Consider the following 245,164-nt stretch of genomic DNA (forward strand, 5'->3'; position numbering starts at 1 on the left):
GGATTACAGGCGTAAGCCACTGCACTCGGCCTTGATCAGATAATTCTCTAAATAGTATCTTTCTTTGTGGCTAAAATCTGGAAAACAGCAGGAAGAAATGATCAGGCCACACAAACCAACCACCTCCGATGAGAGATCAGGAGTGGATGATTACGAAAAGTTACTCAAATAGGTTATTTCTGCATCGGATCAAGTAAGAAAAGGACTTGCTTGTCTTTAGTGATGATACAGCTAAAGGAGGGATGAAGATCTGGCATGTAAGTATCAGAGGGTCCCTTCCTTCCGCCTTTCCACCCACCTGGATGGACAGGTCAGATGGATCTAGTTATATGACCCTTAAACACTCAGATGAAAACAAGACCAAAAGACTATTATGGGGTATATTCCTCACCCAAAGGGATTCCATTTTAGCAGAATGCTAATGTAGAGTGGGAATTATCCTATGGCATAGAAGGCACCAGAGTGGGTGTTAAGGGGAAGCAAGCTGACAAGACATCTTTGATAACTGAGTTGGCAAGAGAGCAATGTCCATATTTCTGAATATTTAAGAGAGAGATATGGAAAAGGGTCAAAACACACAGAGCAAGAAGGGACTAAAGTATGTGAGCAAAGATCCAAGCAGGCAAGCTGGCTCTTTCCCATTCGTGTGGCAGAAAGCGGGGACCCCACCGCCACCCATCATTTGAAATTCACTGAAAGCCTGTGGACATTTGCAGAAGCTGCCGAGCCAATGGTGCTGAAGCTACTTAGGGCAAAGATTTTAAAATTTAAGTGTGTTGAACTGGGAAAGTGCTTACAACTCCTTGTAACTAACTCCTCCTTGGAAAACTAGCTGTTTTGAGGCAGAAATATTTTACAATGTATTGTTTTAGCTGAAGGGCAATTTTTAGCCAAGAACGTTTAGCAAATGAGCTTTGGTGGTGGGTTTAAAAATATTTCTTCTCTGAGCTGATGCTGACACATCTTTTCTCCATTTTTGTGTTAAAAGAACACACAACAAAATGCATTTTCTCTTAGTTTAACAAGTTGGAATAAAATACACGATTTACATAAGGATAAATGTCAAGAAGAAAAACTGAAGTATACTTCCAAGCAAAATTTATTAGATGTCTATTCAAGAAAAACACAATGACCTTTGCTTGTAAGAATTCAAAGTCAATTACCTGGAAGCCAGGTATGAATATTTTTTTCCTTTAAAATCAGATACAGAGAGTAGAAACAGTAATTTTTCTTAAATATGACAGGCAACAGATATTGAAGTCTTTTCTCATAAATGGCATCAAAGAGAATTATTCATTTTTCAGCAAAGCTGCATGCAGTTGACTTAATTTCAAACCTGAAGCCTTTAAAATATGAAGCTGGTTGTGAACTTGACAGAAATCAAGTTAGGCTACTCAAAGATGTTTGTTTACCTTCTTCCTAATGAAATTCCCTTGTCATCAGTCAGTAGATATGTACATTTCATTTGGCTTCTACGATCTTTTAACTTCATAGATTTTTGCATAAATGCTATCTGACAGAATCACACTATCTAGGGGTGCTCGTGATCTGTGAGAGAAGGAGAGGCTAGTCTGCTGAAAGTGTCGCAGGATAAAGACCAAATTAGGAAATTCCCGTTTTCTCAACAACTAAATAGTCTGTACAAAAAAAGAGCAAACATATGTACAAAATTCTAGAGGCTACGTACATTGTGAAAAGATCAATCACTGTCCACGAAAGAAATGCCATAAAAAGTTTTATCTATAAGGTGCTCAAGATCCAAAGATGAATGTTTCTTATGCAAAGTCATAAGAAATACAAAGCTAGTTCTCGGAGTATGTGTAATTCAGGCACTGTGAACTATATTAAACCTTCCAGGTCCCAATATCATTTTTTAAATTTCTGCTTCAGGGCAGAAAATAAAACCTGAATGATTTAGCATTGTTTCTAAAAAGTGCCTAATGTATTCCTAGGAAATATTTTACACACACCAGGAAAATCAGGCTCAACATATTCCTGTCCTCAAATGTAGCCAGGATTCCGAGTTCCATAGAAGAAAAATAATTATTATAGTAAAAATAATCGTATTAGTCATAATCCTTGCTAAAACCAACTTTAATACTTGTGATGCTTCTGTACTCTATTTCTATAAAATAATGTGTGAGATTCTATTACATTGCCATAAAATGTACAACATATCGTATGGATTATATGTTCTCATACAATCTCAAATGTGTATGTGTACACACAGTGAAATCTTACCTACTAGTATTGCTTACAGATACTTTCAAGTGTCTGTTAGAATAATTCTTTGCACCTCTCACTAACACTGCTTTTACTTACATTTTTTCAGATAAATAAAACACTAAGAGTTCATTGTTATGATGCTGATCATTACATTTTAATATAAAATAGCGATGCAACTTTACAACACAATAGTTTTCCCCTGTAGCCTAGCTCAGCCTCTCGTATTGCCATGATTATTACCGAGGGCTCTTATTCACTTACCGTTTGCACTTCTAAAAAATGCAAACAAGTTGCAGAGAAAGACTCCTATTTGAAAACTCACATTCAATCAACAAAATCACACTCATCCAAATTAACTTGCCTCCTCTTGCTTTAAAGGTTGTAATCACTGTGCATATTACAACATGTATGTGCAGGCAAACAATAGCTAAAGTACAGTTACAGTCGTCATATTGTGTAAACCAAGACACTAGGCAAACTTGTGAAAAGAATATACACTGCCAAGCTAAGAATATGAAAATGCAAACCACAGCATTTCCCAATAAACAATAATTTTCTGGTCGTCTTGGGGGAGAACATCGCCTGGGGGGAGATGTGGAAATGGAGCCACGAGGCTAGACAGCCTCCTGGAGACACTTTTTTTTTTTTCCCTCAAATATTTGACCATTTTTAAATATCATGATTTTCTTTCTGATCCCACATTTTGACGTGTCAAAGCTTAGAGCAGAAAGTAGGAATCCACACTTTCACGGAGCGGGGCCAGCCTGCCATGTCGCCCCCAGGCTCACAGCAGCGGCGGTTCCTCTGCTGGTGGTTTGGTGGCAGGTGGAGATGGTGACGGCGCATTGGAAACCGTAAGGCATGACGGGAGGCCCGCGGGCTGTTGCAGGCGCATGGACGCAGGTGCATGGCTGGCAGGCGGCCTCTACGGAAGGAGGGAGAGCAATTCACAGCCTCTTGACGTAGTTTCCGGGGAAAGTACCAAAGAATTTGGTTCTTCTTGAGGTCCCTGAAAATAGAAGCGAGTCATGAAAGGGGGGTAACAACGATATCAGTTCATACACATGGGCTTGAATACTTCCCATTCACAAGGCCTCGCGAAGACAGCAGGCCCCGAGGGGTTCGGAAAATAAGGCAGGCGACTCACATGAAGCCCGTAGCACACAAAACGAGCAGTGTTAGCTGGTGGCCCGACGCTCACTGCCCCTCCAGCATAAGTAATGCGCTGCCATCGCGGCGGGCTAAACAGAAAAGGCCGAGCCTCCCAAGCTAAAGGGAAAGTCAGCCCCGCTGAGGAGGTGGGCGGAGCAGCTCAGCCACCGAGGCTGCCACACCAGGGTGGGGGGTGAGGGATCAAGGCGAGGCTGACAGGTGACAGGGTGAGTGGAAAATCCTAAGAGCAAAGCTTCTCAGGGACCAGCAGCCCGAGCAACACAGGTGTGACATGAAGACATCATCTGTGGCAGGCTGTCGCTATCTATCTAAACCGTCTTATCATCTTATAGAAGATCACGGTCAGTGCCACATCGTTTATTTAAAAACAGCACTGCCGGAGTCCTTCATCAAGTATACAATTTTTCAACAATTTACAAATCATTAATGAAAAAAAGGATTAAGCACTGTTTGTGTGTGGGAGTTCTATCACTGGCACGATTTCTAACATGGTATGTGTTTAATCACACGCACAAATGGCTGTCATCATTATGGTCGCCTCTGGTTTCAAATAACGTAATTCCTTGGACACTTCTTGTAAAAGTTGGTGCGCTAAATTCTTCTTTAGGCAGTGCAGATGGAGTGGATGAGGGTCTAAAGCTTCATCTCTCTCCTATATCCTGGCTCTTACTGCCTTGGTTTGATGACTGTTTTTCTTTTTCCTTGGCTAGGCAAGCCATTTTACGTTTATCCTTCCTCCTTCCTCCCTCCTCCCTCCTCCCTCCTCCTCCTCTTCCTTGTTTTGAGACGGAGTTTTGCTCTTGTCGCCCAGGCTGGAGTGCAGTGGCATGATCTCGGCTCACTGCAACCTCTGCCTCTCGGGTTCAAGCAATTCTCCTGCCTCAGCCTCCCGAGTGGCTGGGATTACAGGCGCCCACAGCCACGCCCGGCTAATTTTTGTATTTTTAGTAGATACGGGGTTTCATCACGTTGGCCAGGCTGGCCTCGAACTCCTGGCCTCAGGTAATCCGCCCATCTCGGCCTCCCAAAGTGCTGGAATTACAGGCATGAGCCACCGCACCCGGCCTTTTTTTCTTCTTTTAATGGAAATAAAATCTGAGGCTTGTGGCCGCACCATGGCCTCACTTCTTTCATGATTTTGCCACCGATGGATGTTTAGAGTGAGCCCTCCTCTCCTCTCACCTTTCCTCTCTTCCATTCTCTGCCCCGCCGCCTGTGTTTCCTTTTCATCTCTTTCTGTGGCCCAGCGTAAAATACTTTTGTCTACAAATGTTTTCTCAGAAGACCTCTTGTCTTTTTTTTAGGATGGTAAAAATGAAGTTGCCTTTTAAGTGGGAAGAATGGAACTTCTCTCCGCTTCCATCACAAACTAAAGTTAAGGTGAGTCACTGAATGTTCGGGAATGTACGTCAGACCTAGGAAATGGGAGAGTCGTTCACTTAATCTCACTCCCTCTGAAATTAGATTCTCACTGTGGACAACTAACATTTTCCACAGCACAGAGCGTGGATAGTTCTCTTCTGGGGACCACTTTTTGTTGTTGTTCTTAGATCTCAATCTTTCCTGGTTTCTGCTATTTAAAGAAATTGCCTTCTCTTACTTGAGTTGGAAATAAAGCTCGCAGAAAATCACGCATAGCTGGAGCAGTGAATACTAAACTATGTTAAAAATGCAATAGCCTTGGGATTACATTGTGCGTATGAATGTCTGAAAGATCAAAGGCATTATGAATTCGAAGGAAGCTTGGCTATCACAGCAAACCATGCGAGTGAGCAAACTCAAGCAAATTACAGAATAGCCGAAGGTGTCTGAAGAAGTGCACATACCCACAAACCAGCCATCATCACACTTTTCCATCACATCAATGACATCACTTTCTCTGAGCTCCAGCTCATCTTCATTCCTAGGAGTATAGTTATACAGAGCCTGAAACCTTAAACAGGACAAGGGAATGTGTTTAAAAACATCTTGACACCTTCATGAAATACAGAAGATAGAACAATATTCATTCTTCCTTTAACATTCCTATTCTTAACAACATTCTATTGGATGGTACAAGCCTGGTAAGCAGGTAAATAGCAATATTTAGATCTTCACAGGCATTAGAACACTCTAACAACATTTTGAAACTCACGAGGAATATCCATGAAAATTGTAACATTCATAAACTGGATTAAAATATGTCAACATTTATAAGCCAGACCCGCATTTCAATTGTCCAGCCATCTAATGTCTATCATTTAGACATTAAATAATAGTACAAAATATAAAATAAGTGATATGTGTATTATTTAACTGTTTAAAAACAAGAAGGAATCACAATTTTAGCTAGCCATAATCAGAAGCAAATAATGGGGGCTTGAGAATTGAATTTTCAAAGGTTCTAAATGGAGATAGACAAAATGTCTCAGATACGTCTTTTTAATCACTCTATGTGAATTACTATACAAAGGAAAATTATTTTTTTTTTTACCAAGAGGAATTCTTTAGATCAGTTTAATGTTATAGTTTGGATCAGTGTTTTCTGAGGATGTAGAATTGGAAAATTTGATGTAATTAGCCCGAAGTTGAGTAGATGTATTCTATGTGCAGTTATTACTGAGTCCGTTTCAAGCAGACTGTGGACATAAGTCTCTTTTTAAAATGAGTCCCAGAAAAATTGTATTTGATTTTAAAACTCTCTCTTGAAATAATTTTATATAAAAAAGAATTATTGATAGAATGCTACCACTTTCCTTTCCCGGCCTGAATTCTTTGACAGCACATACTGTTGCAAAATTGATCGATAATGAATTCAGACACTGAATTTGTGGTAAGAAAACACCATACATTATAATAAATCATAACATGGGCTGGTGTTTTTGGAAAATGAAGGCAGAAATTACTGTAGCTGAGAAGGTCAAGAAGAATCTGATAGGCAGTTAAGATGAAAACGTCTTCGTAATAGTACTAAAATATTACCAGTACTGTGAGGGGGTTTTTTAAAAATTGGGAATTTGTTTCTGCTGCTTTCTGTAACAGTCATGTCATTCTGCTAATGTGAGAAAATAATTACCACATTCTAGGGCATTTTAGATTTTTTCATGCCAACTTTAAAAAGCTGATAATCTTGACTACTGCTCTGGAACAAGAGTGATTTATTTTTAATTACTTTATGAGTCAGAAAATAATATTTTGGTAGAACAAAACTATTCTATCATTTTAACTCAAATCTTATGTCATTAATAAGCAACAGTGACCCACTGGCTTCCCCCCGTTCATCCAGCATTTGGACTCGGGGAGCTGGATAGAGTTGGCTTCAGAGAATGCCTAACAAACAGCATCCACTAGAAAATATTGCTTTCCCTGGCCTGGCACCAAAGCCTGAAATTTCAACACTAGAGGCTTCTTCCCTTGTGAAAACTTCATCCTTCCAGTAGACCTTATAGCCACTTATATTCTGTTGAGTATGGGCTTCTGAGGCCTTTTCTTGAGAGAGGGGTTTGTGATTATGGGGAAGGGCAGAGAAAGGCAGCCAGCCTCCCAGAGCAGTGGCCAAAAAGACAGGCAGGTGTGGAATACACAAACGTCACCTGATTTGGACGTTTGCATGCAGCCAGCTTTGCTGGGGGTGGTCCATTTATTTTGTTGCTTGTGTAAAGAATTTGATTTGGAGGCTGCTCAGGTGAAGCAGTGGTATCTTTTGTGTATCTGTGGGGAAAGTTCACGGTCCCTTTTCCAATTTCACATTTGAGAGAGATGGTGGTTCCTGCGCTGCTGTTTTGATGGATACATACAGCACTTCTCACTTCGGGAAAACTGGTTCTTTTATTGAGCTTCTCAGGCTCGAACCCTGCCCAGGCTCATCTCCACCCACTCATGGAGACCGGTTACCTAAGGCTGCAAACCTCAGCTGCTGGAAGGAATCTCAAGGTCTCAGAGCTAATGCAACAAAATTGGCACAGACTCCTGCTTCATTTTTGTCTGATGAAAGCCAGCATGTTTGTCCAAATTTATTTACCATTCTGGTTTAATTAGACCACAGAAACAAAAACAAAACAAAAGAAAACCCACGGAGTTTTATGGAAACATAAACACACCTTCAGGAAATCCTCCTGCCTCTACTGGCTTGCACAGTCAGTGTTGCACAACGGGAAATGAAGTCAAATCCAATGTTAAAAAATGCTGTTCTGAAAGATGTGTTGGTGAGGTGAATGATGGTGGTGGGGTAAGGATGCCTCAGAAAGAAAGGTGTCTTTTAAACAGGAAATGCTGAGCCAGACTGGAAGCCCTCTCTATAACTTGCGACTTTTTCTAGAACATATTTCACTAAAACTCTGAATTGTAGTGACATAAAATTATGTTCCTACTTTGGCTCAAAACTTATTTTTAAATGAAAGCAACTAAGCAACACCCTAAAATCCCACTAATTCAGGCTATAATCAAATATAAATTTAATAAACAATGTTTTCCAATATACAAATCAGGACTTTGAAAATGTAACATATCTTTCATTCATAAACACTTTGAAAGCTGTTTAATGTAACATATTGGTAATGCAATAAACCTAAACAGCCCTGGAATTTATTTTTTATAATGTGATCTTGTCATTGTTTGGGTAAGTAAGAGAACAAACAAAAACTTTAGAATTACAAGTCGTATTTAGTGTTTTCCAGTTAAGCGACCTTTTTGTGTGTTTGTTTGTTTGTTGGAGACAGGGTCTTGCTCTGTTGCCCAGGCTGGAGTGCAGGACCATCATCATGGTTCTCTGTGGCCTTGATCTCCCTCACTCGAGTGATCTTCCCACCTCAGCCTACTGAGCAGCTGAAACTACAGGCACATGCCAGCACGCCTGACTAATTTTTTATTTTTGTTTTTGTAGAGATGGTGTTTTGCTATGTTGTCCAGGCTGGTCTTGAACTGCTGGGCTTTGGCCTTCCAAAGTGCTGGGATTACAAGCATAGTGACTGCACCAAACCTTCAGTGATATTTTAAATGATTATCACTGCTAACCTGTTCTTTCCAAAATACAGACTTTCCCGCAACAAGAACACCTTTCTGGCTGTACTCTGTGAGAGCCAGTCTCATCTGGAGATGCTTTTTGCTAAGTTTCTGGTCTGTGAGGAGCAAGGGAGGACTTGATGGTGATAAAGGCACCAGGTCACATGCCAGGACCTGCCGCAAGGAGGAGGCTGTTGTTAGCCTGTTCTGTTCCAGGTGAGTGTGGGCAGTGGGTCAGGATCCCTCGCGTGTGCTCAGATATGGGGGACAAGGGGTTAGGTCCATGAATGAACCTTCCCAGGGGTCTTACTCTCGACTCACAGGGTGGGCAGAGGCCAACAGGAAGTTGATAACTCCTGAACATCTCTCAGGGACAAAATGGGCCCAAAAAAGAAACACACAGAGAGAATCTTCAAGACAATGTGTGACACCTTCAGGCTGATTTAACTCGTGTATCAGAAAGGAGAAGGAATTTGAAAGGAAAGTTTGAAAAGGTATTTTCCTGGTGCTGTGGAAGTAATCGCGTATAACTGAGTAACAGTGAGTGTTTTAATACTGCCACTTTCAAATGACCCTTCTAAGCATGTAACTTCGGAATGAAGGAATGATCACTTTAGGTCTTTTTTACACTTAGGTCCACTTTTACAGTCTCCCAGTGGGTGTAAAAGTAAGGTTAGAACATGTTCTGTGTGTCTTTGAAGCTCGTAGTTACTCGTTACACAGCCAGCAGAGCAGAGAGGGAGACAGAGTTTGCCATCTTAGGAATCACTGAAGCATTAGAAAGTTTTCCTAGTGTATCAGTTAAAATCTTCTCAGAGAACGATGGGTTCTTTTAAAAATTAGTTTCTGGTCACTGTCATAAAAGATGGAGAGACTACTACAATTTCTCGTAATTTAGGAGGCCTCATGTTAGTTTGATGTTTCACGTGCAAAGCCATACATCTTATATTTTGGTACAGTTGTCCATTTTGTGGGTCAAGGTTAGTCTCGAATTTAGAAGATAAGAATAATACTTACGGTTCCCCCCCACCTTGAATATTTTCATGAGTAAACACAGGACGCTGTGGCTGAAATGAAATGATTTTCAACGTAAGCAATGTTTAAACTGGTACTAATTAAAAGATAATTTGGATAATGGCATGGTACTTTTCTTGACATTTAATATTTCCTGTTGTAAAAAACCAAGAGGAAGAAAAAAACCAAATAAAGGGTTTCTGCAGGATTAATAATTAAAATATTTAAAGGGAGCTTTAAATTAAAGCAAAATAACCAAGGTCAAATGTTTTGAACGTGTCTACAATCTAGTCTGCTCAAGCTTTAAGGAAAAGTCAGGGTTTGGTCCCATTGATTTTTCAAAGGCCAGGAATAAGGCAAGAACATAGACGGCAAACCACTAGAATAGGAAATATAGGCACCTTCATACAACCTTATTCTCCAGCGTTTTCTCAAACAAGCAGAAAATAAACCACATTTAGTTTAACAGCAAAGTATCCACATTCATTCTTTCAATCTTTCCTTCACAGACAACATTTTCACATACAGTACAGGGGAAAATATCAGTAGGCAGACATCCCATGCTACATTTGAATTAACATTTTCTGTTCTCAATGTGGAGAGAAAACATGCATTTTTAAAAAGAGAAAACAGAACTTTGGAATGCAACAAACAATATCCGGGTAACATGTAACATTTTACCTTAGAAGAGAAACATTGGCAGAAATTTCCAGTGCACTGAACTCTCAAAAGAGTTTCTTTTCTTTTTAAACTAAGCATCAAGACCAGTATCTGTAATAGATACTTATAATATTGGAAATGACAAGCCTTAGCATCCCATATACCCACATTAATATTTTCAGTGAATGAAAGTTAACACGTTTGTTGAACGTATAAACTCAGTGTAATGTATATTGACTACCTAAACTTTACCTTTTAGGGGAGAAATGCAAACAAATCATTCATAATACATTTCAAAAGCATTTGCTTCTAAATGATAGCTACAGGGTAAAATCAGAATTTGCATGGCAATTATATAAGTGACTGATGACTACTGAAATAGCTATTAGATCCATGTCCTTAGACTTTGGGACCAGTTCTTAGATTCCATAGTTACAAGTGGATTACTGGTAGGCTGAAATCTCTTCCTGCAAATTGTCCATAGAAATCCCACTGGTCCAAGCTTGGATGGATAACTCTGAGGTTTCTTTCAGTCTATGAGTCAATGATTCACCCACTTCCTAAATTCTTTATCCACCCCCTTTCTATCCTACTTGTCTATCTAGCATAAGACTAGGTACTCACAGTACTAAAACTGTAAGCTCTGACTCTGTTAATTGGAAACCTTTATTTTTTATTTTTATTTATTTATTTATTATTTTTTTTTTTTGAGACGGAGTCTCGCTCTGTCGCCCAGGCTGCAGTGCAGTGGCGTGATCTCGGCTCACTGCAAGCTCTGCCTCCCGGGTTCATGCCATTCTCCTGCCTCAGCCTCTCCGAGTAGCTGGGACTACGGGCGCCCGCCACCACGCCCGGCTAATTTTTTGTATTTTTAGTAGAGACGGGGTTTCACCGTGGTCTCGATCTCCTGACCTTGTGATCCGCCCGCCTCGGCCTCCCAAAGTGCTGGGATTACAAGCGTGAGCCACCGCGCCCGGCAATTGGAAACCTTTATTAACAGTGTTCTTAGAAATTTCACTCAACAGTCTGTGGACAGAATATTTAAAACTAGAGTGCGTAAGAATCACTGCACACAGGTATGACTTAAGAGTGTGAACTAGTTGACTCCTGTAAATCAATATAAGACTACTAATGATGTATCTATTATTAAAATTGGAAGATATTCATATTTTAAGAAAAATTATGACTAACCAATTTTCCAGCCATCTTAAAGGTCATTTAATTCAAGATATTATTAAATCAATTTAAATATATAAGATGGTAATTGTAAGTCATTGATAAGCCTGTATCATATTACCTATTTCAAGTTCTCTTCCAAGCCAATAAAACTTTACATAGGTATAAAACTTTCATGCGAAAGTAAGATTTGTATAATCAATTGCCATTAATATTATTTTGTAATAATTTTCCAGTCTTTTTTTTCTCAGTCTTCTTTCTGATTTCAAATGTCTGCAGAATAATATTCTCCCACATGTGTCTACATGTCATAGTTTTTTAACCATTCCTCTCTTTTTTTTTGTTTTGAAGCTAGAATTGGTCTAGTCTTTTTTTTTTTTACTATCATAAATAGCAATGCTATACACTTTTTTATGCAAACAGCTATTTTCTTCTTTTGAACCATTCTTTAGAATATATTCCCCGGAGTAAAATTTCTGGCCAAAGAGTATGCATTAAAGCCATATGATTTTGAGAATGTACATGTTATTCACTGAAAAATACTGGTACTCAAAAGTAACTTGAAAATGTCTAATATGCCACACTGCATATCATATACCAAGAAAGCTACTACTCTTTCCCCAAAACAATCATAGCACCATTTGCAGTGCATAATAAAGTTATGAATAAGAAAATACACAATATTTTCTCTTAAGAATAAATAATAAACTATATTTCATTATGCTCTAAAATTATCCCTGTTTTCACACATTTAAACCATTTTAATATTTTAAAATTGAGTAAAAGTTTCAACTTCTACATCATGGCATCCAATGCTTTGTAAAACTGATTAGTTTCATTTCACTGCTCTTTTGTTAAAATGTGAATACCACTTTAAAAATCAAATTGTTCATTAATATAAAACAATCAACTTTTAAAGTCCGTATATCCCTTTTTAGTTATCATCATTATAATTCTACTAGTTTAATTCCTTTAACTCAACCCACCTCATCAATCATTTAAATGAACTGTCCCATTGACCATTATGAAAATTTGGTGATTGCTGCAAACGTGCAGCTTCCTGGATCCCACGTCCATGGCTGGAGAACGTATGTTCCTGTGTGTGGCAGCCAGCACCGTCCTTGCTTTTTTTTTTTTTTTTTGAGATGGAGTCTCACTCTGCCACCAGGCTAGAGGTCAGTGGTGTGATCTCAGCTCACTGCAACCTCTGCCTCCAGGGTTCAATTGATTCTCCTGCCTCAGCCTCCCGAGTAGCTGGGACTACAAGCACGCACCACCACGCCCGGCTAATTTTTGTATTTTTAGTAGAGACAGGGTTTCAGCATGTTAGCCAGGATGGTCTTGATCTCCTGACCTTGTGATCCGCCCGCCTTGGCCTCCCAAAGTGCTGGGATTACAGGCGTGAGTCACTGCGCCCGGCCCCCGTCCTTGCTTTTACCTGTCTCCCAATATCTCTTTTCCCTTCCTTCATATCTTTCAAACCCTGCCCCTCTTTTTACACACAAGTCATCAGTTTTCTATACTGTTCACATCCTGAGGCCAGAATCAATCAAGACTTTTCTTAGCAGAGAAGTTTTGTGTGTCTTATAATGGCGAGTTTTAGAACTTTTCAAAGCTTACCTTTAACAAGAATCACCTCCATGTTAATGTGGATAACTAGGAGACAGTTTTGAGGATAGCCGACTAATTATAGTACTTGAAATAGTTTATTTTAAAGGCATTTGACTAGTAGGGAATGAGTAGCAAGAACAGTTATCTAAGATGGCTCATCTGCGTCTTTCTGTTTTGGGCGTTAAGCACCATATAACCTTGGGGATGCCTCAGCTTCCCTGTCTCTGAAATCAGTGAGTTGGACAAGACGAGGGTTAATCGGGTCCCCTCAGGGATTCCATGAAGGATATACATTTCCACAGATATATTTCCTCTGCTATGTAAAAGTGTCCTTCATCAGCTTTACACAGCGAGCTGGGACACTGACATTGATTGGTTAATTCTCATGTGTCTCGGTCACGTAAAAAAATAATGGTTACAATTCAACTCCAGTTTGCAAATTAGTAAACCAAAATCCAAAGGTACTGGATAATTTCTTAATATGACAAATAGGTAAAAAACAAAAAAAGAAACAAAATGGTAATTTCGATGTGCACTCTTTATTGCATGAAAGATTACTATGATGAACTACTTGGCCTACCTTGGCTAAAATCAGCATCTTAATTTTGACGCTGAGGTAGGTGCAAATGTCCTATAAGGTTATGTAAATAGGTTATCTGGGGAGACTATCTTTTGCCCTTTCCCCATGGCAGTGTAACTCAGATGGCAAGTCCCTTAAGCAAAGATTTGTAATGCAGCTGCACTCTGTTGCCACCTAGTGGTGAGCGGTGGCAGCAACAAGCTGAGAGTTGATTCTGCTTTATCTGCCCCTTTTTATCCAAGTTCCCAAGGCTGGATTAATTTTAAAAGCCTATTTTAAAGGCCACAGAGTGATGTGGAATAGATAGTCATCTGTTTTTCTAACCATGTTCTTCCTTTCCCACGTTTTAAATTCTTGAGAAAGAATCCCTTGTAAGCCACCAGCATTTTTGGTCCGTGTCCATTTCTATCTTGACTATCTGTGCAGGCATTTCCATGTCCTAACTTCTTAGCAGTTTTAAGATAAATATAGAACAATATACGTTTGTGACATTCAGAGAGGCTTACATGAGCCGAACCTAGAAAGACGGCTTTCAACTGACATATTACAATCACTGTGCTGGACATTTTGAGCAAGAATTATGTTATGGTTCTATTTCCTTGATGAATCTTAAGAGTAGAATAAGAGAAAATCCAATGAAGCATGCTGCGGTTTTCATAGTATCCTAAATATGCATTTTTTTCTGTAGCCCTGAATATGTAAGTTTTTTTCTGTAGCTATTTTTTAATGTTGTCAAAAACGGATACAAAAGAGACAAGTTTTAAACACATGCTAATTTCCAAAGCTAGAATCAGTCACAAGTTGCTGTTCATAGGAAGCTGGTTTGAAACATCATGGAGTCCGTAACATCAGTAAAATATATACTTTCCTGTCTTGGTGAGCTATAGTCTGTTGAAAAGCCATCTAATTTGTCAAAGCTTCTGCAGTTATCTCTGGAGGATTAGCTATATTTAGTATCAAATAATTCTTAAATAAGGATTGACTGTTACTTTAAACACTAATGCAAAAAAATCTCTGAAAGCAATATAAGCAGTGCTAAAGTGTTTTTGTCATTTTTTCATAAAACATTAGTTGTCGTACTTGCCCACCAGAATTAGATGAAATTCTCCTAATAATACCACGTTTATAGAGGCTTATTTTTCCTTCTTAAATTATGAAGGTAAAACACAACTTTGCATAAATCTAAAAAGTAGAATATTTATGGTTTACACAAACACACGTGTAATCTGACATACAAATACATAATGTAAAAATCAGGCAAAAAATAAAAAAACCTTAAGGGGAACCAAAGCATACCATCTCATGGACCCACAGGAAATTTACAGATGGGTCCTCTTCACTGCAAAAGAAGCTTATTTTTTGCTTTGGCTCTGGAGGGCCATTCCGGGGAGTCTAAGAGTCTCTACAAATTGGCATTCCTGTCTCTATGGCAACACAAAACTCTGCCTCAGCAACAAAATGAGGTCTTCCTAGGCAATGCAAAAAGCACAAAGTAGCATAAATGCAGAATCATATCTACTTTTTTTTAGAAATAGAAAATGAAGACTTCTTTGAAATCAAGCCCTTGAGAACTTGAAATGCAGAAGCATAGCTATGCGATAGACAGGTTAAGGTTGAATCAGGGCCCATTAAAACAGAAATGAGGAAAGGAATCCTGACATGTCCAGATGAACATTTCCAAACTCTTTGGCTGCATTCCTTAGAATTGATAGTAAGTAGCATTTAGAGTCCATGTATTTTAAAGTACTGTAGATATTATAGAACTAAGTAGCTAAGGGAAAGTAATTTGACCTTTAAGTTCAATCAAAGCTGGCGAGAAATAGGAAGTGGATAGAATCCAGACAGCAGTATGGGGACAAAAGGCAGACTGAGAGGATGTAGTGCACATCACCAGAGAAACAGAAGACATTAGACAAGAATCATGGATTTAAAAGAAAGTCCAAACTGAATGACGCAGAAGCAAACATGACTGGAAGTGTGTGAGTTCAGCACTGTGGGTGCCTGGCAACAGTTTTTTCTTTGCAGGAGAAACAGTGACTAGATAGCAGTGATTTAGTGTAGAACCATGAGACAGATGTAGACCACAACACACATGACACTCTTATTTGTAGAGTAGAGAATCTGACCACGTCTTTGTGGATTTTGGAAACCTCACACACACCTAAAAGGGAAGCACGTCACCAGGTGGTCACTTCATCTCCAGGGTATCTCCAGCCTTACTTTAAGGCCAGTTCACAGCAAAGACTACTAAGGAAGAGCCAGCCCCAGAGGGGGGTGGCCAGGATGTCTGCCACAAGGTGGGGGCATGCTGACCCTACCCTGTGGGAACCGCTGAGCCCTCTGACAGGTGAGCCGCAGAATCTCCTAGACATCACTGGGCTACGAGGTGGCTTACCCAGGACACATATCTCGCTTTTTAGGTCAGCCTGGAAAATGTACAAGAAGTTAGTTAGTTCTCATCTTCATCACACAGCCTTCAGGAGGAGCTTTCCTGGCTAGCTTTTTCCATGCACACGCAGCATGCCAAACTCCTGAACAACAGCAGGGCAGGGAGGGTCAGCAGCTCCTCCACCTGCTTATGCAGTGTCCACACCACAGGCACCAGCTGCCGTCTTAACATGGGACCCACAGGCACAGCAGAGAAAGGTTCACAGAGGAAAGCTGGCATAGGGAAGAGGCCAAGAACATATAAGAAATGTTATGTCTTTTTTTTTATTTTCTGAGATGGAGTCTGGCTCTGTCGCCCAGGCTGGAGTGCAATGGCACAGTCTTGGCTCACTGCAACCTCCGTCTCCCGGGTTCAAGAGATTTTCTTTTTTTTTTTTTTTTTTTTTTGAGACGGAGTCTCGCTCTGTCGCCCAGGCTGGAGTGCAGTGGCGCAGTCTCGGCTCACTGCAAGCTCCACCTCCCGGGTTCACACCATTCTCCTGCCTCAGCCTCTCCGAGTAGCTGGGACTACAGGCGCCCGCCACCACGCCTGGCTAATTTTTTGTATTTTTAGTAGAGACGGGGTTTCACTGTGGTCTCGATCTCCTGACCTCGTGATCCGCCCGCCTCGGCCTCCCAAAGTGCTGGGATTACAAGCGTGAGCCACTGCGCCCGGCAAGAGATTTTCTTGTCTCAGCCTTCCGAGTAGCTGGGATCACAGGTGTCCGCCACCACACCCAGCTAATTTTTTTATTTTTAGTAGAGACAGGGTTTCACCATGTTGGCCAGGCTGGTCTCGAACTCCTGACCTCAAGTGATCTGCCCGCCTCGGGCTCCCAAAGTGCTGGGATTATAGGTGTGAGCCACCGCGCCAGGCCAAGAAATGTTATGTCTTTCATAGAATGCTTAGCAATTGGGTTCAAGATGCTCTCAAACCTGCCCTGCTTTTTCATCTTATTGAAGGGATGCGAGGTGAGATAGAGGAGAATTTGGCTTAATGCCCATCAAATTTCATGGACCGTATCAGACATTTGTTGGAGGCAAAATTTTCTAACAAACACATAAGAAGAAAATAAGGCCTTTTTGGGGGGAAACATGGTGAAATTTGATGAAATACTGAAGTGCCAACCTGCGGGCTGGACTGTTTTGGTGTTTTTTTTTTTTTTTTTTTTTTTTTTTTTCAGAGTAAGATCTTTCATATGACAGTGAGTAAGCTGACCTTCTTGTATGTAGGTTTTATTTTCCTTCCAATAGTGGACAGGATCTGGCAGTGTACTGCCTGGTATTTGATCTGGCTTAAGAGAACTTTAGGAGGAATAAAACACGCTTAAATAAAAGCATGTGGTTTTCTCAACTCTCATTTAGAAAATTTTCCTAATTCTCAGTAATGGTTGACCTCAAATCCCCAGCCTCTCGGGATGAAATGTGTTTGGCACCGTTGCTTAAGCGTCATGGCAGACGATGCTTGATGCTCTCCAAATCCATTCTCTTCTTGGTCCTCAGTAATGGGATCAGGCTGTTGGGTAGGCACGTGGCCATTCTGGATAGAGATCACATTTCCTGCCTTGTAGCTGGATGTGCTCATGTCATAAGCTGAGACCAAGGGGATATATGCAATTCTGGGACATGGCCTTCAAGGGAGAAGGTGTAAATCTCCCATCTTTTCTCCTTCCTGCTGGTTCGTGTGAGAAGGGAACTGCTCAAGCTGCCACCTGGGACACACAGCGGAAGCTTCTCTCTGAGGATGGCGATGAGCCAACATCAGATGGAACCTCCTGGGTTCTCTGATGACTGTGGGGCCACCATATCAGTTCTGGACACCCTTCATTTATGTGTAAGAGTAATATATTTCTATCTTGATTAAGCTATAATTATTTTGAGTTTTCTGGCACTGTGCTTATCCCAGTCTTGACTAATACAGGGGTTCAATACATATCAGAGCTCTTAGAGAAAAAAAAACCCGTTTAGCTCTTAGAACGATGTGGATAATAACAGCTGGAAAGAGCATGTGAACATATTAGGAACAATCGGGGCCTGATTTCATGTTGAAAACTGTGCGCCAGGGATCCCCTTCTGATGGGATTGCTTTAGGGTGATGAGACTTCCTGGTGGGACCACAACCACTGAGTTACTTGGAAGAAACCTAACAAAGAGCCTCTCGCTCTCCTCATAGGGCTTCCGCGGCAACTTGAGGCCACATGCGGCAAGTCTCTTGCAAAATAGTCTCTTGGATGGAAATGGAGGCTCAGCTTATAGAGGAGCTGAGATTTATACTTTATTTTTTTTTTGAGACGGAGTCTCGCTCTGTTGCCAGGCTGGAGTGCAGTGGCACAGTCTTGGCTCACTGCAGCCTCTGCCTCCCGGGTTCAAGCAATTCTTCGCCTCAGCCTTCCGAGTAGCTGGGATTACAGGCACCTGTCACCACGCCTGGCTAATTTTTGTATTTTTAGTAGAGATGGGGTTTCACCATCTTGGCTAGGCTGGTCTTGAACTCCTGACCTTGTGATCCACCCACCTCGGCCTCTCAAAATGCTGGGATTACAGGTGTGAGCCACCACGCCCAGCCGATTTATACTATTTTTTGTTATGAAAAAATCATTATTTTAAAAGCAGATGCTCAAAAGACTGGGGGAAATATTGGATTCAGATTTATACATTAAACATAATTTATGTATCTTTCAGTCATCTGTAACCTATAAAGTGGTAGTAACTTTTACGTTTATGGAAGATTTTGGATTGTATTTACTTTTATGGAGATTTTCATTGTTTTAGAAAACACTTTAAAGAATGAAATTGCACTGACTTAACATGAGTTAACTAAACAATGGTTGATAGGGGTTGATAAAAATGTTATTACAATGATCTCATGCACATGCTATACTATGTCATTAAAACATTACTAAAAGTTTATTTTCTCTTTGCTTTCAGTGCTACGTTATTTCTTTTCTTTACAATGAGCATCAGCATTCTTGAAATGGAAGAAATAAAAAGGCTTCGGACTCAGATTGGCACAGTTTGTAACCGGGTCAGATGCAGAATTAAACTATAATGGCCTAAAATTATGAGTTGATTCAATTTGTACTTAAATTTACAAGCACAAATAACTTCAGTGAAGATATTCTTTCAATGACTACAAAATAGATTTATAAGTCTTAAAAAAAACTTGGTGGGAGATTCAAAAATCAAGATTTGGTCCTAAATAGGAGATAAAATAGAGAAAAATCACTTTGATTTGCTGGAGTTAGTCAGAAGTATTTCATGTGATTATTAAAATATTCTTTTAAAGCATAGTTATTGTGAATACCTCCATTCTCTCATGTCATTCTGCAAACAACTGAAACCTAAAGAACATACGAGAAGAATTGCAGAAGAGTAAACCTTTTTAAATCCTGGCTTTGTCCTGATGCCACAATGGTGCATCCTCCATCTTTCTAAATTAGAGAACTCAGATTCTAAGGCAACTTTCCCTCTTATTGATTAAGCTTAAAAACCGAAGAACAAGTTAAAAAAAAAGACAAGAAATAAATACCTTGGCCTTAAAAATAAAACCACGGAAAGAAGAGAAAAGAAGAGAAATTCTTAGCCTTAGGCATCATATAAAGTGGCATTATTTAAAACATTTCCTAATTATTTTCTGCCAGTTAAGAAAAAAAAACCTCAAAGAGCAAAAGGAATTAAAGTGTTTCATTTTTTACAAAGTTCCTTTCACACCTAGGAGCCCACAGATAGACTATGTCAGCGAATGGGTTTGGTGATAGTGATTTTGAGATTGTGTAAACGGCACTTCCTAATACAGAACCTTAGCTGTATCAGAGCCCTAAATTTTTACCTATCTGCAGAGGCTCTCATTTCACATTCAAAAGACTGAATGTGAGGGTGAGTTATTATTTGAAGTCTGTCACCTTTTTTCCAAAGGAAAATGTTTTAGGATCATTCTGAACATAGAAGGAAAACATTTCAGTGATGGACTAATTTCATGCTGTGGTGGTCATTAAATCTCTTTCCAAGGCCAGTCATTAATTTTGTTAAAATAATTTTTTAAAAATAGTATCTTTAGGTTAAATACCAGCGGAACTGTCAGGCTGCAAGTCTCAGAGATGGATGCTTTGTGAAGTGCTACAAAAGGATGATCCTTCCCACATCCTCATGAATTTACGTCACTTTTGTGGAAGAACAAGGCTCAAGACAGTCAATGCCAAAGATCATCCTGTCTCCAGGCTCTGCTGAACCTGCCCATGGGTGGGAAATGACGGGAGACAATGAGTCCGCTGAGAGGTGATGGAGAATGACAGGCACTGAGGTAAGATGCCTTTAAATGTGATGCTTCTCAAGCCGACAGTCAACTGAAAAAAATCTAATCATTACTTTTTATTATGATATAAATTTTAGTTTGTTTTTCTCCTCAATCTGGGTATAACTGCTATGAAAATATATCTTTGAAATGTTTGGATAGAGGCCATGCCAATGATGTTAAAAGTTAGCAATCAGGATTTATATAACTTCGTAGGTCTTGTGAGAGGGCGCAAATCTGAATGCATACATCTAATTAAGCTCATTGAAGACATGCAATAAACCACACTCAAGATGCAGTTACCTTTAATTTTGGTGGATTGATCTCCTGTTGATAAGAATATTTAGGGAGGAGAGGAGGTGGGCAGGGCTGAGAAAGTGTAGAGTCCAGGTCGGAAGCAGAGGCGAAGAGAGAAGGAAATGGAGGGGAGGGAAGCAGGCGGCTGGGAAGGGGTGTGGTTGCTTGCTCTCCCGAAGAAAATGATGGCGGCTTACATATCGAGGAAAGACAAGAGGTGATTATGCTTGCTCCGAATGAGGTTACATGGTCTTCACAGAATATCCTCTCAACTTCCATCATTTTAAAGTTACCAGTAACCCTGGGAAGTTATATTTATGACAAATTTTTTGCTTTGAAACCACTAACTTCCTCTTTTGAATTTGATTCAAAATCCCCAACGGTATGATCAGTTTAATTTTTCGGATGTGGGTGGCTGGAGATAGGAACACCTATATTCTATCATTTTATCATACATTGATATGATGGCTCCTTCTAAAAGTGAAGGAAAAAACTATTTAAAACCCTGCAATGACTGTAACTTGCGTGTAAAGTAGGTCGCCAACTACAGTCAGTGTGTCACAAAGCTGGGGAAGCCGTGGCCCCGCGTGCAGGGTGTGAGCTGGTGCTGGGATGAGCCGGCCTGGGGTGCTGTCTGCAACAAAGGGCACCACCTGTCAACAAAGCCCTGCATCTAATCACACCTTCAAACTGATTGAATCGAAAGGAACATTAGTGACTGAAATAATTGATGTAGAGACACGTTCGGCTCATGGCAATGAATTATCTATCTGTTATTAAATAAGGTGTTTGTTTTACACAAATGCAGGCATGGCCAGGTTATTTTGAAATACGGGAACTATGAAAGAATTTGACTTGGATGGTAGCATAATATTAACCATCCTTTCTATTATTTCATAATTTCTATAATTGCCAGTAATTCTTCTTAATTCACAGGGTACATTTGAGGGATCGAGTTTCTTTCTTTTTATTTTTGAAATGGAGTTTTGCTCTTGTTGCCCAGGACGGAGTGCAATGGCACAATTTCAGTTCACTGCAACCTCCGTCTCCTGGTTTGGAGCAGTTGTCCTGCCTCAGCCTCCCGAGTAGCTGGGATTACAGGCACCCAACACCATGCCTGGCTAATTTTTGTATTTTTAGTGGAGATGGGGTTTTACCATGTCGGACAGGTTGGTCTCGAACTCCTGACCTCAGATGATCCACCAGCCTTGGGCTCCTAAAGTGCTGGGATTACAGGCGTGAGCCACAGCACCTGGCCTCAAGTTTCTCTTTTTTTGAGATGGAGGCTCACTCTGTCACCCAGGCTGGAGTGCACTGGCACGATCTCAGCTCACTACAACCTCCTCCTCCTGGGTTCAAGTGATTCTCCTGCCTCAGCCTCCTGAGTAGCTGGGATTGTAGGCACCCGCCACCATGCCTGGCTAGTTTTTGTATTTTTGGTAGTGACGGGGTTTCACCATGTTGCCCAGGCTGATCTCAAACTCCTGACCTCAGGTGATCCGCCTGCCTCGGCCACTCAAAGTGCTGGCATTGCAGTCTCATTTTTTGTTTTAAGGGAGAGGTTTGCAAGCTAAAGTTTCTGGATATTTTCTGCCTTTGTTGATTAAAACCATTGTTCAAGATTCTTTGTAACATGAAGATACAATACCCAATTCTTAAGTAGTCAATGTGAAGTCAACATGGAGAGAACGACCTCTTTAGAAAATCGAAAGGGGATAGAAGTGCTGTTTTTCTTTTCTGTTGTCTTTGTTTATTATTAGCATTATTAGGCCGGGCGCGGTGGCTCACGCTTGTAATCCCAGCACTTTGGGAGGCCGAGGCGGGTGAATCACGAGGTCAGGAGATCGAGACCACGGTGAAACCCTGTCTCTACTAAAAATACAAAAAAAAAAATTAGCCGGGCGTGGTGGCGGGCGCCTGTAGTCCCAGCTACTCGGAGAGGCTGAGGCAGGAGAATGGCATGAACCTGGGAGGCGGAGCTTGCAGTGAGCCAAGATTGCGCCACTGCACTCCAGCCTGGGTGACAGAGCGAGACTCCGTCTCAAAAAAAAAAAAAAAAAAAAAAATTATTAGCATTATTATTTTGGCAAAGTGCCATTATGTCAAAGGTATGGTGTACAGTTTCTCATCCTGGAATAGGACAAATTTCTGGGCATCAATTTCCTCTTCTCTAAAGTACGGATGATAATATCACATACCTCACTGGGTTTTGATGATTAAAGATGTAGACTTTTTAGAATAGTGTCTGATACTCAGCAAGAGCTCCACTATTAGCTATCATTATTAACACTGGAAGATTCCAAAGACTATATCAATTACAAAGACTTAAAATATAAGTTTATGGTCCTAAAGAAATAATGGGATAATGGAATTATATCACATACTTACATCATTTAATTAAATATGGTGTTTTCATACACCCACTCCACCCCCATCTTATATAGTATTTGTGTTTTTTGTTGAAAAAAAGCTGTTAGGCAGCGTCAAAATAGATATTTATTACTATTATTAACTGTAATAGCTAATCATAGTAAGGCCGGTTAGTTCTTCCATAATCAGACAAAATTAAAATACCTCATTACTGGGTTTTGCTGCATTGCTGTCCTCCTTGGGGGTCCTAGGATCTGTGGGGGTGGCTACGGGGTGTTTTAGGCAGTTGGGTTTCTCCTCCTCCTCCTCCTCTTCAATGTGCAGGCGTGGGGTGCCCTCTGACCCATCGTGGCCAGACCACCCAGCGTCTCCTTCCGGAGGTTCTGGAGGCCCTCTCTGGATGCCTGACATGATCCCCTCATAGATGCCCTCATCTTCCTCTCCAATGACCAGAAGGGGTATAGGCAAGGAACCCATGCTGGTGCACGCAGAGGCCACAAACTTATCCCCTAGGACTTCTGGTGCCTTTTTAGGGTCTGAGAAACCCCTTCTCATTTTTCTCAACTCTGCCAAGTTGCTTTGAGTTGTCATTCTGGGATCCTGAAGAGGCTCTGCATGGTAAGGCTGGGCTGCAGCCGAGGCCACACCCGCGTGAGTGGAAGGTGATTCGGTAGGTGCAGTCACTGGGGGCAATGGGAGGAGGACAGCAGGTTCCTCAATTTCCGGGATGGCGTCCCCTAGGATGGTTGGTTTGGCTTGGTCAGCTGACACGGTTAAAGCACCAAGCTTCTCCAATTCACCCAAGAAGTTGTCCAGGAGAGGAAGTGGTGTTGGGGCCAAAGGGTTTGCTGGTGGACCTGAGGCTGTCAGGGACAACCAGCCCTGGCCAGTTCCCGGGAGAGCTCCTTTATCTGAGCCAGGTGAGGCTTTGTGGGTGGGAGGAGGGGCTGGTTCACTGGAAGCCAACTTGGAAATGAGCACGGATTATGAAGTTAAGAAAAAATAAACTAAGAAAATAATAATAATGCATCAAAACATAGAGATGGAGAAATGCAGAAAAGATGCGGTGGTGAATATGAAAATAATTTCATGTTTAACATAGATTTGAAGACATTTAGAAGATATCTAGATTTGAAGATATTTTTGCTGAAATTTAAATACATAAAATCATTTATGTTAATTAGAAAAGTTACTTCACAAATGAAACTCTACTAGTTTTGGAAGGGGTCTTAAATGTCAAACAAGATAAAGATGATATAGAGATTACCAGGACAGTAAAACCTTAAGAGAAATATTTTTATTTTTACTGTTTTAAATTTTTTATTTATTTATTTTTTTTGAGACGGAGTCTCGCTGTGGCACCCAGGCTGGAGTGCAGTGGCGCGATCTCGGCTCACTGCAACCTCCGCCTCCCAGGTTCAAGCGATTTTCCTGCCTCATCCTCCCGAGTAGCTTAGACTACACATGCACGTCACCACGCCCGGCTAATTATTATATTTTTAGTAGAGACGGGTTTCACCATGTTGGCCAGGCTGGTCTCGAACTCCTGACCTCGTGACTCACCCGCCTCAGCCTCCCAAAGTGCTGGGGTTACAGGTGTGAGCCACTGCGCCTGGCCCTTAAGAGATTTAATGCTTACTTACTTTCAACTATGTTGAAAAGATATTACAGGTTTCCAGATACTGACTTAGTAAAGTATAAATGACTCCAGAGAAACGTTAATGTAGAATGAAAACCAGTAGTGAAGTCGTTTTATTTCCTGAATGTGTGTAGTGTTCTCTTTTCCTGCAGGATAGCCCAATTTTTTAAACTTTGACAATTTTCTCACTTATGTTTGCAAGGTGATTACAACATATGAATAAAGTACTTTAGATCATTATATGTTAACAAATTTCTAAGTGAATAAGTTCTGAAAACTATCTCAAAGACAGGAACCCATGATCAGAATGAAGCTGAGCTTACCTAACTACGGCTTCAAAGTTTTAAAAAATCCAAAGTAAATGTGTACATAGAAAGAGCTCATTTGATGCTAATGGGAGAGAGAACTTCTGCTTAAGCTCCCGTTCTCTTTCAAAGCTTGACATTTATGTAAATCAGAGGAGGTATGAGTTATGAAGCTTAATCTTCTGAAGTAAAAATATGCTTCTAGGTATGTAGTATTACTGATGTATTTTGGATATAGTAAACGAAACAGTAAGTTTGAAATTTTATGCAAAGGTATTAAAAGTAGTTCTCATAAATATATACACCCCATATGTACCCATAAAAATTAGAAATTAAAAAATGTAGTTCTAGAAGTGCCATTTACTAACATTGGAATACATTTATCTACCCTTGCTGGACTAGAGAAAACGCTACCTGCTATGTGCATAGAAGCCTTGAGAAGGGACCTTTCACTTTGAGTCTCTCCAGGTAGATGCCTTTGATTTGGAAAGAAAGAAATCTCCAAAAAGATTCTGGAGATACATTTTCCAGCTGATCATTTGGGATAGCCCTTTACACAGGGAGCCAGCCCGTTTGCTCTTGGGGCCTTAGTGCGTGTGAGTGGGTGATGCATTTTCTACTTAACTTTTGACTCCTGTGTCCTATAGTAGGAATAGGGTATTAATTATATTTATTTAGCTTCTTTTGTTTTAAAGTCATCTTATCATGGAATGACATAAATGTAACAAAACTCATGTGAGCATCTTAATACAGGATTCAGGGCCCAGGCTGCTTAGCTGCTGACACACAGTGAGACTGCATGTGTGGTTTGCGCCTGGGTAGACAGCCATTCCTGTTAAGTCCTGTAGATGCTGAGTTTTCAATGAGATATAAACTAGTCAAGTCTCATTCAACAGTCTAGAGAAGTTCCCTTACTAGCTAGGGTTCTAGTTTATACCCTTTGTTACATAACACAAAAGTTTTCAGTAGCTAGATTTGGAAAGTCTATGAAATATATAATAATTTCAGATCGTCAAGTTTCCACTTTCTGTTATGCCAGGAATATTATGTAGATGAGAAAGAAAGATCTTAAATTCCCTCGTCGTTACTGCCACCATCACCATTGCTATCTGATGCTGCGACTACTCTAGTGCCAGCACCACCACAGTCACCAAAATACATGTTAGCAGGTTAAACTGCTTAGCTTTATGATGGACTTGCTTGTACCAAAAGCCAAATTAAGCATCCTGGTATAACTATCACAAAACTATACCTATAATACAAAAGCCATACAATTATTTTGTTTTCCAAAAGCATTAGAATTGGATTCTAATGCACTAAAAGCAGAAATATCAGAAATAAAATCAACTTACATTTTAGTCTCCCCTAAGACAAAGACAGTATGTCAAGAAATGTGATTTAAATGTGTCACCAGAGTGATTCATAAATTATTAATGAGTTCTCTGTTTGTAAATATCAGTTAGAAAATAGGTTCTGTAGCATTTAGTATATTTTGGATGTCATCATTTAGAAATACATTATATTTATCTTTCTAAAAATAATTGTCACTCCTGGGAAGTTTTCTTCATTAAGCCTGTGACATCACAGCATGGATTACCAGTTGGGATAAAACCATTAAGTATTTCTTTCAAATTATGGACATATTTTTTCCCCAGCAGTGAGCAATAAAAACTAGTTATTAGTGAAATTTGTACATGCCTCTGTTTAAAATCTGGTATTATTTTAAAAACTTGAAAATATGTTCAATTGCGTTAAATTCAAAGATGAAAACATTGGGATCAAAAATACTATCTTGCCATTGTTAATTAGGACATATGGAAGAATTTGTTAGATGTTTAATGAGCTTTTGTAGATACATGCTTTTCCTTCTTCTAACATTTTATTTGAAGGTACAGTTGCTTTGAAATTTCATGATCGTTCTTTAAGGATGACTGAGTGGTGGATAAGACAAATACATGCATGAAGATTATTATCTTTTCTCTTTATCAGTAGAAAATACTGAAGGAAGGATGCTGATCTGCAAATGCTAAGCTCTGGTAATGAAGTAAATATACTTAAGAAGATTCTGGAAAACTTTATAATCAATCAAGCAAACAAAATTGGATAGTACCAAACTGTTCCATATATCCATGAATACAGGGTTGAGGGTAATTATCTGCAACTGAAACTCAGTCTTCAAAGAGGATCACAATAAATAAAACGCCCAGACTCCGCCCTTCTAAGAGAAAATGCCTCTCTTAAGATAGCAGATTCTTAGATCATTTCCTCATATAAAATCCTTCTCAGGCTCATTTTCAAGAAGTAGTTTAGGTCACTCGGATGCTATCTTGAAATAGTTTTTCATCGGAACGTGAAGTGACTTCACACTTTAGTAACATCTGATATGTTGATTTTATTTTACCAGCTCTAGATGGTTTAGTTTTTCATGTCCTAGCCTTGATCTCAATTAAAATAATTAATAAATTAGGCAACTTAACACATTTTTTTGAATGTTGGGAAGTACTTAAAACATTTTGGAAGTAATTGGCAATTTAAAGTTTTATTCCTAGAAGTTACCGAGAAAAAAGATCCTTACATGCCATTCATAAAAAGAATATAGTTCAACAGAAAAACAAGAAAAAATTTCACATTGTGAGTACAGACGGTCAAATAGCCTTTTTATATTCACCAATTAAAGAAGCAAAGTCTCTTTTAAATTACATATTGAGAAAGACAATCATCTTTAGCCCGCTCAAGTGAAACAGCAGAACTGGCATATAACTGTCCTAAAACTGATAAAACAAACTTGAGGACTTACAATAACCTACAACATCTTCATTTAAACTAATAAACAAATTGACTTATAGACTCTAATTAAAAATCTTTGCTTTAGCTCATTTTCCATATAACAAACTTGTATAGATTTGTCAACCTAATAACCAGGTGTTCTCGTGATATACTATTTTGAGATATACATAGTATTTTGTGTTGTGTATATTTATATTTCAAATTATAAATCACAATTGTATCTACATGTATGAATATATAATTATATTTATTTATATATAAAGATTATATTATATCCATAAAATTTACGTATATAAAAATGAAGCTTTGGAAAAAAAGTATTTCAGAAAACATTTATGTACACAGGAGTACAGATATATATCATACGAGACTTCATGATACTCTCGTTTTCTCTTTCTCTTTCGATATTTTAACTTGAAATGAGCAAAATTAGTCATTAAATCTTTATGCCAGCACCTATTTGAGAAACACTGAATTATATTTACTGATGTGGCACTCACACACGTAGAAACATAATATGTAAATCTCTTTCTCTGCAATAGATGTGATATTCTAATCTAATATCCTAAAATCACATACCGATTATCTTACTTGGAGCTCCCAAGATTACGTTAACATGATGGAGTATGTTCTTACCTTATTTGAGCTCAAGCTGTGAATCCTATCACTAGAATAGCTGTGGGGTATTGGAGGGTCAGGGTAGTCCTCAGCACCTTTTGTGTTCTTCTTGATGACCTCCACATAGGAAACAGGGAAGATGCCTTGTCTGTTGGTTCCTGGGATTTTACCTTCATACCAGTTTTGATCAACTCTTTTAAGAAGAATAACTCTATCTCCCTGTTACGAATATGAGAAAAATGCATTAGAAGTAGAGATAGAATAACATGAAAATATAATTGTCAATGTTTTCTATGAAACAATAGGTTTCCATTTGGGAAGGTTTTATACCTTCAGTTTTTGTTTAATCAGGGGAGGGCAAGTAAGGTACTAGTGCTTACTAGAAAAATATACATGATCAACATATATGTAATTAAATCGTCTATTCAGGACATTAGAATCTTCCCTAAGGATGTCTGGTTAATGTGAATGGGTTTATACTTGTTCATGCTGGTATTGTGTGAAATTATTTGTCTAAGTTATTTCAAAAAGCAGAATAGTGTAAAAGGTAATGTCTCAATGACACTAGGGTTATTTTATCTCTGGCAGGCTCAGTGCATTGGCCTTCTGCAGGAAGAGCTTCAGAAAGTGCACAACAGCTCGCTGTGAGAGTGTGTCTGAAACGGATTACAGAAAACACCTCTGGAAGGGAGAACACCGAACGGCACACCGTTTTCTTTTTTTATTTCTTTTTTTTTTTTTTTTTTTTTTTGAGAGGGAATCTCACTCTGTCACCCAGGCTGGAGTGCAGTGGTGTGATCATGGCTCACTGCAACCTCCACCTCCTGGGTTCAAGCGATTCTCTTGCCTCAGCCTCCCGAGTAGCTGGGATTACAGGTGCCCGCCACCAGGCCCAGCTAATGTTTTTGTGTTTTAGTAGAGATAGGGGTTTCACCATGTTGGTCAGGCTGATCTTGAACTCCTGACCTCAAATGATCTCACCGCCTCGGCCTCCCAAAGTGCTGGGATTGCAGGCATGAGTCACTGTGCCTGGCCCATTTTCTTCTTTAATCTACATGCGCTAAGTGGTGACAGAGTGAACTAAAGGGATGGGGGAAAGACAGCACCCTAGAATATAAATAGCGGTGACAAGACTGGCCTTCCCTTGGTCTTCACCCTGACAATGTAAACCCAGCATTCATCTGAGTAGTCGGTGACCATTCCATACTTGTCATTAAATATTTGAATAGAACCCTTGGCTTTCACAAGAATAGAACTTTCTAGAATCACTACTCCTTCCACCTGCAGTGACTGAGCCAGTGCCTCAGAACTCAGTTTAAACTTTAACTCAAAACTACACATAGCCTAGAAGTAGGCAGGCAAGTTGATGCTACCGGGCAAAAACTGCAGCTGCATTCAGCCGGTGATACAGAAGCTTGGGCAGCAGCACCTGATGGTGTGGTGGAGCTGAAACAGTCATTAATCTCAGCCCAACAGAGCACCCTTCTTCAGGTGCTACTCAAGAAGAATTTCGACCTTGAATAGCACTTGAAAGTTCTCTTTGTGTCGAAACGCCGGATGGTTGATTTTGTGTGCTTCACCACCACTGAGCAGAACATACTCAAGAAAAGTCAGTCTCAGGCCGGGCGCGGTGGCTCAGGCATGTAATCCCAGCACTTTGGGAGGCCGAGGTGGGCGGATCACGAGGTCAGGAGTTCGAGAGCAGCCTGGCCAACATAGTGAAACCCCGTCTCTACCAAAAATACAAAAATTAGCTAGGTGTGGTGGCGGGCGCCTGTAGTCCCAGCTACTCGGGAGGCTGAGTTGGGAGAATTGCTTGAACCTGGGAGGTGGAGGTTGCGTTGAGCTGAGACCACACATTGCACTCCAGCCTGGGTGACAGAGTGAGACTCCATCTCCAAAAAAAAAAAAAAAAAAGTCAGTCTCCCCAAATCTGAAAATTGCACAGATTTTCTAGTATACCAAGAACAGGCAGTTGCTAGGCTCCTGTGTGAGCTGTAAGAGGCATTGGTGAAGACTTTCTGCAGAGCATGGAACAGGAGACGGAGTTCATGTAATGCTCTGTAGTTCTCATGCTGGGTGGGGCAGCCCAGAGGGTAGGAAAGAAGGAATCGGCTGATGATGCAGAATTAAGACTGACAGGAGAGAATGAGACAAGGTTCTGCCAGGACCAGAACAAACCAGGACTGTGGTATTGCCCTTCATCACACCTGGCTAAGGATTTCACTAGTAGGTGTGGGAGGTCCTAGAGCCACTCTAAATATTACTATCTCACCTGTGTTGTGTGCAGAGGCAGTTACCTCAAACAAATATATGTCATGTTTAGGAAGCAATAAAAATAGTTCATTTATCATTCTCAATTATGTAAAGTAGCAAGTTAAAACAGTTTTTTTTTTTTTTTTTTTGAGACAGAGTCTCACTGTGTTGCCCAGGATGGATTGCAGTGGCATGACCTTGGCTCACCACAACTTCTGCCTCCCGGGTTCAAGCAATTCTTTGCCTCAGCCTCCCAAGTAGCTGGGACTACAGTTGTGCACCACCATGCCCAGCTAATTTTTGTATTTTTAGTAGAGACGCGGTTTCACCATGTTGGCCAGGCTGGTCTCGAACTCCTGACCTCGTGATCCATCTGCCTCGGCCTCCCAAAGTGCTGGGATTACAGGCGTGAGCCACCACGCCTGGCCTTGAGTCTTTTGATATTATTAAGAAGAGATGCTAGGATTGGATGGGCTGCTAGAGAAATTTGAGTCAATTATGAGGCCCAAGGAAGGATGATCCAGGGAAGCACTGCACAGACCGCTCTTAAAGCGGCTCCCCCAAGAGGAAGGATCTTCTTCACCTAGGACCATTCCTAGATTCCAAGATAGAGGAAGATAAGGATTGGAATATCTTGTTTTTAAAAGATTGAAAAATAAGGCAGCAAAACAACAACATTTTGAAGTGTATCAAACTGCTTTTTCCTTTTGTGCTCCCGAATGTATATGTCCTTGATTTTCAGCCCCATGCCCAGCTTCCCAGACTAAGCCACAGAGGGAGACGCCTGGTATCCCACAGGGAACTCCTCTAAAAGACACAGGGACCAGCCAGGAACCATGACTCTGAGCTGCCTTAAGGAGTCCTTTGTAGAAAATAGGGCAAACATAAAAATGTCTAAAGAAAAAGATGATAACCTATTTTAGTTTTGAAAATATACAGCCTTTTCAAACCCACTGACAAAAAAACAAAGAAACAAAAAACAAACAAAAAACCCCAGCTGGGCTACCTTTCTCAGCGACAGCTCCACGTTTGTGTCTGCGTTGAAGTTGTATTTGGCTATAGCTTCTCCGATTTCTCCGGGCTGGGCTGGCGGAGGTGGCCTCGCAGGCTGTGCTTTCTCCGGAGGTGTGAGTTTCTATGAAGGGAATAGTCATTTATTCTCAAATCTGTGGTGACCTTTGAAACCACCGCCATCCAAGAGAGAAAGGGAGAGGACCCACCTCTACGTATGAGATCGGGAAGATGCCTACTCTCCCGTGGTGTTCTCCCTCATACCAATTTTGATCAATTTTCCTGAGGATGTAGACAGTATCTCCTTTCTTAAATGACAACTCCCTGGAAGAGACACGGTGACATGGTCTTTTCGTGACGTACAGCAATAATTCTCAAGATCAACACCCTCGCTAGATCTGCATTTGTTTGGCAAATATACTTACAATATTAAAAAATCCAATTGATATTGAGTTGAGTCTAATTAGATAAGAACGATTCTTGCAAATTCTTAGAATGCACTTAAAACATTATAACTTTAGAAATGATTTCAAACAGAGTAAGTATAAACATTCCATTGGATATAAATCACAGACAGATTAATATGAAGTTTAAAGGAGGGGACAGACTCTTGCTACTTTATCATTAGTTCAGAGAAGAGGCGTTTTGAAGCTTGGAAAAATGATGGAATAGTTCTGCACTGATTTTTTTTTTTTGTCCTGAAGCTAGTTGGCTAGTTAGTTACTAGCCCCCAGCCCCTTTTGATGTACTGAAGCTTACATGAAGGAAAACAAATATCACATAGCCTTAGAATAGAAGTGCCAACACCAGAACAAATTTTATTTGTGGATCTTTGAAGTTGGTTGACAGGTATTTTAATAGAATATCTTGATAAGGAATTTATTTTGTGTAACAGAAAAGATCTCATACTTTTAATTTTCAATGGGGCACAAAGAACGTGTTTTAAGTGTAAAGACATATGCCAATGCTTGTCTTCCTTCTATCTTTTATTTATAAAAAATAAAAATTTTTTAAGACACTATATTTTTCAATTTTGGCTGTTTCTAAGAAAATTGTAGGTATATTTGATTTGGGTATTTATAATTTTAAGTTATAATGACATTATTCATTTTGAATAATTCACACCTAAACTTATCACCTTCAGTACATCCGTTTTTCCTGGCTTAATCACCCAGGTGATTAGGTTGGTTCATTATTTTGCCTCCACAATTATTCTTGGATGGAGGGCGATTAATTTGTATTTTCTCCCAACAGCCTCATTTTGCAACACATCTGCCTTCCCACTCTGGAATCGTCTGCATTGTTTTGTTCAAAGTTTTCATTTTTTAAATCTTTTTTTAAAAATTTTGGTTCAGAATTTTCAGTTGGATCATTTATTAGTATAGGCCGTTTGATGGAGAGATTTATACCTGATGGAGAACACTTCTCACTGATTAAAAGAATTAATCGAAAAAATGGTGGTATATTAAAAGAATGATCACACATTTAGAAGTGCTAAAATCTTCACAATTGAAAATGTGTTAAATTTTCAGTAACCCTAAAAACAAAGAAGATTCACGGAGCTTTACATTCAAATACAGTGCTTCCTTCTTTTGTGTAAATGCCTAATGTAAAAAACAGAAAACAAGGCAAAGCAAGATATTTAATATTCACAACACAGTTTTATTTGTATCAGGTATGTTTTGTTTCTGGAAATCAGACTAGCTTTTAAAAATATATATGAACTTATGAATCAGAGGCAACCAATTTTTCAAAGCTATGAAAAAGACTCTTTTGTATTTGTACGGGTTGCGTCTAAAATTTTGAAGTCCTTAAGACACAGGAAAGTCTTACTCTTAAGTTTTCAAAACTGTGTCCCTCTCATCTCAGACCTAGAATTTTAAAGTCCCATTTGCCTTTTTCCCCTCGCTTTTATTTTTATTTATTTTTGAGACGGAGTCTTGCTCTGTCACCCAGGCTGAAGTGCAGTGGTGTGATCTCGGCTCACTGCAACCTTCACCTCCCAGGTTCAAGTGATTCTCCCTCCTCAGCCTCCTGAGTAGCTGGGATTACAGGCGCACACCACCACACCTGGCTAATTTTTGTATTTTCAGTAGAGATGGGGTTTCGCCATGTTGGCCAGGCTGGTTGCGAACTTCTGACCTCAAGTGATCTATCTGCCTTGGCTTCCCAAAGTGCTGGGATTACAGGCGTGAGCCGCCGCGCCCAGCTGCTTTTTAAAATTAAGACTTCTTAGAAGGCCTTGTGAGCCTTGGGTGGACACCCTTCCTACTTCACATCGCCTGCCATTCCTCAGGGTTTTATATATTTAAGAAAACTATGGATTGATTGTTACAAAGAAGAAATGAAACGTGTACTCCATAACATTATTTTATAAAACTGACACGCACTGTACAAATTGTCACACCATATCCAAAGAACAGTAGTTAGGACTGGAGTGCAGTAGAAACAAAGCATCTTATTTCTCTAATCTGAAAAAAAGATTTAAGCTTTTCTTCAGGCCAGGTTTAAGCCATGTTCGACATCTTAATTTCTAAATAGGATTTTTCTTATTTAGTTCATTTCCTATCTCAGCAGCATTACCAAATTCTGAGTGATTTATTTTTGTATGTCTTCTGCCAGAGACAGTTTCTAGAGCTATTAATTCATATTATATGCATTTTTATGAGTAAATTATTTTGGTTATTTTATATATATATATATATATATTCAGGGTAAACAACATATAATAATTTAATGATAATTTACAATGAATTCAATATCTGTCTTGAATTCTACTGGAGACCAAAGTTTCTTAAAGGTCTGTGCACATAGGCCACAAAAAATCTGGGCAGCTCCCTCTTATTTAAGTCTACTTATATGTTTCCACAACCACATGCCTATCTGCTGAGCAAAGAATAAAGGCACAAGAAATACTGCAGTTCGGGACGGTGAGAACACCGACACCAAAAGACCAAAGGAGAAAACTGTGCTCAGAATCTCTGAGCTTTGCAGGCTGAGGATGGAGACTTCAGTACAGGAATCTTTGTACTAAGTTTTAGTCATCAACCCCACAAACTATGCTTGGATTGTTTGGATAAATAAATGTTATCAAACGCCCCCAGCTAGTGTTAATTACTCCCCAATACTTTATTTATTTACTTATTCATTCTTTTTTTGAGACAGGGTCCTGCTCTGTTGCCTAGGCTAGAGTGCAGGGGTGCAACCTCAGCTTACAGCAGCGTCTACCTTCCGGGCTGAAGCAATCCTTTCGCCTCAGCCTCCTGAGGAGATGGGACTATACAGGTGCATGCCCCCACGCCTGGCTAATTTTTGTACTTTATAGAGACGTGGTTTTGCCATGTTGCCCGGGCTGGTTTTGAACTCCTGGGCTCAAGCCATCTGCCCCCCTTGGCCTCCCAAAGTGCTGGGATTACAGGCATGAGCCACTGTGCCTGGCCCCCAATACTTTATTAATTCATTATTGACACAAAAATTCTAAAAACGAATATTCGTAAATTCTTTTTGTTTTTCCTATCCTTTAGAACTCATTGTGTTCTACCTAACATGTTTAATGTAATTTAAAACTCAGTATTTCTCAACTAAACTTAAAATAAAATTACCCCATCCTAGGTAATTCTGAAGGAACCATTTAATTTAGAGTAGATTGCTGCATTGGGAATTAGACCTCATTTGTAACACATCCCATTGGAATGCTTATCTCTTAAAGCATTACTAACATTTAAAACCACCTTAAATCATATGATGAATGTTTATCTTACTTACTTAGATGTCTGAGCCTTAAAATCATAAACAGCTTTTGCAGGCAATTTCTGAAAAGGAAGATAAACAATTAGCACTAATTTAAAATTTGAATTTTCTGCAAGAAAGCAGTTTAATGTGCCTTAAAGAAAAAGGAAACTCAGGGAATGATCAAACATATGTAATGTCAATCCTGTATGCAGTTTATAAATAAGTCCATTCATTCTTCATTTAGATATTTAAGCTATAACAGGAATATAATAGAAGGCTTATTCACCGTCATACTTTATCTTAGGAACTAAGGTAGATTAATGTTATAATGAGAGAATAAAATGCCTGCAGAGGATTGCATCCTAGGCATCATTTTGGCTGTTACAAAGGCTTTTCTTAGGATAAATGTGGAGGGTCAATGGCTCTATGTTCTATGGAGATTGACACAGCTCCTTCTGAATCATAATAGAAGGACCAGATGTCATAAAAGAAGTAATCATTCCCTTCATTAGACACTTATTAACATATTAGCAAAAAATATTAGCTGAATTATCACTGGGAGGCTGGTTAGTGGGCAGAAGTATAGGTGTGATCATCTTGCATTCCCTGGAGGGTTCAGGAATCCTTCAACACTCTGTCCACCAGCCACTCGTCTTTTAGTTGTGATGTGATGTGACACGTGCCCATCCTCAAACTCTGGGGGCCACAAATCTCCCTGAGGTACCCTGTACCCTATAGCTAGCTAGGCCAGCTCTTCCTTCCCCACCAACCAACAGTCCCTCCAGTCCATTCTTTTTCCTCACGACTCTGGTGAACTTTAGGAATCCTGGACCATTTCTAACTTCTTTGGGGATCCCACAGGCTCTGGACTACATCAGACGCCTGTAAGATCCTCTGGAGCGGCTGCCAGTCCAAGTCCAGCTTTTAGTTTCCATCCAGCCCTCATGGCTCCAAGGCACTTTGAGCAAGAGCTCTAGCCCTGGCTCAGGGCCCTGGACAGAGTTCAGTTGGTGGGTGGTTCCCAGGGGCAGTGTCCCAAGAACTGGGCTGGTTAAAAGCTCTTTTTAGGGATCGTCTCCAATAAAAGGAAGCCAGCAAAAATTATTTCTGTAGGCTCTGTATTGATTTACAACACAGTTGACATCAGGCTTTCTCCTAGACCAGCGGGCCAAGCAATTGTACAGAGGAAACCTCTTCCCTCCACAAGGTGCCCTAACTCAGGACACTTTTAGGTCATAATGGTTAAGTTCATGGGCATCAGGTCAAGACTCAGAGAGGCCTCATGGCCAAAACTGGACCACCACTAGGGAAGACCCACAGCTAGGGTCAGGATGTGGACTGCTTCTAGGGTCAGAGTTGCTATGCTCGGGCCCCAAGGAAAATCGTTTCTAGTTTCTCAGTATTTTCACGTTTTCTGTCTGAGTTCTTTACTGGTTTGGGATAATTTTTGGCTGGCAAGTGCTGTATCAAGTGTGTTGCTGTAAAAGACTCCAATGCTATTAAAGTAACTACCTCTTTTTCTGGAGTTCCTCTTCTTTCCCTTGGTGCACTTCTCCCCATGTCAATCAAAGTGGATGAGTAACTTCTAGGGGACTCACGGTCTATTGGAAAGAACAGGGCGGGTCATGGTGAGTATCCACTTAATTACAAGCCAACTTGTTCCGCCATTTTCCCTGGTGGCAACTACTTTTTTCCCCAAATTTGGAAAGACACCGTTATCAAACACATGGCTATAAAACTCATAGGTCATTATAAAATTGTGAAATAAGACACAAAACAAGAGCATTTCAAAAGGAAAAATATCTGAGGTTGCAGAATTATTATAATTGTCTATATAAATATAATTGCTACATTGCTGATTAATTATATTGCCACACCCAGTAAGACAATTTATGGTTAGAGGGATTTTTCATATAAATTTTTTCCAAAGCTTTCTGTTTCTATGCCTTTGCTTCTAATTTATAATTACTATTATAAGATTTATAGAGGATGGAGAATTTGAAAATAGCAACAATTTGTAGAAAAAGAAACATTTTGTGGAGTAATTTAAGACTGTAGTAATGAAAAAGAAAGAGATAAAACCAAAAAAAGTATGAGGATGACAGGAGTGTGGTGATGAACATTCTCCTTCTGCCTTACTCTCCCCTCTTCGCTCTTTCTCTGTTTTTAAATACTTATTGAATCTTAAGATGCCATACTATTTATCTACGGCCTTCCTTTGTGCCCAGATGACAAACACCTTATCAGAAAGCAAAGAAACAAAGAAGTATTGTTTCTTCTTACTCCAAGCAAAAAAGGGATAAACAGAAAGCATCATGTCAGTTGCCAAATTGCTTATGAAATATTGAATTATTTTTGTTCATCTTAAAGCAAAGCATAATCACATTACAAAATTTTGATTGCATGTAGTTCTTAATAGTATCTTATGCCTTTTGCACTTACATGACTTACATATGGAGATGTAACTAGACATTAAAAGTATTCCAGTAGTCTATGTTATAGAATTTTATCAGTATAACTGGGTCAATATTTGTCAATTCTTTCCTTTATCCCTTTAAAAAATCTAGTTATCCAGACTAACAAGAAGCATTAAAAATAAAATTTATTTTATCCATCTATGAAGGAATTTAAAGTGCTGATTCATAATAAGAAAACATTGTTTTAGGATTTTGACTACTTTGATGATGTAAATTCTAAGTTAATATACTTTTATTATCATAGGGCCTCATAATGATCATAAATTTTAAATTACTTTTTCTAACCCATGGAATATAAGCTATTTTTCACTTGGGTGAAACACAATTGGAAAGTAAATATTTTATTAAAAAGCAAAATACTTTTAAATGCATTTCAAAGCCCTTTCAAGTTATGTTTCAAAAATGTACTCTTATCTGCGCATAAAATTGAGAGATGGTTATATTGGGATATTAAAAACCTGGAGAAGGTAGCTAATTTATTAAAAAATTGGATTCTGACACATTTCAATTAGTGAAAATTTTCAATTGTAGAAATTGATTTTTTAAATTCTGATTTATTATTTTGAAGCATGTTGCTTCAGTCTAAGGGTAGGCAAAGATAAACGTAAGTGTATAGTATAGTATAAGTGAAAGCAAACATAAATACTAAGTAGATTTGTGCAAGTTAATTAACAATCGAGCCATATTTGACACTAACACGAACCGTGAATTGTGTCTTTTTTTGTCTGAGATTATATTTTATACTATAAATTCTGAATTATTAGGGATTTGAATCCCTTTTCTGTTATATACTCTCTGCGTGACCTTGGACAAATTTCCTTTCCTCTCTGGGCCCAACTCCAAAATTGAAAATGGCTCTTAAAATAACACCCATTTCATAGGCCTATGCCAGTTTTAATTAGATAATGTACGTAAAGCGCTCTGTAGTGTCTGGTGCGTAGACGTTTCTCTGTTGACCAATTTTCAGCTCGGAATGTTCATTCCAGCCTCTTAAAATTTACGCAGTGAACAGACGAGCTCTAAGAATTAATGAAAAGAATTGGTCACAAATATTAAAACACCCTGGGCTATAAGTTATATAAATCTCAAAAATAGTCCACTGCCTTTCAATTGCTATTTATTCTTGTGTTGCCACTTCAAAGTTATCTATGAAAATAGAGTTTAGAGTCACTTGTAGCCTGAATAGTGTAATTCAAATTTCAATACAGGACTGTTTTAGCAGAAAGAGAAAGTGAATGAATTAAGTAATGGAAAAGAGAAAATGAATACACTAAATGGTGGAAACGGGACTTTTATATATACAGCTTAAAGATACATTCACAAAAATTTTATCACAATCGTGTCCTTGAAATGGAGAAAAGTATTAAACAAACCCTAATTTCTTTGTGTCCATCAATTACTAATCACATATTTCAGTTTTGCTTCTTGAATGTTTTGATATAGTATCTTCTATATAGAATGTGAGCAAATTATTAACTGAATGAATATAAAGTTTTAAAGTTAATATAAACATTTTTAAAGGGCTATTTGTGGAACTACAGGTTTTGATGCATGTCACAACGTAATTTATTGTCTCAGTGTGAGTAATGGCTGTTTCAACCCTAATGCTGAGCTACAAAATGGCCTTCCCTCTCGTTTTTGAAAGAGCAAATTTTTGTGAATAGATGATCACTTTAAGCCACACATCAAGTCCAAATATCACATGGGCAAATGAGAAATATTCAGTAAGACATATTTGCACAACAAGTTTTTGCTTCACAACACATAACGACGCCAAATGGTCTCCCAGCTCGGGAGTGATGAGATGTTGGAATGGAAAATGAAAGAGCTGGAGGGTGGGTCTCTGAACCACAAGGAAAAAGAAAGAAAAGCTCATCCACCTTGGAGTGCACCGCCACGGTCTTGGTGGTGGTAGCTGTGGTTGGCTGTGTCCAGGTCTTGGAAGGAGGCACTGTGGGGCATTCTCCCGCAGTCATTCTGGTAGGGTGGACAATGAATAGCACCATCGTGAGGCAGTGGGTGGAGAGGCTGGTGCAGGGGGCTCCTCCTCGGCCCTCTCAGGGATGAGTTCCTCTCGGGAACATCTGGCAGCAGCTCACTGATGAGGCGGTGCAGGATGCTGTTGTCCGGCAAGCTCCCCCTTTTCTTTTCAGCTTTAATTTGGTCGCAAATGTCTTTTAGGGCAGAGTCCAGAGCCTCAAACACAGATGCTTTACATTTTGCCTTTTCAGTCTGTTTCTTAGGAGCTGCATTTCTTTTCCTCCGGAAAGGCACAGGACTGACTAGGAAAGCAAGTTTAGAGAGGCCGGGGTCCATTTCTTGCCTTCTCGGCTCCTCGGTGTTTTCGTGTCTGGCTCTTTCGTGTTTTAACATTGTGGTGAATCGAGTGTAGGAGGCCGGGCATCTGCCTTTGCAGGAGCTGATGAGGTGGCGGTGGTGGTGGTGGTGGTGGTGATGGTGGTGGTGGTGGCTGGATCCATAAAAGCTTTCAGAGGATGTGAAGGAAAAGTGATCAAAGTCACTTTCGCTGCAGAAGGATGACCCCTCTACGTGAACGTAGTCACTGTGGTCAGACACGACCCCATCCTGGTCGCTGTCGGAAAACTCCACGTGGGCCCTGGGCTGCTCGTCGCTGGTGACTTCAATGTGAATGGGCACCAGGGCGTTAGACGTGCAGCCTCGCTGGCCCTGAGAGGGGCGTCCGCTTTGATTTTCTTCCTCCAGCAAATACTCAATGGAAAATCGCCTCTTGGGACATAAGCCATTCTGCGGTGGTTCTAGGGTCACGGGAGACAGCACGTCATCCCCTAAATTTGGCATGGATTTGGACTTCTGGATCAGCTTTTCGAATTCGGAGATGCGTGTGGGCACCACGTCCCGGGGCACCTCCTCCGTGGAGGACTGGCTCCAGGCGTGCAGCAGGTGCTTGTGCTGCTGCTCGCTCTCGTACTGCAGTATCCTGGACTTCACGGAGCAGATCACCTCGGAATTCATCAGATCCTTGCGGTTAATGCGGTGCATTTTCTTGTACATCTTCAGGAACCCCGGGGCGTTGTGGGCTGACCTGTGTCTGATCCTTGATCTGCCGTTGCTGCGACCCTCCTGGATGTAGGGGGACCCCCACGCCATGGGGCAGCTCTCTTTGGAGTCCGCTTCACACACCAGGGAGCCCATACTTTCCGACTTGATTTTCGGGTCCGGGAAGCGATCGCAGTCATCATTTAGGAGATCGTCACAGCTCCGGGATTTGATTTTGGGAGAAACGGTTTCTTCTGTGCTGCTCCAGATTTCTGCGTTTTGCCGGGCCATTTGCCAGCCGTTCTTGAAACTAATGGCTCTTGGTGAGTCCCGAGGGACATCCAAGTGCTGTCTATAAGTGCTACAGTAATCTAACTCACTGGAGGGGTTGCCGTTGAGCCCTGAGTAACTGCAAAGGGATGGACACATTTTGCTATCATCCCCACCTTTTAATCCAGAGCAGCGTGGTAGAAGAGAGACATTTGGAGAAGTTAAAAGGTTCACAAAGAGAGGAGAGCATGTCAGTAAGCATCAGACAGCACAGCAAGGAGAAAGCAGTTAGTGTGTTTTAATCTAGATGCTGATGTTAACACATGGAGCTTCAACTCTAGAGAAAAAGATCTAATTCTAAAGCAAGCTAATACTTTTTCAGTGAATGTAGCTTTGCAGAGAGAGTTGACAAAACTATGTATAAGAAGTAACTGACGTAAGCAAATGCACCTACTTCTACTGCATAATTCATACACCTTTCTGACAATATTGTTTGCCAAAACACAATAGTGCCGCTTCAGCTGATAGCGTCATCTGGTAGTAAAGGTTTAACAATTAGTGCCAAAAGTGTTACACACGTAATCAATTTAATAGGGCCGGAATTTGAGCCTCATTTGATTCGTAATGATACATAGGTAAAGAAGGGTTTATACGTTTACATCGAATTAATACTCTCATGACTATATCAAATAATTTTTTGTGGGTTTTGGATTTTAAAAGCTATGAGGCAAAGTATTCTCCAAAATTGCAAAATCAAAATGCTGTGAACTATTGCTGCTAACATTTTTCCAAGAAAAAAATAGCTAAAGCTCTTTAAACAAACTAATTTACCTCTTAAATTGCTCTACCTTTAACCTCTTATTAGGTACATAGTTATCATAGGAAAACTGAATATAATGCAAAACTTTCGTCAGAGGTGCATACATCGTGCTTTTTTTCTGGGAAGAGTTTTTTAAAAAAATCATTTGCAATTTGATAATAGAGATCTACACTTGGCCTCAATTTTGAATAGCTATGGAAATGTTCTTTTGCTTTGCTGAGTTAACTAATAAATGAGAAGCCAAATTATATCTAACAGGACATTTTCTTCTTAGAAATAAAATCTAATGGAGGAAAATATCTCTATTCAATACTCATACTTTACAATGTTCTCTAAATTCTTTAAAAGTGGATAAGCACATTAGGTAGATATGTACTGTCTGGGAAAGGAAGTTGATTTAACACTCCCTGTGATAAAACAAATATCTACATTTATCAGAACCCTTTTAACTTTTGGATAGTATCCAAGAATAATAAGTCAATGGCATTTCATGACCTACTTGTTACCTTAAGATATTCATTTGAATAAGTGAGTTGAATCTGATAAGTTATCTCTGCTCCTCAGAGGAAAGGTGTGGTGGATGGGGCTCACACGCCCTGAACCATCAGCTGATATCACAGCTTTACAAGGCCTTAAAAGGGCTAGGCCTCCACCTACTCAGAGTCCAATCATCACAACCAGAATGTCTTTTGCACACAAATCAGCTACCACTTTTAACTACCATGTGGCAATGGTTTTAGTGGGTATAGTTGATAGGTGTAGCTGAATCGGTCTGGTTTTATAGAAACTTACATTAGAGGTCGATTTCTTCACACATTTCAAAATCTCTTTCTCTTCTCTTTCAATCCCAAGATATTAGAGGAGATTGTGGGGTCCCGTATTTGGTAGAGCCCTAGCTCCCTGTAGGGGCTGGTTCAATCCTCACTCTCCATCTCAGAAATATTCCTGTCCTCAAGGAACACCACTAAATGGTCTTCCAGAAACCAGAAGGAGTGACTTACTCCTTTCAACAGTGAGCTCCCTACACTTGCAGAGAGGAGACGGGCCATCCAGAAAAAAAGGCTTGGTGATTCCTCAGTGGTATAATTATGGTTTGGGACCAATTAGTCCTGACTGTGAACTGCTGTGAATTGACCACTATGTTACATGGCAGGAGATGGATGCTCCACTGTTCATATGAAGGTGGCCCAAAATATACAGCAAATGGCTAAAGAAATTAATAGGTCAGATTTTTTTAAAATCTAGAATTGAATAAGTTTTTGAAACCCTCCAAACCAGTGTATATTTTAGGCAACAATTTCCTGTTGCTGCTTGTAATTTCTATCCTATAAATTTGACTAATTTGTTACTTGTAGAAACGTTAGAAAATTTTGACTATATGTCAATGTTTACAAATGACATCTTTTAGTAGCCTGATGATACATTATTTGATACTTTGAATTTGTTTAGAAAGGGATCTATTTGGGGGAAAAAAAGCATTAGCAGATGCTAGTCAGAGTTCTTTAAGCAACCTAAGTGGCTCGCCAGCTTGAGTCAGTTTGGGTGGGAAGAAAGCTATTGTTCTAAAACTATATTTTATTCCAGACACTGTAGGTGGGAGCTGGCACATGCCACTATCACTGGGCCAGCTTTCACACAGCGCTCTAGGCTAAAACGTAAACTAGTAAATTGTTGTGTTTTCATTTACTATGCTCACCTTTTGCTCTTGATGGGGAAGAAGGAGAAGAGCTAGTGAAAGACTTTGTAAGGGGCGTGCTTGATCCTGGGAGGTCCACTCGGCCTGGGCTAGTCCTGCTCGCACTTTGATCCCCCAAGCCCCGTGGTGGACCCACTGCAGGCTCGCTCTTCCTCCGCTTCCTGAAGTCACTGGCCATGCTTGCAGAACTGAAAGAAGGAATCAGATCTGTTTTATTGGCACTGGATGAGGTTCAGGTGTGCACCAGAAAAACCGGTGGAACGTGCTAGTGACAATGGTGTAACTCCTAAACCTCTATCCCCAAAACAGCATTGCTAGGAACTCATCCCTTGATGTTCAACATGCTTTCTCTAGAAGGAGCTTTTAAAAAATGAATAGACCTTATTATTTATTTTGAGATGGCTTCTGGCTCCGTCACCCAGGCTGGAAGCGCAGTGGTGCAATCACAGCTCACTGCAGCCCCAAACTCCTCGGCTCAAGGGATACTCCCGCCTCAACCTCCTGAGTAGCTGGGACCACAGGTGGGTGCCACCTCACCTGACTAATTTTTTAAAATTTTTTATTTATGTAGAGACAGAGTCTCACTATGTTGCCCAGGCTGGTCTCAAACCCCTGAGCTCAAGTGATCCTTAAGCCTCAGTCTCCTGAAGTGTTGGGATTACAGGAGTGAACCACTGTGCCGGGCAGACATAATTTTTTTAGAGCAGTTTTAGGCTTACAGAAATGATGACTGGAAAGTGTAGGGAGTTTCCTTATAGTCCCTTTCCTCTTGCACAGTTTCCCTTATCATTTAAATATTCTTTTGGTGGGTACATTGTCACAACTGATGAATCTATCTTGATGCATTGTCACCCCAAGTCCGTAGTTTACATTTGAGTTCATGTTTTGTCTTAAACATTTTATGGGTTTTGAGAAATGTATAATGATGTGTGTCCATCATTAATGTGTCAATCATATAAAATAGTTTTCCTGCCATAAAAAGCTTCTGTTCTCCAGCTTTTCATCCCTCCCTTCCTCCCGCTCATCCTGGCACCCATTGATCTTTCACGGCCTCCACAGTTTTGCCTTTTCACCATGCCCAGTTGATATCATACAGGATGTGGCCTCTCAGACTGGCTTCCTTCACTCAGTAATACACTTTTAAGGATCCTCCATGTGTTTTTTGTCACTTGATAGCTCATTTCTTTGTATTGCTGAGTCACATTCTACTGCATGGATGCGCCACAGTTTATTTATCCATTCACCTATTGAAGGACATCTTGGTTGCTTCCAAGTTCTAGCAATTATAAATAATGCTCCTAAGAAAACCACTTGCTGGTTTTTGTGTGAACCTAAGTTTTTAAACATCTTTGAACGTCAAAATTCTCCTATAGTGTAATATGTTATGATTGAGAATTCAGTGCTATAATTTGTATCTTTTTTTTTTTTTTTTTTTTTTTTTTGAGACGGACTCTTGCTCTGTCCCCCAGGCTGGAGTACAGTGGCGCGATCTCGGCTCACTGCAAGCTCCGCCTCCCGGGTTCACGCCATTCTCCTGCCTCAGCCTCCCGAGTAGCTGGGACTACAGGCGCCCGCCAACACGCCCGGCTAGTTTTTTGTATTTTTAGTAGAGACGGGGTTTCACCGTGTTAGCCAGGATGGTCTCGATCTCCTGACCTCGTGATCCGCCCGCCTCGGCCTCCCAAAGTGCTGGGATTACAGGCTTGAGCCACCGCGCCCGGCCGTATCTTTTATCTTTTCTCTATAAAGCGGAGTTCTAACAACATGAATATATCCAGAAGGGCATACCAAATACAGGAAAGAACTGGAAAAAAAAAAAAAAAAAAAAAAAAAAGACATCAAGAGAGGCAAATTTCTCTCACCTCAAGGGTTGCCTGCAGCTTGTCCTATCATCTGAGCTTTAGACGATGTTATATTGAAATTCCAACATTTTCTATTTAAATAATGAATGAAGGCTGAGTATGAAGGCTCATGTCTGTAATCAAGTACTTTGGGAGGCCAAGGCTGGAGGATGGCTCAAGGTCAGGAGTTTGAGACCAGCCTGGACAACCTAGTAAGACCCTGTCTCTACAGAAAATAAAAAAGTTAGCCAGTTGTGCCATGTGCCTGTAGTCCCAGCTACTCAGGAGGCTGAGGTGGGAGGATGGCTTGAGCCCAGGAGTTCGAGGCTGCAGTGAGCCATGATTGCACCACTGCACTCCAGCTTGGGCAACAGAGCAAGACCCTGTCTCATTAGTCAGTCAATCAATCAGTACCAGTAATCTGGTCAGCAAATTAACTATTAAAGATTCCTTCCCCTCAATTGCATAAAATACTGTCAATAGTCTAGAACAGCAGGGATTTCTGTCATGTTTTGAGTTTGAGTACAGCAGCATTTAAGACAAATGTTAATGAATGAAGCCTCACATGGCACAGCATACTGTGCATGAAATCACTGGATTCTTAGACAAGACTTGTGTAGACAACAGGGATAACAGCAACAGCAGTAACCCCAGCTCCTATGGAGCCCAGCAGAATGCTATGTGCTTTCTTTATGTTTTTGTCTTATTTAGCCCACACAGCAAACCGATGAGGTATACGCTGTTATCTCAGTTTTACAAATGGTAAAGTGAATACATGTGCCTGGGATGTATGGAAGCAAGCGGAGAGGCAGAACTCAGAACTGGTTCGTCCTCTTCTGAAGAGGATGATGCATCTCCTAGAACTGTTTTTGCTGTGACTGTCCTGTCATGTGAGGGTCTGTGTGTCTTTACGGCAATCTTTAGATTAGATTAAAACTCTAAAATTCAAATATTTTAGGTGCATAGATAGAGGCACAAGATAAAAAGGAGGGGTTCCAGAGTTCCTTTCTCAGGGATGTTATTGTAGTTGGATGGCACTCAGGAACCCAATTTATGATTGACCCAATTCACAAAGAAATCTACATAGAAGGGTAAATTAATGCTATTACATACATATTTGTTATTGATGTTACAATATGGCTGGGAGTTTGTATTATTCAATATTACTATTGAACTATGTCTGAATATGTCTGAATTTTGTGATTTTTGTTTTTTTTGTTTTTTTTTTAGACTGAGTCTTGCTGTGTTGCCAGGCTGGGGTGCAGTGGTGCGATCTCGACTCACTGCAACCTCCACCCTCCCAGGCTCAAGCGATTCTTCTGCCTCAGCCTCCTGAATAGCTGGGACTAGAGGCGCATGCCACCATGTCTAGCGAATTTTTGTAGTTTTAGTAGTGATGGGGTTTCACCATGTTGGCCAGGATGGTCTCAATCTCTTGACCTCGTGATCTGCCCGCCTCGGCCTACCAAGTGCTGGGATTACAGGCATGAGCCACTGTGCCTGGCCATGAATTTTGTAATATTTTTTAAAGTGTGATATTTAAAGCTAACAGAACTTACCTCAGGTGCACTCTGAGGGAAGTTAGGCCTAGCGGTGACAAGCTATCTTGCCTCAATTTCTTTTTTTTCTCTCTCCTTGCCAACTGTGTAAACTTGGTAACTTACTAAACCTAGGTGTCACTTTCCTCAGAGATAAAGTGGGGACAATAGTATTTAACCATAGTGTTGTCTTAGGATTGAATATGTTTTGTACTTATGCCTCATTTATTGGTAGTATTAATAAAAGCATTTCTGATTTGTGTGGTCAGAGTATAATTAACAAATATGTGTATAACACTTTTTAATCTATGTTTTTTCAAATATATTATTACAAGGGCCATTTAACAACATTGAAAATTAGTTACTTATAATTCCCATCTAAAGAAAAGAAAACTGGGTACAGGGGAGTAAGGGAAGAGAAGGATTTCTCAGTCTGTGAAGGAATTTACAATTAGTTCACTAATTTTTTAGAAATTCTTGAAATGATCATATAAAATGATGCCAAAACAAAATAAAACAACTTCATGAGGCATGGTACTTCAAATAAAAATGAGTGATACATGATACTCATGACTACTTCACTGAATAATTTTATTGTTGAAAAAGAAACCACTGGTATAGAATATTCTGCTGTAACATAATGAGATTCTTACCTCATGGGTCTTTCCAGGCTTCTGTCTATAGAGGACTGATACAAGGAGGCCTGTTAAGATAGGATAATAGTACCATGAAAAATTTTACCGTGGCAAAATTTTGTTCACTTGTCCACATTAAGTTAGGTATCCTAAAAAAGAATATTATAAAAATTGAGGTTGAAAGTACCATTCATTATGACTATAAAAATGTCCTCCCAAAGAGATATCATGCGACCTGATTTCTGCTTGGGACCTTTCTGCTTTCCCTTCTGATATAATGCATTGCAGTTCTCTGTGTAGCTCAAATTATCCACAACCCAAGCATTGCATGGGGGGAAATTAATAATATTTTCTCAGAAACACTGAAATAAGAGCTAAAGTTATTCTATAACCTCAACTTCAGAATCTTACCTGTTGACTGTAAATAGAAATTTCCTACAGAAAGGAATGGTTTGATGTTTTAAAAAATTTGCAGTCATCATTCAATCCTTATAAAACATCACATTTTAAAGTTTTTTTTATTGTTGTTACCAAGTATTGTCTTCAGAATGTAACACATAAACAGAACTTAAGACACCATTCATCTGTCGACACAGACATGACATTTAAATAAAACCCACAGAGTTTGACTTGAAGAAACTAAAGTACCTGGAACTTCAATCAGGTAAATAGTTATACTTTTACAATTAGGTAAGTTCAGGGTTAGTTTAAAATAAATGAGCTAATGAATCAAAATATAACTTTTTAAAAGTGCACTTTAAAATTTTTCCTTCATTCTGAATAATACACAGAAATAGATAGTAAGCAAAAACGATGATATGAATTTTTTATTTTCCATGGCATCTACTGGGATAATTGCTAAAATATCTAAAAGGCAAGAGAGGACGCTGAGCTATCAAGTGTTTGAGGTGACACGGTGGTATGATGTCCAGAAAGCACAGGGAGATGGCTGGGCGCAGTGGCTCATGCCTGTAATCCCAGCACTTTGGGAGGCCAACATGGGTGGATCACCTGTGGTCAGGAGTTCAAGACCACCCTGACCAACATGGTGAAACCCTGTCTCTACTAAATACAAAAAATGAGCCAGGCGTGGTGACACATTCCTGTAATCCCAGCTACTCAGGAGGCTGAGGCAGGAGACTTGCTTGAATCTGGGAGGCAGAGGTTGCAGTGAGTTGAGATGGCGCCACTGCACTCCAGCCTGGGCAATGAGAGTGAAACCCCGTCTCAAAAAAACAAAAACAAAAACAAAAAACAAAAAAAACAAAACAAAAACAAAACAAAACAAAAGTATAAAGAAAGTATAGGGAGATGTATACCAAGTATAGATAGTTTGCCTTTGGTCATATCTGATGATCAATTCATCACAGATAAAATTTGGATTGATGAAGAACTGGAATTCTAGTTTAAAAACACTTGTCTGTATGAAAGCTTAAAAATGTCAGCCAGAAAGGCAAGGTTTGACAAATGTTGTCTCAAGTTGCTATCATTTAGAAACATTTTATCAGAGTATTAAACTTCTACTTAGTGGAAATCAAATCTCACTTTACAAACTATTTCTATAACTCAGTTTTCTATTAATTGGTAAATTAGCACCAATTAATCAATTAAAACATTAGTATATAATTTTGCAATTCTGTATGTATATCAGTCTTACAAGGTCCCTTTTGCATAACTTATGCTTCTATTAACTAATATTTAAATTTAATTCCATCTTACTAAATGAAAATGGAATCTTGTCTAGAAACAAAAGCATCTCTGCATGAGAATATTCCCATCCTCCTTTCAGACAGCAAAAGTGGATTCTAATATTTTTAGTTCCTAGAAAATATTTAGATTCCTAGGTTCTCAACAAATATAAAATCAGGAGAAAAGTTTGGTTTGCTAGTCTGATATGTTTACATGGTTATTTTAATTTGCTGAGCTCTGAATCAGACACTGAGAAGGTAGAAAAATAGATACTAAATATGAAAGCAAACAAATAAATAAAATCAGATAGTTATATTACAATTAAGAAATATTAATTCTACTTGTTTGCAGAAGAGCAACGCTGAAGAGCCTGGGAGAATTAGCGTCTGTGCAGATCACGGCTTTCACGGGACACCCTCACACACAGCTGATCACCAAAAAGTGTCAAGTTCACAACACTCTTAGAACAACCCTACAGTGATCAGAAAATTTGAATTGTCAACTTATAATGAGCCTAAACAATATTGGTATGTGAAATAAAACATAGTGTAAGAACTGATTGTGTTTTAGGGTTAGGCTAAGAAACTACTATTTCTCCTTGTACTGGTTTCTACATTCGAAATAAAATAAAACCAGTTTTGTGGTTTCATGTACACTCAGAGAAAGTTCAGTATTAAATTATAAGAGTAAAAAATCTAGACTGATGACTGAGAGAAAAACTTGTACAATAATTGTAAGAAGGGTGCTCATCCCAAAATGAAAATTATCTCCAGAAAAGAGGTTACAAATTTTACCAATTATGATCTACTATTTACATATTACCATTATTTTAACACACTCAGAAGGTCAATTTAGTGAAGTACGGATACTGAATCACTCTTTCTGTTAAGTAACCATGAGATTAAATTTTGCTTAAATATCCGTAACTGTTCTTCATTAATGCCAGTTTTCCAGTTATGGATTAAAAACTATGTTATTCATGGTATATACCAGACAGTTGATAAATGGTAGCTAAGGTAATGTCTAATCAATTACATTTTTTTTTACCAGAAATGTTTAATAACAAAAGGTTATTAAAGACAAAATCCAGAACCTTAACAGAATATATTTTCTTACGTTCTGAAAAACTATAATGTGAAATTAATAACATAGTTAACATATGCTATTAGAATCATACAGCACCCCCTCTCAATCCCAGAGATAACTGGCAGATAGATCAACTACTGGCAAAGTGCTTTTTATGTGTTGTTTTTTTTTTGCCACTACCATCACATAATAGAATGCATAGAATTAAGTTTCTACTATTTTTATGCCCAAGAATTATTGTGTAATATTAATTATCAGAACCCTTTTCACAGGAATTCAATAGTTAACAAGAAATAACATTAAGTAAGTAATTTGTTTTTAAAAGATTTATCCTCTAAATATATATCTTGGAAGTGCTGAAAAGCATGATATAAAGGAAATAGCACTGAAATGAAGGTTAAGAGAGATATATTTTTTTTCTGCCGCTATCTTACCATGTGATTTTGGACTTATTTCTTAAAATTATTGCACTCTACTTTTTTTTTTTAACTGAAAAAATGAGTGAGTTGGACACGATGCACTCTAAATTCCATTTCAGTTATCTATGAACCAACTACCTTAAAAACACCCTAGAAATATCTGAGAAAAATATCCGACCACATTGAATTTCAAAATAAATTCTTGGGTTGTTCATATGTTGAAATAAGACTCTTTCTGCAGATATTAAGGTAACATAACATACAGAATATAACTCCTTGTGTTATTTGATTTTCTTCAGATTACCTGCCTGCCTGCCTGGCTATAAAATGTAAGCCTTTAGAAATAACTGAATTCAATAACCCAGAATGTTCCTGATTACTCTATTTTACCTTTTATTTAATATATAAATATTTTGATCACTTCTCAGTTTTAACACACACTCTGATGTTTACCACAGGGTAAATAATTTGAAATTGCAAGTTGAGACGCTAGAAATTTGCATATTTCCTTGATACTGTATACCTGCAATTCCAGTGGTCACCACTATGTGTCAGTAGTACCTCCTACAACATAAATGTTCTACTAGTTGTGTTTCCCAGTTGCACGTATTTAAGACTTTTAATGACAATAAGATATTTATTGTGTTATAGTATTCACTTAAGACCACAGAGCAACTACCGTGCAAAAAACAGTTTATTTACTTCATTCCCATGCTAGTTGCTTCTGAGAGTTCCTTGCAAGGAGGCTTTTATATAGCTGATGGCTTGCAAAACTGCCATTTCTGATTGTGTCTTCCAATGAGTCATTTATCTACTTTCTAAAGTAATTTTCTGCTTTTCTTTGCAGAGAGCAGGGTAACAAGCCTTTGACTCTGAATCATTTCTACCTATATCATACTCTCTTTCAAATAAAACTCTGCTTCAAATAAAAATATACATTGGCTGCCATAAATTTTTCACCTAGTTGATTATTATAGGCTCTTAAGTAGAGATTGCAAATGCAATTCATTTTATATGCCAGTGATAATTTGTTATAGTGGCTGCCCGGATTACAGTGTTGAAAAGGAGTAGTCATGTCTGTCATGGGTATGAAACTGGGAAGTTGTGATACACAATTTCCAGGTATTTGCCAGCCCTATTCTTGACTGATAATACAATCTGTAAGTTGTATTTAGGAAAATGAAAGAATAAAAATAAATTTTAGAAATATGTGGGACATAGGCATCTGATTATCCACACTCCAAGCATTATAATAGAATGGTTCTAAGAAGCCTTCTAGTAGTATTTTACTCTGTCTAATAAAAAGAGGTGGTTAATATATGCACTAAGACTAATACTTTTGATTTTTTATTTTCACACTGCCGAATACCAGAACTACATAGAATAGTATAACTAGCAGTTATGGTTGGAATGATTCTTCACCCAGAGTCCAGAGATAATCAACAACTCTGGTATAACTAATGTCCAGGCAATGATACTGGATGCAACATAATGATGCAAAGATAGATTTTTTTTCAAAAATAGCTTAGACATTACAGAGAATTGTAAAACACAGATGTGCAGAATCACAGTCACAGCCTCTAAGGGAGATATCTGAAAAAGAGAGAATAACGTGTTTTTACCTCATTGAAAACACCAGAAGAATGATCTTGAACATAGTCCAGAGGCTTTTTAGGAGGCTGGGTGTAGATGCACCACAGAAGCAGAAGTGTAGGGATGGAATGGAGGACAGTCAATGGCAGCAAGGAATGAACATGTGGAAAAGGTGACAACAGTTAGAAATTGAGTGTTGACAGCACCAGCTACACAAACAGAATGACATGAATGGAGCAAAATGGGGGCAGCTGGGAGGAAGTGTGCAACGTCTGCAAATATTCTCAAGCACTGGGAAAATTCGCTAGTGTTCAATTAGTAGATTTATAAATTCATTTTGTCAAATTTAATTAGCACTCCTAGTCTCTGGCCACAGAGGAATGCAAGGTATATTAAAGAAACATTAAAGGAGCAAGTGGATAGCATGCTGGTGAGTTTCCATGTGTGGCTGAAAATGATTATGGAAAATGCCGATAACCTAGGCTCAGTACAGAATAGTCCCTATAAGCTTTCTTTTTCAATTATTTTATTTTATTTTATTTTTTTGAGACAGGGTTTCACTCTGTCACCCAGGTTGGAGTGTAGTGGCACCGTCTCAGCTCACTGCAATCTCTGCCACTAGGGTTCAAGTGATTCTCCCACCTCAGCCTCCTGAGTAGCTGGGATTACAGGCATATGCCACATGCCCAGCTAATTTTTGTATTTTTAGTAGAGAAGGGGTTTCACCATGTTGGCCAGGCTGGTCTGGAACTCCTGACCTCAAGTGATCTGTCTGTCTCAGCCTCCCAAAGTGCTGGGATTACAGGTGTGAGCCACCACACCTGGCCGTCCCTATAAACTTTCTAGCCAACAGCAACAATACATATAAAATAAAGCTAGAGAATGTTTTTCCTTGAAATAAAATACATTTACATTCACACTAAGATACAAATGAGAAAAAAGGAGAGAAAACATTCCTCCTATGAGATAATAACCCTAGGAAAAATTCTTTGGTTTATATTCATTTACAGCCACTTTTGATTCAGTTCAATAAGCTACCTTGAGTCCAACCAAGTCTCCTTTGCAGTTTAATGGACAAAAGAGACCACCATCACCAATCAGTAAACCATATATGGTCAATGTACAAGTATATAAATCAGCATATGGTATAGAAATGGTTATATCCTGATTTCTAAAAAAACTATCAGTGTAATTGGTATGTTATTTAAGAGTCTAAAATGCATAAAAACGTGTGTAACTGACACACATCAAATGCACTGCTGTTGGTGGATACAGTTCCTAATCAGGGAAGTTGTTAACTGAACCTTGAGTTGACTATTTTTTTTTTTTTTTTTTTTTTTTTGAGATGGAGTCTCACTCTGTCGCCCAGGCTGGAGTGCAGTGGCTCGATCTCAGCTCACTGCAATCTCCGCCTCTCAGGTTCAAACGATTCTCCTGCCTCAGTCTTCGAAGTAGCTGGGACTACAGGCGCCTGCCACCATGCTCAACTAATTTTTGTATTTTTAGTAGAGACGGGGTTTCACCATGTTGGCCAGAATGGTCTCGATCTCTCGACTTCGTGATCCGCCTGCCTTGGGCTCCCAAAGTGCTGGGATTACAGGCATGAGCCACCGTGCCCAGACTTGAGTTGACTCTTTATCCCAAAGAGGCTAAGCAATAAGGTCCAACCTCGGGGCTTCCCCTGGTGGGAGTCTGGGGATTAGAGAAGTTGTGATAGCTTTCACTAGCAAGTCTGGAAATTAAGATCCACAGGGCTTCCTGATTTTTTTCTTTCCTTATATCCCTAATGGTAAACTAGGTACAGTCATGTGTTGCATAACGATGTTTCCGTCAATGGTGCACCTATATATGATGGTGGTCCTATGGGATTATAAGACTGTATTTTTACCATACCTTTTCTATGTTTAGATATGTTTAGGTGCACAAATACCTATCATTGCATTACAGTTGCCTACAGTATGGAGTGCAGTAACCTGCTGTACAGGTTTGTAGCCCAGGAGCAACAGGCCATAGCACACAGCCTAGGCGTGTAGCAGGCTCTAGCATCTGGGTTTGTGTAAGTACTCTGCGATGTTTGCACAATGGCCAGTTCACCTGATGACACATTTCTCAGAACCCGTTCACATCCTTAAGCAACACATGACTGTATTTTATAGTGGGATTACTCTGGAAGTATATTATAGTGAGAACTGCCCAGAGATTTTCATTTTTCCTTACCAGGCTCTGCATTTAACGTCTTACTCTGCCATACACCATTTTGGGCACATTACTTAACCCCTCCAGTCCCCATTTTCTTCTTATTGGCAGGACATCAGGAGGCCTCGAGGAGATAATGAAGACAGAACCCCGTACTCTCCAGGTGCCTGATGTTTGCTCAGCAAACAGGACTCAGTGTCAAGGTGCTCTTCTGCTTGAACTAGACCAAATGGACTGTAAACAAATACAAATCTTCTATAAAGCTGTAAGAATTGTCTGAATATTCCAGCACAGAAACTACCTCAACATTTTGAACTTGTAATGAATTAGATATAAAGAAATCTTAATGAATGACCTACAGACCACATAGGAAATGTCTGAGCACATTGAACCATTTGGTACAGAAATGAACCTGGACTACGCTGTATCAAGTTTGTGTATACATTATGCGTTCGGCCTTTGTTCTCTGAATGACACCCACGTCTCCTGATAACGGTATTTTAGAAATCAAACAGTATACTCCTAGTTTTCTTATATTAATAGTCTAGCCTCACTTACCGGGCGTCCAAACTCCAGTTCTGAAAAGAATTTATACCAGGGCTCATTTTCTAAATCTATGTCATCTGGATTTATGCGATCGGTCTAGAGCAGGTGTGAAGGAAAAGGGAAGGAAAAGGCACACTGAGCAAAGTGAGGGAAACGCTGTGTGGCATGAACAACTCACGCGCGCATTGACACGCAAACATGCATCCACTCTCACCCCACGGACCTCAGCAGGAGAGAACGGAGGAAGTCAAGTAAAACGAGTAACATGAGGATGTGAAGGCGAGCCCCATGGCAGGGGTCCCTAGCTATTTCCTGTGCCCATCGTTTCCCATTGGCAGAAGTTGTGGACAACTCTTGCTCGAGCACTTATGCTTGAGGCATGAACCATGGACCACTCTCTACGGCAGCGAGACTGGGTCTGGCTGGCACGCCTGATGTTTGGAATAGGCTCAACCCAGTCACCAGGTAGCTCTTCTGGGCGAGTCACTTGATCGTCCCTGCCCTCATTGGTGGCTATAGCAGTCCCAGCATGGGAGCCCGCAGTCTGCAGACAATTCACTGGGGTGCAGGCAGGTGGAAAGGGTGTGGGAGGGGTGGGAAAAGAGGGGAGCTGGGGGAGGGGGACAGGGCATTGGGGGGCTCTCAGGGGCCTGTGGATGAGAAGATTCTGGGGCCTGGGTGGGTGCAAGCGGGACCCGGGGGAATGGGAGTCGCCAGGCTCTGAGCAAGCAAGGGCTGCACTTGCACCTCTGCCGGGCATTGAGAAAGGTAAGGAAGGAAGGAGCTCACCCGGGTGGGAGACAGAGCCGGGGCGCGCGAGCTTGGTGTGGGGGCGCCACTCCGGGGCGGAGGGGAGGGGCTACCAGTGACTTCTCCGAGTCGGGAGCTAGAAAGAGGCTTCCGGCCAGGTTCCCTTGGAACAGGTGTCGGAGCTGTTGGGAGAGGGGGCTGCAAGAAAGAGGGGTGCAGAAACTGGTTCATTAGATGGAGGCTCTGGGCGGAACCGCGAGGACGCCCTGGCAGCGCGCTGTGCCTGCGTTAGGCCGGGAGGCGAAGTGTCTCTAGGGACCCAGACGCCTCGGGAGCGACCCGGGCCGCTGCGAAGCCCTGCCCAGCCCATCCCCAAGATTCACCTCCCGGCTGCCTACTCTGAGCTGAGAAGGGGATCTGGTTTTTCACAATACCGTGGATGGCGGGGCAGGGGAGGGAGCTTGCGATAAAATCCCACCTTGGTTTCCTTGCTGTTCTAATTTACAGAAAAAGCCAAGTTTATAATTGACTTGCTTCCCTTCAGAGGTTTCTGAATGCTGTTTTTAAGATGAAAAAACTAGGAGTGTTAATATAAGCAGTTGGAGAAAATACATACAATTATTCTAGTAATAGAAAACAGATGTAGAGTGTTTACCCTACCCAGCAATGTGCTTAATATTTTCCAATAATACATGGCTGACTAGATTGATTTAGGCTGCTGATTTTATATTAAATCTAAGAGCTTAAAGTACTGTATACAAGTTATTACTTCTTTGATAATTATTATATGACACTAATTAAATGTGGTACAATTGAAGAGTACAGTATCTTAAGTCAGAAAAAAAATTCTAAGAAAAATTATATGGTTCCCTAAAAGCCATTCACTCTGGCTAGGAGAGGAGCTGTGACTCCCAAGACATATTCCAGGAGGACTATTAAGTGCTCACTGCTTCAGAACAATTCGGTATCATTTGCTTACAATTCTTAAAGGAACTCGGGGACTTAAATTGAGTAGCGACATCTTGGTTGTGAAAAAAATGCTATGTAACCTTCGCAGTGCTGGGAGCTTGAAATGTTCCATATTCCAACAAAAGCCATGATTTTGACATTGTTCTACTGTTTTATTGACTCGTTGCATTTACAAGTTTTGCTAATGATACACAGTCTACACTTAATAATAAATTATACTCACAGTGTTTTTAGTGATGTGACTTTGTTTCAATATTTTATAATAAAAGATTATAATAGTAATTACAGAAAATGATAGAAAAATTTGAGGCATCATGACAAAATAGTGCAAAAGCCTAAGCTATCCAAAAGATGTAGTATCGTAATTATAAAGACTGTGTAGTGTCCCTGGGAAATGCTCACAATGAGATACCAAGCAGTCAAAACAGAATCTAACCACGCACTGGTACAGTAGTTACAATGGTATTACACAGATTGTCTCTGCATGAACACAGTAAAGAAAGTCACACATACACAAACGACTATAATGGTGTTCTGGTATTGCGACTGTTTGTTTTTTCTTTCTTTTAAATATTATTTTGCTTTATTGTCATAATGTTATTTTTGTAATAAAGAAATTCAGAGAGAACACCCTACTATTAGACATGGGAAAATGTCTAGAAATCTTGAGATATTTTTCCTTATTTATGCCAGTATCATATTCGGTTTACACCTCAGAAGTAGTAGTGAAATTGGTAGAGACAAAATATTCTAGTAACCAATTTGCTATTTTCTGTTGAATTAAAAAATTTCATTCAATTTATATTTGATTCAATAGTTGCAATAGTATTGAGATTTTAATGTCAATAAAATACTATTTTTCTCCAATTATTATTTAGATCATTATAGATGCATAATTATTTCATGAAATGGTTTTGCTGGAGCTGGTTTTTAGGGTGACTGACAGTAGAGAGAATTTCCAGTAATTTCTCTTCTGTTTAGAAAGACATACTATTTCTTCTACAGGAAAACTAACCTCTGACTCTTTTAAACTTCATGGTTTCTAATGTTACACACTGAACGATATTATTAATTGATTATTAGAACTTCTGCTTTCAAGAATAATATTTTGTTTTGCTAAGGGGAGATAGAAACTTCTCTTAGAGGAAACAAATCTGTTTAAGAAACATTATGAACAGCAGAGGGCAGCCAGTTTACTAAATGAATAAGACTTGTTAGCTATGTAGCTTCACTTTGACTCCCACCTTAAGAAAATATGTAACAAATTGATATACCAAGTCCTGATTTGTAGTAATGCATCTCTATGATAGAATATGGAAAAGGAAGCAGAATATCTACCATCTTGCATCATACCTTAGAATGGCAGTTTTCCATGAATTATGCTTTTGTTGATTTAAAAAGTCAATTTATAGTTACAATGGGCAATTATCTAGAATGCATGCCAATAGAAATTAGCAGAGAAAACACCCAAAACAATGATAGCTGGTAATTATTGATAACTTTGGAATGCAATGAAAGGCACGTGTTTGAGCAGAGTTGTGTTAAAGGAAGTGTTAGTGGCAGAACTAGAATTTTCTCTTTGCTGTGGTTGACCTATTGAATCTTTTAATTCATGCAATAATTAAATGTCCTGTGGTGATCTGGAGGCACTGCTAAGGAACACAGAAGCCTCACAACAGTCAGTGACACACATACAGATGGTCAGTCAACAGATGGATATACACACAAATCACTAATCTCAGTAATTTAACACTTTCCATGGGGAACATGGACATTCCTTTGAGTACAGCACTAATATTAACACTCAGAAACTCATTTAGGAAGTATGATTATGGTTTACTCTAATTGCTCATAAAAGACAAAAGAGCAAAGACACTGATATGCATCTTTCTAACCTTGGTGTGATTTTTTTTTTTTTTTGGTTTCTTTTCATTAAAAAAAAAAAAAAAAAAAAAACCCACCAGCAAACCTCCGTTTAAAACTAACTTTGTGTCATCAGTGCAAGAGGATGTGTTTAAGAAAAGCTACAACTATAAATCACATGTGATCCTTACTTAAAAGCTACCAACGGTGAATAACTTTAAAAATTTTAGTGTTTTCTATAATTTAAAAGCATTTAATTGCTTTTGTGGTTATAGAAATTCCACTAAGTATTCTCAATGAGGCATATGCTTTCTATACGTTGTTCTAAACAGAAGTGCCAGTGCTATTTCCTTTTTGAAAATTATGCTCATTCCATTTTAAGCTTTAATAACATTGACTACCATGTTTTATGTTTATTGTGGTTTCACGATAAATGCTATATACATTATTAGTTGGGATAATTCTTAACGGTCATCAGATGAAACTCCTGAAATTTTTATAGTTTAAGTATTGACTGACAATCTTTATTGATAAAGAAGCTTAAGCTCATTAGGGGTTTAAATTGCATTTCAACTCTGCACAGTGTTTTCAATGATTATTTTCTTCTGCTTTTATCATTATGTTCAAGTTTAGTTATTGTAGGTTAGGGTAACATTTTCATATATTTTTTTTTACTTTATCAAGCATACAGAGGTCCTAAACAAATGCTTTATTAAAATTTTTAAAATTTAACATTACTCACCTACAAACATATCCAATGTAATGGGATGTAAAGGTTTTAGTAATATAATCCCAGCAGAGTTTTTATGATTGTCTCATGGAAAAATTAAATTGTGGAAATACGGTTCTGATTTGTGGTTCGAATCAGTTCAAGGCAAATTCCTGGTGACTGCTGAGTACTTTTCCAGATCAAACATTAGGCCCAATTAATTAACATTTCTAAATTTACAGTCACATGAGTATTTATGAACTTCAAAAAAGTGCACTCACTTTTACTTTCCCTGTTAAAGAACATAAATGCATATGCCATTGATTCCTAAGGAAGATCTTTTAGCCAGGGTCTTGGGAGGACTTTTGTTCAAACAGTACTATACCCCTGCCTCCTCTGTACCCCAGGGAATCATGGAATTATGAATCACTACTAATAGCAGTGTGTCAAATCCCTCCAAGAATGTTTTGAGACCCACTGGGCCTTTTGCACTAGAAATATATAGGCTTCATGGATAAGCAACAGAACAAGGATTCAGTCCCTCACCAACTTTATCCACTAACTGCAAGGGTGAAACCTGTGCGCCTTCATTCACTTAGAAATTCCACAAATGCATATTCACTGAACACCTACTATAGGCCAGGCATTGTGCCAGGTGTTGGGATACAACTGGTGGACCAGTTACGGCCCTCGCCTTCAAGTAGCTCAAGATCTCATGAGGAACACAGTGTGCCATGGGCACACAGCAGGGAGAGCCTCCAGCCTAGTGCTGAGGAGGCAGGCACATTCCCTGGGGGAGGGGGGACTGTGCTGGGACCTGGAGGATGGGATGGAATTCTCCATGTGAAGGAAGAGGTGGTGGGGAGAGCTTTTCCTGGTGGGGAAGAGCAGCCTTTACAGAGGCCCAGCAAGGCGGGAATTGAAAGTTCTCTGTGTAGCTGGAACCTAGTGAGGCAGGGAGGATGGGAGGAGAGGTGAGGCTGGAGTGGTCAGCTGGAGCCCAATCACAGGTCTTCTATAAATTATGCTCAGGGTTTTAGATTTTGCTCGAAGGACAGTGAAGAGCCAGGAGAAAATTTTGAGCTGGAGGTTTTATAAAGATTTTCTAAAGATTGCCTTCGCTGTGGTGTGGAGACTAGACTGGAGAGGTATGGAAATGAATCAGGTGGCTGTCACTGTAGTCCAGGCACGGACAATTGTGGGACAGAAGACAGGAGCGGAAGTGGCACTTCTCCTGGCAGGTGACACTGAGTCCACTGGAGGAGAGGGGAAAACCCAAGATGACCCTTTGGAAAACTGGGCAGATGGAGAGGCCACGTAGAGATTCAGAAGAGCAACACAGAATTGCCCAGGTGTTGTGTATATTTTTCAAAAATTAAAAATGAGTCCACACGCGGTGGCTCACGCCTGTAATCCCAGCACTCTGTGAGGCTGAGGCGGGCGGATCATGAGGTCAGGAGATCGAGACCATCCTGGCTAACACGGTGAAACCCCATCTCTACTAAAAATACAAAAAATTAGCCGGGCGTGGTGGCGGGCACCTGTAGTCCCAGCTACTCCGGAGGCTGAGGCAGGAGAATGGCGTGAACCCGGGAGGCGGAGCTTGCAGTGAGCCGAGATGGGGTCACTGCACTCCAGCCTGGGCGACAGCGAGACTCCATCTCAAAAAACAAACAAACAAACAAAAAATGAAAAGAGCAAAGGAATGCTTCCAAGCCATCTTGGAGTCAAAAGACATGAGAATGCACGGATGAGACCTTGCTACCCCTCAGTGCTGGCCATTCGCTGTGACGCCACTGTCATTCAGCACGCCTGCTCTTCAACCTCTAGCTTGTATTTTCAAACACATCAGAATCTTATGTAAACTATATCAATACGCAGCCAGTTTCTGCATCACCACTGCCCACTTGGCTCTTTTTGTTTTCTAATTTATAGAGGCAATTGAAACGAAGTCAGGACTCATTTTTTTAAAAAGCTGATGAACTAGTCCTGCACTGGAAAGGCTGGCCAACGTGTTCCATATGGCCAGCTCAAACCATTTTGCTTAAGGCTGGTCCTCTCCAAAATTGTTTAGGAGGGATAACATTTTTGGTTCTTTCTATTTCTCCATAGGATAGCCATTCTCATTTCCTTCTAAGTTTCTACGTTCCTTCTACTTATCTTCTCCTGTGGCTGCAGAGACCTATCCACACTCGAATCTCTGTCACATTCATGGCTCCAGACCTTCCTGTCTTACAACCAGTCACATCTACTGGTCCTGTGTGGTAACTATTTAGGGCCTAAGTTTCTGATAAAGTAAATCAGGTATACTTTATTATAAATTAGCCAGTAAATAAATTAATTTATACTGCAAAATTATCAAATAAGTGAATCAAATAACAACAATACTTCAATGTGTTTCCTGCTCAGCTACGCCTGGAGTGGCTGTATAGCAGTGACCAAGTGCACCAGGCACGATTGTGCCTGGGCTCAACTCCTAGTTCTGGCTCCCACCAGCTCTGTGTCCCTGGGGCAAGGCGAGCTAATGTGTGTTTCAGTCTCTTCATCTGTAACATGGAAATGCCATGTGTCTGCTTAATAGTGCTGTTGGAAACTTTACATGAGATAAGGCATAAATTACTAATTACAGAGCCTGGCGTATAGTGAGTGCTCAATAAAGATTTACAATCATTGTTATTGCTATTATTATGGCTATCGTAAAACGAGGAGTCTTTAAAGTCTCTTTTAACCCACAGACAAGAGTAATGTTAGAATTTCAATCACAATGATAGGGTCAATGTATAAACCCTAAAGGGAGCAAAGGGAGGGTTTTTTAGGTGTGCATCTGTTTTAACCATGTAAGAGGCTGTTCACTTTGCACAAACTCAGATCCAGTCCTGCGTAGATATTAGATGATAGACTTGAAGTTCCTCAAGGTAGACAGTGTGTCCTGTTCCCCGCTGTGCACCTCACATAAAGCCTGGCATGTAGCTGGTGCTCAATCAGTTTTACTGAATGACTAACTAATAGAAACATCCTGCTGAGAGAGCTTCTAAAACCAATCCTGTTTCCTGACACCACAGCTACCAAAGCATTCCAATACGATTACCATGTTCGTTATCCTAAGAGTCTCATAAATTATTAGAAAGATCATTAAAGTTTTGCTATTTAATTTCAATCTGAGATGTATTATTTCACTGCTTTCAATTTTATGCAATGGTGACATTGTGTTTCACTCAATTCTCATTCTGGAAATTTCAGAGTAGCCTGATACTCAATCATAGAAACTAGTAAATAGGTTATAAGTTTGCAACGGTGCCTGCAAATCAGTGATTTTTTTTCTTTCAGTTTTTCTTTTGTAGTCCTGTTACTCTAAAAGATATGGTGATTTAAAGAAAGGGTAAGAAGGCTTAGATAAATACCATGTATGAATTATCTGATGATAAGGTTTTGAACATGCTTCTCCAGAACACAACCACAAATACAGGGTTTCAAAAACTAAATCAAGGACACTCATGTTGGGTGTGGCAAGGCTAGAGTTTCCAATTAAACCACAGGGCTGGCCTTGGATTATATATGAGTGTGATTTCTTGGAGACTCTTGAAGGAGCTCCACAAAGAAAACTCTCTTTTTCCTGTTCACTGACACCTAAAATTCTTTTAAAGCAAAAATGAGACTAAATTGCAATTGATTGCAAATGTTTTCCTAGAAGTAGGTTTGGAAGGAGATGCAGAGGAACTGTGGAGTTTCAAAGAAAATCCTGAGGGCACTGATTTCTGAGGGGAAGCAAAGGACATGCAAGGGAGTATTGGGGAATCAAAACCAAAGAAGGCCAAGGGAAGACCTATGTGTGAACCTGTGCTTCAAGGAGGCAAGTGGTTCTTCTTAAGTGTATAGATATTTTTGTTTGCATATAATTAAATAATTGGAAAAAATCCTGCAAAGTGAAATATAATCTTGATCCATTAGAATGACAATCAATCAGGAAGCTTGAGGCTTGGTAACCTGAGGAGGGATTTAATAAGAAGCAATTAAAACAACTTGTTACGAAAAGGGCATTTGGAAAATTCTCCTTCATCCAAAGAAATATTAAAAAGCCAATATGGAAAACAAGGGATAGAACTGCCTGGGTCCATGTGTCTTGGGGAGATTAATTAATGATTTTTCTCATTAGCAAGCTATGATAGCAATTAAGTATTGCATTTATGAACGTTTTTTAAAAGTTAAACTCTGATTAATGATTAGGCACAGTTATAGTTACATGCAAATGAATCTTGCATATAAATATGTATGTGTGTGTGTATACACATGTGTATATATGTGTATGTGTATACACATGTGTATATATGTGTATGTATATACACCTATGTGTGTGTGTGTATATATATATATATAAATACACACACACACACACACACACACTCGTATTTGGTCAGTAAAGACAATATATTAGAACGTGTATCTTTCAATTCTGAGATGAGATGTACAAATCATGATACAAAATAAAGATGATTTCTAAGTAATTACCTTTGTGACAAAAATCGCTAATGGATCTGAAATTCAGGTTTATTGGGGAACCCTGGGAGCTCAGCGGGCTGGCATACTCTGTTTAATGACAAGTGCTTACTGGTCTTTCATGCTGCAGAATTGATGACTTGCCAGGTTCATATTCAAAAATACTCCTTGGCTCAGACCGAAATTTTCTTGTGTCCACTTTTCTGTCTGGAGGATCCCAGTCGTGCCTAGAAATAAACAACAAATCACACATTAAAATAATCCTTTTTGCTTAAACCAATTGTGTAAAACCAGTTATCTGTTTTCAAAGTTACTTTTAGTATAGTTTTTAAAAAATCTCTCAGGATAAAAAATTAATCTGCAAAAAATACCACATTCCCCACCCCACTGGCTCAAAAAGTCACATGGGGGGTTTGTAGACACGCAGAGAGTGAGCCCCTGGGTTCCTAACGGCAGCTGTGTACGTTTGTGCTTAAAATAGGTGGCAGTATGCTCTGCTGAACTATGCGTGTTTAACCCATCACTTTGTGACCTTTGTGATCCTTGATCCAAAGTGACAAGGAGTAATGCACACACCACGTTTGATCTTATTTCTTGAAGTGGGATCGTCGCTTGGGAAGAGTGCAGAAGTGTCCTGTGGGTTGGCGTGCCCCAGAGCAGGCAGTGTGGTATAGGAGGTCGTCTTATGGTGTGAGCCTTGAAAAACCAGTCAAACATCTCACTCATGGGAACCAGCACTTTTCCCCTAAGGAATATCTTCCAAGAGGCTGTCCGAAGACTCACGAAGGAAAGCTTCAAAAAAGGGTTTCACAAAACTAAGCTTTTCTAGGCTGCTGAGCCAAAGAAGAAGGCATCTTTGGGTTTGTTTTTTGTTTTTTTGCTTTTTTCAAGACAGAGTCTTCCTCTGTTGCCCAGGCTGGAGTGCAGTGGTGTGATCATAGCTCGCTGCAGTCTCAAACTCCTGGGCTCAAGCCGTCCTCTCTCCTCAGCCTCCCAGGGGCTGTGGTTTTTAGGAGGAAGGATTTTCTGACTATAGATGGGGGTAATTCTGCTTCCATGGAATGGAATGAAATTCTTGCTCCATGGCCCGTTGGAAATAGAAACACTCTAAGAGACAGAATTAGGGGGCAAGTCCTAGCTTTCTACTACATTCATGAGTGATACGGAGCAAGACCCCCTAAACTTTCTCAGTCTTCATTTTTTCTATTTGTGTAAAACACAGATGGCAATAATGTATTGTTCTTCCTTGCAGAGGAGTTTTGAGCATTACATGAGATAATACATATGAAAGCCATATGGAATTTTTTAGGAGGTTATCATATGTTTTAATGAGATATTTAATTTTAACAAAACATATCAGATGGGTAATACCTTTAAATCAAAAAGTTAATTTTGGTTATTTTTTGATGACAAAGATAAAAATTTGTGTCTAGAAAACTGTTTCTCAATTTTAAGGCCTCATATAATTCATCCTGAGGAGATTGGTATTAAAGTGAGACCCCCTTCACGCATGATGTGTGTGTTTTGGTGGGATGCTGTACCCTATATGATCATCGATTGCTCTATTATAAACTTTTTATTTATTTATTTTAGTGAAGATGGGATTTCACCATGTTGGCCAGGCCCGTCTCGCACCTCTGGCCTCAGGCAATCCACACACCATGGCTTCCCAAAATGCTGGGACTGGCTGGGTGCAGTGACTCACGCCTGTAATCCTAGCACTTTGGGAGGCCGAGGTGGGTGGATCACGAGGTCAGGAGTTAAGACCAGCCTGGCCAAAATGGTACAAAAATTAGCCAGGTGTGGTGGCAGGTGCCTGTAATCCCAGCTACTCGGGAGGCTGAGGCAGAGAATTGCTTGAGCCCGGGAGTCAGAGGTTGCAGCGAGCCGAGATAACACCATTCTGCACTCCAGCCTGGGTAACAGAGTGAGACTCCATTTCAAAAAAAAAAAAAAAGTGCTGGGACTACAGGCATGAGCCACCACACCTGGCCTGATCATCAGTTACTCTTAATGGTACAATACGGTGTTGAATACGATTTTTCTGGAATGGGTATGATAATGCTTAATAACCAGTATTAAGAAATCATTTTTATATTCTTATTTATTAATTGCTAGGATAGCATAGGACTTGGGTTTAATCAGAGCTGAGCTTGGACCCTGGCTTGGACATTGAGCTGTATGAGCTGAGTAAGTTCCCTCCATTTTCTAAACTGCAGTTTCTTCCTCTTTAAAATAGAACGTATCTCACTGGGTTGTTCTTGGAATCAAATGATATGACACAGAAAAAGCGCTTAGCCTAGTGCTTGGCCTGTAATGAGCGCTCAATAAAGGTTACCTATAAGTAGAAGTATTAGTCATAATCCCAGTAAAAAGAACACAATAAAAACGTGTTTATAAATTTTTATTTTCATGTGGATAGTTTGTATAAAAATATTTCAGTGGAGAAATGAAAACTCATATTAGCTTGAAAAACTGGTAGAAACAAGTCACAGACACTTATTAACTAATGCCTCATTATGATTTATGAATAACTTTCCCTGCTTTCAAAAATGTCTCTTATTAATAGACCTGGGGAAACAGAAAATTAACTGCATAGCCTGTAACCTGGTATACCAAAGGAAGTACATGTCCATTATTTCTATTTACTTGTCTCTTATATGTACGTATTGATCAAAAAGCAGAAAATGTGTCCATATTACTTCAAATCTAATTTAGGACACTCCGGTATCATGAAACAAGACAGTGAAAACATCACGAGGTCAGGAGATCGAGACCACGGTGAAACCCCGTCTCTACTAAAAATACAAAAAAAAAAATTAGCCGGGCGTGGTGGCGGGCACCTGTGGTCCCAGCTACTCGGAGAGGCTGAGGCAGGAGAATGGCATGAACCCGGGAGGCGGAGCTTGCAGTGAGCCGAGACTGCACCACTGCACTCCAGCCTGGGCGAGAGAGCGAGACTCCGTCTCAAAAAAAAAAAAAAAAAAAAAAAACATTTGCTACAATCCCAGCAGAGGAGGTCAATATGGTATATGTATAGACCAACAAGATTATACGTACACTCTCTCTGTGACAGGTGCACTGATTCTTCTACTGAATGCCATGTAGCCTTATTTTTATCCTAAGCTAAATATAGGCCACCCTGGGGGGAAATGCCTTACTTTTCTGTTGAAGACCGATCTCTTGGTCGAAGCGGTGGGACTGGAGGTGGAACATGTGGGGGAGGCACTGGAGAGGATGCATCCTTAAAGGCATTGGTGCTGTTGTCAGAGTGGCTTTTGGAAAGAGGTCTGTAGGTTTGGGTCTTTGCAGCAGGGTGTGACTGAGCACTGTAGGGTGGGTTGTACAGACCTATCATGACAAAAAACAAAAGCAGACAAAAAACAGAAGCAAATAACCTCTTAAAAATGAATTATTTGTCCCCCTCAAAATAGCCAATGATTGCATAGACATTATTATCAATAAGCATATTCATAATGCATACATTAGAAGGTAATTTATTAATATTATTGTACTAATTTCCATTAATTTATTAATTACAAATTTATTCTGTACGTAAGCCCTGATTACAGTAAATCTTTTCAATTATTTCAGAACTAGTAATAATTCAGACTGGTACTAGGAATAAACTTATAAGCACTCAGCAAATTTTCTCTTCAATTGTATACACAAGAAAATAGTTCAGTTTTCAGAGCAAGATTAAAAATGGAACTGTTTCCAAATATCTTCTAATACTTTAAAAACCCTGCTTTACATATGAAAATTCACATGCTAATTGTAGTCAAACAAAATATTGCACACAGTTGTGTTTATAAAGTGCTGTGCAAGGTACAAGGAAACATTAGTCTTCAATATGCTTAGAGTGCACCTGGGAAAATCAGACACAAATAGAAATATGATGGAAAATAATTGGTAAAAGATAATAAAGACCAAATGAAGAAAACACATAGTAAGAATTAAAGGATGTTAGTAGGTGGTAGATTGCTCGGAGAAGGCATCATGGAACCCATGCGTCCAGAGTCAGCCCTGAGTGAGTTTCGGAGGGCAGGGCAAGAGGGGAGCAGGGATGGTATAGAAAAAAGGCAGAAAAGTGCAAGGTGTGAAGCCATGGCTTGCACTAGCTGCAGTTGACTCGTCCACTGATCAAATGATCAGCCTGTAGGCCTGTACAAAGTAATATGTCACTGCTGTTCCATTCACTAATCACTAATGTGACACAAACCTCAATATTAAAACAGTTATAAAAATTCTAAATTTTCCTCCACCCAATCATTGGAGCTAATTCTATCTGTACCCGTTTGCTTCTCCTGAAAGCCCATGAACATTTCCACAGCAAATGAAAAGAGACAACATCTACACTTACAGTTTTGCTTGGATTCAACAGTCGGACTTCAACTTTTGAGCTAAATAAAGGAGGTGAGTTTGGTGTGTGTGGGAGCAGGGATGAAAGTTAAGGGAAAATCTTTGTGGGCCTCAAGCTATCAGTAGGGGGAGCCAAGACTTAAACCCAGAGGGCTCGCTGAGTTTGTTCTACTGATTTTCCCTCTATATATTTATCTTTGGAGATAGGAGCACAATCCCAAATAGTTAAAGGGCCTGAGTGTGGTCTCCAGGGGTGCAGAACAGGAAGATCATGCGACCCTAGGCTGCCCAGAGGACCCCAAGTGAGGCTGCAGCTGCTGAAGGGGAGGGGAGCAGTGCCAGCATCAGAAACTGGTCTAAAGGAAGAAGAAAAAAAATAGTTGTGCACCTGTCCTGAGCCCGTGGCTGGGCAGGGAGAGGAGCCCTGGGCAGAATCCCCTGAGGCAACATTCAAGAGAAAGTGATGAAGGGAAAAACATTTGTCAGGGGTCCCTCCCTCCAGTTTGCAGACCCCTGCACAAGATACCAATGCTCGCCAATCCAAGTGGCAATGCCTGGAACTGAAGTCATTCTATCGTGACCACTGGCAATTCTGAGTCAGAAAAGTGGCCCCGCCAAGGGGGATTTTTAAACTCTTTCAATGAATGGTTGCATTTTGGAGCAAAAAGCAGGGACAAGGTCACAGAATACTTTGTTTGACTTGTTTTTGGTGAAGTGTATCTGAAAGATCTTACACACAATTGTAATCATTCTCTCTGCTGATAAAAGATCTTTATCTTATTTTGTACCCTGGGTTACAGTGTGTCCTTTCAGCCTGTCCTTCACACTTTGGTTAAACATTCCTGAAGCTGAGAATAAATCAAAAGTGGGAATGAATGAGATAAACCAGTATTAGTTCTCATTTCCATGAGAAAAGTCAATCCTTTTGTTATGCATGCTCTGAGAAAAGAAAAGAAATCCTCGTCCTAATATATGAACTGAAAACATGTGCTCAAACAGAAGAGGGAACAAGGTGACTATGTAGTTCTTCCAAACATTGCTGAGCATAAAATAGGCATTGCAAGCAAGGAAACTCATCCTACCTGCATTGTATGTATAAGGAGTATTATACATGTCTGTGTCATCATCTAGAAAATGAAACATAAATATTATGGTAATATAGATTGTCACCAAAGGATAACGAGACAGCAGAACTTCAGAGAAACAACAGAAATTTGTTAGAAAAGCAATGTATTTTTGCTAGTTCACAATGCCATTTTCTTTTTTTCTTTTTTTTAGAGACAGGGTCTTACTCTGTCGTCCAGTCTGGAGTGCAGCGGTATGATCGTTGCTTACTGCAGCCTCCAAACCTCCAACCCCTGGGCTCAAACCATTCTCCCACATTAGCCTTCTGAGCAGCTGGGATTACAGGTGTGTGCCACTGCAGGCCTCTGCAAACTGCCCTTTTTGTCTGTAACATATTCGTCTTGCTGCCCTCTTCATAGCATGCAAAGTCAGGCCCTTGTCCTTGCTTCCCCAGAGCCCTCTCTGCTCTGGATGGTGAATTTCCTTTACTAAGTGCTTAGTGGTCTCCTGTCTACAGTGCGGGCTCAGGCAGACCTGCTCAGACTCACTGTCTTGATGAGAGCAGACAGGGGTGGGCAGAGGAACAATGTGTCTGTTTACCCAGGCAACACACCAATTTAGACTGTGGACAGGGGAGGATGGAGGGCTGAGGCCAGAGGGCCTGGTTGTCCTCCATGGGGAGGCTTCTCGGCAGCTCAGGTGGGAGGCAGAGGCACAGGGATCTGTCACTGGAGGGGTGATAGAAGGAGAAGAGGAGGCATGCTAGAAAGAAAGGGGATGTGGAGTTTGCTGGGGTCTTGACATTGTGTGTGAATCAAACCTATACAAAAGACGAATGTACCCCCTTCAACCCACAAGGACCTGACCAGAAAGCAGGGCAGCACACATACCCGGCTTGTGTACCATGTGAATTTGCTTAAACATCGTCTTGTACCAGTCCTTCGGCCGGTCGACTGTCTGTAAGGAAGAGAGCGTCCAATGGTTACAAACTGGCCTCCAACCAACATCGCTCCTCAGTGTTTTCATTTCTCTATTTCATCATCTTAATAACAGAGTCCCATTCTGTGATAAAATGTTCTGACTCTTTACTATGGCTTCATGACAATTTCAGCAATTTACTTAGTTACGTGTGCAGTTGGTAAATCTATTACCTTGTGTTTGAATTTAGGCTGAGTTGGAACATTAGATGCTATGGTTTTATTTTTTCGAATTATAGCTGTGCCCAGCACTAGAGAGTTGATATTTGCACAAATATATTTACATAAAGTTCACTTAATAAAAGTTATTGTTGTAATAATTTGCTTAACTCCTTTTGGTAGATAATGATCACTATCCTTAGATGCTTTTTATTGAATGTTCTGTCAAGACAGTGTTTTCGGAACTAACTGGGGAATATTTTGACTCAAATTGTATTCTGATCAGCGTGGCTCTAGAGAAATAAATTTGCTATTTACTAGTCTAAGTTACTAAAATACAAAATGTAGTAGGCATCCCAGAGTCCTAGAGAAAATTTAAGAATGTAGATATTGCTTCAAAAATTTTAATGATAACAGGGTGTATACAACATTTGCTCTGATAAAATTGTAGGTTCCTTGAGAGTAGAAGTCCTTACGGATCCAGGCTTCGGACATGAGGCGAGCAGTAGGCTGTAGTGGAAAGATGAAAGTAATGTAGAATCTTGAACCAAGATTCAAATCTTGGTTCTTTAAATTGCTGCTTAATACACCCTAGCAATACGAATTTGGACAAGTCATGTCACCTTCTTGAGCCTCAGTTTTCTCCTCTCTAAAATGATGTAATTATATCTAAGTCATAGGATTGTTATGGAAATTGAATGAGACAATGTATACACAAGGCCTACAACAATGCCTAGAAGGTAATAACTACTCAATCCATAATAACACCAGGGAAGCGCAAATATTTGTAGAATGAAATAATGAATGAATGTAGCCTATTGGATGGAGCTCTGCCTTTCTGTATACCTGTAAAAGTAGACACATGCTTTTATAATCATATTCACAGATTTTGCTTGGCAAGATCTTACCCCAACTCTCTTAGAGCTACCTGGGCAACAAGCTGGATGATTCTGCTTATAGTAACTAAATATACCAGACTTTCCAAAACAGATCTCCATTTAAAAAATTCTGTTAGGACTGATACAAAAGTATTCTTATACTTAATAGACTGAGCTTTGGTTTAGATATTATTGCCTGATCTTTTTTTCCCCAGAAATGTGGTCACTGCATTTTTCATCTGGACATTAAGGGTTTTGTGCTGTATCTAAATTTATTTTGACCCCTGAGAATATATTATTCTGAAAATCACCCCAAATACAGATTAACATTAAGGGCCACTTGACTTCGTTGTGAGTAAGCTCTTCATTCTGGGCTCTTTCTACATGGAAGAGTTGAGGTTATTGATTGAATATTCAATCAAAGGATGGGACATGGTGGAAGGGATTGCAGTCATGAAGCAAGAGTCTATTATTTGCTGGTTCAAACAAAGTTGCTAAACATGTATCTTTCAAGAAAGTTTATTTTTATAAAGGACTGATTTCTCTTTCATTAAACCTCATTTCTTTTACCGTCCTAAAGCAACAGAAAATACAACATAATATTGTGCAAAAATGTTTTCCTGGACATGCTGATGGCAACAAGGAAGGCTACTAAGTAAGTCCTATCACTGTATATGGCAATGCATCTTGACAGACAGGTTTTTTCTTCTTCACTTGCTGGAGGGCCTATATCAGGTAGGATCTCACAGTGATGCCATCTGCTAGCTTTATATGGTGAGCACAGAGATGCCAGAAAATGCCCCGCTGGCAAAGGGAAATATGAAGCTGGTAAAATAAAATACTAAAACTCTATGTCCCTTTCTAAAAGAAGTACTCTAAGCATTTAAAGTTCCTTTTGTAAATGCCATCATGGAGATCGCTATGCCTAAGGCTGAGAATAAGAAAATAGTCTACTCAAATTTCAGGAAGTTTACTTTTGTAAGTAAAATCATTTTGCATGAAAAACAGCTACTAGCAATTCACTATGCAGTTTTTTCTACAACCTTGACTGAATAGACCTGAATTTTTACATTCCTACAGTTTTCAAAACATCAGAACTCTACACTGATTCAACACACAGAGATTTCAAAAAAGAAAAAAAGACATATTTTCTACATAGCAGTATACAGTGACTCTGTTCTATTTTTTTCTCCTTTTCGGTTTCGAAAATACTCAAACAAGTGTTATACTGGAAGTAGAAGAGAAGAATCTTGTATTTCACTTAACTAGCTGGCCTTAATGACACAATCTCATGGGACCTGAGCCCTGGCGATTTTTGTTGTTTTGAAGAACTGCACTGAAAGGTTCACATAGATGTCCCAGGTCACATGAGACAGGGCAATCTGGAGGGCTGATTCCCTTCATTAAAATAGCTCAAAACTACTGTTTGTTGACTCTTGGCTTTCTAGAGTTTCTGGATGACTTTACAAAATTCTGTTTCCTTGGCATAGGCTGGCTATCTAAAATAATACTACAGCATGGTACAATGCGACAGTACCGCCTTTGGCAAATACACTGAATCTGATCATCATTACTTTCTACGCACATGAGAAAGAAAAACAGCCTTGGAGAGTCTTGGCCTGCTGTGGCTCAGAGACAGCCTGACTTGACATTTATAACCACAGCTATACATGGGGATGTGCTCTGGAGGGCTGTATAGTCAGTGTAAGAGGAGAGTTCTCATAGACCTGTACCTTCTTTGTCAAGTTTTAAAGGTCCAAGTAAGAGGACAATTGTGCATAAAAATTACAGTTCCTTATAAGAAACTTCTGCGTTGGTTATATTGTGTTTTCTGTTTTATAGAAGGGAAACTGGCATTAAACGTTTAGTGTGTTTGCTTATGCATACCTAAACGTGCTTTTGGTTTGGCAATGGATAAACATTTTAAAAATTTTAAGATGATTTAATTTTCATCAACCATCTCTAGCATCTCAGTTTTTCCTTTTGACACTAACCAAGCAAAGTCTGTTTACTTAAGGAAATTATGTCTTATAATGGATAAAAACATGGGCCAGGCTTCCATGTTCATTATATATCATTTATTGACCTAAAAACATGCTCAGATATCTTTGATAAAATCCTCTCAGACAGAATCTATAACTACATAGAACCAGGGCTTTCTTAGTTTTGTCTACACTATGCTTCAAGTGCCAATTACACAAAACCAATGACATCATATCTGTCTGTCTATCCCTACATAATTAGAAGAAATTTTCAAATTTAACCATTTTGAGTCAGAAATCTTAGAAGGGAAATGAACAAGAAAACATCATCACCAGAAACATGTAATCATCATAAAATGAAGAATATTGGTCATAATCCCTGAACTTTTCTTTGGCACATAAATACGGCCATCGTCAGTTTCAAGACAGGTTGTTAGAGCGTCATAGTCACATTCAACATTCCCTCAATCAAAGGAGTCTAAAACCCCAGTAACTGCTGTACAGATTTACTTTTTGGCTTCCAGTTGTAATACAGATGCTGAGAATAATCCATTTTAAACTCTTCTGTCTGTATATAAAACACATAATCCCCATATAAGAATGTAAAGTCAAGGAGAGAAGAAAATCCCCACACTTTCTTGTTAGTTGTTTTTGACTGTTTCCAATCTTACCACGGCTTTTTTTTTTTTTTTTTTTTCCTGCTCTCTTTCCCATTCTTTGCCTCTATCCCTTATTGTCGTGGCTGCCCAGGTCTGCATTCCAGGGGAGCAGCTCTTGGCCACCCCCCAGCTTTGCATGGGTCTTGCTGCAAAGTCTATGCAGCTGCGGTCCCTCCCCGCGTGGCCCCCAGCTTCACCTGCAAAGCTGTTGTTGCTTTCATCCTGTCCCCGGCTTCCTTCTCCCGGCTGGCACAAGCCTTCTCTTCCAGTGGACTTGGTCAGCCGGCTGCTGCCTGCCCAGGTTCTCAGAAGCTGCCTCTGCTACTGCTGCGTTTTGCCGGAAGGGGCTGCCCAGATACACTGAGCAATGCTTTGGCAGAGTTTTAAAACTTAAAAAAAATCCAAACACTTTCACTTATCATCCCAGGAGAGCTCCCAGCAGGCACGGCTGAAGAGGGACACTAAAATGTGTATTTTTCTTCGGACAGCTTTTCCTTTCCATGACATTAACTCTCTTCACTCCAATCATCTCACCTCCCAACTCCCAAACCACAGCTCCCAATCTCCCGGTGTTAACACACATCTATTTCAAAAAATGAACACATCACTGGTTTATTTGCAATGCATGTGGGAATTCAATGCAGCCAAAGAATCTCCATTGCCTTGTTCCTTCTCTTTTCTCTCTATTGCCCTAAGCCTCCTTGGTAAAAGGTAAAAGAAAAACAAACAAACAAACAAACTAAACCACACAATATAGTTTTACCATTTAACAAAATCGCAATGTTCATGATGTTTCATTCAAATGGAAAAACAGATTGTGTAATTCTCTCCCATCGACAGCTTTCTTTCTCTGCCACACACGCATAACATTCATGAGAACTCGGATGGCACAGAGGGCAATCCTCATTATATAAGACCCTAGGAATGCACAAAGCCGTGGACAATCCGTCCTTTGTGGAGTCTGTGCACAGCCCCAGACAGACGCACACGCTGGCATTTCCTACCGTTCTAATTGCTGTGGGGATTCCGGATTCATCCACGGGCCCGATCCCTGGGTAATGAGGGGCTTTGATGACTGTCACTCTCTTCTCTTCCTCTGAGGATCGGTACAGGGGGATAGAGCTGCTGGTGGTGCCATCCAGAGACTGCGCATGCTGGGGATATGTGTCTGTGGAATCTGCACAGAAAATTTGGTAACATGGAATGTATTCATTGCACAGGGAATCATAAATTCATGTGTCTTGTTGTATATTTATGCCAACTGTGACACAGAGTCCATATTGCCATCACTATCCCTTTTAACTCATTTACTTTCCATCTGAGCTGGTGGAGACTGTGTAGGTGTGCGGGGAAAAGATCTATATCAACAAGGGCCTCCCCGTTTTGTGAAGAAGGCTGGAGGAAGAATGGCATCTGTTAAATGACTGTGTGGAGGCCGCTGACTTAGGAAGTGCTCTGAATGCATGATCTCCTCTTCTCCTTCCAGTAATCTTTGAGGGAGGGCAGGGTAGGGGGAGCAAGAACCAGTTTTATAGATGAGGGGCAGGAGCTGAGACAAGTTCAGTAATTTCCCTCAGGTCATCATTTACATCAGTATTATTCTTGTGATACTGCTAACTACTATTAAGTTTTGAAATGTATTTCTAGACAAAGATATGACTGTTGAGTCAGTAACAGTGATTTCATAAAAATGAAGCAAAATCAAAAATCACTTAAAAAAATCTTCACATCCAAGCCTTTGGACATGAAAGATTCTGAATAAATAAATGCCTTAAAATTATTAGGACGATTTCCTATGTGCATTTTTACCTTAAAATATCAAAAAGTATGACTTTTTACTCTTTGATGACAAAAACTGCCCTAAGGATATAATTTAGATGAGGCTTATCAAGTTCTTCATGTTTTTTAGTAACTTGTAGAATACTTTCAGAAGCAACAGAGTACAGACATGCAGTATATATTCCATTTACTCCTAGTTCACAGGCATTTTAAAAAATCATCATTATTACCATTCCTCTAGTACGATTAATAATATGCCTTTCTATTTTTCTGCAATTAATTTGAAAATGTTGGCGACAAAGAATGACACTTTGTATATACTCTTTATGTCATGGTTTGTCAGGACTGTCACTCAGAAAGTCCTTTAAGGTGGAAATGAAAAAAATTCTCATGTTTCAGGGTGGGACTCATTGATATCATTATGTGTATATGATATATATCATGTATAAATGTATTTTTCATGAAAAATTTGTATAAAATAAGCTTTTTTTTTTTTTTGAGATGGAGTCTCACTCTGTCGCCCAACTGGAGTGCAGTGCAGTGGTGTGATCTCAACCTCAGCCTCCTGGGTTCAAGCGATTCTCCTGCCTCAGCCTCCAGAGTAGCTGGGACTACAGGTGCGTGCCACTATGCCTGGGTAATTTTTTGTATTTTTAGTAGAGACGGGGTTTCACCATGTTAGCCAGGATAGTCTCGATCTCCTGACCTCATGATCCCCCCGCCTTGGCCTCCCAAAGTGCTAGGATTACAGGCGTGAGCCACCGTGGCCAGCCATAAGTAAGCTTTTTAAGCAATTTTAACTCATCAATATAAGGGTAATTAAAATTCAGATCTCTCTGAGGTAAAATCCATTGTAACATTTGTAACTGCTATTACTATGATTATGACTATTTTCAATTTAGCTTGCATCAGAAAGGCATTTTTAATACATTTTTTGATGAAGAATGGATAAGGCTAGTTATAAAACTGCTTTATGTGCAGTTTATGTGCTGGATGGTGACATAAAATGTCCCTGAATAAACGAACAGCATCACAGTGTTTCAACACTGAGTCACTGCTGGGGACGGAGGTGTGCTGGCTGCTGTCAAAGAAGACACGGTGGTTCAAGTCCCGGGCTGTAGTTTCTTTCCCCTGCTGCTGGCCCCTTGAATGCGAAAACAAGGTTCAAACTCGTCCTTATTTTTATTTATTTATTTTTTTTGAGACGGAGTCTTGCTCAGTCACCCAGGCTGGAGTGCAGTGGCGCTATCTCGGCTCACTGCAAGCTCTGCCTCCTGGGTTCACGCAGTTCTCCTGCCTCAGCCTCCCGAGTAGCTGGGACTACAGGTGCCCGCCACCAGGCCCAGCTAATTTTTTTTGTATTTTTAGTAGAGACGGGGTTTCACCGTGTTAGCCAGGATGGTCTCGATCTCCTGACCTCGTGATCCACCCGCCTCGGCCTCCCAAAGTGCTGGGATTACAGGCGTGAGCCACGACGCCCAGTTAAGCTAGTCCTTATTAAGACACAGTGAGATATTTGACACTAATTGACTTTCTATTTAATTCCAAAAAGGACTTGAGTGGGCCTCCATGATACCAGTATTTTTATTAGCAACAAATGTTTTTTGAACACTAGCATGTGCAAAGTCCTACTCTAAGTAAGGAGAATCAACTCTGCCTTCACATCTGATCCATTACATTCTATGAACCCACACCTTATGCAATAGAAGTTAACCCTTTATTTTATTATTTTCATATATGGTCCACTAGCTGTCATCTTGGCAATCTTTTGTCCTAAACTACATGTAAAATTCATCTAGGGCAAGGTAGATGTACATATTCCTCTGAAACCTTATCACAGCACTGGCCAGCTGGAATTTGTTCAATGTTTACATTGGGAGTTTCTTCCCATGCAGAATATTTTATATGTAAAATCTACTTATCAATATATTCTAAAATCAAAGCCTATCTACATTCAAGTATTTATATTTTTTTTTGTTGGGTGGGGATGGGGACAAAACTGCATTCACTAAGACAGGCAATGAGACAGAGTCAGGCTTTGTTAATAATTATTTGGGAAAAAGCTGTGGCTAGAATAGTTTGTCGAGTTTTACTTTATATGTGTGTAAATGCATAGTTCCATTTTAAACAATCTAGATATAATGGACTTCCATTGTAACACCACACTATGGGCTGATTGTTAAAGGGCAAAATTTTGGCATAAGCCAGTTTTACTTTCTTAACTCTAAAAGGACATCATTGTAGGATTCACAGATGATCCTCAGGCACAGCATCAGCGAAGGCGCAGATATATTTAGACTTTAATAAGTCCCACAGCTACCTTTAAAGTTTTATAGTTATAGGGCTTTGGTTGACGTCAGAAGCTGAGTTCCACCATGCACATGCTGGATGGTGACATAAAACAACCCTGAATAAAGGAACAGCATCATAGCCTCTCAATACTGACACAGCGTGAAGGAGGTGTGTTGTCTGTGTCAAAGAAGACACGGTGGTTCAAGTCCCGGGTTTTAGTTTCTTTCCCCCTGTTGCTGGCCCCTGTGGCCAGAGGACCGGGCCTCTCCTTTTCTGGGAGGTGCAGGATGGTGCCGCTGTCCTGAGAATTCCCCTCTGCTCCCTGCTGTCCTAGAAGCTTCCTAGTGAGTTGACATCATGGAAACTTGTTCAGCCTGAATTCCTATGATAGTTCAATTTTGTATTGTTTTTTGATATTTTAGGTTTTTAAGTTACATTTTTACAAACTAAGAAATATTTATGGGCTGGGCACGGTGGCTTATGCCACCCAGCACTTTGGGAGGTAATCCCAGCACTTTAGGAGGTCGAGGCAGGTGGATCACCTGAGGTCAGGAGTTCGAGACCAACCTGGCCAACATGGTGAAACCCCCTGTCTCTACTAAAAATTAGCTGGGTGTGGTGGCGGGCACCTGTAATCCCAGCTACTCGGGAGGCTGAGGCAGGAGCATCACTTGAACCCAGGAGGCAGAGGTTGCAGAGAACCGAGATCGCGCCATTGCACTCCAGCCTGGGTGACAGAGTGAGACTCCGTCTCAAAAAAAAAAAAAAAAAAAAGTATGTATCACATTATTTTCTGAACTATCCAAATATATGTTACCATGTAAGAGCATTTCTGTCACTGTACAGCACAGCTTCTTTCCCAGGAGGTCACAAAGAGTCCATGAGCCCCATGAAATTATCTGCTTACAATTTTTTATGAATGTCCGTATGTCCATTTGTTTTCTGGAGGAGAGCTCTATCTTTTGCTGAATTCCTAGTCCTCAGAGGGTTAAGAACGATTGCTCTATACAATCACGGAATCTTCATTCAAGGGAACTGTTAAGTTTCTCTTGTGTGGCTTCCTGCTACCACATCCCTGACTGCAGGTCTTCCAGCCTTGGTCTGAATGGTGGTTTCCTCCTTTGTGAGCCAGTAGATGACTGTGTCACTGCTTTGTGGGACAGCCTGTCCTCCTGTTACACTGTTTTAACTGTCAAACGATTCTCCCTTATATAGACCCCAGGAAATAGTCCATGGTGGAAGCTCTTCCAAAGACGAACAAGCTGCCCTAGTAGAAAACCTGCATTCATGTCCTCCAGTGGCCCAAACCCCCTTGCCCTAAGTAGCCATCTTCTTTTTCTTTCTACTCCACCCCCTCAAACATTTGAGTGCCCACTCCAGGCTCAGACACAGGTGGAGTCATCGTCTTGGAATAGCATGGTGCCCATTTTCTCCCCTGTTGGGTCCTCTGCCCCAATTTCTCCCTGGGGATAGGGTCATGAAATAGTGGCGTGCTGAGCGCTCCCCCCTCACCTTGATGCCGCATATCTCTCTCATGTGGTTGTACTTGCCGCATTGAGGTTGCCATGGAAATCACGGTGAGTCAATTACTTACCGAGGGATGTGCCGTGCTGCATGACAATGCTGGAGTTGAGTGAGGCTGGGAGAGAATATGCCGAGGGGGAAAACGGCCTCTGATAGTAACTCATGGGACTCACGGCACCTCCTGAGTTTCCATTCACTGTTATCTGGCTCTGAGAAAAGTGCAAAGGCATCGAGTTAAATTAGCACATAGTTCCCTGTAAACATCATTCCATTAGGTGATAATAAAAGACTTCCAATCACATGACAGTAATCGGCTGCCAAGCTCTTATTTATTTTGAAAACTGATGTCAGAGGGCATGCTACGTTCTTTGCCTCCTCTCTCTTCCCTTATTTCTGAAAATCACTCTCTTATGTATCTGAGGGCCCAGGGAGTGGTTAGGAAGAATGAAAGTGGCTGACTAGCGGGCATGCCACTCTGCCAACAGAGGTGCCAAATGGTATCAGTAGGAGTCAGTACCAAGTAAACGTGGAGGATGACTTTGCTCTGACAGTCGTAACGTCAGCGGTCAGAACACTGTTGTGCTGTTCCTCATGCAGCATTGACGTGGATGTCCTTTGACATGAGGCAAGGGAGTGGTTCTCAGACTTAGTCAGGGATCTCTTCTAGTGAATGAATGTTTCCAGAGCTGGTGAATAACATAAGGAACCTAGTTGTTTGGATGTATATATATCATGAAGCAACCTATTCTAGAAGGATCAAATACCTGGTAAAGGATCAGGGAGACATGTTCAACCACTGACTTCTCCCTACTTCAGCCTCATTGAGCACTTTATGAATCTCTGTTTGATTTCTTAATTATTCATTGTTTTGATTGTTCCGTATCTATTTTATATCCCCAATGGTATCTCAAGCTTCTTGTTGAAGATGGTCATATATATGCTTCTTTAATATTTTGTGTAACATGCAGCCTAGTGCTGATGACAGAGTAGATGTTCAATAGGTATCTATTCTGATGGAACTGAATCAGCTTAGTTCACATGTATCGAGCTCAGGACTATTAAGCATGCCTGTCTACCCATAGCACAGTACTGATCATTACAGGGTGCACACAATGCATGCAAATAAGATCAAACATTAGTAAGAACGTTTAGTGAAAATTATAGCTAAATACACACAACACACATAGGCACACAGATAAAGAACCATAATTTGTGAAACTTTTCTACTTATTTTAAAACAAAACAAACTTCTATTCCACAGGCTTGAAACATAGATATAGTAACTGCGTATTTCTGTGATTTCACTTCAAAGCAAATGGGTTTTCAAATGACCGAGAATAAGTCTAATTTCATTACTGTATAACTATACCACTTATGTCTCCAAATCAATAAACATTTCATTACAAGCCTTGTGCTTATTGATTAAATAATTCTCTAAGCTCTTAGAAAAATTACACTCATATCATAACCAGCCACATCTTGAGGACCTGCTCCCTGGAGAGAGCTGGACGTTCAAATGTGAGGCACAGGCCTGCCCAAATCTTCAGAGCTTTTATGTACCTCTGATGAATGATTTGAGAACACTTTCACCTCCTTGCCCAGGTTAAGTTTGGTGGATCTTTGTCAATATCATTGTAATACTATTATAAACATGTTATAATTAATGTTAAAAGCCGAAGAATCCTTCTTATTAAAAACCATCAGGTTAACTATATTACTAAACTTATAAACTTGCTCTGAATCCTATTTTGATGGTTTCAATAATATTGACTAGGGGTTAAAAAAGTAAACACTGAGAGTAGATTTATTCTTTTATTGTGTTCAACCAATCAGGATTTTACGACTAAAATAATATCATTAGCATTTTAGAAAATATTGTATTGATATAGTGAATTCATTATCAGGAAAAACATGTCATGAATAATCTATTTTATTTTAAACTGATAATTGCAATTAATTTCTCTTACAAGTAGCTCTGCTCGTGCCCACAAGACTGTAATAAGACAGTTAGTCTCCTGTAAAGTCTTAAAAACAGAAAATTGAACAGGTTAGTTGGTAGATTGATACCCTCTCACTGCCTTCTTTTTTTGGTTAAAGGTCCTGGTAAAGTTTTAAAAGCTAAGAACCATTGAAGCACAGTAGGGCATGGGAGGAACCCACACCTGCTGCGCTCCTGGCGTCCGTGGTTGGGCTGGTCCTCTGTGGCAGGGAGGGCCTTGCTATGGGGTTAGGCCTGGAAAACAAGGCTCCTTCTGTAGCCAGTCTCTGAATGGAGCATTTGAATGCAAAGTGTTAGACACAGCCATTGGGGGAATACTAAATCCCATTACCAAAAAAAGCATCTTTTACTTTATGTAAATTGTAGTGTCTTAAAAAACATATGGCTTATTATAACATTTCTCTGTGCATAAAATTTGCAGACTTATCAGCTTGATAGAACATAAAACTATGTAGCACAAATAAAATTTTGTCTATGACAGTGCTTATTCAGAACTTCATTATAATATCAATTTATTAAAAAAAATTCGATTTTTTTGCCTGAAGCTATGTCTCTCTTAAATGGAAGCCATTACTTAGACATTATATGCAATACAGAATCTGTGCCATAAAATTTTGAAACATTTTAGCCATTCACAGATCATTTATTAGGGATTGCTTATCACATAGATATATTTAAATAATGTATGTATGGAAAAGATGTATATATTGCTATAAATGAAAGACAAATTATTGATATGCAAAATAAAAAAATGTATTCATAAATTTCTGTCCTGAAATGGCTCAGGAAGAATAATTTTAAAAAATCATACAGCTAAATTTCTGAAAGGTAGATAAGATTATTGACATCATTCACTCCTGGACAATAGATGAGTTCAAAAGTTGGAGCTGTTAGAGAAGGAGGAGCAAGAAAAATTAGCCTCATGCAGTCAGTAATCATTTATGTGAGAAACAAGGATACAGAAAAGAGTCACGCAGGACACATTAATGTGAGTCTGTGAGAAAAACTACTAACATGTATTAATACTGGGTTAAAATTTTTTGAAAAATTTTAGACTTTCTCTATGATCATAACATATTGTGATGTATACTCAGCTAATAAGGCAAATCACTGTACAACTCATCAGCTACAGTTAACACGGGAAACCATAAGTAACTATTTTAGAATAACTGTAAGTAATTCTAAAATGAAAGAAGAGAATGAAGTGACTTTTTCAGCCTTAAGCAAGCTTGTGGGATGACTAATGATTTCCCTGACAGATGGCATAGAATTGGTTTCGGAATAACACCTATGCAAATAAAAATGTCAGCTGAAAAATGAGATGGCACAATAAATCAGTCCTTTTAAGGAAACGGTGGAGGCAAAGAAAGGCAGAATAATTACATGAGTGGCCGCAGGGGTGGTTAAGGTGGTGCCATCTGTCACAGCAGACCTCTGACCCCAGGTGGGGGAGGGTGTCTCAGAACGGCCAGTGGTGTCAGAGTCACCAATCTGCAGCTCCTCTAGCATGGCTGTGGAGGACTCACTCTCCGAGCGGGAGGAGTGCTCGGCCAGGGAGGAATCTGTTGTCAGAGAGCCTGTGTCGTGGCTGTGGATAAGGCTTTCAGGAACTGGGAGCAGGTGTTTGTATAAGCAATGGGAAAGGCTCTGGGGATTATGCAGGCGTGAAGACCCCAAACCATCGGGTGGCGGAAGGCTAAGTGACGCTGAGCTGGTGCCACTGCCTGGTGAAAAAGTGGCTCGGTTCAAAGGTACCACGGAAGGAGGGCACGGAGGAGAGGCTTCTGGTGTGGTTTGTCTGTGTGTCTGTGAAGCATTTACCTCCAACACACTGGCAGGTAAGTTCTGATTTCCAAGCTGAGCATGAGGAAAAAATAATAAGAGATAAATTATCCAATTAACAAAAGTACCTCTTTTTGCGATGTGGCAGAGAAGGCAAAGCATTGGTTTTATTTGCAAGCACTTTAAGGAGTTACATTCAGATGGATTAGGTGCCAACCACACAGTGCAGAAAAAGCATGAAAACAGGAAGAAAGTGAATCCAGTCGGTGCGTTTTGAAACAAGGCCGGTTTTCACATAGCACTGCAATGTAATTCTGGGTAGGGGCTTGAGAGTGTTGGCATAACGAAACTGTCTCCTCAGGAGTTTTAGTTTTTGTATTTGTGACAATGATAATATATCAGACTATCGGTCAGCAGAATTGGTTTGCCCTTCACTAGAAAAATCTAATAGCATAATTGCCTCCCCCTTGCCAAAATGTCCCCAAAACATAAATCGGTTTGTCTTATTTTTTTCCTGGTTTATGAATCTAAATACTGATAATACTAAACACAACTAAGTGGAAAAGATAAATGGAAAAGATGTTTTATTTCCTTTCCACTCATTAAATCTGTTCTTTGATTTCACTATAAAATACGAAAAGAATTGGACTTTAAAATATCCTACCAATGCAAATAGAGGTACCCTGTGTGAAAATGAAAACCAGCCACTGATAATGGTTAGAATGTACCCTAGTTAGTTAGAACAATGGTTGGCACTAAATCTTAGGTAAAGGAGAAAGAAACTGAAGGAAAAATAAAAGATTTAACAGCTCCAAGGCTATATATAGCCCAAGAGGCTAAACATAGTGAAGGGATGCTCTGTAGGAGGAAGACAGAAGATGACCATTTGAAATTTTACAGCCACCTGTGGTAGCCTGGATGACGTCTGACCACACATGACAAATAGGATGATAAGCACTCAATTCAACATAAGTGAATAAAACTCCGAAGCAAGTTTTCTTACTTATTTTTTCTACCTTTCAGAATAGATACTTTTTGGAGGGCATGTTTGGGAGAGGAAATGGTTTTAAGATAGATGGCCAGAGGTATTGTGAGATATTAGTACAAAGATGGGAAATGAATGAAGGAGAACTGTTTACACTTAGAAATATTGCCTAATAAATGTATAAGTCACACAGTTTGGTGTTCTTTGGCAGCCATAATTTTCATAATGGCTGATGTCATGCGCGTTGTTAGCATGATAAAAAAGTTGCAATAGTTTTTTTTTCTCAGACTTTTACTTGAATACTTAAAAAAAATCCATCATATAAAAAGGTCTCTCTGAATCATAGATCCCTTAGAAATCTGATAAAAGTGACTGATCCTTCTTTTGGGGAAATGCACAAATTCATACGTACAGAAAGTTCTGCATAAACTTCAGGGGGACAGAGACACTCTAAAGCATAACTTTAATCTAACGGGTTAAGAAACCCCAACCTTGGATAAAAAGACAGATTTTCTTGTCCTAATCTTACTTAATATGATTTTTTTTCTTGTTTAAACATAGTCATTTTAAATGTGATATATATATATATATATGTATATTTTACTGTTCATGGTTGTTTAAATCTCTAGAAATAACTGACAGAAATCTTAGTTACCCAGAACTTAAAATGTTTTGGTAGGGATGCATCCTTATTATTACTGAGTATTTATAATAATTGCAATCTTACTGGAGGTGAAACTGTATTATGAAATTATCATAATTCTAATATATTAAAATGTTGCTATAAGTCTGAATGTAATTCAGTATAAACAGTCTTTGGATAGCATCAGTGAAATTTCCCCTAATAATGCAGCTTTACTAAGGATCTTTCCATGTAATATGAATCTCTTTTTAGTTTTATTTATGCTAAATGAAAACTATGAAATAATACAAATCATACAAAAGGATTCGAGTTATCTGCTCATGAGACTTTTCCCTTTCAAATTAAAAGAAAAAAATCTAATGACTTTAACCCCCATTGTATTGACTGGTCCATATCCTATGACTTGAAACATGTCAAAAGCTAAAGTGTATTCTTTCTAAAATCACCATTGTCACGGGTAATACAATTATTAGTTTGCATAGCACTGTGTCTGGGGATGGCCCTTATCCATTCAATTGTTCTTCCAAATAGAATGTCCACAGAAAACAAAATTATTCCACCTTTTGAATTTCTTTCACCACCTCCTGACGTGCTCCCGGTTTTGAGTCTTTTAATGCACGTGTGTGTATGTGTGTGTATGTGTGCACATGTGTGTGTTTGTGAGTGTAAGGCGTGAAATGTCTCGTGGTGAGTCACATCACACTTAAATTTCTACAGATAAAACTCAGTAATTCAACAGTTACACTGGTCACCCACAAAAAAGCTTTGACAAGACCCCAATCTCCACATGAATGGAATACCCTGTAGACCCAGGGGGAGAGAAAGACCATGTTACACATATTTCTCCTGAGGAAAATCAGAAGAGCAGCAGGAAAGGTATGAAAGGGGAAGAAGGCAGTATTTTCCCAATCTGGACTACCTTGAAAATAGGGAAAACTGGCTTTAAACAAGCACATTTTTTTCTTACTTCGTGAGTGGCAAGCAGATGACTGCACATAATCATCCTAATTGTTTCAGGTCTCCTTCTTTTCAAGACCATGGAAGGCTAAGGTGTTTGAATAGGGATCAAGGGTCACCAACTTTTTGTGAGTATAAATTGTTTTTTCTTTCCCCAATCCTTGAGCTAGCAGGAAGTGGGTAATGAGAAACACCAGCTAGCAGCCAGCGGCTGCCTGGTCTTCTGCAAAGGACGGTGCTTAAACCTTAATACGCTTCATATACCAAGAGAGAGCACCTGCTTACTCAAACGAGCACTGAGCGTCTTCGTCCAAATGACTCCAACCCAGAATGCTAAAGAGAGCCTGTGGATGAGAGTGATCACCAATCAACACTGGAGCTCCTGAGGAATGAAGGGGCACAGAGATTCAAGGGAGGGTGAGCTTCGGCAGTGGAAAAAGTGTATTGAGTTGGATGAAGGCATTGCAAACTCAAGTGCTCAGCGTGGGCCAGGAAAAGTATCCAGGATGTGCAAATCAAGCCCGTGTTGTGTGACAGGGAATGATGGGTCCGATGGCAGAATGCGGAAGTCATGTACCCCCTCAAGGTGGGCATCATTTACCCATATCCTTTGCCTTGAAACACGCTGAAAATTAAAGCTTACTGTCTCGAAAAGCATCACAGTCATGGGTAATATGACCTTTAGTTCGCTCATAAGCTCAGTGACAACACATCTATAGTCATAAGCCCCTAAGCCGTCACTTGTTGACTCAGCAGATGTGGAAGCTGGAGGTGGAAGAGGGCAGGTGTGAAGCGGAGATGTGAAGAAGGAGTGCATGGCCAGGCCTCGGGAGAGGAGAGGAAAGTGCTTGTTGGGGCGCAAAATTTAAAGAGTGACAAAAACTCAGTAATTGAGATAAATTCTGTTTCAATGCAATCTTTGAAAGAAAATCAAGATCAATGCAAAAAAGAAAAAATACCCCATACTGAACAAAAATGTCAAAAATATAAATGAAGACCAGTACATGCCAAGCCATAGGAAAAGAGAAAAAAAAATTGGGTCTGGAGTTTTTAATGCAAGAAAACTCATCAATAATATTTTCAAAATCTACATTTTTGCTTATTTCAGTTTTACTTGAGAGAATAGACATGTTTGACAATTTCCAATTAACTGATGGCAATCTTAAATAATTTGTAATTAATTTAAGGTGAAGTAAACATGTAATAGGGCAAACGCAGTGGCTCACACCTGTAATCCCAGCACTTTGGGAGGCTGAGGTGGGTGGATCACCTGAGGTCAGGAGTTCGAGACCAGCCTGGACAACATGGTAAAACCCTGTCTCTACTAAAAATACAAAAATTAGCCGGGGTGATGGCAGGTGCCTATAATCCCAGCTACTTGGGAGGCTGAGGCAGGAGAATTGCTTGAACCTGGGAGGCGGAGGTTGCAGTGAGCTGAGATCACACTACTGCACTCCAGCCTGGGTGACAGAGCAAGACTCTGTCTCAATTAAAAAAAAAAAGGTTTATTTTGCTTTAAATAAAATATTTAAGCTTAAAATAATGTGTGAGTGTTAATAAACCTGCGTTTCAACTTTTCAAAAAAAATTCTAATGACTTAAACATTCTAGGAAAAAGCTCATTCCTAATATATGAAAACAGGTATAAGGGAGCACAGAATTTCCTTCCACCTCAGGCTCCAGTGGGCTTGACATGACCCAGAGGCTGGGGATCCTAACATCTCTCTCTTAACACTTTTAGTCATTGAGCTTCTAGGCCTCATTTCTCAAGGAACATAAGAAATATATATTAAATGTCAAGCAAAGAAATCTGACAGGCTTTTGTTCTCTTTTTTCCAATGATAGTAATTGACTTGAAAAGAAAATATCTAGGAAGGGTTTTTTTTTTTTTTTTTTTTTGGAGTCTTGCTCTCGACCTCCAAAAGTGCTGGGATTACAGGCATGAGCCACCGTGCCTGGCTGGAAGGGGTTTTAAAAAAACCAATCTTTACCTCCCATCCCCACATCCTTTAAGGACAATGTGCCCCCTCTTTTCATGGCCTGTCCTGGTGGTATGAGGAGACCTGCCCGGCAGCTGTGTCTGTTGCCGGATCATCATTTTGCTGGCCACAGCTGATTAGGAAGGGGGAGTAACTGGACTATGCTGGGCCAGTGGGGCCCTGCCTCCCTCCTGGGAATTTGAATTATATGACACTGAATGCCCCTCAGGTAGCTGTCGGGTACCCAAATGCAAGGAGTCAGAGAATATCATGGAAACCCATGGGCAACTTGAAGTAAAGACACAGCAGAAACTAAGAGAGAGACAGGGAACTATGCAGCTCCTACGACTGAGAAGGACGGAGGGTAGCTGCCTGGTCATTGCCCCATTTCCCTAAGGCCTGGCTGTATTGCCTGCATTGTAATGATGTGAGATTGTCTGACAGCCTCATAATAAAAATTATTTTAACCATATACTCCCTACCCAAGACCTGGGTGACAAGTGATCTAAAATTGTCACACAGATTGGGCACACTGACGGCATGTGGCATCTGAATCTGGGGAGTAAATATTTCTACTGTACTCTGTGGTATTCAGGTCAGGAATATGGTTTTGCATCTGGGAAAGTGTCATATTTTAAGAACATTACCAAAATACGGGATTTAAAAATCAGCTTGTGTGAGAGCGTAGAGGTAGCAGAGGCTAGTGGCTGAGCTGTGGATCTTGAGTCAGACAGACTTGGGCAAGTTGCTTAATTTCCTTGGCCTCAGTTCCTTCCTTCATGTGTAAAATATAGGCATGGATAAAATCCATCTCTTAAAGCCTGTAAAAATTAAGTAGGGCAATGTAAAGTGCTTAGCATAGTGCCTGGTGTGCTGTAATAGCTCTCAAAAAAGGAGAATCATGTTTTACAAAATTAAAATGCTGGGAAGGAACAGGAGTGCCCTGCACAAAGCCAGTAGCAGGGTAGGGAGGAGAAGGATCACGTGAACACTGTCAGATAGAGGCAGAAGAAATTCCGTCTCCTTTGCTCTGTGGATAACCATGCAGAAGTTAAGGAAGGCAGATCATGACCTGGTATTAGAAATTTTTTTTTTTTTTGAGACGGAGTCTGGCTCTTTCACCCAGGCTGGAGTGCAGTGGCGCGATCTGGGCTCAGTGCAAGCTCCGCCCCCCGGGGTTCACGCCATTCTCCTGCCTCAGCCTCCCGCGTGGCTGGGACTACAGGCGCCCGCCACCTCGCCCGGCTAATTTTTTGTATTTTTTAGTGGAGACAGGGTTTCACCGTGTTAGCCAGGATGGTCTCGATCTCCTGACCTCGTGATCCGCCCGCCTCGGCCTCCCAAAGTGCTGGGATTACAGGCGTGAGCCACCGCGCCCGGCCAGAAATTCTTTCCAATAATTCGATCTCAGAAATGGCCAAGCACTGGACTGCTGCCTTGGAACGTAACTGAGCTCTTCATTAAGTGTATTCAGAAGAGGCTGGATGCCCATCTATTGGGAGATGTTGAAGAGGACGTTTTATTTGTAAATTCATGTTGGGCTCCCAAGTATTCTCTAATGTTCAATTATTTAAATACATGCATATGCATGCGCGTGCACAGACATCAGATGGAGAAATTGCCAAAGACCTGATCAACTAATAGCATTACAAGCCCACAGAAAGGAAGCCATACTAATGGAAGACATCAATGATTGGGGCTGGTCTTGATAGCAATGTTCCAGAAAGTGCGCTCTGCAGTTCTGCACCTATCATCCCGCGCTGCTGACATGTCTGCATTACTCTGTCCTCCTTAGCATCTACATACTGATCCCATGGAGCAAAAGAAATGAGTTTCCTCTCCCTTCTACAGATAGTCAGGCAAGTTCCCCCGTGAGTCCCCAGCATATGTGCAGTGGCAGCTGTGAAGGTGAGGCTTTGGCAAATGATTGATTATGTTGTTTCATAACGGACAGGACAAGCTTATCTTCCTGAAGCAAGGAACATAGCACAGATGCCATAGAAACTGTTTGGGGGTGTAGATTTTTGCTGGCTTTCCAAAGTGTCTGGCTTATACCTTCACTTACTTGACACTGAGAACAATGTGACATTTTTAGCAACAGGATATCTGGTCACACAGTAACAGAGGGATAACATGCCTCATTTCTGGTCTGTTTGTAGGAGGTCAATTAAAGCACATGCCATTTAGAAAACACTATGAAAAATTGTCAAATATGAAGAGAATTTCTAACGGTGACCTGTAGTTTTCTTCTTAATGATCAGACTTTAATAATAACAAAACTATATAAATACAACTTCTGGAACACTGAAATGTACTTTTCACATCTGGGTGTACTTTTATTGCTTGGGCCTGCTAATTCCTGGGAGCCTAATTCTTTATAATGGAGCACATATTTGGCTGACTCACAGTGTATAGCTTACAATGCTTGGCATTGGCTAAGGCTTGCCAGAATGCGGAGTGCAAGTGTTTAAAATGGAAAGGTCACCATTGTGAAAGGTCATTACATGGAAAATGAGACTTAAAAATGAAGCATATCACAATCATCAAGATGTAGAAACAAACCAAATGTCCATTGATGGATAAATAGATAAAGACAATGTGGTGTATGCACACACCGGAATACCATTCAGCCTTAAAAAAGATGGATATCCTGCCACATGCTGTAACATGGAGCAATCTGGAGGACCTTACACCAAGTGAAGGCCAGTCTCAGAAGGACAAATATCTGAGCAGAGAGTAGAGTGGTGGTTGCCAGGGGCTTGGGGAAGGGGGATATGAGTTGCTATTCCATGGGCATAAAGTTTTAGTTATGCAAGATGAATAAACTCTAGAGATCTGCTGCACAGCATGGTGCCTACAGTTAACAATACTGCATTGCACACTTACAAATTTGTTAAGAAGGCAGATCTCAAGTTAAATGTTCTTACCAAAATTTTAAACAGAGAATAAAAACTGCAACAGCTTCATGCTACCTTTTTTACAAAGCCTTAGAAAAGAGGACACACTATCTTGGAACAAACTGAAAGTCTGTTGAAATAAACTTTTACATACCAGTAAAAAAAACGAAGCATTGTTGAAAATAATATATTTCGTTTTCCCAATCAGATGTATAATTTGGAAAAATATTATTTAATGATGATGACAGCTACTGTATGTTGAGGAATTACTATGAAGCAGGCACCATGCCAAGATCTTTATATGCTTTACTCAAACCTCCCAGCAGGTCTATGAATGGTTGCTATCATTGTCCCTGTTTTATAGATGAGAAAACTGCTGCTCGGGGAGGGTGAATAACTAGATGAATGGTTTTATGTTAATAAGATCTTGAAACAGCAGACTGCCCAACCACTCTCTTCCCAGTCTCTCTCATACCCACTCCAAGAAAGCCTCCTTCCCCACTATGGAATCAATGGTAAGTTTTCAGATTTCATTTCAAACCTGTCTTATCAACAGCATTTGTGCAGCGAACCATCCCTTTCTTTACACACATTTTCATCGCATGGCTTTTAGGATGCCACATTTTCCCAGATTTCCTCCTCCCTTAGAGGACACTGCTTTCAGTCTCCTCTGCTGCTTCTTCCTCTTAATGTTGAGATTCCCTCAGGCTCAACCCTTGGTCCTCCCTTTTTCTCTGTCCTTCCCCCCGGTGATCTCACTCTGTCTCATGGCCACAAAACCCATCGACTAGCCAATGGCTCATATTTCCAACCAGGACCTTTCCCCTGAAGTACAGGCTCTTACATCCAAAAGCTTACTTGACCACTTCATGTGGGTGTCTAAGAAATGCCTCAAACTTCCTGTTTCCCAAATGGAACCTCTGAAGTTTCCACCAACCTGCTCCACCCACAGCTGTCCAGTCTCAGCTGATGGCAATGCTATCTTCCAGATGGAGTCAACCTTGACTTTTCTCTTCCTCACATCCCACATGCAATCTGCCAGGAAGTCCTGTTTGCTTGACTTTCAAAATATATTCTCACAATCTGATTTCTCACCACCTCCTCTGCTGCCCCCTGCTTTGAGCCCCCATCATTTCTCACCTAAAGGACTGCAGTAGTTACCTAACTGGTTTGCCTGATCTCCTCCTTGCCCCACTATGATACGTTTTTCACTGAGCTGCCAGAATGATTTTGTTAAAATATAAGGGAAATAATAATGGTGGTAGCCTCAACATCCTCCAGTGACCTCCATTTTTATTGAGAGTAAATGTCAAAATCCTTGCAACGGCTTACAAGGCCTCCTTTCATCTGGTCTTTGTTATCTCTGACTTCACTTCCTATCACTCTCACCTCACTTACTTCCTCTCCCTCCCTCAGGCTTCCTTCTGGTCTTCCCACAGCCGCAGCGTGATCAACCTCAAAGCCTTTACATAAGACATTCCCTCTGCCTAGAATATTATTCCTCCTTCAAAGCTGTTCTGTCTTTTCAGTGAGGTCTATTGATTGAGTTACAATACTTGACATGATATCCGGTCTCCACATCTCTACTTTGCATGGCATAACTCAATTTCCATAATCTTCTAATATATGTAATTTATTCCAGTTCTTATTAATGTTTGCTCCTCCTGCCACACAGACAAATTTTAAGCAGGAATGGTTTCAAATCCAACTCTGTCACTAGAACAGACTTGACATAGGTTAGGCACCCAATAAATATTTGTTGAATAAATAGCAGTGTCAGGATCTCAAATCTTAACTTTTGGATGCTGCCGATACCTTGGGGATAATATAATCAAACTAACCATCTCGCTCAGCCTGGATAAAACCATGCAGAATGAAAGGTATCAGCTTGTTTTCAAACATCACAAAACCATTTTGAAGAATCAAACCATGTTGGATGAGTCCAATCACTGACATGTGTTCCTATGACTTCTCCTACACCTGCTTCCTGGCGTGCCCATCCTGGGACACTGGCGAGTCTGCTCACTGACACTGGCACAGGCCTGTCTGTACAGTCGCAGAAAGATTTTGCTCCCTCAGACCTTCCTGGACTCCTGAACCCGATCAAGACGCATCTGCCTTAGCTCCCACCGTCATGGCGCCGTGTCTCCTTGTCACTGATGAGTAACTATTTCACAATGAGAAGTCGCACTCTTTCAGAGTGGCGGCCCTGCAGCCAGCCTGCCAGGGTGTGTGTCCTGTTTCTGCCTTTTGCCAGCTGCATGACCCTGGGGGAGCAACTTACTTCTGTGCCTCAGTTTCCTCAGCCATAAAATAAGGACAGTAGTAATACCTACTCCATGAGATTGTGGAAATTATTAATAAACATAAACAAGCTGCAACAGTGCCTGCATAGAGTAAAGCCTTAATATTTGTTAGCTGCTATTAATGTTGTTACTATTATTATCATCTGATTTCATAGGTGCTTTCAGAAGATAATACCTTAATTAGAAGAAATTGCTCTATTGAATGAATTTTGCACATCTTGATTAGCTGATGGAAAAGATATTTTAGTAGAGGTATGATAATACCAGCTTGTCCTTTAATCATTTCTGTTTAAGGCTCTTCTGCTTTATGAGTGGGTGGGGGGATCTTGGTGTCAGTTATCTTTTGGAGATTTTCTGCACAGTTTAAAAGTATATCTCCTCAAGGATATATTTTGGATGATCTTTAATAACACAGATACAAAAAGGAGTATTATACAAATTATTTGCTTAAGCACCAGTGTTTTCAATATTAACACTACTGCTGTTGCTGCTAATATTATATCTTTTATTAACAGCTATCATTATTGAGTGCTTGCTCTAGCCTAGTCTATGGTAATTCCCTAGTCTTATCATAACCTATAAATTAAGGATTAATTAGTATTCTCATTTCTTTGTTCGGACTCAAAAAGTTTAGATGAATGTCTCATCACATAGTCGATGATGCCTGGATTAAAATCTACAGTTTATCCTTAAAGTTTATGCTTTTAGCACTACACTGTTCTATGGAGAAGTCAAAAAGAGAAGCACATTTCTCCTGTTAACAGACTAATACATGTAAGCAGAAGGATGCTATGAGAGAATTCTACATATATGGAAAGAAAGTTTTACTTCCTGAAAGTCTGGATAATAAAAGTTGGTTAATACACTTTCTGAAATGATAAATTGATTAAGTTTCAGTGAAAATGAATATTGAGTTGCAAAGAAATAGACACTGCTTAAAATAAAGATAACTATTCCCTGCCAAAGCAAATTATAATTGACAATTATTTGAAGAGGTTTTACACATGTAAATAAAGTAAATCTAAGTGCAAAAAGATCTAATGTGAAAAATATTTCTTTGAAACCTAAACATGCTTTAAGTCCTGAAGTAGTCTGCAATGTCTTAAATGATAACTGACCCCTCAATGATTTCCCATAAATATCTAGAAGAAAAAAAAATTTTAGAACATGATTTCTGGATGAAAGATCTGTATATGCATATTTACATTTAAAAATACATAGACATTTGCTGATGAATTTAGTAGGGTTTTAAATTGGAAAATGGTTTCTTTCTCCTTTCCCTTCCTGCTTGGAAACTAAGAAAGCATTCGGTCACATAAGAAGCCCAAACCAAAGGAGTTAGGGTCTCTACAATATGCATGTATGAACACGAAGAGACTGAGAAGCTTAAGGTACCACTCTGCAGTCTGAGGACTGAGAGGCCGCTGCAACTGCAGATTTTTGTCTCTCTTGCTGAAGAGGTATCTTTGCAGTCTCTGGAGAAAGCTCAGGTAGCCGTTTGTGGCTTTCAAGATCCTGTCCTGAAAGGGGAGCTATCTGAATGGAAAGAGATGCTGTGTGTGTCTCAGGCACTGGATTAGGGGTCAGTGAGCAGGGCCTTTTGAGGAATGATGGTACTTCGACAGATCTGGAAAACTGTGGACTATTAATGGGGCTGCTACTTCCTAGATCCTGGTTATGGGTTAGTTTCAAGGTAGAAATCCTCCGAGTTTGAGAATCTTGCCTGTAGTCCTCTTGTAGAACTGGGGTGTTGATGTTAGCGAATGGTGCAGGATCCGTGCTGGAAGCTGCTGGTAGTGGATTAGTGATTCTTTGTGTATACGACATGGTTGTGTTAGATTCTTCAGAATATACAATTGTCTGCCTCGAATCTTCATTGGAGTACATAGTTCCCTGAAGAGGTTTTTTGTTAGCAAAGTACTCTGTACTGGAGGGAATTTGTGTGTTAGTTATTAACTGGTCTAAAATGACACCCTTTGTGTGACTGGTTATCAAAGAGCTATGGAAGCTCTCTTTTCTATCTGGTGGAGGGGGTGCCTGGAGTGACAATGGGATCCAGAGAAAGAAATAAAGTTGAAAGAAAAACAGAGAAAGTCCAAGTTAGTCATGAAAGAAACCAGTGTCAACCTTGTCTTTACAGAAGTAAAGCAATGCCACACCTTCTGATTATGCTATCCATTTTGTTTAGCTAGATTGAGTGATCATTTTCATTCCATTTAGAATGCAGTTATGTTTACTATCAATGTTTGCCCTTAGGGGAAAAAAGTGTTGCCAGAGAATACATGATAACATTTGCTCCATCTACATTCAGGGAAATTATGTTAAAAGTGAACATATGTTCTCTTGGCATATTTTATAGGCTTTGAAATATATATATGGTTTATTTAATAGCATTGTTTTATAACAATTTTCATGCTTGTGGCACAATTTTACTAATATCTCCAACACAGAGCCCTTTTAGTTAATATAATAGTTGCATACTCATAGTTATTGAATACATAAGATATTGCTGACCCCATCAGTTTAAATCCAAAGCATCAGCTGTCAGCCTTTAAAGAATTAGAATATATCCTAGAGATTATGTTAGAAACCGATATACTTTTATGAGCTTAATCAGAAACAAAACCAAACCAAACCCTTGTTTGTTAAAATTTGTTCTCCATGTTGTAAATACAAGCCCGGCAAGCAAACTAAATACAAAAGCAAAAACATATTAAAAATAAAACGTATTGAAATACGCACATTAGGAAAGAGGCTGTAAGCAGTGGTCTAATAATCATGCCTTAAAATAATACAGTAGACAAGAGTGTGCAGGGTTACCTGAGTTGGTGATCTTTTATCTTGTAGGTTTGGTCGAACGCTTCTGAAACCTTTTGCTGCAAGAGAGGAATATGTAGCATCTCCATTCAGTGTCTCTTGATTGCCATCATTGTAAGATCTCCAAGCTTTCATTAAGGGAAAACAATTGGATACAAAAATATCTACGTTCACTTAAACATTTTTTATAAAATTTATTTTTATTTCCAAAATCATTTTTATTTCCAAAATTGTAGTGTTCTTGCTAGAGGTTTAATTTAATATGCATAACAGTATATGAAATTTAAATTTAACATGAAGTCAGCAATGTGGCTATGAATATGTTTTCTAAAAGTCACAAATAATATAATAATTATTCAGAATATTTTTTCTGTACCTGAGTCTGGTGACTGAGAATCACGCCCTGAAAGAAAAAAAAATGTTGAAGTTAAGACTAAGGTGAAATAAATGAATAACCCAGTAAAAATAACATGGCAAAGAACTATATGCATTATTTTTGCAAACATTATTTCAGTTTTAAAATCTGGGTATGTCAAACATGCCAAAGGGAGGCTTGTACATTTATTTTTACTTCAATTAGAATGTCATTCATTAAATATCTATAATATATAAATATCTATATAGCAAACACTCATTTTTCCCCTCAATAATGTTGCAACATGCAATTTTAATCTTATTATGGCCAAAGATGAATATATGAACTTCTAAATATCAAATTAAAGGATCAAAAGAGATCTGGTTTATAAACAGCACTAACTCAAACTGCCAGATCCTTAGCTTCCAATGCCCTGCTGTCGATAAGCATATTTAACTCCTATGTTAGAGAACTGTATTCTGTAGTTTGCATTTGTTTTACCTTAAGAAACTATAGATCTGTCTACCATATCATGTGACATTTTCAAATTATTCTCAAGACTGAGTTTTTTTCTTATTGCAATATAAAAGTCATTTTATACTCAAATATGAAAGAGCTGTTACAATATGTTCCACTGTCTTTCAGTTAGTAAGCTGTGGAAAATAAATTTCAGTACTAATAAATTGCTTTTGGTAAGGCAGTTGGCAAGTTATCAGTGATATATTTGTTATCAATTTTATTGAAGTTATACATTCCAAAATCTTCTATATGCACATTTGAGGTAATCAGTTGGCACGTTTAACTCATGTATATTTGAAGTCATCAGCTTGTGTTGCCTGGTTTATTAAAGCACATGGTCAACTTTACTTAGATTCATTAAGCTTTAACTTTGGAGATGATCCTAGGGGTCAGATCATTAGCCCAATCTGCTCTCCAGTCCTGGATTCCTTCTACATGTTCCCCAGGACCATTATTAGATTCCCATTTCAATTCATAAAACAGGAATTTTACATGCTGGAAAAGTCTTTGTTTTTCTTTTAGTGCTTCAGAATAGTTATTTTCAAGCTTAAACACATGAATTTAGAATGATAAAAATGGGCTGAGAAATGCGAGCATCTAATTTTTAGATAAAATATTTGATATGGATTCTTTCCAAATCAAGGGAAGAAACACAAATGTGAGTCAGCACAGAGTACATTAGAATGATTCCAGCTCAGGTGAGCTAGAGAAGACTAATGAATTCCCATTCTTTATGATCATTGATAACTTTGTATGGATTTTATCTCCAATGAATTTAAAATTGGAGTAATAAAATGGGTACCATAGAGAAAAATTACTTTGAAGAATCATGCATGAAATGTTTATTGGACCCTACTTCTAGAATTTGTACAATTTTTTAATTTTAATTTTATTTTTTAAAGATGGGGTCTTGCTATTTTGTCCAGGCTGTCTTTGAAATAGTGGGCTCAAGAGATCCTACAGCCTAGTCTGTTGGTTAGCTGGGACTACAAGTGTGTGCCACCGGGCCTGGTCTTCCTTCTAGGATTTGATGGAAGCAGAAATGATTGAAATTCTTAATCAGCTGTGTGATGAAGACAAAGAAAAACACAGTTTGGCAAAAAAATACAGAGCAATCATCAGAATTCTGCTTTGGGGCACTCAGGAGAGAGACTTAATAACCACGAAGCTGCCATCCACTGTGGACAATGAACAAATTTTGGGATTTGGGAAAAGGCAGTAAAATAGCCCAAAGCTACTTTATGAAAAGAGAAGCAGCATTAATAACAATGATTATATTCGGATTATTTTCTTCAGGATAGGGAGTTTCTTTTACGCTTGGTTTGGTAAAACTGAGATGAAAAAGAACGCTGTGTGTTACGTGCTGGGGACGGGGTAGTGGGAGCCAGAGGCTTGGAGATGCAAGGGTGCAGGTGTGGTGAGAAAGAAGAGGGTATACTGGGCAGGTCTGAAGGACACTGGAAATAAACTCCCTCTAACTGATAGTCTGTGTCTTCACGCTGGTCACTGTGTTGATGATGGAGCCCCAGGAAACGGTAAGTGTGAGAATCAGAGGACAGTCACTCCAGGCTCAACTGTGGGTCTCTTCCTGGGACACTGGGCCCAGGGATTTGCAAAGGAATCTGTCCCTGTGCCACTGGAAACATCAGACAGTAAGAGTGGTGGGCTGTTCTGAAGGGCCTTGCAACACACAGTGGACACGTGTGTGCAGAATTAAGAGAAAGGAGAAAATGGCCATGGATTCGAACTTCAGGATGAATCAGTATTTTAATAAAGCTTATGTTGATGATTAAAGTCTGCCTTGAAGTGGGTGGTCTTTCAAGGAGACTAAAGTACATATCATTTCTCTTTCTTTAAAATAAATCCAATTACAGATACTTGGAATGCCCAGTCCTGATTTGCTCTTTTATTGTAGTGTTCTATGTGGACACTGTTTAGCATGGCCCTGCTTTTATTTTATCCCTGCAGGAAAGCCTAGGAGAGGGAGGACACCTGTTCTTTGGAGCAGGTAATAGCAAGTATCATGGATCCATGTCAAGTAAAGAGAATATAGGTTAGAAAAAAAAAAGTCGGTCAGGTAAATGGCTGGGCAGATGTGTGGGGAAAATGGTTTTCCCCCAGATCTGCAACATTATTGATGCACATGCACTTGTGAAAAAAACACAAAGCTGGGACTAGGGGCCTGAGTCCTTAATTTCTAGTGTTCTTTAGTAGATAGTTACTGCTTCACTGAAAATCCACGAATGACTAAATGGTGTCAGTTTTTCCCTTTCCTGGCTGCTTTGCATGGTAATATTTTAACAAATAGGATCTTGAAGAATGAAGAGCTCCACGTGCTCTTACCAGCCCTTTTCCTTATGTCGAGGCACAAACTGGTGAGTATCTGTCTGCGATTTTGTGCGAGACATTCCTGGTCCCATGTCAGGGGTGGAACTGGATGCCCTCTATGGCCCTTTCCACTGTTACGATTCTAACATGACAGCTTTTATGTAGCTGTGTTTGTGATATGTGTCACATCGTAATCTCTACTCTAAGGTTTTATTTAAATCCCTTTTAACTGATATGCTATATTGACGCTGTCACTATATTTTTCTTGAAAATTATTATTTTGATGCCTATAACTCATTTCTTTAGAAGACTCAAGTGCTTTTCAAGAATTATTTTAAAATGTTGATTAAATTCAGGTCAACTAATTGAGTGCCTACTGTGTTTCTATGTACAATTATAACCCTTTTCATTTATTTTCTTCATTTACTCTCATTTATTCTGACAAATCCTTGTGAGTCTGGGAAATGATGAAGCTTTCAGAGATGTAAGAAAATGACAATTTTTCATTTGAAAGAAAGGAAATGAGACCTAGACAGACTAATTTTCTTAAGGGCATAAAACATGCAGGTGGTATTGACAAGACCCCACGCTGCAACAGGCCACTCTCGCCAGCGTTCCTTTAGGCTGCCAAGTGGTTCTGGTGAAATAAAATGTTTTTCAATTATTTCTCAATAGTCATTGTCTTGGTTTTGGCATAGGTTTAAAATATCTGTGTGTGCTCTGATGGATTGTCCAGTAGGAATTTACTTCTTATAAAAGGAAAAGAGAAAGACAGACTGACTCAGGGGACAAATAGGTGGTGACTCAGATTGACTCTCTGATCAGAGAAGGGAATGAAAATGGCTTGGGACCTTTTCTGGAGGTTTTACATAAAAGCTGTTGTATTTTAACAATATCGAAGGCAATAAATATTTATCAATTCCCTTTTGATTCACATAAAGACACTGTATCATGTAAGTTCTTATGAAAGCTATATAGAATGCAGTTGTGCATATTAATGCTGACTTCTTTATTCAAAAATGTGATGGAAGCTTCTTTGAAAAAGGTGGCCAAGTGTGGCGGCTCATGCCTGTAATCCCAGCACTTTGGGAGGCCGAGGCGGGCGAATCACTTGAGGTCAGGAGTTTGAGACCAGCCTGGCCAACATGGTGAAACCAGGTTTCTACTAAAAAAAATAACAAAAATTAGCCAGGCGTGGTAGCAGGCACTTGTAATCCCAGCTACTCAGGAGCCTAAGGCAGGAGAATGCTTGAACCTGGGAGGCAGAGGTTGCAGTGAGCCGAGATCGTGCCACTGCACTCCAGCCTGGGCCACCGAGCAAGACCCCACCTGTCTCAAAAAAAAAGAAAAGAAAAAGGGATCTTACTTTATGTCTAACTGACACAAAAGACGGCTGTTTTTAAACAATTATGTCCAAAATGCAGTGGACTTCATTCTCTAGAAATCTTACTCCTAGTGATAGAAAACTTAAAATAGCCCAAAGCTGCATTGTTATTATTGAAGATTATTTCATATTCTTGAAGTGTGAATTTTTTTTTTTGCTGTTGTAATTCTGAAGCATTAAATCTTTTCTATTAAGTCGAGTTATATGAAATTGCGTGTATTCCAGTTTCGACTCTCCACATTGGCACTGTGGAAGCGGCGTTCCCTGGCACGTGCATCAAGGTTCACATCTGAGTAGGTTGGGCTGAGATCCTATTTGGTTGAAACGTCAGTGACATTCAGGGTATTGGCATTCCAATTACACGATGGCACTGAACTCTTACGTTTATTGTCTTACTTGCCTTCATTCCTGTTTCTCATAGTATCCAATGTAAATACATCTGTAGTTTTTCTAACACCTTTTTATGTTCATACATGCATGAGCCAATACATACAAATAGAGATTTGTATAGAGATTTTTTTTTAACCAAAATGAGGTCATACTATAAACCCTGCAATGCATCTTGCATTGTCTTTTAACTTAATGTATAACTGAACTCACTAGCCTGGCATTTAAACTTGGACGTTGAAATCCATTTGTGGATTAGAGGTGGTGAATGGAAGTGGGATTCTGCATATGGAAGTTCATTTTTTTTCTCAAGAAAAACTCAGTAGTTTAGAATTAAGTGGCTGTAAAGCGAAGAACACCCTGAGTATTTAATCAACTGCTAGATGTATGTGTGTAGAAGACTGTGATATGCATTGTGAGAATTAAAATTATTTAAAGACGCCCCATCCCTTTCTCACTTCTGCTGTAAGACCCATTAATCTTATAAATAAAAAACAAGCAATCCCCAAACTGCAACTAACCAACCAGCCAACCAACTAACCAACCAATCACCAACAGGTGTGGGTCTATTTCAGGGTCTGGAGGCACTGGGCTTGCTGGTCTCCCTTTGACCTTCTAACAGCTGCACCCCCTCCCAGTGCAGACTGTGCCTTACGTACTGTGCCTAACTTCGGTACTGTGGCTTAGGTAGTCACAACAGAGATTATAAAGAGACCACCTGAGTGGATGCTGAAATCTCACACCCCCGGTGACTTCCTATCTGTGGGTACATGTTAATCTTAATTGGTCAAGATTTTGATATGTTTAAATATATATAGTAGAAGGGTATTTTGCTGATTGGATTAAAGGAAAGCAAAGGTCTCTTTCAAAACTAATGTTCTATCATTCTGTTCACAACCTTTGACAAAGAATCCAGTTAATAAAGATTAAGTTTCCTACAAATCCCTTTTTTCATCCTGTACTCCTGTACTCCTACCCCAACAGTTTTTAGGTTAAAAAAAACCCCCAAAACCTCTGAGTTATCTTAATGAAATATTGTGTTACTTAAGTTCATGAGATAACAAAAACTTAAATAGTTATTAACACTCACAGGTACTCAACCTATTTTTGGCAAGTGATTGTTGTATTCAATTGTACATTTAAAATGTTTCCTACAAGATCTCATTTTCCTTTGCTTTTTACATTTAGAACAAAAACAGTCAGAAGAGCTAGAAGCCATTCAAGTGCGACATTGTGTGAGTTAGTGATATTATACCTGCAGCCAATAGGTTTGGAGAACTTTGCACTCTCTTCACAGATGTTAGCGTAACAGACATGGCGGCACGTTTGCGAGCACACCCACCGCTATCTGGAAGCAAAAAAATGATATAGCAGAGGCCAAGGCAACGGGAAAAGCACGTGCAATATCATGCGTTATAAGTGAAATGTGCCAGACATCCATGAGAAAGATGAACAGTTAGAATTAGTAATCATGGAATGCACCTGCCAATTTCACACCACCCTCAAACTAAAACAAACAAAACGAAGCAAAACAAAAGACCAGGGATCTGTCTTAGAAATAGGTGTCACTGTTTTAGTGAAAGCATGGAAAACTTAATACTTAACATTTTATGGTTTTCTTTGTGAAAACTCAGGCACAGAACTCAACTTTGTTTATACCATTTAAATTCAATTTATACTAAATCTATAAGAACTGGAGCTGGCTTTTAGAGTCAAGGATTAGCTCTATGTCAGGATTAAAGGCTATGGTACAACACACTTTTAAGTTAATATCATTTAAGTTTTGCCATCTTCTAGCTGTTATAATTCCCAAAGAGAGCTTGAATAATTCTTGCAGTAAAAATTATTAGTGACACAGATATGACACATTTTTTAGGATTCATAGAGGAACACATGGCATTATGGAAAGTCCATTCTTCCTGTAGTTATTGTTAGTTATGCAAATAACTAGCCTTATTAAAATAAAAGTATTGATATATATGGTATCGAAATGACCATGTTTAAAGAAAGGAGTATATTGCTTTTACTTTAAAAATTTTTATTTTTAGAGCCGGGGTCTTGTTCTGTCACTCAGGCTGGAGTGCAGTGGCGCCATCATAGCTCATTGCCGTCTCAACCTCCTGGGCTCAAGCAATCCTTCTGCCTCAGTCTCCTGAGTAGCTAGGACCACAGGCACACAGAGACATGGTCTTGCTGTGTTCCCCAGGCTGGTCTCAAACTCCCTGGCTCAAGTGCTCTTTCTGCCTCGGCCTCCCATTACAAGCATGAGCCACCGCACCTGGCCTCATTTATTGCTTTCATACTTTTAACAATATGTGTACTATGATTCATATCTTTAAACTTATGCAAGTCATAATGTGAAATAAAATCAGTGTAAGTTCATCAGCCATTTTAATGTGCTATGAGAAGTTTAGACTTCTAAATTTGGAAGAGAAGTCTTTTAAAATTGGAAGGCCAATGTTCTATTTATGACCAGATTCAAATTCCATTCTTACATTCCTTTGTAATACGGCATGTGCAATAAATAGTTTTGCTCATTCCCCTCATTCTGCTTATTAAGTCAAACCAAATTAAATTAAATCTTTTTGAAAGTTATAAAAAAAGACAATATAACCACCGATATAGTAACATAATCATTATATATTGTCACATTTTCATTTTTCCTTTTTCTTTATTTTCATAAGGAAAGTATCAAGTTTGTTTATTGGACATGACAGAATTTAGATTAGAAAAGATGCTTGGAAGTATAATTTGAAGGAATTTTTCATAAAATTTATAAATAGTAAGATTAATAGAACTTAAAATCAGTGGAGTGATTCTTACTTCACTTTTTAAAGTATATGTTTAAAGTAACAATTTCTTAATGCAGAAAATCATTAAACCAGAAAACCAACTTGAAAGAATATTAAAAGAAAATGAACCAAATAAATCAAAGGTTATAATTAAGAACCCAAAGAAAGTGACACAAATGGGAGAAACAACTGAAGATTCCTTCAGGAGAGGCTCCAAAAGGATTTTAGCAAACTCAGCAAACTGAAAGTGCTTAGAGACAAGTGTGTCTGATAAGATGGAGGTAATGTTACTGCTTCCAGGAGCTGTGAAATGGTTAAATGGTTGTGTAGTCAAAGGTGTTGAAAGTGAAAACTGACATCACTCTAAGAGTGATTTTATTTCCTAGTTCTGTTAATTCTGGACATCTAACAAGCACATAGGTGAAAAGAGAAAATTCCAGAATGAGAAGATCCAGGGTCACAGGTTCAATCTCTGGTGTTCAGACTGTGGGCTGAGATGTCCTGGGCTGCACTGGTGAATTCATGAGGGTATTGGGGGACAGTTCCTGTTTTTAAGGCAAACACAGTGCTAACTGCTGGACACTCCACGAATTACTCGCTTGGGGCAGTACACGGTTTCAACATAATAGACGAGCTATATTCCTTTTGATGACATCATATTTTTGAAAAACTGGGATTTTGATAGTTGCTATGATAAAAAGCAAGAACCCTCTGAAGAACATTTTATTTATTTATGTTTAGAGACAGGGTCTTGCTCTGTTGCCCAGGCTGGAGTGCAGTGAGGCAATCGGAGCTCACTGGGCTCAAACTGATCCTCCCACCTCAGCTTCCCTCATAGCTGGGATTACAGGCACATGCCACCATGCCCAGCTAATTTTTAACATTTTTACAGAGATAGGGTCTCACTATGTTGCCCAGGCTTGTCTCCAACACCTGGGGTCAAGCGATTCTCCTGCCTCAGCCTCCCAAAATGCTGGAATTACAGGCGTGAGCCACTGTGCCTGTCTGGCCTATAAAACATTTTAGATTAGTAAATGAGAGTGGCCATGTACAATCTAATTCTAAGGTCTGAGAAATTTTTCAGTGTGCAACAGGCACACACATATTAGTAAGTAATTCTTGTTACAAAGAATGAAATAAAACTATTTTCTTTCAATTTATGTGTATTGTTTTGTCAAATGGCTTCTAAGTTGTTAGAACAAAATATTTATAAAGTAATTATTAAGTTATTAAGTTGTTAGCACCTAGCTACTTAATAAATAGAAGTGTTAGGTATTTTTGGCCTAGGAGCACAATGAAGAAATTACTGAGACATTAAAGATCACTGTAAACCAAGAAAGTTTGGGAATCTTTGGGTTTGACAATTTATGTATTTTAGGAAGCTCTAAGTCTTAGATGAAAGAAATGGAGACTCTGTCTTTAATAAAGTTTAATAAAGGGCTGAATTCTAAAACTTGAGGCATTTGTAAAATTGCTAGAACAGAATAATCTATTATATTCTGTTTCTACTTCCTCATGTATTGATACTTTCTGATACTCCTTGAAGATATTTTTAAGATCTTAAAATGAGGATGCCACCTTTCATGTGTCAGTTTCTCCTAAAGAATCCTAATGCTGGTCTTGCGTTTTGTCCTCATTATGACCTGCAGCCTTGCTGGGCTACTCTTCCCCTGAGCTGCAAGATTCCTGGAAGCTGTTCCTATTGCTGGAAACAACTCATATGGGTAAATTATACGTGGAGAATTATTTGATGTCTTTCCTTCTCTCCTTTCTTCAATAGCTAAGATATGCCTAAGAAAGTAATGGGTTAAAAATTCTAAAAGTGGACATGTAACATGTTTTTATATTTTTTCTACATTGTTTAGATACTTTAGTATAAAAAATTAACCACATTTCCCATGGCTAGTTTATTATGTACTGATTAAAAGCAAATACTTAACTTAAAAGAATGCTTTTTAACCGTGGTGACCGACACATGAAGATTTAAATAGGAATATATCTTTTTAATGATTGATATATTGGATAGATACATCAATCAATAAAAAGATATATTCCTGTTTAAATGAATATTGATATATATATCAATAAAACTGAACTGTATTATTTATATAGATTATCTGCATTATCCATCCATATATTATCTGCATTATCTATCTCTCTATCTATCTATTGATAGACAAAAAAGTCAGAGGAGCTAGAAGCCATTTTGGGGACGAGAAAAATAACTTGTGGGGCCACTTTATTCATCTATATATCTATCTATCTATCAATCATCTATCTATCATCTATCTATCTATCATCTATCATCTATCTATCTATCATCTATCTACCTATCATCTACCTATCATCTATAATCTATCTATCATCTACCTATCATCTATCTATCTATTATCTATCTATCATCTATCATCTATCTATCATCTATCTACCTATCTTCTATCATCTATCTATCTATATATCATCTATCATCTATCTATCTATCTATCCATCCATCATCTATCTGTAGATAGATAATACAGGCCAATTTTATTTACTAGCTCTTTAGGAACAAATTCCTACTTCGTTTTGTAAACACAGTAACAATGCTTTCAAATTCCTAAGGCAATATATTTGTGTATATATATACCTATATATTTAAAAGTAGTATGTTTTTATAAAAACATTATAATTATTATTTTGGAATTTTGAGCAAAAGTTTTCTGTCACTTTTGATCAATTTTATGCGTATGTTTGAATACCATATTTTCCAATCATTATACATTAAGTGGAAGTTCATCCAAATAAGCAAAATAATCCTATACAAATTGCTTCCCATCCAGAGTCAAGCTTACTCCTTAGAAATGAGAAGATGCTTTAGAAGGTTACATTTATGCTGCTAAGCAGTAACTTGGCTCAAGTACGTTAGTGACTTAAACAAATTTACAAATTTCTATGTGCTTATTTTGCTATGAGGGATTGAATTATATGAATAGGAAAGTTAATTATTGAGTGCACTGCACATCAACACAGCATATTCAGTATATCATGGATGCATATCTCTGTCATAATAGGGTTATAATAAATAGGAAAATCAGCACTCAGTAAAATGAGGAATACTGGGAAGTTATGATCTGCTTAGATCTACAGGTAGATGTCTTAGAAGGATCAGGAAATACCACTTCCTCATGTGGAACTTCTGCTGGAGTGACTTTGTAGCTCCAAAGCATGGCTGACGCTAGTCCAGCTGTGGGTTCTACATTCTATTTGCTTTCTTCTGTTTCCTTTACCTAGTAATATTTTCTACCTCATTCCCCATGTCTACTTCTGACATCTCCAATCATCAAGATGCCTTTGCATGGTGCATTTGCAGGGTTATAACTTCTCTTGATTGCTGAGCCTTCCTTGTGTGTTTTGACTGTCTCCAGTATCCTCATCTTGCCTGTTGTCCACATGTCTGCAAAGTGACTGCATCCTCAGGAGCCTGCCCACACAGCCTTCTCTGAGGCCACTATGGCACATGGCACATGACACCAGGCTCTGCACTCGGCCTGCGGATTAGGTATTGGTCCTCGCCAGTGGCTGGGTAATCCTCCTTGTAGGCACTTGATGCAACAAGAGACCTCAAAAAGGCAGCCAGCTGGACATGAGAGACTATCTTGGGCCATCCTTTCTACTCTGCCATGGGGCAATGGCTCAAACAACTTTCCAGTGATCACTTGTGGATAGGAAATGATATCATTTAGACACAAGTTACAAAATTTCAATGAGAAAGTTGTTTCTTGAATTACTTCATATTGTATATTTCAAGGTGGGGGGAAGGCAAAATTATAAGCCAAATTATTTCTACTGTGGAAAATGTTCATATGTACAAAGCATGTATCATGAACACTTTTACAGTTAAAATGTATACAATACAGTTCAGAGGCACAGTTGTAAAGCTATTTGGAGATACTACTCTCACATCTACACATATAATGCTTATAACACTATGTGAATTGCGACTATAGGTTAATTAAGCTGATTTTGTATAAAACCTTGGCACTCTGTCTGCTGACTTCTTCAACATAAATTTATGAAACAGATAAGTTTAAATATTTTCTACTAGAGCAACTTGCCTTTGAATTTAGCCTATTTTTAAGTGAGAGATTTCAAAAGTACACAAACAAATGACATACTACCTCTTCCTGTTGTTTATAGGAATTAATTTTAACATGTGATTAGAGAAAAAGGGAGCAGGGGCAAGTAATAGAAAATTCTACATTTGGTGGCTATAAGAGTGGGGCACAAATACAAAAAAAGAAAGTAACGAATCTATGCTATATATCTAATCGAAACTCAGAATCATATTTAGGATCAGAAGAGTGCTAAACTAATGATTTAGGGCCAACATGATTTTTAGAGAGCAAGGCTAAAAGAGTTTAAAACTAACAGACAGCATACCTGTATTCATTTTGACCTTGGAGAGTTTGTTATTAAAGTCTTCAGTTTTCCTGTAGAAAAAAAATGGTGCATAATTTGTTCACTAGCATGTGGAAGAAAATACGATGAAAGTGTGTCTTGTTTTTGTTTTTGATGTACCTGTAAGTTAATATCACATTATCATTTGTCTTATTTAAATCAGTGTTTCACAAGGTAGGAAGAATTTGTAATTCTGTTCATGTTAAACTTTAATTATTGGTCCTATGATCATAAAACAGATCATATTCTATTTTTATGCTTTTGTTTAATGGTGAGCATTAATGGATGAAAATGGAGAAGTTGGCCGGGCGCGGTGGCTCACGCTTGTAATCCCAGCACTTTGGGAGGCCGAGGCGGGCGGATCACGAGGTCAGGAGATCGAGACCACGGTGAAACCCCGTCTCTACTAAAAAATACAAAAAATTAGCCGGGCGTGGTGGCGGGCACCTGTAGTCTCAGCTACTCGGAGAGGCTGAGGCAGGAGAATGGCGTGAACCCGGGAGGCGGAGCTTGCAGTGAGCCGAGATTGCGCCACTGCACTCCAGCCTGGGCGACAGAGCGAGACTCCGTCTCAAAAAAAAAAAAAAAAAAAAGAAAATGGAGAAGTTTTGTGCTTGTTTGTTTTTCTTTTTTTCTTTCTTTCTTTTTTTTTGAGATGGAGTCCCTCACTGTCACCCAGGCCACAGTGCAGTGGTGCGATCTTGGCTCACTGCAATCTCCGCCTCCTGGGTTCAAGTGATTCCCCTGCCTCAGCCTCCCAAGTAGCTGGGATTACAGGCGCCCGCCACCACACCCTGCTAATTTTTTGGTATTTTTAATAGAGATGGGGTTTCACTATGTTGGCCAGGCTAGTCTTGAACTCCTGACCTCGTGATCCAGCTGATTCAGACTCCCAAAGTGCTGGGATTACAGGCGTGGGATTACAGCCTCCCGAAGTGCTGGGATTACCGTGCCTGGCCTGTTTCTTTTTTAGAGAGAGGGCTGTGCTCTGTGTCTCTTTTTTAGAGAGAGGGCTGTGCTCTGTCACCCAGGCTGGAGTGCAGTTGGTGTGATCACATCTCACTGCAGCCTTCATCTCCTGGGCTCAAGCCATCCTCCCACCTCAGCCTCTCAAGGTGCAGGGATTACAGGTGTGAGCCACCGTGCCTGGTTGAGTTTTCATTTTAAAAAACTAAATTTCTTTTACAAATATTTATACAAATGGTTTTTGTTCTCTAAGCCTGAAATGATTGTCTGTTAAGTGTCCTCTTCTCAATCCTAAGCCAAAAGAACAAAGCTGAAGGCATCACGCTACCTGACTTCAAACTATACTACAAGGCTACAGTAACCAAAACAGCATGGTACTGGTACCACAACAAAGACATAGATCAATGGAACAGAACAGAGCCCTCAGAAATAATGCCGCATATCTACAACTATCTGATCTTTGACAAACCTGACAAAAACAAGCAATGGGGAAAGGATTCCCTATTTAATAAATGGTGCTGGGAAAACTGGCTAGCCATATGTAGAAAGCTGAAACTGGATCCCTTCCTTACACCTTATACAAAAATTAATTCAAGATGGATTAAAGACTTAAATGTTAGACCTAAAATCATAAAAACCCTAGAAGAAAACCTGGGCAATACCATTCAGGACATAGGCGTGGGCAAGGACTTCATGTCTAAAAGCAATGGCAACAAAAGCCAAAATTGACAAATGGGATCTAATTAAACTAAAGAGGTTCTGCACAGCAAAAGAAACTACCATCAGAGTGAACAGGCAACCTACAGAATGGGAGAAAATTTTTGCAATCTACTCATCTGACAAAGGGCTAATATCCAGAATCTACAATGAACTCAAACAAATTTACAAGAAAAAAACAAACAACCCCATCAAAAAGTGGGCGAAGGACATGAACAGACACTTCTCAAAAGAAGACATTTATGCAGCCAAAAAACACATGAAAAAATGCTCATCATCACTGGCCATCAGAGAAATGCAAATCAAAACCACAATGAGATACCATCTCACACCAGTTAGAATGGCCATCATTAAAAAGTCAGGGAATCAACAGGTGCTGGAGAGGATGTGGAGAAATAGGAACACTTTTACACTGTTGGTGGGACTGTAAACTAGTTCAACCATTGTGGAAGTCGGTGTGGCGATTCCTCAGGGATCTAGAACTAGAAATACCATTTGACCCAGCCATCCCATTACTGGGTATATACCCAAAGAACTATAAATCATGCTGCTATAAACACACATGCATACGTATGTTTACTGCGGCACTATTCACAATAGCAAAGACTTGGAACCAACCCAAATGTCCAACAATGATAGACTGGATTAATAAAATGTGGCACATATACACCATGGAATACTATGCAGCCATAAAAAATGATGAGTTCATGTCCTTTGTAGGGACATGGATGAAACTGGAAAACATCATTCTCAGTAAACTGTCGCAAGGACAAAAAACCAAACACCGCATGTTCTCACTCATAGGTGGGAATTGAACAATGAGAACACATGGACACAGGAAGGGGAACATCACACTCCGAGGACTGTTGTGGGGTGGGGGGAGGGTGGAGGGACAGCATTAGGAGATATAGCTAATGCTAAATGACGAGTTAATGGGTGCAGCAAACCAATATGGCACATGGATACATATGTAACAAACCTGCACATTGTGCACATGTACCCTAAAACCTAAAGTATAATAAAAAAAAAAAAGTGACCCTGGCACTTTAAAATCATTGCCTTACATGTGCAGGTCAATTGACTACCGGGGAATATGTGATGAATGCAACACATATTTTCAGGACACCGTCAAGAAAGATGAGATCCATCTTTCTCTTTTTTAAAGACACAGGAAATAGATGGTTACTACAAAATCCATCTCTGCATTAGTATTGAAAGCTGATTTTTCCCAGTGAAATGCTGGATGCATAACAATTGAGATTAATTCACTGGAAACGGTTGGCAGAAAGGGGTTATCTCAGAAAAAAGTTTTTTTTTTTTTTGAGATGAGTCTCGCTGTGTCACCCAGGCTGGAGTGCAGTGGCGCGATCTCGGCTCACTGCAAGCTCCACCTCCCAGGTTCACGCCATTCTCCTGCCTCGGCCTCCCGAGTAGCTGGGACTACAGGCACCCGCCACCACGCCCAGCTAATTTCTTTTTGTATTTTTAGTAGAGATGGGATTTCACTGTGTTAGCCAGGATGGCTATGATCTCCTAACCTTGTGATCCGCCCGCCTTGGCCTCCCAAGGAAAAACGTTTTAAATATTGTGCATCGTTTTATGCCATGTGAGATGACTTAGTTCCTTCTCTGGCATATTATCTTAGCCCATTTATGGAGTTTCTTATTTACCCATACCCTGAGACCAAAGAGGAAAGACACGCTGATAAGGAAGCAAATCTCCTAAGTCCAAGAGCTCCTGCAAGAGCTGTCTGACCCCGGCCACTTGGCCTTTGCTCCTGAGTGGGCCTGTTCTTGAGTATCCACAAGAACCCCCCCAGCACAACACACTCACAGCTTCCAGGCGCATCAGTACTGCAACATCTGAACATTTTCAAGAATTTTATTTATTCCTGTTGGATGAATGAGGATGAATTTGAAATGAAATCATTGGCATGATCACCTGTCAAGAAAGACTTTTGATAAATATAGTTTTTTCAGTCTCTAAAAAGAGCAGCAAATGAGCTTCCTGGCCTGCTTGCCTATGTCTGCCAAGGTTCTCACCCTCTTCTCCCTTCTGACCATTTCCTCTGCTCAATTCGACAACTATTATTTTCTTTCAATGTGGCTATTGGAGTTCACCTCTTTTGGAAAGCCTGGCTTTGTTCATTACTGATGAAAAATTATAATAATAAAATCAAAATGTGAATATTAGCTAAATATAATGGTACTTCTCTCCCAGTGGGGAGAAAATGATGAAATAAAATAACATTAAAAATACACTTAAGTCCTATGAAATATAGTTATAAAGCAAGATTTTATATATAGATATATATATGTATAATGTAATCCTTGCTTTGCTATATACACATGTATATGTGCACACACACACAAGTATATTTTTCTAGATCGAATTACTAATACCTTAGGACTCAATAAATGCTAAATTAATGAACATTTAAAATAGGTAAAATCACAGTACTGATAATCACCTCAACATATGTTTTTAGAGCTCTAAGCTGAAAACAATATAGACGATATCCTTACTATGTGGTGTTTAATTTTTGTGTAGTCTGTGTTCAGTGTCATATCGTTGCCCGTCTGCCCTGGGCATCGTTGCAGTGTAGAGAGCAGGGCAGGAGCCATGCTTAGCATGGCCAGGCCAGAACTGAGTTTCCACAGGGTTACGGGGAACTTCACAGGGGCATTTCACAGACCAATAGACTCTGAAAAATGATTGAGGGAAATTTTATGATGGTGAATTTTATCTCCTATTTTTCAGTGTAGGCAACTAAACAGGCACATTTCTGTTTTACTTGTTTTGTTTTTCTCCAGAATTACACAGAAAAAATGTGGCGTATTTCTAAAAACTCAGCTTGGTAGCCTTAAGACCGCCTGTACTGAGGGATACCAATAAAGTCAGGGAGGAGGGCAGCGGCCAGCACAGGAGCTTTGGGAAAGCTCCTTCAGATGTATTTATTTTAATCTCTCAGTAGCTCTTGGTAGCAAAACTCCTAATATGTTAACCTTAAATGGACAAAATAAATGGAAAAGAAAAGCCTCAGGGGATGTCTGTGACTGAGACTGAGGCGACTTCTAAAACAAGAAGGGGATCAACAGCCTCCAGAAAATGAGGATTGTAAGGACCTTTCCCAAATTCGACTTCGTCATCCCTTTTGAAACCAGGCAATGCTGTGCTTAAAACTGCTTAAGGTTTTAAAACTGAATGAGGAAGACAGTATTTGGGCTAGAATAATAGTGATTGACAAAGAAAACATCAGATACAGAAGGTTAACTCTCAGAATACAAAATCTGCTGATATACAATAGTAATGTTTTTGTACCAAGTTAGAGAATTAGTTATCAACATCTATTGTTTGAATTCAAATGCCGATATTTACAGAACATCTAACACTCAAAAAGTAAAATAGGATTAACAAGAACAAAGAAAGGCGCCACAAATCCTTGAGGTTTTCATCTTTAAAGTGATGTATCCTGTTACTTACAAATGTAATTTGTGAGGTTTTTTAACTTCCCATTGTTTTAGATGTCAAAATGTGAAATGACTAACTTCCTAATCAAGCAAGACATTTTCCAAGTCGTTCAAAGAAGAACCCCAGTGATTGAGCTCTCAAGAAGAACCTGAAACCGAAAGGCTTCTTGGGTGACTCATAAAAATGCGTGATTCTATTTCCATTACTTGTGCTAAGTCCATTAAGAAATCCACGGCTGAGAACTCTCTTTATAGACAGTTCAAACTAAAGCGAATCTAATCTCTTTTGTTCTGCTCTGAAAAAGTGTCCTTGATTGTACTTACATAACAAGCACAGATTATTCTGGAAAGCATCAAATTCCTAGAGTCTTTCCATGCTACTAGAAAACAGCATTTCAAGTATTCTCTTAACTTGGAATTGAACCAGGGACGAGACTATGAGAACTGACCATAACATGGAGACTCCCTTGAGCTTTAGCAGACAGTCCACGGAGCAAATAACTCTCCGAACATGAAGATGTCAGCATGATTTTCAATAGGTGCTAGGGGGTTATATTTACTTTTGTCAAAGTTCCATATAAAAAGCAACTTCATATGTGTCCTAATTTGTGACAACAATGGATTTGTTTTACTTATGGGTTAGAGTAGCCTCCACTGCCAAAACACATATGGCAATAGATTGTGTTGATTGTTCATGGAAGGGCTGTTAACAGCATGACTTCGGGTCTATAGTCTTTTAATTCTGCTTGAATTTATTTTTTTCTTTTTCTTTTGGTTTTTTTTTTTTTTTTTTTTTTTTGAGACGGAGTCTCACTCTGTCGCCCAGGCTAGAGGGCAGTGGCACAATCTCGGCTTGCTACAACCTCCACCTCCTGGGTTCAAACAATTCTCCTGCCTCAGCCTCCTGAGTAGCTGGAATTACAGGCATGGGCCACCACACCTGGCTAATTTTTGTATTTTTAGTAGAGACGGGGGTTTTACCATGTTGGTCAGGCTGGTCTCAAACTCCTGACCTTGTGATCCTCCTGCCTCGGCCTCCCAAAGTGCTGGGATTACAGACATGAGCCACCATGCCTGGCCAATTCTGCTTGAATTTCTTTGGATTATCAGGCATCTCATTTTTCTCTGAATCAGAGCAGGCTGTGTTCTCAATACGCATAAGAGAATAGACTGGGTAATTTAACTTTTGAAAGGGGATCCTAAGTTGATCCTGCATGGGCATGAACACGCCTTTGTGCCCATTGTCTTACAATTCTACTGGAATTGTTTTGATTACCAGGCATCCCATTCTGAAGAGCAGCAGAGACAAAATCCTTTCCCCAATTTTGGCAAGAATTCTATGTAGGTCATTTTATTTTTGTAGACCTGAATTTAAGCACCAAGACCATGTATGAAACTAGAGGATTGAATTTCAGCTCAGTTAATGTGAGGAGTTACCCAAAAGATTTTCCACAGAGTAACCTTAAGCCAATACATTGCTATAGTTATTTTGAAATTAATATATTCACAGTTCATATATTATTCAAAAAAAGGACATATTGATGTTTAAGTAGTAGGAAAACATTGCAGGATGTTAGTTTTTTTTTTTTAAGAGATGTATTTTAAACATGAGAATAAAAATACAATCATATTAAGGTTATGCACCAGATTTTAACTTGAATTTACTTATTTATTTTGAAATGGGATCATGTGTAGCACTCTCTCTGGATAAACTGCCCTAAGTGATCAATGCATTAATGCATCTCTCTCTATCTCTGACTGTGGTAAAATAAGCAGTATTCATAAATGCCAAGTGATTTCACCTTTCAATTACAGTCAAGTGACTTAATTCAGGTTGACATTTATCTTCACCTATCTTTCCTATATGTCAACATGCTGCTTTGAAATATTCACAGGAGAACTCCAAGTAGTTTGTTTTGTGAGTTTAGAAACTCTCTTCTGACTAGTTTCTCTAAATTGGCTCAGAGACTCCTCTGCCTCTGAGTGGGTGGCACAGAAGTCAACAGTAACGGCATGACTGTCCATGCTCATAAGAACACCAAGTACCTCCCAGAATTCCTGTGCTAACAGTGCCTGAAAATGTTCCTTAGTATTCAGGAGCTGAATTGCTCACGGCATCTATTTATCTATGCTGAGGCCAGAACACATTCAACATCATTTCTAGGAATAAGGAGACATTATTACCACAAATAATAAAGAAATAAATGAACATGAGGCCGTTGATAATTTTTTATGAGAATATGCAAAGCGTTAGTTTTAATTAGACCAAATATCCCGATATTTGGAAAAATTTCCTGAAAAAAGAGCACTATATGTCTTCCAAGGAAACTAGCAATTTTCCTTTTGAGACTTTACAGTGTGAGCTGTCCAAAATACTTATCAATTTTCCCTAAAGACTTTACTGATTAGAAGTTGATCACCTGGTAAATGACTCCTTCTGATGTTATTCCAAAGTCTCAAAGTTGGTGAATAACTCATTTAACTATCTGCTTTAAATGGTCATGTGACTTAATATTGGTCCAGCACCTCACTTTTTTTTCTTTAGGTGGCATCTCACTCTGTTGCCCAGGCTGGAGTGCAATGGTGCGATCTTGGCCCACTGCAACCTCTGCCTCCCAGGGTCAAGTGATTCTCCTGCCTCAGCCTCCCGAGTAGCTGGGATTACAGGCATGCACCACCATGCCGTATATTTAGTAGAGACGGGTTTTCACCATGTTGGCCAGGCTGGTCTCGAACTCCTGACCTCAAGTGATCCACCTGCCTCAGCCTCCCAAAGTGCTAGGATTACAGGTGTGAGTCACTATGCCTAGCCACCCTACTTTCATGGAGTTCCTTACTTTTATATTGTAATCTTAGGGATAATTACGGAACAACATCTAAGTATTTTCAAGTGCATCTTTTTTCTAAGACTAAGTCATTTGTTCAACTTGATAGTACAGTATTAGGAGAATTCCATTGGCTTATAATGTGCAAATCAAAAGCCAAAAAAATTTGTAATGAAAATAATTCAGATCCTGACTGAGGATCTCATGAGTCAGGCACCTTATCAAAGAGACATGTGAGGAATTAATTAGAATATCCCTATAACACATGTATAGGCAAACTGAATAGCGTTGGAAGAATGGGTCAAGAAATAGGCAAAGCTTGACTCAAATCCCAGTTCTGCCTGTTTCTATGCATCCGAACAATTTATACCAATGTTATTATCATCGACTCCCCCACTGACAGCAAAGCATCCTCAATCTGGCAAACTGGCATTATTCCCATTCACTAATATTTCAAATATTTTGAAGCAGACCTTTACCTTTGATTGAGTCTTAAGAAGATAATCTAGACTTTCCTAAAAATACATGGGGCATTATTGTATTGCTTTAGATTGAAGCAAGCCATATGGTTTATTAGATTGATTTCTATGGATTTTCCCATCTCCCAATTGTTCCACACCCAGCTTAGCAACATGTTGGAATTGAAAAGGAATTCTACTTTCCAGGCAGCCTTCTTTCTTTCTTAAAAAGATCCTTTATTTAGCTAAGATTTTTCCCCCACACATTGCCATGAACAAGAGAAAATCTAAGCAAATAGTTGAATCAAACCCTTGCCTTCTAGCCCAGCTATAGACAATGCTACTGGATCTAAGGGAAAGTGACACTATAAAGGCTGTGACGATTAGCTTTTTCAAAAAAATCATTCTCTTTCCCTTCGACAGCTGAGAGCCGAAAGCGATGGCTGAATGAAAAGAGATGTCTATAAAATGTCACATAACAAATTGTGTGACAAATTGCAGAGTGATAACATCCTGATGGCAGCCTACTCCTGCTTAATTCAATAAGGGAAAGTGCCTCTGATTTCCCACCTTGTACTGAGAAGCACACATTTCTATTTTGAGGAGAAAAACTTTGATCTTTTTAAAGAACCATTTTTTAAAATTTTATGCTTTGCTAAGTTTCTCACTGCTTTTAATTTTAAAATCTTCCATTTTAATTTTTATATATTGAAATATAAAAATCATCTGATATCAAAAGAATTATGTAATCTAGTCTAGTTTGCATGTCTCGTACTTAGACTTTAAGTAGAAGCAAGCATCAAAGGCTCTGGTGGGGATTGAGATCAACCAACTCATTGTTAGGGTTAGACATTTGAGGATAAGATAAATGAATGCCCCAAGCAGATACTCAAAAGTAGTTCATCTCTCCTGACTCTTAGCAAATAATAGGCATCCTCCTTTAAGGAATCTTAAAACGGCATTTGAAATCAAGATCTTGGCCAGGTGCAGTGGCTCACGCCTATAATCCCAGCACTTTGGGAGGTGGAGGCAGGAGGGTCACTTGAGGTCACGAGTTCAAGACCAGCCTTGCCAACATGACGAAACCACAGTCTCTACTAAAATTCAAAAATTAGCCGGGCATGGTGGCACATGCCTGTAGTCCCAGCTACTTGGGAGGCTGAGGCAGGAGAATGGCTTGAACCTAGGAGGTGGAGGTTGCAGTGAGCCGAAGCTTGCAGCGAGCCGAGATCGCACCATTGCACTCCAGCCTGGGTGACAGAGCAAGACTCCATCTCAAAAAAACGAAACAAAACAAAACAAAACAAAAAAACAGAAAAACAACAAATGAAATCAAGATCTTTCCCTTTAAAATATTAGAGTACCATGCTTAATTAAGTGCTGAGTCATATGAGGCAGGGGTTAGGGAAAAGAACAAAATATGAGAAGACGGTGTGGTAGAAGGCAAAACTGTTTGATAAATAAAAGAAGAACTGTTAACATAGAACCACATGTTTCTTCTTCTAAGACTAAGGAAAACAGTGGTTGCTTATGACAAGGATTACTTTTGCCCAATCACAGCACAAGTCCAAATGGAAAGTGTTAATCAGGTCTACTAAACCCAGAGCATCTTAGACCTTCTTGGTCTAAGCCTAGACCAATAGCCATTGATATTTTTTTTTTTCTGAAATCCTTAGAATTTTCAGTTAATAAGTATATTTATTTTAAATTATTTTCATAGTAATGTTACGTTGTGAAAGTATTGCAGTTATATAAGCCGCTTATTGTTAATTCACTATTCTTAAAAAGCCACACTTTTCTTCTGATTGAATACATCTGCTTCCTGAACATCTGAAATAACATTTATATACTTATATACTTTAGCAATGTCAGAAGGTTTGTCAGAATTTTTGACAGAATATACTGTCAGAATTATTACAAATTCATGTTTATATGTGTCTCAGATATGCAATGGTGAAATCCCACTTGCTATGTGGAATTTAAATTTTGGGGCAAGGGAAAATTTGCTCTAATTTGATCTTATAGTCTTAAAATTTAAGTAATACATTACTTACAAAGTTTATCCAGAATGAAATGTACCTTTTTTTTTTTTTTTTTTTTTGAGACAGAGTCTCACTCTGTTGGCCAGGGTGGAGTGCAGTGGAGCAATCTCGGCTCACTGCAGCCTCCACCTCCCAGGTTCGAGTAATTCTCCTGCCTCAGCCTCCTGAGTAGCTGGGGTTACAGGTGTGTGCCATCATGCCTGGCTAGTTGTAATATTTTTAGTAGAGATGGGGTTTCACCATGCTGGCCAGGCTGGTCTCGAACTCTTGACCTCAGGTAATCTGCCCGCCTTGGTCTCCCAAAGTGCTGGGATTACAGGTGTGAGCCTCTACACCTGGCCAAAATGTATCTTAAATTGTACATCTTAAGGCAGTTTGATTCATTTTAGAAAATTTGAACGAGAAAATAAGTCAATGGGGGAAAAATATCAACTGAAGAAATTTTGAATTTATTAAAAGTTGGAAACTTTTGATATTTGTGTTGAACAGTGGATAGTTTATGATATTATTCTTTGGGATCTAATAAAAGTAGACAATAAAGACAGATATCTTCCATTTTCATTGAAATGTATTATTCAGAAATGTATTATTATTTATATATTGCTGCTTCTTTGTTATTCAGAAATTTGAAAAAATTCTTTACATTTCTCCATGTACTAAATGTACAAGTGTTAAGCAGAATCATAGGTGAATAAAAGGTACTCAAATTTGAGGAGTACTCTGTTCCGACTGCATCTTCAACATTTTTATCTTAGGGAAAAACAAAGTGGTGTGCTTACTGATTCTGCAGAAGGCATACACAAGAGAGGGGAATAGGTAATAAGCAGAAAGATGATCTTGACAGGCTGAATTAAATTTGGCTAAACTAAATTTCTTGATTAGGTTGAAGAGAGTGGCTTTTCAAAAATTTATATGGAATAAGTCTAAGGGCTTTAATGCAATTGTTGAAAAATATAATTAAATCAATGTCTAAATGAACAGTCGTTTCATGAATCAAGGAAGATTGGGCTCCAGCTGCCACACTTTTAAAGTGTCCGCATGTGTCTGTGCGTGAGTCAGGCTGGCATGAACTTGAGTTTCTAGGCAGGCTTTGGAAGCTGTGCTGGGGGTGGTCACAGAACCATATGGTAGAGACACTATGGTGAGTTTCCAGGTGACTACCAGCAGCAACAGGAAAAGTTATTGACATGTACTTGAGGTTTACTTTTTTCTTTCATCTCATGGAACTCATCCCAGTGGCTCTTAGGGTTAATGCTCTCAAATATACCAAATTTATGCTTTGAATTGACAAGAAGACGTATAAATAACAGTTGCAGCTAGAAGCTTCAATATTCCCTCAAGATGTACCTGAATTTAAGAAACATGATATCTAAATAAGACTGTTTCTCAATGCTGGGTTTTTAACCATCTGGTTCACAATTGTCATCAGAAAGAATGAAAACAAGTCCATCCTAGAAATAAGGGGTTTAAGACTTCAGAACTGTACAACAAAATGGGATGTGGTATCTATTGCCCTTTTGTTCAGCAAAATACCAACCCAGATGACCTCACTTCTAGTTCTTACTCCACACACGTGTTCCCAGCGTTATTCATTTTTCATACCTAATATAGTCCTCATGCCCTGCCACTATTTAAAGCTAAAACTTACGCTCAATCCACCAAAAATAGGCAAGAAAAACAACATACAAATACAAATTTATATTCCACAGTTATACAGTGGAGAACAGTGAAGCTTATTTGAACAAAGTTTTTGTTGTTTCATAATACCCTAACTTATTTGACATACTGGCTAAATGTAGAAATGATCAGAACACTTTTTAAGATTGTTAGTTGGCGTATTTTAACATATGTAGTGAAATCCTACTTAGTCTGATCTTTATTAGCCATTTCTCCCCCTTTTATCTACAGAAACAAACTCTCAACACTCTTTCTTTTATCTTGTACTTTTGCCGCTCTTGGAAAAGCAGAAAAATTTCCTTATGACTTCCCAACTACATGAACTCTTTCAGGGCAGCCTGGTTTTAGCTCCAGGGTAGGCTGCCGTGATGCTCAGGGCCATGGATCACCTTACAGATCCAACCTGGGCCTCTTGTTCGCATCGACTCTACCCTGGCACTCAGCCTGTTCTCCTTCAGGTCCACAGGTAGAGAATATCTGCGTGGACAGCTTCATGGATGGAGATACCCACTGACTTCTGATCTGACACCTACTGACTTCATTTCCATTTCTTCTTTTATAGTGGGGCGTAAAAGCACTTTGTCATCTGTACTGCAGCATTTGGTAAAGGGAACTCAGAACCCATGTTGGGACCACATGCAGTTACATTGATTCCAGTTAATTATGTTTGAGTGGAGTGATTGCTTTTCTATAGTACATAGAAAATGTTAACATGAACTATTATTATTGGGATGTTGGCTGTCTGCCATTCTTAACACAGAGCAGAGGGTAAGAAAATGTCACTCATATTGGGAGAGGGCAAACAATAACGGATGGGCCAAAAAGTTAGCAAATTCCTTTTTTTTTTTTTTTTTAGAGGGAGTCTTGCTCTGTTGCCAGGATGGAGTGCAAGTGGCGTGATCTCAGCTCACTGCAACCTCCGTCTCCCAGGTTCAAGTGATTCCCCTGCCTCAGCCTCCTGAGCAGCTGGGACTACAGGCGCGTGCCAGCACGCCCGGCTAATTTTTTGTATTTTAGTAGAGACGAGGTTTCACCATGTTGGCCAGGATAGTCTGGATCTCCGGACCTCGTGATCCACCTGCCTCGGCCTCCCAAAGTGCTGGGATTACAGGTGTGAGCCACTGTGCCCGGCCACAAATTTCTTTTTTGTGGGAGAAGCCACTTTAGAAGTATATATCTACATACCTTGTCTAAGTCAATGTGTTGCTATAAAGGAATACCTGAGGCTGGGTAATTTATACAGAAAAGAGGGTTATTTGGCTCTCGGTTCTGCAGGCTGCACGGGACGCATGGCACTGATATTCGCTTGGGTTCTGGAGAGACCTCGTGATGCTTCCACTCCTGGTGGAGGGGAGAAGGTGAAAGGGAGCCAGCGTGCAGAGATCCCATGGCGAGGGCAGAAGCAAGAGAGAGCAGGAAGGTGCCAGGCTCTTTTCAACAATCAGCTCTCAAGGGAGCCCCCCGGGAATGAATAGAGCAAGAACTCAGTCACTCTCCCTCCCCCAGGGAGGACATTAATCTATTCATGAAGGATCTGGTCCCAAAACTCAAACACCTCCCATTAAGCCCCATCTCCAACTGGGGATCGAATTTCAACATGAGATTCGGAGGAATCAAATATCCAGACCATAGCACACATCAATAGCTAGGAAGTGGCAGAGTCAGAGTTCAACAACCTATGTTTTAGGGAACTTCCAGGTATGTGCTCTTAACGTTACGTTACTTTTTTTTTTTTATTGTACTAAAGTGGGAGTCAGTGTTAAGCCTTGTGTGGGAAGGTACGCTTGGGCAAATCACTTCACTTCGATGAGCCTGAGTTTTAAAGTTTATAACATGAAAGACTTGATTTAAAATATAAAAGCACATAAGGGCCTTTTATGGTTTGAAATTTTGCTAAATCTAGGAAAGGTATATTCAACCAACAAACATTTGTTGACCTTTAACGTGCACACCACTATGCGACTGTCATGATTGTACATATCAAGCAGAAACTAACTGGAAGCCAATATTTAATGACTCATTCACATATTAAAATTCAGACAAAGGAGATGGTTAAAGACCCGTGTACCCGATAGCATCATGATGAGATGAGATACATATTAACACATGTCCAAGCCACCATCCAAGTCTGTCTCCCTCTTTTTTGTCTGGTTTACTTAACTCCAGATATGAGATCTAGAGAATTGTTTATACATTACATGTCTTTCTATATTATCTCCAGTGCCCTACCCTTGAGCTTCTCAATTTTAGAATTTGATTGTTCCTAAAATAGAATCCATTTTATAAATCTGCACCAGAACAAACAGACAGAACTTCAGTTCATCAGTTTTCATTAATTTTTAAAGCTTTTTTCATGAGTAGTGTGGTAGGTACATTGGAGGTAACAAGAATCATTGTTTTTTTTTTATTCTGTTAGAATTTACAGTAGAGGAGAACTTCAAAACAGGTATCTCAATCACGGAGGCAGCTTGGCATTCCAAATATTATGTTTTTGCATAGCTCCTATTTTAAAGAGTAAAAGTATATTGGCTTTTGAAGAAAAAAAAAACCAAAAGATCTAAGCAGACTGTATTCCTAGCCAATATTCTCATCACATTTTTCTTACTGACTGAATCAGTCATGCCATAACTTGCTAAATGACAATAGCATGGGAAGTACAATGACATTTTGAGTTATTTTTCATGTGGATGGTTGCTGTTCTGTGCTTTGATTACTGTTGAGAAATGTCGGCATCAGGCTCACAAACAATTGCCAAAGTCCTATGACCCACAAAAACTTCAATCAGCCTGTTCCCATGTTCAGATGTTTTGGAATTAGGAATGTTTACTTTACATAAATTATGATTTAATATTATGGCTATTTGTAAGGCTACTATGTGATAACTGTATCATTAACTTCAAATGATTAAGAAAAGCAATCTGAATTAGGGAGAAGTATGAGTTATAAAGTGTTTGTGAAAAAAAGCAATGTATTTTCCTTCAAAAATACAGATTAACTCTAGGTTAAGGCAATAACACCTAAAATGAATCCTCAGGGTCCTAGTTTAATGAATACATAAGAATGATTTGTACTTCTAACATCAATTTATATGGAATGAATGCTTCTAAAAAGGTTTATTTTGTGTAGTATAAGTATTTATGCTAGCACTTTGCCTAAGAATCTAGCTTTTAATATCATCAAAAGTAAAGACAGCCTAGAGTCTCACTGAATTACCTCAATTTCTAAATTGGTATGTCTAAGTTACGACTCAGAAATAATTCATATTTACTTCCCATTTCATGTTGGGGTCATGGTATTCCCTTCTCCCCAAACCTCACCCCATTTTTCCAGTATTCCTCACCTCAGAGAACGCTACCATTCATTCATTATTTTTTAAAATTTTATTTCTTTATTTTTTTGAAACAGAGTCTCACTCTGTCGCCCAGGCTGGAGTGCAGTGGCGTGATCTCGGCTCACTGCAACCTCCGCCTCCCAGGTTCAAGCTATTCTCCTGCCTCAGCCTCCTGAGCAGCTGGGATCGCAGGCATGCACCATCACACCTGGCTAATTTTTGCACTTTTAGTAGAGATGGGGTTTCACCATGTTGGCTAGGCTAGTCTTGAGTTCCTGACCTCAGGTGATCCGCTCCCCTCGGCCTTCCAAAGTGCTGGGATTACAGGCGTGAGCCACCGCACCTGGCCCATTCATTCATTATTCAATTCATTAACCAAAAAGTTTGAGAACCCATTCTACTCCACGAATTACCCTGGATGTTCCCTCTCCCTCAACTCTCCATGTTTTGAGAAATAAGACAAGAAACATTATCTCTGGGAAGGGCAGCATGCTCACTATCTCAGTCCCACAGTTCATTTGCCCAAGAGACTTGGGCACGAAAGATAAGCATTTCTAGTCCTTTTGATTTTGCACAGGTCAGATATAGGTTAGGCATAGGTTAACACAGAGTGGGCAGATGGGAGCCTCTGACCAGCTCATGTGGTGCAGGAATTATACTGTTGCTTCACGTTCCCATGACAGCAACGGATCCGAAATGGATGGTGATGTTCCAGTGTCACACAGGTAGGGGCAGCATGGCAGATAAACGTGAGAGAAAAAGCAGTGTGTGCGTGTACATGTGCACATACACAAACACGTGTGCACATGCACACACATGCACGGGCACATGTACACATGCTGTTGTGTTCCCCACCCAGTTGTCTCAAAGGCCATGAGTTTGTGGATTTTATCTTCCTAGTTCAGTACAGGACTGCCCAGAAGTTGGTTGGTATTAAAGCCTCAAAGGAATCATAATATCACTTTTGTCCAGATTTTATTTTCCAATCTTCTCTTTGTTTTATCAAAAACATTTTAGGAATACATGTTTTCAGATGGATTACGTAAACACTGGACCTGTTCATTAAAATAATTTCTTAGAGATCGAGACTATTCTGGCCAGCATGGTGAAACCCCGTCTCTACTAAAAATACAAAAATTAGCTGGGTGTGGTGGTGTGCACCTTAGTCCCAGCTACTTGGGAGGCTGAAGCAGGAGAATCGCTTGAACTGAGAAAGTGGAAGTTGCAGTGAGCCAAGTTCGCACCACTGTACTCCAGCCTGGCGACAGAGCGAGACCCCATCTCAAAAAATATATATAAAATGAAAAATAAAAAAAATTCCTTAAAGTTTAATACTGATATGTTCTATATGCAAACATGAATGGGGGTTTTCTGTGTTTTCACTGATACACACTCAGCCTCTAACAATATCTGAACATATTATTTACCCAGTGAATATTTATAGAAAGAAGATGTCCTCATTGACAGACATGATGGAATGACTCCCATCGTGAAGTAGTTTGTCAGGGAGAGTTAGACAGAGGGGCTTGAGGATTCCCCTCATTTGCCATTACAGTCCACCCCTTGGCTCTTCTAGTCTATTGAGGGCCTTTCTTCTGAGTTGCTACTGGACATCTTGAATGTAATGGTGTCCCTAGACACCAGTTTACATTGTCTTCCAGCATATGTCACTTGAGGAATCTCTAGATGATTTAGAGGTGTCAGGGTAACGAATCCACACTCATTCCTGAAAATCCCTGGCAAATGGCAAAGATAATTGAGCTAGTATTTTGGCAATTGGCAGGATGATTTTGTTTGAAGTCTGAAGTGTATTTTAGGAAGTTATTTAGGTTTCCTGAATATCAACAGTATCATGAAAATGTTATGCTTGCCACATTGATTTAATCAATTCTAAATCACCAAATTTATCATACATTTTAAACAAAAGCATTTTTACCATTGAAACCTAAACATGAATGTGACTTGTGATTTTTGTTTTTCCAAGAGAAGACTAATACAAATATTCATTTTAGAAAAATTCTCAGTACATGAGCTGTTTGTATATATCTTACCACTCCATATCCCAACCAAAATCAGATTCACAAAGAGCAAGCAAACAAACCTTTGACTCCTTTATCTTTTAGTTAGTTGTAATATAACATAAGTGATATTGATTGTAGCAATGGAGAATGACTATTGTTACTTTGGGGGTTGTGTCTCAAGTATACACAAATGGATAAACCATAATCCTTGGTGCATGATAAGGTCACGTACATCCCCCTCCCTCCTTTTCTTCCGTCACTAAACATCTACACACCAACTGTCCAAAGCCAAAGATAGACCTTCGTAAGAACCTGTGTCTATCCAGATGACTTCTGCCATTATAACATCCCTCGGCTCCATGCATTTGAGAAGCCATCATTCTGAATTCCATGCTTATCATTCTCTTCCTTTCCTGTTCATATAATTTCATTGTATTTATATGTCTTCTAAAAGCACATTTATTTTAGTTGTTTTAATCTTTATAATGATGTCATGCTGCATATAATTATATTGCTAAGATTCATCTATATTGTTTGTGATCCCTGTAGTGTGTTCACTTGGTCTCCTATCTAATATTTAATTTTGTGAAAATGTCACATTTTGTACATCCACTTCCTGTTCAGGGGCATTTGGGTTGCTTCTAGATTTTTGCTATTTTGGAGAGTTCTGTCATAAACATGTATGTACATGTTTCTTAATGCTTTTCTTGTTAATTAACTGCTTGGCAGATAATTTAAATGATATAGCTCCTATTTAAGTATTTTCTATGTGCCAAAAACTGTTCTAAGAATATTCACAGATATTACATATATATTAATTACATATGTGTTACATATATATTACACATTACACATGTTGAGGCCTCACAACAACCAAACAAGCTAAATACTATTGTTATCTTATGTTACTGCAAAGAAATGCCACATCACAGGGAAGGTACAAGGTCACACAGCTACTAAGTAGTGAGTGAAGCTTGGGAATCCAGGCAGTTTTGCTTCAGAGTTTTTGTACTATAATGTCTTTCTTGGATCTAAGGACATAAAGGATTGCATCAGTTTATAACACATAACTTAGTTACTGACAAAAATTTGAGTGTGACTCTGTCATAATAGGGATTAATCAAGGTACAGTACACCCCGTAATGAGCAATATTGGAAATGCTCAAGTATACTATAGTTACTCTAAAACAAATTTCATATAAACATCTTTGTTTATTTTTTTATCAGGGGTACAAGGCACATACATTTATTTCAATAGGACAGCTGCTGTTTTTGATGCTTGTTCTCACAATTCCGTGGTGGTAGTTGTATTTGTCTGTTCTCATGCTCCTAATAAAGACATACCCAAGACTGGTAATTTATAAAGGAAAGAGATTTAATTGACTCACAGTTCCACATGTCTGGGGAGGCCTCACAATCATGGGAGAAGGCAAACGACATCTTTACGTGGCAGTAGGCAAGAGAGCTTGTGCAGGGGAATTCCCATTTATAAAACCGTCAGATCTCATGAGACTTCTTCACTACCACAAGAACAGCACGAGAAAGACCCACCCCATGATTCAATTACCTCCCCACCGGGTCCCTCCCATGACATATGGGATTATGGGAGCTACAATTCAAGATGAGACTTGGGTGGGGACACAGCCAAACCTTATCAGTATTTCTCTGTGTTTCTCACAAACATCCCTGAGCACTTTATTCTTATCACCCACCATAGGATGGGCAGGCCCATCTTTCTTCCCCTTTAAGGAGCCCAGGCTTCTCCTAGGCTTCAGTGTTAAGGGTGCAGTGGATTCTGGGTGACCCTCATAAAATCAGGTCATGAATTTAAGGCAGAGCTGACTTGGGCTCTCACTCTCCAGAGGAGAAGATCTTAGATGATGAACAAAAATTCTCCTTAGTCAGAAAAGCAGCATCCTCATCAATGTATGGAATTGTGGCAAACATCTTAAGCATGTCGTTCCTTAAGTTTATATCTGTCACTACATAATAACCCATGATAGATAAATGTGGTCAAGAAACTATATTGTCACAGATACATGTAATAGATAAAGACAGGGAGCACAACCGGCATTTGTTTAACTTTGCAAGGATCAAAACCGTCATCAGAACCACCCTTTGTGTCTTCATTAATTTTTTATTCATCCTGATTCTGAATGTTTAGTCTCAAGAGGAATTATGAGCCATCAGATTGGATGAGTCATCTTTTAGTTATAATCACAGGAACATTCAAAAATTAAATCACTTTATTCAGCTGGATGAACCTTATAAAAAGTAAATGACTTCATATACATTTGGCGTAAGTCTAATGAACTATTTTTAGTTTTTCCTGGAATTATCTTACCCATTCTTTCCACCCTCCATGATGCCTGCTTCCATGGTCTCCCTTCCCAGTGCTTTCTTGGCCATGCTAATCACAAAGGAAAGGGGGAAGAAACGTGTGGTTTTGATAACCTTCAAATCATTAAGGCGAGGGGGAAAAGGCCCACAAAAGGTGGGTCTGAAAAGTGAGCAACTTTCCAAGATCCACATAAAGTGTTTTCTAGACAGTTTAATGTTATTTTTATCATGACTTTTAGAGTCTACTACTATCTTTTAAAATCTGCATTAGAATATTATTTCTGGATCTCCAATCTTTATATCTATTTCTATGTGGGTATGACTGTATGTGTCTCTCAAAAATTTCAATTCAGTTCTTGTGAGTCAGAGAACTCTTCAACCTTTTCTCTTTTTTTTTGAGATGGCGTCTTGCTCTGTTGCCCAGGCTGGAGTGCAGTGGCGGGATCTCTGCTCACTGCAACCTCCGCCTCTTGGGTTCGAGCGATTCTCCCTGCCTCAACCTCCCAGGTAGCTGGGATTACAGGCATGCGCCACCACACCCAGTTAATTTTTGTATTTTTTAGTAGAGATGGGGTTTTGCCATGTTGGCCAGGCTGGTCTTGAACTCCCGCCTCGGCCTCCCAAAGTGCTGGGATTACAGGCATGAGCCACTGTGCTGGCCCAATCTTTTTTTTTTTTTTTTTTTTAGTAATAGGAAACCAAAGTTACAATAAAGAAATAAAGAAACTTACATTTTGTTGACACTAAATGGTAGGTTTCATACAAAGACTAATCTTTTTTATTAGGGTAGGAATAATTATTGGTGACTTTCTCTGCCAATTTTCCAAGCATTGGTAATGCATGTTGTTACTTTTTAAATGTGTTTTTATTACTTTTAAAATGAAATGAAAAAGACATATAAATTATAGCATACATGTCTACCCCTACATTTAAAATATATTCCTATGATAAGGCAGAAAAATTAACCTACCCCTCCCTAACACAAACTTCCCTTTAATGCCTGTGGCCATCTGTAAATCCTGTCCCCTGTTAGCAAACTCCACTCATTTGCTTTTGGAAGTTGATTCAAGATCCTCCCATCTCCTCGCCTGCCCCGTCACCCACATCTCTGCATTACTGTAGGCTCACTGCACGTGCCCTTCATCTGACATTGAATCCTAGGCTGTCTTGTGACATTTCTGATGTTACTGCCATTTCATTTAACTTTTTATATGCATTTTTTGTTTTTTTTTTTTAAAGACGAGTCAAGTGTAGTAGTGAGAAGGGAGAAAGAGTGGAACAAGGAGTTCAGCTGTAATTGACTGAGGTAACTCACTCCGTGGACCAGCCTGCATTGCCTTTCTAACTACATTGTTAAGTATGTTAAGGAAAGGGACAAAGTCACTTGAAGTTTTTGGCCTCCGTTTCCTCATCTGTAAAATGAGGGGAACCAGGCCTCCGAATGTTGTTAAGCCAACACCTATAACTCTTTTTCCCAAGACTGAAGATCCCCAGTAATATTTCAGCTTTGCTTTCACTCAATGTTCCCTGACTCAGAGATCTCAAACCCTAAGGGAGATGTAGAGTGTCCTTCAGTCTTGACGCCTGGGAGCTGTGGATGCCTCATTGTCGCTCATCTTGCGACACAAAATAACAGCATGCTAGTGGCCAAAAGGCATGAAGTGTTCAAACTTGTTCAAAGTTCAAAGTGTTCAAACCTTTTACTTACATGATTCTTTAAAATGAGGCAAAAGGGAATTGCTCTGTTGTCAATCGACTGTGTCTGAGTTCTTAGGGTTAGATCCACACTCCCCCCAAATTTTGAAGATGGAACGAATGTGTTTTCTCCTACATTTACCACTCAAGTTTTTCTTTCCTACATGCTGACTGTTTGTGTCATGGTCATTAGATTCTAGCACTGAAGGGGTTTTGGTTTTTGCATTTGTTCTCTGTGTGAGCTACACAGTGGCTTTCGTCCTGTCTCATCAGTTTCAGAACTTGAGTGATGGATTCGTCGTGGCTGCTGATGGTAACGGCGGGCACTGGCCAGCCTGTTGCTCACGCAGCATGGGAGGCGAGCCAGCACAGTGCCAGTGGAGAGGTGGTGCTGCCTGATGAGCTTAGGGAAACCCGGTAAACACTGATGTGGTGTCACAGATGCAAACTGAGTCACATCCCTGTCAGGAAACTGCAGATAAATAGGTGTCCAAAACATAACAAGGATCCTATTCATTAATTTGGGATAACTTTATTTTATTTTTTATTTTTTTTTTTTTAGAGACAGGGTCTCTCTCCATTGCCCAGGCTGGAGTGCCGTAGTGTGACTATGGCTCACTGCAGTCTTGACTGCCCAGGTTCAAGTGACCCTCCCACCTCAGCCTCTTGAGTAGCTGGGAGTACAGACATACACCATCACACTCAGCAAATCTTTTCATTTTTTTTTGTAGAGCTGGGGTCTTGCCTTGTTGCCTGGGCTGGTCTTGAACTTCTGGCCTCCCATCTCAGCCTCTCCCATCTCATCCTCCCATCTCAGCCTCTCAAAGTGCTGGGATGACAGGCCTGGGCCACTATGCCTGGCCCTGACATGAGACTCTTAAGCAGGCCATTTTACAACCAATTTCATGCATTCTACAATTAAACAAGATAGTAATTACGTAACAGATCTAGACAACTTTTTCATACAGATATTTATTTTCCCAAGTTCAACTAGGGCTAGAGCGGTTTGTAGAAATGTAGAGGTCTAACCAATGCTTCAGTTCACGTGGTCTCTTGCTGTACAGCATCAGCCAAGTGAGTTCTAAGTGTCAAAGTGCCCACAAATTTGCAGTGTGAGTGAAGCAAATCTTTGGTGTCTAACATATTTTTACTGTGTATTCACTTCCCATCATCATTTTGCATTATTTTCTGTCTCAAAGCAATCTCTTCTACATCCCTCCCATCCAAATTCCCCACATATGTTGGGGTTTAGGCAATAATATTTGAGGCAATCATAGAGTAACGTACAAACGTGTTCGAATGAGGGGCTGTTTAACCTCATTTAGAGCTATTTGAAGATTCAGAAATGTACTTCTCAAGCCCTGGTCTGTCTTTAAAAGGCCAGATTTGGTATATCAGCTGCCTATTCAGCACACACGCAAGCTGTCCAACACTACACTCAGCTGACCGTGCTCCCCACCCCCTATCCTCTCCACTGATGGAGTTTCATTATTCTATAAAGAGCATCACCATTTTGCTTGTCCAGCCCCATCGTATTTGACTCATAACTACTCTTACTATTCTGACGTTGGAGCGGATCCTACTGATATGAACAGGAGCCAGAGAAATTCTAGGCAGAAAAGGGTGAGTCCCCAGCGAAACCCCACCCTCAAGCTGAAAAGCCTGAAACCATGGCCCAAAGTGAGAACTTGTATCCCTCTTTTCCCGCTCGAATGTTGCCTTTGCTAAACTACCTATAACCCTGCCCCACCCCGTCCCGTGCCTATAAAAACCCCAGACTTAGCTGGTAGGTGGCACTACAGATGAATGTCAGAGAGAAGCAGCTTGACTTTGGAGGGACAGCTCAACGGCGTAACTTCGGAGAAGAAACCAGCCAGAGATAGCTGGATTCAAGGGGAAGACTACCTACCTGCCCTGCCCCCTTTCCAGCTCCCCTTCCCGCTGAGAACCACTTTATCGGCAATAAAATCGCCCACATTTATCATCCTTCAATGTGTTCGTGCAACCTCATTTTTCCTGGATGCCAGGCAAGAGCTCAGAAGCCACCAGTGCAAATACAAAAGGCTGTCACTCTGGCCTTTGCCCTCGCTGGCCGGGGTAGCTGCCTCATGCGAAAAGGCAGAGGGCCCACTAAGCTGCTAACACTTAAGCCGTCCGTGGACAGCAGGGCTAAAACAGCACTGCAACACGCCCTCTGGGGCTTTGGGAGTCACAGGCACCCCCACCTCGTTGCTCCCACGGAGCCTGCATGGAGTTCGCTCCTGCCAGTGCCAAAGCGGCCAGCTGGCTCCAGCGCTCGTGCACGCCAGCTTCCACTCTGCTTGCTGGTGCACTCCCTCCTGTGAGGAGTTGAGAGGGGCAGGCTGAGTAAAAGAGGCACCCCCGTCGCAGGTGCCGTGAAGGGGTCAGGGGAATATCCCGCATTGCTACCGTCTCTTTACAATCTCTCCAGAACCTGAGCACCTCTCATCACCACCTTCTGTTTTACCACCTAACACCTTAGTCTAGCTTTGCAGTAACCTTATGGTTGTTCTCCCTTCCTCTGTTGACATCACCTGCGTTCCACTGTTCCCAAAGTATCCAGAGTGATGCTCGAACATCTGAGAGACATCAGCCATTCTCCTGTTCAAAGCCCTCCGGTCACCTCCCATCTCCCCTCCTTTGTCGGTCGGCAGCATCGTCTGTGTCCTGGGCCCTCACTGCATCCCTAGCTCATGGCTACCACTCTTCCTCTTTGTCCTCCAGGCTCGCTGGCCACCTCACTAAGCCTCGGACACTCCAAGCCCACACTGTCCTCTCCCTGGAGCCCCCGGTCTCTCCTTGAGTTCTTCAGATTTATGCTCCAACACCACCTTATCAGAGACCTTTCCTAACTGCCCCATATAAAATGCAGTCCTCCGTGTTTCCTTTGTCTTTTCAAAGTTTTTCTGCAGAACACTTCTTATCACCTCTCATCTTACATGTTTGCTTTTTATCTCTTTCCCACCATAAGGATTAGCTCAGAAGAGCAGAGACTTGCATCAGGAGAATGTGATTCAGAGGCAGGAAATTTAATCATGGGGTGGAATCTATAAGGACATTCAGTCCACGTACTGGCATCATGTGGCTCTACACAGGGTAGTTAGGGGAAGGGATGAGTGTTACAAATTGCTGAAAACAATATATACTTTTTTCCTTTAGCAAATGCAAAGAGGCAGTCCGCTTCACCACTTAGGCAAATGCAGAAATATTGCTGCTGTGGAAAAGGGTGCAAAAGAAAGTCAGAGTGAAACAAGTAGGTGCTTTATAATTTGGTGAACAGAATCTGTAATCATTACTATACTTTAATCGTTACTATCATTTAGTTTCCCACTGTCATGATATTGCAGCTTGGTACACATTAATATTGCCATATGTTCATACTGCACAGCATTGCTTGCCTTTGTCATTTTGTGTGAAACTGGACAAACATCACAGTCTGACTTTGGACTCTGATCATTAGCATTGATTTCAAACGGTGCTGAGGCAAATCCTGTGAAATATGGAATCACCACCACTACACAGGATCTTAAACTTCAATTCTAGAAATGGGATGGAACAGCTACCCACCTGTCCTTAAGTATAATGAAAAAAATTACTTTCCTGGTGATAACATAACCTTCATTATTTAAGTGGATATACGGTTGATTTTCGATCTTACATTTAATTGCCTTGGGTTTTGTTAAAATTATGAATGATGAGGCATTGCTTTATCAAAATAATATATTCGCATTTTAACAGATGTTCTTCCATTCTTTCTAAAGGAGTATTTCGAATAATGGGAGGAGTCAGCAGGCTAGAGCGTAGGATATTTTGCAGCAGTGTCTTGCTTTGAGCTTCAAGTCATGCTATTGCTCTCTCAGCCAGCCTCTGACCCTATACTTGGTCTATACCAGGTTTATATATTGAGTTTCATGAATATACATAGGTGGCATCAGGAAGAATAATGGCAGATGTAATGTTTATATAACTTTACTTAAATTTACTTTAGGCTTTTCTTTCACCTCATCAACACACAAAACCTGTAACCCAAAATTTGTGCAGAAACGTGTTTCACAACAGCAATTAAGCATACAGGCGTATTAATCTGTTCTCACACTGCTAATAAAGACATACCTGAGACTGGGTAATTTATAAAGGAAAGAGGTTTAATGGACTCACAGCTCCACATGGCTGGGGAGGCCTCACAGTCATGGCAGAAGGCAAAGGAGGAGCAAAGGCATGTCTTCCATGGCGGCAGACAAGAGAGCATGTGCAGGGGAACTCTCCTTTATAATACCGTCAGATGTCGTGGATGTGTTCACTACCATGAGAACAGTTTGAGGGAAACCACCCCCACGATTCAATTATCTCCAACTGGCCCCACCCTTGACACATGGGGATTATTACAATTCAAGGTGAGATTTGGGTGGGGACACAGCCAAACCATATCAACAGGCTTGCTACCTAAACCTCTCAAATCATTTAAAAGTTTCACTTATCTTCAGAATACATGAGTCTATAAAGAAATAAGGAATTGTGTTTTGGGTTATAAGTTAAAGGCTTGTAAGTCATTAAAAAAAATGACTACTTTACCATGGCATTTTTCATGACAGATTTTTTTTAAGTATCAACATTTTCTCATAAATGTCCATGAATTTGTTTGCAAAGAATAAGTTTACTTAATCATTAGCTTTATTCTGCTTTTGGACAGCATGACTAAATAAGTTGTCTAAACTGAAAGAGTGATGTTAAGAGTAAAAGTAGCAGTTATCCGTATTTATGCTGACATAACAGACATAAAATGGGATTACGCCAGGCAATAAGGCAAAGAAGAGATGATGTAACAAAATTCCTTCTATTTTGATATTAATTTAGTCTCCAGCAATTTATAGCTTTTCTCTCCAAGAAACACCACTCCTGTACCCCAAGGAGATAGTAAAGTTGAGAAAAGCCCTATAAAAAGGTCAAAGGAACAGACAAGAAATAAAAAATAAAATAAATATTTAGCTCAAAAAATAAAAAGAAATAATTAACCTAGAATAATTAAGACTAAAGAAAAATGCGACTGAAAATTTAAAATCAGAAAAAACTGGTAAAGTTAACTCTATTTTTCACTAAGCCCTAACTTACCAGGATTAAAAGACACTCCATTGTATTTCAGAATTGTTTTTGACAGAAATAGATTAAAAAGTATTTTATATAGCAAGTAGAACATTTCTGGAGCTCAACAACTTGAAATACAACAGACCAAAAATGTAGACAGACTCTAAATCCTTTAGAAATATGCAGGAGTGACAGCTCCATCCATGTTTTCCTCTCTTGACTACAAATAGCTTAAAGACGGAGGTCATAAGTAAAGAGTGAAAACTACTAAATGTTCAATAGATAAATAATAAATCTTAAGTGCTTAATAAATGTTTCTGGAATGTGTAACAGAATATTCTGAAAAGAAGGCTATTCTTAACAGTCATGCCCACTGTGCCATGTCCTACAATGTGACTGCTGGAGAGAGATTAGAAGTAACATCTTTTTCTATAGCAAGCCACACAGTCAGAGACCTAAGAGAAAGTAGTCCTCTTCTTCTTCTAATAAATAGAAATAGACAGTTCCTACATCATCAGAGGATTTCATAGAGAAAGTATTTCGTAATGAAGGCTTATGATCCTGATTATGGGCTACTTTTAAGAACTGCGGCATCATCTGCTGCTCAGCTTCCAGACAGAGACGGGCGTGGTCTCCCATAACACCTGCTGCTGGGGGAGGCTGGTGAGGTAGTGAAGAGTGTAGATGCTGGGGCCAAGCCAGCTTTGTGAAAAGCCCATTCTACCATATCCAGATGGATCACTTCAGAAAGTGACTTATCCTCTCTCTGAACCTGCCCACATTTCCTCCTCTAGAAACAGGGATAACAACGGTGCCAACCTCCTGGGGTGGTTGAAGGACCCAGTGGATGAGTATACGTGAAGCACTTAGAAGTGGGTCTGGCATGTACTGCCAAAAATGTGACTCCTGCTGCTATTAAACAGGGAGTGCTGCCTTGGCACTGACAGGTGTGACTAGCAGTTGAAATATCTCAGATACGGGGCCCCTTCTTGCCTTGGTCATTCGTTCAAATGAATTCACGAATCAGGTTTTCTCTTGTATAAATTTTTTTTAAAGGCGTTTACCGAATCTTGGTTTGAAGGATGAATTCTTCTGGACTCACATTTGCTTCTTTACTTCACAGATGGTGGAGTAAAATCTGTGTTGATTGCACCTCCAGCTGGTGCTTTAGGCCCCAGGAGCAGCAGCTCCCTGGATTGAGTGGGAGCCAGTTCTGACTGACTGGTCTCACCAGCACACCAGACTGCGGGGGTGGGTCGGAGGCCCACAGGGAGGAAACATCAGTGGAGGGAGGATGCTGTGAGCGGTCCACCCCTGCATGACAGATGTCCCTTTATAGAGAAGAAGTGGGAAACAGACTTTGGCAAAGGGAAATGGCAGAGTAGCAAGATGATTTTGATTACTAGTGACATTTAATTGCAATTAGATTTTTAACCACAACAAAAAAGATGATAAAGCTTTTCCATAAAACTATCTGAGCTTAGGACACTTTAGTGCTCATTGTTATTGCAACATTAGCCACCACAGGTTCACTGTATTGGAAGTATACCGAGAAGAGCTCGTGGCTGGCGTGGGAGCGTTGCTATCTTCAAACCTAGAAGTGAAATGCACCCACACCCAGCCACATCAGTGATTCCCCGGGAGTGACCTTCAGGGAGTTGCTAGGAGATGGCTGCTCTGTGTTTCCTTTGATTATAGGGCATAACCCTGCCACTGTCAAAATGCCAAAAGAAAAGGGCAGTGATTGCTGGACATAATTTTTTCCTGTTACTTCCTGTGAGATATTGTTTTGCACAAAGGGAGGAGGCTAAGGGAGCCATGGATATCTCTGTAGCAGAAACATGGCAACTATTATCTGAGGAAGGCCGGTATCCTCCAATAGCGATCCTGTGTGCAACGCGTATTATTTGCTTCTTCAAATTGAGTCGTATCTTTTAGTAATTTCTTAAAACGCTAGATAGTATTACACATAGGCACGGGGGGTGGCTTCTGGTTTAAAAGCAGGGGCTACACATATAGGTAGAAGCCACATGTGGTCAAAGGAGAGAAAGTGCCACAAACTGAGGAGTGTAGTTAGCTGGGTGCCCTGGATTGAGGTAAAGTAGAAAAAGAGTGTAATCCTTCTGAGCCCGAGACATTTCACTATGCCACACTACCTCCTGTATATGCAGTTATTCGATAGATAATTCTTTCTCCGTGACAGCCAACATCATGTAGGGCTTAAAAGTCACAACCTGGGTTTACAACACAACTCTACTGCTTATTAGCCGCACGACCTGGGGTGAGTTACCTTCTCTCTCTGTGCCTTGGTTTCTACAACTATAAAACCGAAATACGTAACAGTAAGTACTTGATAGGATCACCGTGAGAATGGAATGAAATCATATATGTATGGCCGGGCACAGTGGCTCACGCCTGCAACCCCAGCACTTTGGGAGGTGGACTACCTGAGGTCAGGAGTTCAAGAACAGCCTGGCCAACATGGTGCAACCCCATCTCTACTACAAATACAAAAATTAGCTGAGTGTGGTGGGGGGCACCTATAATCCCAGCTACTCGGGAGGCTGAGGCAGGAGAATCGCTTGAGCCTGGGAGACAGACGCTATAGGAAGCCAAGATCGCACCATTGCACTTCAGCCTGGGTGTCAGAGTGTAACTCCATCTCAAAGAAAAAAAAAAAGAAAATATGTAATATACTTAGAAAAATAGCTGGCACAGAACAAATGATTACAGGAATATGAGCTATCATTTCATTATTATTATTAGCATCATAAAACATTATTTCGTTGTGCTCTGAATGCAGCTGAACAGTACTCAAGAGTTTCAGGATCAGTTGTATAAAATTACAAAAAATTAGAAGGTCACCCATCTTGAGAAAACACAAGTTTGTATAAACAGGACAAACTACCGAGAGCAGAAGTTCAAGGAAGCCAAGAGAAGCTGAGAAAGTTTCTTAAATCTGCTGCCTTGTTGGTTGCTGATCACCACCTCATTCTCCATGTTAGGTGCGCAGCTGGCGTACAGGTTACCTAAGGCTGGATACTGATTGAGCATATCCTGTGCACAAGGACACCTACGTTTATTCCACTTAGAAGTCTGCGGTTGTTCTGAATGTCAAGCAACAAAAAAAAATGCACTTCTCTGGGAGAGCTGGGGCATTCCAGATTCTGGTCATTAACTGGGTGAGTGTCTTTAGGCACCATTCTACCTTGGTGGACTTCTGCGCCCTCATTTGCAAAGTGAGAGAGTCAGACACTTAGGTAATGTTCCCTTAATCTCCACCTTAAAAAAATAATAATGTTCTGATCTACCTTCATAAGAGCAGTCGTGTGCTCTAATTTTCTTTGCAGGTTAGCTCTGTGCAGACCTGTCATGTGGAAACTCAGAGTTATAAATTAGAAACAGGTAAATGATTTACTTTTGCCCTGCAAATGAGTCACACTCTCTACAAGTGGATTATTAAATTCCATTAAATAACAAGCTTGCCCAATAATTCTAAAATAGAATCTGGTTTTCAAAAATATCGGTGTACCTGTTCTCTATCGTATAAAGAAAGGTATGTGATAGCATCGTTAAAGTGTATGTTTTAGAAACTACTCTGGCAAATAATTTTCTTAGAGAGAGGTTACCGAGAGAAGAGAAAAGAAAAATTTAGTTTTTCTGGTTTGGAGAAGCAGCAAGTAAAAGTCACAGCTCTGGAACCAAAGCAAGGAAGCTCCTTGAAGAGTGAGGTAATCCGACTTGCCAGTAGGGACTCTCAAACCAGCGTGAACTGTACACTGCAATTAATTATTAAATGTGCTCAGGCTAGGTCAGCCTATACTAACAGAATGCAGACACGTTTTTCTCTCCAGCATTTGGTTATCAGTTTTGTGACATATAGAGTAGCAGTTATAAGGATCAGTTTCTGCAACTCCATCCCTCAGCCTACTTTTTTATTGTGAATAGACTGAATGCGGGGAAAAGGCAAAGAGAAAAAGTGCTATGCTTCACGAACATTTGTCTTGATATTTTGGTGGCAAGCATAATCAAATTAACTATATTTGGCTCTGACTAGCTTAGCATGAGATGTTAGTTTTTAGCTGCAAATGAGTAGCACTTGACAAGGTGAGAAATCTTCCTTCCATTGTTGAAATCATCCAAGACGTGTTTCTAATCTACATTTCGAAAACAAAAGCCCTAGTGTAATGCAATAGGAATTCTTCTTGCCTGTATAACTGGATTCCGCTCTAGGGTCTTGTGGGATGGTTATTACACATGGCAGAGAAAGCTACGTGTCCTCTTGTACCCAGTTCCTCTTCTTAGTTTATAACGGAAGTTTCAGCTGAACACGTGGCTTTAGCCAGGCTAAGATTACATTTTTCAGTTTCCCTTGTTTTACCACCAAATTTTGACCAGTGGGTGTGAGAGGAAATGCTGTGTGCATCCTCCAAGAGGCTGTGGTCTTAAAGGCAAGAGGCGCCCTCTTTGCTTTTCCCCCTTCCCACTGGCTGGAACACAGAACTGATGTCAGGAGCTGGGGCAGCCCTCTTGACCACGACGGGAAGCCATGTGTTTAGCACTGAGAAAGACAGAGCAATAAATGGAAGGAGCCCAGGTTCCCAGAATTGTGAAGCCTCCGTACTAGCCTTGCACCACCAATCCGTACTTTTACATGAGTGAGCAATACACATCTTTCGTGTTTAACCTCTGTTAATTTGAATCTCTGTAACAGCAGCTGAGGTTTTATCCCAATAAATGTATTCCCACAGTCAGAATCCAGAAAATTTCAATAGTTCCATTAAATTTATATTTATGTATAATTATAAGAAGAAAGTCCCCAATTTCACACTAAACTCTGTATTCTAACTGTCTTGGGTTGAGTGACATGTTGGCTATTGAACAGATTTCTGGTGGCACTATAGCAAGTACATCACACCCATGCAATGGCTTTGTCTTCCTTAGGCCCAGGTCACTTCTCCTGCACCTCTTTAAAGACTGTATTTCCTTTCTGTGTCTCTCCCTCCCTCCCTCTCTCCCTTTCTTCCTTCCTTCCGTGTATCTAAGAGATTGGCCTGGGCCTCTGGTACCCAGCTGCTCCACCTTGTGACTCCATGTTATGTGAAAACTGTGCCAGGTGCTAGGAAACAGTTTGCATATTATATTTTGGTTTGGTTTGGTTTGGAGACCTTGAGGATGCATTTACTGAGTTTTTTGACTGGTATTTACATGATCATCTCAAAGAATGAATTGCAGTTTTTTCACAGTGGAGGTACTGATAATTCACCCCTTGAAATGAGGCAGTGTGGGATGAGCAACCTTGAACCAGGACCTTAAAAGCTTAGATTCCAGCCACGGCTCCGCCACGTAGCCATGTGACTGTAGGCACATCACTTTGTCTCCCTGGGCCTCAATCTCCTCACGTTTGCAGTGGGAATGATACTAAAGTTCCTCGTCCACCTGCCTCATGGGATTGTTCAGAGGATAGTGTGAGACAATCTACCACAAAGTACAACTGTGAGCCACTTTCTAACTCCTGCTTTCCCACCAATTTTTTTTTTTTTTTTTGAGACAGAATCTCACTCTGTCGCCTTGGCTGTGGTCTGACTCACTGCAAACTCCGCCTCTGGGGTTCAAGTGATTCTCCTGCCTCAGCCTCCTGAGTAGTTGGGATTACAGGTGCCCGCCACCATGCCCAGATAATTTTTGTATTTTTAGTAGAAACGGGGTTTTGCCATGTTGGCCAGGCTGGTCTCAAACTCCTGACCTCAGGTGATCTGCCTGCCTTGGCCTCCCAAAATGCTAGGATTACAGGCGTGAGCCACCATACCCGGTCCCCACCTACTCTTTAACTATGACAGATGTGAACGTTTGATCTCTTTGTAGACAAGATCAGCACGGTGACTGGATCTTTGCCCTACCTTCCTAAGCGAATGACAGAACCGGTAGCTGGGAGCCCTTGAAGCTTCTGCAGGCAAACTTCCTGGAGCAGCCCAAGAAAGTCAGAGCCCCTCCTTTTTGTCACATTCAGTTGGAATTTTGGAAACCAAGCATAATGGAGAAATAACTTTTTTGGTATAGCCGGAAGATGAACCCTTGGGCACAGTTTCAAAGAAGTCAGATATTTTACTGTAAAGTGGAAGAAAACACCCAGATCTTTCTGCATAGTCAAGTGGCTTATGTTTTGCATGCACTGGGAAGAAGGGAAAACAAAAGCTGTCTTAGAAGATGGAATCAATCACATGAGGAGTGGCACTGTTCCAGAGAGCTGAGGTCTTCCTCTCAGGAATTACAGACTTTGGTTCCATATAATTAGGCCCTGTGTTGCTCAACTTCCAAATAATTTAGAGAGAATTATCATGTGAGAGTGCACATATACACATTTTTTTTTCCAAAACAACCTTCTCAATGTGTAGCAAAATGTAGTCAGGGAAGAAAAAAAATGGGAAGTTCTTTAGATTTCAGCCAAAACAATCACTTAAGCTCCAAGTCACTATATAAACACCATTAATACCTGTTAAAAGGTCGTGAATTCTGTAAGAGATGTTTGGAACAAACAGTACTTCAGAACTACCCACAAAAATAAACAAAAAAGAGATCATATTATGTCACTGGGTCCAGACAGGATGATGAAACGGCTATGATCGCGTATAAGCTTTATCTATCTTTCCAGAGAACAGTGTCAGGGACGTATGGGTTACTTTCCAAATGTTGTTTAAAAAATATGAAAAACATCTGTGAAATTCTGGTAAGACAAAAAGAGTTTCTAGTTCTTTGGATCGCAAAATGATTCTTCAGTTCTAATTAGCTATGATCAATTACGTTAATTTTAAATTATTATCATTCATGTGGGTATTTAATTTAAAAAGTGGCATTATTTGGAAAACAGTCTCTGCAATTTATTCTAACGTAGTTTAACACGAAGCAGCTACATTGACTTTTTGGATATTTTTAGAAGTGTGAAAACTGAATATCACTTCAGGCTTTGCAGAATGGTACTCTACAATGAATCTGTGTCTGGCATCTGACTGGTGATAAAAAAATTATTGGGAATAGATTATTAGTTATTCTGAGAAAGAATTTTGAGAAACTTGTTGAAAAAGTCTTGTTTGAAGAGTCCAGAAGGAACCTCCTCCCTCACACCCATTCTCTGACTAAGAATGTTGACTCTTTTTCCCCTTCATTAAAGGCTGAATCACTGATAATATTGTTGATATTAAGTGCCTACTAACCAGAAGCATGAGCTTTTAACACTTTTAATGTCACCCAAAAGCCTACCCAAAGTGCCCAGGAAGATAAACAGTTTTCTAAGATTCAGTATAATTTTATTTTGTTTTGTAGCTAAAATGAGCCAGAGTTGAATTCATGTCATCACAGTGGAAAGAAGGCAAACATCTGAGAAATTAATAAATCCCACAGCCACTAAAAGCCATATTGTATTTTGGGCACAACTCTGGCCATAGAGGCAAGCACCTGACATAACACAGATGCCTTCTCGCTGGTAGCGTGGCGGTAACTTCGCTGAAAACACAGAGACAAGGACTGTTTCACTCTACCTCCCTTAAGAACTTTGAGAACAATTTTATGTCTTTGGAGAAGGAGCACCAATTTAGCTTGCATCGTGGATCATATAGAACAGGGTACGTTTTAATGTGCTAAAACCTAAGCAGTGTATTTAACAGAGCAATCTATTTCCACGAGGGTCAGGAGAAAATAATTCAGAGGCTCTCAGGGAAGTTGGGAGAAGAAAAGAGAGCCCATCTAAGTGCACTCAAACAGCCAGAAAGAGCTGAGATGCTGATTGCTCCAAGCAGTCATCTGAGGCTTATTCTATTCATTTCCTTAGAATAATTTCCAGTACTTGTTAAGGCATACAGAATTTGGGGGCTTGAGGTAGGGAGTGTGTCTTATCCCTGCTTGGAAATGTAACAGCTTTTGAAGTTTTGTAATGTTTCTTTTTTAAAGCAGGCAACTTTCTAGTTCCACTATCTCTGTGGAGTTGAGGAAATAAAGTAATTCATAGACACAGGGCAGCACGCTGACCTTTCTTCAGTGAACGTCAAGGTCCCAGGCTCATAAGGGAATAAGGAAGAGGAACCTCAGTATATTAATCCATGGGCTCCAGACACGTGGCAGCTACACATTTTCAATCACTTTGCTTACTTCAAACTTTTCTTGGTGTGCCATGTACATTAAGAACAGATAACTAAGAAGCAACCCTTCTCGGTGTTTTTGGCATCTACTGATTAGCACCTGACATTCCAAGTTATTTCCTCCTCTACTTGGCATGCCAATTTCTGTACTGTTGAACAGCAGGAAGTGGTTTGAAGGGTCTAATAAGTTAGCCTTTCGTTGTTTCAACTTCCAAGTAAAGTTAACAATAAAAGAAGCTTAGTATGAAAAAGATCCAGGGTTTCTTAACCTACTTCTTGTTTCTTATTTTCTTTCAGTATTGGCTTTTTTTTTAAATGATGTTTTGGTGTCTGGGGAGTGGAAACATCATAAAGTTGATCTTAAGCCGTGCTGGGACAACTTTTGCATGTTTTTATTGAATACTTGGGATATTTCACTGCCCAGAGTAAAAAAAAAAAAAGACAAAAGGATGAGCAGCTAGTTAATAGTCTTCATAGCCACCAGTTATCCTTCGATCTAGTATTTTCTAGAGTGCTGTGATATTTGCAGAATTAACCCACAAAACAGTATCCTATGGGCCAACCAGTGATCAGATTGAGGTTGCCTTTGAGAACTCTGGTCGGTGGGTGTCCTAACCTAACTTTCCTACGTTTCTTCACTGTCATTTATATTGTTGCCTGAGGACTCTTCCTAATACCTAGCCAAACTATGGGGGGCTCTGCTGTCTGAGAGGTCAACTTCTAACAATTTAGTGTGACCTCAAGGCCACCCCATGACCTGACTCCATTCTCCTTTTTCACTCTCGTCTTTGGCCACCTCTCTCAATTTGCCAGCCTATCTGCTCTCCCTGGAATCCACCATGGACGCTCATGCTGTTTCCTGAATCTGGAGGTAGAGTTTCCCTGACCTTTTTATTTACAAAATTCTACCCATCTTTCAAGATTTTCCTTTTCCTGAGTTGATTACTCTTTATTTCTGTGTTCTCAGAACACTTTCCTTGAGCAATGCTAAATACTCGTTTCCTTCACGTCTGTCTGTTTCTCTCACCGCAGCATCTGTGAGATTAAGGATAGTGTCTTTTTCGCCATTCATCTCTCACTGCTCCTAGTTCAGCACCTTGCATATCTTTCGTGCTCAGTGTACTTAAAAACAAAAGAATCATACATAAGACCGTGTTGCCAGTTTACCATTTAGTGAAGAGGCTTTTTTCTTTTATCAATTATGGTAAATCTTTGACTAGTTCAAAAAGGGATTTAGGCAGATCTATTTTTGAGCATTTCTCCTGTTAATATTTATATTGAACTTTAGCCTTTTTGGGTCAACAGCTAGAAACCATCACAGCCTGCTATAATCCCTTAGTTACAAAAGGATGGAAATTATCCTGCAGAAAGCGCCAGGCTGCAGAGGTTCTTGTTTGGAATTATGACACTGCTGCTGGATATTCTAACTATCCATTTGTGTTCGAAGGGGAAGTGGCATTTGAGAAAGCTTCTAAATGTGGGTTCTGCCACCTACCACGTAGAATGCTATGCCAGAGGGTCAAACACACTTGCCGTCTAATTTAACATCCCAATATAGATTCTAGCAGAGCTTCTTCGACATAGCTAATCTCTCTGAGTTTCAATTTCCTCACCTATAAACTTGGGAGTAACAACTTTGTGTGGTAAGAACCCCAAGTAATTAATCAAAATTCTACCTTTGTGCTTGGACACAGGGATTGATCATAAATGTGGGCTATTATTGTCTTGATCTTTGTTTTTGCTGTTGTTCATATAGTACTTATTAATATTGCTACTAATTTCAGGTTTGTCATTTCTGTTATTTTAATTTTATTTTATCAAATAAATCATCATAAAAATCTTTTAATTGGCTCTCCTGTCCCTAGTTCTCCCCCAATCTTGATCTCTCTCCTTCTTTTAATTCCAAGCTACAATTGCAAGGCTAATATTTTGAAAGGAACACTGACTTCACATTATCTATTAATAAATTCTAAACCAAGCCCAGCACAACATGATCCTAACCTAATTTTCAAGAATTTATAGTCTATTTTCCTTCTCAGTTTTTGTTTTTTAGTCAAACTGAACTTTTTGCCGCTCCTTTTTATGTACATTTCATGTTTTAGCCTTCATTTCAGTTTCATCAGCACATTTTAACCAGGTGCCTACATTGTGTCAGATATTTTCTGGGTCGTAGGAGCGTCAGGATAATCCAAACAAATCCCTGCCTTCCTGGAGCCCATGACTGGTGTGGCGAGGCAGGTGTGATTTTGATCCATCTTTTGCGAGATGTTTTATTCATTGAGATTACCTCTAATTACTCTTAAAATTACACACAGTTTTAGAGGTCCATCTCAAAGTAGTCCCCTATGAAAACTACATAAATCCCTCTCACTCATTTAAACTAATATAGTTCCTTTTCTGTGCCACTTCATCTTGTCTTACTTTATGTTATTTACGTTGGTGTTTTCTTGAGGGCAGGGATCATGCTTTATTCATGTTTGTGTTTTTCATCGTACCTTATGTATAACAGGCTTGCAATAAATATGTGTTAAATATCAAAGGAATGTAATGGTACAATTTGACTTTAAATAGAACAATACCCAAAGTTTTCCTGGACCATTTTTCAAAAGACCCATTCCCCCAAGATACTTAACCTACAATGCTTACTTTATATAAGCTCTGTTACTTAAGCTAACAAACAATAGTTCTGGAAACGTCCCATACAGAAACATAAGGATATTTAGATGTATAATATAGTATAATATATATTTTGTTACACCACTAGACTTGGTTTGAATGAACCAGAATATTGCTTGCTTCTTTTCTTGATGTTCTTTTCTTACATGGTTTGTTCTACAAATGTATAAATATTAATATATTAGAAAGTTATAGAAACAGATGCAGGAAAAATAGACACAAATATAGTATGGAAGCCTGGACATAAACCAGGGATTTCAGAAATAGAAGCTGTGGAGATGCGTCTGGGAGGAGGGTCTGTTTTAGCACATTTGGGCATGCATCTTTAAATAGGAGACACATTTCTGGAAGGAACTTAGGGTCCTGTGGGTAAAGTATTGGGTTGCCTTGTTTTATATTTACTTGAGGCTATTACAGAGAATCAACTACAGTGTAAAGGGAGAGCAAAACCAAGCGAGTTTGGATTTAGGGACATTAAGTATGCTTTGAACAGATCAGAAGCCCTGGACAGACGCCACCACAAAAGCAGCAGCATCTGGAAGTACACGTGCTCATCTCTTTGTATTGCCTGGTGTGATTTCCATGGCTACTAAACGAGTCATTCACTTCAACCTACATTGATGTGATCCAAATAGCTTCATCAGAGCAAATTCTCATCCCCTCTGAAGAGTGGACAGATTCTTAAGGATTGTCCACGTTTGCATTAACGACCCTATTGCTTATGTGGTCACACTTACAGCTAACCAAATAGGTGCAGTCAATGGATTTTGTTAATGATTTACCTTCAAAGTAACAATACTCACATATAAGTAGAAGTTGAAAGGATTTCAATAAATTCGGTAATTGGCTTTTTAACTATACGTTTGTGTCGGGCATTTATACTTAGCAAATCTTATTTATTTCAATGTGTTTGATTGTTTTGAAATCAGTGACAGGTTAATAACTTTGTTATCAGATTACCAAATTAAGCTTTTATCAGATCATGTTTACATTAAAAAAGAAAAGCCTGAAGACATTATTAACTTCATTTCAACAAGCTTCTGTAAATAAATAGGCTTTCATTAGGAAACCAGCCGTATTTATCAAGGTTATTAAACCATTATGTAACAAAAAGCATGATTTCCAAAAATGTCCCACGATTAGGCTTATTTTATTTTGATAGGACCAGGTTTGCTACACATTTTAACATAAATCAAGATAAATAGCTTGTTCAGAAAAAATAAAGCTTCAGAAAAATGCACCTCAATCACTGTTTTGAGTTACTGATTAATGTTTGTCCCTGAATCTGCTCCAGACAGATTTTATGTTTTCTTTGATGACTTTCACTGGAATATGGTTGGCTTTTATGATTAAACCCATTCTTATGGTATAATCCTTGACTAGAAGTTAGATATTGAAAAACACTTAAACTATACATGGTCAATTTATTATAATTAATTTTTTTCAGTAAACTTATGGAGAATAACTTTTGTGGTGATTATTAGAATGTTCAAATACATATTTCTATTGTGAAAACCCAGTGCTTGCTTTCTGAGTCTGCGGGTCTATCCAGCCTGCCCAAGAACTGGATTCAGCTAAGGTTCTCCCTTCCATTATGGAGCCTGGAAGATTTTATGCAAAACCAGTGACTGTGCTCCCCGAAGAAGTCCACTGAGTAGCGTGCTGGAGAGAACCTAACCAGGACTCCAGGCTTTCAAGCTCTGGTTCTACCACCTGTTACTTAGGCAAATGTTTTCACCTGACTGTAGGGTTGATTAAGCCTTTTGGCTTGCCCCAAAAACCCCTGTATTTCTGGATGGGAATCAGTTGGAAGTATTTTGCTAGGGTCCTGTCTTTGCCATTCCATCTAACTCTAGTAATCTTGATGGCTCTTATCTCTTATGCTCTGGATGAATACTGATGATACTTCTTTCAACCTCTGTCTTGTGTAAGCATGATGGTTGGTAAGATTATTTTTGGTGAAGCAGCAAAACCACAGGCCCTTGTTTCTAAATCTGGTTAGCTGAATGCCTTCTGTATTCACCTGTCATCACAAAATGACGCACAGGAGCACTAATTATTTTAATCAAAGTCTTTCCTAATTCTAAAGTTAATCATGGCGATTCTCAGATCAGGAAGACAATTAATTAAGATGCAATGCTATTTTCTTGTCTCCCAGGGTGACATCTCCCAGGTTTCTCATTTAATCGCCCATTTAGTGTTTGGTTTCAGTGCTTTGGAGCCAGGCAGACCAGATGCAAACCCCAGCTGCAAGTCCCGTCTCCTCCCTGAAGGGGCAGAGATGATGGCCTTGCTCCCAGCGGCATCTCCAGCCCTGGAACTGTGCTGGCTGCACACAAGGAGCCAGATGCGTGTTTTCTGAGGGGAGTAAGTGGAAGAATGAATGAACTCAGCCCTTCCATCTCTTCTTCCTTAGCTGTAAAATAGGATGACAAAATACCTATTTGCCAGTGGTTGTTGTGAGGATTAAATCATAGATGTAATGCATTTAGCACCGTGAATGGGCACATGATAAGAATTCTATAAATGGTAGTTGTTCATCTTCCTACAGGAAGGGCAGATCTCTGAGTCATAGAAATTGCTTCTTATTTCCCACTTTCCTTTATTTCCTTATGTGGTAAAGTATAAGTTATAAGTTTTACTGGTATTCAACAAGTAAAACTCTTGTTCAGGGTAATGTGCTACTAACTTTTAAGTCTGCATATCTTAAAATGACAGAAAATCTAGTTTTTTTTATTAACTTTCTACTCATCTCTTTCCGGGCCTGCTCAGCAAATCCCCACTTTCAGAGAACTGCCCTCTAAGGAACTATAGACAGGGTTTCCATCTGTATTTCCATTTTCTGAGTAAGTAACAAGGGGAACTAGACCCTCAGGGCCTCCTCTGCCTGTTTTGTCCTTATGGAGCTGAGGTGGGGAGAACACCCCTCACTGTCCAGTCTAGTGATGACCACAGTTCTGTAGCCACGTGGATCTGTGTACTCGAGGTCAGTTAATTCCAGAAAATCATCCAATCTAACGTTTGCTCAGATTCCCTAATTTCTACTCTGTGAAATACAAGGAGTAGTACAGATCTTCAGTTTCCTGGGGGAGTGCTTCATTACTTTTCCTTTTTTTCTTTTTACTTAGTCTAATGACTCAGATTCCAGATGGTTCTGCCTCGGTTTAGAATTATCATGATCTACTTTGTAGAGAGAAAAGAAAACATTTCTTGTACAGTACAACTTATGTAATTTTTTTTCGGGGAAGTGAGAAAAATAGAACACTTAGTGTAGAAGAGCTTTTGGCTCTAACATTAGATGTCAGTGTTTTGTATTGTGTCATTAGGGTGTGTTGTAATTTACTTATTTACTGTCTAATTCCCTCTGTAGCTAGTGAAGTGTACTTTTTTTTTTTTTTTTTTTTTTTTGAGACCGGGTCTTGCTCTGTCTGTCACCCAGGCTGGAGTGCAGTGGCACGATCTCGGCTCACTGCGAGCTCTGCCTCCCGGGTTCACGCCATTCTCCTGGCTTAGCCTCCCAAGTAGCTGGGACTACAGATGCCCGCCACTGTGCCCAGCTAATTTTTTGTATTTTTAGTAGAGACGGGGTTTCACTGTGTTAGCCAGGATGGTCTCAATCTGTGAAGTTTACATTTTCAAAGAATGTTTTAATGATATGGAAAAATATTCTCAAAACAATGATGTGCAAGTACAAGGTACAAACCTGTACAGTGTAATTCTAATTTTGTTTCTTTAAAAGGTCAATATACTTTCTTTCTTTTTTTTTTTTTTTGGAAAAGAAATATTCCTAAGAATTCATTTTATCTTCTGGAGAGTGGGTTGAAGTTTTGTAAAATTTAATTTCTTCATTATAGACTGTACTATTTTAATAAAAGCTTTTCTTTGGTGTCACCCATTGTGTGCAGCACTGAGCTGGGGCCCTGGAGCCCTCACTATTGTCCATCTGGCCACACCACTGGCAGCACTGCATTCAACGAAATGTAACAGAATACTCATGACTCAGCATTTCCGCTGCTGACAGGAAGTCCTTGAGCGAGTCTCTTTGTAGTTCTCCAAGAAAGGATGCTCAGGGACTCCTTGGGTGAACTGCTGCAGGCCATGGAGAGGACAACCAGGTTGCGGTCGTAAGTTTGCATTGAGCTATCCCAGAGCTAGAACAAGGGGACAGGTCAGCCCCTAGAGTCCCAGAGGTCACAGACTTGGGCAGGTCCAGGCGTTAAATGCAGCTCTGCCTTTGGAGCTGGACATCCAGGTACCTGGCTGCCTGCTGGGAACAGGTGAGTATGTACCAGCCATCGTGAAGCCTCAAAAGGCTGCAGCCTGACGTAGCTGCAGATCAGGCTGTACCCAAATTGCGTTGTTACTGACGAAATAAATTTTTAAAAGACCAATGGTATCTATTTGAGCATTTTCCTCGTGGACAGCATTCAACAGAATGCTGTTCTTGGGGAACAAATGACTCATGCAAATGACTATTTTCTAGGTGTTTCTCATGGCCAAGCAGCCATGATCTTTCAATAGCTTTATTTTATTTTAACTCAGTCCCAATGGTTAATTTAAATCCTTTCTTTCATCAGTGATACACAGAGCTCACTCTACTACAGTCTCATCTTGACAGAGTCAAATGCAGAGGCTCCAACGCTGCCCACCTGAGGAGGAGGAGCTGGGACTTAGGAAAACAGCTCAGATGCTTCATGCAAATGAGGAAGCTCAATTGGCTTCTATTGAAAATACCTCACATCATTTTCTCGTCTCTACTTGCCAAAATATTTATAAAATATCTTTGCCCTGTCATACCTAACTAAGCCTCTTGCTATTTATTTTTTCAGTGAGATTCTCTGATGCAATCACCAAGCACTGGCTTTTAGAAAGTGTTCTCTCCCTCTCCCTCCCTCCCTTCCTGCCTATCTCTCTCCCTCCCTCCCTGCCTATCTCTCCCCCTCCCTCCCTATCTCTCCTCCCTTCCTCCCTGCCTATCTCTCCTCCCTCCCTCCCTGCCTATCTCTCCTCCTCCCTCCCTGCCTCTCTCTCTCTGTACATATATATATGTATCTGTTTCTCTGTCTCACTCTAGATATACAATCAAATCAGTGTGCAGATGGGGGACCAAGAGTATCACAAAATTATTATCGTAACTTGTGGATAATAAATTTCAAAATCTGATGTCTGTGCTCCAATATCTGACCTCCTTTTTTGAAAAATATGCACAGGTGAAACCTGATTTACTACTGAGGAAGTTAAACCTTTCCTTCTGAAAGTAATACGTCAGTAGAAAATGGAAAGTTCAATGGAGATTGGTGATCTTCTAAATTATCTGCATGAGAATAAGTAAACTCCCCGGCATTCCATAACTCCAAAGTCAGAACAATCAAAAGGACACATCAGGCTTTAGAAAAACTCACTCCCTTGGAAGATAATCTCAATAGCATATGTGAATAGGAAGAGCATCAAAGTGTGACAGAGAGAGTGTCAGAGAACAGTCACCTATTACAAGCATGATCATAGCACTTAGGAAAAAGTAAGTTCCAGGCTGAAGTGGATATTCATATAGATATTTTCCAGGGTTTTAGAAGTTCATGATTTCTCAGGGACACCAAAGTGCCTGTATGACTGTGAGGGGTTATTAGTCCTCTGGGTTCTGGCTTCACTCAGAAATAGCCTGGACCACATGGGTCAGTCCTGCCCCACAGACATTAGGCCCCCTCCTGGGGCCCCTGCAGAGTGGGTCAGTTCTGCGGATGTGAGAAGGGGTGAGTGTTGGGTTTGGGAACCAAAGGCTGTGTGTTGAGCTTACAGTAGACAATTTGGAGCTGCTTCTTGCTTAGAGATGACCCAATATCCAAAAGTAGCTATTGTGGGCAAGTGGTGTTCCCAAAAAGTTATGTTGAAGTCCTTCCTCACCCCCAGTACCTGTGATAGCGATCTTATTTGGAAACAGGATCTTTACAGATGTAATCAAGTTAATTGAGGTCATACTGGAGTAAAGTGAGCCCTAAACCCAATGACTGGTATTCTTACATGGAGAGAGAGATTTGGAGACAGATCTATAGAAAGACCATTGTGAGACAATGCAGGCAGAGATGGGTGATGCTGCCATAAGCCAAGGACTGCCGGCAACCACCAGAAGCGGGAAGAAGTGAGGAAGGATTTGCTGCTGGAGCCTTCACAGGCAACCCAGCCCTGCTGACACCTTGATCTCAGACTTCTACACCCCCACGTAGAGTGTGAGACAATAGATTTCTGTTGTTTTAAGCCACCCAATTGGTTGCACTTTGTTGCAGCAGCTCTGGAAACTGATACAGTGGCTCTAACAGAGCCTCTAGGTATCTCTTCTTTTGCAATCCAAAGACTGCACCAATGCGACCTGAAGGGGTAAGAGAGTAAATAAATTTGCTTTTGGGGAGATAGATTTGGGTAAGTTTCTCTATGCTGAGTTAGATGAGTGATATATGGTGATAGTAAAATCCAGATAACAGCGAACAGTGACATTAGAGCCAGGGCCCATCCTGTGCTTCTCTGGAGCCCCACTGGGCAGAGCCAGGTGGAGAGGCAGGAAACTGCACATTGGTGGGGTGGAGGGGCTTGGAAGGGCTGAGACAAGGTGCGTGCATGGGGATAAGGGCGTTCCTGGTCCCCTGTGAAGCGTCAGTGACCAAGAGGCATCTTCTAGAAGAGGCAGACACTATATGGGAAGGGAGAAACAGCATGAAGGAAGGCGCTTTAGGACAAGGGGATCGGTTACGGTTTCCTCGCCATGTTCCTTAGACCCACGGTGTGCTATTCCACTCTGAAATAAGGCAGAGTGAAGAATTCAAAAACAATCACTCTGGGAGAAAAAAGCTTTCTCCTGGCCTCATTTCCTCTGATGTTCCCCTGGCCTCTTACAAATCAATCAGCCTAAATCAAGGGTGTCTGTGCAGGCTCTTGAGACAGACATGCTGCTGGGAGCTGCACGTAAGTGAACGTCAAGGAGACGTCAGGGCATGCGCATATGCTTTGGTGCCCACCGTCTTATTTTCTTAACTTACTGGGAAATCTTTTTGTTAAAGTGCATGCATTAAGTTTCTTCCTGGCCTCATCAGCCCCAAGCCCAGGCAGTGGCGGGCGGTTCCCCGTGAGGACAGCGTACCTTCTGAAGAAATGCACCCAGATCAGAATGGTATACGAGTCTGTCCTATTCTGGCTCTAGAAAAGAAATGTCACAATAAATAGGTGGGTGGGGTCTGCCCCACACTCCCCAAACCAACCAAAACAGCGGCGAGATCAAACTGAGGACAACATTATCATCATATATTCTTTGCTTTACACAGTTTGATACCTACCTACTTCTCAGGACAAACACTGCAGAAAGGAAACTGGGTGGATACTTACTGTTTTTAGTTTGTTACATACAATTAGTCACCATTAGCTAATTATGTGGGAAAGGGGAAATTGGGGCTGTTTTACCCAGAGTTGGCTTTAGGTGGGGGTGAAGCAGGCAGTGTGATATTGGCAGCCCCATGGTTGGTTTTGCTGATTCGGTTCCTCTTTCCTTGCCCCCTATTTAATACAAAATTCCTCTGACAGAGCTTCCTGTGTGGCTACTGGTCAGCATTTTAATAGAATGCAAGTATGCAGCACAGCAAAGGCCATAGTGTTACTATCCTTCGCATCTGCCGTTCCTACCTCCTCCTTGCTTTTCCAGTCCTTTCCAACTCTGCATGGGATGGCGGGGAGAGGAGGGAGACAGGAAGGGTGAGAGGCAAGCAAAGTAATTTCCAGCATTTTCAAGTCAGCTCTCCCAAAATGCTCTCTCTCTCCATACCCTTCTCCCTACTGGGGCTCCAAAGCCTTCCCTCTACCTGAAACCACTCAGGGCGCAAGGAAGCCTCTTCAGGTCCCCCTCGTCCTTGATCATTACACCAGCCCTTGAGGATCCTTTCTTTCTCTAAATTTGGCAACAACCTTCTGTTGCAGACTTTTCACTGTTGGAATTCCCTTTCAGGGACTGCTCTCTGCAACTTATAGGACGGCAGCAGCTTATCTAACCATTTAAGGCCCTACACCGTGCAAACAGAAAAGGATCACACTCCTCTCTCAGATACATTATAAGAAACTTTATACAAGGCCTGTGCATTTTCAAAACACAGGATTGACCCTCATGAGCAGGAATTTGAGACCAGGTAGGAAAAGTGGGTCATGGGATGTGGGGAACTGCCTGGGGGCTGGTGGGAACTTGCTGGGGGTCCTCACGTCCCTTCATGAGACAGTTGCCTAATCAACCTATTTCAAGGGATGGCCCTGATTTCACGGTGAAAAGCAATGCATGTTTCTGCAGATACATCAATGCTCTAACAGCAACATGTCCTCTGCTTTGACATCCTAGATTTGCTTCCATTGAACCAAACTATTTTTTTTTTTTTTTTGCTTCTTGGCAGAATATTATTTGCAGATATCTGCAAATTTGGGAGGAAAGCTTTTTTTTCTAAATGGAACTATCCTGAAAACAACGGGAAAAAAGGGCAAACACACACACACTCACACACAAACACACACACACTCACACTCACATGCAAGCCTTCCCCCAAATCCTTCCAAGTCTTCATTCTATTTAAGCTGTTTATAAATAATATCTGATGACAATCTCATTGAAAATGCATCTGTTTTTATGTTAATTTTTGTTAATTTGATATCCCTAGATGATATCATGAAAATATTTACTGTGTGTACGTTTGTGTGTTTGTGTGTATGTGTGTGTGTGGGTGTAATTTTGTCCCCTTAGTCCATGACGAATTAAATAAGTAGTTTACCTATAGATAACTAAAATTCTATACATGTCTTTGTGAAGTTTACCTTATTTAACAGTTGCAATTAACACATATCCCAGAAAAATATTTAAATTTTATTTTTAATATAATCCTAATGTTGCTGGGTTCCCAGCAACACAATTATTTATTGCAGCCAACATCTACCATGCTTACTATTACAGCAAGCTCTTTTCCAAGTTCTTATGTCAATAACACACAAGGTAGGGCCTGTGATATTTCCCATTTGTAGATGGAGAAGCAGAGCCATGGACAGGTGCCAAGTCACCCAGGTCTCAGGGGTGGGGTAGGGTGTCCCCACAGACAGCCTGGCTCAGACACACTCTCCACTGCCACAGCACAAGGGACCCTTGTCATCATCCCACAGTTTGCCTTGTCATTGCTTCTTAGGTGCTTAGAGACTGTCAATGAGGAAGCAATCTCAATAAACTTTGTGGTTTTGTCATCCTCAGAAATGACCAATATTCATGAAGGTGTTGTTGTGCAAGCCTGGGCTTCTATTAAAATAAAAAAGTGTGCTTTGCACCTAAGGCAATCATGGGATTAAAGCAAGTAGCAAATCGATGTTCTCATTTAAAAGTCTTCCCTGGCCTGTGAGTGCCCTGGGCCTGCAAAGGTAAAAGAAGCCTGACCACAACGGAACTGGGCATTCTGGAGGTTCCTGGGCAGACCTAAACTCCAGAGAAAGTAGGAAGAGAAGGCAGATTTTCAGGAAAGGTTGAAGCCAATGTCAGTTAATGATGGCGGTGTGAGTTTCTGTTTGTATACTTTTAACAGTCTAAAAATGGGGCTTCGGACATAATACCTTTCCTAAATGAAACCAATGCCTGCTTCGTTACAGGCACACGGTATGTACTGTGGGTGACATCCTGCCCCGTCAGTTTTTTCCAGAGTCTTTCCTGGGGTCTTGCTTGGCTCAGGGCCACTGGAACACAACCCACCTGATGACACCAGGGTGTGTCGAGCCTGTGATCAAGGTTCACACGTCTGTGTGTGCCACAACCACTGCAGAGGGAAAGACATCATCCACACAACATCCCGCCCTCAGCAGGGACTTGGAAAATCAGGAACCTGATAGTCCGTAGTTGGGGAGACTGAAAGGTTTCCCTAACAAGCAAGGCCGCTCCATTTTACCTAACGATACCCTACCTACTGGCATGGTTTCTCCCTGTGCCCCATTGCTAACATTTCTCCTTCAAGTTGGCATGCCAAGTAAAGCACAATGAAAAATGTCCTAGTTGCGGGTTGCTCTTAGCAACATCTGTGAATCTGAGCTTCTAACCTCCTTCCCTATAGAACAGTGCCTGAAGGAAGAACTGACAATGTTCACTGAAATCGGAATTGCCCACGATTTTCCCCTTTTCAGCAATTATTTAAGTGCTCCAAAAGCATTGCTTCCTTACTGTTTTCAAGGCAAGATAGAAGGAGAGGTTAATCTTGCTTAGAATTTCCTCTGCTTTCAAGTTCCAGGTTGGGGGTATAAAGAGGTTTGGTAGAGAAGAACCGCAGCTGCCCAGGCCTGGCTGCAGGAGAAAGCAAAGTGGCTGGGGACAAGGGGGTGTGGAGAGCACGTCTCCTCCATCAGGGTCAGGAATGCGTCTGCTCCTTTACTGGAACCATCGCCCTCCCTGGATGGCTGTACCATTTAGGGAGGCCTGTGCTGACAATACAGGTGCAATTCAAAAGAAATTCCATTAAAATAAAGTGGGCAGTGGGGAGAAGAGGGGAATTCTGTCATGAAACATAAAACCTAAAATACTGTCTGGTCAAAACCTAGACAGCCTGTGAGAACCATGAGAGCTCAGAGACCCTGCTTCTGAAGCGTGGGTGGGGAGCTGAGCGGTGGGGCCGTGAGCGGGGTCTCAGCCCAGCCGTGGAGAAGGCGGCTGCCTCTGCGGAGATGGGCGCCGCAGCGCGGTGGGCAGATATGAGGAAGGCAAGGACTTTCCCGTGCACCATGCAAAACCTTCCCGAAGTCAGGGTCTGTCCACGATCTAAACAAAGACCGAGACCTCATGGTGAGCTCTGAGGTAAAATGGGAAAACAATTTTAACAGCGCAGTGAAGGTTCCTGGCAATAAGCAAACCTTTCCACCCTCCGCTCAGCTACACAAACACATTTGGGAGCTCCAGGGAGGAGGCGGAGGACACAGGCGCTCCCCAGTGTGGGCCACGCTCAGGAGTCCCTTCGCAATGGCAGCCACACTGCTTCGTGACACGGACACACTACGGGATGGAAAACAGCGAGAGGGAAGCCACGGCATTAAGAAGCAATAATCACAGAACGTTTTTGTGCTGTCCACGGCTTCCTCAACGTCTGCCTCCACTTCCAAGTCAATCGAGGCAGCCTGTTTATGTGCAGCTTTGAGATGACACATATACTTTGCTGACCCTAGAACAATACCCTTTCCACATTTAAAGCAATTTTCGTGTAAATGATTGTGCCATTAACCTTCCAGGGCCATTCAAATATTTTCTGAGAAATTGGCTGCTTTCGGGATTTTCTTAGAATGCCATGTGTTTTGTTTTTGTGCAGAACAGATGACAGGCGAGGCATTCCAACAGGACTTCAGTTGATTTAACTAATTCCTGTCAGGGGAAGTGAAGTGTTGGGATTCAGAAAGCCGGTCCCAGCCCGGAGATTTTCCTTTTCCCAAAACAGAAAAAAACAAAACATGCTGTGTGGTTTTGCAACCGGGCAAGTTTCGAAATATTTTTAAGCTTTCTACTTTGCCAAGTATTTCATAAAAAAACTATTTTCTTTTTGTTTCGTGCCAAAAAATGTCACCCCCAAATATTTTTTCCCATATCTGGTCACATGTCCAGGATTTTTTCTTTTCTAAGAATAAATAATTTTTCTGGGTTATAAAAATTCCACTTGCTCTATCAGATTAAACATATCTTTATATAGAAAAAGCATCCGAAACATTCCCCAAGTGGGTCTAAGGGAGGAGTCTTAATACAATTTTGTTAAATTAATTTTGATTAAATATTAGGCCTTGAATTCTTTTTGTGACTCGCACAAGGTTCAGGCTTATTTTGTTACACTTTCAATTCTCCCTTTTTTCACTCTCCACATACTGTTTCCTTTTATTAGAAAGCATTCAAGAAGAATTGATTTGTGTGTTTGACCAAAATAATATGTTGGAAATGATACCAGTGCAAGGGGACCCTCTGGGTTCCATTCTCTATTTGCACAGTTAGCCGGAGTTAGAAGGTTCAGCTGTCAGGGATTCAAGAACTCTAGCATCAAAAAAGTGTGAACTTGCAAATGAGCTGTCAAGGTTCATAGCAAGTGAATAATGCAGCTGAGAGCTGCCTTGTCTCCATCCTGGTGTTCTATTGATCTTGCTACTGGGTAAAGCATAGGCACACAGGAACACTGAAAAATAGCAATTTGTATGGGTTTGATTGGTATTTTCTTTTTTACTGGTTAAAATGGTAATTACATTCACAAAGTCAAAAAGCTGAATAAATAGTCTTAGAGTTGGAAATATAGGGCAAAACAAAACACAGGCTTGAAAAAGCAATAATAACTATACACCTAAAATGTGAAAAATATTCATAGAGAAGTGAATTGTAGGGCATTAGCTCTTGCAAAACCACCAAAGCCCTGGTGGAATTAACAGGCTACAGATCTGAAGCTTAACACTGGGCAACTTAAAATGCATGTATTTGTTATTGATATTTAATCCTTGTAAGTAAATCTACTGTAAGCGAAAAGCATTCTAAGTTGATGTTATTGCTAGTTTGCAGGGTAATTCTGAAAGTCTATTGTTTGTTGGTGCGTGAGGGGATGTGTGTATTGAGGTGTGTGTTCAGGGTGAGGGCTTTCTGGTCCTTTAGAAATGGTTCCCTCTACACTTCCTGGTTTCCAAATCTTCATCACGCTTTTTAAAATCTAAAAATGCAGGTTTCTTTTATATGGAGAGCACATTGCTATGAGGAGATGTGGCATTTCAGAAAGAGCACATGGCACTGATTCTGAAATGCCACCAAGTTGCTTCAGAATATACCCAAATTCTCTCAAAGATTAATGATACACTAAGAAACTGCAGGACACAGCAAATTATTTTGCTTGTCTTCAACCCACTGTCACCTTGCCACAAATCGAACCTAATAAAATTTCCATCCCTCTCCCATCTTATTATTACATGACCCTTCCCCCTCATGCATGGAGAAATTGTTATTTACATTGTGAAAATATCAAGCATCTCCAAACACTTACGTTTTGTGGAGCCGGGTCTCCCATGGTAAAATGAGAGAGCCCAACAAGGTGAGTTTGCTTCCTAGGAATGGCAAATTAGCATTGCGATGCCCTCAAACCAGAAATAATACCCTTCCTTTGCTGCAACTGGTTGAGTAGCAGTGCTATAAAAAATAGATGATGGAAAACTGGAGCCCTTGACAGAAATACAAGTCTGCTGTGTGTGGCTTGTGCAGGAATGGAGCAGAGAGAAGCGGTGGTCTTGTCTACACATCATACTTGGGCTTCACCCATGCTGACAAGGGGAAGCACATGCACAGTGGACACAGGCTGTCAGGACATTCATCCCTGCTGGCACGTAAATGGCAGGGAGCTAAACTGCTAGAATTCAAGTGGCACAGAAACTTGAGCCTATGGAATATCACTGTGGAGTGGGCACGCCAAGTTCTTTACAGTGCTCTTTGCTTTTGCAAAGAGGTAATTTCCAACTCAAGAATGCTCTGTGGCTTTGGCGTCAGGAAAGCTGAAAGTCAGTGAAATTGAGCCTTGAAGATCATCCAGTCTGCGCTGCAGCAGGCAGTGAATGTTGGGAGCCCCAAATGCAAAATAGGCGGCTCAGCCCAACATTAACTCAGCCCAACACAAACTCAGCCCAGCACCAACTCAGCCCAGCACCAACTCAGCCCTGCACCAACTCAGCCCAGCACCAACTCAGCCCAGCACCAACTCAGCCCTGCACCAACTCAGCCCAGCACCAACTCAGCCCAGCACCAACTCAGCCCAGCACCAACTCAAACCAGCACCAACTCAGATCAGCACCAACTCAGCCCAGCACCAACTCAGCCCAGCACCAACTCAGCCCAGCACCAACTCAAACCAGCACCAACTCAGCCCTGCACCAACTCAGATCAGCACCAACTCAGCCCAGCACCAACTCAGCCCTGCACCAACTCAGCCCAGCACCAACTCAGCCCAGCACCAACTCAAACCAGCACCAACTCAGCCCAGCACCAACTCAGCCCAGCACCAACTCAGCCCTGCACCAACTCAGCCCAGCACCAACTCAGCCCTGCACCAACTCAGCCCAGCACCAACTCAGCCCTGCACCAACTCAGCCCAGCACCAACTCAGCCCAGCACCAACTCAGCCCTGCACCAACTCAGCCCAGCACCAACTCAGCCCTGCACCAACTCAGCCCAGCACCAACTCAGCCCTGCACCAACTCAGCCCAGCACCAACTCAGCCCAGCACCAACTCAGCCCTGCACCAACTCAGCCCTGCACCAACTCAGCCCAGCACCAACTCAGCCCAGCACCAACTCAGCCCTGCACCAACTCAGCCCTGCACCAACTCAGCCCAGCACCAACTCAGCCCAGCACCAACTCAGCCCTGCACCAACTCAGCCCAGCACCAACTCAGCCCAGCACCAACTCAGCCCTGCACCAACTCAGCCCAGCACCAACTCAGCCCAGCACCAACTCAGCCCTGCACCAACTCAGCCCAGCACCAACTCAGCCCAGCACCAACTCAGCCCTGCACCAACTCAGCCCAGCACCAACTCAGCCCTGCACCAACTCAGCCCAGCACCAACTCAGCCCAGCACCAACTCAGATCAGCACCAACTCAGCCCAGCACCAACTCAGCCCAGCACCAACTCAGCCCAGCACCAACTCAGCCCAGCACCAACTCAGCCCTGCACCAACTCAGCCCAGCACCAACTCAGCCCAGCACCAACTCAGATCAGCACCAACTCAGCCCAGCACCAACTCAGCCCTGCACCAACTCAGATCAGCACCAACTCAGCCCAGCACCAACTCAGCCCAGCACCAACTCAGCCCAGCACCAACTCAGCCCAGCACCAACTCAGCCCTGCACCAACTCAGATCAGCACCAACTCAGCCCAGCACCAACTCAGCCCAGCATGCACTGATTCTCTGGCATAGACTCAGACTCCAAAAATGTGTAGAGAAAGTCTAACCAAAATTTGCAAAATTAGGACCTGTGGTCAGTACCTTGACTAAATATGACTCTGTCTATGAACACAAGTAGGCGTAATGTAACATAAGACAGTAAAGGGGGGTATCGTTAGAAGCCTGTAGCATTATGTCAGAAAGGGCAAGAGGACTCAAGTAGAAGAAAGGCAGAGAGAATAACAGAGGGACATGCATGAAAAGTACTTTTTCCTTCTTCAGTCCTGCAATTGCATTAGGAGCAGGGGTCAATCCTGAGAGCCGCCTTCTCCTTACTTTTCTTTCTTTCTTTCCATTTATTTATTTATTTATTTATTTTTGAGAGGGAGTCTTGCGCCGTCGCCCAGGCTGAAGTGCAGTGGCATGATCTCGGCTCACTGCAACCTCCACCTCCCAGGTTCAAGAGATTCTCCTGCCTCAGTCTCCGGAGCTAATTTTTGTATTTTTAGTAGAGATGGAGTTTCACCATGTTAGCCAGGCTGGTCTCAAACTCTTAACCTCAAATGATCTGCCCGCCTCAGCCTCCCAAAGTGCTGGGATTACAGGTATGAGCCACCACACCCACCCTGTCCTCACTTTTTATCACATACTCCTGCTCTGGTGGCCCTGCTTAGACACAGCAGCAGGGTCTACATAAATTAAAATACATTTTTTAAAAAACCACCTGCTTTACTTCTGGTGCATTGCATTGGACATACCCAGCACGAAATCATACACTGGGCTGGTTTCCGGGAGCCAGCTCGAATGCTTGGCCTTTCAGGTAAGTATTAAGGTGCTCGTGGCCTCCCGCCCCACGGGTCCTCCACTCACTGACCCTGATCTGTGCTCACTTTGTCTCACCACCTACATTTCCCAACAGTTCATGTCTGACAGCTGCTGGTCCCGCCAGGGCTGGAGGCCCTCCCCATCTGCTGACTTGCCTTTCTCTGAAATCGGCATCTTGGCTCTTCTGCATTATTTCTGATTGGACTTGTCTCTCTGGCTTGTTTTCTCTGCTAATTCTGATGAAGACGATAATCTCTAGCTCTCAGGGGCCAGCCCCGGCTCCAGCAGTTTGGGGGTAGTGTTCAAACAACCCTTGAGAATCTTATTTTTCAAGCCTGTTGGCTGGCACTTTAGGGCTAAAGCAAGCGGTGAATTAAAAAACAAAACAAAACAAAGCAAAAACAACTGGCTTAAGTAAACATATGCACCCAGGAGCACGACTGTGCAGACAGACTGCCCGGCTTTGAATCTCACCGCCACCATTTATTGGCTGCTTAACCTTGCATATCACAAGATGGGAATAATCACGGCACCTGCTTCATAGATTGCTCTTTTAGTCTCCCATCCGTTTGTTCATTCCTTCAGTAAATATCCATCGAGCACCTACTAATTCCCAGACGTACAGATCCAGAAACGTCCAGCACAGATTAAGAGACCAAAGCCTCATGGATTTTCCATTCCAGGGCATTTTTCTTCAAGGATCCAATAAGATATCCCCCTAAACTATACATCATGGAGCCTTTGACACAGTAAACACTCACATGCCATTAGCTGTTATCACAGTAACAATAAAAATAAACTTTTAGCAAAGGTTTTAACTAAATGAGGTGAGAATCATAAATAAAGACGTATTTGCTATAGTGAAAAGGAGAGAAAATATAGGAAAGTCAGGGAAGAGGAATATTTGCTAAAATCATTCATGAATCTGACACAGTAGATTCTGGGCGTGTCCTAAGCCTTGACCTGTGCTATTTGATGTGGGATTTGCACACCTGGGATGCACAAGCTTCTGAAGTTGGACTGTCCGCACACTATCTGACACACTCCACAGCCGCACAACTTGCAGCATGAGTCAGCAGCATCCTAACCTCTAAAGAGCCCGCGGGCACAGCGACCGCATCTCCCAGCCCTTTAGACGTGGTGGGCACAGCAACCGCACCTCCCAGCCCTTTAGACGAGGTGGGCACAGCAATCGCACCTCCCAGCCCTTTAGACGTGGTGGGCACAGCGACCGCAACTCCCAGCCCTTTAGACGTGGTGGGGACCAGCTGGTTTCCTGGAGAGGCATCTCCTTAACCCATCTGTGAAAGAAACCTAGATCTGAGCCTTAGATCTTAAGGTCAGAAAGAGGGTAAGGTTGAGGTTCTGGAGTGCTACTCTGTTAGATACATTGTCCTTTTTAAATTACATTTTTACAATAATTTCCATTTATTATTTTTTCGTGGCATCCTAGTGAGGCAGGCTAGTTTGACAAATTTGCTGTTGGTAATTCTTTTGAGCTCACTAAATTTTGGTGCAGCATGAAAACCCAGACTGTTTTCAACTCTCTTTCTGGCATACCCACTTGATTCCTGATGGTGCTATTAATTTTGCACAGATTTCCCAATTTGCTCCCCAGTTGCTACCTGGGATGGTGAAGAACAGACAGCCCTTTGGAAGCAAAAGCAGTCTCAAACGAGGCTGAGTTTCGTGATGGCTTCTTCCACATTGTCCTTCAGTGCTGAGGATGAAAACATAGAGCTAAAAACTGTGATACACAATGATTTATCACCGCCTTTCCATGTACACACCCAGTAGTTTAGAACTCTTGTTAGCTTCAAAATCTATTCAGTCACATTGCATTCCCCTCCCCAACTCCCACAAATTCTACGTAAAGAGGGCTCAGGTAGCAAACAAGCCGAAGGACAGGGCAAGCTAAGACTTCGATGATGAGCCCCTCCTCCTCTTCCTGATTCAGATGATTTCTTCCTCCTCTTCTGGTTCTTTCTTCTCCTTCTTCTTTTTATTCCTCCTCCTCCTCCTTCTTCCTCTTCTTCTTCTTCCTCCTCCTCCTCCTCTCCCCCTCACCTTTCCCCTTTCCCTCCTCTTCCATTTCCCCTTTCTTCCCCTTCCTCCCCCTTCTCCCCCTTCCTTTCCTCCTCCTCTTCCACTTCCCCCTTTCTCTTCTCCCCCTCCTCCTCCTTTTCCTCTTCTTCCTCCTCCTTCCCCTCTCTCTTTTTTTGTTATTTGATCTCCAATTTTCACTTCCTAAAATTTCATATGGTTGGATGCTATTCTAATTATTCAATTACACAAAGATTACATGTGGGCTGGTGGTTTTGAAACAATGTACCCCATTGTATGCGTTATTGCATTCATGTGGAACTTGAAACTGAAGGAGGTCCATGCAGCCTTTTCCAGGGTCCCCAAGAGTGATTTGTGGGTTTTGGATCCAGGTTTCTGTTTCACTAAATCAGCATATTACTCTAGTCTACAGTGTACTGTCAGGCTAGAAATAGTCCATTGACTATTTTAGACTCTGCATCACGAAAGGAAATCTATGGTTTTGGTTGAATTTCATGGGAGAATATTGATCAATTATCATTGTTCAGATCATCAATCTTCTTTAGTGCAAATCAAACAATGAAGTGAAGTTATCCTGCAAACTATGCAGGCAGGTGGTGGCACTAATGAGCCTCCCACATCGGATTAATCTTTGAATGTTCAGAATCTCAGAATGAGAACTTTCCACAAATTCAAAACTGTTTGGTGGACTGACAATATCCAAGTCCGCCAAATGGTCCAACATTCAGAGATGAAATTATATCACGACGTAAGAAGCCCAGTGGGATGAATGGCCACTATGCATTAAAGACCAGGCCGCAAAAACCTGGCTCCTACCATTCAGACTTCCCTGAAATTGTGAAACATGATTTTCCCCTTCACCCTAGGGAAGACCCTTTGGCAAAGGCACATTCGCTAAGGGCGAGCCTTCCTTTGGATCGGGGGCTCAGAAGAGAAAGTCATATTGAAGTCGCCCAAACTGTTCTTTGCCCTGGCTGCCCGCTGACTTTGTTAGGCAGCTGGTGCTAAGGAGAGGGTAAAGAAAACAGAAGACACTTGTGGGCCGGCTCAGGGATGGACCGTACCTGGCCGCTCTCCCTGTGTGATGCAGGTGGCTTGTTCTGAGGTGGGTGGGCATACAGGCAGTGAGTACGTCTCCATTGCAGCAGGGGAAGATTGATGTGGGACTAATCAGGGATGGAGAGGGAGGGGCTGCTGCAAAGATGCCCGAGCAGGTGCTGTCAGTGGGGACTAGGGAAGCAGCATCTCTATCCAGCAGTGCATGCTGGTGGTAGGGGAGCACCAACCTGAACGCGGCCAGTAAGAACACAAACTAGACCTCCCAGATGCTCCCACAAGTAAGGAGAGATCAGGGGCTGCTCTAATTTTTGGCATTCATATTTTTTAGACAGATGTCTTAAAAAAATGTCTGCTTCACTTGCATTAAGAATTAATTAATCATGGTCCAGACTTACGCTCAGGTAGACAAGGAGGACTGACGCCACAGTGGGCTCCTTCCAACCTCACATCACATCTTCCTCATAGCACCTGTGCACCCAAGATGCAGATCCTGATTTGATGGCAACCTATTACAAATTTCCTTAGACTGCAAACAATCACACTATACTTAATAGCTATATTTAGTAGAATACTTAGATTAATTACTTGGAGAGAATTTAAATTTAAATATTATTTCCACAGCCAAAAGACAAAATAGCAGTAGACACATGCATTCTCTTTTTAGTTTTCTTTAACTGATATATTTCATTTTTAAGCCTATCTAAGCCCTCCCCCGATTTGAAGACATCCCTCGGGCTGCAAGGGGATGAAAGCCTGTAACTGCCATTTTGGCATCTCTGAAAAGTGAGGCAGCTTCAGCTCTCACAGATATGTTTTCTGGTCACATTTTGGTTGTCTCTACAGAAAGAGAAGCAAACGATATCACCAAAGTCCTAACTGTATCCTCCTACTCTGTGAACTACAGAAAAGAAAGCAGCAGAAGGAATAATAGAGGGAATAACAAAGTGACAGAAGCATAGAGGGAAAAGCAGCAGGTGGCTTTTCATCAGGGGGCCTTTGGGTAAGATTTACAGGAGACAATGTTTTCTCTGCACCTCTGGGTCTTGAAAGGTCATGGAAAGAGGACTCACTAGAGACAGAATTCTAACACTTGTAGTTGTGTCTCAAAGTCTCTGGGGACATCACCAGAAGGCATGGTTTTGGGGGTGTTTTTCAGAAGGGCGATGGATTTCTATGGATCCACGTAGTCTCTTTTATCTGGTTAGAGTTTCTTTTTTTTTCTTCTTTTTGTTCTTTTTTGAGATGGAGTCTTGCTCTGTTGCCCAGGCTGGAGTGCCGTGGCACCATCTTGGCTTGCTGCAACCTCCACCTCCTGGGTTCAAGCAATTCTCCTGCCTCAGCCTCCCGAGTAGCTGGGACTAGAGGTGTGCACCGCCATGCCTGGTTAATTTTTGTATTTTTAGTAGAGACGGGGTTTCACCATGTTGGCCAGGCTGGTTCTCGAACTTCTGACCTCAAGTGATCCTCCCGCCTCGGCTTCCCAAAGTGCTGGGATTACAGGTGTGGGCCACCGCACCCGGCCTTATCTGGTTAGAGTTTCTTAGGTGGGAATGGAGTTAGTGGTCCCAGGCCAGGCCAAGTTAGGACAAGCTGAGAAATGCATCCTGCGGTTGACACACGGTAAGGAATACCCAAGCAAAATATTCTTGTGTGAGGTTTAGACTCTGTAAGAATCTGCCACTTTATGAAGAGACTTTCTTCTCCCATCAACCAGATTTTCCACCAAATTTGTTGCAGCCTTGTTAAGGGCTGAATTCTGCCCTCTCCAATTCATATATCGAAAGACTGGCCCCTAGGACCTCAGAATGTGCCTGCACTCTGTATTTGAAGACAGGGACTTTAAAGAGGGGAATAGTTAAACTGAAGCCATTAGGGTGGGCCTTAATCCAATCTAGCTGCTGTCCTTTAAAAGAAGAGTGCAGGGCGCAGTGGCTCATGCCAATGGTGCCAACGCACTCCAGCCTGGGCAACAGAGCAAGACTTGTCTCAAAAAAAAAAAAAAAAAGGAGGAAATTTGGACACACAAAAGAGACACCAGACACCAGGGATGCATTCATAGAGGAAAGGCCATGTGAGGTCACAGCAAGAAGGTGGCCGTCAGCAAGACAAGGAGGGAGGCTTCAGAAGAAACCAGACCTGCTGTCACCTTGATCTTGGACTTTGAGCCTGGAGAACTTTGAGAAATAAATTTCTGCCATCAAAGCCACCAGTCTGTGGTACTTTGTTATGGCAGCCCAAGCAGACTAATACAACCTTTAAACGATGACCAAGGGATGCGACTTTATTACAGGACCAGTAATTTGAATCTCTTGCAAATGCTTGAGTGTAAGCATTAGTCAATAGTCAGTGATCTGACTGGAAAGAAGTGGAGGGCACGAGTTCATGGCAGAGTGCCCAGGGGTACCTGGCCCCTCTGTGAAGAGCCCCATAGAAGACAAGGCACTCGGGCCCTGTCTCAGGGGCAGCAGAAGCTTCCAGGACACCACCATCACTGGTCTCTTGCTGCTCCCCACCGTGGCCCCGGACAGATGAGTCAGGCCCATGGTGGTCAGGGCAGTGGTTTCTCCTCATCCTCCCCCAGCCTGCGCTACTCCGTGCCTGGAGCGGTGAAAATTTGGCCTTTGCTTGGGCACGGTGGCTCACACCTGTAATCCCAGCACTTTGGGAGGTCGAAGTGGGCGCATCAGGAGCTTGAGACCAGCCTGGCCAACATGGTGAAACCCCGTCTCTACTGAAAATACAAAAAATTAGCCAGGCGCGGTGGAGGGCGCCAGTAATCCCAGCTACTTGGGAGGCTGAGGCAGGAGAATCGCTTGAACCCAGGAGGCGGAGGTTGCGGTGAGCCGAGATTGTAACACTGCCCTCTAGCCTGGGTAACAGAGTGAGACTCAGTCTCAAACAAACAAAAAAAAAATGGTCTTTGCTGCTTCCACAGATGCTCACATTTCTCCGTGACTCATTTTAAGCTGTGCCAAAATCTGGTAACAAAGCTTGCTTTTATTTAAGGTACATTTTGTAAGTTTTCGGGTGGCCCACTGTAAGGTAGAGAGCCCTGCTCTTGGTGACTTGCCTTGGAACTAGAAAATTAGCACTAGCTGTACCATATCTGGGCACGTGACTGGGGCCTCATCAGGTAGGGCTGGGCTTTCATGAAGTAAGCTGCAGCTCACGGCCTCGGTGTGCAAGGAGTGCAGTTGCTGTGTGTGACCGGCTCTGTCACCAGGAGCCCCGCGTATTCTCCAGGGAAACCTTCCAATCATGCTGGTTTCGATTTAGGCAATGCGGTCTTGAAAATATCTTCATAGTCTAGTCTCCATCAGTCTTACTCTTCCACGCTGACATCTGCTACCAGAATTTGGAGTAAGGCGAGCTTGGAAGCAGGGCTCTGAAATCTTGAAGGATTGCCTAAGTCCCCCACACACAGAAGCAAAAGCAGCCTCCACAGGATGATAGCTTAGCGAGGGAGGGCTCACGGGCAATTTTAAGGACCTCAACACTGATGATGAGAGAAGGTGTGTTATGGATTTTGCATCTGCAGTTTTGACATTAGTGGCATGTTAGGCATAAATAAGGTTGATATGTTAACCACCTCAAAATAGTTTTCCCATTCAATTAGATGTTATTAGTGAACTCACTCATCAGCTTGAATAGTTCAAGTAGTATACTGAAAAATGATAGCTACACCTGGCTTATGATTAGAGCTGGTTTACCTTTTGCCTTTGGCAAGTGGAGGATTTCCCTAGGCTGTTTCTGGAGCCTCATTTATTGATGAGCTTCTGTGCCCTACTCCAAGAAGCATCTTTCCACCTGAGAATGAGGGGCCCCATTTACAATATTCTTGGAAGATGACCTGGGGAAAAATGCAGGAGAACCCCAAGCTAAGACGGTGTTCAAACTCAGAGCATGGCAGAAAGTACCCAAAGAGATGTTTAGAAGTATGGCTCGGCTTGCTACTGTTATGGCTTTTTTAAAAACAGGTTATAGCAAGAACATTTTAGGGAACTCCACAGCCACAAGTAGGTATCAGCAGGCACATTGCCCCAGCTAACCACTGGAGTGGCGCTCAAGGAGGGTTTGGGATATGGATGCTGCTCCAGGCCACCTGAGAGAGAGACAGGTGCAGGGACAGTCGGCATGAAAGCAACTGGGGACTGGGATTGCCATAGCTCAACAGCCTGATGATGGCCTGAGGTTGTTGCCAAGAGCAGCTCCTAGGAACTGTTCCTGCTCTGAGCCACCCTCTGGGAACAGCAGAGGCTGTCAGAGAAGATTTAATTGATTTGATCTTCCTGCCTTCTTGATATCCCATTGAGAGTCACCCTTCAGGGAGAAGGAGATAGAGTCGTCATTTTGTATTAAGCAATGACAAGAAAGAAAAAAAACTTTTAAGATGAAATCTTGATGGGATTGGAAATCAATTCATCAATCACACAGACCTCTGATTCCTGGTCATTCTGGCTCAGAATTATGGATGTAAGTGTGCAAAATTGTGTTACCTTAGGGTATATGGACTTTAAACCAGTAGAATTTTATGGAGAGAAGAAACAGTAAAGATGCATTAGTTCAATGTACACATTAATGTATAAGGTAATAATTTTGGTGCAGAAGCAGAATGGGCCAGATAGACTAGTTTGCCAGGAGTTTATGGATCTAATGAAATAGTTTCAGTTGCTCATTTAGAGAAAACAAATGCAGAAATAGAGACCACAGCTCTCAATGCAACCAAAGAGAGAAAATGCATGCTGGCTAAATGTCCACCCATTAAGCTCCTTATTAACAGAAATGAGAAGTTATTCTTTGGGGACTGTTGCTCTCCTGCTGCTCTGTCATGGGGCTATGGCTTCATTTTCCATCTACAAACACCAAATACTGGAAGGCTGGTTGCTAAGAGAATTCATTGGGGAAATAGTTAACTGTTCAAATGTCCCCACTTATATGGATACGTGCAAATACCACCCTCTGATCAGATCTGTATGTTGCAGAGAGACACTACGTGTAGTGGACTAAAGCTGGACGCTGGAGTGTCCCACAGACCCAGGTTAGCACTCCTGCCCTGGCACTCACTAGACATGTGACTCACAGCAAGTTCTTAAGAACTCTTTCGAAACTATTCCTCATGGGCAAAAAGAAAAGGATGGCAAAGCATGATTTTATAAGTGTCACCGTCTATACCAATTATGAACAAATTGTAAAATCCTGCTTCATTGCATCACCATCAAATCATAGGCTTAAATTCGCTCATAATCCCAGTAACACTGTCTGTTTGGAAACAGTGGAAAAAGGAAGAACTGAGAGCGGGTCTGCATTCAGGATCCACACGGCTCAAATCATAGGTGTGAAAAGACTCTCACATATTCCGTAGCATCATAGTACCCATCAGAGTGTAACAGCTAAGATTATTACACACACTGTTCCAGTGTCCCAGTCATACTGCACCACAGAAAGCTCTGCAGTGGATCAATTGCTGCTGTGCAGTCCCCAACATCTGATTCTTACTGAAGTTTATTGATTAAGCTGGTTAATACACTCCTTACACAGTTATTTGGTACCATATTAAAAATACATTAACTAATGCTAAAGTAACAAACAAGCACCACTTTCAACCACTATTACTAGTTTGAGAATAAAATGCTCCCTTTGGTGCAGTGAGTAGTGCTCATGAGTGACAGACAATTTGAATAAGAAAACTGGGCTCTTGATTTAGATTTTTGGCTGTTATTTACATTTGGAAAGTTGGGGATAAGGTACAATCTGCTTAGCAACACTTATTTCTTCCCCCTGCCCTTTTGATATCATTTCTGTCTCTTCTCCTTGACCTTAGGTAGATATTGGAATTCAAATCACATGAGCAAATAGCATTCAAATGTACATGATATATAAGACACTTTAGGGATCCAAAAAAAATTTACGATATAGTTTCTGTCTCAAAAAATTTATTGCCTTGTTTGGGGAGACAAAACATACCACAGGAAAAGTTCATGATACAGGATTTAAACAAGGGATCCACAGTCATAGAGGAATTGTTAATAATATGGGTTCTTCCATTAAATGCTAAAGGAATGCTCTTAGCTCTAAATACTTAAAAAAAAAAAAAAAAAAAAAAAAAAGAGAGAGAGAGAGAAAGAGAGAGAGAAATTCAGGAACTGTCCAGGTAGGATTGAGGTAAAGGACAGGGACAAAATGAACTTTTTGAGAAGCACGTAGGTGGCTAAGTCAATTTGGATGTTAGGAACTACACTGAGAATCAAGAGATGGGGAAGACCAACGGCAAACCGAAATGAGATAGGCTGAGACAAAGCGAGATGAGACAAACCGAGATGAGGTGAGACAAAGTGAGATGACAGAAGTTTGGTGATCATCTTGGACATTTTGCTAAATTAGGTGGCAAAGGAGCAAGAAACAGGTATCCTTAGGCAAAGGCAACCTCTGACCAAGCTTGATGAGGGCAGATTGAGGACTGATTCTAGCATGAGAGGAAGGTGCAGGAGAGGCAGCTGCCCAGTAGGTCCTCAGAAGATGGTGAAGGCACCAGTCTGAAGAGTGTAGATACATACTGACCACAACAGAGACAGAATGTGTGTGTGTGCACATGACCGAAAGAGGCTAGGGCGTCAGAGGGGAGAGGAAATAAGGGAGAAGGGAAGTCAAGGAAAGATGCCTGACATTCCACAGGAGAAGCTTCTGCACAGGAGCAACTGGGATAACAATTCCAAGATGCATTGGAGAGGGGTTTTTGCTAGAGAGTCAGCATCGCAAACAAGCAGAGTACCTTTGCATTAAGGTGCCATTTAAAAATGTTATTATCTAGGATAGTGGTGCTCAACCATGGTGATTTTGCTCCCCAGGGAATATTTGACAACTGGGAGACAGTTTTGGTTGCCACAACTGGCAGTGGGGGTGGGGGTGCTAACTGCCATCACGTGGGTAGAGGACAGAGATGCTGCTAAACACCCAACAGCGTGCAAGAGGATCCCACAACCTGGCTCCAGATGTCAATGGCACCAAGGCTGAGAAACCAAATGCAGAGGATCCCAGGAAAAACGGAAAGGTATCTTAAAAATAAACATGACCCAGTATTGCACAGTTGACAAATGTTAACATTATGCATTTATTAAAAACGAATGTAAGCAACATTTATTACTGTAGTTAGAATTTTAAAATATGTACATATACTGCAGCAGACATTTATTTATTTATTTATTTATTTATTTATTTATTTATTTGAGACAGAGTCTTGCTCTGTCGCCCAGGCTGGAGTGCAGTGGCATGATCTTGGCTCACTGCAAGCTCCACCTCCTGGGTTTATGCCATTCTCCTGCCTCAGCCTCCTGAGTAGCTGGGACTACAGGCGCCCGCCACCATGCCCGGCTAATTTTTTATATTTGTTTTTTAGTAGAGACGGGGTTTCACCGTGTTGGCCAGGATGGTCTCGATCTCCTGACCTTGTGATCTGCCCGCCTCGGCCTCCCAAAGTGCTGGGATTCCAGGCGTGAGCCACCATGCCCGGCCCTGCAGCAGACTTTTAAAAGGATATATTCAGCTTCATCACCCTTTTCTTAAAAAACTGAAATTACTTCTGTCAAAATCATGCCGATGGAAAGCAATGACATGCTAAGCACAGTCCTTTACAGAATGAATTCAGATATAATGAGTGGAAAATATCCCTAAAGAAGATTGAAAGGAGCGACAACTTAATGAAACCCAGCTACTGGTTCCATTTTCTATTTATCCTTCCAAACTGCTAATGAATTCTGACCCATTTAGTCATGCAAAATACATATCCTGAAGAATCTGTATCCCTTTTGAGGTACTTAATGGATGTTTAGCAGGCAAGAAAATAAGGCATGCCTATTACTCATAATATTTGATCTTTAAATTGACATGAATATGCCACATTTAGAGCACCGGGGAAATTCTAGCCAAACATATAAAGCCGCTGCTACTAAGATGAAAGACATTCCACAAGGAGGAAACTGATCTCAGAACCAGTTACCACAGCCATGAGTACTTTACGGCTGCTGCAGCAGATTAGCCACAAACAATTTCCATCCGGGGAAGTGCAGTTAGTGCAGCTACTGATGCATAGTAAATATTTGATCCTAATTGGACCTAATGATGAATTTCAATTCTGTATTCACCATTCTTTTGTAGGACATCAACACATAAATACAAAAAATAAAAAAGGCTTTGGGGAACATTTTTCATTTCCTTAAGTCATTTAATAATGATGAATTGCCCGAGAGGCTCTTTGAAAAGATAGATGAGGCTAAAAAGTTATTGGGAGAATTAGAAATTGCATAAGGATTCAATGCAAAATACTTTGTAAAAAGAAATTTTAACTTCCTTGTTTAACTTATTTTAATTCATTGAGAAATTAAAGGTAAAGTATACTTTATAAAAATATAATCTGGCAAACTTTAATTTGGGTACCAATCTGGAATTCGATTAAACAGGTTCAAGTCTATTTTTATAGATTATATAAATGCTCCTTTCAGATAAAGTAAAAAAGATAATTTTGTTTTGGGAGTTAAAAGAATAAATGTCTGTGCATCCATTAGTCTCAATAGAATAACTCTTATTCTATCAGTAGGCAGAAATGTTTAAGCAGCACCGTCCAAAAGACATACATGTAATTCAAATGCTTTTAAATGGAATAGAAAAGTGAAATTCTCTGGTGTTTTTTCTTGTATTCTTTCAAAATCATAGCACCAATGGATGTGAGTTTCTAACATTATTCACCTTTTTAAAAATTTACCCCTGAATGCTTACACACTGCTGGTGGAGATGTAAATTAGGTCAGCCATTGTGGAAAGCATTTGGTGATTTCTGAAAGAACTTAAAACAGAACTACCACTGACCCAGTAATCCCATTATTGGATCTATACCTAAAGGAATATAAATCATTTTATCATAAAGACACATGCACACATATATTCATTGCAGCATCATTCACAATAGCAAAGACATGGAATCAACATAAATGATCATCAATGGTAGACTTGATAAAGAAGATGTGGTATATACACACCATGGAATATCATGCAGCCATAAAAAAGGACAAGATCTTGTCCTTTGCAGCAACATGGATGGAGCTAGAGGCCATTTCCTAAGCAAACTAACACAGGAGCAGAAAACCAAATACTACATGTTCTCACTTACAAGTGGGAGCTAAACATTGAGTACATATGGACACAAAGAAGGGAATAACAGACACCGCGGCCTACTTGAGGGTGGAAGGTGGGAGGAGGTGAGGATTGAAAAACTACCTATCAAGTACTATGCTTATTACCTGGGTCATGAAATAATCTGCACACAAACCCCTCATAACATGCAGTAGCCCCCGCGACATGCTATCAATCTTCCTATATAACAAACCTGCACATGTACCCCTGAACTTAAAAGTTAAAAAAATAACAAAAATAGAAAGTTTACCCTTGATAACATGTTTCATGTATAATCACTAAATCTACTAAGGCACATTTGCACATTATACTATAGAGTCTTGTAGCTCTGCAGTTTCTCCAACTGTGTACAGTTGGCCAACCACCATAACCCACATCTTCCAAATCCTAGTGGCTTAACAATGGAAAATCGAATATCCAGTGCAGCTCAGTGGAGTGTGGGGGTGGGGGGCTCTGTTCTAAGCAGCCATTTAGAAATGAGGCTTCTGGCAGCTATTACTCCACCATACCATGGGGTCTCAGAGTCCTTCACATCCCGAGTCCAGCTGTTACCTGAGAGGAGCGAGAATGTACAGGATCAGGTATAGGCTTCATGAGGCAGACCTGGAAGGGCAACACATCGCTTCTGCCAGCCAGAAATTGTCACACGATTCCTTCTAACTGCAGAGGAGGCTGGGGAATGTAATCTACCTGTGTGCCCAGGAGGAAGGGGAATGGGCTTTGTGAAAATGTGCAGCATTATCTCTGACAAACTGGCTGGAAAAAACCCACTAATATCATATCTTTATATACCTGAGAGATGTATCACCAATGACCAATTCTCTGCCCTTGGCAGAATGCTGATTGGAAATATAGGCTATGTCAAGATGACTAGCATGTGTCCTGGCAAGCTGACAAAAGACTCTGTCAAACAGTCAGCATGGCCAGACTACCCTCCTGGTCTTCCAGGCATTCGTGCTCCTCTTCCCATTTTGGGACTGACACCTTTGCTTCCCATTGCAATCACAGCCAATTCACTGAAAAGAGTTGACTAGTGTCACTTGCATTTTCATCTGAATAAGGGAAGAGTCACTGTCACTTGGAATGTGACCAGGGACTCCACTACCCTTAGACTACATCAAAATTATGCTCCTTTAAACTATTGGAGGTAAAAGTCACGAGAAAATAATAGGCACCAGAAGCATACACAAATGTGAGATGTTTGGCATGGAAGACAGTTTTCTACTCATAAAATACACAACTTGAAAGTTGGTATAAATATCAGATCCTGAATCATGCCAACCACATTTTTATTGGCAGGCATAGCAGGAGATAGCACAATGAAAATTCTCATAGAGGTTGGAAGTAGCAACAAGTCTTGAAAACTCATTTGACTATCAAGGAGGGCTAGACCACACATTAACTCAGACCACAAAGGCTAAAGGTCTCACTTAGACTCTCTTATCACTCAGCATTTAGAACCAGAAGAATAATCACATTCATTCTTTCAAGACTTTCCTTTTAATTATACATCAGAAAGGGAATGTCTTCACATTCCTCCTATCTCACTTGGCATAAAATCTAATGTTTGTTCATCTCACTTATCTGAATCCCATACCTCCTCATGTTTATTAGAAGAAAAAATTTAACTCTGCATGTCAGAAAACAGATCTGAAGTAAATATCAGTTAAAATGCAAAACAAAAAGCAAAAAAGTTCCCAGATTTTTACAAATGTTGTTTTATAGAAACCATAAAATTGAGGCAACTTGATTTGAAACAAGTGAAGACATCCAAGAATTTTAATAGTATGCAAGTGATTTGGACTGGTGGTTGGCAGCACTGACATTCAGTCAGCTGAATTTTCATTGACAGCTCATTAGAAAGATGTTCCAAGAATATCGAATAGAAGATGCTCAACAGAAGCTCTTCTCTAGGCAGTTCATAATTGTTATGTTGTTTATGTCATTACAAGTCATGACTCATATTAGAACATGTAACTCTGTTAAATTTAAAGATTTTTATAAACTGCATGAAAAATTTCCCCTTAGTACAGCTATAATTTTGCTGTTTATGTCACATGGATTTTTAATTACATTTTCCAAACACTAAGGCAGTCAATTTGATAACGAGAATATTTCACAAAATTCTCCTTAGTACAGCTATAATTTTGCTGTTTATGTCACATGGATTTTTAATTACATTTTCCAAACACTAAGGCAGTCAATTTGATAACGAGAATATTTCACAAAATTCACTCTTCTGTTCTAGGATCTTGGTTCTAGGTAACTCATTCTCCAGAAAGAAATCATATCAGTCAGTTCACAAAAGAAAAAAATATTTAAACCACCTAAAAACTCAAGTACTATTCATTGTTAATTATGTCTAGATCTTCACATCACCTTAACTCTATGGTCAGTCTATAAAAATGTATCTGTACATATGCTTACAGGTAATATGTAATATAAGTAACATCCAGGGCTGGATCCTGAAGTGGGCTTCCATTTTTTTTTGGCATTTGTATTGTAATAAAGGATAATAAAAATCAAATTACAGCCAACTGTTAAAGCTTTTTTTTTTTTTAATTCTATGGTATAACAAAATCAGTTCAGGGTTTTTTCTGAACAAATGATCCTTTGGTCTTTCCCATGGCATGCTCCTAAAACAACTAAAACAACCCTCTACGTCTAATCAGTCACCCAAGATATCGAGTGGCAAGTCTTTCACATTTGCTGCTTATAATTCCTAAATGGTCCATATTGAGTATTTTCATTTCTGGGTAAGGGAAAAAGCATTTTGGTCCATGAATTCCCCCACTCACTCCTGGAGGACGTTAACCAGTTCTGCTATTACAAAGACGTGAGTGTCATCAATGTCTTGCATGATGAACTTCGCGGGCTTCCATTTTTGTTCACTTTGGGATGGTTTTCTTGTCGAACTTTGTGGAAAAGCAGGAAGCACACTGTCCACTGTAGGGGTTCCTGGTCCAGCAGAAGACTTTCAGATATTGTCAAATTTAGTCCACTTCTTTGGATCTCAGTGGCTTTTATTCTGACATAAGATATTTAGATGATGCAAGCCCCTCCAAGAAACATTATTTTATAAACAGAAACATTCAGTTGTGTGGCCATTTCATAATTAGCTTCCAAAATGGACAGGAAATGCACCTACGTGAAGAAGGCAGAGCAGGGCAAAATGCCTTTACTGCTTTTCAAATTTTGATTTCTGGGTAGGAAACACAACTAAACCTCCTATCAATTTTTAGTCTTTACCTGTACATTTCTAACTTTTAGAAATTTCTGTTAATGTTCCTTTTTCTTGTTAACTTTGTATTTGATATTCAAGAAACATTAGAAATGAATGCCTGTATAACATAATTTCAAGATATTAAAATAGCATTTATCATTAAGGCCACTTGCTCTGTACCAACATCACACTTCCATTTTAAGAGTTATTCCGTGTCCTGGGAAATTAAACCACTGTCTCAACTCCTTCCAGGTGACATAAGAAGACATGGAGGCGTGATGGTCTAGCAGAGAGAAGCCTAGGTAGTATGGATGGTTCCATGTTGTGCAACATATCACAGAGACAAGGGTATACATTAGTTCAGCAATTTCAAGTTCTTAAAACTTCTGCTTTCTCTCCAGCTAGATCTATACAACCGGATGGAGAAGATCGGGCTTAGCTGTTTTGTAAAGTTTAAAAATGAGCTCCCTAATGGCAGCTTTCCTATTTTACTCATATTATTGGAGCATTTTCAAGCAATTGCTGATACAATCTGGTGAGCCACTGATGGGACTGAGTGTAAGAAATGGAAACTGCTATGGATTGTTAACATAGAGGCTGATGACCAGATTACAGGTGCGTATGTTTTGTTTACCTAGAGTTGTGTGGAGGCTGCTGCTCAGAGCATTGCTGACACCGGGGCATGCAACTAGTTACACAGTTAGTGAGGCTGGTGATGAAGAAATTCTCGGGTCCTAACCAATAATTTCACACAGCTAGTAAATCAGCATGATTTCACTTTTTAAAATTAAATACCATGCGAAAGACTTTCCAGAATTATACCACTGCACAAAATTGTTCTCGCCAGGCCCCCACTGAGCTGCTTATTGTAAAATTATCAGGTTATATCTAAGCCATCATCTTTCTTGATCGCACCTCCCCCTCTGACATAGTTTCTTCTCTTGGCTGTCAGCACACTGGGCCTGCTTGCCTTCCTCCTACCTCCCTGGGCATGCCTTCTCAGTTTCATTCATAGGATTCTCCTCTTCCTCCTGGCCTCTCAATCTTGGAGATTTTTAGCCTTGAAGGTTCTTAGCCTTTTTGTCCTCTTTCTACACTCACTGCCTCATTCAGTCTCAAGGCTTTAAACACCATGGAGACCCAGCCATCTCTTACTGTCTCCTCCACTTCCACCCATTCCAGGAACCTTCCTTCCTCACCTGGCCATTGCAATGGCTTCCTAATTAGTCTCCAGCTTCCACCTTCCCCTTCTCACCACCTACTCCCTTCAGTGTGAAAGCCTCAACCTCTGGCACTCACCCTTTCTTTCTCTTGGTTGCAGCTATCCTGGCCTCCTTGCTGTGCCTCATACTGGGAGGCCACTCACACTTTAGGGCATTTGCAGAGGCAGTGCCTTCTGCCCCCAGATGGTAACCCTATGAGCAACCCCCTTCGACTTCCTTGCTCCACATTTGAAACTCCAAGCTGCACTGTCCTCAACGCAGACATTCTCCAGATCCTCTTTACCCTGCTATATTTTGAGCCCCTTTTACTCTCTTACCTACTATATAATCTCTGAACATGTTTATCTTTTACTGTGTGTTCTGCCCATGGGAATTTAAGCTCTGTGGGGGGCAGGGATTTTTACCAAAGTCGTTCACTGATGTGTCTCAAGCGCTCAGAACAGTCCTTTGCCTTTGGACGGTGCTCGGATTTGCATGAGTGAATGACTGTGCTCTCTCCAGAGTGATGAGGATGTCAGTATTGCCAAGTTTAGAAACGAAGCACATCCTGTGGTACGACAGAGCCTGCAAAGGAGATAACAGCTTCTCGCTTAAAGATATGGAGTAGGCGTTAAAAATGATTTCTGCCCAATATAAGAGGAGCATTTTCCAATTATCAACCAGAAGGAGCTGCTTGCTCTTTCCTCAGTGATTCTCACAATACCTTATGCTATCAAGTTGCATCGTCCTCTTTGTACCTGTGAGGGTAAGGTGCTCCATTGGATGTATCTTGAAACAGAACAGAGTTTGTGTATGTGAGGGGGGTGTGTACCTTTTTCTAAGGATTGAGCTGGACGACCAAAGGATATGGCATATTTAATGGGTAGGGAGAACACAGGTGCAACACTTCCCAAAAATCTCATAATAGTGAATGGTGGTGAATGAATAGAGAAGACCTAAGAAATCTCTCAAACGGGTGAGTTCTCTAGGAATTGAAAGGGTTTTTTTTTTCCATTACAGTTTTAAAAGAATGTGGAAATGGAATAATTTGATGAGATTTAGCTGTGGTTTTCATGAATGCTCTAAGAATTATCCCCAGTGATAAACATTCAAAGATAAATGGTGATATTTTAGATAGAAGTCAATCGTTATTCTATTGCCTGTAACAGGGTTCCTTAGTTATAATTCTGTTAGTTGCTCTCATGGTCTTATGTTACTAATATAGTCATTATTTCAAAGCTTATCACATTCTGTAAAATCCTATCATTATTAGCAATAATCTAAGTCAACTTTAGCAATCAATTAAGGTTAGACATTTAACTTCTATAAAATACTCTGTGCCACAGCACTTTCATATTCCTGTGGGGCAAAGTTCTGTTAGAGCTCCACGTTGGCTCCTTGAAATGGTGTGTACTCAAGGATAGCGCAGCTTAGGGGACTCCAAACGCCATTTCAATTTTTACTTTATACAACAGATTCTCGTTCTCCATCCATGCTTAGACTTCCCAGCTCTCAGGCTCAACTCTCAGATCAGGAACAACCATATGTACTATGTTTCGTTTCCATCGAATTGGCAGTGGACTCATTTAATTACTCTCCATTTGTTGGCCAAATATGAGGAAAGAATACTCTGAAAAATTAACAAAATGTGGCTGGCATTACAGGCATGCAGTGCCTCATGCCTGTAATCCCTGCACTTTGGGAGGCCGAGGCGGGTGGATCACTGAGGTCAAAAGTTCAAGACCAGCCTGGTCAACGTGGTGAAACCCCATGTCTACCAAATATACAAAAAATTAGCTGAGTGTGGTGGCGGGCACCTGTAATACCAGCTTCTCAGGAGACTGAGGCAGGAGAACCACTTGAACCTGGGAGGCGGAGGTTGCAGTGAGCTGAGATCGCGCCATTGCGCTCCAGCCTGGGCAACAAGAGTGAAACTTTGTCTCAAAAAAAAAAAATTAACAAAATGCATCTATATAGGCATCCTATGTCTACATAATGCATCTACACAGGCTTTGTGACGCAGCAGCATTGGATAGAACAATACTGATCCCTGGCAAAGATACACCACAAAAAAGCTCGGCTGCCTTTCACAAATACGAGTTCATGAACACATCCAGGAAGATAAAAGTGTGCAATGCATTAAAAACACATTTCCTTCTCGTTAGTTGCATGAGGATATAAAAATTAAATCAAATCAGCTTTGTTGCCAATTTCAAGAACGTGACTGAGGACAAGGAACAGAAGAAAGCAGTGTCACCAATCCTACTCGGAATAATCTGCCACCATGTTAGCAGAGCAGAAAACATTTCATTTTAAATGATTGCTATTTCAGTTACATAATAAAAGTTAATAGATATAACCCCAAACATAAGACTTAATTCATTCAGACACACACATATTTGTGTTAGTCTATGAAGGAAATATATCTTTTATGTCAAAATTCTGCACCTCTTTGAAATGTAGTTCTAAGTGAAGAAGAAAACTTTAAACATTTTCCTTCACTTTTAACTCCTTCCACGCCCCAAAGCAAACACCTGAACATATGTTAAAATACTTGAATTCATAGCTGCCATCAGTAATGTCTTTATTCATTCAGAAATTTTATTTCAATATCCCTCTGTTAGACTTTTTCCTGAATGTTGATCTTGAAAATCTGTACTGAAAGCTTAAAAGTTTTTCTCCAAAGTCACATTCAACTTCCATAGATCATTTCAGAATAATACTCCTTTGATATTTACATAGAAGCAAATACAACAATATCTCTATAATCCATGGATAATGCATATATGCTAATATAGATAGCTCTCATTCTGAAGATATTTTTCCCAAGGCACAAAGGCCATCACATAAATTCACCTGCATTTTTAGAGTGGATGTTCATGGCGATGTCATTGGAGAAAGGCTGCGCTCGCAGTGACTGTCACGGAGGAGGCCAGTACAGAGTCTTGAGTAGGCTCTCAACAAATGATTGTTGTGCTTATTAATTGAAGAATGATCTTATACGTGAATCAGAAAGGAAGGAAATTAGGAGTAAGTGACAACGAAGCAAGTGATTTGTGAACATTGTGTCCGAAAGAGAATCTGAGGAAAAGGGTTCTTTGAGGTTAGTAGCAGCGCTGACATTGAATCTGAGTTCCATGCCCAGCAGTGAGCCACACCCTTTCCTTACTAAGGAGTCTGGAAATGTTGCCAGCCCTGCCTTTTATCTTTGAAAACACAGGGCTATTTATGTCTAAACACAATGCACTGAATTTACCTTCATTGGTTGACACAGTTATCTTTCCTGATCCTTAAAACCTCAACAGACAGCCAAGTGCACAACTTGCTACGTAAAAGAAGTTTGGTAGATCGGAAGTCTACATGCAAAGCTGACTTATTTTGGCAAGATAACTAAGCCACAAGGGGTTACATGGAAGGCAGAGAGAATGGATGTAAAGTGTAGTCAGGATACTACTGAGAATCCTAGTCAATGATGTTGCAATAGCCTGTGAACTAGGAAAGGAGTGATATTGAAGACGTGTTTGTAGGTAGAATCAATGAGTAGGGACTAAGTTGGTATGAAGAAAAATTCGAATGCTTGCCTAAGATTCTAATTCTCAGTAACTGGGTGGCACCATTGTCAAGATCCAGCCCTGGGAAGGAAGAGCAGGGTGGGAGTTGGAGAGTGAGTTTTAGACGCATTGAATTTGAGGAACTCAGAAGGCATTCAAAGGAAATGTTCCCCACCTTCTTGGAAATGTGAGTCTGGAACTTTCACAAGAGATCAGGGATAGAGACATAGGTTTAGGGATTACCGTGAAGGAGGAAACAGGTGAACTCTGGGAAGATTATGGAGATTAGATGAGAGGGACAGAACTCAAGGGAATAACTTTAAGGTCGGGGGGGGGGGGGGGGGGGGAAGGCACCTGTAAGTGGAATTCAGAAGATGTAATCAGAGAGACTGGAGGTAAATCAGAAGCTTCCAGTGTCACAGAAGGCAAAGGGGAACAGATTTCATGAAGACGTGAGAGTCAGCAGCGTGTGATGCCAGTAATCTAAAAGACTCGTCTGCACATTTGTTTCCAAATACCGCTTTATGTTAATTATGTAATATCTGGTTTCTAAGCTTTAGTAACAATGACATGAGAAAATCCAAAATTATTTTTTGTGTCATTTCTCCCAGTGTGTTATTATTTAAATATATTTATATGCTTTCATGAACTTTACTTATGAAGGAGTTAAGAACATGGCATCCCAAAATACACCACTCTGGCATACAGAGTATTTTTAGTTAAAGGCACTTAAGAAAAAGCAGGTGAGGTCGGGCGCGGTGGCTCACACCTGTAATCGCAACACTTTGGGAGGCTGAAGCGGGTGGATCACCTGAGGTCAGGAGTTTGAGACCAGCCTGGCCAACATGGTGAAACCCCGTCTCTACTAAAAATACAAAAATTAGCTGGGTGTGGTGGCAGGTGCCTGTAATCCCAGCTACTCAGGAGGCTGAGGCAGGAGAATCACTTGAACCTGGGAGGCGGAGGTTGCAGTGAGCCGAGACTGCACCACTGCACTCCAGCCTGGGTGACAGACAGAGACTCTGTCAAAAAAAAAAAAGCAGGTGCAAGAAGATCACTCTGACCTTCCTTCTGTTTCTGAAAAGCAGGAGATGACATTCTCATGTGAAAGATGTCCTCCCTTGGCCGGGAGGGAGGCATGATTCCTATGGGCAAGGACCAGAAGCTGAGGCTGAGGGAAACCTGTACCACCTGCTATACTGGCCCTTCCTTCCCAGCCATTCTCCTCCAATCACCTGCCCTGGCCCAAGCCCCCCACCCTCCACCTCATTACATTTCTGCAATTTACTGCTTTTTGTCTAATTCCTTATATAAGGGGTCAATGCAAACTGCATCTTTGGGTCTTCACAAATTCTGAAGGTTTTCATGCCACATAAACTTAAATTAAATAAATGTGTACGTTTTTCTCCTGTGGATCTGTCTTATGTCAATTTAATTCTCAGGCACAACACCCACACACCCCTATCCCCTAACAAACCCTAACAGAGTAGAGGTATAATTTTGCCGTCCCTACACCTAGAAACATAGAAACCATCTTTTCTTTGAATTTAATGATTTAAAATTATAAAGACTTTTGGCTTGCACTGAATTTTCAGATTACATGTGAAATTACTTGTAAAGAAAAATTATTGAATATTATCCATTTTGTCAAAACTCTTAAAAAGATAGTGATGTCTACCAGCTTCCGCATTTTAGCACATCTGAATGAGTCTATGGATAAAACAAATAGAAAAAATTGGAATAAAAGTCCTCAAAATTAAGCACTGGTTCCTGCCAAATGGTAATGAAAAGTCACTAGCTTTTTCCAATAACATTAAGGAAGTATAAATATTATTACGGAAAAGCTGTGTGTATATAAGTTTTTCTGAATAAATTAAATTATAAGAAATATATAAGCTACAGAATGAAGTCTTTATATTAAAAACAGGTAGTCCCATTTTGCCTGGTATCGTGTTAACAGGGAACTCAAGCATATCCAGCCATATCACTGTGCTCCATAGTCCTGTGGCAACCGAGAGGACTGCTTGTCTGTTTTACTCACTTTTCATACATTTATTACATAAATTCCCTTAAAACAGAAATCCTTTCTTCTCAACCTGTTGACCCAAAACTAATGTTAAAGAGGTTAAGATAATGTATTCACTGCTAGATTCAAAGCCCATTATAAATTTTCGTAAAACATAATGACAAATTATTTGGTAATTTAAAGAGTAAACATCAGATTCATAACAATGCCATACAAAAAGATACACACTACAAAAACCATCTTGAATGTAAGTTTACAAAAGATGTTTGTCTGCTAAGGAACTAAATTCATTTTCTCTTTGAATTCACCATTTATAGAAGTTTTGAGCCCGAGACAAAAAATATAGAAGTATAGGCCAATCATTATACTATCTATGATAAATTTTCAGAAAATTTGGGCTGCTTTAAGTAATGCATTTATGTTTTATATAGTTCCTCAATGTTAGCAGCTGTGAAAGATATTTACAATTTACTTCCTATGTAGAATTTATCTTAAATTTAAGAAATAGCAAATAGAGGGAAGATGTTTTAATGTAGGTCTTTATTCAGTCGTTCAAATAATAAAGAGAATAATATAACAAATGTCCACGTACCCATCATTTATCTTAAAATAGAAGATACTAATTCAATTAAAGCCTGCTGCACATGTCTCTAATTGAAAGTGCCTTCCTACCTCCAGAGGTAACCAGTATCTGAATGTAATATTTATCAGTCCATATATTTATTTATATTGTGATAATGTAGGTTTTTAACGAATACTCTTTTTAAGGTTAAAGTAATTCCTTCCTTTGTCTGGTTGTGAGTTTTTATCTTGAAAGCCTGTGTTGGGTTTCATCAATTTTTTTTTCTGCACTGATTCAGACTGATCTATAGTCAGAATGTAAAGTTTTAAACCACAAAACTCATATGATTCATATATGATGGTGAAATGTCTTCGATAAATAAATGATTGAAGCAATATAAAAAGATCCTCATGAAAATATTTTATTCAATGAAAATGAAATTGCTTTAGGCATTAAAAGTAGTTATCTATGGTCACCTAAAACACTATTTGGTTTTACCAGTGAATTCCTCATTTCCTTCCTTTCTGATTTATATGTTAGATAATTCTTAAATTAATAAGCACAGCTGAGGGTTAAACATACCAAATGGTCTTCTGCCAAATGTTTTTATACCTGTGCTTTTATTATTTCAGAATACTGATTAGAAAAATTATACCTGTGAATATATAAAATTATGATGTGGACACAAATGATTTTTTTTTTTTTTTTTTTTTTTTTTTTTTGAGACGGAGTCTTGCTCTGTCGCCCAGGCTGGAGTGCAGTGGCACAGTCTCGGCTCACTGCAAGCTCCGCCTCCCGGGTTCACGCCATTCTCTTGCCTCAGCCTCCCGAGTAGCTGGGACTACAGGCGCCCGCCACCACACCTGGCTAATTTTTTGTATTAGTAGAGACAGGGTTTCACTGTGGTCTCGATCTCCTGACCTCGTGATCCGCCCGCCTCGACCTCCCAAAGTGCTGTGATTACAAGCGTGAGCCACCGCGCCCGGCCGACACAAATGATTTTTAACATTAAATGTTTTTTAATTTTGATATCCAAAATACATAAAAAATTGTAAGGGGATAAAAATCTCACTGCAATCAAGCTTTCTCACCTTTGCATAAAAATTATCACTTTGATTTCAGACAAGTTTTTACAAGCTGTGGTTATTAAGAGATGGATCTCACCATGTGAGACAAAAAACGTGTGTGTGCCAATTCTAAATTAATTTCCAAATATGAAATACATCCATTAATTCTTAAAGATGCTCAAATACAAAATAAATTTTGTATGTAGACAAGTAGGCATCATCAATTTTTTTACTACAAAAAAATTGTAGTATTTTATTACTTTTTCCACAAAAAAGTCTACCTCTGAATTTACCTTTTTACTCGGTTTTTCATTTTTACTTGTTTTTTTAGTTTTCCATCATAAGCCAGTCTTCTATTATATCAATACAAACTTCATAAACTTGTTTACACTTAATTTTTGTCTTATTCTGCCTTGAATAAAAATAGTCATAGTAGATATAAAAAGAAAATTTTAATGATTTAATTTGATGTCAGAAATACAATTTTTTAAGAAAACATCAAATCTCAGCTGCTAGGAGATGTTACTCTGTAAGTTTTCTCCAAAAGGGAGTGTTTTACTGCCCTTTACAAACAGAGGGAAAAACCATTTTCTACTTCAGAATGAGGCGTGGATCCCTTAGTCTGACATCTGACATCCTTTTTTTTTTTTTTTTTTTTTTTTGAGACAGAGTCTCGCTCTGTCGCCCAGGCTGGAGTGCAATGGTGCAATCTCGGCTCACTGCAAGCTCCGCCTCCCGGATTCACGCCATTCTCCTGCCTCAGCCTCTCCGAGTAGCTGGGACTACAGGCGCCCGCCACCACGCCCGGCTAATTTTTTGTGTTTTTAGTAGAGATGGCGTTTCACCGTGGTCTCGATTTCCTGACCTCGTGATCCGCCCTCCTCGGCCTCCCAAAGTGCTCGGATTACAGGCGTGAGCCACCGCGCCCGGCCCCTGACATCATTCTTGAATTTGCACCCAACCTCCATCTTTATCTCCAACAATTCTCGGCTGAGTCCCTTCACTACGGGCCTACTCATAGATGTGCACATGAAATGAACCATCTGGTGTGCCAGGCCACACCTTCCAACACTTGGCTCTGCTGGGACCACAAGGATGGGCTTTCTCATCTCATCGTACATTTAGGCGGCCATGTTGGGTTTCAGATAGTCTCCCATTCTTAACCACGGTCTTCAACCGTTTTTTGTTTTAAAAGTGAATACTCTTATGGTAAAAAAGATAAATGTGAAATAGAAAATACTGTAGATCTACAGATCAAAATTATATTTGAAAACTACATTTAATTGTATATTCATTAAATTCACATAAAATATACCCAGATGTAACTTTTCAACATTCTTGAGTGTTTTGAAAATTAACAATTTGTTCTAAAACTTGAGTGTTACATAGTTTTGAAATATTTCAAAGTTCAGTTCAAACAAACACAAAACTTCTGGATACCACGTGGAGCTAAATTCAATACCAACCGAATTTTTTAGGTTTGCAAAATTGAACTAAAGAAGTACCACTGAGTTGAGGGCATGTCAAGATCTAGCATTAAACCAATTCAGAGTTGTACTTGGACCAGCATATTCCAGGGGTCACAGTAGCCAATATGCAATGTCTTAAAAATTCATGCTGTACATGTGTTTTTCTATTAAGCTAAATTCAATATCTTTTTTTTTAGGCATAAATTTATTTGAGAACAAGAGATGAATGTTTCTATTCTATCCTTTCTAATACCAAGTTAGTCTTTAAAATTTTTTTTTAAACTGTGTCAATTTCCTAACCCGATTCTTTTCGGTATGCCGACAGGTTATTTCAACCAGCCTCGTCCTAACATTTGGCTCATTATACTATTGGCACATTCATGTCTTTCTCTGTAATCTTCACCTCTCATGCTTGTTTTTCTCTCAGTGAAGTACAGAAAGTCACAACTTAGGATTTGAAATGTCTCCTTCACTGCCTGCACCAATGGTTTTCTTGTGTTTTATTGAAAATGAAAGAGCTGGCTGGGCGCGGGGCTCACGCCTGTAATCCCAGCACTTTGGGAGGCCAAGGCGGGCGGATCACGAGGTAAGGAGATCAAGACCATCTGGGCTAACACGGTGAAACCCCCTCTCTACTAAAAATACAAAAAATTAGCTGGGCGTGGTGGCGAGCGCCTGTAGTCCCAGTTACTGGGGAGGCTGAGGCAGGAGAATGGCATGAACCCGGGAGGCGGAGCTTGCAGAGAGCCGAGATCGCGCCACTGCACTCCAGCCTGGGCGACAGAGCGAGACTCTGTCGCAAAAAAAAAAAGAAAAAAAAAGAAAAAAAAGAAAGAAAATGAAAGAGCTATGTATTTGATGAAATAATAAAACACAACCTTTCATCTCTGATAATACTGAGCATTAAATAAAATTATAGGTGCAATTAGTTTACAGGTAAGTTTTACCTCCTAGGACAAAGTCTAGATACAGAGGGCAGTATCTAGACTGCCCTGAGGCCTCGGTCTCTGCACCTGTTGGTCTCATCTTATTTCGACTGCTCTCATCTTTGTCCTCTTCTTCTCAGTTACATCCGTGTAACAGGGTCTGTCCAGCGTTTCATTTCTCTAATCACCTTGAACATTGCTCAGCAGTATTACTAACACATGAGCCTGATGGTGAGACTTTTGTTCTCAATAAATCAACACAAACTCAATGCACCTTCCCAGGGGCTTTGCGTGGAACCTAAATATTCTTTGAGTCCTGAGTTTTCTCTCCCCTGGGTCTTTGCTCTCCATCACCTTCTGCCATCTGAATACCCTCTTATCCAAACCAAAATCCCAATTCCAGTACAGCTTTTCCTTTGTGATAATACCACTGATTTTCTAGTACAATATACGCCCAGCTCCCAATTCCAGCTCTGAGCTCCTAGAGTTCTGGGGGACTTCACATCGCCCATCTTCTTTTGCAGAGTGTTATATCCAGGTGTACGTGCCCAGCTCTTCTACCAGACTGTTCATCTGCATGTGGCACGGCTCCTTGCACACAGTACATACAAGGCTTGGTAACAGAATCCCATGTTCATTGAAGGGCCTAGACTGATCATATTTTAAATAATGCACAATGTTCTCACATCTATTTAAGGAAGAAACAACTGATTTCTATCTTTTAAGATTGCATTTTAAGACCATATCAAAGGCTTTGAATCTCTCACTAAAACTAACAATAAAAAACAAATTTGGCCAAGTGCAGTGGCTCACACCTGTAATCCCAGCATCTTGGAAGGCCGAGGTGGGTGGATCACTTGAGGTCTGGACTATGAGACCAGCCTGGGCAACATGGCGAAACCCTGCCTCTTCTAAAAGCACAAAAATTAGCTTGCGTGGTGACACGTGCCTGTAATCCCAGCTACTCAGGAGGCTGAGGCACGAGAATCACTTGAACCTGGGAGGCAGAGGTTGCAGTGAGCCAAGACTGCACCACAGCACTCCAGCTTGGGCGACAGAGTGAGACTCTGTCTCAAAAAAAAAAAAAAAAAAAAAGCAAATTTGATCATATTTAATTGAATTTTTTCAAAGTAAGGGAAAGGGGAGTATGCAAGGGCAACATGTGGCCTGTTCTTCTGAAAAAGCGAGAAAGGTTATCTTTATACATCAGATCAAGGTATTGTCGGCTACAGAGTGAAGTTCCATACACAAAAAGAAAATTTTCTTCAAGTGAAAAAAATAAGTGGCCAATAATAAAGTCACATTCAAAAATTAAAAATGGATGCCCTGGTCTTGATTACTGATACCATTTTTCAATAAAAGTAACCAGAGCTCCTTGAAGAAATAATTGATTTTAGGACTAGGACATGAAATATACAAAATGATGCAGAAGCATCTTGTAGTGCCAGGAAATAAAAAAGTCAACCATTAAAATGATGGGTATAAGTCAAAGGCACATGGGAGACTGGAGATGCATTTTGGATTTCAGATTTTTTCAGATTTTGGAATATTTGCATATCCATCATGAGTTATCTTGGGGACAGGACACAGATCTAAATGTGAAATTCACTTATGTTATATGTACTGTATCCAAATAGCCTGAAGGTAATTTTATACAACATTTTTAATAATTTTGTGCATAAAACGAAGTTTGTGTACACTGAACCATCAGAAAGCAAAGGCATCAATATCTCAGCCACCCACATGGAAAATCTGGTGTTGTTTGGCATCACCATCATTCCTGACTGAATTTATTTACTACCAATAAGCAATCATTTTCCTGCTCTTACTCAGACGTGAGTACTTAACAGTAGAAACAGTAGAAAATACTATTTTTTTTTTTTTTTTTTTTTGAGAGAGTCTTGCTCTTGTTGCCCAGGTTGGAGTGCAATGGCACCATCTCGGCTCACGGCAACCTCTGCCTCCCGGGTTGAAGCAATTCTCCCGCCTCAGCCTCCTGAGAAGCTGGGATTACAGGCATGCACCACCATGCCTGGCTAATTTTGTATTTTTAGTAGAGATGGGGTTTCTCCATGTTGGTCAGGCTGGTCGCGAACTCCCGATCTCATGTGATCCACCCGCCTTGGCCTCTGAAAGTGCTGGGATTATAGGCGTGAGCCACTGTGCGCGGCCTAATACTACTATTTTTTAAACAGTAAAAATACATACTATTAATACAGTGAAAAATAATGTGTTTAGGTAACTGAGCAGCACAGGAACAAGACCGTTTTCCTTTATCAGCTGTTAGACAACAGCAGCAACAAACAATGCAGGCTTTCAGTTGCCACCTATGACGCTGTGTTTTGAGTAAAAGGCCACTGTACACTGTATTTTTTTTCTTTTTTAGGTGATAAGAAACATCTGAAGCAGTTGACAGAGCATGAAGTGGGTCCTCTAAGAAATGAGGAGGCATTCTGCCGGATGGCATTTTTTTTTTTTTTTTTGAGATGAAGTCTCGCCCTGTCACCCAGGCTAGAATGCAGTGGCACGATCTTGGCTCACTGCAGCCTCTGCCTCCCAGTTTCAAGTGATTCTCCTGCCTCAGCCTCCCGAGTAGGATGGCTTTTAAAATGTTTTCTCCAATGTCATCTGCCTCATTAACAGCGATTTTTGTCTTAAAAGTCTCTCTTTGAGTTTCTAAACGGACATGACTGCTTATTCTGTTACGAATGCACTCTGCCCTAGTCCTTCAATTAGCCCATCACATTATCACTGTGGCATCTGTATGTACATTTTCTGCAGTGTTAATGTCATCTTCATTGTCCAATTGTGGCATTATGTTGGTGCTCAAAACGTTTCAGATCTTGGAATATTTTGGATTTCAGACTTTTAGAGTAGGGATGCTCAGGCTCTACTTCTTATTTCAGAGAAAAACATAATAACCAATAACTAATAAAAACTTGGTTGGAGAATGCAGACTTCTAGAAATGACCGTTTAATCTGCTTATGATAAATAATCCTCTTTGCTCTATTGCAAAGGGGAGACTGCTGCTGTTACTGTTTTGTGTCATCATGTCCTGATCAAACACTGATTTTTTAAAAAAATAAAACAAGTACATTGTATATATAAATTTAGACTGTAATAATATATCCTTGAGAAATAAATAAATATTATATGGACTCCATTTTTTCTGACAGTCAATTAAGCACATAAAGATTTTTAAAGCACTGATTTTTGCATTCTTAAATGACAAATGAAGTCTTCTTGAAATAAGATTTTTAATGATTTAGAGAAACATTTGCACATACACTAGCTTGGTGTTGATTCTCAATTTTTAATTTTTTTTTTTTTTTTTTTTTTTTTTTGAGACAGCGTTTCACTCTTGTTGCCCAGGCTGGAGTGCAATGGTGGGATCTCGGCTCACTGCACCCTCTGCCTCCCAGGTTCAAGCTATTCTCCCACTTCAGCCTCCCAAGTAGCTGGGATTATAGGTGTGCACCACCATGCCTGACTAATTTTGTATTTTTTTTTTTTTTTTTTTTTTTTAGTAGAGATGGGGTTTCACCATGTTGGTCAGGCTGGTCTGGAACTCCTGACCTCAAGTGATCCACCCACCTCGGCCTCCCAATGTGCTGGGGTTATAGGCGTGAGCCACCGCACCCAGCCTATCCTTTCCCTTTTTCTGTTTTGTTATGGATGATGAATGTCTTAAAACTACTAAACTCCTTATACCTTGATATGGTTAGTGAGAACTTCCTTGTGGGATGGTTCTGAATGATTTTCTCTAGAGCCTCCATTCGAACATCTTCCTTTCCTCTGTTCATTGTACCAGTCTGGGGCTATCAAAATCATATATGTTGATAAATGCTACACTATGACTACTGAAGCCAGTGCTAAAAAGCAGCTTCTACATATGGCACTTCCAAATTGTGTTATTGCTAGCTTTTCCAATGCTTTCCCTACTAGGGCATCCACCGCATGTCACCTGCTAAAATGCAAACCATATCTTTAATGAAAGTCTATTTTATTGAATACATAAGTGACTATGAAATTTTAAAATGAAATTTGATGGCAATTTAATTTTATAATAAATCTATATCTATGTATCTCACCAAAGATAGCCTAAATCTTTAGTGAGGCCACACATTCATTTTTATGAAAATTCTTCACATGAGTTTAGAAATCTTCTAACTAAGAAAAGGACAAGTCAAATCTTAGTGTCCTGGGTGGCTTAGCATTTCACAACTGCCAGAGAACCATGAGGATCTTCCTGAGACTGACTCATGGGAGTTATCTGCAAAGATTTTATGTCTCCCAATGGGTCACATTTTCATTGGAGATTATTTACTATGCCTGGAATCCTAACGCTTGGTGTCTCTAATTAGATAAATAATACAAAAAAATTCAATATTCAGCCAACACAAATTTATATGATCTACAAAAGAAATGAATGTTTGCAGATCCTGGGCTTGATTATTTTTGTTTTTGATGGGACAGATTTGCTGAACAAAGCTTACAAATCCCCCTTTTCCTCTCTGCTTGCTACTACCCCCACCCAGAAAACACACACACGCCCCTACCCAACCAGGGCCCATCTGACTGTTCACACCCACATCAACTCTAGGTCGCCATGCTTTTCCGAGGGACACTGCCTTCACTGAGGGATCCTTTATTCTCAGTATACCCTACATTCCCAGCCACAGTACTGAACTTCTCAATGCTAGCAATGTTCCCTTGGAGTATTTCAGTTGAGCAGGAGGAAAAAAAATATCTGGAAGTTTATTATTTTTCCACCAATATATTTGACACCACCTTTGGAGAGGGAACAAAAGGCATACTGTCAAGTGGATAGACCTGGACAAAATGTTACTGTTTGTTCCTCACCAGCACAGAGGTATATTTAAGCAAAGAAAGGCATTCCATGGCTCTCCCGGGACTTCCTTCCTTTAGCTGAATTATACCAACATGTTCACACCAGTGGGGCTCAGGCTGCTGGAATTTAAAACGCAGACCTCTATCTGCCAGTGCTTCGATCCCACGGCTACAAACATTCATATTAGGATTGAACCTGGCTTTCAAATATCATGAGATAAACGGGAGTTTATTGGGGGAAAACGTGTGCCCCCATGAAACTATAGTAGAAGATGCGGAAATAGGACTGTCCGTGTTCAGCAGATTCTATACTAATACAATAAAGCCTCAAAGTCACCAGAAGTCACCTGGCCTTGGGTTATGTTTCAAATCCAGGCTCACTGACAGTCACGAAACCTTTGGCAACACAGGCCAAGTTTCGTGCAAGGCTGGGTAGAATACTTCTTTCATGTGGAAGCTGGGTGAAACTCGGTGGCTTTGGCTAGATTTCACCTGAAGTTTCACATTCAAACAATCCAAAGTTTCAACGTAAAATTAAGGGGTGAAGAGAAACAGAAAGAAAAAAACAAAACCAAACAGGGGAAAACGGCTTGCCTGGGAATGGAATGATCACTTACCATTCTCCAAAAAGATTTCATCCTGGTGCCATTTAATTTTCCTGCCGGACTATCACCTCTAGCAATATATTTGCACTCAGCCCTGCAGACCAAGGCTTCCCAGTACTAAGGGGGAGCGAGTATTCTAGCTAGACACCCCCGCCACACACACACACAAAGCCCAGGCTCAACATAACGGGAGGATTTAAAATGTTAACCATACACATAAATGCGATGATTAACATGCTTCTTATAATGCAGATTTGAAGGGGAAATGTGGCAATGAAATGCCCAGGTTTGGGAAATTAAAAGATTAGACTGAACATCTCTAGGTTTTTCTACTATAAACCCAAATTCTGTAGATTCGATTGCATCTGCTCCTAATCCAGGGGGATCTCTGCCGTAGCTTTCTCCACAGCTCCACCCTTTGGAGACCTGTCCTGTGGCCACTTGCGTCTGTCCTTCTTAGCAAGGTGCAGAGGACAGGGGGCAGACTGCGTCAGCGCTGAGGAGCTAGCGTCCTTGACTGGGACTTAAACAGTCTCCTGACAGGATTAGGCTCCTTCTATTCCTAACCTTCAACAGAACACGCAGGGACCGTTTGCCAGGGAACGTCAAACTCTGTATTTGGCTGAGGACTGTGAAAATGCCTTGTGCTTGGGGTGGGAAAGAAAAGGGGAACAAATGCCACACGCACTTGTGCTTTCTTTACAATGAAGAGAATATTCCAAAGTTGATTGAATGGCTAGTAAGTGCTACATTTTGCCCATTTTAGGAAATAGATTTTTAAGAAATCCCTTATCCCTTACACAGCAGAAGTTTCACTCGTAAAACAGACTTCTGGCTACTGAGGGTTTTTTTTTTTTCCAGTTTTCTTTTAATTTTCTTTTTCTTTGTTTGTTATTTCTTCCTGTTTTTGTTACTCAGACGATCATTATGTGGTTAAAATGCATGCTTTCCTTTGATACACGTGGTCTGTGATACCAATAAACTTTTCTGAAAAAAAAAGTATCTCTGAACTCCAAAGATTTCAGCATCCATGTTTTTAAAAAGCACCAGTTGGGCCCCAAGGCACACAGAGATTCTGAGGCAGCAGGGTAGCCAGCGCCGAGCTCTGTGCACTGTCATTTGCTGCTTGCTCTTACACATCTGCCAGACAGGGGCCATGAACTGTCATGAAGTCTGTGTTGGGGAGAACTTTACCAGAGAACACTCTTCTTACAACTGGGGGTCCCTCTAGGAGTAAAATCTAAGACAGATCAGTGAGGAAAACTAAAGCTCCAATAAATTATTTAAAGGAAATGCTATCAAAGCATTAAACCAAATGGAAAAAAAGGGAGACTTTTTACTGAACATAGTAAATAGCCACAATCAAAGTAAATGCTGTGTTTGAAGTTAAAGTCCACAGATCAAAGTACTTTGCAAAATGTCAAGTGCAAGCATAATGAGGGGGAGAGGGGAGCCACGGCAACTGACTCAAAGTATCACATTGTCACGTTAGAGAAACCTGCCAGCAGATGTACCTAGCAAAAGATATTCAGCTTAGTAAGGAATCCTCACAACTGTCCCCTAAAATGTGCTAGGAACATACAAAACAACAACAACAAAAACCAAACCCCCAGGTCCCCCAAATCAACCACTCGAATTCCACACGAGCAAGGAATGAAACAGTGACGAAAGGAGAACATTATACAATACAGCCCCCTCATTGCCCTTAAAGAACAATTACTTATATATATTCTCTTTACTCAGGTGGATGTTTGCATCTTTTTCCTCCTTTTTTTTTTTTTTTAATGCCCCTGGAAAGTTAAAAATAAAGCAGTCTAAACAACAAAAGTACGATGTCTGAAACACCCTCTCATTGCTCTGGCAATCAGGCTTAATTAGACCTCTGATCCATGGCTTAGTCACAGTCAAGTCTACTGCAGGTCACTATTATGAGAGCTTTAAGCAAAGTTTAAAGTTTACAGCCACAAAAACGCCCAGATGCTCCTGCTGTACTCTGGAACACAAGGTTTACCTGGGAATTGTTCACAACTCCCCTTACTATTTTCACTATAAGTAAGTTATTTTAAAGACATTAGTCAAGAACATATCAGAAAACAATTAAATAATTCCGGAATAAAAAATCTTACCTACAGGCAGCTGAGTTCAACAGTTGCTCTATACAGAGGAAGTAGGAGTCAGTGGCCTTTTACATGTAGAGATTGTTTATTTAGCCCTTTTTAAAAGGTCTTGAACTCCAGAGGTTTTAGATTAAGTCCAATCCAAGTGTCTGAAGGAAAAAAAGGCAAGAGAGAGGCAAATAAGAGAGGGAAAGAATCCCAGCTGCTGGGTGGTGCTCCTGTTCTGAGAGCATTTGAGCTATTTTCAGCATTAACAGCAGCCGGGGTTGTCTGCAAAAGGATGAAAATGCCTTGCCTGGATCGCCACCCCCCACTGCAGGGGGGAAAAACACCAACCAGGAAACCCACAACAACTTGGTTCATTGTGCAAATATTCATTTAAATTTTGAGGAAAACTGCCAGCACCATTGAAAACAAAACAAACCCAAAGTTGACTGGAATCTTAAAGAAACACAGTGCTCCTCAAGTTTTCAAAATGAATTACCTGATTCACTGAAAATGAGATGTCCTACTTATGCTTTATTGAGGAGGAGGCTTTTCTTCTGCTATTTCCTAGGGGGTCTTATGAAATAGTTGAGAGCTGTCTGGTGGCAGTATCTGTTGTCAGTCTATTCTTAAGACTGAAGACAAATGATTTCTTAAAAGAGCCCGCTCCCAAATTTCCAGTTTCATCAACTATGCTATTTTTGAAAGCTACTGGGTTAAGCGTTGACATCTCTTATCTATTGGCAGAGACTGGGGACCATTCAGTGACATGAGGCAGACAAACAGTGACCCCTGCTTCTGCCTCCATAGGCCAATGAAGAAATCATTCTGATTGGGTCACTGGCAATGACTGACAAACTTTGAGCCTTCATTTTGTTTCTAGAAATAAAAATTAAGAAGTTGTATTCATTCATTCATTCAGCAAATATTTATTTGGTGAGCACTTCGGAGCTTACTATAAGCAAGCACTCTGGGAATACAGTGGTGGGCAGAATGAAGTGTCCTTGCCTTCAGGGGCTTAGAGCGCACAGATGCAGTGAGAATAAATAAAAACAGAATTTTTAAATATTTTCCAGACTTTTTCACAAGATGAGACTATTCACATCATGGCAGCTGAAGACTGAGATCTCTTTCTACTGTGGATGAAGGAAGACACTGTGCGTCATCAGACCAACTTCAGGCTTCCACGGAGTCATTGTCCCATTACAACACCACCAGGGAGGAAAATTAGTTACTTTCTACCAAGGAAGCAGTTAAGTATTTTTATGAACGCTTTCATTCCAATAGAATGAAATCCCTGGTTTTTTTTCAACCCCTTACTCCCCATTACAAAAAGAATGCTTAAGTAGTCAGGAAGTACTACTGAGAGGCTTTCCATCAGGAGATGAAAAGAGAGTCTTCAACCTGAATCCAGTATAAAAAACCACCGATAGCTCACGCCTGTAATCCCAGCACTTTGGGAGCCTGAGGCAGGTGGATCACGAGGTCAGGAGATCTAGACCATCCTGGCTAACATGGTGAAACCCCATCTCTAATAAAAATGCAAAAAATTAGCGGGATGTCGTGGCACGCGCCTGTAGTCCCAGCTACTTGGGAGGCTGAGGCAGGAGAATCATTTGAAGCCGGGAGGTGGAGGTTGCAGTGAGCCAAGATCGCACCACTACACTCCAGCCTGGGCAACAGAGCGAGACTGCATCTCAAAAAAGAAAAAAAAATGCCCTGGTATATTTTATAATTAATGTGAGGGTTGGTTGCTAGATGCTTATATCAAATTCAATTCTTTGCCATTAAAGAAAGACACTGAAATAGATTATGGAAAATACTGAGGATTATGCCACGTAAAAAAAGGGTTACATGACTACTACTTCAAGTACTATTCAAAAATAGTGAAATCCTTTGGCTCAACAGACCTTATATTAAAACTGTATTTCAGATTAAAAAATTATAAATTAACTTTGAAATCTCTAATCTGAATTTTATAAATAAGGTCAACTTTGTTTTAAAAATATATACCAGGCTTTTAAAAAATCACTCTAGAATAAAGCGTTTTTCTGTTCATTTATTTTAAATGGTTACATTTTACTATGTCTTAAATACCTGCCAATCTAATATAGGATATTTGTTTCCCTCGGCCTCAATGTGGAATGGTAGTTCTACTGGTAATCATTGGAAGCCTAGCCGCAGATAGACACATTTTTTAATTGTTTTTTTCTTTTTCCTCCTTATAATAGTTTATACCAAAAAGGAAAATACATTTAAATATTGGCTTTCCTCGAGAAGCTATGGCGTTAAGGAAACAAAGATGAACATAACCCACTCTCGTATAAAATGGGGATAATAACGAGTTGTCATAGGGCTCATAGGAATAATGCACATAAAATGCTTAACTGGGTAATGTCTGACACACAGCAAGCATTTGGTGGAAGTCAATACCATCATCTCTGCTGTAAGTGTAAAGCTTTGCTATCCAATATGGTGGCTACGTGGGGCTACTGAGCTCAATGTGGCTAGTCAGAACTGAGATGTCATATAAGTATAAAATGCATGCTAAATTTTGAGGTCTTTATACAAAAAAAAAAGGTGAATGATGAGAAATTACTCAATGGGTATGATGTTCATTATTCAGGTGATGGACACATTCATTAAATCCGTGACTTTACCACTATGCAGTCCATCCATGTAACAAAATTCTCCTTGTACCTCACAAATTTGTACAAATATAGATTAAAGTAAATGTTTTCTCTTCCTAAAACATGTAAACTATCATATCATTTTTATATTGACTACACGTTGAAAAAAGAATGTAAATTATGACATTAATTTTTGTATTATGTGTTGAAATGACAGTATTTTGGACGTAGTGTGTTAAATAGGATATTTTGCTAAAATTAATTTCACTTGTTTCTTTTTTACTTTTTCAAATCTGACTGCTAGCTAATTTAAAATTACCTATGTGACTTGCATTCTATTTCTACTGGGCAGTGCCATGCAGGCCAATTGTTCTCCAAACATAGTGAGCATCACTGACCCGGAAGCTTCGTAAAAACAGATTGCTGGGTCCACCCCAGAGCGTCTGATTCAGTAGGTCTGGAGGGGCCTGAAATTCTGCATCCCTAACAAATTCCCGGGTGATTCTTGACCTCACTTTGAAAACCGCTGGTCCTGGGTCTTGCTTCTTAAAAAAGCAGTCCGTGCACCAACATTAACGTCATCACTCAGGATCTTGTTAGAAACGCAAAACCTCAGGCCCCACCCAGACCTACTGAGCCAGCATGTGCATTTTCACGACATCCCCAGGCTGCGTGTAAACATGTTGAAACTTGAGAGAAATTGATATAAAGTAGTGTCTGTCATCCGTGGGTGAATATAAGGTAAACTTTTACAAACACCATTACCCCAGCCCCGCCCCTAGAGAGTCAGACTTAATGACTCTGGATGTGACTCAAGCATCTGCATACGTGAACAGCTGATTCCAGATTAAAGCAAGCACTGAGAGTCCCATCAGACTGGATATGGAAAGGCCAGGATCTAGATCATTTGTACATCATTAAGGCATAGTTGACACAGATCAAACCATATTAGAAGGTATTTACATCCCAAAAGAGGATCTTGTTAACCCAAATAACTCTACAATTGTTAGAACTGGTGAGAAAGACCCATATTTTGGAGTAGTCTGAGGCCTTCTGTTATTCACTACACCTCTGTTCTGGCCTTAAATAAATGAGCACGCCAACTTTAACAGCATGTCTGAATAACCTCATTAGTTTGCCAAATGACTTCTCACGTTTTCAGGCGGCACCTGAGCGTTGTGTTTCTCACAGAGCTTGGTAAAAATAAAATCCTCACTATAAGAGAGAATCTGGGCTCGCGCTGGTAACATTTAAAACTTCCCATTCTATATGCAGAGACCATCTGCAGCTTTGCTTCTCACTTTCTTGGTTGATCCTTTCAGAAAACTTTTAAAAGTGTATAATACTTAACAGTAGAGAGTCTGGAGTCAGGGTGCCTGGGTTCGAATCCTCATCCTGCCACTTACGCGTGGCTGTGGCTGTAGGTCACTTACTTAGCCTCCCCATACCTCAGTTTCCTCCTCTGTAATGAGACCTTTTTTTATTGGGTTGTTGTGAGGGTGAAAATTGTTATTTGAAACAGCCATGGAAAAATCTGCTGCTTTGTAAATTTTATATGAATGTTGGTTAAATAATCAAAATATATTTGAAAAACTGTGCAGATTTCCATATGTGGCTAAATTTAGTAATTTTTTAAAGATACTGTGGTGATTTCCAAGGACTTTCATGGGCATGAGTTTTTGAACACATATATTTAGAGGGTTTCTTTGAGTGTTGTTTTAAATTTTTTTCCCAAGAGAGCACAGAATTCTCAATTGATTCCTCATCGCTTCCTATTATTTGAGAGGATCCCAGTAGGAAGGAAGTACATGTAGTTTCCCATGAGTATTGTTTTCCAGAGAACATTCTTTACCCCTGCAGTCCTTTGAAAAGTGAGTTGTGCTATAGATGTTTAGAGGCCTCCCTGGCCCCTGTCATTCTAGTGGCATTGTCTAATATCCCAGGAGAACAATGTGTCATTCTCTTAGTCAAAAGTTTAGTGCTTAGGGCAAGGCAGCAAGACCATCTGAAACACTGGCATGAGTTTCAAAGACATATTGAAACAGCAGTCAGATTCTCCTATAGAAATCAGCTAATGCTGACTAAAAGAAGGGATGGGGATGGACAGGGAAGTGCTGAAGTCAAGCACGTTATAAGCAAAAGAAGGCTAGACTAAGTAGAATAACATCTTTTTTTTTTTATTTTTTTTTTTTTTGAGACGGAGTTTCGCTCTTGTTGCCCAGGCTTGTGTGCAATGGCACTATCTCAGCTCACCGCAACCTCCACCTCCCAGGTTCAAGTAAGTCTCTTGCCTCAGCCTCCCAAATAGCTGGGATTACAGGCATGCACCGCCACACCCGGCTAATTTTGTATTTTTAGTAGAGATGGGGTTTTTCCATGTTGGTCAGGCTGGTCTTGAGCTCCTGACCTCAGGTGAGCCACCCGCCTCAGCTTCCCAAAGTGCTGGGATTACAGGCATGAGTCACCACACCTGGCCTGGAGTAACATCTTTTATGCTTGTCTGCTTCAACCACACTCAAAAAAGTGAAGCATATGCAAGAAAAATAAGGATACCTGGTAGCTTTGGGCACGTAGCAAGCATCTGTTGGGTCATCTACAGGAACCTCACCCATGGTATGCCACCTGCTGAACAATGCATGCATGCATTGGGCTGGGAAACTAAAGCCCATACCTTGAGTGACTTTAGACCAGTCATGCAAGCTCCCTACACTTGTGTCCTGAAAGGCAGATAGAGGAATGGGACTGCAACCGCCTTACTGACTCTTAAACCTATGCTTTTTCTTGGGCTTATCTGGATTACGTTCGGCAGTCTGCCATGATTTACGCCTTTTGGCAGCACTATTTGAAAGGAGTCAAATCATGTGTCCAGTGACTTCTACTGCCTGGTTATTGATGTTAAGTAAATATTTTTTAGTAAGTGATTTGTCATCACATGTGCCATTTTACCATCTGGGATTGGGGTTTATCAAGTGAGGTGAAAATCTTAACAAAAGGTTACAGGACCAGTATCATTGAAAGAGATTATATAGAAATAACTTCTTAAAACCTTTGTTAGAAGCTCAATTTTCTAGTTGAAACTTTATTTTTATTTTTATTTATTCATTTATTTTTGAGATGGAGTTTCACTCTGTCACCCAGGCTGGAGTGCAATAGGGTGATCTCGGCTCACTGCAACCTCCACCTCCTGGGTTCAAGCAATTCTCCTGCCTCAGCCTCCCAAGTAGCTGGGATTACAGACACATGCCACCACACCTGGCTAATTTTTGTATTTTTAGTAGAGACAGGTTTCACCATGTTGGTCGGGTTGGTCTCGAACTCCCAACCTCAGGTGATCCTCCCGCCTCAGCCTCCCAAAGTGCTGGAATTACAGGCATGAGCCACGGTGCCCGGACTGAAACTTTGTTTTAAACTGGCTGCCTGAATTCTTTGTGTATTTAAAGAGCACCTCTGCTGTTTATGTAACCATGACTTAGCTTTTCTTGTTATTTCTATTCCATTTGAAATTCAGCATATGCAACAGTCTCTAAATCTGCTATGAAAATCGTGAAGCCTTCTCCATGTGGCCCACTGACGGCCCTGTACAATCTGGTGTTCCGCAGCATTTCTGCCCAGATCTCCACCACCTTCCTCCCAGCGCCATTGCCTCCGGCCTCTCCAGCCTCCCTTCCATTCCTGGACTGTGCCTGGACTGTGCCCCTGGACAGAGCCCTGGCTTCCCTGCCCAGTGGCGAATGCCATGCAGCCTCCAGCTTTCAAGTGTCTCTTCCTCAGGAAGGACTTCCCTGCTCCACCAGTGTAGCCCCGCCACTCCCTTTTTTTAACTCGTAAAGAATCACTTTCCTCATTCCTTCTAAATTCGGGCTCAGTTGCTTGAATTTGTTGGAGTAATTGATCGGAGCCCCTCTCCTCCGCTAGCCTATCAGCTCCCGCTTGCCCCTCACGTGACTTACATTCCTCCCGCAGGTATTGCATTCGTGCTGGCCCTAAGTAGGGGCCAATACGTAGTTGCTGAATAAGTACGGGATTAAATAAGTTCTGCCTAAGGCACTAAGCAACACAAGAGTACATTTTTTGGTTCTATGTTTATCAGAACTTGTGAAATAAAAGGTATCTGATCATGTAAAAAGCAAAAAATTATGTATTCTAATTAAGCAGCTGTTTCCAACCAAGACGATTCTCTGAAACATTGCTTTGTAGCTACATATTTGGTTTAGAAGCCGTCTTAAGAGGCAGGTGCCACTAGTTTTTCCCTTCAGGATATAATATGTTCTGTTATCTTAATTTGCATTTATTCTAAAATAGATTTCAATAAAACAAGTTATTTGCATTCCTAGATCATATTCCTAGACCTTTTTCACAACCATGTGATACTCTACTAGGGTAGAGTGAGGGCCCTGATAAACATTTCTTCTGATTAGAGTTATTGAGAGAATTATATATTTGTCTATATATTGCCTGGCAGTTATACCACCTGAAACCATACGTGATTATTTATAATGTAGTTTTATGAGCAGACAGGCAGGTATAAAGTAACACATCAACCATGCCACCTGGTCAGGCCATAGTCATTCCAATGGTATGAAACTCTTTCTTATGGCCATATTATGCGTAAGTTATAAACAGACAATGAATGAATAGTCACTGATTGAGAAGATTGGAGATTTGCAATCTTATTTTCTGGCAAATAGCCAAGTAATGTCAACAAGAGAGATAAGGAGAGTTTTGTGTGTCATGGACTACAGAGCAGGGGTCAAAGCCTGGGGTAGGAGAGGGCTTGGTCTTTGCTGCATTGATTTGAAAGGAGCTATGGAAACTTTTCTTCTACCACTTGGGCACAGGAAGGCTTGCTATGGCCCAACAGTGTTTTAAGATGTATTCTTTACACATTTGTAAAACACTCTGAAATCATCAAGATACAGCATGAAACATACCTTTTGTGAGACATTAAAAAACTTAATGAATTAATCCAACAAGCCATGGTACAATTCCATAATTACTATGACTACAAAAGTTAATTTAGCAGAGATAGTACATAATACACACCGTGCTAGAAAAGTGTTCTTGAAACTCACAAAGGTGAAGGATGAATTAAGACCAATGAAGGATAGTTGACCAGCATTGAAGAGGTAGAAGGAACTATAGATTCCTTATGTCAAGTACATGAGAAAAACTTCCTAAATGAATGAGGCTGGAAACACAAACCCTCAGAGACTGGACATAGAAATATTTTCTATGTTGTCTGTCTTCTAAGAAGACCCTCTCTACTTCTGTGTGTAGCAACAACTACTACAATGTTGCTACAATATTGATCTCCTCAGTTCTCAGGTGGCCAAGTGAGGCCTTGGGAAGCTAAAGTTCCTGGACTGGCCACCTCTGGCTATTAGCAACCTCATTTGTTTAGCAACCTCTGTGCCTGCAAATATTCTTGATTTTATGTATATTATAATATAGAGAAGTCTGGAAGGGAATGCTTTAACCAGCAAAGTCAATCTACTAAACAAAAACGTATGGGAGAGACATGTTAAGAAATCAGTAACCACGTTGCAGTTAAAAAAAAAAAAAAAAGAAATGCAAAGTCTTTGTTCAGACCCTCGGGGCTAAGCAGAAGTAGACTGGTCTCCAGTGGCAGGCATGAGAGGGAATATCCTGCCCACAGTGATGGACATTTTAGATTCAGGCAGAGAGGCAGGAAGCTGCCCTCTGAATCAGAGTAAATGCTCACATTTTTACCTTCTAGCAAGAGCCCTCTTTTTCTTGGCAAGAATTCCTTCGAGGATCATTTTCAGTTTGAGGTTCTGTCTGATGTTTTATTTTACAATTAAGTCACTATTTCCATATTCATTACTCTGTAAAATAAGTCAAGTAGGTAAGAGGTGTGGGAGACACTTCCTTCTGCCTCCTGAGGATCCATTTTGCAGCCTTCCTCACTACAGAATCCTGACAGTATGGCCAGTTAATGACTGACCTTCCCGGATTCCTTGCAGTTGCTGACCAATAAGCTAAAGGCAAGGCATCCTGCTGAAAATTTCACATCACAGTAATGACACTAAACCTCCTGAGAAGAGGGCGTCCTTGTTCTTTTCTTTCTTTTTTGAGACGGAGTCTCGCTCTGTCGCCCAGGCTGGAGTGCAGTGGTGCAATCTCGGCTCACTGCAAGCTCTGCCTCCCGGGTTCACGCCATTCTCCTGCGTCAGCCTCCCGAGTAGCTGGGACTACAGGTGCCCGCCACCACGCCCGGCTAATTTTTTGTATTTTAGTAGAGATGGCATTTCACTATGTTGGCCAGGATGGTCTCGATCTCCTGACCTCGTGATCCGCCCGCCTCGGCCTCCCAAAGTGCTGGGATTACAAGCGTGAGCCACCGTGCCCGGCTGTCTTTTCCTTTCTAACCTTGTTCTGCTCCTCTTTTTGTAGACTGAAATGCAGATGTCATTCTGTGGGAGTGCACGCTAACAGAGATGATACAGCGATGGAGAGATGATAGAGCAATAGAGAGATGATAGAGCAATAGAGAGATGATAGAGCGATGGAGAGAGGATAGAGCGATGGAGAGATGATACAGTGATGGAGAGATGATAGAGCGATGGAGAAACGATACAGCAATGGAGAGATGATAGAGCAATAGAGAGATGATAGAGCGATGGAGAGAGGATAGACAGGAACCTACCCTGGGCTACCTGTCCGCGGGATTTCTTGTTATTTGAGGCAAACCCAACCTGGTTAAATGACTGTATTGAGGTAATCTGTTCCATGAAAGCTAGAAACAGAACAATCATCTAAAACAATCATCTAAAAAAAAACCTTCATTACATTAGACTGGCTGAATGATAGCAATAAACTATTAGGCCTGCCATTAAGGTATTAGTAAAAAACACTTCCAGAAGTTTTGAGAGAACTTCTGGGCATCAACAACTAATGCTTACAACAGTTGTGACATTAAGTCTCCGGCCCGTCATCATTTCCTAATAGAGCAAAAACTGCCATGAAAAATGAGCCGATATGCCTAACGCCCTGGGAGCTGCATCATTTGAATATTTTGGACTCTAATATAGTGAAGTAGTTGGCTCTTTTTTTCTAAAACTACCATTTACTGATCGGTGATATCAAGAGAAATAAGAACACAGCAATGATCGACAGGAAATACAAAACAGGAACGCATTGTTTATTCTGTTCTCAGTGGACACTGCCAGATCATTGTTCAGAGAGCTTTGAACAGGGTCACTTCGAAGGAGTTTAGGGAGTTTTTAAAATCTAAATTGAATGATGAAATGTGTCCTCGGACAGAAAAAGCAATTTTGAAAAGATTATTCAAGGCCATAATGCATTGACTTTGAGCGTTTAAAAAAAAAAACAAAAAACCCTTAAGAATCTTATTATGGTTTCTTAAAATGGTGAATGCTGTCAGTCATAATGGAGGCGAAGATAGGTTTGATTAGGAGGCCAGTGAATTTTCAGAGTTAAACAAAGTTAAAAATACACATGCTATGCAGCCATAAAAAATGATGAGTTCGTGTCCTTTGTAGGGACATGGATGAAACTGGAAAACATCATTCTCAGTAAACTATCGCAAGGACAAAAAACCAAACACCGCATGTTCTCACTCATAGGTGGGAATTGAACAATGAGAACTCATGGACACAGGAAGGGGAACATCACGCTCCGGGGACTGTTGTGGGGTGGGGGGGGGGGGAGGGACAGCATTAGGAGATACACCTAATGCTAAATGACGAGTTAATGGGTGCAGGAAATCAACATGGCACATGGATACATATGTAACAAACCTGCACATTGTGCACATGTACCCTAAAACCCTAAAGTATAATAAAAAAAAAAACAGACAAAAAAAACAAAAGACAAAAAAAAAAAATACACATGCAACATGAAAATTGTTCTAAGCATTCCTGTGTCATAGTTTCTGATTAAGTATCATGAATGGAAGAAATGAATATAAATCATAACAATTCCGTTTTATAACAGACAGTCTCGTATAAATATTTTGTCTTTCTAGTCACATATGCCGAGAACTGTGTTAGAGTGTAATGATGGAGAGCACGGTCTGTACTTACCCGCCACCATCAAACCCGACTCTATTGCTGCCAGCTTCTGCGGCTACTACAATCTTCTTGGGCTTCAGTTCTCTGACCCACCAAATAGGCACTGCGTGGCCCTTGATTCATAATTGTTGCGAGGCTTAAATGAGTTAACAGACGCAAAGCTCTTAAACAACAGCAACACACAGTAGGCCCTCCCTAAGTGTTGGTTGCGGCTATTTTCACCATCATCTTAAGAGCGTGGGCTTGGAGAATCAAGAGTTCTGAGTTAAGTTTCTGGTACTTCCTCGATAGCTCCCTGGTCTGGGCATAATCGTTGAGCCTCGTTTTCCTCATCTGAGCAATGGGAATATCGTTCATTACCTTAAAGCATTAAGAAGAGGGTTGAAGAATATAATGCTGGAAAACCACACCTGGCACATTGGAATCATTCGATACCATTTTGTTTACATTACATAGAAAAAAATTATTTGCAAATTGATCTTCAAAAATATAGGGACTTTTACTTTGCTGCTGGGGAAAATGAAATGGATTCGGCACACCTAGATACGAATTTAATTTCCTTATCATTTATTTCAGATAGCTCACATTCAAAGTTTTATGTTTTGGGTTTTTTTTTCTATTTTAATTTTAAACAAGAATACATGGGACTGTCAAACAACTGGATTAAGAAAATCCCCATATCCGAGGTAATCACTTTGTCCTATGATTGACATAACAGTCTCCCTAGAGCAACAGCATTATCATTGCTTCATTTAGTAAGTAGAGAAGGCTAAAGAGGAAAGATAGTGGCATTAAGAGAAATGACCTGGAAGAAACAGAGCAGAATGGACTTTGTAAGGCCCTGTGAGAGTCCATCATTCCTCTAGCAGGAGGAGGAGCAGAGTTGTAATCCTATCCACCTTGTTACAAACAAATACACAGTAAACATTGATTGACTATGGTTATAATGAATGGTAATTGAAGAAGTATCCCTCTATCACAGCAGTGATTACATTCCAAAGAAAGAACTGAGGGTTTGGAACCAGGCACAGCTGATCTCAAGGCGTGGCTTCTCCCATGGTAAGTCATGTCACTTTGGGAGAGTTACTTAATCTCCCTGAGCCTGGATTTCCTTATCTATAAATAGCAGACAGGCTGGGCATTGTGGCTCATGCCTGTAATCCCAGCATTTTGGGAGGCCGAGGCAAGCAGATCACTGGAGGTCAGGAGTTCAAGACCAGCCTGGCCAACATGGGGAAACCCTCTCTCTACTAAAAATACAAAAATTAGCCGTATGTGGTGGCGCATACCTGTAATCCCAGCTACTTGGGAGGCTGAAGCAGGAGAATTTGCTTGAACCCGGGAGGCGGAGGTGGCAGTGAGCTGAGATCATGCCACTGCACTCCAATCTGGATGTTCATCCATTTTTTTTTTTTTTTTTTTTGAGGCTCTGTCTCAAAAAAAAAAAAAAAAAAAAAAAAAATAGCAGACAACCCCATCCACCTCTCTGGGAGGTTTTTGAGAGGATTCAATGAGACTTTGCATGAATATTGGCTACTCTATCAAGTGGCTGCAGAGGAGGGTGCAGTAGGCTGCTGTTGCTGTTTACCTCTTTTCCCTACTCCACTGTAGGCTCCTTGAGAATAGGATTCCTTTAAAAACAAAATACAACCAGTTCCCAGCACAGCGGCTGGTTGCTGGAATGTACTGAGTGAATATACACCAAATAAAGCAAGACAGGGATACTTTGAATGGAAAGCTCAAACAACAGCAATAATGAATAGAAGGCTTGACTTGTTTAAGTGAAAATAAGAGAGCCTGGCATGGACAAACCGAACTGATGCATTGGGGAACAGATTAAGTAAAAGGTACGTAAAAGACAACATCTTCTTCACACACATATTTAGAAGGGAAAGATAAGCTGTAACGGACAGAGAAACCCTTATACGACCTGAGGGGATTATAAATAGCATCCTTACATGGGGCTATTTCTATATAGCCTATTTTTTACTTTGTAGGAAGATTGAATGACTTTAGGCCTATGATTTCTGAGAGCTCTGTCTGATTTCTTTTTTAATTTACAAAAGTTTTTATATAAAATTCAGGTCTTCTCATTTCTCTCTGAGCTTCCCTCCTCCCATCTGTCTCCACACTATCCTAAGTGCCTCCACTTTGGGTACTCTTGGGTTTTATGGCTAAATCCAGCAATGCAGATTGTGGGCAGGCAGCTTTCCCGTATTGTTCCTACCGCCCATTTCTCTACAGCATTTCTTAAATAGGGCCTGGTCTGGAGACTTTCAGGACAAATATTATAGTTCTTACTTTTCATTTAACCTTGAATCATGGCTGGAAAGAACATTACAAAACCTAGGTAATCATCCCCTTCACATTTTCAAAATTGGGGAGAAGATGATTTTACAGGTAAAGCCATGACTAGGGCCAGGGTCTAAGAAACATTGTTGCAGTGAATGGGCAAATGACATCAAATGGCGCAGGCAGCATGTTCCAGATCCAGATCTGAGATGGGAGAGGGGTTTCCATGGGTCCTGCTGGTCTGTTCCATGAGCACCAGGGCTGCTTTGTTCTGCCTGGGAGCAGCTTTGTTGGAGACTTGCTATTCAAACCCCTGATGAACTAAATTAGCTGTTAATGCTGTTCGCAATCGTAGACTCATTTAAGTATCAGGTGATAGCGTCAATGGAACAACAAAAAGAGGTTTTCATAGAGAAAGAAAAGAGATACTGACAGAGAAAACGAGGTTTGCGATAATTCTAGTAAGAATGGATTCAGCGGGGGAAAGAAATTAATAGGCTATATCCTAAAAAGAAAAACAAATAAAATTTGGTGCTTCAAAGTTTCAAATTAGGCACATTTCAGTTGAGTCATAGCCAGACACTCAAGCACAGCAGTGTGATCTCAGAATCAATCAACTATCAAAGGAGAATAGCACCATTTAAGATAATTAGAAAAATGACTTCAGAAATGAGATAATTCTCAGAGAGAAATTATTCATACAAGGCTTGCTGGTAAAACTTCTGAAAAAAAGAACCTTGCAGCTGAGTTCATTTTATAGCATTATATTAGGGTATACTTATTTGGTAAATTTTGTAATTATACCCTGTAATGAATCTTACCTGCAAAGACAGAGAAAGACTCATTTCAAGCCACCCTTATATTTGCACATATAACGTTGGGTAAGAGAAGAAGGAATTGGAAAGCTCTTCACCAACGGTGTCCATCACTGTGGCCAAACCTGGGTTCTAAATTGCAGAGCCTCCGCTATTCTGTAACTTGAACTCTGTTTTCATGTTACAGACTAAGATCTATCCACTTGGCCTATTTTAAAAACAGTTGCACACATTTGAACACACCTTCGAGACTCCAAACTGGACTTCTGTACGACCTTCTATTTTCGGTAACCACAAGGGTGCTGGAAATTTCAAGTACTAACAAACGCCACAACCTACAAACTTAAGAACATGAGCTGGAGAATACATGATTCCTGGGCCGCAGAACACACCTGCACTCTGGGCTCCAATTATTCTTTGGGGCGTTTGACTTACAGATCAAGGACCAGGTCAGGTCATCTTTGTTTGGGATGGTTATACTCTTTTTTGTGATGTCTTCAACATTGCATTGCTCTTTTTTTTAACACTCAAAAGTCAGCTTAAGATCCAGTGTTAAAGCTTATTTTTGTGTTTGAGATTAACATGATATTTCCATTTTCCATAAGAAATGAGATTGCCTTCCTTCTACTCTTAAGCAGTCCTGTAGAGAACTCCTAATATTCATTCGTCCCCACTCACCTTATCCAGATTCGAATTAGCTGCAAAGGTACTCAGGGATTCTATGCAATAATTATTCAAAATAAAGTCATAACAATTTTATTATTTAGCAAAGTATAATTTATCAAATAAATCATATTTATAAGTATAATTAATATATAATTACATATTAGATAATATAGTAATTGCTTATCAAATATGGAATATATTTCTATATAATCAAGAAATTAAATATAATTTCTTATAATTTCAAATATAAATTATTAAATATAATTTTAGCAAATAAAGTCATAATTTCATTCTATAGTCTCCTCTATTTTTATGTTTAGGATACATTGGTGTCCTCAGAATATACCAATTCTTTACAACAGAATCATTCAAGAGAGACATTATAACATTTTAATTCTCTTGATTTTTAATGCATTATTTCATTAAACTCCTTTTAAGTATTAGAAGTTTTTGAAAATGTGCCAAGTGAGGTATTGTTAGGTAATTTTGCTGCTATTCTTGCTTCTCAACCATTTTCTCACTGTTTTAGTGCATTTGGAAATGAGTTTGACCCTAAGTTTCTTCCTACCTATATAAATACTTAGAAACTCTTGCACTGTTTCCAAATCAACTGGAGCAGTGCCTCCATGGGCTACATTTGCCATTATCTATTTCACTGAGAGACAATATAGCTACTGGAGTTACGAAGTTCATGAATGGTCCTTGCTAATTTCTAGGCTGTTGAAACATGTCTCTAATTTCACAGATTTTGAGGAGGCAAGAGATCTGGAGTTTTATTTCTTAATTACACTTATCTCCACTCACTGCTTCAGTGGTTATGTTTACTTTGTCCTGAGAGTAACTAGCGTTGGGGTAAGATGTAAAACACAAAAATAATGATGTATTATTCGATCAGTCTATGAACCCATACCAATTAGTGGCCACACTCAGAAAGACATATTGTAGCGAAAACATTCCCAATTCTCACTCACATGGTAACCACCCCGGCTCTACAAGTATACTACGTGTACCTTTGCCACTTATCTGTTGAACGTGTACTAATAGCTTCCTCCAATGAATAAGGACTCCAAACTTCAGGGATCATTACAAGGTACCTGAGGAGCTGGGCAGCTCTACAATTGGAATTATTTTCACATTAAAAGAGCCAAGAAATCTATGAACTCATATTTTACTCAATTTATTTGTGCAGCCACATATAGATGGTCTATTCATGTAAAAGAAACTATTATTTTAATTCTAAGAATGTTAACTTCATTATTCATAAACTAGTCCACTGGTCTGATAGAAAGCATCTCTCATCTCACAGACAAATACTCTAAAATATGTTTATCACTATCAACTGGCTTTATTTAGGGAACAATTCAAGATTCCCTGATCCCATTTTCTGAAATGATCCAATTTTGTCCCTCAGCATGGACTCTGTACCACAGAAATTGCATTCCTGTTCCACACTGTGTCAATGGAAAGGAAGGCTGAGTTTGGTACTTAGCTATGAATATTCCATACTGTCTGTTCTCTGAAAAATGTGAACATTGAGTAGAAAATCATGAGTATGGGGGAAAAAAATAAAATATATGAATGTGCTTTTAAGAGCATGGCGATGTAGGCCGGGCGTCGTGGCTCATGCTTGTAATCCCAGCACTTTGGGAGGCCGAGGCGGGCAGATCACGAGGTCAGAAGATCGAGACCACGGTGAAACCCCGTCTCTACTAAAAATACAAAAAAAAATTAGCCGGGCATGGTGGCGGGAGCCTGTAGTCCCAGCTACTCCGAGAGGCTGAGGCAGGAGAACGGCGTGAACCCGGGAGGCGGAGCTTGCAGTGAGCCGAGATTGCACCACTGCACTCCAGCCTGGGTGACACAGCAAGACTCCGTCTCAAAAAAAAAAAAAAAAAAAAAAAAAGAGCATGGCAATGTAATGAGGCTTATTAAAATGCCACTTTTCATAAACAATTTAAAAAGTTTCTCTAAGTACTAATTTGGGAAAGTATGCTAATTTTCAATACTTAAAACCTACATCTGTTTAAATTAGAATGAGCACATTTTTGCCACATGCCACATTTTATTACCATGCAATGGTAAGTATAAATTTACCACCTACATAAGAACAAAATATGGGCAATACATTTATGAATACATTAAATGTTTAAGAAAAAGCTTTTCTGCACTTCATATGATCTTGTTTTGTTCATACAGACTCATGTTTGTGAGCTGAGCAAGTTAGCTTAGATATAAGGTATACATAGACCTTGGGCGTGGAAGGTCCAGGAGGGCAATGACTTCTGTTTTATTCATATAGCACAGTGCCTGCCCCATAGAAAAAACCTAGCTCACGGTGGAGAAAAGTGAATGATGGAATAATGGACGTACAAAGCCGGCCAAGGTGAGGCTGTACAGTGTTTATCGAACAGTGGATGTTCTGAAGATGACCTCGACTTGTTTTTTATTTTTCTTACTCTAAGTGCCTTGGGTGAACTCTTTCACCTAGTATGTTAGGACTAATCTGCAAAATGGAATTTATTATAAAAGTAAGTGCTCACACTTGATATCTGTCACACTAGATACTCTTAAAAATGTGAAAAAATAAGATTGTTTTTCCCCCACAAGTACATGCCATCAGAGTAACCATTTTCTTCTTTAGATCAGAGTGCTAATAGTCAACAAAGGGAAATTGTTCAACATGTACAGAGCCACAAGACTCTGGATTCCTTTTGAACTCCATGTGAACTGTATTTAGTTCCAAAGTAGGGCTAATCATTCTTAATCCAGGGGTAAAACCACCACCACCAGTAAACAGACAGGCCCCCTGGCATTGAAGATCAAGTTGGTGATGATCAGTTTTCTAATGGGACAGCTTCTAAATAATGTCCCAATTTAAAATTGATGCAAATTTTGATAATGGAAATTGACAAAATGTTTATATTCAGAGGGTTAAAAATTTGTTTTCTATTGCTTAGTCTTGTGACATCCTAGTTAGATGTCTAAACATGATTGGTGCTACCTAAATTTCCTTTGGCCCCATTCTAGATACATCTCCTTATTTTGAAATTTTCATAACGTTAAGTAGATTTAGAAAATATGGGATGGCGTGGTGGCTTACGCCTATAATCCCAGCACTTCGAGAGGCCAAGACGGGAGGATCACCTGAGGTCAAGAGTTTGAAACCAGCCTGGCCAATATGGTGAAACCCCGTCTCTACTAAAAATGCAAAAATTAGCTGGGTGTGGTGGCAGGTGCCTGTAATCTCAGCTCCTCAGGAGGTTGAGGCAGGAGAATTGCTTGAACCCAGGAGGCAGAGGCTGCAGTTAGCTGAGATCATGCCACTGCACTCCAATCTGGGCAACAGAGGGCGACTCCATCAAAAAAAAAAAAAGAAAAGAAAAGAAAGAAGAGAGGGAGAGAGGGAGGGAGGGAAGGAAGGAAGGGAAGGAGGGAAGGAACGAAGGAAAGAAAATATGAACAAGCAAAGAGAAGAAAAATACTTCAGAAAAAAAATTGTTGACATCCTAGATTGTTTTTTTCTTCCTCCCTCTTTTTATTGTCGTGCTATTTCTGATCTTGAGGATACAGAAATTTGGTGTTCACTTATAAATAACGGTTTCCATAGAGCCCATGAGCAAAAAATACAGAAAGAATGATAAAATGAGAAATGTAACATTTTCTTTTGGCTGATCTGTAGTTCCCACAAATGGGCAGTCTAGAAAACTGTTGAAAGTGCAGGGTTTGGAATGTGGCCGACTCAAGCTGGAATCCCACTTTCCCCACATGTGTGACCCTGTGCAAGTTGTTTAACTTCTCTGCGCCTGTTTCCTCTTCTATAAAATGAGAATAATGTCCTCATCAGAGCGTTTGTGTGAATAGTCAATGAGAGGTATTTAAAGAATTTGGCACGCTGCCTGACACAGTGTGCATTGAATGAATGGTGGCCATTATTATTATTTATAAGAATACTTACTGTTATTTTACTTTCTTAACTAACCCTGCAGATCGCAAAGCTCCAGTGCCATGTGATGTGAAGACTCATTTTAGATCAGCCCAAGAAAAACACCATTAAGTAGGTAAATCCAAATTCTGTTGGGAAAAGATCATATGATGCCTTCTTAAGCAAGTGCTTCAGGACTGTGGCACTGCAGTCTCTATTAGCCTAGGCAGTGGCAGGATGGCTGTTCTTTGGGAATAAGGCCTTTAGAAAACAGTGAGCTCCCACATTCTATCCTATCAGCATTTTTGCCGTGAATACTCCACATAATTTATCTCCAGATGATTAGTTTGCCTTAGTGCAATGTAATTAATTGGGACCAGAAGATACAAGAGTGTGTTTGTTATACTCTAATGAAGTTTCTTTGAGTTTTAAGTTGGACTTCAACAGTTTAAGAACAACATGATCATGGAAAGTCAAATGGATTGTATGTTAAGAAGATTTTTATTTAATTATTTATCTATTACGGAAATTTATGTTTATTCTGTGTATTTTTTTATTTTTGGCCCAGCTGAGCTTTGTTTGGTCAAGACCTCTGGGAGATCTTGACCAAACAAAGCATGTCTGGGCCAAAGATTTCCCTTCCATCTCTGGGGATTTTTTTATTGATGATGAAGTTGTTAGGGATTGAGAGCCAGTTATGTGCCAGGCCCTGTGAGGTATCCTTTGCACAAATTACTTCATATAAGAGAACGATTGGTCCTATGATCTATGCACAGCATCCTTCTTTTACAGAGACCAAGCCTGTGATTGAAAGATATGGAGTCACATGGCAGCGGCCACACTTCCTCAAAAGCTAAATCCATGACTGGGCCATGGTCCCCGCAGGCTCCTGCCCGGCCTGCCCCTTCCTGTCTTGCAAAATTGGAGGGATATCGGTGCAGAATTGGAGGAGCCCTGCCTTTGACAAGGCACATACAAAGGCAAAGTCCGTCAAAAAGCACTTGTTATACTTTCTTTTTTAAAAGAAAAAAAAAAATGCTGTTATTTACTGACTTTTAAAACTAAGTGTGATCAAACATTGGCGACATAAAATTGTTTCTTAAGTATAACAAATGGCACTTCAAATTATTTTGTGGATTTTAAAAATAACCAGGTAAAGAAATGACATTAGGCTGGGGAGAGAGGGCAGCAGAAAGAGAGTGGAGAGAGGGAGGAAGAGGAGGAGGAAATCCAGGCAGTGGGTGGGGCACAGCCGCACTGATGAGTGTGTGAGCCATGGGTGCTTGGTGCTATTCAGGGAGGCAGGTCCTATGTTCACAAATAATGTACTACAGGGAAAGTTTGAAAGTGATCATTAAATTTACATTTTTAAGAAAGGGGAGTTGCGGGCCGGGCGCGGTGGCTCACACTTGTAATCCCAGCACTTTGGTAGGCCGAGGCGGGCGGATCACGAGGTCAGGAGATCGAGACCACGGTGAAACCCCGTCTCTACTAAAAAAACATACAAAAAATTAGCTGGGCATGGTGGCGGGCGCCTGTAGTCCCAGCTACTCAGAGAGGCTGAGGCAGGGGAATGGCGTGAACCCGGGAGGCGGAGCTTGCAGTGAGCCGAGATCGCGCCACTGCACTCCAGCCTGGGTGACCGAGCGAGACTCCATCTCAAAAAAAAAAGAAAAAAAAAAAAAAAGAAAGGGGAGTTGCAGTCACAGCCACAAATATAAAAATCTAAATAAGGTGTCTTCAAGCATTGTCCTGGGACGAGAACTGCAGATACATGGCCCAGCCTCAACTCTCTAGATATCCTGCTGATCTCAGGGAATTCAGATGGTTTTTCCTGGGTCCAGTTCTCCCTCCCCCACCCCTCTGAGGAAGCCCAGTCTAAAGCATCCGTGTAGGATGCTTTCACCATGACAAGGTGTGGAGAAAGAGGAGTTTCTATAAGTAGAATGATAACGAGGAGCTGCCAGATTTCTAGCAGGCTGGGGACTCGGTGGGCCCCCTTGACATGATGCTTCTGGGCATGACTGAGGTCCTGGGTGTGTGACTGAGGGTCAGGGCAATGGCGTCTGGGCATGATTGAGGTCCTGCCTATGTGAGGAATGTGGGAAGGATTCTTTGGGTGACTGGTGCACCCAGAGCTCCGGCCTGGGGAGAAGCTGCTTTCACCTCCAGCCAGGAAGAGTGGCTCCCAGCAGCAATACCCCACAGTAGCTCAAAGTCATTAATCATCTCACTAAGTAAACTGTGTTTGATTCACAGTAGGCAAGAGTGTTCACAGATGATGCCTAAAAACACAAGTGGTGTGTACAGGCTGGCTTCATGAGCTTGCAAACTGAGCATGTGCACCTGACCCTGTGCTTAGAACGGCCAGGTGTTCTGTTTGATACCCTGCTGTCATCATCTATAACTTATTCATCATAATTCTGGAATTGCCTTTTCATCTTGCGCTGGGCCCTGCAAATTTATATAGCAGATTCTGGTTGTGTAAATTTCAACAGAGATAAACAAAGTTTCCAAAATTTCTGAGACCCCAATCTCACATCCTACACCCTCAAAAATAGAAGAAAGAGGTAGGGGCAGCCTCGGCAATTCCTTCCTCTCTCCTGCCACTGGGACAAGCTCACCTCCGCTGCACCCTCCCTGCATCAGCTCTCTTTGATCTGTACCTTCAGAGAAGGTTTTTATCCTAGCCACTCTCCAGCAGACACCTCCTGCCCAGCCTCTCTCTGAAGGTCTACATGGCAGCCACAGGCCACATGTGGCTCCTGGGCACTTGCCTTGCTTGCATTGAGATGTGTTATCCTGCAAAATACACACTAGATATGAAAAAAAGAATGTCAAGTAAGTCATTACTATTTTTTATACATGTTGAAATCATAATATTTTGGCTGTACTAGGTTAAAAACGTTATAAAAGTTGGTGTCATCTGTTTCTTTTTACTTTTTAAAATGTGGCTGATAGAACATTAAAAATTACATATATGGCTTCTCTTTGCTGCTCAATGTATTTCTATTGGTCTAGACTTTTTTTTTGAAACCACATATCCACCTAAGTACTCTACCTGCATCTCCGTCTCAGAAAGTATCAAACCAATTTCACTATCTTCTTCCCCCAAAACACTTTTTCCATATCTTGTTTTCCCAAGACAGAAACCTGGTGATCAAACCATAGCCTGCTTCTACTCCCAGACGCCAACTGAGAACTGTTGGTCTGTCTCCATAATCTCTCCACGCCAGCACTTTTCCCCCAGCCCTACTGTCCTGTCCTGGCTGAGCCATTCGTCTTTTCTTCCTGGATTACTGTACTGACCTCCTACGGGAAATTCCTTTTTTTTTTTTTTTTTTTTTTAATTTTCTTGTAGAGACGGGATCTTACTGTGTTGCCCAGGGTGGTCTCAAACTCCTGGGCTCAAGTAATCCTCCTGCCTCTGCCTCTGAAAGTGTTGGGATTAACAGGCATGAGCCACCCCACCTGGCCTTACGTGAAATTCTTGAATTCATTCCCACCCTACCTCAGTGGTACTCTCACAATAGAGTAACTGTCTTATAAAGGAAATCCTATTTTATCTTCCTGCTTGAAATGTCTCGCAGTTGCCCGGCCATCTGGCTCTGGACTGCTCGCCCGATTTGACTCACTATCTCTCCACATCGGGCATCCTGCATTCCAGCCATACCAATGGTTCCCAGGGCCCTGCAAATTTATATAGAATCCCTCGCTCCATGCCTGGGCGCTGTGGCCACGCTGTTCCCTGGTCACGGTGGAGCTGGGCATGCCTGGGCGCTGTGGCCACGCTGTTCCCTGGTCACGGTGGGGCTGGGCATGCCTCCAGGGCTCAGAATCCATCGCTCCATGCCTGGGTGCTGTGGCCACGCTGTTATTCCCTGGTCACGGTGGGGCTGGGCATGCCAGGTGCTGTGGCCACGCTGTTCCCTGGTCACGGTGGGGCTGGGCATGCCGGGTGCTGTGGCCACGCTGTTCCCTGGTCACGGTGGGGCTGGGCAGCCTCCAGGGCTCAGAATCCATTGCTCCATGCCCGGGTGCTGTGGCCACACTATTATTCCCTGCTCACGGTGGGGCTGGGCAGCTTCCAGGGCGAACGTGGACATATTCTTAGGCCCCACCTCATGCACTTCTTCAGAGAAACCTCAGAGGCTCCTTCACAAGCCACGGGTACCCCCAGATTTCCCTCACTCTGTGCATCCCATGCACCTCTAGCCACGCAGCACCACACTCAAGTAGAATTGCCTATGTTGAAGACTGTTTGGCAATCACTGTTCTAGCTGCGTTCCAGACACTTAGAAGAGCGACTGACACAGAGCAGGGCTTGACTGATTACATCCCTCGCTCATTTCTCCGGGCCCCATCACCTTAGTTCATGCCCAAGTTTTCCTCTTGTCTAATTCATTGACACTATCATTTCGTAATCTTTTCTTATGCTCTTCATTTAATTTGATACTGTTACCAGTTATATATTTTTCACCCACAAATATGATCATTACTTTTCCTCTGTAAAGTAGCTCCAATGGTTCTCTCTCTTTCACTCTTTTTTTTTTCCCTAAAGAATTAACCCAGACTACTTAACATGATGATGATCCTGATGCTGATGACAAAAATAGGCATGGGTGACCATTCATTCTGCCTCTGATGTGCCAGGCGCTGCACCGGTCATTTTGCAGTAATCTCATTTAATCCTAATGATAATACTCAGATGTAAGCACTATTATCTCTTCCCCCTAAGTAGGGAAATAGGGGTCTGGAAAAGCCCAGGAGCCTGTTCCCCAAGACCAAGTTAGCAATACAGAGCTGGGAATGAATTCCAACTTTATGTGACTGCAAAGCTCTCCTATGCCCCCCAGACCACCCCATGCCCAGTTCTCCCTACTGTTCCTACATTCCAGACACACCATCCAGCCTGCAATGTGCTTTCACGCCATGTTCACCTGCAGACAATGCTTTCTCCATCTGAAGCCCCTGCCTTCACCGTGCACACACTGAAGTTGCCTAGGAGGGTCAGTCATGTCCTACTCTGTGCCTTCCTTCGGCCTCGGCACTTGTGATGCTGCGGGATTATCAGTTTCCCCTCCCTCATCCCAAAGACTGAACAGTCACCAAGGGTAGCAAGTCGACTAGTCACCACTGAACATACGCAGCCTGGAGAATCAGAGGTGCACAGTGTGTGCCTTTGACATGAACTCATGCATACACCAAGAATGACAGTAACGCCTGCTCACATTTGTTTAGCATCTCCCACACGCCAGACCTCACCCTACACAATTAGAATACATAATCCATTCAATCCTCCCACCACTCTTTGGGATAATGTATCATCTTAATCCTTATTTATTTTTTCCAGAATAAACTTGCAATTCTAACAACTTCAACAGAAAATAAATAACTTTTGCTCAATATCAAACTCTATAAAATCACTAAAATTGGCCCAATATCCTGGTTTTTTTTAACTTGCATTATTTCTTCCCGATAATGACATTTAGGCCAGTCAAATCCTGTATTACTTTTTTAAACAAAGAAAAAGAGATTATGAGTTGCTTTTAAAATTCATGTGTGACAAGCAGAAAAAAACTTGTGGAGGCAGTTTCTACATTTAACCTAAGTGTACTTAGCAACCACACTTAATAGCTTTTTAAAAAGCCTCGTTTTTAAAAAATGTGGATCTTTCTTTGCAGAGTGACTTAAAAGACATCATCATAGTCTTATTAATTAAACATGTTCTTAACAGAAAAAAGACTCTCGAAAGCTAGTATATACGCTTAATTAAGCTGTATGCAACCATCAGTCCGTATCTTGAATTAGGCTCCATGTGAGGCCCTGATTTGCCCTACTTCTTTCTGATACCCAGAACAGCACGGCCCACTGCCTACCAGTGTTTCCAGCAAAGATAGAAAGTTCTACATGTCTAAACGTTTTCGCCCTGATATCAAAAACAAAGCAAAACACGTCTTCTCCATTCCCATTTTGGTTGACAGCATCACCATCTACCCACTGGCCTCATCCACCCAGAAGCCTGTCTTTTTTTTTTTTTTTGAACTTGAAATACTCATGTGCTTTATTTGTATAAATTTCCATTATTCCCTCACTGCTCCAAAAATAGAGAAGAAAGTAACATAAATGTACTGACATCAGTTTGAGATCTAGAACACGTTACCTTCCCGAAGTATCCATCTTGGAAATAGGGAAGGAGACTTAGCTTCATAAAAGCACATGAATGAAAGCTCAGAGGAAATACTCTAAATCTAGTTTTCTGAAATTGGTAAGCAGAAGCTCTGGAGTCAGTTACAGGTTGTGAGCCTTCCACCAAGAAGAGCCACCTAACATACCAAAAAAAAAAAAGCATGAGATTCACTTAAAGTTTGACAAATTGAGCAACTCCTTTCCATTGTCTGCATTTTAGAGAACCTACTGATGCTGTTTTAACAGCTACAGTCAGAGAACGGTGAGACGCCCAGTGACATTGGCTATAGTGGTAGCAAACCGCGTAGTGGGAAGTTTTCTAACAAATATTATGTAAAAGGAGAAGCCTGAGTCTTTTAACACCACAGATCAAACACTGCAAATGGTAGGATGAGCATTAGAGTCCCGCTGAGGTAGCTGAGACTTACACTTCACACAAACTGTAGTGGTACCTAGATCTCCCTGAAGAGTGGCAGAAGCAGCCGCCCGTCCCTTCAACTACACACGTGCATGGCTTCTCACGACTCCAGAGTTTACTTAGAGACGAATAACTACAGCACAGGAATTTGGAAGAGAGTCTTTCTATAAACTCCCAGGAACGGCCAACACCAGTAGAGGCTGATGTCTGTGAGACCTTCTTTACGTCAGATGCAGTGCTCTCATCAACATACGACGCACGTGCCTTTAATGCCTGGGAGTATGGCGACATTCATTTAGATGAGGGAACTGTGGCATAGGGGGTTTCGTACCTTGGCTCACTTCTCCGCAATCAGGTTTCTAAACCAGAACTCCCACCCGACAATGTGTGAGTCCAAAGTCCGTGCTTCTAAGTGCAGTGGCTCACGTCTATAATCCCAGCACTTTGGGAGGCTGAAGCGAACAGATCACTTAAGGCCAGGAGTTTGAGACCAGCCTGGCCAACACGGTGAAACCCGTCTCTACCAAAAGTACAACAATTAGCTGAGTATGGTGGTGCACACCTGTAATCCTAGCTGCTCTGGAGGCTGAGGCAGGAGAATTGCTTGAACCTGGGGAGGCGGAGGTTGCAGTGAACCAAAATCGCACCAGTTCACTTCAGCCTGGACGACAGAGTAAGACTCCATCTCAAAAAACAAAAAATACAAAAAGTCCATGCTTCTAACCACTAGCAATCATCCTATAACATATTCCCCTCAATGAAAGACTGAATCCAAGAAATCTCACCTACGTCAGACTTTCTAAGTCATAGAGATTTATAGTAATAATTTTAAATACATCTTTGACTTTCAGACCCAGCATATAAAGGAGGAGAGTGTGAGTCAGTGCCGTTCCTGGGCGTCCGCTGGGAACTTCCCTGACCATCCTTCTGGCCCTCAGGAGTGGAGCTCACTTGCTCAATTCATGTCCTCGGTCCCTGGGCCTATCTCTTTGCTGCCCTCCCTGGGATCTTGCTCCTGGGGTAGCCCTGCTTCCCTTGCAGCTTTCTTCACTGCTGCTGGTGCCTTCCCCAGGGCTCTGCATGGGCTTAGCTCTTTCTTCATTTCTCTCCCTCTCTTCTCTTTTCTTCCTGCTCTCTTAGCTGGGCCCCCTCCATCCTTTCATTTCCTAGCTGTACCTGTTGCTTCCGTACCCTTAAGAACATACTCCATTTTCTCCCTAGATGTATTGAGGTATAATTGACAAAGCTGCAGACATTTAAGGTGAACCACGGGCTGCTTTGATACATGTATGTACTGTGAAGTGATCACCACAATCAAGTTAGTGATCACTTCGTATCGTTATCTTTTTTGTGGATGGTGAGAACATTAGGATCTACTCCCCGAGCGAGCTGCAACTGTGCAATATGGTTTTATTCATCACAGTCACCGTGCTGCATGAGATCCTCAGAACTTATTTGTCCTATAACTGAAAGTCAGTGCCCTTTGACCTTATTTTCCTCCCCCCACCAATTCCTGGCAACCACCATTCATTTGACTGTTTCTATGAGTTCAACATTTAGACTCCACATATAAGTGAGATTATACAGTGTTTGTCTTTCTCTGACTTGTTTTGCTTAGCATAATGTCCTCATACATGTCGTTGCAAATGGCAGGATTTTCTTCTTTTGTAGGGCTGAATAATATCCCATTGTTTGTATATACACCACATTTTCTTTATCCACTCACCCATGGACAGGTCCTTAGGTTGTTTCCATATTTATTCATTTCCTTGGTATGTATACCCAGAAGTGGGGTTGCTAGATCATATGGCAGTGCTAGTTGTAATTTTTTGAGGAAACTCTGCACAATTTTTTAATTTTTTGAGGAAACTCTGCACAATGTTTTCTAATGTCTGTACCAATTTACATTCCCATCAACAGCTTACCAGGGTTCCCTTTTCTCCACATCCCCAGCACTCGTTATCTTTTGACTTTTGGTGATCGCCATCCTAACAGGTGTGAGGTGGTGTCTCATTGTGGTTTTGACTTGCGTTTCCATGATGATTAGTGAGGTTGAGCACCTTTTCATACGCCTGTTTACCATTTGTATGTCTTCTCTGGAAAACTATTCTGGCCTTTTGCCCATTTTTTAACTGAATTATCTCTCTCTCTCTCTCTCTCTGTGTGTGTGTGTGTGCGTGTGTGTGTGTGATGCTCTTGAATTTTAAACACAGTTCTTAATCTTTCCATGTGCTTTAATCTCAGCACTTTAGCAACTGTCAAGAACAAAGTTCTTTTCAAAAAGTTCATCCCAAAGTTGGCCACTGACTCATAACAGGCAAAACCCAATGAGCACTTCCCTGAGCCTGTTTCTTCTTTACTCCTGTGAAACAGTGATGATAGTGCACACCTCCCAGGGTTGTTGAGCCAGACTCAACAATTTACATGAAAGCACTGAGGGGGTGCCAAATAAATGTGAGTTGTATGAAACAATTCTTGATGCTACAAAGCTTGCTTTTCCAAACTATTGTCAAAATCCCACCTTGTTCGAGCCCCAATTACAATACCACTTTCTCTAATTCATCTTTCCTGATCCTCTAAGAAACTTCCCTTCTCTGAGCAATTTATTACCATCTTCTGGAACTCCATCGTTTGAGATGATCAAAGAGTTTCTTTATTGTATAAGTTACTTCTGCACATGCCTTTTGAAGGAATAAATAAACGTTTTGTTTATATCTCCCTTATAGCACTCCATCACCTTCTATCCTAAATTATAGTAAGTAGCGTTCCTATCTTCCTGCACTAAACTGTAAGCTCTTTCAGTGGCTTCCTGGCTTATTTTCTCATCTTTTCCTCCGGTCCTTGATGGATGTGTCATAAATGAATAAGTAAATGATATGAAAATGCAAGTATCACTTTTTAATATACAGTTACAACTTCGACATCCACAGTTGGGTCTGGCCACTCGTTAAGTTGTACCCAGAACTTAGGGCTTTCTCATTCTCTACTTTCCCTATCAAGGCCCTCTTTTCAATACCAAACAAATTAGAACACTATCAGCTAACTTACCTTAACATACTAACAAATGGGACAACAGTCTTCGAGGTCTGGAAGAGGAGAGCAGAGAACTCGTCATTGCCTGCTCAAGCCCATCTACCAGGAAGGGAAACTCCAGATACTGTGGGCCACTTGGCAGTTAGGAACTCATGGTACTGATCTCTACGTTGAGCAGATATAGTTTGGTGATAGTCTTAAAAATCATTTGTCACCTGTCATGACACTTGCCAGATGAAATTCTGATTTCCCAAGAGAATGCACCGACAAATTAATAATCTGACCTTTAAAGGGGTGATATTTCTCCTTGTCAGTCAACAAGGGGCCATTCCGTTTTGTTGACCAAAGAAAATACCCTTTCACTCTCTGAGGGGTTAGCTAGAGTGCATGCAGATTTATCCAATGCTTTGCTTTTGGTTGGAAATAGAAACATTTGAATTTCAAAGCAACACTTTTCCTAATTCCTACTGAACTCAAAAGCTCTAGTGGTTGAGTGATCCCACTGGTAACAAATACTTAGAGGGCCAGAGTCCTTCTGGGTCCTATCCCATCCTCCTGTTCTCTCCTACTCTCAGGCCTTTTCTGCACCATGCAGCAAATCCAGCACCCATTCTCACAGGCTGGGCTAAAGGCAGGATGCAATACCAAGACTGAGGAGGCTGGCAATGAGGCAATTCATAAATGGAACATTCCCCAGGAAACATAATTTTATGATCATAATCTTTTTGTTCTTGACAGTTGCAAAATTAAATGCCAGAGCCAAAAAAAGTGAGGCACAGTTTTAAGGGTATGTTTTCCTAATTCGATCTTCAAAGGAAGCACCAGCTTAGGGTTCAAAATCATTATGATGTAATATTATGCCACATAATAATACATAGATCCAGTCATTTTACCAGATAACTGTCAATATAAAGCACTGACAGAACATTTGGGACTTCAGGTCAACAGGAAGGTGGTTTTTCAAACTAAACTATATTATTTATGGCTTTGATTGTCATTTGCTTTTATAAGATGAGGGTGACGGTAATTCTGCTCTTCTGCCAATACATCTAAAAATTAATTTAAAATGTAGTCAAAATCCTTGGCACACTTTAGAAGGAAGATTTTTTTTAATTAAAAAAGCCATATTAATCATTATATAAATGAGTTATATTAGTCCTGTAAAATTAAATCTATGGTGGAAAGGAAGGCAGTGAGTGATATAAGCAGATTTCAGAACACATATCATATAAAAAGTTATGTTTCTAAATAAAGTGAGTGTGAAAGAATTCAGGATATATTATCAGTCATCTGAGTTATTGCCCTAAGAAAGCCCTTTTCCCAAAACAGATATGGTTTCTCTGACAAAGAAGATAAGTATGCCTTCTCATATTTTTATTATTTGCTTAACTGTCAGACATAACTCATATGTAGTTAAGTTGTTCAAAAGGTTAAATTCCGAGGAAAAAGTCTACGAGTGGTTTAAATGAGCCAAATCATTTTTGGTTGCGTCATGATTTCCTCTGTTGAAAAAGTCTCGACGACTTAAAAAAGGTTGCTTTGATATTTAGCTTAGTGTTTTACCCAAAAAGCACACTAACCAAAAACAAACAAACAAAAAACCCATTATAAAACAAACATTTAAAGATATGTAGAGCAGATCAGTTTTCTCATGATGAAGGTCACATGGAACCACACACAGGTTACCTTGCTTTCCACCAGGTGCCTTTCCACGGGTGTAAATTTATTTGTTACAATAACCTACTTGGCCTAGTTATTCACCCATCCTTCGTTCACTCTTGGTAGTGGACATGGCAAGATGGTGGGTAAAAACACATAACCCAGACTGCTCTCTCATGCAGGTCACTTTCACGTGGAAAGACTGGACACGTCAAAAAACTTCATTAACATGATATAAAAATAATACACTATGTAAAGTGGTATAGGAGCATCTAAGACAAAGGGATTAAATGTGATGTTTGTTAAATCCCTCTTTGGGAAATAATTTAAGATTGCAGAAAATGTTTCTGAGAAATTCCACTGTAAATGTCCTTAAAAGTGCCTACTTTTTAGTATTTGGTATTATACTCATAGATTTTGTGATTTTCCAGATTTTTCATTAAAAGTTAATATGCATGAAACTCTTGAGATAGTAGCTAGTACAGAGTAAAATCTATATAAATTAATATTATTATCAATATCTTTTGGAGTGGACAAACTGAACATTTTATGAGTAATCTTTTGCATAGTTGACGGAATACTAGTTAATAGGTTTGTATTGTTTTCTTGAGTTAAATCAGAAGCAGATCCTTTGATTGACTATATAAGGTCTTGCAGCTTCTATGGTTTTTTTTTTTTTAACTTGAGAAGATCTTCCCAGACTGATAACTCTTTCTATCTTGAACTCTCTGTTCAACTATATTCTAAAGCCTTAAAATAAAGATCTTCAATTTTATAACTCTGGATTTAAGCTTTTCTTTCTTATTCTTTTTTATTTTAAAAAAGAAAATTTTAACCCTTTAGGTTGATTATATTTCTTGATGAATGTGGCTGTACCGAGAGGCTTTAAAAAAAGTTGACATTAGAAATCAGTTTTTCTTATCTTCTGAATTATTCACTATATGATGTGTTGCATTTGAGCTTTATCTATGCTTCTGGTAATATTTCTGTCTTATATAATTGTTATAGTATAATGCTTCTCACCAGGAAGACTATATCTATATATATATTTTTAATAATAGCCTTTTTAAATTTTCATGTGTTTTTTCTTCTCCTTTGTTTTATGATTTTTAAAAAATCAGAAAAATGTCTGAATTGTCACTTTATCTCTAGATTCAAAGAGCACTTTCTAATCATGTGTTAGCATTAGCACAACACCGGGGAAGATCTGATTGCTGTAAGCCATTCATTCATTCAGCAAATACTGACTGGATATGCAGTATGTTGACCTGTTTGCTGAGGGCCTGTCTGCTCCGGCTGCCATTCTAAAGCGAGTCAAGTTTTCCCTGTAACTTTTGCTCTGCAGAAGTAACCTGTGCCTTTTTCCATTCTCTTGCCAGTCACCACTCTCCTGGCCTCCCTTTGCGTAAACTGGTTTAAGCCTGGTGCTCTGGGTACATCAAACAACACCGGTCTATTCACGCTGTAGCAGAGCAACCAAGTAGTTATACAGCTTTCATCTTAACTACTAGTAATACTATGCTATACAAATTTTGAAACCTAGATTTTAAGATACTGAGCAAACTAAAATACATAGTAATTACTATAGTGCAAGAATACATCTGACAGGTTAAATGTATGTGTTTTGGAAAGCGCTCAAACCCTTCACCAGATGACACAGTTAGCACAAGAACAGCTGAGGTTATTGTTATCTAATCTCCTTTCCCTTGTTAACTTGAGCACAGAGAACTGAAATAATTAGGTGTGAAGGCATCTTGATAATCTACCAAAAAGGCTCATTTTTAAGCAGCCAAGTGTTGCTTTCTTAAACTTTTGTTGTTCAGTAGCATAAAGTGTAGGCAACCTGTATGAAGTATAAAGATGTGGTATTAAAAAGACCCAACGAGGGAGAAGTCGCTGATTCCTCTCAATAGGTGGAAGAGGATTCTCCATGCAGCCGAAGGCTTAATGAAGCACATTTCCACCAGCCAGGCTGCTGCCTTTGTGGTGTCACCTCTTCAGAGGACTCAGTGCCTCTGAGAAGCTGGCTGTCCTCAGCAAGAAGTAAGTATAGGGACTTCTGTTTAGAGGAGACTAGAACGAACATTTATACTAATAAATTTTCTCCAACATAGCCAAAATCTCATTTGAATATGTTTTTCTTTCTGTGCACTTAAAACACTTGCCATCCTTCTTGGCATCCCATGCTTGTACTCTTAGAGAATCTTCACGAGTGGCACAGCTCTTGGCTAGAAGCCTATTTTTGCTATAGTTCATTGGACTCCTTGCGGCTGATCCTTGCAGCTATATTAGTCTCTGAGGGATGCTGAATTGAATAGAACGTCAGAAGATTTGGAGCCTGACGGGTTTATGTTGCCCCTGTCCTCAAATTCAACTATCCCAGAAAAAAATGTACTAGGAGAAGGAACTGAAAAGAATTCTTTCTAATAATAGATTGGATGAACTCTCCCCTTCAAAGCAGAGGATACAATTCATTATAAGATTTGTAATTTACTTTAACCACTGGGAAAACATCTCAGAGGGAAGAGAGAAAAACTGAATTTCTGATTAAATTTAAAAAATCAAAAATTTAATGAGCAGGCAATGGTATAAATGAACAGAAAAAAAAAACAAAATATCACTGAAACTTCCAAATAATGTTCTTCATTAAAAATAAATTTCCCTAAATTATAATATGAATATATAAAGAGAAATTAGAAAATATAATGAGAACATTACCAGGGCTTTTTGTTTTCTTTCTTTCTTTTTTATTGTGTTTTTGTTTTTTTGAGGTGGGAAAATTTTCTTTGAAAGTAAGACCCTTGATTGGATTCAGGAAAGTGAAAGCTTTCTGAATTTTTGCTCAAATAATGCTTCTCTAAGGTACAGAATTTAATGCTGAATTTATGTATACCTCACCTGTATAGGGAAGAGGAAACCACTGCTTTTTTTGGCCAAAATTCCTACTTGGTAAACTAGCATATTTCAGTTTTGAAGACCAAGGTGTAGTAAAGTGTGGTCGAGATCCATATGGATCTGTCATGCTGCAAAACACCAAAATAAAAACCCGTCTTTGCTGGTTCCCTGTCATTTACTCAGCAAATATCCTCTTAATTGAACTTAAGCTGAAATATGAGTTCTTATTTGCCAATATTCAGAACTCAACAGTTACAGAAGTGTCTCCTTTTAACTGCATGCTCATCTTGAGTTTTTCAGAAATAATACAGAAAAGCATATTTTGAAAACATGTTTATCTGTATTTTTCCACGTGACAGTGGCAGTTTAGGATTTAACAGGCATATCCATAATGAAATTGTTAGTTTGAGGAACTTTCAGAAAATTATCTAATGCAATCCTCTATCACAACTCTTCTTTATAAAATACAAGTGTAACTCATTTCATTACGCTATCAATGTAGTTAGACATAACTGAGACCTTTAAAAATATTATAAATGGCTTAAAATAGAAAATGTTAGAAACAGTACAGGCATATTACAGAATCATGGTTTCTGAAATCTAATTACTATGTGCAATTTAAAATAATTAAACATGATTAGTCTTTAAGATGAATAGAACCAATTCCAACTTTAGCTATTATTTAATTATAGCATGCTGTACATTAAAATCAGCTGGAAGATAGCCAAAATAAAGCTTTAAAGGACAGCATGATAATTAAGAATTGCTATTTATCTTACTTTTATTAGAAAACTCAATGCTGGAATGAATGCAATAATGTCAAGAAATATGAATTTAAATAATTTCCTAAATATTTCACTTTTTAATTCCAAATATCAGGATATTTTAAACTTCCTCATCAATTCTACTTTATATACAAAAATTCATACAGTATTAATTAGAACTTTTGCTTTCAACACAGATATCTTAAAGACAAGGAATTATGTATTTATAACTTCTTAATAAAACTATGGGTACATTCTTATTTTTGATTGGGGCAGTTTTTTCATAAAAAGTCTACTGAAATCAGGCTTATTTAAAAAAATAGTAATAATGTTATCTAATATAGAACAGAGGGTAGGAAGTCTCTGTAAACAAACCTATATCTCTATCAAGAGTGATACTAAGAGAATATTCTCTTCCTTACCCAGGTACTCAAGTTGTAGGGTAACATAACTAGTGTAACATAACTAGTGATTTCCAGTCACCTTTTAGGTTTATTTAGGAACATTAAAAGAAATACTGCTATTGTAGACTTCATTTCAATTATTTAATCTCTTTCTAGTTCATGACCTTTACTTTCTCCTGGTTTCAGCATGAAAAACAACTTCGTAAGTGTCTTACATTATAATTGGCTGCTAATCATCATCAACTCAACATTAGTTTTAAATACTCTGATTCCATAACAAATTTGTAATAGGGATATTTTCTATACATTTTATAATAGCTATGGATAGAAAAATCCTATTATCTATATACTAAAACATTCAAGTTGTTTTGTTTAAAACATACATTGTAAAATTTTCCCTCAGGAAATTTGGATCTATTATAGGAACCAAATTTATTATAGGATAAGCTACAACTGCAGCTTTTCTGAAATTGGGATCCTGAAGCCATATTTTCAAATCAGAAAAATGAAAGCCTTGTTGTTTTTCAAATGTTTTAAGTTTCTTTGATAAAAGGCAGTATTAGCACTTCTATTTCTAGGTCAAGTCTATATTTACAGTAACTAATAGGAAAATATTGAAGTCTGAGGTTACCAGTACAATGTCTGAATGCCAAATTCTGGACACTGGACAAAGTACTTTCGAATCAGAGGCCAGCAAAGCTCTGGAAGGCTGTGAACAGAGACAAATGCAATATGGTGCAGTAGACAGAAAGTCAGAAGTAAGATTCAGATGTAGCCAAACGGGGTGGGGGACAGTTTGGGGGGATGTCTGAGCTGGACTTGAAGGACGTATGAAAGCAGCTGTTCTTGCAGGGAAGATTGAAAGGAAATGACTCTTCAGGGGGCATTGCATTTGCAAAAAAAAAAAAAAAAGTCTGATATAGTGTGTTTTGGAAATTCCAAAATATTTGATATTGCCGGCAGAAGAGTTGGAAAGTGGCAGAAAATAAGGGTCTAAAAATAGCCATAAGCGAAGGTGCAAAGTCTTGAAAGGTAGAGATTATGTCTCTGAACCTGGTTCTCAAAATTGTTGAATTATTAACTATGGAGATGCGCCGTACAGAATTGAACTTAAAATGCTCATCTTTTTATAGCATGTCATCTTAAAAGGTTACTAAAATAGGAAAGAAATCGCACAGGTATAAAGTGTGTGCCATTCTTCCCGTGGGCTAAGGGTCTTGTCTCACCTGGTGCCACCATCAAGGCAACAGGCACAGCAGTCAGGTGTGCCCTGGATATTTCTACACCTCATTCTTCTAAAAGTTCCCCTAAGAAAAATTAATAGGAAATCAGGTGCTTGCTGCAGGTCTTTGCACCGTGTCAATTCTAAGAAATCCTTTGGCAGTGTAAAGCTTTGAAAGAAATTAAATTGGAGATTTTCTCTACCTTTCATTCAGCTCATATAGAATCCCTTACTTAGCTGATATTTTTACTCACAGAACTGGACTCAGAACTAAGTCTGTTCATTTAGTTTTCCTTTGAATGTTAAGCATAATGAAGTACAAGGCCGTCACCTCACCATTTTATCCCCTATGACCCACATAGGCATACTCTTATCATCAAACATTTGAACGTGGTTCGCTCCACTGAGATTCTTGGTCTGTATCTTTATATTTTGACTATTTTGACATTTAGAACAAAAGTTTTGAAAACTTCTCCTACTGCTTTAGTATTCTCTTACCTTAGGGCTTATTAACATTGCTACATCTGTGAAACAGGTGGTTCATGCTCGTATCTATCAGTGAAAATTATACTTAAAATTCTGAAGAGACTCTTATGTCATCCAGATTTTGGAGGAAAAAGGTAGCAAATAAACATATACTTCTTAGAAGTAGATCTCAGTTACTACTTATTTTAAATTTCATGGTAGATTCCATCTTTTGTAGATAGGGGTTTTATTCAAAGTTTCTGACCAAACATTTTTATTAAATATTTTCAATAGTATTATGAGTGATCTGACATTTTTGGTTAAAAAACAACAAAAGAACTGACTTGGGTAAAGCTGAAATGTTGCTGAAACAGAATCTAATCCTTACTCAGTCATTTCCTTACCAGGGATTGTGATTTGACTGACCAGTTTCAATCCACAGTAACAGCTTTGTTCCTAAGAGACTATAAATCAAGGAAATACTCACTACCAGGCAGTTCCTCCTGCAATTTAGGGTCTGTGCTGTTATTATGAAGCAACTGACAGCAAACATTTGCTGCAAGTATGAGCGCAGATTTGTATGAGGTGTGCGGTGTTTTTGGTTTCACTCTCTATCTCTGAAACCTATCTGCTTGGGAGAAAAATTGTGCAAGAAAAGAAGTTTTACTGCCACATACCTCAGCTGTCCTAGAACTCAATGCAGAGGCTTCACTTCCTTTCTTTCCTTGGATTCTGAGCCGGGGGAGCACAATGGGGGTCTTGTGCTCTGGGCCAGCAAGGCATGCAGATACTCGGAAAGGAGGTGTGAACGGCTTCCAATACCTACGCTGTTTGCTTATAACTACCCCAACTAAATCAAACAGGACACCAAGACACTCAGTCCAGGGTAAGCAAGTACAAAATCCACTGGCTATTATGACCCACATAGAGAACAGAATTCTTTAATTTAAGTGTGTACATAGGTGTGTTAAGAGTTAAATAAATCATTTACGAGGCTTAAAAAGAAATGCCTCACAATTATGTGCCACTTCTTTTTCATGTAGTTCTCTGAATACAAGTCAAAGTGCAGGTCACAAAAGAATCCATTGTTCACAAGCGAGAAATGTTGGCTGTGAAGACGGTTCCGAACAAGCCATCGTAGTCTGCTCAAACAGCAAATACTGGTTTTAAACCCCAAAGCATATCGGTCATGTTTTTTATCTTCCAATTGCTAGAACCAAAATTCACTGAAACAACTCTATGTCCCTGATACTATTTTCTAGAAACGTGTGTGTGTGTGTGCGTATGTGTCTGTGTATGTTTGTTTGGTAAATCCAAATCACACAATCGATGTAAATCTTGCAGGCTAAGTTTTGCCCCAGTTATTTTTATGCTGTGCTTTCACAAAGGTCAAAAAAGCTTACCTCTGTCAGTGTAGTGGGACGCTCAGGAAGCCCCTTCTCCGCCTCGGCCTCAGCGTGCAGACATATGCCCTGGGAGCCCACAATCTGTTAACAGGAAGCAGGTAAACCCGAGAGCGTCCGCCTGCGTTCCAGTCCAGTGCCCGTCCCAGCACACACCTGCTTTTTCAGACCTGCCGCTCATATGCCACAGCCACGCACAGGAGCAGCATTAGCAGAGGGCAACACCCTCCGTTTGGATCCCTCGTTTTCGGGGTAAGCAGCTAGGGAGCTGCTGAGATAATATTGCAGGGAAAGCTTGCCTTCCCAAGACAAAAACCTTTGCTGCTGCCTGATAGCAGATATGCAGCATTATCACTCTGCATTCCACATTCTCCAATCAGCTAATTGGAACAGCAGTCAACAGCCTGTCCGAAAGGCAGCCTGCAGGCCTGCTTGGCTGTGATCATTGTATACTAACATGCCCATCGCTTCTCTCTTCCCTGAAGAGATGTATAAAAGAGGCTTCTTCCAGGGCGAAGCTCAGCAGAATATGCCACACTGTTTTCCATAAGTAAAATGGCTGGTCCTCTCAGCTCTGCTGCAGACAGCTCATTGGGTTCCACTGGCTTTTCGTAGCCATAGCAACAACCAACAGACAGACTTAGCAAGCATGGCTGATCATGTGCAGCACACCCACACAGCTTGTTAATTTCTTTCCATCAAACTCATCATTTTTTTGAGGAGGGTAGCTTCTGTTATCTTTCTACACATTTCACCGATCGTGCAAGTGCTCCGATTTTTCCGCTCTCCTGAAGAACTCTTTTTTATATGAGCCAAGGCTACGTATGAAATCGAGGAAGTGAAGCCCTATTAGTGGCTATCCAGGTTAATAACATGCAAATCACTTAAGAGACCCTAACTGGAAGCATTGTCAAAACAAGCCCCACCTTCCAGTCACAGAATGGGTGCAGAGAGCTGCAAACCGGAGAGTTACACTTTTTGTTTATAATGATAATCTTAGAGCCACTTAATTGAACAAAACCCTGTGAATTACTATATAGGGTCAGAATAATAACTAAATCAGGTAGACTATTTTAATAAGATCTTTAAATATCCATTTACTTATGGCTCAACTTATCTGATTACTTTAAGATGCTTTTTATGCAATTTAAAATAGAATTTTTAAAAAATCCTATTGCTTCTACTGTAGAAAATGATTCTTTAACTCAATCTTATTTGTAAATTAAAAATTCTTTTTAAAAAATCCGAACCTAATTAAAAATTCTTTGACTTTAAACATTACCTTCAAGGCAAGAAGTTTTACTTCCTTAGTAAAATGGATCACATTCCACCCATCCATAAAATTTCACCTCCTCTGGGAATCTACCATGATTAATGCCACGAACAATTTAAATCTTCTGCAAAACCCCCAGCATTTTCTTCTTCTTCAGGACAATATCACCAGTCATATTCTATCTGATATCTTTCCAAGGCACTGTCCCATTTATTTTTGTTTCTAGCAATCTGTTTGAAATAGTTATGTTAACACTTTGGACTTGTAAATATAGATGTTCTATTTGCTAAGTAGTCATTGATTTAGGATTCTGTTAGTATTGCATTTCCCTACCCATGTTAACACTCCTGCCTGCAGTATTAATTCCCAAATTTTGACTGCAGAGGAATCCTGTGGATGTAGATTTGGGGATGCCCGCTCCCCTTCCTCCCTATCTGGATTCACATTAGGTAGGTCTGAGCCATCCAGGGTCAGCGTATCCATGGAGAACAAGTACGTGGCGCTTTCCTGCCCAGGAGAGTCCTCACGGCTTCAGATCGCCTCCAGCCAGCCTACCTTTTCTCATTGAAGTTCCCTTCCCTGAAGTTATTTTGCATTTGCTGTTGCTGAGCATGCCCCTGCCTTCGCCCTCAGCCTCCCATTCTACTCCTCACTGCCCACATTTCAGAATCCCGAATTACATACTGTTTCACGCTTCCTTGCCCTGCAGATGCTGCTACTATTAAAAAGCTTCTCAATCTGACTGCTCCTCGCCCCAGCACCTTTAACCTCCATCCCAATCTGCCTCCTCTTTTATCTTCCAACACCTGGCCCAAATTGACCACCTCACTAGTGACTCTCCCAGGCAGAGTCTGAGTGACCTCTTCTGTGCCTCCCCTGTACTGGGGTTCACCGCTGCTATTACAGGCCATGTCACGCCCTGGGACTTCTTAGCAGTTCTCCTTTTATGTCTGACTCCCAGACTGTTCTGTCAACTCTCTGAAAGCCAATCTAGTCCATGTCTTCTTTGGCCTCCATGCTTGGAAGAGTCTAATTTCTCAATGCCTTTAAATGAGGACCTACAACACTGTATGAATAGGGACTGATGACTGGCTGGTGTGAAATCTGTGTTTTAATTCACTTTTCAATATCACACATTTGTTGACTTATCACTTCAGAAGAACTTAAGTGATTTTGACGAAATGTTGGCATGTTACAAAAGGATATCAAGAAAACTCTAGGTGCATTTGATGTTTTAGGGTGGCTTTTCTTTTCATTGTATCTCTGAAAATGTCTTTATACCCTCACACTTGATTGATTGGTTGGCAAGGCATAAGAATCTCTGGCCGTGGTTCACACCTTTACTCCCAGCACTTTGGGAGGCTGAGGCAGGTGGATCACTTGAGCTCAGGACTTTGAGACCAGCCTGGGCAACAGACCCCATCTCTACAAAAAAAAAAAAAAAAAAAAAAAAATCAAACAATTAGCCAGGCATGGTGGTGCATGCCTGTGGTCCCAGCTACTCGGGAGGCTGAGGCAGGAGGAATGTTTGAGCCTGGGAGGTCCAGGCTGCAGTGAGCTGTGATCACATGACTGCACTCCAGCTTGGCAACAGAGGGAGACTGTTTTTAGTAGCAAAACAAACAAACAAACAAATATCTGAAGTCATTTTCCTTTGCAATTTTAAAGGCCTTCATCCTTTTTCTTGTATCTCCTCCTCCCCTATACCTCCAATTCCTGCTCCTCCAGAGAGAACTGGAAATCCCCCAGGCTGCACTGAACCGGAACTGGGAAGCTGGCAGGAATTGAGATGAATCCCTTTCCCCTCTTTGCCCCGGGGCACGTCTCCCGGCATCTCTACTGGTCTTCACACATTACTCTGCTGCCGCTCTGTTCTTCCAAGGCTCCGCTCCTTCGCCTGCTCGGAGCCCCTCCCTTGTAACTTGGTGCACTGAGGCCCATAGGCGTTGCTCTGGCCTCAGGCCCTGCCCTAGCCCAGGTCCCTGACGTTTATTCTCCTTCCGAACGTGTTTGTTTTAAAATGTGCTAAATACAGATTTCCAAGAGACAAATCTGATTTTTCCAGCCCATTTTTACTGAGTCAAATGAGATACCACCTATGCGGCCAGCAGCTTTATACGTGGGCTGCCCTGTGCCTTGGTCCAATCAGCTATGACAAGGACACTTGGCATTATCTAGTTTTAAAATTTTGCTAATATAATAGGTGCAGACTAATAGCTCATTATTGTTTGAATTTGTGTTTCTCTAATTACTGACAAATTAAATATCTTTTCATTGTTGATGGTTTTCAGCGTTCCCTCTTCTGTAAATTTTCTGTTCATAGCTTTTGCCTGTTTTCTCTATTGAGATTGTTGTCTTAGTGTGGAATTTTAAACAACATGGTCATAAAGGTATTTTTTATATATATTTAAATATAATTAAATTTGTTATATTATTAAAGGTTATTAAGATATCCACTAACATATAAAGGGAGCCCTGTAATTCACACTGCTAGTTGTTTTGGTTTTTATTATGAAATGAAAATACAGAATGTGTGTGAAAATCTCCATTCAGAAATTATGTTCAGTATGAAAGCGTAGAATACCACACCATAATATGATTTTCTAAGACAAATATTTGTTTAGAAGGATTTTCAAACAAATATATTATCAAAGAATACATATACACACACACATATATGCTCTAATAGTATACACACACACGTATATGGAGAGAGAGAGAGCTATCTATTTATCTAGCTTCTATTTTAAGTTATACCATATGCACACCTACACATCAATCAATCTACCTATCTATCATCTGTCTATCATCTATGGAAGGCAAACACAAATGTGCAAAATGCTAACACCTGATGAATCTTCAGTGAGCATATTTTCAGTTTATTTTACTATTATTTCCACTTTTCTATAAGTTTGATTTTTTTTGTTTTCAAGATACAAAGTTTTAACAAATGAAATAAAATGAGAATAAAAATAGTGTTTAGAATAGACACAGAGTTAAGGTTAAGATTACTTGATGGGGACATAACTATTTATCAGAGTTGAAACTAAAGAAGTTGAGAAGTTATGGAGTAACTAAAGTGATTGCTATTATTATTGTTACTGTGAGGAGGCTACTTTGGTAGAGAGTATTGGAAACATTTTGCCCTTTCTTGAAACAAGTTTGCTATTTCCCTACATTTACTGCTTCCCTGTATTCTGATCTTAAACCATTTATCCTCTGGTTCATATTTCGAAATCCTTATTAGTCTGTTTCCTTAATTCAACAAAATCATCACTGCTTGAAGCAATATGTTCTTCTCTAGTCACATCTTCTGCTGCAGACTCCACAGCTGGGACCCACCAAAGGATCTGGTCCCTGGCACAACAAAGAAACACGTTGTATGACTTAACTTAGAGACTGTAATTGAAGCATGGTTTGCTTATGAGGTAGCAAAGACTTTTGTAAAGCTTAGATTGAATTTTCTAATTCCTAAAACAAATAAAATAGAATATCCCAAAGGTTATTCCTAAACCTTGCATATTTAGTTACTCTCACAATGACGTGAACAATGTCAAAATAGGACATTGATGGGAAATGTGACAACTGACTTAGGAGGAAGACTGAAGTATCTCAGTCAAGCAAATTGGACTTATTTCTATGATTCCAACCCCAAGAAATATATGCTGGAAAGCAGACTGACCCACAGGCTACTAATCAAATGCGTTCATATCCCCTGCAGAAGTATGACCCTGATCAGTATCCAGAATGACTTTTATAAATCAGAGGTGCCCAAAACCAAAACAAACCCAGCAGAGTTGAGAGTTTTTGGAAATTCACTTATCACATTAATTTAAAATGAGAAAATGATTATAGAAGAACAAAACCTTGCCAGAGGGCAAATGATAAGAACGTAAACATCAGCAATAAAAAACTGTTTAACAAACTGGAGAGAAAGCCAAACCTATCAACACAAAAATACTGTGTGGAGCCCATTAGTAGTTCCTAGAACCCCCTAGAAGTTCTGTATACTCTGTAGGTTAAGAGGAATAAGGAAAATGTGGCAAGAGGTACAGGAAGAAGTTTCAGCTAGTCCTAAGTCTGGAGAGCCCGGTCTTCACTGGCTGATAATAACAACATTGTTTTAAATATTTCAGGTTTATCAAGCTTTGGGTTTGCAAATGACTAAGATTGCAGCAGGTTACAGGAACTACTTTATCATAAAATGTGTGTTAATATGTGTCAGTACCAGGTGGGGAAAAAATAATGGTTTTATCCAATAATAACAAAAGAAAAAAAAACCACCCACAATTAACCCCCTCCCACAGCCCTGTTAACCAGTCCCAAACACACAAATACATCTTGCTGTGGCTAAAGAAAAGTACTCCTGGCTTTTATTAAACCTGCAGTGGTGAGAGATTCTGCAAGCAATACAGAAAGTGCTGCACTTGCTCCCAAGGAATTTGACTGTTTATACTTCATAATGATAAGCTTAAAAAGCGACCTGGAAAGAGAAGGCTGGCTGCTTTCATGCTCCAGTGAGGGGCGACGCTTTGTTCTTGGAGAGGCACTCTGACCACATTAACAGAGTGTATCTCCCATGACCTTTCCCACTTAGCATTGTGTCCTGTGGCAGCAGTGGCCCCCAGGTACTTCCGGGCAACGTGCCACCATACCCAGTACAGAAAAAGCACCGGGCTCTGCCCTCACGGCATTATTGAATTAGTAACGAAACACACCAGGCTCAGCAAACAAAACCTGGCAAGAAGGATTTTAAAACAAATGCTTCTGGTTTCACCTGAGCCACTGAAACAAATTATGAGGTGCTGGGTGAAACTGGGCAGCTTCCGTAAACTCTGAAGAGGCTCGTGCTAAAGCCCTCAGCTGCCAAATGTGCAAATCTCAAGAGAAGTGAAGATTAGAGGGTCACCTTGTGTCTTCTAGAAGTGCTTCTGAAATACATGTTCAGTAAGATTCATTGATCAAGATATTAAGATGGGCCTGAGTGATGTATTAATACAATCAGGTACACGTTTTAGGATCCAACAGTCCAACAACAAGTGGAAAATATTGTTAAAAAATAAAAATCCCCAATCCGCACTGGAAATAGTAGATGTTCAGTTAAAGGCCTGCCAGTGACAGCATGCACAGGTAGGAAAAATAAACTATGCCTGCTTGCAGAATATTGGATGGGAGCTATAACCTAGAATGGTAATTATTTTACTAAGCCTACCCAGGTCAGAATTCAGTGCCTATGTGTTTGTTTGTTTGTTTTTGAGACAGAGTCTCACTCTGTCGCCCAGGCTGGAGTGCAATGGCACAATCTTGGCTCACTGCAATCTCCGCCTCCTGGGTTCAAGCGATTCTCCTGCCTCAGCCTCCCAAGTCGCTGGGATTACAGGTGCCCGCCACCACGCCAGGCTAATTTTTTGTATTTTTAGTAGAAACGGAGTTTCACCATGTTAGTCAGGATGGTCTCCATCTCCTGACCTCGTGATCTGCCTGCCTTGCCCTCCCAAAGTGCTGGGATTACAGGCGTGAGCCACCGTGCCCGGCAGCCTATGTTTTTAAAAGTCAGACTCTGGCATCCTAATTGCCAGATCATTGCCTTGAACTGAGAACATTCTTCTGGACATTTCCTGCATCAAAGGAAGATGATTAACTTTAGAAACATTCCTTGTGAGAGGTCAAGAGATCGAGACCATCCTGGCTAACACGGTGAAACCGCGTCTCTACTAAAAATACAAAAAATTAGCTGGGCATGGTGGTGGGCACCTGCAGTCCCAGCTACTTGGGAGGCTGAGGCAGGAGAATGGCTTGAATCCGGGATGCGGAGGTTGCAGTGAGCTGAGACGGTGCCACTGCACTCCAGCCTGGGTGACCTGGGTGACAGAGAGAGACTCCGTCTCAAAAAAAAAAAAGAAAAGAAACATTCCTTGTGAGGTTTAAAGTAGCATGAAAAATCATTCCACAACCAACTTTCCTATAGGCATAAAGGTGGATTTAAAAAACATTTATCTAAGAGCTGATACCTGAGCTGCATCTTGAAGGACCCATTATTCTCTTGGCATGTGGACTCTTTCCTATATCTTTCCTTCATTAAAGACATGGTTTGCTTCCAACAATTGGAAGCAAACTCAAGTTGTGTTTCAATTTTTGGTAACACATGAGAAAGTCTTATCACAGGATTAGGATTGGCTGCATAGAAGAGAAAGCTCAAATAACAGGGCTTACAAGAGACAGAGCTATATTTTTCTCTCACTTGAAGGATTGAGAAATAAGGAGTTCTAGGCTAGTAGAAAATTGGCCTCATGATTATTAGGACTCCAGCTCCTACCCTCTGTTCTGTCATCTTTTGAAACTGGTTTCTATCCTCAAGAATCCTCGTGGTCCAGAATGGCTACTTGTGTTCCAGCCATCAGGTCCATGTTCCAGGCAAGAAGAGGAGAGGGAGAGCCAAGGGGCACATTTTCCACTTGAGTTGGCCTCTTTGAAAGGGCTTTTCCCCACCTCCCACCCGGCACTTCTGCTGATATCTCATTGCATCCTGAGTGATAAGCAAGTCTCAAAAATGTGGTCTTTTCAGCTGGACGCCTTTTGGTCCCAGGTAAATCAGTGTTCTACTACTGAGAAACAAATTGATAACAGGGAGTGGATAGACAACAAGCTGCCTCGGCTGGCTTGTGTCAGCCTGGGTACAAAGGAAGTCCTATCTCATTTCTGGACATTGTCAGTGAGCCTTTAGTCCTGGCTGGTCACCTGTCAGTGCAGGGATCACCCAGGCTGACTCGGTGGGTTGAGGAAGCACCCTTCCTTCATTCCTGCATGGGGGTATCCTTGCCTATCCAGCCACTGTGCTTCTCAGCACAGACTCAAAGCATTGCCATCTCTCCTTATACTGGTTTCGTATCAATATCTCAAAGTATACTTGTTCATTCACTATGGAACAAATAAATAAATGGTGTGGATTCAAATAGTCTGCAATTTGTTAGCTGTGTGATATGCAAATTACCTAACCTCTTTGTGCTTCTGTTTCCTTAAGAATAAGAAAGGATGATAATATTATCTAATTCTGAGGGTGGTTGTGGCAATTAAATCAAGTAATTAGCATAAAAGGGTATAAGGTATTATCTTGAATTTTGTATCTTTTATTTATGGTGCAGCACTGGGTGGGCACAGACCTCCGGGACCTTCTAATACCGTGGGAAACATCAGATGGACATAGACCAGAGCGTCAAAAAGCAACACTAATGCCTGTGTTGATCAAAAGAATGGTCCAGACCGTGAGGGCCAGTGGGCTTCAGCAAAGGAGAAACAGGCACTAGTGTCATCAGTGGGAACTTATCACAGGCTCTCTGGAACTTCACCTGGACAGCACGGGGCTGTGTGAACAGTCAGCAGGAGGCCTTTTCACTTCTGCCTCCTGCTTTCCTTCCTGGCTGATGTCCTCCCCCACCCTTTAATTGAAATTGGCACCAGTTTCCTATTCTGTCAGTAGCCCCAGTTCTTTCCCTCATTTAACCTTCTCATAGAATTTAGTGGGGACTTTATTGACCAGATGCCAAGGGGCTGCCAGGGCAGGGCTGGCCTTCAGAGGAGGGGCATGGTGTGCCCAAGTCCTGCAGTTGGGGAAGGAGTAGGGAGCTGAGATCACAGGGGGACAGGGACAGAGGCTAGGAAGCAGCGTGTGCGGACACCTTGCCTGCAGGGAAACACCTACGGAGGCCTTGCAGACAGCGTCTCAGCAGACACAGAGGGCCCCTTAAGAAAAGAGCCACCTTGTTCTTTAAGACTTCTGTAGCAGAGTCCTGGCAGTCCCGGGACTTCACACGCTGCACATTTACTTGTGCTTTTATTTACTTAATCTGTGTCTGTCCTGCGAGATTATAAACTGCAGGACAGCAGAGATCATTTCCGTTTTGTTCTGACCCTGTTTCCAGGGCTCAGGATCATACCTGGGCTGTGGATACAGAAGTGCCAAATGAACAAATAAGTGGATGATTGGGCCACATGGGTCGCAGGTGAATGAATTCTATCTACGCCTCACGGCCATCCCTTGACTCAATCTGACAAACATTTCTCCAACTTGAACTAACCCAAGAAGATCCGCATCAAGGGTCACATTATTAAAGCACTGCCCACCTTCTGGGTGGGTAAACGTGAGGGAACAAATAGTGATGTTCCAGTGTGATTTGCCCACGCCCGGGGGGGCAAGGGGAGCAGAGGGAACAAATGAACAGTCCCACGCCTCACCAAGGGGCCACACGCGAGCTGAGCCAAGTGGCTGAAGAAGAGTTTGCCTGCCTGGGAAGCCAGGGACAGGACTTCCAGGTGGAGGAAGTGGCAGCTGTGACCGCACAGAGACAGGGAGCAAAGGCAGTGCAGGGGAGACTGACAGGTGGAGTGGCACTGAAACCGTGTTGCGGCAGGAAGCAGAGGCGAGGTGGACAGGGTAGACGGGTCACTGTTTGTCAGACACCTTGTTCTTCATGGTAAGAACTTTGGACCTTATCTTCCTGGAAATAACAAGCCACCATTGAGTTGTTTTTATGTTTGTTTCTTTTTCTGAGATGGAGTCTCGCTCTGTCTCCTAGGCTGGAGTGCAGTGGCTCCATCTCAGCTCACTGCAACCTCCACCTCCTAGGTTCAAGGGACTCTCCTACCTCAGCCTCCCGAGTAGCTGGGATTACAGGTGCACACCACCACACCCAGCTAATTTTTGTATTTTTAGTAGAGACGGGGTTTCACCATGTTGGCCAGGCTGGTCTCGAACTCCTGACCTCGGGTGATCTGCCCGCCTCGGCCTCCCAAAGTGTTGGGATTACAAGCGTGAGCCACCACACTTAGCCCCACCATAGAGTCATAAAAAGAACACAGATGTGATCATTCTTGCATTTTAGAAAAATAGCTCTAGGACCCATTTACCTGGGAAATACGTTTTAATGGAGTAATTCACACGGTTTGATGTTTTGGTCGCTTTTATTACTCGTCATTATTACGAAACACTTCTCGAACACCTTCTCCTGTGCAAGGTATTCGTATTAGTTGCCTGAGGAGATATCAACAAAACGAAGGGCCCATAAATCATAAGACGTACCACTATTTTATGTTCCACTAAAAAGGATAAAAACTGCTGCCAATGAAATTGTAACACGATGTTATTTTTTAAGTCATTGTTATTATTTGTTGGAAGAGATCTTTCAAATGTATTGAGATTCAATTTCGTCCTCTATCACTCTGTGTATAGAAAAAAGAAGTGAAATTAGTTGGCTACAATATTTTTAAAATTCTTCACCTTCAGTGTTCAGCTCTTCTGAATGACATTAATATTTAGGGTTTGTAAGTCATCCTTCATCTAGTGTTTCCCCAGTTGGGTGTGCATCAGCAGCACGAGGAAATAGAGGCCCGGGCCATACGCCGTTCCAACAAACCTGGAGATCTGTATTCCTTGTTGGTGACCAAAAGATCCTGAGACCCCCAGAGAGGAGGAGACGCTGCCCAGCACAGCACAGCAGCGCCTCTGAAGTGAGTGCCTGCTTCTGTGTTCAGTATTTTTTGTATTCGGTGAGTTTTCACGGACGTGCGTATGACAAGGTTGACACAACTGCCATGTGCCTGGCAGAGACGTTGTTTCTGGGATGTTAGAAAAGAAATACGATGGGAACTTTAAAAATATGCAAGAAGTATATTAATGATAATGACTTAACTTCTATGATCAGGGACTAAGTAGATTGTGGCACATCCACACCATGGGAGATGCTCAGTGTTGAAAAGTCGTTACATAGAATGGTATTTTCCAGGACAGGCTATTCTACGGGGCACCGCAGGCCAAACAAGGTTGGGAAATCCTGCAAACATGCCCCTTGCCTAGAGTTTCAGAGTGAGCTCAGCATTCTGAAAGTTCTGAGAATGCCGGGAGTATAAAGATTTTACGTTTTAACCTAGAATTTTCCAACTATGGCATTAAAGAAAGAAAAGGAAAATAAAAACTCAAGACCCCGATTCAGGATGCCAAGGGAAAAAATTAAGCTGAAAGCTGAGTCATGCAGGAAGCTGCCTTCCCTTTTGTTCCCAAGCAGAAGCCACAGATAGAAGCTTCAATATCTCCACAGGTAGCTACTCTATGTTTGCCTTATCTTATGTAAAGTGCCGTTTTACAGAGTGTCAGAGGAACACGTATTGACTCTTCCCCTGCCTGCCCCTTTCCTCTTGCAACAAGTGGATTCAGTGACGTGACCATACCTTCCTTCTTTCCCCTCTGGCCCCCTTTTTCCCCCTTTACGTACTGAAGCCCTCAAAACCATCTTTGCAGAAAGGCATGTCTCCCAGGCATGTCCTTAACCTTGGCAAAATGAGCTTCTAAATTGATTGAGACCTATCTCAGACACTTTTTTGTTTACAATGTTCATATTATATTTTAAATAAACAGCAACAACAATAAGCCCATAAAAACGTACGGTGGCACCATTCCATAATTGTAAGTAAAATTTTGGATATATAGTCATAGGAAAAAGACAGGAGGTACACTCAACAATAACAATGTTTAATAACGAGGGATTGAGTTACATATAAATTTTCTTTTGTTTATTTGTATATTGTTTAATGAATTGACACATTTTCTGAAAGAAAACTGTTATTAAAAATAGCAATGGTAAACTGACTTTATGAAAAGTCAAAGAAAGATTTGAGTTTTCCTGATATGTTCTGTGGAGGAAGCTCTGATGAATATTAAAAAAAAATTCAGTGAGAAGATGGAGACTTGTTTTATGAAACGTCTCAATTTCCATGAGACAGGAAAAAATAGTGTTATTAGTCACAGATTATAGTAAGAGGAAAGAAGAACAGAATAAAGTTGGCATCATGTGTAATTTTTCTGTGGTCTTTTTCAAGGCCATGCATGCATGAAATAGAACATTTTAAATAAACAAGTCCGGCTGGTTTGTCTGCGGTTCGATAAAAAGGCCAAGCAGAGAAGTCAGCTGATTGGATCTCAGAAAATCGTGAAGCTACTAAGGGAAGTCACCTTAAAGATAGCAGCTGATACCGTATCTCAGGGTAGGGATACCTCTTACAAGTTAGATCATCTTGGGCAGTCTACTTAACTCTCAGGGTCCTCATTTTTTGTATCAAAATGGCCATGGTTACTGCATTTGTTCCCTGGAGCTGTTGTAGCAAAGTACCCCAAACCGGGTGGCTTCAAACAACAGACACATTTCTCACAGTACTGGAGGCCAGAAGTCAGCAGATGAGGTGTGGGCAGCACCATGCTCTCTCTGAAGGCTCCTTCCTTGCCTCTCGCTACTCCTGGCTGCTGCCAGCAATCTTGGTGTTTCCTGACCTGGCTTGTGGCAGTGTAACCCCAATCTCTGCCTCCATCTGCACACACATCTTCCCCGTGTGTGTCTGTGTCCAGATTTCTCTTTTCTTATAAGGACAGGAGTCACTGAATGAGGGCCGACCTTAATCCCTATGACCCCATCTTGCCTTGTTACATCTGCAATGACCCTATTTCCAAATAAAGTCACATTCACAAGTCCTGGGGTTAGGACTTCAAAGTATCTTTTGAGGGGACACAAATTCAACCCATAACAGTTATGGTGTTACAGCTATAATCCTTTCTGAGAAAAAAGCTGTTGTTCCCTAAGCAGTTGGGTCTGTGAAAAACCAACGCAGGGACAACTCAACTGAACTCAATTCATACATCGAGGAATTCCCAGGATGCTGGTGGAAAAGAGCAATTAAACTGCATTTCTGGATGCTTTTTTTTTTCTTTTTACTGAATTGGCAGAAAGACTCCTCTGCTAGATTTAGAGTGAATCTACCATTATAAAGTTGAATCAACAACAAAAAGGGATAGGTGTGATATATTGAAAAGATTCTACCAAATCTCCTCTAGATTGATTGCTCTTTCTAGAAGAATCTTCCAGAGTAACATCTCCCAACCCACACTCTCATGCCAAAGTGCATCCTGGCCCCACATGGGTGGCA

At 40.4% G+C, this 245,164-nt stretch overlaps 1 protein-coding gene across 20 annotated transcripts; it reads right to left on the reverse strand.

Moving 5' to 3' along the window:
• Positions 1-1,081: 1,081 nt before the first annotated feature.
• Positions 1,082-232,626, reverse strand: SORBS2 (sorbin and SH3 domain containing 2). 20 transcript variants are annotated; one of them, XM_055276620.2, is made up of 26 exons: positions 231,925-232,623; positions 195,118-195,257; positions 107,988-108,037; positions 102,032-102,124; positions 96,180-96,206; positions 95,807-95,931; positions 79,510-79,648; positions 74,849-75,021; positions 70,080-70,146; positions 69,207-69,251; positions 66,924-67,113; positions 63,875-63,989; positions 55,767-55,925; positions 54,990-55,073; positions 52,265-52,321; positions 47,467-47,516; positions 43,435-43,622; positions 39,511-41,094; positions 36,666-36,754; positions 35,187-35,233; positions 31,631-31,745; positions 31,417-31,545; positions 28,173-28,373; positions 9,397-9,446; positions 5,226-5,332; positions 1,082-3,235 (listed from the first exon to the last, which is right to left on the reverse strand). In XM_055276620.2, exons 3-26 carry the CDS (start codon positions 107,995-107,997, stop codon positions 3,174-3,176), a joined length of 3,906 nt encoding a protein of 1,301 aa, XP_055132595.1. In that variant the 5' UTR covers positions 107,998-108,037; positions 195,118-195,257; positions 231,925-232,623; the 3' UTR covers positions 1,082-3,173. The 20 variants fall into 20 exon arrangements, with proteins under 20 accessions (XP_055132595.1, XP_055132603.1, XP_063494542.1 ...); XM_055276628.2 differs by lacking the exons at positions 39,511-41,094; positions 54,990-55,073; positions 102,032-102,124 and adding exons at positions 82,822-83,295; positions 94,382-95,023 and having other exon boundaries at positions 95,807-95,862; positions 231,925-232,626; XM_063638472.1 differs by lacking the exon at positions 107,988-108,037 and having other exon boundaries at positions 195,122-195,257.
• Positions 232,627-245,164: the final 12,538 nt, after the last annotated feature.

Source organism: Symphalangus syndactylus, chromosome 4 (assembly GCF_028878055.3).
Source record: "Symphalangus syndactylus isolate Jambi chromosome 4, NHGRI_mSymSyn1-v2.1_pri, whole genome shotgun sequence".
NCBI lineage: Eukaryota > Metazoa > Chordata > Mammalia > Primates > Hylobatidae > Symphalangus > Symphalangus syndactylus.

Bases quoted from the DNA above. Each gene is read 5' to 3' on its own strand.
- SORBS2 (XM_055276620.2), bottom strand. The intron at 70,147-74,848 runs GTAGGAAATGCC...TCTTCCTTACAG, and splicing joins TCCCCACAGCAATTAGAACG to ACAGTCGACCGGCCGAAGGA. The intron at 35,234-36,665 runs GTAGTTACTTTA...CTTCCTTTTCAG, and splicing joins GAGGAACTCCAGAAAAAGAG to AAATTGCCTGCAAAAGCTGT.